This window comes from Halichoerus grypus, chromosome 9 (assembly GCF_964656455.1).
Source record: "Halichoerus grypus chromosome 9, mHalGry1.hap1.1, whole genome shotgun sequence".
NCBI lineage: Eukaryota > Metazoa > Chordata > Mammalia > Carnivora > Phocidae > Halichoerus > Halichoerus grypus.
Genome location: NC_135720.1, coordinates 26007139 through 26295496, shown reverse-complemented (window position 1 = coordinate 26295496; position 288358 = coordinate 26007139). Strand labels below are relative to the sequence as shown.

Here is a 288358-nt window from a genome sequence, read left to right as displayed (position 1 = left end):
GCAAAAACATCAGCCCATGAAAGCATTGCTCCCAGAGAAGTATGAGAAACAACCACCAGCTAGATGGAAGGGCAACAGAGTCAGGATATCCCAAAGTCAAGTAAATGAGCCCTTCAAGAAGAGAGCATTCAGTATGAACACCAAGTAGGATAAACACTGGTTTATGGTCCACCATCAATTTGAAAGTTGTAATGACTTTCATCAAACTAATTTCAGGACAAGGGTGAGGGCAGAAGCCAAACTGTACAAAGAACAATTGGGAGAAGGGAAGGCAGGAGTGATGACTATTTTTAAATTGTGGAGGTAAGGAGAACAACAAGGAACACACAGAAGGAACAATGACCTAAGAAAAAAATTAAAGTTCTTGCTTTGCTTGTTTCAGGATGGGAGATAATCTAGTGCTCATGGACTGAGGAGAAATCATTTGAAAGAGAGAGGCTCAATAGTGACTATCTGCTAGGGATGGGGGAGGGTAGGTGTGGCTTCCCATGGTATGACAGAAGGGGACAGGAGTGAGTGTGTGTGTGTGTGTGTATGTGTGTGTTTGTGAGAGAGAGACAGAGACAGAGAGACAGAGAGACAGAGAGAAAGAGGAGAAATATGTTGGAAAAGGAGAATAGGATCCCAGGAGGGAGGAGACTGGGTTGGATCATAGATTGGAGGCAGACCTAGGGCAGCAGAACTTGCTTTGGACCAAAAGGACAGCTCTTCCTTAGCACAATCCGCACCATGGTGGATGAGAAAAGATGAGGAAAGTTGACTAAAGTGAGGACAAAATTCTTGCCTAATAGTTGTTTTAGAGAGAAAAACTGAGCCCAAGAGAAAAGAAGGGTGGATGGCAAAGAATTTAAAGAGCATGGTGAATGTTTGGAAATGAGTGAGAAAAGAGCTGGTGGTATATTTATTTTAGAAGACCATTCCTTACATCCATGTTTGGTTTAGATGCCTTCTTTTATGGTTCTAGGTGCTCTTTGAGATTACATCTGCCCAAGTGCTTCACATTGACCTCTAACTGTTCATTTGCTTGTCCCACACACAACTACAAGCTTCTCTGGGCAGAGATTGCATTATGTAAACATAATGCCTAGAACTTAACAAATATCCAAAAGAAATTTTACTCAGCCCTAAAAAAGAATGAAATCTTGCCATTTACAACCACATGCATGGACCTAGAGAAATAAGTCAGTCAGAAAGACAAATACCATATAATTTTACTCATGTGGAATTTAAGAAACAAAACAAATTAGCAAAGGGGAAGGCGGGGAGGGGAGGGAGGGGACCAAGAAATAGACTCTTAACTATAGGGAATTGTTGGTTTCCAGAGGGGAGGAGGGGGATGGGTGAAATAGGTGATGGACATTAAGGACTGTACTTATCATGGTGAGCACTGGGTGATGTATGGAATTGTTGAATCACTATATTGTACACCTGAAATTAATATGACACTGTATGTTAACTAGAATTAAAATTAATACTCAAGAAAATAATAAATAATAAAATACTACTACTAATAATAAAAAATACTCAATAGAAATGCTCAAGAAATGACAAAATTACTGCCAAGTAATAAAGGATCTATACCACTTGCTGGGTGGTTAATTTAGAATTTGAAGCCCTGAACTTAGACTTCACTACCTAGGAACCCTCTAAACAATAGTATTCTATAACTCAGTGACTAAGGGATAAAGGGTTCCAAATTTCAATTCAATACAAACTGCTTCTTATGTTATAACAATCATAACAAATATCTATTTGCAAGGAGAACTACCATCAGGAGTCTTAAAAATATGTGTAAAGTATAAGTAAAATATATAAAGGCAAGAAATTGAAACATGATTCAACAAAATTTTGAGTTATAAATACTGCTAAAAGAATGAGCCTTAAAATGAGAATGCAGATTAAACTTGGCATTTCAAACCCAATGTCCCCAAATTAAATCACCAGTATCCCAATTGTATGTCAAAAAATGGGACTGTTAAATAATGCACATTTCAATTCAAAGGCTTTCATCTGGATAAATTGAGCCATAAACTTATTAATGCTTTGATCCTCCATATTTCAACAGCAATACCCTAGAGTATACAAATATCTTTCTAAATCACCTAGCCTAACTCTTGAGAAACTACACAGCACATACCCCTAACCCAGAACAATATCTAAACCTTTTATTGTTAAGAACATCAATCTCACTGTTCCCCCTACCAAAAACAATGTAAGATTTTACTTACATATTTTAACAAATATCTGCCCCAAATATAAATCTGCCCCAAGACAGTCAGCTCTCAGAAACATGTCCAATGGTGAGACATGTCACATATAAGAACACTTTCACCAGGGAAGAAATGGATATTCTACTAATGGACTTTCCAGGGTTTGAAAGCATGTTGGTTATATGATGGAAAGGATTTTTCCCTCACTCTAGCACAGACTCATTGTGAAACACTGGCCCAGTCATACAGCTTCAGTTTCCTCTCTATAAAATGAAGGGGTTGGACTAGAACTTAAGCAATGTTCACTGGAAAACTAGATCTGAAAATGAGTCCCCCCCAAAAAAGCTCCATGATCAAATAAGATTAAGAAATATTCCATCCTATAGCAATGCACAGCAGGACACTCAAGAATCTGACAGGCAAGGTAACGTGTATATGAAACTAGAGCAGAGATCACCATGGAATTGGAAGGCTGAGCCTGAGGCTTCCAACAAGGCAAACAAGCTGAATCTGCAACTCCCACATTTAATCCAGAATTCCCAAGTGTAGTTGAAGTGATCCCATGTTAGTGTTGGGCCCATCAGTACTGAATGCAAATCAACTCTAGGGAAAGCACCTTCAATTTAGTATCTCAGGATTCTCACAGATCAGGTTCAACAAATTATGAACTCCCAGTTGTAAAAACTACCAAACAAACAGGGAAAATACATTCTTACTCTAAGAGAGATTAAGCAAAAATAAACAGACTTTGACTCTAAAGGATTCAGATATTTAAATGACCAGATTAAAAAATCAAGTTATAAGAAATAGCAGATTCCAGAAACAAAACCTAGGAATAAGAGACTATAAAAAATTACGAACCGCTTTTAAGGGGGAAAACCCTAAAGCATCTAGAAATGAAAAATATCATTGTTCAAATTTAAAACTTAAGGATGGATGTGTTTCACAGCTAATCAGACTCCAAGGAGAAGAGAATTTACTAACTAGTTGATAAATGCAGAATGAAAGATATGGAACATGGGAAGAGAAGTTAAAAAGATATGGAGGGGCACCTGGGTGGCTCAGTCGTTAAGCGTCTGCCTTCGGCTCAGGTCATGGTCCCAGGGTCCTGGGATCGAGCCCCGCGTGGGGCTCTCTGCTCCGCGGGAAGCCTGCTTCTCCCTCTCCCACTCCCCTTGCTTGTGTTTCCTCTCTCGCTGTGTGTCTCTCTCTCTGTCAAATAAATAAATAAAATCTTTAAAAAAAAAAAAAAGATATGGAAAACAGAATGAAAAGGTCTAAAATATATTTAGTAACAGTGTCAAAAGGAATGAAAGAAAAACAATAGGATAATAATTCCAAAGTTTCCAAAAAGCAAATGGAAGACACGAACCATAGATATATAAAACGCAACTTGTAATAAGATTTAAATAAAATATCTTCACCTCTAATTGCATAATGATATTAAAGACCAAAAGCAAAGAGAAAACTTGAAAGGCAGCCAGACAGAAGGGACAGACCAGTACAAGGCCTAGCAATTATAATTAGCTTCTTAACATCAGCTACTGAAGCCAGCAGTACAATATCTTCAAAATGCCAATAAAAATATCTATCCATCTGGAAATATTTGCTCAGAAAATCTATCATTCAATAATGAGAGTAAAATAAAGATACACATTTTTTTTTAAAGAGTGATTTTAGGGGCACCTGGGTGGCTCAGTTGGTTAAGCAACTGCCTTCGGCTCAGGCCACGATTCTGGAGTCCCGGGATCGAGTCCCGCATCGGGCTCCCTGCTCAGCAGGGGGTCTGCTTCTCCCTCTGACCCTTCCCCTCTCATGCTCTCTGTCTCCCATTCTCTCTCTCAGATAAATAAATAAAATCTTTAAAAAAAAAAAAAAGAGTGATTTTATTCCTTCATAGAAGGAAGATGGATAATGATTGCTGAAGGAAAGTCTGAGATGCAAGAAGGATAGCAAGCCAAGGAATTTGTAAGTATATAGGTAAATCTAAACAAGAATATCTGACAACAGTATCTTATATTTGGACTTTAAAAAGAACAGAACTGAAATGAACTATCAAGCTACAAAAAGACATGGAGAAACTTAAATGCACATTGCTAAGTGGAAGAAGCCAAGCTGAAAAGACTACATACCATATGACAACTATATGACACTCTAGAAAAGGCAAAACTATGGAGACAGTAAAAAGATAAGTGGTTGCCAGGGGTAGGGGTGGAGGAAGGGATGAATAGGCAGAGCACAGGGAATTTTGGGGGCAGTGAAACCATTATTCTGTATGATACTGCAAAGGTAGATACATGTCATTGTACATTTGTCAAAGCCCATAGAATGTGCAATAGAGTGAAAACTAAACTAAGGACTTTAGTTAATAATAATGTATTAATATTGGTTCATCGATTGTAACAAATGTACCACACTAATGCATGATGTTAAAAATAGGGGAAATTTGGGGTGGGGCAAAGGGGTATACGGGAATTCTGTACTTTTTGCTCAATTTTTTCTATAAACCTAAAACTAAAAAACAACTAAAATATCAAATCATTTGAGTTGGGGGGTAAAGCTAAGGTGATCTAAGCTCTTTGCATTCTTTGAAAAAAAAAAAAAAATCTCATTAACATATTCAGAACCCTACAACCAACAATTAGAGCAGCCACGGTTTCCAACCACACATGGAACACTTAAAGAAAAACTAACCACGAATTTTTATTAAGTTGTAAAATTTTAAAAAACTGCTATCACATCAATATATTCTCTAAAAACAATGAAACTTATTTATAAATCAAAAATAAGTATAAATAGAAAATCCTCTGACTGGTAGAAATTAAATGCATGTGTAAGTCTTGGGTCAAATAAAAATCACAGACCTGTACCCCTGAAACAAATAATACATTATATGTTAATTTAAAAAAAATTTAAAAAGTAAAGTTTAAAAATACTCAGAACTAAATAATAAAAGTTCTATATAATAAAATTTGAAGGAGGCAGCTAAAGCAATAGTCCGAGGGTAACTTATAGCCCTAACTCCTCATAAAGAAAATAAGACTAAAAATGCCCAGAGTTAAGCATTCATCTCGAGAAATTTAGGGCCATCAGAACAGCAAAATAAATTCAAAGAAAAAAGAAAATAAATAGAGTGGAACTTAATAAAATAGAAAACAAAGACAGAATCAGGAAGCCCAATACAGTCTTTAGAAAAGATTAATAGAACTGACAAACCTGCAGTCTTGTTCAAAAATGAAAAAAAATAGGAAGCACAAATGAAACTGGGGATGGAAAAAAAGGACATAACCATAGATACAGGTGTGATTTAAAGAGAATTAATATCAATGATGCCAATAACTTTGAAGACATAAAACTGATCAATTTATAGAAAAATAAAAGTTTTTAGACATGTGAAACCTTACCAAGCTTCTAAGAGTCAGAATTATACAAAAAAGTATACCCAGAGTTATTGTTCCTTCCCACCCCTAACACCACATTCCCATTTCTCCATCCATAGAGATGCTTATTCTTTTACAGAGCTGATGGTATGCCTTTGTGTGGATGCACCATAGTTCAGCCATTCTCCTACCTATGGGCATTGATGTCATTTCAAATCCTACTACTTCTCATGAAAGTCTGACAAGAAAATTCAATGGTTATTCAAAAGCTGATTACCCAGATTTTGAATCATTTATATCCTTTGTTATTTCTTTCAACTTTTATTTTTCCTTCTTGGTTAAAACCTCAAAAGAGAGCAGGATCAGTAAGAGAAATGTAATGTGGGGCCATGGACAAGTTCTCCTGGGAAGTTGTTGCCTTATTAGCAACAGAGAGAGTATAATGCTCACTGAAATAAGTCAGAGAAAGACAAATACCATATGACTTTACTCATATGTGGAATTTAAGAAACAAAACAATGAACATATGGGGGTGGGAGGAAAGAGAGGGAAACAAACCATAAGAGACTCTTAAAGATCGAGAACATACTGAGGGTTGATGGAGGGCGATGTGTGGGGGGATGGGCTGATGGGTGATGGGTGTTAAGGAGGGCACTTGCTTTAATGAGCACTCGGTGTTGTATATAAGTGATGAATCACTGAATTCTACTCCTGAAACCAAAATTGCACTGTGTGTTGACTAGAATTTAAATAAAAACTCCAAGGAAAAAAAAGAAAATACATCTTTAAATTGCTTAAGTCTGTCTATAAAATACTATTTGGAATTAACAGGACAATATTTTAGACCCATGTGCGTGGAAATGTGACTAAAAGGCCCATTTTTTTCACATATGTAAGTTCCTGAAATGAGACAGTAAACAGAAATACTGCTATGGGTTAATTAACCACAAAAAGTGAATGAAGGTATAAATAAAATTCTCGCACAATCCAAATGGTCCCGCCAACTGGTTGCCCCTGAAAAAAATTTCCATAATTCTATCTGTAATCACAAACCCACCAAAGATTTCATTCTGTTCACCTAAGTGTGTGTTTGTAGGAGGGGTAGGGGATATTTAGGTTTTGTTCTTAGCAGTTGGGCAAGCTCACACAAGTATGGACTGATGTCTATAGGGGAAAGAATACTGGGAACCTACACACTGTGACTTTAATTATATCATCATTTCAAAAATACGGAAATGCTTGCTGAAGGAAGAGATTTTGTCTCAATTATCAGGCTGCACATGAAAAAGGCCCAGATGTATTTGGAATTCTTTCTCTTATTTCAAATTATGAAGTCAAATCTATCACGCATTTTCATATGATAGTATTCCTAATCAGAGGGAGAAGACCTTGATACAAATGAGGACTTCAAAACATGTATTTAATCAGAGTTGGTGGATGTTCTATAGGTTCTTCTGTATGTCCAACAGTAGCTACTCCTTATTCGGGAGCTGTCATATCCCAAACATATGCCACTTATGTTATTTGTTCCATTCTAAACTACTTGCTGAATTTTGGGTTCAGATTAAAATTTCCCCAAGAGCATTTTGGATATCTTAAGTGACCTTGCTTAAATGTGCGTTATTGGGAGCATCTTTGGGGGGATTCGGATGAGCTCCAGTGAATGGTGCAGTCCAGTGTATAGGCCCACGGATTCCCAAGGGCCAGCCCTGTTGAGTTTGAGCAGAGACCTCCACGGAGCGGGGAAAAAGTCCAGCACCTAGATGTAGTTCCAGCAGCTCCCAGGTCAACCCAAAGGGTGCCCTCTTACCAGTACATGCAATCCAATAACCCTCTGGTGAGGTCATCTGACAGTATTCAATAGAGTAATGGAGACTCGGTACTTCATTCTTCCCAAAACATTTGAGTGCAACACTGCGTGTCAGGCCTGGGCATCCAGAGAAGTGACAAGACGATTGTATGTCCTCTATTAGGGAGGTCAAGAAAGACTTTGAGACAATTTCAACACAGACTAGAACCTGCGAACTAATGAGAGCATGTGTATGGCACGGGAGCCAGCCATAGGAGGTGGTCGTTGACTGTGTCTGGGCTGATGGTGACAGAGGCAAACCAGGAAAGGTGTCAAAAAACAAATGATGGTAGAGAAAGGAGTTTGAAGGCAACTGATTTTTCCTAAGAGGCCTTGTATTTATAACCATGCAACATTTGCCAGCTCTAGGTTTTGCATCAAGCTGAAGGCAGCTACACGTGGGAGAAAAGGAACAGGCCTCATCATCTTAGACTTCCTTTGCCTCACACAGTGAGGCATGAGGACACCCAGACCTGGCTCCAGGAATTATAGAATCTAGGAAAAACTTGGAAAAATTGTCCCCAAGATTGTTTAATCCTTAATCTCCTAATCTGCAAAATTAGGAAGAATTCTTATAATTCAGAGTTGTAAAAAAAATAGGTAATATAATAATATGTGATAATTTAGGGATTAAATAATGGGGTTCCTCCACCCCAGCTAACCCATTCCCTGTCATATATATGAATAAAGAAAACATGCATAGACAAATTACATGAGGATTTTTAATCTAAATGTATCTACCTACCTAGTTCCAGTTTTAAGTTCAAGAATATCAATTTGATTTCCAAACATTTGTGATCATTATTCTATTTTAAATACACCTAGATTTTCCTTGATTCCAGGTATAGAAAAAGTAAAGACCAAATGCTTGAAAATACCCAAGTTCATAACCAGAGGACACAGTAAGCTTATACATTTCATATCCTGCTTTTGATATGGGGGAAGAATTGAGACTTTTAAAAAAATATTCTTCCATTGTAGACAGGAATTTAAAAATAGTTAACTGAAGGAGAAAGGAACTTTCTGGGGTGATAGAAATGTTTTATATCTTGTTTTATGTGGTGATTACAGGGGTAAATAAAACCGTCAAAATTCATCAAACAGAACACAGAAGATATTTGCGCTAAGATTCACCAAAATTTGCATGTAAGAAGGCTAAGATTCTATTTTATGTTAATTATAGCTTCATAATATGTTTTTTTAATCTTCTGTTCAAAATGGAAGTCTTCCATTTCCATAAGTGTTCGTGTTTTTCCAAAGTAAACTTCAGTAATTTTTCCTTTTTTATTGTCACACTTGTTGGGTTTTTAAAAAAATCATTTCCGGCATATGTTCCTCATTCAGTCCATTATTGCTAGTGGATTTAGTCACATTGTTTAGGTCTCTTCCCTTCCAGATTATCAGGGACAAAGTCGAACAAAACCCAAGGCCAGATCTGCTGACCCTTAGGTGAACCCTTGGTCTCCATGGAACTCTGGTTCAGGCAGAGTGATTCATCACAGCGCTGCCTGCCATCTACTGATTAGTTTTCAGTCCTCCTAATCAAATATAAGCTTATTTAATTCCTATAATAGCATCTTGAGAAAGTGCACTGACCAGTTTGCTAAAATTCAAATGTATTTACTAGTTTAGAATTAAATATGGGGAAAAAACCCTACTGCTGTTCTATAGGCATCTTTAATTCATTTCGATCTTCCCTGACCAGGAGTTCTCAGGGACTTTTCTCCATTATTGACCCAGAAGAGCAAATATGTCACACAACTAAAGCAGACTGCCCTGGGTCCAACTGCTCCACAAACCAGCAGAACCAGAAAACCAACAAGTCTTGGTAATTCTTGAAAATAGAATATATTTATAGAAAAATTACCAATGTTGATCAGCAAAAAGAACCATAGTTCCATAAAAAAAAAAAAAAAACTTATAATTCCACCACTTAGGAAAAATACCATTGTTAACATTTTTTCTATATGCAGAGGCATGAAAATTTGTAATAAACAGGGAATTTTCTAACAAGTTTTTCTTAATTGTGGTAAGCATGTTTACATTTTTCTGGGCTTTCCTTTTAGGTGATAATCTGTCTTTATATGTGGATATTTTATTAGCTAAGTCTTTTGTGGAATTTTTAAAAATCTTGTTTGTTATTCCAGACATTCAAGGTAGTGCTAAAACATCTTTCAACAACACAATATCTTTGAGTATTCATCAGATTGTTTCTTTAGGGTGAATTCCTAGAAGTAGAATTGTTGAGGGTTGACATACATTGATGATATCTTTTTTCCAATAATCTATTAACTTGTTCTTTTTTTTTTATGTTATGCTAGTCACCATACAGTACTTCAATAGTTTTTGATGTAGTGTTCCATGATTCATTGTTTGCATATAACACCCAGTGCTCATTGCAATAATCTATTAACTTGTTCTGTTTTGAGTATATAACTCTTAACTCTACTGCTCTATCCAGCTACTCATCATTCTTTTGCTCCCCTTTCAAGCAAAAATAACTCAAGATTGTTGATATTCACTATCTCCAATTCTGCTCCCCCCTCTCTCTCTTATAACCATCCCAATCAAGCTTTGCCCTAACCACTCCACCAAAACTACTCTTGTCCAAATAACCAGGGACACCCCTTCCCCAACCCATTTTGTTAAATCCAATAGTAAATCTCATCCATCATCTTACTTGATTACACAGTACCTACATTTTGAGATCATTCCCTCGTTCTAGAAACATTTCTTCCCTTGGATTCTAAGACACCACTTGGGTTCTCTTCCATCTCACTACCACTCCCTGTCTCCCCATCCTATTGACTCTCATTCTCTTGGTGATCTCACTAAGTCTTGAAGTATTAAATACCATCTCCTTGCCAGTGAGTTCCAACTATTGACTGTGGTCTAGTCCTCACTCCTGAACTCCAAATTCTAATATCCAAACTCACACATATTGCAAACTTACCATGCCCAAACACAACTCTCTTTATTCCTCTTGTGTAAAAACAAAACAAAACAATACAACACAACCTGCCCCATCTGGTCTTTCTCCTTCTCTGTAAAGGAGAATGGTCATCCTTCCTATTGCTCAAGCCTAAAACAGAATCCTCCTTGATTTTTTTTTTCCATTTTGTACGACTTTCAGTTCTTCCAGAAATCTTGTAGCCTTTATTCCTAAAATTGATCTAGATTTCACCATTTCCACTGCTACTACTCTGGTCCATTATTTCTCCCCTGAATTATTAAAAGAGGCCTTAGCTGGTCTCTGTGCTTTTGCCCTAATCCCTATACCTATTTCAAACACAGATGAGCCTGAGTGATCCTTTTAAAATGGAAGTCCGATCTTATCACTCCTCTACTCAAAACTCCACATGGCTCCTACATTTTACTTAGAGTAAAAGCTACAATTCTTATAATGCTCTATAAACCCTCTACTCTGTGCTGCCCTATGACTTCCCACAAATCCTCTCTCTCTTAATATCCTACTTTTTTCCTGGCTTACTGCTCCAGCCACCCTGACCTTCTAGCCATTCTGAGAACTTACCAGGCATGTGACCTCAGGGCCTTTGCACTGGCTATTCCCGTGGTCTGCAATACTTTTCCATCTGATAACTTCATGGCTGAATCCCTTGCATCCTTCAGCTTTTTGTGCAAATATCACTCTCCCTGAGGTCCTAGTTGACTTCCCCCTTTAAAAGTGCCCCTCCTTCAGCATTTACTCTGCTCCTTTGCTTTTCTCCAGAGCATGTATCACCTTCTGATAAATATTTTATTTATGTGATTTGTTTCTCTTGGTCCCCAAAAATATATCCAGAAGAGCAGGAATTTGTATCTGATTCATTCAATGCTGGAGGAGGGTCCAACATTACAGGTGCATATTTAATGCTTTTGATCCAGTTTTCCAACTTGCTTTTTAAGAAATGAAGGTATTGGGGGCGCCCGGGTGGCTCAGTCGTTAAGCGTCTGCCTTCGGCCCAGGTCATGATCCCGGGGTCCTGGGATCGAGCCCCACATGGGGCTCCCTGCTCAGCGGGAAGCCTGCTTCTCCCTCTCCCCTACTTGTGTTCCCTCTCTCGCTGTGTTTCTGTCAAATAAAATATTTAAAAAAAAAAAAAAAGAAAGAAATGAAGGTATTGAAGTTGATAGGGTGGAGGAAGAGTTGAGGACACAGTATTAGCAAAGCCACGACATGCGAAAAAAAAAAGTAAAATAGTGCACTGATGGCCAGGTGCTTTGGATATACCAGTGTGGGGATATAAGACTGGCTTAAAATAGGAACACATCGGGGCGCCTGGGTGGCTCAGCCATTAAGCGTCTGCCTTCGGCTCAGGTCATGGTCCAAGGGTCCTGGGATCGAGCCCCGCATCGGGCTCCCTGCTCCGCGGGAGGCCTGCTTCTCCCTCTCGCACTCCCCCTGCTTGTGTTCCCTCTCTCGCTGTGTCTCTCTCTGTCAAATAAATAAATAAAATCTTTAAAAAAAAAAAAAAATAGGAACACATCAGTGGGACAAGGCAATATTTTAACTGAGAGCACAAAATCAACTTACTCCACAGTAAGAACTAAAAGGACAAAGTGATAAAGGAGTTCCACACTAGGATACTGATCCGGGCCCTGGGAAACTTAGTGAAAACTTCTATCACAAATGAGAAGTTTGGCTAAGAGCCAAACTGTATCAAAGAGGGCTGCAGTCTTTGAAAGGGTAATGAAGATGATGGCTCCTCCCCAGAAATTGGATCAATCTAAAAGTGTAGTGAGTTCACTATCCTATCCCCGAAACCTCTCCGTGGGCCACCATGGGCCAGTGGTGGAGAATCCTAATTAAGAAAAAAAAAAATCCTAGTTAGGAAATACTCTTTCAGCAACGTGACAGTTGCTTCGATGGAAATGATGCTTAGATCAGGATGTGGGTAATTGCAATACTGAACTGTAAGTTGTTGAATAAATATTTGAAACTGAAGTTTACTCCACTAAAGAGAATCCAACCACCATGTCTTAAATGTTCAAGTCTCCACAAATATGTAGAATTAAACATCCCAAAGTTATCTCAGTGAATATTCAAACTGAAAGTTTCTTATTTTAAGCTTAATATAAATTTCTCAAGATAATCAAAAGGAAGACTCTTTAAGTATTGGTAATTTGATTTTTTTTTTTTTAGTTGAAACCAGCAAATATTTCTTGCAAACAATCCGAGCTATTGTCTGTCTGGCTTCTGTACAACTTTATCATTAGCATCTTTCATCTAAATAATTCACTAAAAGGTTATAAAAGAGTCTTGTTTCTCTACCAAATACCCCTTCTCTCTGTATCCTAGAACCCAGAAATAATTAAAGGAAATTCAGCTTGGGTAGTTTTTCTTGCTGAGCTGTTATCTCTGGAGTGGGATGTGGGAAGGGAAGGGAGAGGGTCTTATTTATATCTCAATATAAACAGCTTTTACTCACTGAGACCATCCACTGCACTGTAATAACGCAAATGCAGAGAACTCCTCAGTCTGAAATCTATTCCGTGTCTGATATCTGATGCCAATCCTTACAGTGATAAAGGTCACAAAACAAATGCAGAGGCACTGAATTTAAATACAGCCAGTCCCAAGAGGTCTCTCTGGTTGGTTTCTTTTCCCGGTTGCCACTCATCAGAGAAGGAGTTTACCAACAGCCATCAGCCGAGCACATCCAAGCTGGATCCAGGCCAAGAGCAAGCAGTATTGTTGAAATCTGGGCAGCGAGGTGGAAGGGTGGTCAGTGCAACAGTCGGATGGAAACATGCGGGGCCTGATGGCCAGTAGCTGGAGGAAGTTTGGCCACGCCGGCAGGGGGACATATGAGTGGTTAACGAGCGAACCAAGCCGACCTCTTCCGGAAACCCAGCTGCAGGTCTGTATCTATGACTTCAGCCTTTTCTTCCCCAAAGTGTCTCTGTCAGCTTTAAAACCAACTATGCCTATATTTTTAGGATCTTAAAACTTAGTGGCAGCATTTTACTTTATGGGTAGGACAGAAATATTCACTCACTGACTGGCGTGGTCTAAGGAAGTAACTGGAAAGTTGAATTCTTTTGACGAGGATGGATTCAAGTAAAACTTGCCACAAATACGTTCCAAGAACACCTGAGAGATCAAATTTATCAAAGAACACCTGAAGGGAGGAGTCAACAAATCTTTAAGCCTTGGTTTTAGGACTTTGTTCTTTGCACAGTAAAGCAATGTCTACATACACAGTAACGAGAGGCTCCCTTTGGCTGTAGAATGACAGCATTTCTAGGAGTTAGGAGAAGCCAAGGCTCTTACCTCTGGCCGGGTGGCAGAGGGTTAAGGAGGTTTTTGTCTCTAAGAAATGCAGCAGCTGCTTTGCTTTGTCTGGGCAATCACCAAAGAAGCCTCAATCTGAGGCGGCAGAAAGGAAAAATATTTGTAGAAACCCAAGAACTCAATTTTATGATCAGGAGGGAAATGAGGGATCCTGCACCCACAAAAAGAGGGAAACAAACCTATTTTCTTGTTGTCTGGAAAACCAACTGACGAGGCTGGTATTTAAGTTCTCCCAAACTACCTTTTTACAGAGAGATATTTTTTATATATATTTATACATTATATTTAACACTTATAATTGCATATATATAACTATGATTTTTATACTCTTCAACAGTCACACTTTTAACTGAATATTTTAAAAAATATTCCCTGAACAAGAAAGCCCTTGAGTCAATATATGCATCAGAAATATTAAAAGTTAAGAAACAACTTTGAGGGAAGTGAACAAATAAGAACATTTGACTAGAAAAGTAGATATCTTTTCTGCACTTAAAAAAAAAATCCAAAACAATTTGAACCAATATACCAAGAATTAGTAAAAGAGAAAATTAAGGAGACCATCATAAATTTGTCCTGTCGCTCTGTGCTTCTCTTAACTGGAACACATGAGGAGTTACCTCAAGAAATTGTCCTAATTTGCCATCTTAGATAAGTCTTTTAGTGCCACTTGATATTTGGATAAATTCGACTCAACCAATGGAAGTACCGATTACAGGAGGAGACTGTGGCTCTTCTTCTTCCAAAATTTTGCAACTAACTGCAGAAAAAAAAAAAAAAAGCAACTAATACTAGTAATACCATAAGTGCATAGCCGTAAACAATAGGGTCTATTACACAAAATCTTCTAAGTAGAACATGAAGTATCTTTATATTCTATGCATCTTGAACTTACAGAGTATTTAAAATTTGATGCCCACAGCTGTTTAGAAACTGTTATCATCCGTATAATTGATGGAGAATGAAGAAAACTAAGTCATGCATAATAGTCCATGTTTATCAAGGTTGAAGAGCGTTGTTGTTTTTTTAATATTTTATTTATTTATTTGACAGAGAGAGAGAGACAGCGAGAGAGGGAACACAAGCAGGGGGAGTGGGAGAGGGAGAAGCAGGCTTCCCGCTGAGCAGGGAGCCCAATGCAGGGCTCGATGCGGGGCTCCATCCCAGGACCCTGGGATCATGACCTGAGTCGAAGGCAAACGCTTAACGACTGAGCCACCCAGGCGCCCCTGAAGAGTGTTTTAGAAGCTTTAATGATTTTAACGATTCGTCTAGAGAAAAAGCCTAAACATAGTTAAATTGCAACTTGATTTTTTACTAATGGTAGTAAATTATTTATGAGTTCATCTATTCTTATAGCTTTTGTAATCAAAGTCCTATTACATCACAACAGATTTTAAGTTAATAGTTTTGATAGATTATGTGTAAGAAAACAGAAAGAACCCATAACTTAGAAATAAAACAACAATCACACACGTAAAATATATTGTTACTAAAATATTTTTTCTGAAAAAATATATTAAAAAATAAATATAGTAATGTTAGTTTCTTTTTTTTTTTTATGTTCACTGCATTTTCTAGCCTTAGCAATAAATTTCTAGACTTCTTCTGGTTATCTTTAGTATTTTATTTTCTAGTAAATTTGACCATGTGAGTTCCTGAGGTAGAAATATATAAATATCTATTATTCACCAAGTGCTTTACACACATTGATTCATTAAATTATCATGCCAACCCTCCAAAAAAGATATTATTTCCACTTCATAGAGAAGGAAATCCAGGCCCATAGGGGACAAATAAATGGTCCACGGTCATGCAAGTATTAGAAAGTCCCACTAGAATTCAGAGCCAGAGCTGTCAAACCCCAAAGACGATGCTCTGTTTCCAAAAACAAAAACAAAACACACTTTTAATTTTTATGCACTTTAAGCTAAAATATCTGAACTCATATCTTACCAAGGACAAAATATTTGGCAATATAAATATTAAATAAACTATCTAATTTTGAATCAACATAACACACATAATTGTAAATTCTTTAGGAAGTAAAAAAGATGATACAAACAACACTAGATAAGCCAGTCTCTTAAGAGGTCACGGCCAGCAAAACAGTTGTCCTTACCCCCAAAATCAAGGAGAGATCCCTGGGCTCTCATAGTTTTATTATTATATCTTATTTTAAATAAGTAGATAAAGAGCTTAGTATTTTGCTTGTTTGTTTGAAACACAACATAAGGCTTTAAGTTTTGTGGATACAAACACATTTGTTGCTGTATGCTTTATATAACAGAGAAGCTTTTTAATACCTCACTACTAGCAGCTTTATTTAAAGCAATGTCTCTGCAATTTGGAACAGTATTTTTGTACCGCTTCTCTACCTTGCTGTTGAAGCATCATTTCATGGCTATTATACTCTTTACTTCATCAAGAACCATCATTACCTTGTGAGCTAATATTGTAAAATCAATACCTCCTAGGTTGCTTAAGAATTTATCAGCAATTTTTTTAAACTACTGAACTTTCAAGAATATTTAATTTCATGTTTACATTGAAGTCTGAGATGGGAAGCCTTGCAGATGATGAATATCATAACAAAGCACCAGACATGCTCACACTTTAGAGATCGTACTCTAAGTAAACAACCAAAAAATTAGTGTTTATACCAGATAGAGTCCACAAATGACTTCTCCTCTCAAAGCACAGATATTGCAGAAATTTTCTCATATCTAGTTTAATAATATCCTAGACTAGATAGGGTTTTTTTTCTTGGGGGGAGGGTATTTTTTATATAAGATTCATTAAACTTTATTTTTCAATTCAGGCTTTTTCCCCTCTTGAACAGATCTAAACAGCATGCTGCAGGAATTTGGCTATAAATAGTCCCTACACAGCCGCTTAGAGAAATTTTAGGCTGTAATAGGATACAATTCTTTTTCTATAAAGAGTTCAAAAGTTGGGGCGCCTGGGTGGCTCAGTTGGTTAAGTGGCTGTCTTTGGCTCAGGTCATGATCCCAGGGTCCTGGGATTGAGCCCCACATAGGGCTCCCTCCTGCTTGTGCTCTCTCTCTCTCTCTGTCAAATAAAGTCTTAAAAAAAAAAAAAAAAGTTCAGAAGTTTCCATATTGATTCTACAAATACTGCAAAAACAAATGGAAGGAATTTTAAAATCTCATTCATCATAAACGTCAGTGATCAACTCAGATTTCAAATATTATTTATATGTGATATGAACACATAACAATGTCAGAATTCATTCCCGAATTAAATCATTTAAATTCCATATGATCCTTTTTGTGGCAATACCACATTATTGGTCTAAGTCTAAATAAAATAAGTGCATAAAGAGTAAGAGCTCCTGTTCAAAGAATGAGTGGTGGGCTGACCAACTAAAACCTACTCTTCTGGTTTTCCTTTGGGGAGATATTATAGGATATCGTCAATATGTATTTTTGACATCTCAGTTCATACTTTATCACATCCATTTACTTTACTTCACATGGGCTCAAGCCCATTGGCATAAAGAAATACTACAGTGATTTTCAGAGTGGGTAATGTGGATAAGGATAAAAGATGAAGAAAGAGAGGAGCTTTAGGGAACGCAGAAGTCTTCTTTCCCCATCTCCTAACCCAGCTTCGTTCCCGAATTCCAGGGCACCCAGCAGAGAAGTTCCACCAAAGACGACGTGGAGCCCTTCCTGTGCATCCTTCTTCCAGCGACCATCCTGCTCTTCCTGGCCTTCCTGCTGCTTTTCCTGTATGGCCGCTGCAAGGCTCCCCGGCTCCGGGGGCAGGTGTTCAGCCCCGACCCCCCAGCGCGCCCCGCTGCAGGGCAGGCCACGGAGTTCCTGCCGGGCTTCCCGCAGAGCAGCGAGCGGGACTTCTACTCCCCGCTGCCCTGGGAGGCGGGCCTACCCCCCTCCTACGAGGAGGCCACCAGGAATCGTCCTAGGGTGGAGGCTCTGGAGGCCGGCCCTCCCGGTGAAGAGGGCTCCCCTGGCCGGGAGGGGCAAATAGAAACTGCTGGTGGGAACCATTTAAAGCACAGCTCGCAGCCCCTCCTGGAGCCCACCCGGCACCCGGCAGACTCCTGGATGAATGGGCGCCAAGCTTGACAAATGTCAGTCTGGGTAACCGTTCTCAAGTTCCTTAGGGAAAATTTCTCCTAGGTTGTCCTGAGGAGGACTCGACTTGTCTAAAATATGTAACACCCCCGAGAAAAAAATAGGAAAATTCTGTGTGAGTTGAGAAACAGTTAGAATGACTGGTAAGCATGGGGACGAGCTCCGAAGGAAAAGAAAAACGCTGCTAAGCCAAAGGAAACAGCTTTTCCCACCAAATAAAGTGTTTCTTCCTACACACGTTTTTCAGGGTTTTATGGCTTCACTTCTGTGTGAAAGCTTCAAGATGGCTGGAGAGTTCTAGAAGGAAAACATCTCAAGAGCTGCAGTGGTCAGTTGTATGGTAAACAAGGGTAAAGTAGGTCTCAGTAGTAAGAATGAAGGTACAGACAGACATGTGCAGACATTTTAGCTTTAAAAAGCTAATAAAGCTCTCCAAAATTATCTCCTTCCTGGAGTAGCCCTTGCTTACTTGTGTTCTAATTTGCCTCCTAGAATGGGAAAAGGATCGGGCTGTTAGGTGGGAATGTCTCCCACCAGAACATCCTGGCTCGTCCCACAGTGCTGTGGCAGGACAGAGGTGCTGCTTTAACACACCATCTTAGGGGACACGATCAGTGATTGTGTGGCCTTCACCAAGGAGCAGTAACAGAGTAGATACTAGTTTAACATGGGAAAGCCAAGGTCAAAATTTTGGATCACATAGTAAGGAGAAACACAGATTAGCTCTAACAGGGACCTCATGAATCATATGGTCCAAACTTTGGCTTTACAGGTATCAAAACTAGAACGCGGAGAGGTTAAGTAACTTGTCTGAGGTTAAATACTTCATCAAGAGCTGAGATCAGAAGCCTCTCGGCTCTGGGCTGGAGCACCTTCCACTGCACCCAATGTTCGTCTAAGAAAATTGCAAATGTGGAATTTCGGGCCATGCTCCTGGCTGGGCATCAAAGCTCCCAGTAGGAGGAGCCCAGCTGGGTTTGGAAGGGATACAAATCTCCCTCCATGGTTTTCAAATGGGGAGGTAGAGATGGGCCATGTACCGCTTGAGATGCAGGTCAGAAAGCCCTTGGAGGTAGTGGAGGAAGCAGGAGGGCGACATGGATGATTCTAAAACTTGTATTTGATGCTCTAATTTTCTTGGTAAAACTTTTTTGTTGTTTTCATAAGACAAAAACTAGGTGACACTTTGATGGTTAAAAATGAACAAAAAACTTTTTTTACTTTTACATAAGAGTTTTATGCTAGATATGCAATGTGGTACAGTTTTAGGAAGATAACAAGGTAAGCCCAAATAGGATACATTTATTTCTAAATATAATCTGATAGAAATAATAGTAGTACCTTTAAAGACCAAGGCAAAATATAAGCTATTTGAATGAAGATCAATACAATTTCTCTCAGGAAAATTATACTGAAAAATTCCCTGATGGTCTTTAAGGGAAGTAAATAAGACAAATGGAAATGAAAAGCTCAGCAGACAGCCTTCTTCAGATTTTTTTTTAATCCTAAGAATCTACTTCTGGGTGAGACCATGTTGATTCTTTTCCAACTGCCATTCCTCCTCCTTTGCTAACAGAACCCTGATTTGGTTTGGGATCCTGAGGCCACTTGTGTAAGACAGACCAGAGCCCTCCCAACGCCGGGGGATGCATCATGACAGTTAATCATGGTGATCTCAGTTCCTCCACCAGAGACTGATTAGATCTTTGGGACCTAAAGGGAGATCTATGCAGGAGAGAGTTTTTCTAGAAAAGGTTGCCTCATTTAAAAAAAAATATATATATATATATATATACACACACACACACACACAGAAGGAAGCGCCGTGCCTCTTTGCTGGATGTTAACATGCCTCATGCGGCACGTGGGGCGCTACGGCCGTCTTGCAACCGTGAGGCAAGACATGAGCCACGACTGATCCTAAGGACAGGAGAGTAGACAGAAGGGTTGATGACATTGTGGAAAAGCTGAATTAGCCTTTTAACTGTCTATATTTTAGTTAGAGAATGTGTTTCCTACTCTTTGAAGCCATCTAAGCCAGGCTTGTTACTGGTAGACAAAAGCATCCCAACTGTTACAACTTCTAAGGCTGTTGAGGAAATGCACCACCATGTTTAAAATGTCCTGATAAGACCTATTTAAAAGAATTAGTTTGGGATGCCTGGGTGGCTCAGTAAGTTAAGCATCTGCCTTCGGCTCAGGTCATGATCCCAGGGTCCTGGGATCCAGCCCCGCGCTGGGCTCCCTGCTCAGCAAGGATTTTGCTTCTCCCTCTGCCCCTCCCCCTGCTCGTGCTCTCTCTCCCTCTCACACACACCAATAAATAAATAAAATCTTTTAAAAAATAAATAAAAGAACTAGTCAGTGATAGGACTCCTTTAAATTGCTATCAGTGATCTGAGGAAGAAAGATGTTCTCTTCTGGAACCAAGCGGAAGCAGCAGATAAACTACTACCCAGGGGTTGCCAAACTACAGCCCACAAGCCAAATCCTGCTTGCAACCTGTTACTGCACGTCCTGGAGACAAGAATGGCTTTTACATTTTTAAGTAGTTGAAAAAATATCAAAAGAAGGATTTTGTGACACATGAAATTACATGAATTCAAATTTTGGTGTCTAGAAATAAAGTTATTGGGATACAAGTTACTGTGTGTTTGCCTACGCCTGCTACATCAGACTTAAGTGGTCGCAACAGAGACTATAATGACCTTCAAAGCCTAAAATACCTACTGTCTGGTCATTTAAAGAAAAGGTTTGCTGACCCTTGCGATATAGACCAGTGGATCTTACCCCAGGTTGCAGGGGAGAATTACTTGAACTTACCAATACCAGGACCCACCTAGACCAATTAAATTGAAATAGAGCAAGTGATTCTAATATAAAAGCAAGGCTGAAAGCAATTAATTAAGGTGACTAGGCCACAAAATACAGCTGATCTTCGATGTGGATAAGTGTAAGGTTACAGGCTGAGAGGAAACTAGAAGCGTAAATCAAGCTTTGAGGCATCATTTATTACCCAACATTTTCTGTACACTCCTGAAGCCACCAGCCTAATATGCAGCTGTAGCCAAGTCAACTCACAATGCAGGATTTGCAAGCAGAGTGTTAAGAACAACAGGGTAAACGACATCCTTGCTTACCTGTTGACCCAGCCGGCAAACGCCGTGGCACCAGTTGCTAGCGCTCCCAGACAGCAGAGCTGAAGAAAATCCACCAATGAAAGAACTAGATTGTTAGCAACTCCGAAGTATTTTGGGGAGAAATAAGTATAGCCAGGAAAGGTTAAGAATGGGAGGCGGTATAATAGAAACAGTGACTAGAATGTGGACATTTTCACTAGATTCTACACTAGACCAGAAAATATCACCAAGGCGTCATTTTATAGAAAGGAAAGGAGTCCAGTGTCTGGTCAGGCATGTAAGGCGCTTGGAACCATCACTCCATCCGAGCGACAAGGAAAAGCTGAACTCAAAATCAACACTTCTTGGATCCATCAGAGAACTGAGGTCACAGGACAAACCACGGCCCCCAAAGTGAGAGAAACAGGCAGAAACAGAATCACAACTTATGGGAGCAGAAATCCATGAGCAAAAGCCTCCTCAGGAACCAGGGCCGGCGTAGGGAGACCTGAACTGGAATTGACAGACTGCTTGAGGCTCAGGGGGGACCCATCTGAGAATTACAAACTCCAGAGGGGCCCCATACTTTGTGAGTTTTGCCTGTAGGAGCCTTACCAGGTTCTCACAGTAAAGAGCTGAGGAAAATCCCCTCATGCTTTCTGGTAGGGCGAGAAGGGAAAAGAACCATTTTGAAATAGCCAGAGCTCTGTGTTCTTAACAAGCCGTGCCCTCAGACGAAACTGCTTACCAGGGCCTAATCAGCTGGGTTTTATCAAAGCCTAATTAACCTGGGGATTTTTTTTATTTATTTATTTATTTTTTAAAGATTTTATTTATTTATTTGAGAGAGAATGAGATATAGAGATTATGAGGGTCAGAGGGAGAAGCAGACTCCCTGCTGAGCAGGGAGCCCGATGCGGGGCTTGATCCCGGGACTCCAGGATCATGACCTGAGCCGAAGGCAGTCGCTTAACGAACTGAGCCACCCAGGTGCCCCTAACCTGGGGATTAATTAGCCCTACGCAGCTCTAGCCTTACACCGGAGAAGGAAAATACCCAATTCCAGCACCTTTAGCCATCTTGTTCTACTGAAGGGAGTGAAAAAAAATAGAGAAATACTAGTGAAGTTCACAGTGAAGCAGCCTCACTCAAAGCCTGAGACCTAATCATAGGACCCCAGACACTCCCCTTCCACCTAACTACCACATTATGAAAGACCCCTTTACTGCAGTTCCTTTTACCCAGCACATCAAGTCCACCTTTCAACAAAAAACTACAAGGCATACTAAAAGGCAAAAAACACCAAAAACAAAAACAAAACCCCCAAAAAACGCAGTTTGAAGAGACAGAGCAAGCAATGCGACCAGACTCAGATATGCCAGACCAGGAATGTAAGATAACTATCATTAATATGCAAAGGTCTCTAAGGGATAAGATAGACAACATGTAGGAACAGATAGGTAACGTCAATGGAGAGATGGAAATTCTAAGAAAGAACCACAAGGAAATGCTAGAGATCAAGAACACTGAAACAGAAAAGAAGAATGCCTTTCATGGGCTTATTAGTAGACTGGACACAGTTGAGGAAATAATCCCTGAGCTTAAGGATATGTTAATAGAAACTTCTAAAACAGAAAGGCAAAGAGAAAAAAAAAAATGCAGAGCAGAATATCCAAGAACTGTGAGACAAATACAAAAGGTGTTACATGCACATAGTGGGAATCCAGAAAAAGAAGAAAGAAAGAAAGGCACAGAAGAAATATTCGAAGCAATAATGACTGCAAATGTTCACAAATTAATGTCAAACAATAGATGCAGGAAGCTCAGAGAACACCAAGCAGGAATAATGCCAAAAAAGAAACAAAAAAAACCCAAAAATACTACACCTGAGTGTACTATATTCAAACTGCAGAAAATCAAAGATTAAAAAAAAAAATCTTGGGGCGCCTGAGTGACTTAGTTGGTTAAGTGTCCAACTCTTGATCTCAGCTCAGGTCTTGATCTCAGTGTCGTGAGTTCAAGCCCGACATTTGGCTCCACGCTGGGCATGGAGCCTAATTAAAAAGTAAATAAATAAAATAAACAAAAATAAATTTTAAAAAAATCTTGAAAGAGGCTAGAGGAAGAAAACACCTTACCTGTGGAGGAGCAGAGATAAGAATTACCCCAGCTTCTCTTCAGAAGCCATGCAAGCTAGTGGAGTGGAGTGAAATATTTCAAGAGAGAAAAAAAACCCACCAGCCTGGATTCTGTATTCTGCAAAATTATTCTTCAAAAGTGAAGGATAAATACTTTCTCAGACAAAGAAAAACTGAGGAAATTTGTTGCTGATTGATCTACCTTGCAAGAAATATTAAAATAAATTCTTCAAAGAGAAGGAAAATGATCTAGGTTAGAAACTCAGATAACGAAAGGAAGCAGATTAGAGAAGGAATAAGTGAAAGTAAAGCAAACATTTTTTTCTTATTCTTAATTGATCTAACAAATAAAAATTTGTTCAAAATAATAGCAATAATGTCTTTGATGATTATAGCTTACATAAGTGAAATAAATGACAGCAATAACGCAAGAAACAGGAGGGAGGAATTAAGAATATTTTGTTATTATAAGGTCCCTGTGCCTCTGGTGAAGCAGTCGAGTGTTATTTGAAAGTTGACTTAGATTAGTTGTAAATGTATATTGCAAACTCTAGGGTCACTAGGAGAAGTCAAAAAAAAAAGTATAATCGATATGCTAAGAAATGAGAGAAAATGGAGTCCTCGAAAATGCTCAGAATGACAAAAGGCAGGAGAAGACCAAAAAAGAAGCAAACAACAAGGGCAAGCAATAGAAAACAGTATTAAATATGGTAGATATTAATCCAGCCATATCAATAATAGTTTAAACTTCAATGGTCTAAATACACCAATTGAAAGACAGTATTGGGGCACCTGGGTGGCTCAGTCGGTTAAGCATCTGCCTTCAGCTGAGGTCATGATCCCAGGGTCCTGGGATCAAGCCCCACATCAGGCTCCTTGCTCAGCGGGGAGTCTGCTTCTCCCTCTCCCTCTGCCTGCCGCTCCCTCTGCTTGTGTTCTGTCTGTCTGGTTTATGATGAACTAGAAATTATTTCTTAAGGGGAGAAGGTTCTTCATCACAGACATCTTGAGAAGCACTACCTAGAAGACAAGATGTCCCAGGCATTACTGCTAAACTCTTCCTCCATCTTGGAGCCAAGTCAATCTGCCACTGACCTCTCCCATGCTTGGAACTCATTCTGAACATGCAGACCCACACAACCACACAAACTCAGGTGTGGAACTGCCTCAGGAGACCATTCTGCAGGACCCAAGAAAAGGCTGAGAGCTGACTGATTCACAGGTGTATGTCAGATTGGGGCTGAGTGGCTCCTCTTCTCAGAACTGGGAGCACTGAAATACCGAACACCTCTGTTCTAAAAAGGTCATCAGGGAATCGAGTCCAATTCCTACCAATTCTTTCATTTTTCTTCATCAAGAAATAATGTAATAATGTATGGCAACAGCAAAAGCCCCATAGATAAGAGCTTAAGGGAACATCTTAACTGCCCTCAGTTTTTAGGAAATGGTCCTTAATCAAGTGATCTGTTAAAAACATTTCCTCTTAGCTGCATCAAGGATTTAGTTTCTTTTTAAGAGCTGTTTGAGAGTGTGAGCTATCTAGCTATCTAGCTGCAGCATAGTCGGCTGTCTATTTTTACTTCAGAGCATGAACCTTTTAAAATCAGTATGAATATCCCTCTCCTTTTTTTTATAACCGGTCACCACAGTCTCAGAAATTATATCAGGCCTCATAGTGATTAGAACTGATATTTTAATTTTTCAAGACATTCTCAGCTTTAGACTTTAGCTGCCTATTCCTCGACCCCACATTCAATAAATGTCTCTTCATTTTCTGTGGCCCATTAGAAAGGTGGTTCACAGGTGCTCCTGAAAACACTCAGTCACTATCAATGCGTCTGATAAATTCTGACTGGTATTCATTCAACATTTATCAAGCAATTATGTGTCAGACCCTGAGCAAAGTGCTTAGTGTAAGAGGAGCTTCAATGGGTTGGCTTGCATCTCGATGATGGATGAGTATTATAATTCTCACCAAAACTAAAGAAGAAGCCAAGCAAATTCAAAGGTTACACTTCCTGTTAGACTACTGAGTTGCTACCCATTTTACAGTTACCATATTTGAGATAGTGGCAACTCTAAAAAGACCAAATATGTAATTATGCTATGGGTGCAGGAATGGCCCCAGAGTAAACAATAACCTGACTGCACAATAGGTGAAGACTAGAAACACATGTTATGCATTACTAAAACCCACCAACATCTACTACAGCACTATACATAGAAGGTACTTTTTCAGTTATTATCCCGAAAAACATATCACCCCAAACTTAGTGGCATAAAAAAGTAACCATTTAATTCTGCTCCCAGATTCTGTGGGTACTGCAGGGACAGCTTGTATCCGCCCTCTGACCTCTGGGGCCTCAGCTTGGAAGAATCGAGGATGTCTGGTGGTGACTCAGTGGTGGGGAGCTGGCACTGTCTGAACATGTGGTCACTCAAATGGGTCGGGGTCAATGCCAGCTATCAGCCAGACACAGGGCTCTCCATGGAGCTGGAGCTGCCTGGGCTTCCCTTCAGCATGGTTGTTGGGTTTTAAGAGTAATTGTCCCAAAGAAAATCAGGTGGAAGTCCTTAATGATCTAGCCTCAGAAGTCACACATGGTGACTTCTCATGGAGTCACAGACCTGCCCCATTTCAAGGAAAGGAAGCATAGACCTCCATCTCTCGATGGGGGGTGGGGATGTAGCAAAGTCACATAAGGACAGCATGTTGGATGGGAGATAATATGGCCACTATCTTTGGGAAAGAAAATCTGCCGCAAGGATGGACTAATCAATGAACGACTAAATGATATCAGTAATGAACATTAGCAATTCTCTCAAATAGTTGAGCTCTTCCTTGAGAGCACAGTGTGACCGCACTTTCCCATCCTCTTGAGATTAATCAAGGCCTATGATTTGCTTTGGTCAATGAAATATGGATGGAAGTGACTTGTGTGACTTACTGCAGGAAGCATGTAGAGTTGATCCTCCTCATTCACAGATTCTGTATGTGTAAGTTCACCAACTTGTTGGTCTATATTTAGAACTCCAAACTCAATGCTCACAGCACCTTCTTGGTCACTGGTGGACATCTGCATGTGTAGAGCAGTGGGAAATTTCAGCCACTGTATGCACACATTCCTAGCTGGGGTCAAATAAGGTGGAGCTCTGCCTTCTAGTTTCAGCTCCCACAGAGTAAACAAGTGTCCTCTTTGCAGTCTATTTAGTTCCATGGTTTTTTGCATTTTTGTGCTTCTTGTTGATTTTGTTGCTTAAAATGGCCTCGGAACAAAGCAGTGAAGTGCTGTCTCCTTGCCTGAGGGGCAGGAAGGCTGGGATGTGCCTTTTGGAGGAGATATGTGTGTCGTATCAGCTTCATTAAAGTCCGAGTTACAGTGTTGGTGATGAGTTCAATGTTCACGAACCAACAATATCTATTAAATAAGGTATCTTTATCCAATAACACATATAAAACAAGGTTATGTAGTGATTGGTTGACAAAAATATTGTGACCCGAGGCTCACAGGAACCTAACTCTGTATTTCCTCTAGAAGCAATAGTTCAGGATTCATTAATTCAATGTTCATGGCGACTTTATTTTTTTTTAAGATTTTATTTATTTATTTGTCAGAGAGAGAGCATAAGCAGGGAGAGGGGCAGAGGGAGAGGGAGAAGCAGGCTCCCCACCGAGCAGGGAGCCCGATGCGGGGCTCGATCCCAGGACTGGGATCATGACCGGTGCCCAAGGCAGACGCTTAGCCGACTGAGCCACCCAGGCGTCCCTCAGGGTGACTTTATAGAACAAAGCTGCTGCAAAGAATGAGAACGGGCTGTGGTCACTGCTGCAGGGCTCTGCAGGCTCCCTCCCCCACTGGGGTGAAATGGAGGTACCTGTTCTCAGAACCGAGCCCCATGGTGCCACCGCATGTGCTGTAAAGCTTCAATAGAATATCTTCTGCATTGGGGCGCCTGGGTGGCTCAGTCGTTAAGCGTCTGCCTTCGGCTCAGGTCATGATCCCAGGGTCCTGGGATCGAGCCCTGCATCGGGCTCCCTGCTCTGCAGGAGGCCTGCTTCTCCTTCTCCCACTCCCCCTGCTTGTGTTCCCTCTCTCACTGTGTCTCTCTCTGTCAAATAAATAAAATCTTTAAAAAAAAAAAAAAAAAAAAGAATATCTTCTGCATAATGTCACACAAACATTGATTAAATATGTGTTATTAGAACAATTCTAATTGTTCTAATAATCAACAAGATTACTAGCTAGATTAATTAATAATTAATTAATTAATCAACAAGAAAACTAGCTAGATTATTTTGTGAGGACACCACCAGCAGTCTGCCACCGGGAGAAGGGCCTGCTCCGAACTTGCTGGCATCCTGGTCTTGGACTTCCAGCCTCCAGAACCTTGAGAAATAAGGCTCTGTTGCTTATAAGCCCTGAGAGTGTGATATTTTGTGATATTTTGTTACAGTAGCCGCACAGATTAAGACACTGCATTGTTTCATTTATATGAAATGTCAGAAATAGCAAACCTATAGAGACAGAGGGCAGATTAGTAGTTGCCTAGGGCTGGGGGATGGGGAATTGGGGCGCGATGGCTAAAGAGTATGGGGTTGTGGGTGGGGGGAGAGGTGATAACAATGCTCTAAAATTTATTGTAGTGATGGTTGCACAACTGTGAATATACTAAAAACACTGAATGGTACACATTAAATGGGTGCATTTTATGGTGTGTGAATTATATCTCAATAAATCTCTTAGGAAAAATAAGGAATAAATCTAACCAAATAGTTTCCAAGGCACTAGAATCGCTCTACCCCCTATTTCTCTGCCCCCTCTTTTACCTCCCTCCCCCCAGCCTGATAGTTCTAGTGCGACCAACTCACAGGTTCTGGGATCCTTTTCAGGCAAAGGTCCATAAACCAGGACAGTTGAAGATTCTCTCTAGGCATGACTGTAGCCCCGTCTACCTCCTCCCGCGAGGGACCCTGATGGATGTTGGGCACCTTGGACACCTTCTAGGTGTGAATAGAGGCTCACGTCCCTGGCTGGGCCCCGATCCAACTCGCGCATGGAGCCCTGGGCCCACGGGGGTGCCAGAAGGTACAGCCAGGGTCCCAGTCTGCAGCCCGCCCACCTTCCCACCCAGCAAGCAGGCGCCCTCCCGCCTTCCAGAGTGCACCCAGGCTGCGGGCCTGGCTCACGCCACTCCCCGGGGCTAGTCGAAACCGGCTCCCTGCCCGGGTGGAGCCGCGGAGAGGTTCCCAAACCGGTTACATCAGAAACCCCGCAAGCCAGTTGCTGAGTCCTCCACCCCCGACTCCCACAGTGGACACCTTTGTGCGCCGGTTAATTTAAGAACAAGGGCGGGGGACGGGAGGGACTCCCAAAGGAAGCCCGGGCTAAGCGGACCCTGCAGTCCTGTCTCCGGCCCTCACCGCTGCAGGGGCGGAGCCCGGCAAGGGGGGCGCGGCCCCGCGGGAGCTGCCCGGGTGGGAATCGGGGGCGGGCTCGAGGTCGCAGCGCCCCCTCCCGGCCCAGGGGCGGACGGGCTCCTGCGGACTCGGTCCCCCTCACTGCGGGGAGGAGGGGCGCGGGTCGGCGGGGTGACCGGGGCTCCGGGCAGCGCCGGGGCGGGGACTCGCGGCCGGGCAGGCGGGCGCGGCGCGCACTCGCAGCGGGGCGGCCCCGTCCTGCTCCTCTCGCCAGCCTCTCGCCAGCCTCTCGCCCGCCCCGGAGCGTCGGCGCCGCCCATGGCCGAGGTGCTGGAGCCCGACCCCGCGACAGCCGAACGCGCGGCGGCCCAAGCCGTGGAGACGCCGGGCTGGACGGCGCCGGAGGACGCGGGCCCCCAGGTAGGCGCCTCCCGCGGGCGCGGACGGTGCGGGCCGGAGCGCGCCGGGTGATTTGCAGTGGGGCCGGAGGGTCCCGCAGATTTAAGTAAAACGTTCCATTTTTTAAAGTTGTCTGGGTCCCCAGCTCCGTTCCTGCCCAGATGGGGAAATTCGGTCGGTTAGCCATAACCCTAGGTTATGGCTACATCTCCATCTCAACTGGCCACATCTCGGTTTCTTTTGAGGTTAAAAAAGAAAAAGGAATTGATCAGGTCCCAGAGCCCGCGGTGGGACCCTCCTGGCCCAGAGGACGGAACAGATGCTAGGTCTTACCGACCCCCCGACCCCTGCGTGGGGGCGGAGGCCCCCAGCCTCTCTAATCCAAGGATGGGAGCCTCGGGGAAGGGGCGCTGCCAGGTCCTAAGGAACCAGAACCAGGGGTCCATCCCAGGTGGACCCGAGATCAAGGCACCTGTACTGTTGCCTTTCACGTCCTGCCTTTTTAGAATTGCTTCCCTCAGTTTTCTCTGTTCCATTTTAGCCCGGAAGTTATGAGATCCGGCATTATGGACCAGCCAAGTGGGTCAGCACTTCCGTTGAGTCCATGGACTGGGATTCAGCCATCCAGACTGGTTTTACAAAGCTGAACGGCTACATTCAAGGCAAAAATGAGAAAGGTGAAGACGATTTACCTTATATATATTGTGGTTGAGTCCCCTGGCTTATCTTGCGTTTTAGGTTATTAAAGAGATATACTTTAGAATAGAAAAATGAGATCATCGAATACTTAAATGTTTGAAGACAGGGACTCTGCTCAGGACCCTTAGCAGAGTCTAGAGGAGGGTAGTGCTTTTCAACCTCTATTCTTGTCTGTTTCTGCTGGATGAACTGGGCCTCTGTGTAACTGGTGTTAAGTCCTTTTGATGGCTAATGCTTCGAGGTAATTTGGTGACTGGTAGGTTAAGAGTGATCAGGAGGCAGGAAGGTACTAAGAACCCAAGATCAAGGGTCTCAAGACATCTGGTTCGGGCTCTGACGCTATTTATGTTTTAGCTGGTCACTTAGCCTGTGGGATCTCAGTTTCCGAATTGTAAAAAAAAAAAAAAAAAAATAGACTGGACTATACGATCTCTAATTTTCCCTTCCATCCCTAAAACTAGAATTTATTAACCAAAAATAGTAGTACAGAAAGTGTTTAATGCGGCCAGTGGATAATTGAATCATTCTGCCCTTATTTTTAATGATGAAAATTATCTCAAAGGTAAATTTTATGTCAGTAGCATAATGTAAGTCAGGAAACTCAGATCAAAAAATAGTAGGTTAAGTTTTAAAAGTAGTCATAAATATGCTAAATCTGCTTTGATGGTCTTCTCGCGGTATTTAAATATATTATTTTACGGTCCAGAGATGAAGATAAGGATGACAGCTCCCGTGACAAGCTATGTGGAGCCCGGTTCCGGTCCTTTCAGCGAGTCTATCATTACCATTTCCCTGTACATCCCCTCTGAACAGCAATCCGATCCGCCCAGGCCTTCAGAGTCAGATGTCTTCATTGAAGACAGAGCTGAAATGACTGTGTTTGTACGGTAAGTGGTAGATAATTTATAGCCCTGCTGACTGCTAGTTTTCCTCGCCTGCTCTCAGTTGAGCTCCTCTGCAATTTCAGCAGGCTTTTCACCCTTCTGTAAAAAAAGAGGTCTAATGCATTTTGTGGTGTTTTCCTCCTGGCTCAGTTTTATGTGTTCCTAAGGGTCTACTGCAAGATATAATTAATTCATGTAATGAAGAGTTTGTGGCATACCTTCCACAACTAAGACACAATGCACATTATTCTCAACCTGCCGTTGAGGTAAACCTGAACAAGAATCCTAACACACAGTGCAGGGTACTCCTCCTCCTCCCAGCTTCTAGGTTCTGATAGCCCCGGGCTCTTCCTGTGTTCCCCAGCCCGAGGGATGCTAGCTGTTCCGGCATTCATTGCCTCTGTTCATCGAGTGGTTCCTTATACTTATACTGTTTTAGGCTTCCGGTACCTGTTTGACACATGCTTAAATTCTCTCTGTTGAAATCTAAAACACGCACAGAACATGGTAGCAGTCTCATACTGGTGTTGCTTTATTCCTTTCTCTCCTTCTTGTCACCACCCACCTGCTAAAGGAATCTGTCTGTCTGTCTCTGTTTCCATGGGCTCCTCAGACCACCACAGTCTGGGAGAGCCCACACCATCTCCTTGGGGCTGCCCTCGTCACCCTCAGCTGTGCCCTTGCCTTTGGCACGTGATGGCAGCTCTTGTCCGTGTGGCCCCTGCGGCCTTAGTGTATTGACCCATCTGTTCTCTTGATGGGTCAGAAGCTGAGCCATCCTGTTCAGTCTCAGAAAGTCACTGTCTTGCCATTCTTCTCCTCCTGTTCCTCTCTCTCACCCAGGAAGCGCTGTTGATGCCCCGCATTGACTCCCATGTCATAGCAGACTTGCTCTGGGTGATCTGTTTATAAAACTTCAACTACGTGTGTCCAGTGACTCTCAAAATTTAGTGTCTCCAGCCCCGATTACCCTACTTACTGGACATTTCCATGGGAGGTAGGTGGGGATCAAACTCAACAGCTCTACAAATGAGCCTTCCCTCAGTTCTCAGTGTATGTGAGCAGTGATCTCTTGCCTGTCTCAGCAAAGGGCTTCATCAGCCAGACAGCGTCCCCAGCAAGGACCTCAAAGGCCACCATCAGCGCACCCATCCCTGACAACTGGTTACCAGATCCGGTCCAGGCTCCTTGGAAATGATCCATGATTCTGTTCCCTCTCCCCTTCCCTGTGACTTCCTCAGGTCCTCATCCTCTAGGAACCACACCTCAGTCATTTCTGTGTGCCCCAGTGCTTGGCACAGTGCCGGACACTCAGTAGATGCTAGGATGTCTATTCTTCTCAGGTCTTGACTGCTCCACTTCAGTGGCCTCCCAACTGCTGGGAGTAACCTGCCCACCATTCTCTTCCTCTCATGCTCCACACGGGAACCCATGGTCTTTCTTACCACCACAGCAGCAAAACAAAACAAAACAAAAACCCCACCCCGTGACTTCACTAAAAATCTCTGTGACTTTCCACTTGCTTCAGGGTGAAGTTCAGACTGTTCACAATGCCTTTTATAATGTGGCCCAACCGTGTCTCCCCACTAGCTACATTCCATTGACCTTCCCACCCTTCCCCAAGCAGCCCGTGTTCTTCCACATCTCTCTTTTTTTCTTAAGTTTTTATTTCAATTCCAGTTAGTCACCATACAGTGTCCTCTTAGTTTCACGGGATTCAGCACTTCCCTCCATCACCTGGAGCTCATCATGACAAGTGCCCTCCTTCCTCCCCATCACCTGTTTCACCCATCCCCCACCCACCTCCCCTCTGGGAACCACCAGTTTGTTCTCTAGAGTTAAGAGTCTGTTTCTTGGTTTGCCTCTCTTTTTTTTCCCCTTTGCTCATTTATTTTGTTTCTTAAATTCCACATGAGTGAAGTCACATGGTGTTTGTCTTTCTCTGACTAACTTATTTTGCTTAGCATAATACTCTCTAGCTCCATCCATGTTGTTGCAAATGGCAAGATTTCATTCTTTTTATAGCTGAGTAATATTCCATTGTGTATATATAGCACATCTTCTTTATCCATTCACCCATCTATGGACACTTGGGCTGTTTCCATGTTTTACCTGTTGTAGATAATGTGGCTCTAAACATCAGGGCACATATATCCCTTTGATTTAGTACTTTTGTATTCTTTGGGTAAATACCTAGTAGTGCAATTGCTGGATTGTAGAGTGTTTTGTTTGTTTGTTTGTTTTGTTTTTAACTTTTTGAGGAACCTCCATACTGTTTTCCAGAGGGGCTGCACCAGTTTGCATTCCCACCAGCAGCGCCCTTTCTCCACATCCTCGCCAACACCTGCTGTTTCTTGTGTTGATTTTAGCCATTCTTACAGGTGTGAGGTGGTATCCCATTGTAGTTTTGATTTGCATTTCCCTGATAAGTGATATTGAGCATCTTTTCATGTGTCTGTTGGCCGTCTGTATATCTTCTTTGGAGAAGTGTCTGTTCATGTCTTCTGCCCGTTTTTTAATTGGATTTGTTTTTTGGGTGTTGAGTTTTCTAAGTTCTTTATATATGTTGGATACTAACCCTTCATCGGATATGTCATTTGCAAATATCTTCTCCCATTCTGTAGGTTGACTTTTAGTTTTGTTGATTGTTCCTTTGCTCTGCAGCTTTTTATTTTGATGTGGTCCCAATAGTTTATTTTTGCTTTTGTTTCCCTTGCCTTAGGAGACATATCTAGAAAGAAGTTGCTGTGGGCAATGTGAAAGAAGTTACTGCCTGTGTTCTCTTTTAGACCTTATGGTTTCAGGTATCACATTTAGGTCTTTAACCCATTTTGAATCTTTTTGTGTATGGTGTAAGAAAGTGGTCCAATTTCATTCTTTTGCAAGTTGCTGTCCAGTTTTCCCAACACCATTTGTTGAAGAGACAATCCAATATCCCATTGAATATTCTTTCCTCCTTTGTCGAAGATTAACTGACCATATAATCATGGGTTCATTTCTGGGTTTTCTATTCTGTTCTATTGATCTAAGTGTCTATCTTTGTGCCAGTACCATACTGTTTTCATTATAGAACTTTGTAATATAACTTGAAATCTGAAATTGTGATGCCTCCAGCTTTGCTTTTCTTTTTCAAGGTGGCTTTGGCTATTCGGGGTTTTTTGTGGTTCCATACAAATTTTAGGATCGTTTGATCAAGCTCTGTGAAAAATGCTGTTGGTATTTTGATAGGGATTGCATTAAATATATAGATTACTTTGTGTAATATAGACATTTTAACAATATTTGTTCTTCCAATCCATGAGCATGGAATGTCTTTCCATTTCTTTGTGTCCTCTTCAATTTGTTTCATCAGTATTTTATTTATTTTTTTAAAAGACTTTATTTATTAGAGAGAGAGAGAGAGTGGTTGAGAAAGCAGGAGTGGGGGGAGAGGTAGAGAGAGAGGAAGAAGCTGACTCCCCACTGAGCAGGGAGCCCGACTCAGGGCTCAGTTCCAGGACTCTGGGATCGTGACCTGAGCCAAAGGCAGGCACTTAATCAACCGAGCCACCCAAGCACCCCTTTCATCAGTATTTTATAGTTTTCAGAGTACAGGTCTTTTACATCTTTGGTTAGGTTTATATCTAGGTATCTTATGGTTTTTGGTGCAGCTGTAAATGGGATTGATTCCTTAATTTCTCTCTCTGCTGCTTCATTATTGGTATATAGAAATGCAACAGATTTCTGTAAATTGATTTTATATCTTGCAACTTTACTGAATTCGTTTATCAGATCTAACAGTTTTTTGGTGGAGTCTTTCAGGTTTTCTATATATACTATCATGTCATCTGCAAATAGTGAAAGTTTTACTTCTTCCTTGCCATTTGGATGTTTTTTCTTTATTGGATTGCTGTGGCTAGGACCTTCCACATCTCTTTACCTGTGACCTCAGGCAGGTTCCTCAGATTTTCTTGCCTGAAGGTCTTCATCTGTAAAATGTGTATAGTTATAGTACCATTTCATAGGGTTGCCATGAAGACTAAATGAGTTAATTTCTCTAAAATAGTTAAAATGTGCACCTTACCTTAACTACTAGTTCTAGCTCTTTCTTTCTCCTCTTCCTGGAGCATCCACTTTCGTCCTTCAGGACTTGGATCAAATGGTACCTCCTCTGTGATGCCTTCCTCAGTTTCTCCAGTTAGCTAGCCACTCTGTTCTTCTATTATTCTAAGTTATAGTGATAGAGGTACAAACTGTAACTTTCTCAAGAATGCTGCAACATGGTACTCTGTTCATACCCTGCAGCTCCTAGCAAGGCAGGTGTGTGGGAAGAGAATCATATGTTTGTGTATTGAATAAAGCTGTGAGGGATCATTGTAGAACAATATGTATTCGGAGAACAAAGGATGATTTCTAACTAGGGGGTTCGAGATTTGATTTCAGGGCAGAAATAGGATCTGAAAACAAGTTTCTTTAGGCAGAACAGACTATGAGTTGGCTCTTCATTAAGGAAATAATAGATTTAGGAGGCAAATATTTCTTAACACATGGTTCAGAATTATCATTATCAGTCAACATTCTGAAAATTAGAACAGTTTTATCAATTTATCTTCAATGTTTTATTTCATGTACATGTGTGTATATAGATTCCTATACTATTCGATGAGGATTTAAAAGATACCGCATGCTACGAACAATTCTAGATGCCTCATGAACATCGTTGAATCAAATACACATAGTGTGTACCCTTGAGAGCTTACATTTTACCTGAAGAATGGTAGGACTAAGCTTTTCCATTGGCACATTGATAATACAACTTATGCTAAAGAAGGTATATTGGGAATATTCGTGATTTTCTGTGTTTCCTATTCTTAACTTTCAAAATCAAATTCATCATATTTACATGTCAGCAACTCAGCTAGGTCTGGGTGCTGTCATAATTTAACCTCAGGATAGTTTTGTTTATATACTTGAAAATCTATACTTAAACTTTTATTCTCTTTTCCCACTTTTTATTTAAATCTTTTGACTGTCTTTTCTTCCTCATCCCCATGGCAACCTCCAAACTGGCTCCTTCCCTCCAGTCTCTTTTCCATCTTTCCCGGATCCTAAGAAGTTACTTTTCTGCTCAGCATCCTTCAGAATAATCTCAAAAGGCCTTGAGATGACATAAAAGATTCTTCTTTCTGGCTCTGACTCACCTTTCAGAGCTCATTTTGTGCCTCACTATGAACATGCTTTGTATTTTTGAACTTCTGTTCCTTTTCTTCTCCTTCCCCTTTTCTTGCCCAGCAAAGCCATCCTCCATTCCAGACCCAACTCAGATGACATCCCGTACCCCTGATTCAGTCATATCCTCGGGGTTCCCAAGCATATCGATCCTGTCTCCGTTAAATCTCTTCTCAGGCTGTATGTAAAGAGCTGCCAAAATGTTCCCCTCTTCCAGTAGACTATAAATTCATAGGGTCGAAACTCTACCATATTCATCTGTGATGTGGCACCTACCCTTTTCCCAAGGAGAGGAGGGGAGGGGAACTGTTCCATAGAAAATTGGAAGTCTGTAAGGGAGTCTTCTAAGGGGGTTTCAGTATGGTCCTCTGACCGGCAGCATCAGCATCATCGGGAGCTTGTTAGGAATGCAGATTCTCAGGCCCCACCCCAGACCTCCTGCATCTGCATTTTAGCAAGATTCCCAGGTGATTAGTATGTGCTCGTGAAAGTCTGAGAAGCAAGAGTTAGAGCACGAGATGGTGAACGTTCCAAGTCTGCTTGCCAGCAGCTGGGACATGTGCCTCCTCGTGGGTCCCCTCCATGTGTGGCGAGGTGGCGCTGAGAATGGGAACCAGAGGAGAGGAGGTTGGCTGCTGGGGGAGGGGGAGCTGGGGGAGCTCGGAAGCTGCACTTGATCCAGCCTCATCGTGTCAGCTTCTGCTCCCCTTTTCGGACTGACATTTACATCAGCGTGAACATCATTCATGGTTATTTACTTTCTCCTTCACAGGGCTTTCGACGGATTCTCTAGTGCTCAAAAGAATCAAGAACAACTTTTGACATTAGCAAGCACTTTGAGGGAAGAAGGAAAAGTTTTCAATGAGAAGGTTTACTACACCGCAGGCTACAACAGTCCTTTCAAGTTGCTTGATAGAAATAATGAAGTGTGGTTGATTCAGAAAAATGAACCCTCCAAAGAAAATGAATGAGAAAAAAACCCGAGGAAGTTCCATTGCTTACTGTAGACATCAACACTACCTACCCGCAAAATGCAGGTCTAGTTGCTCTACCAGAGTGAACTGTGATGAACTGAGCTTATTTCCAAGGTGCCTTTTAATGCTTGAAGCTTTATCTAGATACACAGGGAACAGGGGACAGTATTCTAGAAACATGTGAATCAGTCACAGCTCTGGGGGAGTTTATTTCTGTGAGGTTCCCGGGAAGTGTCCTGTTACTTGACCCTTCTTCACATCATGTTGCCTTTTTCGACTTGGATTTGTGTCATTTGGATATTATCCCCTCCAGATATTATCAATAAAAATGCCAAAGAGGTATCCTGTATGGCACGGCTAGGCTATGAAGCCTTGTGAGGTGAAGTTCAGTTGAAAACAAAAATCAGATTCTTTTGCACCTGACCCTGTCACATTCTTTGTGGGCTCCTCTTCCCCATCTGCCCAACCGCCCTCACCACAACAGAAAATTCCCACCATACCCAAAAGGGTCGATAATATTTCATGGCAAAGAACAAATTTATGAAGTTAGGGACTTCTATTCCAAAACTCAATAAAGGCATGTTCTTTCCCGAAGGCATGTATACAAACATGTAATTTTAAAATTCACACCCGCTTTTAAAGTATTTCATCTAGTGGGGCGCCTCAGTGGTTCAGTCGTTAAGCGTCTGCCTTTGGCTCAGGTCATGATCCCAGGGTTCTGGGATCGAGCCCTGCATCGGGCTCCCTCATCCGCAGGAAGCCTGCTTCTCCCTCTCCCACTCCCCCTGCTTGTGTTCCCTCTCTCGCTGTGTCTCTGTCAAATAAATAAATAAAATCTTTAAAAAAAAAAATAAAGTATTTCATGTCATTCTGGAGGTCATATAAAAATGATTATAGTTGGGCGCCTGGGTGGCTCAGTTGGTTAAGCGACTGCCTTCGGCTCAGGTCATGATCTTGGAGTCCCAGGATCGAGTCCCGCATCGGGCTCCCCGCTCAGCGGGGAGTCTGCTTCTCCCTCTGCCCTCCCCTCTCTTGTGCTCTCTCTCTCTCATTCTCTCCCTCAAATAAATAAAATCTTAAAAAAAAAAATCATTATAGTTATTGAAAGGATGAGTTGCCATAAAATCAAGGAGGTTGAAATCTGTGCCTAATTGTGTCCTGGAGATGTCAGATGTAACTGGGGCCCAAGGATGCCAGAGCACCGGGCTCTGGGGGTCCCAAACCAACCAGGTTCGGCCACTCACTGCTGACAAAATCCAAAGGCAAGGATATGAGAGGTGGTGAAACAAGAAAGGAATTTATTTCAGTGAGGCCAACACTGGGACGACTGGGGACTAGCATCTGAAGACGATCTAACATGCTGAAAATACTTCCAAATTTATATAAGGACAATGTGGGACAAAGGTTGGTGGGTACACGTGGGTGGGCAGTAAAGGTCAGGTCAATCATTGTCTTGCAGTCAATCACATGGGGTCTTTCTTGCTTGAGCAGGTAGTTTCAGTTCCCATCAGGGGGTACTTGGCCCACCTGGTCTTTTGCCTGAGTTAACAGATATGCTGGAAAGAATCAATTAGAAAGCACAAACTGAGGTCAAAACTGGGGTAGTTGAAGTCCTCTTCCACAGAGAGGAAGCCCGTTGTGGGAAAGGCGGTAACTACCGTGGCCTCCCAGAGCATGGTGGTTGGAGGACTGAAGGAGAAAAGCAGGTTGGTGCTCAGTAACTTCCCAACAATGCAGCTGCCTGTGAATGACACCAGTTCCGGTTCCCATCACTGTGTGTGGTTAAGCAGAGAACGTGTCATCACTTCTAGAGAAGATTATCCAATGGTAAGAGGATGGAACCAGATGACGCTAAGGTCCCTTCAACCCCAACATTATGTGATATCTCTTAAAATTAACCTCCCTAACTGGGATATCTATAGTGAGCATAATCCTAGGTCCCCCTGGACCCTTCTATAGGACAATAATTCCCATCTCTCCCTTGCCCGGATTGCTAACCTGGATACAGACATACCTATAGTTAATGGTTTCCATAGCTAACTAACATTTCTGGATTACCTTCTAGGTGCACCATTCTAAGTGTTTCACCTGAATTACTACATTCAACCCTCAGAGCAACTCTCTGTGCCACATTTTATCAGCTCCATTTTGCAGATAAAGACGTGGAGGCACAGAGATGTTAGGTAACTTGCTCCAGATGAAACTGTAAGAGTAGAGGCTAATTGGAGCCCAGGCAGTCTGACTCCTGGATCCATGTGTTAACTGGTAGGCCCCACTGGCAGACGGCAGAGTGCAGCTTTCTCGGGTCACGAGTGGCTGGGATCATATGGAGCCGTTCATCCTGCATAGCCTATGTGCATAATCAATATGATTATGACCTCAGAGCTACCTTCTAGGTTGTAATTTTTGATACAAGACAAGCTAGATTTCTGGCTTTGAAATTCTTATGGATATAAAATTTTAAAATCTCAGGCAATTATTTTCCAAAGGTATTTGCTCGCCTTGTTTATTTATTGGTTCTTTGCCTTTTTATGCTTGCCAAAATGAAATCAAATTTCTTCTTTAGTTCATATATTAAAAAAAACAAAAACCGGAGGACCCCTTCTAGCCCTCCTACTAGAATGTCCACAGTACTAGCCTCTGCTGGTATGAGGTAAATATTTCTAATATTTACTCAATAGTTCTATACAAATAGGCATCTCTTAGGCAATAAATTTCATTTTAAACAAGAGAAGCATATTTCTGATGATCAACATCTAGCTATAATCTGAAACATGTTCAAGAAGAAAATTGCTTTTGTACCATTCAAGTCCAGGATATCTCATTTTCCCCTTCCATAAATCATAAACTAAAACATTTTTCAACCCTAAATCAATCCAGAGAATATTTCTCATAGCAATGAATCAGTTATTTTGATTACATGGCTGGCACTGACTACCAAATATCCCTTATGTCTTCTGTGGAGATTGTTCTTCTCTTATCTATAGCAAATTTATGTGTAGACTCTTTTCTAAGGCTAAGGCTTCCACCTTTGCTGTTGGTGTAACTCTTGCTCCATCAATTAGCACCTCTCCTCTCCTCTCTAGGCTGTCTTGCACCGCACGTTCCAACCACGTTCCAAACAAACACTGAACCTACCAACAAATTCTGCCTGATCCTCCTCACCCCCCAAAATTAAATCCTAGTTACCCCCTAGACTTTTATGGGGGGCAATAATTCCCATCTCTCCTTTGCCTGGATTATCCAATTTCTCTGGAAAGAACGATCAAATGTCTTCCTTGGAGTTCTAGGTTTTAAGGAGGATCTCAGGGATCATTAGAGGGATTAAGGTGGGCAGTCCCCCACCCACCACTGCTTTCCACAGAGCTATCCACATATCGATGTGTCCGTCCATTTTTCATAAGATTATCTTTTCCAAAGTCTGAAAACAATCCATTTAAACTCAGTGCATTCATACCATCTTTTCTAGTTATCACTTAACATTTCTCCCTAAACATTTCACTGGAAGGTCATTTACTTTCCTTCACTCTTGAAGAAGTCATGGTGGCATGTCTACCATGTTCCAGGCACAGCACTACGCATGGGGCTGGGACATGATGGTGACAGAAACACTCGCTCGTCAGCGACTTCGTAATTATCCAACCCCACAACACCTTTCGCTCTTCCATTCAGTCCTCCTTCCTGAATGTCCTCGTGGGTTTATGTTCTAGAAAGGGAGAGAGTATAAATGAAATGAGGGTCTGGGATGGTGGGTGGCGTGGCCAGGGGCAGCAGACGTCACACAGCAGGGACAGGCCAGGCCTCTCTGAGGAAGAGACATTTGAGACTAGGGGGGCGAGAAGGGGCCAGTCAGATGAAAGCCTGGTGGGTTGTGGACATCTTGGGCAGAGATGACCGGGTCAAAGGAAGAGGCCACCTTCACTATTCAGAACAAAAAGCTGCATGTAGTGATTGCTGAGCAAGAGAGACAAGAGAGAGCTGTGCTTGCAGTCTCTCTGGACAAAGAAAACTGCTGACCTGGTACAGGGCTGTAGGAATTCCATGCCGGGGTCAAGGGTTAGCGGACTTTCAGAATCCCCTAGGAATGGAGCTTTTGATGTGGGGTGTGGTCAGAGTGAGGCTGCTGCTGAGCCTGACTTAGGAGGCTGGTTTAGAGGTGAGATTACTGACATGAAGTTGTCCTTGATCATTTCTGGTGCTTATGTGTAACAGTGGCCAAAGACCAGTCATTTCTTTTCTGGGACCTGGGAAGGCAAGCACACACAGGTGTGCTCCTCAGATCCACCTTCGAGAAAGGACCAGCTACCTGGCTTCGAGGGATGTGGTCAGCTGATGTCTCCAGCTGACACTCTTTGGGGTCGGCAGCAGATTCAAGATAAGGACACATTTTTCTCGGGCGTAGTGAGCCTATGCCTGAGCAAGGCAGTGGGAGCTGACAGTCTGCTGTTTTCTGGCATCTCCCAGCCAAAGACTGAGCAAGGTGGTGGTGCAAGAAGCTAGCTGTTTCTGCCCAACTCAGGCCCCTTCTGAGTAAATAGTCTTTGCTCTGGAGCTCCATGGTGGGCTGGCAGAGCCTTCACCAGATCTGTCATGAAGCCTGACAGCTCCCCCCAACCACAATCTCACTGTTCCTTCCTGCTTTCAGAGACTGGTAACTTTGTCATACATTTTTTGTGCTCCTAACTCCATCCCAGGGTCAAACCGGCATAACTGGGATCAGAGTGGCCCACGATCACGGGTGGTAAGAGCATCTTGACACTGGGTCACTCCCTGCCTGGCTGGTTATGAGGTTCACATCCCTGGTGGACGGGCAGTGCATAGACAGCTCCTGGCATAAGCAGGCTGTCTAGTTATTAAAACTTTAGATGGAATGACCTACTTCTGGAGAAGCGTACAATGGCTGGTAGATGATTCGGGTGTCTCAAATATGGGGTGGGGCTGGATAATGAGTACAAGGGCAATAGACTTGAATGGTTATTACTAACTTGAATTGATGTCCTCCAGGTGGATAAGGAAAAGCTGAGGTCAATTAACAGACAATTTAAAACTAAGTGTGAGAGCCAGAGTCTCTTTGGGAACTTGCTAAGAAGCCCTCACCTCATGCCGAAGTTAAGCAGAAAAAGCTGAAAGTCAAGCACAGGATTTGATGGTAAAAGTAGTAACCACCAAAAATGTTCAACCAGGGGAGCCTGTGTGGCTCAGCTGGGGTGTCTGCCTTGGGCTCAGGTCATAATCCCGGGGTCCTGGGATTGAGCCCCACTTTTGGGGGGCTCCCTGCTCAGGGGGCAGTCTGCTCTTTCCTCTCCCTCTGACCCTCCCCTGCTCATGCTCTCTCTCTCAAATGAATAAATAAAAATCTTAAAGAAAAAAAAAAGTTCAACCAAACCAGGTTTGTTACACCAAGGCCAGGACTAAACCTGGATAATGAGAAGGGGACAGCTGGTGGATGCCCCCAACAATTCTGACTCCCTGAAAGTTTCTGAACCTTCTGGGCCTGCAGAAGAGGCTCAGCCTTTTCCCATTAAGAACTAGAATCACCCACTCCCCCTTCTCACACCATAACAGGAGGAAATGCAGTATTCAGAGAGATCTGTCCCCATAAGGAAACAGGTGCACCTAGAAGCTGACGTCCCTGTTTCTCAGGCCTGTACCCAAGGTGAAGTCATAGCATCACCTGGCTGGGGCCGTGCCAGGCCCGATGAAGGCAGAAGTGGATAACATGCCTCAGGTGCTGCAGAACCTAGCCAACGCCCACTGGCGGGGGCCAGGATTGTGCCCTGGGACCCCGGTTCCCCAGGTGCTCAGTCAGAAGACTGGATAAGGAAGGGAAAGCTTACTGGCTTGGGGGTATCACTCAGGATACAGGATTTAATACCATGAGAAAAACTCCAGAGGATGGTGCAAACTCAGGGCTTTAGGGTGGGTGGCTCCTAGAAGCCTGGAAGAAGTGATAGAAATGTTAAAATGCCTGACCTACTGGGAGAGATAATAGGGGAAGGAATGCAAAGCTCACAGAAGAGCCCAGGCTGGATAATTAGCTGCAGCAACAGGCCCCACCTGATTTTTGTCTTAATCTGCTAGGGCGGCGTAACAAACCACAAAGACTCGGGGGCTGTTAAACAACAGAAACTTGTTTCGCACAGTGCTGACAGCCGGGAAGCCTCAGATCAAGGTGTTGGCCAAGTCAGTGCCAGCTGAAGGCTGGCTTCCTGGTTGGCAGACCGCCGTTTTCTCACTATATCCCCACATGGCCGAGGGGAGGTTGGAGGAGGTCATGGGGAACACACCACTGCCACTTGACCCCAGAGCTGGGCCCAGGCAGTTGGAGGCTCTGCACCCCCATCCCTGTCGGGGGAATGCGTGCTCCACTTGCCCTCCCCGCTCCTAGAAGCTTCTGCGAGGACATAGCCGTGGGATGGAAATGGGGCTGGGGCTCAGTTCCGGCTTCTAGGCACAGTCATGCCCCCTTAGCTGCAGGGGTTACATTCTAAGACCCCCAGTGGGTGCCTGAAAACACGACAGTACTGAATCCTGTATGTACTGGTTTTTCCTATACGTACATACCTATGATAAAGTTTAAATTTATAAAAATTAGGCACAGTAAGAAGTTAACAATAACCAATAATAACATTGAAATAATTATAACAATATACTCTACAAAAGCTATGTGAATATGGTCTCTCTCTTTCAAAATACCTTATTGGACTGTACTCACCCTTCTTGTGAGGACTTGAGCTGGCAAAATGCGTATGTGACGAGATGAAGCGACATGAGCGCCACAGGCATTGTGAGGAGCGCTCGGCTACTCTGACCTGGTGGACATACTTCGCAAGGAGGAGATGCGGTTCCCAGGCTCGCAGCGGAAGCTGCAGAGAAGGGGGTCCACTGTAAGCTTTTGAGATTCTGGGGGGCAGGTGCGGAAACCTACCCATCTTGCAGCACCTAAGACAAACCTACGTTCCCTCGTTTATCAAAACTGCCGCCTACCAATATGGAGCGGTTTACCTTTGGTCTCCCCCTGCCCTCCGCTTTCGGGGACCAATTTCAGATGACACCCGGGATGTTCCTGAGCAAGTTGTGAACCAACAGGAGGATTCTTTTTCTTCTTGTGAGAACACTAAGCCCAACTTGAGGGCTCCTCCTTATGACCTTACCGAAACCGAATTATTTTCCAAAGGCCCCATCTCCAAACAACAGCCACATTGGCAGCGAGGACTTCGTCGTGTGAACTTGCGGGAAGGGACACAATTCGTCCCATAGCCGTTATGTTCCATGGGAAGGCCCAGAGGACCCGCCGTTCGGCAAGTGGCACAATTACATGCCCCTGGGAAGGCACATGTGCCAGGTGTGTGAGCAAACCCAGGGTGCTCAGCAGCGGCTGTCCTCTGCCCTGGAGGCCGGCGGGACAGGTTGGGGAGGGGTCTGGCTCGCCGAGGCAGCGGTGTGGGTGATGAGCAGACTGTGACGAGCCCAGGTGGCAGCACTCGTTGCAGAAACCAGGGAGCGTTGATCATATTGACCACTAAGGTCAAAAGGGCAGCCAAGGGGGCCTATCCTGTAAAGTCTTACGGAGATGGTTAATAGAACACGGCATCTGGAAGGACACAGAGATGGGGTAGCCAACAAGGGTAATGCTCTTTATACATAATCAAAGAGAGCAGGAGTGGATAAGCAGGGGGCTGAGATCACCCCTACCACCGCCCCCCACCCCCCACCCACAACACGGACCTCTTGCCCAGTTTCCAGAGTTGAGTCTCTTTTCAGACTCAAAACTCACTGAAGAGGTGGTTGGGTTCCCAGGAAAAAGGTCCCCGCAACATTTCAGTAAGTGTGCACACTAATGAGTCCCCCAGTATTTTTCTAAAGTGACCTGTGTCCATTTACTCAGGTGGCTGTACCCTGGAGACACAGAAATACCCAGATATGCTGGGGTCCAAATTGACATTGGATGCCCAGAAACCTAGGGTGTCATCATAGTTCTTCTCCCCCATTAAAGTGGGAGCATATGGAGGTTAGAAAATAAATGGAGTTCTAATCAAAGTTTGCTTCCACTTGGTCCCCTGGGTCTGCAGACCGACCACCGGTTATTGCCTCAATCCCTAAATGTATAATTAAGATTGACATACTTGGAAGGTAGGATAACCCCACATTGATTCTTTGACCTCTGAGGAAAGAGTGTAAGCTTCTAACCCCCCTCTTCCTGAATCAAAAACAGTATTCCCTTGAGCAATGTTTTTAAATATCCCCAGGTGGACACCCACTTCTAGCTGTGATGGTGAAACAGGAACCAGACATCGAAAGCCCACAGCACCTGACTCGGATCTCAGAGAAGGGTGGGGGGCGGGGGTGTGTGGAAAGGTGAGTTCAATGACTGTCCAAGCTTATGGTTTCAAGGCTCTTTCTAAACAGCAAAGCATGGAGGGGGAAGCCAAACAGAGACCACTAACCTCACTGAGTTGAGAAGACAGATCAGTGTTAGGGGATGCCAAAGTGAACAGAATTTGTTCAGCAGCATAGAGGCATAGAGGATGAAGAAACACACACACACACACACACACACACACACACACACACACACTTCTATATATCTGCAGCGAGTCCTCTTAAGTTCTTGGCCAAGCACTGATCTGTGAAGGTATAAGAAGAAACTACCCAAGCCATGAAATGAACAACTGGAAAACAGAAAAAGAAATGATTCACAGATCATATTTCAGGCTGGGAACAGTTTTTGTTTTTGTTAGCAAGAGTGGAAATAACTCATAATGTGTGGGGTATCAGGTAGTGCCCTCACAAGGGTATTACCTTAGTAATGAGGTTAAACTGTCTAAACCAAAGACTTTTCTGGACCTCCCCTAAAGATGCTTAAAAGCAAGCCTTGAAAGGATCAAACTAATTCCCAGAAACTTAGCTGTGCACCAGAATAAAGCCCAATACTATTTAAAGGAATACAACAAACTCCCTCTACAAACAACCGAATTCCCAACATTCAATAAAAAAAAGTTTAGAAAAATATACAAACAGAATATTATGACTCATAATTAGGAGGAAAAAATCACTTAGGAACAGACCTAGATGTGACAGATAGGAAGGACTTAGCATAGCCCATGTGATCTGGCAGACCTATGCTATTGGAGGTGTCAGTGGTGAAAAAAAAAACCAATGTAGAATTTATGACAAGCCCCAGGGAGAGAATCTCAATGCAAGTCCCGGGGTTCCTGAAGCAAGGCTTGCTAACTGCAGGAGAGTATGACATGCTTTTTAAAAATAGCTTCAGGGGGCGCCTGGGTGGCTCAGTTGTTAAGCATCTGCCTTCGGCTCAGGTCATGATCCCGGAGTCCTGGGATCAAGCCCCGCATCGGGCTCCCTGCTCAGCGGGAAGCCTGCTTCTCCCTCTCCCCTCCCTGCTTGTGTTCCCTCTCTCGCTGTCTGTCAAAAAAAATAAATAAAATCTTAAAAAAAAAAAAAAGCTTCAGGTAGGCTGCGGGGCCCTGGGAGAGATGCAACCATGAGACCCCATGTGATGATGTGTCCAGAACTGCCCATCTTACCTAGTTTCTGTCATAAAGTTGGTAGGACCAGTAGCAGTTCGTCATGAGATAGAAATGATACATCCAGGAGCAATCATGAACAGGACCAGAGTACATAAGCAAGCTGCATGAGCAGGTTGCCCGAGCTCCCATGTCATCATGGTTGCACCCAACCGCCCCCCCTTCCCTCCCTCTGGTTATTTGGAGGACATGTATGATAGCTGAAGGAAGAGGGAAAAGCTTAAACTTGGCATACTGATGACTTGGCTTACTCTTGAGGGTGCAAGATGAATAGGGACAACAGCTGGATTACACCCTCACTCAGGGGTGATGATGAAAGACAACTTTGGGGAAAAAATTTCTGCGATCTTTCTGAAAAAAAAAAAAAAAATAAGGCAGGGTTTTTGATAATGGACCTGGTCATTTACTTTGCCAGGGAAAAGGTGAAATATACCTGGAGTCATGGCAATGGCAAATGGCCTGGCCAACGGGTCAGGAGTTTGGAGAGGGAAAAGAAAAAAGGATTACTGAGACAAGGAGGTCTGGGGATAGAGGTACGTGGATGGACATATGGGAGCAGGGACAGAGCATGAAAAGCACTGCTTCAGATGTTAATGCCTTGTGTCCAGGGTCCAGCAAGCAAGAAGAGTCACCATCTTGTCAGGGCTAACTAACCTGGAGTATAAAAGGAGGTAAGCCTGCTATTACGTGATGTGTGGAACTCAGGACACCCACTTGCGGCACCCCTTATACTCTTTGCCCAGTTGGAACTGTGAATGGACAAGTGTAGCAACCCTAGTCCCAGAATGGTTTGATTCTCAGGACCTCAGAACCCTCGGGAATGACAGCTTGGTTCACACCATTAGGAAAGCCAGCGAGAGGAACAGAGGTGGCAGTTGAAAGTAAAGGACACGGAGGGGAGGATGAGTATCAGATGTGGCCCCAGGCCAATGGCAGAAAGGGCTGTAGTTGGTCCCACCATGCTCCTTTTCTCCTCAGGAAGAGAAGGCCACCAAAGCCCTGGAGGAGTGGCTCTCCATGTTTAGGGGTGGTGGGGAGAGGACCTACAAGGTGCAAGGGGAGGACCGTGGCAAGCATGGAGATGTGCCACTTAGATCTCCTTTCAAGACTTGCCAGCCAGCTGCAAACAGTGTGGTTGGTTGACAGCCTCTAACTGTTGGCTTCATCGGGGGCCACCTTAGCTTTCAAGCTGAGGTCATACTATTCCCAAATCAGAAAGGGTTGGTGGCCAATGATCACACTAAGTAGCGGAAATTGAAGGCATGCTTTTCTCAGCGCGGCCTCTTAACCAAAGACCAAGCAAGGCAGTGGTAAAGGACCTAGCTGTTTCTGTCCAACACAGGGCCCTCTAGTGAGCCATCTTTCCCCCAGAGTTCCCATAGGTTAGGCAGACGTGTAAGGTCAGTACTGCAATCTGACAGCTCTCCTGGCCTCATCTTCCTTCTTCCCTTTTCCTTTTAAAGGTGTTACACTCCAGTAAAGCCTTCGGCATTCTTCATGGTCTTGGTGTCTACTTCCCGAGCTAGCACAGAAATACAGGAACTTTTCAGTAGTTAAAATAAAGGCTCTGAGGTGGTAAGTAGCTTCTGCTAAGGGACAAAAAGGAGAGTAAGGCTAGACCCTTTGAGTGAGGGGAACAGATCTGAAAGGCCCCTGCAAGGTGTTAGAATTCTAGGCTGATGGTAATAGTCTTTGAAGGGTTTCAAGCAATGGAGGGCTATGAATTGTCTTTAAGAGCTTATTTTGTATGGCAAATTAAGAGTGACTGAAGATGCACCGTAAAGACAAGACCAGGTGGCAAGCTTTTCTAAGAGTCTGGGTAGGAGACAACAGCTTGGACCAGAGAGGCAGCAGGGGAACTAGTGAGAAGTGATTGGATTTGTGAACTATTTTGGCAGTATGGTTGACAGGACTTGCTGAGGGTTTCGATGTAGGTGAAAAGGAAACAGGCCACAAGAAGGAACCCCTAGATTTGGGGCCTAAGCCATAGTGTGTAATGCTTTTAATTGATAAGGTAGAGATGTGTGTGTGTGGGGGGGGCAGTATATATATATATATATATATATATATATATATATTTTAATACTATGGGATTAGATGTAGTCAACCAGAGTATAGAAGGCTAAGAACCAAGGCAGGTCATACCATTCTCCTTATAAAATCTTCATTGTTTCCCAATACCACAGAACAAAACCCAAATTCCTTGGGAGGACATACCAGGCCCTCTACATTCTTGCCGGAGACGACCCTTCCAGTTTCATGTCCTACTACGTTTTTCTAGAGACATTTTAACTACCTGGCTTCCTCTAAACACTTGGCCTCTGCGTCTTTGCTCGTGCTATCCCCTTCATTTGGAGTGTCCTTCTGCCAGCTTCCCCTGCTTGGTGAAACCCTCCTTATCTGTAAAGTCTTAGTTCAGGTTCAACATCAGTCCCTCCCCCCATCTACCTAGTCAAAAGCAATGACACTTGGGGCACCTGGCTGGCTCACTCAGTAGAGCATGCGACTCTTGATCTCAGGGTTGTGAGTTTGAACCCCACACTGGGCGTAGAGAGGGCTTAAAAAAAAAAGCAAGGACACCTTCCTCTGAGAACCTTATCCCTCACTTATCCCTCAACTGCAAGTGAGTGGAAAAATGACTTACCCAGTGTGCCTGGAGGTAGACAGCCCAAGGCTGGTGCAGTGGCTCTAGAGATAATCAATGGACCAGGCTCCTTTCTCCTCCACCTTCCACAACATGTGGCTTTCAACCCATTGCTGCTGAAAGGCTGGAAGAGTACGGCTCCTCTTCTAGCCTCCCATTCATTCAGGGAGAAAGGGAGAAGGGAAGCCATGAGAGATGGGGCTGGCTCCTGTATCAGCAACCTTCCTGGAGATTTCCAGACTACTGCTCATGTCTCATTGGCCAAAACTGTGCCCTCCTGACTATAGGGGAGGCTGTGAGGTACAGTGTTTTGGTTGGGTGCATCGCCAGCTTGAATCAATGTCAGGTGTTCCAATGGTAAAGGAGAACACACAGCGGGTCAGGTCCCAACAGGGTTTGCTGTGGAGCCCATCCTTCCTTTTCGTCTGACACGTTTTACAGGAGAGTTGGCAGTGTGTGTGTCTTTTTTACTAGATCTGAAGCCTCTCAAGCCACATTTTTTAATCCTAGGACTCCCTCACCTTTACCTAGCACATTAGAAGTATTTAATAAAGGGCTTTTTTTCATTGCCAAACAAATGACTAGATCGCTCTAGTGCTTTTCTATGAGTAAAGGCTTGCCTGTGTAGAAGGTAGTTTAGAGCAGCTCATTGAAAGAAACTATATTACAGTAACTGAATAGCTTACTACAGAAAAACAGGTCTCAAAATCAAACGGACCTCAAGAGTCAGGTCCACGTTTTGTTTGAAAGACCCTCTTTCCAACCCCATCCTCGAATAAGATCCTAATACCCACCCAAGTATATCATCCTGTTGTACTCATTTCATGATGGAACCTCAGCAACATAAACGGTTATTCACCTTCAGTTAATATGCTGAAAACACATTAAGGCAGAACCAATAAAGCCAATCCCATGCTTCACCTGTCCTACCAGGATGCCCATCACAGAACTGGGCATGGTGCCCAGATCGAGATGTGGAAATGCCTCCTTTCTTCCCCTTGCCATTGTGACTCCCCACGCAAATATACTCACATCCCCACAGGAGAAGCAATGGTTTCAATCAACATTCTTCAGAAGTAGGAGGGCAGAGATCAGACCAAAGTTGAGGAGGCTTCCCACTGACAGACAACGTGGTCATTTGTCTCTCCCCCAACTCTCAGGACAAATAAGGGGGAAATAATTTAGCCCTAGGGCTTCTATGATTATCTGGCACTTACAGTCTCAGGATATAAGGAAGGGTGACACGTCTACGCTCACTGAATTTTTAAAGATGAAATGGTCTGTTAGCAGCGAGTCCTCACAGAGAAATAAAGCAGCAAAGCTAAAAACACCGTAGGTTTCAGGGGTGAGTCTAGATTCTTGTCTCCCTATGTCTCCACACGCACGCCTGTGAACAGTCCTCGCATCCCTCCACATGCCACATCACCTGAACTATCAGTCAATACATTATTCATTTTTTATTCAAGAGTCGAGAGGACATTATTCAGAGTTGTTTTTCCATATGTCCTTTTAGATGGCACCATCCACAGTGTCTGTGATGTTCTATCTCCTCTCTGTTGGGTCCCCACCTCCCACAGGAGCCTTCTGGTCTTCACTGCTGTTCTGTTTGTATCCAGCAAAGCACTCAACGGTTCCGTGAAAGGAAACCTACCTTATTATTCAAAACTGCGTGTACAAACAAAAAGAAATAACGTTCAAATATTTACTTTACAATTGTTTTATTCAAAGCAAATTTTAAAACCTAATGTTTTTTTCTTTAAAAACGGGGATTTTTTTAATAGTTTTATAATTAGTTTTGATGTTGTTTATACCTTTGACATAAGTGATTTATATATTAAGTTAAAGTTTTCTGATTATTCACGTACATTCTAATCTTCCTTAGGGAGCTATGAGAAGATTTCATATTCAAAAGCCAACACCACTTTTCTAAAATTGAGAAGAAAAAATCCTTGTGCCCAATGTAGTAGACAATTGCTCCAAATGGTAAAAAGTCCTTTAGCCTTCAGCCAAATGTTAGGTCTTGATTTCTGGTTGTGTGAAAAGAAGTGTTTTGTTTTCTTCAGAGAACGGAAGAAGTCTTATTCTTTAGGTTTGTTTTTGTCTCAAAGCCATGTCTAAAATGGATATCTAAAGTTGTAAAGTATAACAAACCCTTTGATAATCTGGCCTGTGTAGTCCAACTTTTCAATTACATTTTTATACCCAAAAAGATAACCACTGGCAGCTGCATTGTACCCAGGCCAAGAATCTCAGTATTGTCCTCTTAGGTCCTTCGAATGAAGAAGACAAGACTTATTTTACTTAGCCAACAAATACAGGAGTCCAAGTACACGTCAGTTGGGAGGGAGTGGGAGAAGGAGGTCACAAGAATAGGACATAAAAATAAATACTTTACACACTTTTCTCCCATGCCTAAGAGTATTAAAATTCTAACTGGAGAAGATTAGAAGGTAATTAGCCAACTCAATTCCTTATAAAAAATATAAAAACTCACAAACCAGATGATGCAAAAAATCTTTTTAATCTAAAAACTCATTTCCCAGGGCTAATTAATAGCCAAGCCCTGCCAATTGGTATTAGTTTGACTAACAAGAGCTATTCAGTATTTTCTTCCAAGTAAGGTAATATATAATCGATTCTGATAAACCTTTCTAAATGAGGACATGATACTGTAGGCAGTTCAAGGAAAAAAATAGCCATACCTTTTTCTTTGGTGTAACCAAAAGGATATCCAAAAGTTAGCAAATGTTGACGTTTCAAGTGATAAGAAACTGCCAAATGGAAGTTTAAACTCTGGTAAAAACAGTCGTACAAGGAAAATCTCCACCCACAGTTCTGTAGTGCAAGTTTTCAAATTTAATTCTGAAAAAGAATCTCATTGAATAAGCAGGAAATGGCTTCCAGCAGCGTATCGCGCGCCCCCTCGGCTCTCACCCTCTGCGCGTGCGCACCGTCGTGCTTGCCTCCAAGGCCGCCTCCGCGGCTACTCAAGGAGCGGACTCAGTACAAAAGGACCCACGTGTCTCAAAGTCAGGCTCAAAGTCGTGTGTCTGTGGCTGCAGAGCAGCAGGCTCCGAGTTACAGCGCTGCCCCCCCCACCCCACGCGTTTCCCATTTTCACAAAAAAGAGAGAAAGCCCCCTCCTGCCCCGGGAAAAAAGTACCTGAGCCCGTTAGTCAGTTAGCCCTTTCCCATCGTTTTGGGTTCATCACGGCATGGCTCGCCTCGAAAGCACACCGGGGCCCACTGTCCTCTGCGGTGGCACCCGCGCGTCGGCCCCCTCTTGCTTAGAAGGAACGCTTCTCTCTCTCGTTCTTCGGGAACTCACTAATTTCCCAAAATGTAATACTTTTAAAGCAATTATTACTGCCTAGTCCAGAAGCCTCCATTCCTCTACCCAGCTTAACTGTGTTTCCTTCTCCTACTTCTGTACACTCTGTGTGTGTGTGTGTTTTAAATAAAAAGTGGTCAAAATGCGCGCACGCGCACACACACACACACCCCTCCACATACACACCCAGAATTTAGCAAAAAAAAAAAAGAAAAAAGGAAAAAAAAATCTTCCCCAGGAAGCACTTTCAGAAGTTAAGCTTCTACTTGCTTTTAAGCCACAGGGCAAGTGCCAAGTGAGTCCTACGTGATGCTCGCCTTCCGCTGCCGGGCTGGCGGCGCCTGGGCCCACGGCATGAACGCTGGTGGGATCCACGGGCCAGGCAGGGAAGGGTACCTGTCAGGCTTTCCTAGAGCCACGTGCTGCGCGCCTCCCTCACCGTTACCTGGGAGATTCACACTCATGTCCCTAGCTCTCTTCCCGCAGACGACCTCCACACTGTTCTGCTGGATCTGTGCCCTGGGCGCTGCCCGTCCCCTCTGCGGGGCCAGGACCCTGTGCCTGCAGCGAGGCGGCCGGCTCCCCGCCACAGAGCGGGCTGCCCTTGTCCATTTCACCCCCCACCAGTCCATCCAGGGAACACCCCCTGGCAGCGCCCAGGGCCCAGCGAGCCCTGTTGTCTACAGGCTCCATGGCCTCCCCCTCGCCTTCCGAGATGACAGTCATGGGGCTGCTCTGGATCCGGTTCCGCATGCTGTACCTGCTGCTGGCTGCGGAAGGTGGAGTCCGACTGCGGCCGTACCTGGGGCCGGAAAAGGACAGACTGCGAGGCATCAAGCCTTCATTCTTGGCCCACTCCTCCTGGGCCCTCCTGTTCTTGCTTGGGGAGCAGCTGGATGGGCTCTCGGGCATGTCTGGCGAAGGCTCTGACCTTGACCTCTGGAATCTAGGGTCTGTGTTCTTTAGCATCTCAGCTGCAGACATGCGGGCACTGGCGTCTGACCGACTCCCCTTTTTTAGCAGCAGAGCTTTGAAGTTGTCACTGCTGGTGCTGCTCTTACGGACACTTCTCTGAATTGAGCCCACTTGCTTTGGGGACGCCAGGCTTGGGGCGGCACTGGTGGGTGTCACTGGAGGGGAGGGAGAATGGTTTCGGGAGTGATCGTCATCTGAATCTTTACGGCCGAGGACTTTCCGCTTGGATCTGAGATTTAATAACATTAAGATAATGGTTAATTCCCAGTGGGCCACGGGATGTCAGTCATACTGCATGCTTACGTCACCATTTATTAAGAGTTACTTTAATAGTTCACTGTATTATCATGTGAGCCCCTGACCCAGCTACGATAATGATTAACTTATGGCCATCTTTCTTTCATCTCGACCCTCACTGGATTATTTTGAAACACATCTCAGACATCCTGTTAACTTATTTTGGTGAGGATCACTTCGAAAGTTTCGAATAATTGTCATATTTTATCTAACTCTCCTATACTGGACAGATCCTGAGAGCATTTCAGTGCTGACCATCCTTTTTTCTACTCTTTCTTTTCTTGTTTGTGCTAGCCCTTCGCTAATAGATAAGCCAAACCCCAGAATATCCCCTATCCTGAGGTAAGCTCCCACCTCAGGTTCTAGAACGACTCTACAACTCTGCATTCTTAATCATTCTAGAGTTTGACATAAAACCAGTCTTCCTTGGCTCTTATTGGACCGTATGCCAACTTCTCGAAATCCAGTTTTCCAGAAAACAAGAGTGAGCCTTCCACACCACATCCTGTTGCCTGACCGACCTCAGAAAACCTCTAACCTATCAAGAAAATCTTAGGAATGTGGGTGGAATGTGAAAGAGGAGGGGCCTTTAGGGAAAGTAAAATGTTTCCTGGAGGTGTTTCTTGTCCTCAGTCTCTAAGAACCTCACTGTTCCATGTGTTTTGTACTGAGAGTGATTCAGGGGTAATAAAGCAGATGAGCCAAGGGGCCCCTTGCTGGTCTCTTCATAAGAACAACTCAGTCTGCAAGGAATCTCTCGGCTAAGTGCAGGTTCTTTAAGGAAACTCGGTACGTTTAATAAAATAAAGATATGGCTATATCTCTTTGTTTGCTATAAAATTCTAGAATATGCAGCAGGGAAAGATAAAGAGGATGCTATTGTATATACAGATAAAGAACTGAATTTGAGGCCTACCAACTTCTAGCTGTGTGACCTTGGGCAAGCTACTCACCTATGCTGCAACTTAGCTTTCATACTTGCAAAATGGGGGTAAGGGTACTAACCCCATAGGTTTGTGAGGACTCAATGAGATAAAGAACCTCTGGAGTCACACAGACCTGGGTTAAATCCCACACTAAAGCCTCCTTGCTCTGTGACCTTGGGCAAGTTAAAGTTTCTGATCCAGTTTCCTATCTGGAAAGGGAAATAATAGTAGGGAGTTCACACTTTATCTACAAAGATGAAAGCAAATAACAGCCATGAAGTGTCAGGCATGGAGGAGTGTCATTTAGGGAAATACAATTCTTCCTTCCTGCCACCAGGCCAGCCTTCAGGGCTGTTTTGACCTGGCCTGCACAGCCAGGTACAGGGGAGGATGGGCCCTTTCCAGGCTTCTGGCCAAAAAGGAGCCCCCAAAAAAGCAGAAGACAGGAAGTGGTGAGGACTGAACACAAAGTCTGAAGGGTGGCCAGAGCTGACGTGGCACCACCCCTTTGAGACTGCAGAGCCTGGCCTATGAGACTTTGGCTTGATGGCTCTGCTCAGTTGTCAACAAAGAGCAGCGCTCTGGAATACGTCAACGACCAGCCCACAAAACCCCCAGAAATAATAACATCTCAGAATCTTAGAGCTGGAAATGACTTTAGCTCGTTTGGTCTGACCAGAGAAGGTAACTGAGGCCAAAGAGTGAAGCCACACAGCTTCATCCAAGAACTAGGACGTGACAGAGTATCTTCCCACCGATAGTGCATGACCTCACCACCTCAGGAGGCTCCTTCTCAAAAGCACCTCTGTTCATCTGATTCTTGCAGGGACTGCTTTGTAGCCTCCGTTTTTGTTTGGTTTTTAAAACGTGAGGGTGTACTGAGACCCACACATCAAGCCACGGCTACACTTGATTCAAGTTATGGCCTTTAACTGTGGATTTCAAATTAAGAGAGGAGATGGGAAATTATAAAAGTTTTGTTGTTTCTCAAGTGCAGTTGCCCCCTGAAAATGAGGATTCAATCTAAACATATGAATTCTCTGCATCTACACATGTCTATGTGTGTGTACACACTGCACACACGTGTGTATTTCTAAAGAAGATGGCTAGAAAAAGTGCTCAAACAGTTAACACTGGCTTGAAAACTAATTACTTCAATGAATATAAAAATTTCACACCTCAACTGGTGTTCTACATTTTCCATCTGGCTTTAAATCTGAAATGAATTAATTTGCATTATAAAATTTGAAAGCTGTGGTGCAGTTTAGATACTCTTTCTTTTAAATTATTAGCTTAGGTGCTGAAGAACATAAAATAAAATAAAGCCCTAAAAATCACAGACTTCACATGGATTTTTCTTATGTCTGCTAATACATTATCAATGCTAAAACAAAACTTAGCAGGTGTCCTTGCTCTCTTTGCGATCCATACTTGGCCTCTATTTCTATCATGTGTACAGAGAATAATAGAGACTGGCTGATTTCCACATCTGCAGTAGAGAGAATTCACTAGTAGGAGAAACCACAGATTTCTCAGTGCCTTAAGAAGCTTCCCAAAGTAAAATATGGACGCGACCTTTGGCATATTTTTCAGAAAAGCACGTAGTAACTTGGCCCCACAACAGTTGGGTTCCTCACCGAGACCAAGTTATTTAGTACACAAAGCAACCAGCAATGCGTCTTCTCTGTGGACTGCTACTATAAATATATATGCGTACATGGTTAGCAACCCAGTGCATTCCAGGCTAAATGAAAGACACTGAGTCTTGGAAGAATTCCTAAGAGTTAAATTCCAATTGGTTTCATTTAATTCAGAAAATATTTATTGAGTGCTTATTATGTGTCTAGCATGGTTAGAGTTAGAAACATCTGTGTAAACTTCTAGAAATGCCACTAAAGTTGGTTTCAAAGGATGGAGCATTTTCATTTCACTGTTCTGAGAAATAATTTAGTAAGAAACTACCTCTTTCTTTTTTTATTTGATTGTTTTTTATTTAAATTCAATTAGCGAAGGTATAGTACATCATTAGTTTTTGATATAATGTTCAATGATTGATTAGTTGAATATAAAAAATCCAGTGCTCATCATATCACGTGCCCTCTTTAATTTTACTCAGCCATCAGAAAGGATGAATATCTATTTACCTCTTTATTTCTAATGAGATCAAAGATACCAGTCAGATGATGTTAAAGAGGCAGTCTTTAGGATCTTTTGGGATATTATACCAATACTAGGGCCAAGAGGTAAAGAACAAAATTCTTGACAAACACCTAATTCCCCAGCTTGGTTCCACCCCTCTCCCCCAAGTTAGATATTTATATGCTGCATGGGGGATTTCAAATCAGGACAGCCCTATGCTTTTCATCTCACGCAACAGCCTTTTCAGTTAGATTCCAAGAATTGGGGAAACAGTCCTGACACAAGGTTGTTTACATAGAGAATCAAATGATTTTTTTAGGATTCTTTGTTTCAGGAAAAAAAAAAAAAAGGGGGGAACTCCATTCAGCGCAGTATACGGCCTTGGCAGCATAAGGACATTCATAAGAATTATTTGAAAATACTGTGGTAAAGAAGTCGAGAAGGAAGCAAAGGGTTTATATAGCATTGTGGTTGAAAGTCCTTGCACATATACAATCTTATCTTACAATGACACTGTTGTGAGTACAGGCTGTTTACACCCAGAAAAAAGGTAATATACATAGTTTTCGTGCTAAATCATATTCACTCTCTAAGGTGACCACATGCAAAACAGTTCAGGCAGTTATTTTGAAAAATCTACATTTTTTTAAAAACCCAACAATTTCTCACGCCAGTAGATGGCACTAACAGTATACACTAACAAACAAATTTGATTCCTTCCGCTCCTGCTTTGAAAAGATTGTATTCTTGTATTGAAACATTTAAGTAGCCAAAGACAACTGCACTAAAAAATCCTATTTCTATAAAATAAAAATAAAAAAATAAAAATAACACCTTTAGGAAAAAAGTCCTGTAGAGCTGGTCTGTGTATCTTGTGTCCACAAAACACAGCATCGCTCATCCTGGACTGGACTATCGGTTGCTCGAATCCAACTCTTATAAATACTCCGTCATATGACTGACACATTGCATTTCTTGCCACCAAGCGCAGTGCCGAGCAGAAGGCACCACATGGAGTCTCTGTCCCCCCACGTCATCATAAAAATCAGTGGAACAAAGTAAAACAGAAATTGGGAGTCAGAGGAAATAAAAATATAGAAACACACTAAAAATAAATAATCAAGCTAATGGGTAACAGAGAAAAAAACTCAAGGAAGACAAATTGAGGAACCATTTAGAAAGGTAGACTCGTAGAGTTGATCAAAATTAAGAGGAAGGAGTTTTAGGTACCTGTGAATAGCTGCAAAAAGGTCTTCTGTGGTCCGGGGTCTACTGGGGGTCATCACCTCATCACTCCCTTCTTCCCTAAGGGAGTCACAGGCCTCCAAGGAAGGACCAGCCGCGTCAGGCTCTGGAACCCCAGCTACAGAGAAGCAAGCAGACACACGCAGCTCGCACAAGGGACTTGAATTTCAGTCTTCAGCCAGCCTTCCCACTCTGCTGTGCTTGCCATTCCCGCTAACGGAGGAGCCACAGGGCAAGGCAGGCAGCGGGCTCTGTCGTCTGATCTTTTATTTTGATCACAAGAGCCAAAGCGCATTCTTTTCTGTTGAAGTCTAGAACTCCTACTGAATCTCTCTTAAATTTTGTTGTAACATTTCTCTGCAGCTCTCCAGAAGGGAGATTACTGCTCACTGCTATTTAATACCCTGTCTGCTGCAGACCACCCTACCCCTCTATTTTCTGACGTTCAGTAAGCAATACCCTGAGATTTAGATTTTTTTTTTTTAATTTCCTAAAATGCCAAGTCGGGAACCCAAGTGTGAGGCACACGGGCAGCCCACATGCTGCTGGCTTTCCCGGGAGCACGCACTAGCCCTCTCTCGTGCCTTGCTGCATATGGTCGGAGGGGAATGAGAGAAAAGCATACTCACGCCCTCCGTCCTGTAGCGACAGGCAGCTCTCCACGTTGCCCCCACCATCTGCACTGTTCCCGGCACCTGGCTCCTCCTGAGAGGGGGCTGGCGCTGCATCGGGCTGCACCATGGGGACATTGGCTTTCACTCTACCCGGGGATGCGGATCCTGCAGCTCCGCCCTCAAGAACCGAGCTGCCAGAGCCCGTCTCCTCAGCACCAGCCCCGGCTCTACAACTCTCTGGTGCCTCTCCCCTCGTGGGGCTAGGTGATGCTCCGCTCACGTTCTCCGTTGTGAAGTCTCTCTGTGGAGGTGGCACCACGAGGAACAGTTTGGGCTTCTTGGAAATGGGGGGTGGCTTCCTGCTGGGTGAAGGGCCGGGGGGCTCCTGGCGCGGGGCGGCCCTGGGGCCGGGCCCAGTCTCTGCCGCCCCGGCGCTGCCCAGGCTGCAGCTCAGGAGGCCGCGCTCGGTGGCACCGTCCTGGTGACCCTGACTCAAGCTCTTGGCAGGAGTCGGCGGCAAGCTTGTCACAGAGGCAGGCTGGCTTTCACTCTCCATTTCATTTATGCTATTTCGGGATTTCAAGAAAGCAGATGGCTTTAAATGATACTGGGGAACAACCGGAGTTAGTTTTTCCTGAGATACTTGTTCATATAACAGCGCTTGCTCGGTTCCTGAGTTCTTTTTCACGGGCCTCAACTGTACCATCTGCAATGCTTCCGTGGTTATCAGGGGCATGGCGGGTCTGCTGCCCTCCTCCCTGCTAGAGGGCTGCCGAAAGGCCTCCCGGGAGCAATCTGGCTGGCCAGATTTTTTAAAAGAAGGCCTGGCATCTTTCATCCATTTGGGGTCAAGGGGTGGGGCAGGCGGGGGAGCTGAGGAGGGTCCGAAAGCGGGGGCGGGCGGCAGGGAAACAGGTGCACCCAGAGTAAGGGGGCTAGGTGCCCTGGGGGGAGGAGGAAAGCATGCGCTGGTGGGGGGAGAGAAGGGGGTGAGAACTTCTGGCGGTGGAGGGGGGAAGAGGGGAGACCGAGGCAGAGAGCCGTCAGGGGACTCTACTAAAGGTGGGGGAGGAGGAAGGAAAGGAGACCTGTCGGCAGGACATGGTGAGGGAAGAGAGGGGAGAGGGGCAGCAGCAAGGGGAGAGGCCAGCACCGAATCCAGCTTCTTCACGGTCCCGCTTCCTTCCGTGGAAGTATTGGAAGACAGAGACGTGGACGAGGAGGAGATGGATACTGAAGATAGCAGAGAGGACTTCCTTTCTGGCACCTTGGGCTTGGTCTTCCCCTTCCCGTTCGCTGGTGACGCTGATTTTAAAAACACAGGCACAGGGGTGAGTGCTGTGGGTGTATTCGACTGGCTGGAATACCCACTGGACGGAGAAGTGACTCTGTGGGGCTTCTCCGGCGATGTGATCTTTGGTTTGACGGAGCCACCAGGCACCTGGGGCATCACGGTCCTGGCTCCCTCCTGCACGTGGTGGACTGGCCCGTTCCCCGCCGGCGCGCCGCTGCCTGCCGAGCAGCCCCCGCCGGCGGTCCCGGGGTCTTCCTGCATGCCGGTGTAGTCAATGTAGTAACCCCAAGGGTCCGTGTACTCGGACTTGACGCTGCTCGTGTCGCTCTGCGCCGGCGTGGCTCCGCACAGGGCGTACACGTTGGGGGTGGTGGCCGAGGTCAGGCTGCTGCCCGCGCTCACCGTGCTCTGGCTGCGGGAGCGCGGCAGCCAGGGCTCTTCGAAGTCACTGCAGGGGCTCTGGGAGGGCGAGCTGCCGCCCTTGCCCGGGAGGTTCAGCTGCAGCGAGTGCTGGAGCGAGGCGATCAGACTCTCGTTCAGCGCCTGCCCGTTCGACTGGACGCCCTTCTTGGGAATCCTGCGCAGGGAGTCCGTCCGAGAGGGTGGCAGAGGCGGCTTCTTCGCTTTCTTCAAAGAGATGTTTCGCGAAAGGGACTTGTCATGGTGGTGTGACCGGTCCCCTTGGTTTTTCTGAGCTCTCCCATCAAAAACATTGACCACACTGTGCCTGGGGTTCCCAAAGTCATCACTACTGTACTGGTTTCCAGATCCGTGTTCCGGGTCGGGGTGCATAGACGTGTAGTAGCCATCGTGCTCCTCTGAATACAGGGACCTGGCATCATCTTTGGTGGAAGTTTGGTCCAAACTACAGCTGCTCACATTACTTCCGGGAGTGGAGTAGCCAGCAGCTGCCACATGTGACTTCAGTGGGGATGCCTGCCCGATACCGGGGGCACTGTATTCCCAGGGCTCTGAGCTGCCAGGCCCCGTGCCTCCGGAATAACTGGACTCACTCTTGCCATCAACATCCTGGGTGTGGGCTGGAGAGCTCAGGTTGTTTTTACAGTTATAGCTCATGGCTTGGGATCCATTCTCCCGATTTGCTGGAGTATTTAGAGAGACCGCTGAGTCACAGAGGGATAACAGCGTGGTTGCAGCGGGGGAATGGGGATTATCTAAGGCCTGTGAAAGAATGCTGGGGTGACCCTCCGTCCAGTTCCCACTGGGAGACTGATGATCCTCTTTACTAGCATGCCTGGAGAGGAGGTGGTCCCTGGATTTGATCTTTGTGCATGAAGAGGAGCTGGTAATTTTACTGTCCAGCGGTCCTGAACTCTGAGCAGTGTGAATAATAATAATCTCCGAAGAGGAAGAGAGTGTGGCATTTGGGATGATGCTGGTGGAGTAGGTGGCGTGAGGAGAGACCACACACGCCGGGCTGATGACATTCTCAAAATGCCTCAGCTCCTGGGACTTGGGCCTCAAAAGCATTCCAGGCCTTGAGGCACCTCCTAAATTTTCATCTCCTTGTGGGTTGTGACCGCTCTGGTAGGGGTAAGTGCCATCCAGGTCTTCTGCGGGGCCCAGGGCACCCAGGCGTGGCTCGAGGGACTGAACACTCGCCCTCGCCCCAGAACGTGGGAGACTGTGGAAACCAGCATCGCTGTTGAGGCGAGAAGGAAACACAATGCCCGCAGAATCACTCAACACAGACATGTTCCCAGAGGAGCCTGAGAAGTGGCTCATCTGGGCAGCAATGCCTTGACCCTTCTGTGCCCGGATTCTTCTCATGGAAGGCGGTACAACTTTCACTTCCTCAGTCTGACAGCTGGAGTCCCTGGTTTCTGAGCGCAGCCCCGCAGACCGATAGCTATCAAGCCTTCCCAGTGTGGAGCAGTGGTCTGGGGAGTATCCTGAGTGACCACCGACATCATCTTGGCCAGTGCCTGATGCTGGAGATAAAGCAGAAAGGGGCTTGTTATCTAAAAATATCTTAGTTCATCACCTGTACCCTCATCCCCTTCTTACCCTGCTGTACTTAAAAATATATATATTTTCTATTTGATCTAGTTTCTTTTCTCCTGTAGGCACCTGAGTGAGAGTTTAAACACTTACTGACAGCTCCTAAGGTAAAAACCTTCATTATGAATTTCATGTACTTTTCTTGATTTGTACTTCAAATCCTCCTATAGATTAAGGCTACATATGGAATTCTGTTACTCTCTTTGAGATCAAGGCTGAGTGCTCAGTGGAAGATTTACTTTTCAAATAACCTCCTTTTGGTATAGATTTCAAGGTGGCCTATCACCCACCAGGTGACTGTGCAGAGCATCTATCAAGCTGTGACCGTCTTTCCCAAAGACAGATGAATGGAGTGGTTCAACAGTAGGCTACAGAGAGACCATTTACAAGGGATACTGGTATAGAATGGTGTTAATTACATTAGTTTTTTATGTCAGAAGGAAATCCTAAGAAAAAATGATTTACAGGCCCATCTGTGTTTCAAACATTTCATTATTCATCTTACACCATTGTCATCTGTCTGTCAGTGACATTCAAAATCCAATAGCAATCTGTTGTGTTCTGGTGGGGAAAAAGCAGCAGGAACTGATCCAGTGAGCATTTCCTCAAATTAGGGTTATTCATTTCTTGGAGCTTTACAACCAAACTGAGAGTAGGTATATTTAAAGGAAAAAAAAAAAAAGCATAAAGAGGGCCAAACAGAGAGGGAAATGGATGAGAAAAAAAACCCTTAAGTGTAGATAACAGTTAGATTTCAAGCTACCTAGAAAGGAACAGAAGCTTAAAAAAAAAAAAAAATCATGAAACCAACAACTTAGCCGAAGTGTAAAGAGAGAGAGATAGAGAATCAATTCATGCAGAGTAACCATTAGGATACATTAAATCTTGAAAAATAATAGCATAACCAGTTTCTCTCTACATTGTTTCAAAAACTTAAAAAAATCTCAAGTATGGGCTTTGCTGAGCAATGCAAGCTGAGTGCTGCGGGCATCACTGTTCACCTGGGCAAGGACACTGGTAGTGACAGGATTCCTGGGAACTCCCTCCCTATCCCACATGAATTAACCACATGTCCCTGACTGGATATAAAGCCTTTTGCTCATCTGAATAGCAAAGGATATTACAAATATGGCAGTGATTTTCTTGTATGAACCACAAAGGAGATGTCATCCTATGAGGAATAAAGCATAAAGTGCTTGTTCTTTCACTTGTGATGATGGAGAATATTTTCATACTTGTATCTTTTAGCAGAGAGCATCTATTTCCTCCCCCTACCTTCTGCCAGGCATATTCACTGAAGACAGACAGACAGACACAGACACACACACATACACATAAGGTTCTCCCTTAGAAAGAGAGGAAGTGGGCCAATGGGCAGGAGCAGGAGAGAAGTCCACTTTGGAAAACAAAAGATGATGTTTTTGTCACTTGGGATTTCAGAAGGTGGGAAATTGACTTGTTTGGCTGTATCAGTTTGTACCAGTTTGGCTCCAAATATTCAAAATACAGTATATCATCGATCATAGGGACCACTGTAGTTCTATTCCCAAAACAGATCCTCTAATATTTTCATAGTACAAAAAGTGTTACATATTACAGGACACAAATGAATGCTACCTTGACTAGAATTAAATAACAGAAACAGACTATAAAAAGAGATCTGCAAACAAATATAGACCTCTAAGGTGCTGTGAAAAATCTTGATGGGTTGTATCTGATTTTACAATATAATGTAAAGAAATAATTATATATATTTTTTACTTATTACACAATACTACAAGGATGTCCAATTTTAAAAAACATGTTTTTACATGTAAAAAGCGTGATGACAGGGGCGCCTGGGTGGCTCAGTCGGTTAAGCGTCTGCCTTCGGCTCAGGTCATGGTCCCAGGGTCCTGGGATCGAGTCCCGCATCGGGCTCCCTGCTCAGCAGGAAGCCTGCTTATCCCTCCTGCACTCCCTCTGCTTGTGTTCCTGCTCTCGCTGTGTCTCTTTCAAATAAATAACTAAAATCTTTAAAACAAAACAAAACAAAAAACACATGATGACAGATATCTACAGGTCAGTTAATTTAAGGTTTAATATGTGAATTCTTAAAAAGTTGTGTCTGGTCTTATGCTCTTAATGTTCTTAGTACAAACTATCAATAATTATTCAGAATGGGATTCCTTTATTTTTTTAAAGATTTTATTTATTTATTTGATAGAGAGAGAGAGAGGGACAGCATGAGCCAGGGGGAGAGGGAGAAGCAGACTCCTCACTGAGCAGGGAGCCCGCCGCAGGGCTTGATCCAGGAACCCCATGATAATGACCTGAGCCAAAGGCAGATGCTTCACCGACTGAGCCACCCAGGTGCCCAAGAGGGGAATTCCTTTAAATGAAGTTTTTTCTGCTTGGGGAAGAGCTATTGTTCCAGGAGTATCCAAGCTATTCAGTAGCCAAATATAATGATATAACAACAAAATGATCCTGATCCTAGAAGATGAAACCTTGTGGTGGGTTGTTCAAATATGTTTCTATGTACATTTAAGATAATGAGAGTAAAGAAAAAATTAAAAATTTTGTCTGGTTCATTTAAATAGAAGGCAACAAATTATAAGCCATAAACTGCTTGAAACAGTAAATATCATACCTAACTTAGCATTATAAAGTGGCTCACCTCTAGAGTTCACTATTTATGGATTTTGAAGTGAAAACCACATACAATTAAGCACAATCAACTAATTCTGGAAGAATCTCTGGTTAGATTTTCAAAAATCCAAATCCCCAACAACTTGGGCAAGGTCTTGTGAATAGCAAGTATCTTTCCTAGTGAATGTCTTTTTTTCAGATAATCATTTCTCTTTTTATCTAATCTGTTTGACAAATTCCCTATGTTTCATATCTAGAAAAGACTAATTTTTTAAGGAAAATACTAAGTGTCTGTTTTTGAGAATCATTAGTTAGGTAGTACAAAACTCTGAAACACCAGATACCTTATAAGTACAAGATATTGGGGAGAAAGGGGAAGATCAACCAGAAGTCATAAAATGAAAAAAAAATGTATGATCCAAATTTTCTGCTAAATGTTACTGTATTTAAATGTTATTTTCCCTTACTCTATCAATCGTTCCAACTAGCCTATCTATAAAACTACATTGTTATTTGTCTTTTTCTTTCTTTCTTTCTTTCTTTTTTTTTTTTTAAGTAGCTCTAACTTAGATACAGCTGTCTCAGTTGACCACCAGCTAGGATCCAGGTCATGTCACTGACTATGAAATGACATCAACTGTCTCCTGTTTGGCAATCACAATGCAATGATACGGGAAAGCTATTTTCTTTCCTCCAGCATTACTGGTGTTTCTATATTACATGCAAAAGAGAAATTAACATGGGCCCCGGGGACTCAATCATTTATTTTAAAAATAAAATTATAGAAGACATGATTTACCTAGCTGATCAGATCACTCTAGCAAGGTCAAAGAGGCAACTAAGTTATTGGCTCCATACTGGTTGGTTTAGTAATAAAAGTGATAAAAGTTCGTATTTCTGAGGTTCTAGAAATCATATTACATATATACATGTATAGAGTGTGGGGGGGAGACATACAGAGCGAGAATTCATACTGAATACTTGTGTGTATATATATCTTTACCTGGGACAAACTATTCTTATACTCTTTGCACAAAGCCATCCAAAACTTACCTATTTTGATGTATAGCCACTAAAATGTAGACTACCTCAAAATATCAACCTTGTTATCTTACAAAGGATCTGTCTTTAAAGTCATTCCTTCAGGTTAAAGAATGTCCCCTACAAGATCAGTTAAAATATAAATGTTACCTGAGTGCTGTAAAAAATTAGCCCATTAAGCATCTACTGAACATAAGAGTATGTACTAGTTTCTCACATTAGTTAGCTGTCACCTAAAGGGAAAAAAAAATAATAAAGAGTCTGAAAGAATGAGATCCAGGAGGGCTGGCCCAGATCTGGAAGCAGATGCAGGCCACGAACCAAAGACAAATTTCATAAATCCTGTGGATGCAGTCTTGCCTTTGTATGTGATAAAACCCTGTGTTATGAAATAAGACGGGCACCTGTATGTCATCTGGGTCACTGGAACTACCTAGAGCAAAGGCAAAGCATTGCTATTCTTGTCCCACTGTGGCTTCACTCTGGAAGGCGGGGCGTACATAGGGTAGAACCAGAAGGCAGTAAAAGAGAGAATACCAGGTAAAGAAAAATGAGCCTTCCATCCCTAATTCAAGGCATTTAAGCAGGGGCACTGGGAAAAAACACATGGGAACGATGTCTGTAGCACTCGGAAGCTGCAATGCCACCTCAAAGTGCTGTAACAGATAGATCACCATAGCAAGGATAAACTCATTTTGACTCAAAGGCTCCTGGGCATGTTCAGAAATAATTATTCTGCATTTCTAGACTATAACCTTCAATAGTAAATAAAAGTAAAAACATCAGGTGAAAGCAACTATAAGGAAATCCCTCCACAGGCTGGCTGAAGACAAAGAGGTAAATTTCAAAATAGGTACTATTAAGTTCTCTACGATAATTATAAAAGCAGCTATTATGTTAACACAGAGTAAACATACAGTACCTGGCACCAAGTGCTTCACCTGTATAAATTCATTAAGTCCTCAAACAACTCTATGAGATGCTCTGTTAGCATCACCAAGCACATTATTTGAATGAGGAAGTAGACTCAGAGAGGTAAAGTAACCAGCTTGAGGCCACCCAGAGAGTAAGTGGCAAAGCTAGGGTTCAAAGCCAGGCAGCCTGGCATCAGAGTGCCTGCCCCTGACTGATATGCTCGGCAGCCTCTGTAGACATTCCCGATGGGCCCGTTAAAAACCAGAGAGAGGAAGTGAATATAGAAAGAAAGGATTATCCAGAGCATATATAAAGATAAGCAGAAATAATTCGGGTAAGTGAATTATGAAGTAAATGACCCTCTCCACCAGCACCCCCCCAAAGGGGGGGTGTCTTTTTTTCCTGTTTTTATCACAGGTTGAAAAGTACTGACCAGAAACCTATTGACATTGTTTCATTGGAAGTTCCATTAAGGCACTATCCAACACAAATGACTATTTCCTAGTGTCCCGAAATTTACTAATTATCCCACACTGCTGTCTCTTTGATGACAAAATGCCACCAACACTGTCAGTATGACTAGTGAAGTCCATATTCATAATTTAAAGTCCTAGGATGAGTTTTTAGTTTTATGAACACTTAAGATCTAAATGAAAGGTGAATTTCATTGTGGAAATACCCAATATGCAAGGTTCACAGAGATGAGGACATTACCGTACATTTCCATCATCCCAGTTAACAGTTTTCATATAAGCTCTTCCTGTCACCAAAATTCAACAAATCATCTGCACGGGATGTTAAGACTTGCACCCAGTGCCTCACGCAGGAGAGAAGCTGTCCCTCTGGGGACACCAAACGGCTATCAGAATGTATTGATCTCATAAGCACCAGGATGAGGTTAGCGTTGTAATGCTGAGCAGTAATGAGGGACAACAGAATACAGTTCTGATGAGCCATACCTAGCTCCTTCTGTATGTTGTCAGGGATTCCTGTAATAGTCTTTCTCCTTTTGACTTTCTTCGGTCGTCTTACCAGAGTGTCTGTGTAAATTAGAGACCGCCGAAGGCTGGCCTGGCGATCGAAATTCTCCCCTAATATAGAGTAGTAGAATAAGCAAAGCAAGGTTATTTTCAAGCAAGCCGACACCATGCACTTTCTTCCAGAAGCTTGTTGTAAAATGATAAGAAGGTATTAATAATGATGTTAGCCAGTCATATGATGATAAATGAATGCTGAAGGACAAAAAAAAAAAGGAAGGAAAGCAGATTATCATCATAAGGCTATTTTTTTTCATTTCCAGGTGTGTGTCCTTCCAAAGGAAACACCTTGATCTCATTTGCAAACATGCTGCGGTAACAAGTGCAAATCTGTTAATAACACACTTGAAGAGTGATTCTGTGTTATTTAAAAAATGGGTCATTTTGGAAGTGTTTTACATAAGCCCTCTGGTCACCGAAATCACTCTTTACATTACTGTACATGAGACAGCAATGGGCATATTGGGTTCATTTGGTTATCTCTAGAGAGCAATACAATGTCTTGTCCTCTGTGATGATACAAACAACTTAATCAAGGATTCTTGGATGAAGAGCTTTTTCTTTCAGTCAGGGAAGGTGACAATTTGGACATTGGTAATGACAATTTGGTAATTGCTATGGTGTGAGATACAACTATCATGACCAAAAAAAGCCTTATAATGATAAAGTACTTTTACCACAATGAGACCCAGTAGCACGCTGTTGTTAAAGCTGAATTGCTTTCTCTCTGTTTCATAATCACCTTTTACAATTGATCTTAATTCAGACACTTCCAGTAATTTTGCAATCAAACCTAGAATGCCACATCCACAGGACTTTTTTTTAATCTCTACATTCTGAGCTTGTGTGATTAACACACAAATGGGAAACCATAAAATGACACAGTATCAGTTACTGACTGGTCTGCTTTAAATTATTTGCCAGTTTAATTAAAGAAAGTTTTATAGCACTGTCTTTTTTAATGGTTATTCTCCTCAAAAAGAGATTTTAAAAATATATATGTACATAAATTATATACTTCCATCATTGTTATGTTGTAAAAGAAAGTATAAAAACATTCACTCTTTTTAGCAATATTGACATACATTCAAAGTGGGTATGTTGTAAACAGTGTACCCTCTATTTAAATAGGAATAAATTGTAAATAGAAACTTATCTAATCTATACAGACGATAAAAGATCTGAATGATCAAGACACATTTCACCTACGAAGCAACAAACTTAAATAAATGCTGGCAACTTTGAAAATGCTTGCAACTTTGGTCCTAATGGAGAAAACCAGAAACAATTGAGAGAAGACAGTAAGACACCAGAAGGTGCCATCGCTGTGATAAATGCATCACCATGTGCAATAGCATATATGGTGCTTGTAAGGGGTAAGTCATGACTTCAATGGTCCATTAGTTCCTGCGGCAGAGGAAGACAATTTCCTTGTATCAAGGGATTAAGAACAGACAAAACATTGATAGTTACATCTACTCTCTAGTTTTGCTTCCTAAAAAAACAAAAGGTAAACCACCCAAACTCCAAGGAAGTTAAGAAACCAACCATGAGAATGGACATCTAAGACATACGCTGTTAAAGGCACCAAACTCTCCATCTTGCATCATGACCCAAAAGGTCTGTCCCTCCTGGTGGACTAAACATTTCTGGAGGGTAGGTACCATGACTCACATATCTGAGCACCACCTGCGTCTCTCAGTTCGACGCCTGACACAAAGCAGGCATTTAATAAATACCTGTTGAGAGGAAATGAATCACTCCCTTTCATTGAAAAACAGCCTTAGTCATGGTTACTACTTAGAAATAAACTTAGCTAATTCAGACATTAGTACAAAGCCAGTTTGTGAAAACTGTTGAAGCATGGTTACCCACTCTATTTATCTTCCAGGTGGAAGACTTGTTATCCCACATGGCAGAATATGAAACCTACACATATATACATTTCATTTGAAACATGATGAATCCCTAGAACATGATGAATCCCTACAGGACTCTGACTAAAGGGATTAAATTATTTTCAGGCTGGCAGCTCATTGTGCTAATATTCTACCTCTATGCCTGGCTGGCTTCACTCTGGATAGTATATTTATCGACATTTCTTCTCCCTGCTGAACCTGACTGAAAAATCAAACTAGAGGGTCAATGTTCATCCAAATAAATGAACATATGAAAATTCCCTATGGGAAGCTACATTTTAGTCTCAAAAGTTTTCTAGGGCTTCAGAAATATAACATTTAAAGAGCGGGAAGCTATATAACCTATGTCAATTGCTTAAAGTGAAAAATTTAAATATAATGCTTCTTTATATCAGAATATTAGAAAAATCATCTCTTTATGAAATATATGTGTATGTATGTGAACACATGGATCCAGAAGATAGATCAATAAATATGTAATTAGGTATTATATTTAATTATTACATTTCGGAAAATGTTAATCACTCAAAAGTAAATTGCTTTTGACATAACTCATATTGCTCATTTCTTTATTGTCATTCACCTTTCCTATGTGGTATCTGAAGGACTCCTTTTAAACTCTATGTAATTCATATCCACTTAGTCATCAACAGGAGAGAATTACAGCTCAAAGAAATGGCATTGTCTACTGTTGTTACAAATGCATTTCATTGCAAATAATTCTTTATTTCTGAAGCTATAGTTACTCTGTTTTAAATTTCCTAATCTCAGGATAATGCATTTATCCTAATTCCATTAAGGACTGTCATATTTCATAGCACAATCTTCTTATCTTGTAATACTACTTCTGAGGTATTTAATCATATATAATGTAATTATGTTTCTGCTGCATTTAATCAATCAAATAATGTAATGCATTTTCTTACAGAAAGTATGTGTTCACATATTCCATCAAGCAATAAACACACTTTATTCTGAAACACAGCTACTTACAAAAATGATCTTAAAAAGATATGACCTAGGTGCCTGAGAATCACACTTGGGAAGATCACAATGTTATTTGCAAAGAAAATGGAATAAAATACTATGCTATTCCTTTAGGCTTAAGTACAGTAAGTATGGGAAAATGTACATGGAATTTAAAATAATTCATGCACTTATTTACTAAATTTCTCTAGGATTCAAAACAGATGTCATTTTTATTCTAAATGGAATTTTTAAACATCTGTAAAGTTTTTAAAACATCTTCAGTAACTATCAACACGTACAAACCTTTCTAACAGTGGTCAAAAGTGGTAGCTTTAGAAGTATAGCAAGGGTGCTGTGGGTTTCCATCCTAATTTTTTATGAAAATTCATCCTTATTGGTCACCTGGTTCTTTTCAGGTTCTGGCCCTATAGGCCATGCTTTGTATGGACTTATTATCAATGATGATTATTAATAATCTGTTCCTCTTGGACACCTGTCCAATGTTAACTCTTAACACATCTATTTTATACTTGGTACACCACTGACCTATCTTCTTTGCGAGCTCTGGAACTAATAAAGCAAGAAAATTTTGACTTTTAATCTTTTAACAACTCCTCTAAGTTTGTGAAATATTGCCTTTGAGCTTTACGTACCTTGTTATTCGTCCCCTTAAATATCACAGATGATTAAAATCTGAGCATAATATTCTAAAAGAACTTGAATTTCATGTTTGGCAATATTCATAATCCAACTTAATATAACATATTCTAAAAATTTTATATTCAGAAGGAACCGATTTTTATTTGAATTGTAGAATTCAAATTTATGGGGATCAAGATATAATTTTACCATCCTATTGACTTTAAAATATTTTTATACTTTTTATTGTTAATTCACTTGATATTCTTATTTTAAGCCATTTTTCCCTTTTTCTACTTGAGAAGACAAAAAAAAATCTATCATTTAGAAATATCACAAAACTGTTATTTCTTCACTTCCATAAATACTACATAAAATAGCCGTTTAGAAGGGAAACATGTCATTGTTTTCTTACCTACGACCACGTTTAGAAGATGCTCTCAAACAGAATATTTAAAATTAGATATTTTAAGTAATTCAATGGAAAAAAAAAAACCACACACTTTTGATGAATTCCATGATATCAACCTTTGGTAACACAGTGCTCTAACAAGCAAGAAATATTTCATATGCACGCCCATATACAAGTTTTAATATTCCTTTCACTAAACAAAGAGCAGGAAGCCAGAATACAGCTTTTTACCTTTGATGTATAAATGAGGAGCTAAAAGCATATAACAAACAAAAGCCAAAGTCATTCTCCCAAGTATGTTTAGAAAGCTATCTGCAAAGCAAAGCATACCAGTTATGTTAATGGGAACCACATCAGCCTGGACTGTTTGGGCTTGCTGTCGCATCTTCTCTTCTGGTGTTGGCAAGGGAAGTGACTTGGTCCAATTTGTTTGAGTATTAAGGTCAGAGAAGTCACTTGAGGTTGGCGTTTTAGGTCTCCTGATAGAAATAAATCTTTCTTCTTCTGATGAAGAAATAGAACACTGCAGGAAAAAAAAGGAGGAAGATGTAAACAGCTGGGAGAAACATTTAAAAATACACTTCTTATTTAAAAAAAAATTGTAAACTGATTTAAAGCAAACAAACAAACAAAAAAAGGTAACATTTAAGAAAGAAGCAATGGTTTGCAAGGAAACTCATCTTGAGCATGACCGGTTATATATATGATTCACACAGTGGCCTTAGTCTCTAAACCATGAGGACTGCAAAAGGTTTTGCTGACCCACAGTATCTTTTCAGTTCTTCCTGCTTTTCCTCTATTTACTGTGGTCAGAAAGCTTATGGATTTAGTTTACCACGAGAAGCCTAGAGAAACATCACGGCTGTGGCTGGTTTCCATTTTTATTAAAATTTTATTTGCTCACAGTAATTTCTAGCCTCAATCTTATTTCTCTTAGGCACTGACCTCAAGGAACACTTCTGAAATGATGAAGCTATTGTTGCTCAACTATGTGTGCTCTTCTGAAACCATTTATATGAAAAAAATCAGTGTGAAATTGTTAAATTCTAAGAAGCTGACTGAAGCTCTCTGCTCTGAGCCTTATCAGAATTCCATGAAAACATTTCTGGCTGGGTCTGTTCTGATACAGATTAACATCCTAACTGGGGAGCCCTTCTTCAGTATCTTTCTTCCCACACCATCTTAAAAAGCATAAGCAAGAAAGTTGTTCTGGCAAGCACTTTCCGATGGACTTCACTGTGGCTGCTGGGCAGCTGATTCTTGGCAAAGCAGCTCCAAGAACCCAAAAGAAATGCAATGTGCTCGCAAACAACAATGATGCCCAAATAAGGGTAATTGGCTTTTGTTGGGAAATGGCAGTTTATAACATACAATAAATGTCTAAGAACGGCTCTTCGAGTTGAAAGCATTTTGACTAACTTTCCACCTATGGAAGTAAGGCATTTAAAAGAGTTTTACTTAAGAATAAACAGTCAATGAACCTTTCCAAGGGAGTACTGTGGCACCAGCACCCAAGTCAGTTCAACACTCCCCTCCCCAAACCACACAGGGTAACTACCCTCCTGACTTCTAAAACCATAGCTTTGTTTGCCTGTATTTGACCAATAGGAATCATGGTGTACATTCTCTTTGGTAACTTACTTCTTTCATCCAACGTTATGTTTGTGAGGATTCATCTATCTTTAAAAAGCAGGCATTGATACCTTTCTGGATTTAATGCAAGTTTCTAAGAGGACACTGGTAAGAAACTTACAGAAATGCACCAGTTAGAAATTTCAATCACTTAGAAGAACACTGTCATCACTGTTTATTACTATTGGATTCATCTTACTGCAAAATATCTACTTTTATTCTACAACTACCAGCCCTCCACAAATTTAAAAAAGACTAAAGAAGAACCAACAAAAATGGTTTGGTGTTGGGGACAGGGTCTAGACTAAGAATCCAAAGACTGGAGTCTATTCACTTTATACCTGCAAGTCAAGTGACCTCCAGGCTGCTCCTGAACCCTAAAGTTTCCTTTGCTGTAAAATGGGATTATCCGTTTACCTCCTGAACCTCCCAAAGAGCTACTCTTAAGACCTCTGAGATGATACCGATGAAAATGTCTATGACAAATCTTATGGAAATGAAGGTAATGGTAATAAAATGTGACTTTAGGAAAGCAAAATCATGAATTGACAGGTACCCAATTTTTTCTTTTATTGCAAAAACACTACCAATAATAAAGGTGTTGTGGAAATAAATGATATAAAATAAACCATAATTAAACATTTCTATTTTTTACTTTATATTCTTGATATATAAAACATGTAAAATGATATTCTAGTTTCTTTCCCACCAAAGGAAAATGTGAAATAATGTTTGTAATTAAACTGACAAATAAATACACTCAACTTATGATGAGCATATGTTACTGACATCTGATTATGATACTAATTACACCATCTTTCTTCTTCTTTCTTTCTTCTTCTTCACTGTGGCTGCTGGGCAGCTGATTCTATGAATCTGCTTTGGAGCTGCTTTGCCACTTTTACTCCACTTCTGGGAAAATGGGTACAACTCCTACAGATCCTTGAAAGACAATCAAGGGAATTTTGGGGTCAGCAGCAGCAGCTAAGCCATAGTGATATAAATAAATAATTTCCAGCCTTTTTGCACTTGTAACACTCTTTTTAAATTTGACTTATATATTCTCTACTCCTAAGATGGAGACACACATACACACACACACAAGTAAATAAAAACTAATTTTATATAAGAATTTCATGACAGTTTCAGGACACTGAAGACTGATCTCAACCTAGTAAACTGGGTTACTCCAATTTTCTGATGTACACAGAGAAATAATTTTTCAGATCATCTTGAAATATGGCACAAGCTTTGAAGACCATGGGAAGCACATGCTAATGAAAGAGGTTTAACAGCAAGAAAAGTAAAGCTGCAGCTTGATGGAGAATAAATAGCAGGGTGACATCCTGCAGAGAGGGTTCCCTTTTCCACGTGACGTCTGCCAAGGGAGATGGTGAATGAAGCACTGTTTCACAGTTTGTGTGCATCTCAATGGTGCTCATCAGCCCTCGTAACCTACTTTGCTTTTAGTTGGCTGATAGTGTCAGGATTGATAACTTATCACAATGAAACAGTACTGCATTTTAGTCTTTTTGTCATGGGATAATCACCAAGGATAGCCCAGTATGACAACTTTCAAAGGTAATCTGTTCTATAAAGTACTCCCTTCATCTGCAAGAAAATGAATAAAGTTATATACAAATGTGACTATTACGCAGTGCTACAACTTACTAAAGAAAAATTAAAACCAGGAGAGTAATGACTTCCAGAACGATCTGACTCCTATCCCTCCTAGTATTTATAAACACAGCAATGGGCATAGGAAAAACCTCCTGCATCTCAATGGCAGAACACATCATAATTAACTCCAGTAAGATGGATACTGTAATGCTCTGGGGATTATTACGTTAGCCTCTTAAGTAGTCTCCATGCTTCTGTCTATGTTGACCACCCTCCCACTCCAACAGTCTATTTCTCAGAGGCCAGAGGGACCCTTTTAAAATTTAAGTCAGATCATGTTGCTCCTCTGCTCAACGCCCCCAACATCCTTACTATGACCTACAAGGCCCTATGTGATCTGCCAATGGCCCACTGCTATCTCTTACCTAAACTCCTACTCTTCTATCCCTTACTCTACTCCAGCCACACTACCCTTTCCATGCACTTTCTTGTACATATCATGCACGCTCCTGCCTCAGGGCCTTTGCCATTGCTGCTCCCATTGGCTGACATGTTCTTCCCTTAGACATCTACACCTTATTTTTCTTCGGGTGTTTACTCAAGAGTCCCCCTCTTGTTGAGATCTTACCTGTTCAGCATCCCTAAAATTTTAACTCCTCCCCAATATTTTGTTTCTCCCCTCTCTGTTTTTTCTCTTTAGTACATATCACTTGTATACATATATTTTAGTTATATCTTGTTTATCTCTCCCATGAGAACGTAAGTTCCATGAAGCTTTAAATCAGAATCGCATGGAGAACTCCTGCAGAATTCTGGCTAAAAAAGGGTCACCATTTAGTAACTGATTGCTATATGCCTCGCTCTGGGTTACAGACTTTAAAGAAATTGGTACCTCATTTTTATCTTTATAGCTTTAGCCTCATTTTATAAATAAGGAAATGGAGTAAAGTAAGTTTATTTTTGGGAAGTACACAGTGGACAACCGGGATTAGAACCCAGACTTGACCTCAGAGTTTCTGCTGTTAAACAGTGTAAAATAACAACTTGGCAATATTTGCAATCAATTACTGGGTTGTCCGATCCAAAGATAAAAATCTCCATTTATATCTCTTATTCAAGAACAAACCTTTTGAAAATCTATAAAAGCCCGAAGTGTGGTGTAATGGAAGGAGCACTATACCCTGGAGTAAAATGCTAAGTATCAGCACCCTGGCTCTGTCATTTACTAGTTGTAGGTTTTGAGCAACTCAAGCTCCCTGTGTTCAGAAGAGAGTAACTCAAATAGCTTCACCATGCTTCATATTAATGGACTCCCTCAATATGGAGTGAATTGTTTTTTTAAACACTGAGTTTAAAGTTGCCTTGCTTTCAGAACTTAAGTGCAGTTTTTAGACCTGTCTATTGGTCAGTAATGTTCATCAATACCCCATCCCTTAGTCCTGGAAGGAATGGAGAGACACAAATGAAACAAGAAACCACAATTACTCACGCCAAAATACTTAATTTAGAAAGGGAAGTCACTGGCCACACCAGCAGTTGTTTTGTAGATTTTGGATGCTATAGACCTGCATTTCAGAGACTAGGTCCTGTCTGGAAACCAGACAAGCTCCCACCAGATGGACAGTGGAGCCTGAAATATGGTCTGTTTGGCAGTTGGCCAAGTTATCAAAAAGTGGGCTTAACTGTGAATCATAGACTAGCCCAGGCTTTTTTTTTTTTTTTTAATCTGCTATCTCTTAGAAATTAGAAACTGGAATTATAACCAGAGCTAAATTTAGCAATTATTACATGAAAATACAGAACAGATGAAACTATATAGAGCATTATTTAAGAGGATGTCAACATATATTCCACTCCTTTTTGCAGGACACTTACTCAGTCTTTGGTGTTTTTCTTCCCAGCATTAAATCTCTCTTTATTTTGGTTTTCAAGATTTTAGATGGTTTTATAAGGTGTCAAAACTTCTGCAGTCTTTTTTGGCTATATGCTTCTACCTTCAATGTATTCAGACACAAAAGATCCTGACTTAATTCTGTTCTCTCCTATTTCTCTTTCCCCCTCTGGACTCAACAACAACCAAAAAAGCAGGGATGGTAGAAATGGATCCATACAGAAGCACAGTTCATGGTTCATCCAGCAACTCCATGATGGCCAGGTAGTGGTGACCATATCCACATTATTAAATAACTTTGTTCCTTTTCTTCCCATCAGTGTATTAGTCCATTTACCACAAAGCTAGCCCCTTTATCAATACTACATATTGAATTTAAAATACTGTGGATTTAAACTCTTGCATTAAGTGATCTTTTCCTTAAAATAACAGAAAATACTTAAATTAGGATATAAATGTTTAAAATGGTGCAGTATTTGTTTTTAATCTTTTAATTTTCATAAATGATATATACAAAATATATATAACATAACATTATGAATACATCAGAACTTACTACCCCACCCATGACTTACATAAAATATTACCAATAACTGCATCTACCTCCATGTTCCTCCTTGCATCCCCCAAGGTAACCACTCTCCTGAGTTTTCCAATATTCATTCCCTTACTTTTTGTTATGTGTGTACAGCTATGTGTAAATTACATGTTTGTATTTGCTTTGACTTTTATAAAAATGGTTTCATTCTCTCTGTTGTGTTCTTATGTTTCTAAGACACACCCTGTTTGTTGAGCCTAAAATTCATTCATTTTATGGGCATACATTCCAGTCCAATACCGTATTTATTTATTCACTCTTTTATTGATGGATAATTGGGTTGTAAAAGATGTTCTTTCTGTTATCTCAACAATTTAGAACTCCCAAAAGAGAGAGGTGAGGAGGAGAAGTCTGTATGTAGCTAAGGCTCAATTCCCCCATATACTCATTGTTGGAGGGAAAGCAGGAGCTCTGGAGCCACAGATCTGGATTTGAATCCTGGCTCATTTTAAGGATGCTGAGGGTGTTCACTGTCATGACTGTGGTGATGGGCTCATGTGTGTAAACATATGTCAAAACTTATTAAATTGTATAATTTAAAAATGTGTATTTATATTATGTAAATTATATCTCAATAACACTGCTTTAAAACAGAGAGATTTCAGTTTCAGTATTTTAAAACTATGTGATCTGAAACAAATGATATAATCTCCAAAATACAGTTTCTTCATCTGTGACATGCACACAATCCCAGCTATATCTCATGGCTGCAGTAAGTACTAAATAGACTTACAGAGAGCATTAAGCCTAGTCTCTGGCTCCTAAACTTTTCTGCATGCTGGTGCTTGATTCCATATTGGGAGATGACAGAAATATCAACAAGACAGGAATGCTGTGTCCCCATTTAAAGGGGAAGGCAGATATGAATAGAGCCTTATTCCAGTGTAATGGGATGTTTACAACAAGAGAAACTGGGACAAGTTACTAGAGACACCCTCACTGGTTTGAATGCATTAAAGGCCTGGAAAAATGACAATCCCCAATCTTCTCATTCTTCCTTGCAAGATACAGAGTAACAAGGTGTCCCAAATTGTAGAGCACTCTGTGTTCCCACTGCGCCCTGAAATTACTCACGCAGAGAGACCCAGTACAAGAGAGGCATCATGAGTGTTTTCTAGACCATATACCACCAAAGGCCAGGCACCATGTGTATATATTGAGACCAAGCAGCACTTAAATGGTTTTTAAAAAAACCAAAAATCCAAAAATCATGAATGAATGAATACCAGATAAGTCAACGGTGGAATGAAAAATGACAATAGCAGGCATAATGAGAAGGAAGTTGGTTAATTTAGTAATCTTGCTCTTTTGTTTCACCAACATTGCACAAGGAAAAGAAAATGGGAGTATAAAGTGAGAGGCCCTGCATTCACCTCCTCCCTGGTGCACTCTAGCCATGTGCTCTTAGGAAAGTAATTTCATTAATTCTGAGTCTCAGATTCCAGATCTTTAAAATGATAGTAATGATTATGAAAATACCTCTTTCATAGGAGTTCCCATGGAAAAGGAGATACAATGTGTGAAAAAATTTGGAAAATGTTCTAAAGTGTTCTACCATTATTGTAAAGCTAGTACTAGTATGACTGTTAGCAGCTCTACTTGGCGATAATCTACGAAGACACGACCACCACAAGTTTTTTAGCAGTTGCTGAAACCTCTCAAATTCATTGCTTTAGGCAGGAAATTCTATGTGGGTGGAATAAGAGACATAGGATGACTGGGAGAGTGGCCAACTTCCACTATCCATGGAATCATTTTCTTTAAAGTCTGGTTTGAAAAACCAAGCAGTTTAATAATACTGTACTAATCATTACTTGAGCATATTCTGTGTGCCAGGCACCATACAAAGAATCTCATAAACATTAATTCATTTCAACCTCACCACATCCCTCTCCAAGGTAGATAAGGTAGCCATGTAATTTACTATCAAAACCAGAACTCCTTTGAAAGTGAAAGGGGGTGCTCTGAATAATTACACAGGATAGCAGCTGTAAACCAGGGCTGTCCTGAGCAAACTAGAACACGGGGCTTATAACTCTTTGTAGTGTGGAAACTGAAGCTCATGGAGAGAAGCTTCAACAGGTACAAAAGCTGCCCCCAGCTGCCGTTCTCAAGCATCATGTGATATAAGACTCCAACGTGTGCAGTTACAGAGCAAGGCTCCTGTCCTTTTGTCTTCTTCAAAGCCCTCCTTTGATTTAAATATCCCTCATCAATGAGGACTAAAAGAGAACCTGAGATGCCAGTTCAAAGAATAACAGGAAATGGAAAATTTGGGATTCTATCAATACCATTAAAGCCAACCTTTTATTGCCATAATCCCAGTCTAATTTATGTGTTTGGGGGTTAATTTTCCACAAGAGATTGAGTAACCCATGACTGACATCCATTCTGCTGAGACAATGGGGCCTCTATGAATGTTTCCCTGATTCAGTGAACTTATCATCAAATATAACCTCCAAAAATGGCAGTTGAAGAAATGCCCTATCAACTCAAAGGAAATGTTTTGGCATCTATAACTGAACTTCCTTCAAATACCTGAAAAACCTGTTTGGTAGTACTGGTACGCACTGAAAACTTAAAGAACAAAAACCGTCAAGACTAGAAGGGTATTAAAAGCAATGACTTACTCTCTGATTTCACAGTTGGGTGGGGGGAAAGGTATTTTGTGAGATTTCTAAAACCCTTTGCAGACAGCATTTTTCATGTAGCAGGTTTATATATAACCTATATTGTTGGAAATATTTTAATTATTTTTCTTGTTACACTTTGAGAGATACGTGTAGATATCATTAGCAAAACACCATTCCTTATACCAGAAACAGGAGTCCTACTTAGTAAATGTTTTGCATTAGGATAATTATTATAGAATAATTCTCTAGAATAAACACCCAGAAGGAGATGTCCCCTAGGTTCTTTGTTCTAATTTAGGTTTTTAGCCTTTACCTTACTAGCAACTCTCATTTTAGGAGAGTGCTTCTATCCTAGGCACCTAATAGATGCTTCATACCGTTGAATGCAAATTAGATGCTTTTCACTCTATATGCTTCTTTCAATGTCAGAGCATTTGTAGCCCAAGCACTTGTTAAATTCTATGTAGTCCACTGTTCTCCTCGCCATACTCTAACCCCCACTGCTTATCAAGGAAATACAAAGTAAAAGTGTTTCCCCAGAATTTTGCCTCACATTTGACCTCTACACACTCTGTATCTAAAATAATCCCAACTGTTAGAGTGACTTTTAAGAACTGCACTTAAGGGTCTTGGTCTTAACACGGAAATCATAAACTGCTGGCTCGGAGCCCCTTTTACAGTTACTGGACTCCCACCTGATTTCACATGCCAACTTGGTCATATACGGAATCCCATAAAGATTTAGGTCTACTCCTGGACTTTACATTCTATATTTAACATTCTGTCCCACTGAAACCTCTCAAATTCATTGCTTTAGGCAGGAAATTCTATGTGGGTGGAATAAGAGACATAGGATGACTGGGAGAGTGGCCAACTTCCACTATCCATGGAATCATTTTCTTTAAAGTCTGGTTTGAAAAACCAAGCAGTTTAATAATACTGTACTAATCACTGGTCTGTATACTCAGGTTCCACACTGAGTAATTCCTGACTCTTTTTAATACCTGGTGAGGCCAATCCTCCTTCCTTAGTGCTCCTCGGTGTTACAGCTTTCCCTGCTTTGACCCTTTCAGCCTCTCTGGTTCTCTCCCTCCTCTTCCCATCCCCCAGATTAACTCTAGACCAAACCAAAACTAAACTATTCAACTTCTTATTGGTATTGTGTTAATTTTATAAATTGACTTGGACAGAAATGACAGTTTTTTGATACTGAGTCCTCTAAGAGCATAGTAAGTCTTTTCATTTATTCAAATCTTGTGTTATTCTATAGTATTTAAATTTTTTTTCACATAGATGTTGCACTTATTAATTTATCCCTTCTTTGTCTGCTAGCACAACTTAAGATTTTTTCTACTACATCCTGTAACTTGCTTTTGTAGATATGGAAATTATTTATTTCCATACATAAATTTCATACCTTACTCGTCACTGAATTGTAATATTGATAGCAGTTTCAATTTTTTATCTTCCTGGAGTCACCAAGAATGATAATATCAGCTCAATCTTCCCTACTTTTGAGCCTCTTATTCTATAGCTTTTCTAATCATTCTGGCTGGTTTTTCCCATATAGTACAATAATAGTGATAGTGAAAGTGCTGTCTTATGCCTCATCTAACAAGAACGGCTCATTAAAAATCATGTTGGAGGGCGCCTGGGTGGCTCAGTCGTTAAGCGTCTGCCTTCGGCTCAGGTCATGATCCCAGAGTCCTGGGATCGAGTCCCACATCGGGCTCCCTGCTCAGTGGGGAGCCTGCTTCTCCCTCTCCCACTCCCCCTGCTTGTGTTCCTGCTCTCGCTGTCTCTCTCTCTGTCAAATAAATAAATAAAATCTTAAAAAAAAAATAAATAAAAATCATGTTGGATTTGGTGACAAAGCGGACACATTTTAAGTTGTGAGTATCTACCTGTTCTTATATCATGTTTTGTTTTGTTTTTTTTTTAAATCAAGAACGGCTATTGAATTGTATCAAATACCTTGTCAATATCTACGGCTTTGACCTGATTTTTCTCTTCAAATCTATTAATATGATTACTGTGTGATTAGATTAACTGAAACTGAATTTCCTTGCATTATTATTGGGATAAATTCAGGTTGATTTTTTAGTATTTGTCCTGTAATGAGCTGTTAGATTATGTTTCTTAACATCCTACTTATGACTTCTAATGATAATATTCATGAATGAGACTGGCCAGTTGATTTTCCACTTTGTGTAATCCTTGTCAGGCTTGGCCTCAGGGTTAAGCTAATTCATTAAAAAAAAAAAAATTCATACCATATCCTTTTTCTTTGCTCTGGGAAGGTTTCAAGCATTGGATTTACTAAAGCTTTAGTAGAACCCTCTCTATGAAACCATCTGAGCTTTGTGATTTTTACAATTTGGTCCATTTTTTTAAAAAATGGGCTTCATTTTTCTACCCAGCTTTATCAAGGTATAATCAACATATAACATTGTGTAAGTTTAAGGTGTATAATGTGATAATTTGCTTTATGTATAGACTGCAAAATGACTGCCACAATAAGATTAGTAAACCCATCTATTACCTAACATAGTTATCTTTTTTTGGGTCAATCTGGTGTGAATTTTTTATAAAATTTCTCTATTTTTAAAAATAGAAATCAGTCTGTTAAAACACTCCCTTTCTAGAAGTTCTAGTGTTAGATTTGATACATTACATAAATTAGAAAATCAGTTTCAGTATTATCTACTTTCATCTAACAAAAGATGGTATATATAACTTTTGTTATAAATACATAATCATAAAGTCCTTTGCTTAAAAAATGTTAGTGACTTCCTATGAACTATGCGATAAAAGCTAACTCCTTCACTTAACATGCCCCCCCGCCCCCCGTGATCCCACCTCAGTCTCCCTCCACCACTACCCCTGTTAACACTCTTGGTGGACTCAGTAACTCCAGAGCTGATCCATCTCTCCCCTGCCGTTGTCCTTCACAACCTCACCTCCAACATGCCCCTACCACCCACTCTCAGAAACATGCCCTGGGCTTAATCATTACATAACATCAGATGTGAGGTCTTAGTAGTGGTTCGATAATTGATAATCCTATATCATTTACTGAAGGTGTGAGAATAAAAGAATCAAGAATGTTCCCAACATTTCTGACTTAAGCATCTAGTAGAATGGAGTTATGGTTTACTGAGGTGGGGAAAACTATGAGAGGAGCAGGTAGGGTTGGGAGAATCACATACTAGGATTTGGGTAAGTTTGAGATACCCATAAGACATTTAAGTGGAAATGGATAGTAAGCAGAGAAATGCATGAGTCTGGACTAGTGAAAGAAATTTAGGAAACTTCAGTGCATGGAACTTAAGGCCATGGGACTCAATGAAATCATCCAAAGGAGTGAGCCTTTTTCAGAGGAGCAGAATTACACCAAGGTTTAGATACATGGAAGAAGAGCACCCAACAAATGACTGAGAAGCAATGGCTAGTGAGCAATGAGGAAAACCAGAAGTGTGTGGTCTCATGAAAGCCAAGTACAGAAGAAAAGAACAGTAAACTATGTTAAAGGCTGTTGAGAGTTTGAATCAGAGGCGGGCTGAGAACCAACTATTAGATCTGGCAACGCAGACGTGATGATTAGACTTAACAAGAGTAATTTCAGCAGCATGCTGGGGATAAAAGTTTATTTGGAGGGGGTTCAAAGGAGATTGTGAGAAAAGGCAGTGTTGACAGCAAGTCTAGACAGTTCGTTGGAGAAGTTCTATTATAAAGAAGAACTGAAAAATGTGGCAGAATTTGGGAGGGGGATAAAAGGTCAAAGGAGAGTTTCCTCAAGATGAAAGAAAATACAGCATGTTCAAATAATGATGGTTATGATGCAATAAAGAGAGAAAATTGATTAGGTAAAAGAGAGGGGTAAACTGCAAGTATGAAGTCCTTGAGAAATTGGCTTTTATCAGTCCACTGAAAAAATACTGAGTCCTCACTACATGCCAAGCCCAAATCTAGGCACTTGGGATGCAACAGGGCAGAAAGAAGCAAGGACTATTCACCCACTGCAATGGCAGGAAAGGGTAGTAGGTGGAGGAACAGGTGCAAGCAGTTCAATAGGTTTGGCTGTGAAAGGATATACCTTTGGATTGCCGCCCCCCTCCCCCGCCCCACCCAGTGCAGTAAATATCAAAGACAGTAAATATCTGAGAGTAAAGCAGAAAACACGGTGTTTGGAGATTTGAGAAGAAGGCGTGAAATATAATTTGGTAGAGTGGAAGAATGAATTGATGAGCTAATACGGTAGGATTGCTGCCACTTTAGGTTTGAGGTCAGGCATTTATAATACAATTAGCTAATATAACCTAGTATTTTTCTCTAGCCTTGTTTAGCTAGCCAGGCTTTAGCGCAGAGCAGGTATAGAGCTGCATTAAATGGAGGGAGGGATTTCTCTAGGAAGCTGGCAGAAGGGGAGAGGGGCCAGCAGGGTTGAAAGTGTGTGCAAAGAAGTGAATGTAACTGTGGGCCATGTAATCTAAGCTGGGGAAGGATGACTGATGACAGGAAGAGGGTAGGGTCAGTGGAACAGAATTTCTCATGGGGGTCCAATAATTTTTTTTTTTTTTAAGATTTTATTTATTTATTTGAGAGAGCGAGAATGAGAGAGAGAGAGAGCATATGAGAGGGAGGAGGGTCAGAGGGAGAAGCAGACTCCCCGCTGAGCAGGAAGCCCGATGCGGGACTCGATCCCGGGACTCCAGGATCACGACCCGAGCCGAAGGCAGTTGCTTAACCAACTGAGCCACCCAGGTGCCCCAAGGGGGTCCAATAATTTTTGAAATGAGATTCAAGAAAGGAAGGAAGGAAGGGAGGAAAGAAGGATGGAAGGAAAAAATGGGACTCCAGAGGGATCAAGCTGGAAAGACAGTAAATGAAATTATCCTTGACTCTTCTTTTTCTTACAACTTCAGCAAACTCTGTAGGATCCACTTTTTAAAAAATTTTTATTGTATTATGTTATGTTAGTCACCATACATTACATCATTAGTTTTTGAGGTAGTGTTCCATGATTCATTGTTTGCCTATAACACCCAGTGCTCCATGCAATATGTACCCTCCTTAATACCCATCACCGGGCTAACCCATCCTCCCATCCCCTTCCCCTCTAAAATCCTCAGTTTGTTTTTCAGAGCCCATAGTCTCTCATGGTTTGCCTCCCGCTCTGATTCCCCCCCTTCATTTTTCCCTTCCTACTATCTTCTTTTTAATGTATTATTTGTTTCAGAGGTACAGGTCTGTGATTCATCAGTCTTACACAATTCACAGCGCTCACCATAGCATATACCCTCCCCAATGTCCATCACCTAGCTACCCCATCCCTCCCAACCCCCCACCACTCCAGCAACCCTCAGTTTGCTTCCTGAGATTAAGAGTCTCTTATGGTTTGTCTCCCTCTCTGGTTTCATCTTATTTCATTTTTTTTTCTCCCTTCCCCTATGATCCTCTGTCTTGTTTCTCAAATTCCTCGTATTATAGTTGTCTTTCTCTGATTGACTTATCTCATTTAGCATAATACTCTCTAGTTCCATCTACGCTGTTGCAAATGGCAAGATTTCACGTTTTATTTGATGGCTGCATAATATTCCAGTGTGTGTGTGTGTGTACATACACCACATCTTCTTTATCCATTTATCTGTCGATGGACATCTAGGCTCTTTCCATAGTTTGGCTATTGTGGACATTGCTGCTATAAACATTGGGGTGCACATACCCCTTCGGATCACTACATTTGTATCTTTGGAGTAAATACCCAGTAGTGCAATTGCCGGGTCATAGGATAGCTCCATTTTCCACTTTTTGAGAAACCTCCATACTGTTTTCCAGAGTGGCTGCACCAGCTTGCATTCCCACCAACAGTGTAGGAGGGTTCCCCTTTCTCCACATCCTTGCCAACATCTGTCGTTTCCTGACTTGTTAATTTTAGCCATTCTGACTGGTGTGAGGTGGTATCTCATTGAGGTTTTGATTTGGATTTCCCTGATGAGGGGTGATGTTGAGCAACTTTTCATGTTGGTCATCTGGATGTCTTCTTTGCAGAAATATCTGTTCGTCTTCTGCCCGTTTCTCAACTGGATTAGTTGTTCTTTGGGTGTTGAGTTTGCTAAGTTCTTTATAGATTTTGGATACTAGCCCTTTATCTAATATGTCATTTGCAAGTATCTTCTCCCATTCTGTCGGTTGTCTTTTGGTTTTGTTGACTGTTTCTTTTGCTGTGCAAAAGCTTTTTATCTTGATGAAGTCCCAATAGTTCATTTTGCCCTTGCTTCCCTTCCCTTTGGCAATGTTTCTAGGAAGAAGTTGCTGTGGCTGAGGTTGGAGGAGTTGCTGCCTGTGTTCTCCTCTAGGGTTTTGATGGACTCCTGTCTCACATTTAGGTCTTTCATCCATTTTGAGTCTATTTTTCGTGTGTGGTGTAAGGAAATGGTCCAGTTTCATTCTTCTGCATGTGGCTGTCCAATTTTCCCAACACCATTTGTTGAAGAGACTGTCTTTTCTCCATTGGACATTCTTTCCTGCTTTGTCAAAGATGAGTTGACCATAGAGTTGAGGGTCCATTTCTGGACTCTGTATTCTGTTCCATTGATCTATGTGTCTGTTTTTGTGCCAGTACCATACTGTCTTGATGATGACAGCTTTGTAATAAAGCTTGAAGTCCGGAATTGTGATGCCACCAGCTTTGCTTTTCATTTTCAACATTCCTCTGGCTATTCGGGGTCTTTTCTGGCTCCATACAGATTTTAGGATTATTTGTTCCATTTCTCTGAGAAGAGTTGATGGTATTTTGATAGGGACTGCATTAAATGTGTAGATTGCTCTAGGTAGCATTGACATTTTCACAATATTTGTTCTTCCAATCCATGAGCATGGAACGTTTTTCCATTTCTTTGTGTCTTCCTCCATTTCTCTCATGAGTATTCTATAGTTTTCTGAGTACAGATTCTTTGCCTCTTTGGTTAGATTTATTCCTAGGTATCTTATGGTTTTGGGTGCAATTGTAAATGGGATCGACTCCTTAATTTCTCTTTCTTCTGTCTTGTTGTTGGGGTATATAAATGCCACTGATTTCTGTGCATTGATTTTATATCCTGCCACTTTACTGAATTCCTGTGTGAGTTCTAGCAGTTTCGGGGTGGAGTCTTTTGGGTTTTCCACATAAAGTATCATATCATCTGCAAAGAGTGAGAGTTTGACTTCTTCTTTGCCGATTCAGATGCCTTTTATTTCTTTTTGTTGTCTGATTGCTGTGGCTACGACTTCTGATACTATGTTGAATAGCAGTGGTGATAGTGGACATCCCTGCCGTGTTCCTGACCTTAGGGGGAAAGCTCTCAGTTTTTCCCCACTGAGAATGATATTCGCTGTGGGTTTTTCATAGATGGGTTTTATGATATTGAGGTATGTACCCTCTATCCCTACACTCTGAAGAGTTTTAATCAAGAAAGGATGCTGTACTTTGTCAAATGCTTTTTTTGCATCTACTGAAAGGATCATATGGTTCTTGTTCTTTCTTTTATTAAGGTATTGTATCACACTGATTGATTTGCAGATGTTGAACCAACCCTGCAGCCCAGGAATAAATCCCACTTGGTCGCGGTGAATAATCCTTTTAATGTACTGTTGGACTGTTGGATCCATTTTTAAAAATAAAGCTAGAATTGGGGTACCTGGGTGGCTCAGAGGGTTAAGCGTCTGCCTTTGGCTCAAGTCATGATCTCAGGGTCCTGGGATCCAGTCCCCAGTCAGGCTTCCTGCTCAGTGGGGAGTCTGCTTCTCCCTCTCCCTCTGCCTCTCCCCGTTTGTGCTCTGTCTCTCTCTCTCTGTCTCAAATGAATAAATAAAATCTTTAAAAATAAATAAATAAAATAAAGCTAGAATCTCTATCACTGCCACCCTGGTCCCAGCCCACATCATCTGTATCTTTGCCAGGATTACTGCAATGGCCTAGGGACTTGTCACTCTACTTCCATCTTCAACTTTCCACGGTCCTGTCTCCATCCAGTGGCCATGTTGCATTAAATAGTAAATCAGATCATGCTACTCTCCACTTCAGTTCCTCCAGGGCCTCCACCTCTCACCCAGGAGCAACAAATCCAAAGTCCTCACCATGCCCAATCCGGTGGTTCTGGCTATTTCCCCCACAGGATAACCATACTACTGTCTCCAGGCCTTTGCACTTACTAGCTCTTCTTCCCAGAAAGCTCTTCCCAAAGACAGTCACATGCAGTGTTCCTACTCTTCATTCTGAGGTCTGCTCTAATGACACGCTCAGAGAGCCCTTCTTGAACACTCAATCTAAAAATAGCAGCCCTGTCACTCTAAAACCCTCCTTACTACTGTTTCATTTTTCTTTATAACATGTATCACCACTTTGTGTTATATTTATCTGTTTACTCTTGTTTTCCCTCTGATAAAAGGGACTTTGTCTTTTTCACTTGGTGGGTCTGCAGAACCTATGATGATGCTTGGTTTGTTGGAGATGCTGCATAAATATCTGTTGAGTCGATGAATGAATGAGCAGACTTTCAAAAAGATCTGAGAGAGTAATCTTACTCCACTCCCCACTTTCTAGATATGGAAATGAGTTGCCTGGAAGGCCCAAGTGATACATCCAAAGAAACCCAACAAGTGGCAGAGCTAAGACATGAAATGCGTCTCCTAACTCCCAGGATGCCACCCGCTCTGAATTTCATCACTTAGATTCTCCTTTTCTCACCACTGACACAGCCATTCTTTTGGTCTAGTCCTTGGTATGTCTTGCCCATTGCAACAGCCTTGTGACTCTCCTTCTTACATATCTTACCCTCTCCCCAGCCCTCCCCCACTTCCTGAATGCCCAAGTGAGAAGAATTTCACTTTCACATGTTACTATATGATAAACACTTATTGTAGCAGGTAATATGTAAAACCCTTTTTATTCTGGCTAGTTCTCCCTACCAGAGAGCTGTAATTTCCTTGAGGCACATACAGATACCTTATTATCCATTGCATTTTGCAATATCTGGGTATATGGCATAAATTCTTAAGAAACATTTATTGTACCGGCTACTCTACTTCATGGAATGTTCTCCAAGATTTGCTGCCTGGCTCATTCTTTTAATCCCAATCACCTCTTTGCTCAGGAAGGCCTGCCCTTTTAATTTAAAATGGCAACCTCCCCTCTCTCTCATTCTGCTTTATTTTCCTCCAGAGTGCATATCACTTTCTAATATAGCATCACTGCTTATTTATTCATGTCTCACTGTCAGATCAACCACTATCAAGGGCAAGGATTTCTTCTGTTTGCTTCATTGTTACGTCTTCAGCACCCAAAATAGTTCCTGGCACACGGGACCTGCATAATAAATACTTAACTTGAAAATGAATTTACAAGTCTGTGCTTAAAGTAGTTCTGTTTAGGAACACATTGAGGAGGGATAATGGAATACGTCCAAATGACTACCAATGATGGCCGCACTGTATGGAGACATCAGTGCATCACCATGATACGGTGAGCAGTGAGGGGAGGGTCACAGAGATTTTTAATAAAGACTCCTGATTCAGGGTATGTACTTAGTAATTGTTCTGGAAATAACTGTTGAAGAATGAGCCAGCTACGTAGCCCGTCATGCACTAAGCACTGTGTGGGGTGCACACAAATGAATCCTCCTTGACTGGAAGATACTTTAGCACTAGGTGGGGTGAAGGACCCATAGGAAGTGGTAGAAAACGCACAATGACCGATAAAAGTTAATTTCCACACCAATTTCAGGGCTTTTGTCACTGAAAGCAGTACTAGGTCTTGTTGACTTACATGTAGTTAATTAAAAAAAAAGAAAAAAGCATATGGTCTGGTGGAGAACACTGTAATTAATCCAATAGCTATGAATAAACAAAAAGATGGAGAATGTGCTCCAATACCATCAAATGGGATGTGCAACAGTGAGAGGCAAGTCATTTTTTTGATGCTCCATGGAACCAAGAAATTACAGAAGTGAATGCAACACTGAATGATGTAGCCTAACTGAGAAAGAGATGGGAGGGCGGGAGGGAAGGAAGGAAGTTAGTTCGTTAACATGACGGAATAGTTTGTTAGTTGATGTTTAATTAAGATATAATCATCCATAGTTAATACATTATATAATTTGATATTTATTTTATTCTGAAAAAATTTCTTACACTGAGAAGACATTCAGGCCTGATAATTGAAAAAATTTTGAACATACTTCAACTTGGTTCTATATATTTAAGAAAAAAAAGTTCCCTTTAAATATCACTAACAGTATATTCTAAGGATTTCAAAAACAGTTTTACCCAAGGACATACGGCAGTAAAGGAAGGTAAGATTTGAAAGCAGCTCTGTGCTTTTATGAGGGTCCAAATATAGGAAGGCCATGAGTCCAGACATTGCGATTGAGCCTGTAACCCAGAGGGGGTTTTCAGGGAGCCCCTGAAACAGTTCACGCTCCCAGCACACACACCAGCAAAGGCTCTTCCACTACTCCTAAGCCTCCATTTTACAGAACCATTTGGCCCCAAGAAGAGATCTAAGGTTCCACAACCAACTCTGGTTTCTGCTCTAGTGAATCCCAGTGCTACCAAGTCACACTACAGTACTTCATGTGTTTAATAGGATATGTCATATGTCATGTCCCATCATATAAAGGATGACATTTATGTATATATTCTTTTCCATATCATTATTATCTGCTGACTCATTTTCAATGTGACAGGAGCCTTGTCTTCTCAGGGATAAGGATTTTTTATTTTCTCCACACATTTGGGAGAGGGCTACTTGGAGGGGCCCAGTGCAATGCGCAGAGGGATAGAAACTAGTCCACAGAGAAAAGACTTCCCTCAGATGGGAGCATCATGGTAAGTAAACAGCTATCTGAGAATTTAGAAACTACAATTCCACTTTCCAGAAGGCCTTTGGATGTTGTCTCAGTAATGTCAATTTGCCACCAGGGGACTCTATACTCTTATACTCAAAACTTACACAATCACGCTGCAGCCAAACCACCTCTGTCTAATAACTGGGTCCCATTATAAACTCAATTTTCCTCCTCTTAGCATCATTAGAAGTTGAAGTGTATCTGGATAAAAAAAGACAAATCTCATGGGTGGGGAATTTGGGGAGATGCCAGTCAAAAAGGGTACAAGCCTTCAGGTAAAAGTTGAATAAGGTCTGGGAATCTAATGCACAGCATGGTGACTACAATTAACACTATTGTGTTGTGTACTTAAAATCTGCTAAGAGAGTAAAATTTAAGCATTTTCACCACATGCAAAAGAAAGGTAACTAAGTGAGGTGATAGATGTGTTAATCATATATGTATGTCAGGGACGCCTGGGTGGCTCAGTCGGTTAAGCATCTGCCTTTGGCTCAGGTCATGATCCCAGGGTCCTGGGCTCCCTGCTCAGTGAGGACTCTGCTTCTCCCTCTCCCTCTGCCCCTCCCTCCGCCACTTGTGCTCTCTTGTTCACGCTCTCTCTCTCAAATAAATAAATAAAATCTTTAAAAAAATCATATACATATGTCATATCATCACACTTTAAATATATACAATTTTATTTGTCAATTATAATTTCAATAAGGCTGAAAAAAATTTTAAAATAAGAAGAGAACAAAATCCTCACTACATAATTCATCTTCTAATTTCTATTTTCCTTACTCATGTCAATGAGAAAAAAATAAAGGTTTTAAAATTAAAAACCAGATCAATTTTGAAGTAGCTGCTCTTCCTATTACTGTAAGAGAACTTCTTTGTGTATTTTGAGTCCCAAGGACTCACTAATGTGTGAAAGTATTTTTAAAGAAACAGGAAAAAACATTCTCAACAAACAAAAAAAGCACCTGGGGTCCCATCTTCATCAGAAGACTAAAACATTATGGTAGTAATCTCCCATTTTTGATTAACTGTTAACACTTCCACCCTTTTCTCTGATGTTATTTATTTGAGGATGGACAACAAATTTTGAATAATGTTCTCTAAACAATAGCACATTTATATATTGACCTAATTCTGCTGACATTTCTTAGATTAATTAAAAATGGTTTCTAACCCAAAACATGTCCATCAAACTTTAAGTCAATAGTACTAGATAAAATGAAAAAAAAAAAAACCATGTAAGTTAAAATCTCCCTACATTTTTATCCTTTCATAGGCATCTATTCCTGAGAAAATATATTTGTCTTAAGTACTTTGCATCCTAAAAGATGGCATGAGAAAAAGAACTGCACATATGAAACAGTATCTCTACAGTGAATTGACCAGTGCTGTAATATTAAAGTGCTGCCTCTGTTCAATTTTTCTGAAAAACACTGACCACTTGGTGAAACAGTGGCATTTGCCTATTTTACTTAGAGCTCTTTTTTTTTTTTTTTTGGAATTTGACTGGGTTCTTGGTCATACGAAAAAACCAAAACAACAAAGGTAAGACTTTCATTTTTTCTATCCAAAAGAGAATATTCAAAATGCACTAATATACTGATTGTGACCCTCTAATGAATTCCTTGAATCCTGATCTTACCTTTTTAAACATATTTTAGACTAATTCTAGACTTGCAGAAAAGTTGCAATGGTAACACTGAGAATTCCTTGTGAACCCTTTACCTAGCTTCTCATAATGTTGACGAGTTATGTAATCATGGCACCTTTGTCAAAACTAAGAAATTAATTTGGGATAACATTATTAACTGAAACCAGATTTTATTCTGATTTCACCAGTTTTTCAACTTATGTCCTTTTTCTGTTCTGGGACCCAATTCAGGATCCCATGTTGAACTGGGAAGCCTTACCTTTTGATCTGTTTCTTCATCTTCATCTTGATAATCATCGCAGAGTGGGCTGGCATTGGCTGCAAAGGTGGGCCCCTGGGAGTAGTACTGAGAACTTCGGTAGCCATCCCGCCTCAGTTTGTCACATTCTACAGAGGATACAGGCCAGGGAGGGGAGAAAGGGCATTAAAAACCAGGATTTGTTTACTTCTCTTTCTTTACCTTTTCTAGTAATATTTGCCTAGATATAAGATTTCAAAGAAATACTATTAATAATGAAAATGATGATAAAAACAACTAAGAGGGGCGCCTGGGTGGCTTAGTCAGTTTAAGCATCCAACTCTTGATTTTGGCTCAGGTCATGATCTTAGGGTGGTGAGACAGAGCCCCGCATTGGGCTCCATGCTCAGCATGAAGTCGGCTTGAGATTCTTTCTCTTCCTCTCCCTCTGCTCCTCCCTCACTTGCACGCTCTCTAACATACATATATACATACATACATACATACATACATAAACAGAATCTTAAAAAAGAAAAAAAACAAAGAATTACTAAAACACTGATTACACATTATATACCCTGTTCATCTATTTTAACGGGATTTCCTTTAGACTTCACAACAGCCCTCTGAGTCAGGTTTAAGGTAATTAAATTATTTGCTCAGTAATGTTATGCAGATAAGTAATGGACTCAGAATTTAAACCCAGGGTCTTAATTAGTATAATTTTTGATATACAGCAAATATATAACTCCTCATCAAAAAATACAAGCAATTCTCATGCTATGCTTCTTTCCTAGACTCATCAGCTGGAAGTGACATAAGAAATCATGGATAACAATGCCCTCATTTTATTTTTAGTTCTCAACTTAACTTTGATGCCAAACAGGCTATAATCATTGAGTGGAATTTAATGAGGCCAGGTGGCAGTCTGAGACGTCTGCCAGTCTACATAGAAATGCCTGGCACCAGAGGGTGGAAGGAAACTAGGAGGAGGGTGCTTGCTTCACAGAGGGCCTGGGGCCACTGGCTGCTTAGAGACTAGTGACTCTCTTCAAGGAGGAACCATTGTGCTAATTACTCGGATCAGTGGGGGCAAGTGCAGCAAGAAAAGTATTGATGGCTTTTTAAAGCCCCAGGAGATTTCCTATTACCCAGACAGCACCTTAGAGAAGCATTTGCCTTGCAAAAGCGTTCACTCACCACAGGGTACCTTTAAATGTCCAGCTTGCTAAAGGAGTATGAAATGTGTTTGGTTTTGGAAGAGTTTACTCTTTGCCCAGCTTGAAAAAACCATGCACCTAATGGCACAGAACTAAAGTAGGGCATCTTCAGAGTGCCTTTGTAACACTAGGATCTATGAATCTCCCTCAGAGAGGAGATGAACAGTCGCTTAAGTGAAAGGATAAAAATTCTCCAACTGGGGGAAAAAAGTCCTTACTCTCCTTTGCTACCTTCACAGTGGGAGTGAGTAGAGAGTTTCCGATCCAGAACTGCAAATCAGATTTTTAAAAACCACAGGAAATAGTCATGAGAAGCTTTCAGAATGCCAAACTAACTTTAAAAAATGCATTGCATAATCACAAGACAGCTAATTACTATTACTTCAGTTACTTAGGGGCTAACTAATTTGTGGGCTCGTCTGTCAACCACTCTTAATATTGCGTAAAATGGAAAGACTTTTTTTTTTAATTCTGAAATTTCCAGAACACAGCTTATTTTTTAATGAGGATTTACTCATAATAATATAACCCTTTCCAGTGAGAAATATCTTCCCATTTCTCCAATATTTATGATTTCTCTAAAAAATTTAAATAAAACAGAATTATACTGTCCTACAGAGAGAACATTACATAAAGCATGATTAGTAGTTTTCAGTGTTATGTGAAAAGTTTTGGGATTCTGTAAATATTTGATTTTATTTTAATTACCTTAAAGTTAGGTTGAAAAAAATACTCACTTTACATTTCATTAAATGTAATTTGGTGTTGCAAATTAACTTTTCTGTGGTCCTATGAACTATAGTCTCCTAAGGACTCAGGGTGAATCCTGTATAACAAACCAATAAAAACTGTTACCACTTTAAAAGGAACATACCTCAACATAATATAGGCCATATGTGAAAAACCCACAGTTAACATCATACTCAATGGTGAAAAACTGACAGTTTTTCCTCTAAGGTCAGGAACAAGACAAGAATGTCCACTTTTATTCAACATAGTACTGGAAGTCCTTGCCACAGCAATCAGACAAGAAAAAGAAATAAAAAGCATCCAAAATGGTAAAGAAGAAGTAAAACTTGCCCTGTTTGCAGAAAATATGGTACTATATATAGAAAGCCCTAAATTCTACACCAAAAAACTACTAGAACTGATAAATGAATTAAGTCACAGGATACAAAATTAATAATCAGAAATCTGTTACAACATTCTATACACTAATGAGGAAGGAGCAGAAAAAGAAATTAAGAAAACAATCCCATTTACAGTGCACCAAAAAAGAATAAAATACCTAGGAATAAACTTAATCAAGTTCATGAAAGACCTGTACTCTGAAAACAATAAAACACTGATGAGAGAGTGAAGAGGACACAAACAAATGGAAAGATATTCCATGCTCATGAATTGGGAGAACCAATATTGTTAAAAAAAAAAAAAAAAAAAAAGTCTGTACTACCCAAAGCAACCTACAGATTTAATTCATTCCCTTTCAAAATACCAATAGCATTTTTCACAGAACAAATAATCCTAAAATTTGCATGGAACTACAAAAGACCCCAAAGAGCCAAAGCAATCTTGAAAAAGAAGAACAAAACTGGAAGTATCACAATCCCAGATTTCAAGATACACGACAAAGCTATAGTAATCAAAACAGTATGGTACTGGCACAAAAGTAGACATACAGATCAATGGAACAGGATAGACAGCACAGAAATAAACCCATACTTTTATGGTCAGTTAATCCTTGACAAAGGAGGCAAGAATATACAATGGGAAAAAGACAGTCTCTTTAACAAATGGTGCTGGGAAAACTGGACAGCTACGTGCAAAAGAATGAAACAGGACCACTTTCTTACACCACACGCAAAAATAAATTCAAAATGGATTAAAGACCTAACTGTGAGACCTGAAATCATAAAATTCCTAGAAGAAAACTTCGGCAGCAATTTCTTTGACATTGGCCATAAAAACATTTTTCTAGGTATGTCTCCTCTGGCAAGGGAAAAAATGCAAAATTAAACTTTTGGGAGTACATCAAAATAAAAAGCTTTTGCACAGTGAAGGAAACCATCAACGAAACAAAAAGGCAACCTACTGAATGGGAGATGTTTGTAAATGATATGACTGGTAAGTGGTTAATATCCAAAATACATAAAGAACTTATACAATTCAACAGAAACCCCCAAATATTATCCAATTAAAAATGGGCAGAGGAGGGGCGCCTGGGTGGCTCAGTTGGTTAAGCGACTGCCTTCGGCTCAGGTCATGATCCTGGAGTCCCGGGATCGAGTCCCACATCGGGCTCCCTGCTCAGCAGAGAGTCTGCTTCTGACCCTACCACTCTCATGTTCTCTCTCTCATTCTCTCTCTCTCTCGCTCTCAAATAAATAAATAAAATCTTAAAAAAAAAAAAAAAATGGGCAGAGGACACATACAGACATTTTTCCAAAGAAGACATAGATGGACAGACACACAGAAAGATGCTCAACATCACTCACCATCAAGGAAATGCAAATCAAAATTACAATGAGATATTACTTCACACCTGTCAGAATGGCTAAAATCAAAACTCAAGAAACAATGAGTGTTGGCAAGGACATGCAGAAAAAGGAACCTGCATGCACTGTTGGTGGGAATGCAAACTGCAAAATGCAAACTGGTGCAGCCACTGTAGAAAACAGCCCCTATACGTGGAATTTAAGAAACAAAACAAATGGGGGTGCCTTGGGTGGCTTAGTCATTAAGTGTCTGCCTTTGGCTCGGGTCATGATCCCGGGGTCCTGGGATCGAGCCCTACATCGGGCTCCCTGCCTGGCAGGAGGTCTGCTTCTCCCTCTCCCACTCCCCCTGCCGTGTTCCCTCTCTCGCTGTCTCTCTCTCTGTCAAATAAATAAATAAAATCTTTAAAAAAAATAAATAAAAGAAAGAAACAGTTGAACAAAGAATCAAAGGGAAAAACAAAAAAACAGACTTTAAAATATAGAGAACAAACTGGCAGTTGCCAGAGGGGAGATGGGTTGGGATGGGTAAAACAGATGAAGGAATTAAGAGTACATCTATTGTGATGAGCACTGAAGTAATGTACAGAGTTGCTGAATCATTATATTGTACACTTAAAACTAATGTAACACTGTATTTTAATTATACTTGAAATAAAAAATAAAAAATGAAATGCAGTCAGCCACACATTTCACACAAAAACAAAAACTGTTACCACTTGTAGCTACTTATAATTCATTGTTTTCAAATACTTGACAAACAAAACAAAATACAAAGTGAAGGCCCGTTTTATTTACTTTTTAATTTTTTTCAAATATTTTATTTTTAAGTAATCTCTATACCTAATGTAAGGATCGAACTCAACAAGCCCTAGATCAAGAGTTACACACACACTCTACCCACTGAGCCAGCCAGGCCCCTCAAGCCAAGGCCGTTTTAAACTAAGTCAAATTAGTCTTTATCCCTAACTAATTGACCCTATAAGAAGTATAAGTTTAAAATGACAACATTTTAAAATATTGAAAATCTTTTTACATACTGGGAGCAGTTACCATGTGAGGTTGTGTTTTGAAACGATTCCTTGCTAGAAAATAAGGAGGGGCTGCTGGGCTGGATCATCTCTAAAGGTGATATTAGTTCTGATGTTTTTGGCAATATTAAAAATAGCTAAAATGACTTGATACATGTTAAGTCTTAAAAGACCAAAATGTTGCAAATTATCCATAAAACTATGAAAAATCTGGCAATTATCAGTACTTCTACCATCACCTTTTGAGTCTAGTTTAAAAGACAATGCCTCTTTTTTCCACAATGAAGCTTGATCACAGGAATGTTTAAAATAGTACTATGTCCATGAAATAAGATGCTGGGTCTAAGGTGAAAAGTAGGCAGCATACATTTATGGTGGATGACCATTTTCTGAAATCTAGTACAGTCATCAAATTCCATTGTCTCTTATCTTATTCCACTCTAGGGAAAATCTAGGAAAATCTCTTGTCAAGTTCCAACAGCTCTCAGTTTCTAAAACCATGGCTTTGTTCATTAAACGGAGTTTGTCTGAAGAGTGAGATATAAGTAGGTGCAAGCCATCACGAATAAACAAAGACTTTTCCAACACTACACTGAGAGTAACTGCAAGGCAAAGCATAATTTAAAGCCAGTTATGGCAGCAGCTACAGGCTAGAAACGAGATACTCAGTGTAACAGAAGATCACATACTCCTCTTGCAACAGAAATTTGGAGTAAAACCGAGCTATTGTTCTCACAGTCCTGCTTGGATAAAGGTATCACTGTTCGTTGTGTCCTCTGGTTTCCCAACCACAAATTTCCTCCTCTTCCCTTTCATGTCAAACTATTTTCTTTAGCACAAGAACAGTGGGCAAACATTCCTTGGTAGACCAAAATTTTAAATATAGAAGAAAAAAAAACAATGTCATACCGCTGGATGGTGATCTAACCATCTTCTGAATTTAAACTTGCTTGGCCTCCAAACCTTCATGCATTTGGCTATTCGTTAGGCTTTTCATGTTAATATGTTAGACATGTTAAGAGAGTCTACTCCAAGATGCTTTAAAGAGTTATTTTCAAAATAATTTTCTCTGCTGGAAATCCTTGATAAATTTCCACTTTCCATGTTTTGCTTTTAAATTTACTGAATCAATCAAAATGAGCTAGAATACGTGGCAGTTACAAACAGTTCCAAAACCTCAGTGACTTAAGAAACAAGAGGAATCTTTGCCGCACATTCTCCTGGTACAAGCAGAACTAGCAGGGGCTCTGCCAGCCACAGTCCCTTGGGGACCAGAAAGAGGGAAGAACCTGTGCTAACTGCTCACATGGCAGCACAATGGGAATGTGGTGCCTCCCGAAACTTCTGCCAGAAATAACCCCTGGTTTCCTGAGTCCCATTTCTTTGGACAAAACAAGCCATATGACCATATCTAACTTCAGAGGGGACAAGAAAGGACAACCCTACCTCATGAGCAAGGGGGAAAATGCGACTATTCAAAACTGCTCCAATGACTCTTCCAAACGGAGAGCCAACACTGAATTGAAGACTTTCCAGATCCTTAGTACACTTATTTAATGTATACTTCCAATCCTTCTTGAATGAGGTTGAGAGGCTTTTGATGTGGAATTTGCAAGGGCAATGAAAAGCTACTCTCTGTGTTGTTGGAACAGGGAGTTAACCATTGGGAAGGACTCCACACGGAGGAGCAGTTGAGTGTCTGGAATCAAGATGGACCCAGCCCCACTTTCTACCTGTGAGGTCTAGGGGACAACATTTTAACCTGTTGGAAATTCAGATTCCACCTCTGTTAAGGCTGGGACATTACTCCATATGGGAAGCTGTCAGGAGACAAATATTTCAACAAGTATTTCTGAGTGCTCTGTTCTCTGAAGAACTGCATGACTCTGGGCTTCAGGGACTCATGTCTAAGGTCCTGAGTTACCCTCTGTGGTGGGAAAGGCAGGATGTGGTAACGGCTCTCAGCAGACAAAGCAGTCAGTGTTGCATAGGACCTGTGATGAGGGGCTCCGGACGAATACAGCACTGTTCCGACTGGCACTTCACACACACACGGAGTCATTTCCTCCTCACAATGACCCGGAGAGATGTGGACTGTGCTGTTCCACATTTTGCATACAAAAACTCTGAGAAACAAAAAGAAACTTGCTCCAAGTGACAGAGCCAACATCAGAATCCAGGCACTCTGGCCCCGGAACTGGCGATCTTTCCTGAAGTTAACAACTCACAGCCGACTACAGTGCTGTGGTGAGCAACTACCCCGCCTCCACTCCTCTTGGGACCACACTTAATGTATAAAAGAACACTAGCCTTTATCTAGCAAATCAATGCTTTTGGTTTGGGGGTTTAGTGCCCTTAAGATCTTTCCTAGAAAAGAGGTTAAACTAGCTCTATTACAGTTTTTTTTCCTCTACATTTACATTTTCATTAAAAAAATGAGTATGAAATGAAATAAGTCAGTAAATGTTTATCTTAAGGAATACTGATACTTAAGGTCTTTCGAAATTAAGATTAGGGAAAGTCTCTTTTCCTTAAGGGCAAAGCAGATCTATAGGTGAAAATACTATGTCTCTCACAGAAGTAATGAAAACATTAGCAGACGCAGCATTTTAAGATGGAAAAGAAAATCCTTTGATTCCCTTCTGGAATTTATTTTATAAATTCTTAAATTATATTAATTGTACACATTAACACAGCCTGTGTATTACCATCATCACTTCCCAAATCCTTACAGGTGATAGCGTAGGTCCTACTGACCTGTAACGGCAGCCACCATGTTTATGGGGAGCTCACCTCACTGTGCTCCTTCAGGACAGCTTAATCCAAATGCTGCCCACCTCTGAGGCTTACTTCAAACCCTATCTTCCACAAAGCCTTCCCTAGTCACTCCAGCCTTCCATGCTAGCCTGAATTTTTCAATACTGTTAAGCCATACTGCATATTCCTTAGAACCTCTGGCGTGCCTCACACAGTATAGAGGTTCAACTGATGTTCTTCAAGAAAGAATAGCAAAGAGAAGGAGTGGGAGGTAAGGTAGCATCTACTGGCAAAGAGGCAGAATCAGAGTTACAAAAAGTCCTTAGTTCCTAAGCCAATTCTTTCTCCTCGGTAACTCATGTATTATGACTCCAAGGCAAAGCATCCCCATCCCAGATTTAACCATTAATTCACAAATATTTATGAAGCATCTACCACCTGCCAAGTACTCTGATAGGCACAGAAGCTTCTACAGTGAACAGAACAAAAATTCCTGTCCTCGTGGAGCTTATGTTCTAATGAAAGCACAGACAACAAACAGAAAAAAAAAAAACAGTAAACTATGTAGTATGTTAGAAGGTCCTAAGTGCTAAGAGAAAAACAAAGCGAAGAAAGGAACAGGGAATGGCATTTGGAGCGGGCCTCACTGAGTGATATCTGAGCAAAGAAAGTAGGTTCCCATCACCCTGAGAAAGAGCTAGAGAAAAGTTTGGGGTGAGAATAGCAGGAGATACAGTTGGACAGGTAAAGGAGGGACCGACTACTTAGGGCCTTGAGGGTTGGAAGGACTCTGGCTTTCATCATGAAGCTGAGGGATAGCCTGTGGGGACTTGGAGCAGAGAAGTGACATGATCTCACTTGCATTTATCACCTTCTTCCTGCCTACCCACTTCCCTAAGATGCTAGGACTCAGCTGAAAACTACTCAGACACATAAATTCCAAATAAACCACAACAGGAGTTTGACTGTTACCTACAGGAGGAGAAAGCCAATCATTCAGTGATGCTAGTACAAGTTACATGGACATTTTTACCACCGCCTGGTATAACTCGCCAAGAAGGGAAGGAATGATAAAGAAAGAATCTGAAACAAGTGCTGCCGTAGTAAAAGCCAGAAGGATCAATTAAGAAGGTAATTTTGTCATTCTTCTGGTCCTATGGGTAGTGTTGGGTGTGTGCAGGTATGAACTGCTAGGAAAATTGTGAAACATTCAAATTAAAAGCACAATTCTGGCATTTCACAACAGCAGAGCATTCCAGATGCACCATATTTTACAATCTGAATGTGGTTTCTTTTTAACAGTATTAAATCTTTCATAATCCTCCTACTGTAATTCAAGGTCATTGAAATTGGGAGGACTCCACTTCCAAAATTAATTATAAAAATAATGGTCGTAAGGTGCTGCTTCAGTGAGAATGTCCTATGATGAACCATAGTCTAAAAAAGTCCTTTTTTCAGATCACTGATTTTTAAAGTCATTACCACTGACACTAAATAAATGAATTATTTTCTAAACTGAAAGCCCTTGGCCATCATTATTTGATTTGTGTTTCAAGTATTTCTGTAGGAACTGAAGGAGAACAGATCTTATCTGTGTCTTATGGATTATGAAACCCAGGTCTAAAGTTTCTGGAAGATCCAGGTTTTCAAACTTCTATCCCAGTTACTTATCCACCAGATTATCAACAACAGGGTAAAAGGCCAGTTCTATTATATATCTTTTTCCAGGAATAGAGCACTGAGAACACGTAAGACTATAAACATGTATGCTAAGAAAATCAATTCTAATCCAACAGCTGTATTGGGTATTATACAGCTAATTTAATTTGAACTTTCAAGTAAGTACATAGGAAAACTTTCCTGCACTTAAATATTACACTTTGTAAACATTACAGAATTTATTTTCTTAAGATAATTAAAACAAAATGCATTTTAAAACAGAAGGGATTTACCTTCTAGGTCATTAATTTATTGGGTTTGGCAACACTGAGAAAAAATCATTCCCATACTGTGGTCTGGATTCTGCCTTGCCAATCACGCATATTGGATGTTCCCAAAATACATTTGGATTTTCTTGCAAATTCTTCAAAACAGCTGAACTTCAATTTATTTAAACAGTTTTTAAGAATCAAAAATTGGAATAATTAAGAGATTATAGACGTTCAAACGTTTTTAAGTTCCTTGGTTATTTGTAGCCTACCAAGTGAGCTGAAAAGCTGTGTTAAATCTTAAAGACACCGTGAATTTAATCTAGATCTTGGATATTGATATGGATATTTTCCTAGATAATTTGATAGCAATTTTAAGTGACAGATTTCAAATAAACGTGCTCTTTGGTTTAGTATTAGACTAATGACTGGTTCTTTCCTCCCCTCCCCTCTTTAGAGTAAAACTGTTTATGTAGTTATACAGTAATACTTATAATGGCATAAAAGCATATTATTTATATATGAAGTAGTAAACTCAAATTTATCTTCCAACAAATGCATAGTTGGGCCCTAAGATCACTTCTTCGCCAATCATCACTTCAATGATACTTAGAATCCAAAGCACCATAAAACATAAAAGGATAAAGAATAAATATATGGCTTTAATGACTAAGCCCAAGCCCCTCTAAAGTTCTGAAAGCAAATGTCTCCTCTCTTAATGGTGCTTGTACATCAAAATGTTCCAGGTGCTAGAGAATTGGCTTAACTGGGTAAGAAAGAAAGAAGGCCAATCAGAAAGTATGCCAACTGTTACCCAAGTGTCAAGGAAAAGGGAGCTCCCCTGAAGGGAATGAGTTTCCATTTGCTTAAGTCACCTTCTGCTAACAGCCAGAGAGAAGAATAGCAGCAGTCCAGAGCTCAAACTCTGAGAGTGAACAGCTGTATGTTCAAATCCTAGCTTGCAATGAGCTAGTGGAGCTGAAGGACTACGTTCCAACTTTCAAGGGGCTTACAGCTTAGCTGACTGATAAACAAGCTCACATGACAATTGACAGAGCCATAGTTTTCCATAAGTTTTCCATAGAATCCCCTGGAGGGCTTCTTGAACCCATTGCTCGCCCGCTCCCAGAGTGTCTGATTCAGCAGGTCTGGGGTGGGGCCAGAGAACTTGCATTTCTAGTAAATTTCCAAGTGATGCTAATGCTGCTGGTCTGGGAGCCACAGTATGAGAAAAGAAGGAAATAGAATTAGGATGGGTTGACATTTCCTACATATTCCAAGTGAGAAGGCCCGAGGGAAAAAGAGGGTTGATCTCTCTTATTCTGTCACAAATGATCCACACTCACTAACAGAGTAACTTCAGAGGACAACAGGAAACAAAGGATGAAGAAGAATTTAGTTTATGGGTAGAGGTCAATGTAGAGGGGAGAAATGCTCTCTCTGGTACTACTTTGAATTCCTAAAGAATACTATTTTGTTGCAGAAAAAGCTTTAACTTTGCTACTGCGGAAATGCCTTGCCTGTCAAGCCTCCTTTAAAATGCTCAGGGAGTTCTTGCTTTTAACATCCCACTTAACATTCCACTTGAGCTCCAACTGAGGAGGAAGCTTCCTGATCCAGGCCAGCACCAGCTCTCCCCAGATTACTGTGGTAATCACCACCCAGTCTCCTGCTTCCACCCCGGCCCCCTTGCGGTGAACTTTCAACACAGAACCCGACTGAGCCACTTAAAAAAAACGATGCATCAGACTATGTCACTCCTGAGTTCAAACCTCTGCAACGGCTTCCCAGGCCCTGAAAGTGAAAGCCAACGTCCTCCTAATGGTTTCTAAGCCCTGCATGATCTCACTCTGTGCGGGCGGCTAGCAGGTGCTCAGTGAGTTCGTTAAGTCAATGAATGATCAGTACTTGAAAGCGTACTGTGATTACATGATAGGGGTGCCGTCCCTTTCCTCTCCCCTGTGTACTTTATCCTTGAACACGCTTTCCACCTTAATAAACCCAAGGCATATGACCTGCCTCGTCTATACCGGCCACGTCATCAGTGTTTATTAAGCACAGCTGGGAGTACGGGCTGGGGCCAGCATCAATACAGAATTCAATGGGGGAGGGGCCCCAATCATATGTTAAGGAAATAAGAAGATGAGGAAAAAACAGGTAGGAAGGAAATGAGGTATGGAAGATCATGTCCAGTGCTCAGTCAGGGTTATCTATCCAAGGAAATTTAGTCTCAGTAGAATTTCAGGGAAACTGATCAAATCCAGTATTTACAACTAACTGTATTATGGATAACACCCAAAAGATTTCTGGTCAGATAGAACCAGAGAAAGCTCCCAGAAGTTTTGGGTAGGATTAAGGCAGAAGACAAGAGATGGTGATGGAATGGATGCCTTTGAAATGGACACGTTTCTTTGCCAAGGGAGGGGGAAAATGAATGACAAGCAGACTGCAGAATTCATCTGCTTAAATATTTAACACAATTCCAAATGACTCCTCATTTCAATCTACATAGTGGGTTTGGGGAAATAAAGTGATCAGGATTGGGAAGGTGGAGTACCACATAGAGAAAATGCACTATTAACTGTGTCATCAGCTCAAAGTCAAACAGGAAATGATTTTGTGACTAATGTATAAACATGTATTGGAAAGAACTGCCCCGCTCCCAATCCTAGGACCAACGTGTCCCTCCTGACATTAAACACCACAGGCAATTTCCCTTTATGTGGAAGGGTTTTAAAAAGGTCATTTTGACTAATATCGTCCCTCTATGGTTAATTTCTATGAGAGTGGAATTAAAACCTCCAAAAAACTAGGAATTAAATATTAAAACTTAAGCAGTTGGATAAACTGTTAGCTTTATTTTTCACTGCAAACCATGGAGAGATTTACTCGTAAAGGTGATCTGCTATTGTAGAAAACTAGTTTTTAACACTTCTCTTCACATACCCAAATTAATTCAAGGAGACTCAAGACACTGAATCTGATTGAAATTAAGGTGAACACTTTCTGGTGCCCATGATTAATGGGAGTGTGTGAAGAGTTTTCCAAATCTGGTGGAGCGGCACCAGAGCGCAGCCAAATGGGAGGTGATCTCATTTCACTTCAGAATGAGAAAGCCCTATCACTGGCCATAGTGGAGCATCACCAAGGTTACTCAATATCAAATAGCTGCAAAGATTCTAAACCAACACCAGAGACTTCAGTTGTACAGAGAGTGATAACAAACCTTATCCACAGTACCTTCAATGTAGCATTTTTATGCTGCACTGAGTGAAATATAGAGGCCACTCAAGTTACTCACTTTATCAGGAATTAAAATAGAATTGCTGGAACAGCAGACTAGCCGTGGACACAAAAACAAAACAAAAAGCCTTTTGTTGAAACAATCCCTAGTGCTCTGTTAAGACCTGGATCATTTAAATGACTGTCTTTGCTATTCTATCTTTTGTGTGTTGCTTACCATTAAAAAAAAAGGCAACATGTCTCTTAACCTAGTGAAAAAGCAATGATTGTTCACTTTCCCTTGCTCTTGCATCGGACCTCCCACTCACGGGTGAATTACTCTTTCGGCCTTACCGCACTCGGGACAGTATTATAAAAAATTTCCTGAGCCCTCAAATCCAACAAGGGATGTTAAACAATCTCTTTTGTCTGTCATTTCCATTCTGTTAATTCCTCATTTTTGTCTCTGCTCTTCTCTTTCCTCAAGAGAGAATTTGACCCATGGTTTCATCAGGTTGGGCAACTTTCCTTAAGGGCAAAAATTCCAAAAGAAGTTTAATGAAATACCAAACATAAACAAAACAAAACAAAACAAAACAAAAAAAACTTTTAATAACATATAACACGAACATTTGTCTTTGAAAAGTCAACCTAATTAAATTCACAAGCACTGAACAAGAGCACCAAATGAAGCCATTCTTCTTACCAAAGCCATAGCAATAGAGTGGGGGCCACATTTCCGTTAAGCCTCTGACAGCATCTAATGAACAACTTTACCATTTCTTTTGTTCCATCTCAAAGCTTTTTCCCAATTCTCTGTCTAGGAGACACAGGTGGAAACCTGCCCTCCACCTGTGCCCGAGTTCACTGCCTATTGCTTCCTGCCTCCTCAGGGAACAGCCTCCCCATTCTCTCTTGGTATCTGTGATCTTTCCCCCTCCTCGTGGGCTCCTTTTGTCTAAACCATGTTTTAATTGGCTCTAGTTTTTTAAAACAAGTAGTAATATTACCTCTATCTTGCCACACCTCAAAATATTTTCCCCTCTTTCTTTTGCTGACATCAATTTATTCTACTTCCTTGTTTCTCAAAATACTACTTGTATTATTTTTCTGCTTATAAAAATAATTCTTCTCTCATGAAATCTGGCTTCTTACATCCAAAGCCTTCCTTGAAACTCCTCTTTTGAAGGTCACCAATGGCGGCCTAATGACCAGTTTAGTAGCTTTTCTTCAGACTCTCTTGCCATCTGCAAGCCTCATGACGACTGCCCATCCTGACTTTCTTCTTCCCCAACTATTCTTTTGCCAACTTCTCCTTTCCAGCCCCCTAAAATAAGGCCTTCCAGGCTCAACCCTGTGCTCTCGCCATCCTCCATCTCCTCACTCCTGCATTTTCACCCCTTGTGCTGTGGCTTCGGCCCTCACCTCTCTCCTGAGTTCTAGGTGACCTTTCCAGGACCCCCACAAACACAAGAGTGTTTAGAGTCAACTGAAATACGAAACATAGAGAAAGAGCTTTTCATAACATTACCATTTGTCTCTGAAAAGTCAACATCATTAAGTTAAGCACCAGACTGTGTGCTGGAGTTGCACAAATGACAAGGTCCTGCTCCCGACGGTCTTGCTGCCCAGGGAGATAAATGAGTAAACACAATTACGAAGCACAGACTAAGCAGTTTAATGGAGGCCTGTAAGGTTTTGTGGGAATGTATAGGAAAGTATAGAAGGCGTGCCCGAGTCTGCCCTGGAAAGTCCAGGAAAACCTCGTGGGGTTCTCAGACACCCACAAGATGACTCTTCCAGGGAAAGGGCGTCGGTCAGGTGTAAAAGATTATGATACAGTAGGAAGAAGGACGAGACCAGGACACGCAGCGGAGAAAGGGAGAACAAGACAAGCTAGCATTCCAATGCAAGGACTTTATCCTTACAGGTGAAGGCACAGTAAGAGCATGGGTGGAGGGGTAGGAGGCATGAGGCTAGACAAACAGGAGGCAGATCAAGAAGGTTCTTAGATGCTAAGGAGCTGTGTGAGAGGAGCTCTTCGGGAATTTTTAACAAGGGAGAGGCATAATCAGATGTTTAAAGGTAACACCCAGGGGCAGGGGTGCGGCTCAGTGATACCACTCTCATCAACCTTGTTACTCACACATACATCTTATCTCTCTGGCCAGCTTTAAGCGTCTGGGGAAAGCAGCAACGTCATTCCTCTTTGACTCGGCCACAATATCCAGCCCAGTGCTTCACCTGCAGGATGCACTTTTTAGAAAAATTTTATGGCAACACAAACTTAGATTGTAGATAACCCAGTTTGTCAGGACATACACTTAGCAGTAAGTTCTATCCTGGTGTCAAAAAAACTTCACATGTGTCACCCTTACGCAGCTAAGTACTAAGAGGTCAATTAGAATTTTGAGCTCAGAAGGGAACTTAGACATCATTAATTGTTTTCCAGAGCAGGAAGCCAAGGACAAAAATGGGATACAATTTTCCAACATCCCACAGACTACTGGTGGCACTGGAATCAAAATTCTGGCCTCGCATCTCATTTTCTTGACTAGTTAATGACAACTGAACAAAATGTCAATGCTGCTATGTTCTAGGAAAGATGAGACAATATCTTCCCTATCCCTGTTGAGTGGCTTTTTCCCCAACTTAATTCTAGATTCTAGACCTATTTTTATTTAAACTAGAAACTAAGTTAAAATTCTATATGAATGAGTCTAAGTAATTAAACGTTTCTTACTTATAAAATATTAAAAATAACCTTCCTTTAAACAGTGATACTTCCCCTCCTCCTTCTACCTATCAGTTTTACCTAAGGATTCTTCAGGAAGAGCACAAGTAATGACCAGGCAAAGAGCGCTAAATCATTGGTCCCCTTCTTTTTCCCTTATCCCTTCTAAAAATCTGTGCCTAAAGTCCACTGAGGTACTAATGACCTATTATAGTCCTAAAAATATACACCAAATACCATTAGAATGAAACAGTTATAGATACTTGACACACCCGATGTCCCATGATGTAGCTTCCCTCCTTTATTCTCTTAAACCTACTAGAGTTTCAATGACATCAGGACTGAATGAAGAGATTTCCAGAGCAAAAGTGAAGCCCCACCTTTAGGCATCCACAAGCGAATCTGCATTCCCTAAGTGAAAAGGCTAACAAAACCAAACCTGCCCTGGGCCTTTAGACTCCAGCGAACCCTTGTCCCTATGACCTTTCTGAAAGTTGATGGCAGGCATCAGAGCATCAGAGCATCTCCTCTGCCCTCAGGATCTGAGATCCAAACAGACAGGTGTGGGCTGGGCAAGAAATCTGATTTCAAATCCCGACCTGGTCATCTTTCAACTGCAAAGTAGCTATAAACTAATCCCTTCACTTCCGTGGGCTTTAGTTTACTTATCTACAAAATGAAAAGGGAGTTTATTAATCAGAGGATGTGGGAGGAGGTCCCTTCCAGCTCTAGCAATCTAGGCTCTTTCAGAGGTTGATGGTGGGTGGAGGAAAAAGTCACCTTGCTTATGTGGATGAAATGAACCTGTCAAGTGTCTGTGGCTATCCTTGTCATCTGACGACGTTTCTGGTTCTGTTCCTCTCTCCTTCCTCCCCACAGCATATCTCTGGAGCATAACGGGTAGAAGGGAAAGGATCAGCTAAATCAGGATAGCCATTTGGGAAAGAGGGCTGAGATTTATAAAATCGTATCTGTATTCCATTGCACTTAAATTAAAATGCACCCTTCCCTTCACAAACACTACTTCCAATTTAAGGGTCAGGTACTTTGAGATACTTTACAAAAGTAAGTTCATTTTATTCCCATGAACACAGATATGATGATCTTTATTTTACAGATGAGAAAACAAGGTCAAATTGTCAAAGAAATAAAACTCAAAATTAAACTCAAATCATAACAGGCAGGATTTGAACCCGTATGTGACCCATGCTCTAAGCAAGAACAATTAAGAGGTTTCTGGAGTTTAGGTCATATTCTACTTTTCGACCAGCGTAATGGTTCTATTGATATCTGCTTTATAATTACTTGTTAAAATGTACAATGTCTTAGGTATTTGTGTTATATATCATAATTTTTAAAAAGTGACAAAGAAGAAAAAGAATTCGGGGCGCCTGGGTGGCTCAGTTGGTTAAGTGACTGCCTTCGGCTCAGGTCATGATCCTGGAGTCCCTGGATCAAGTCCCACATCGGGCTCCCTGCTTAGCAGGGAGTCTGCTTCTCCCTCTGACCCTCCCCCCTCTCATGTGCTCTCTCTCTCATTCTCTCTCTGTCAAATAAATAAATAAAATCTTAAAAAAAAAAGAGATTAAAGAAAAAGAATTCAATGTTTAGCACAGGTGGGCAAAGCAGGTGTTCATCTTGAGTATGTCCAAGGCGGTTTGCAGATGGATCATTCCAGGAGAGAGAGCTCTCGGTCAACATCCACAAGGTCGTACCTACAAAGGCATCTCCCAAACAGTCCTGTGAAAAGTGCCACAGGACCCCCAAGAGGCGCATCTACAGCCAAAACCACAGGACCCATGTGCCCAAGGCAGACAGATAAGATAGCCAAGTCACCTCATCAAATCCAGAGAGAATTCTGCAACCGTTCCCAGAATAGACTTATCTGTCTAAGCCGAAGGTGAACTAGGAGGCTTCCTGACATAAAAGGTGGATGCAGTGACCCTTAGATAAAGTCAGTATGTCAGGAACGGTCAGAGGAACCTGTCTGAAACTACTTGGAAAACTTGTCCATAATTTTAAGAAAGGTGTACCATTCTCCAGCATCAGACAGGTTGGTGAACATACATGCACACACACACACAAAAACTGCTGTTTTTAACCGGTTGGTACAAACAGTCATTTCTTCACATTGTAAATCCTCAATTCCTGTAATAAATATAACGCACTGACTGTGAATTAACACAGGCCAGATTCACCATTCCTGCCTGTGTTCACACTTCTAATTCTAGAGCCACAGAGCGGGCTGACCTGCTAAAATGTATTTCTTCAGGAAGGATAGCTGTGACTAGAGAACACTTTCGATACAACAACAGATGCTCTGTGAACTAATTCTGGCAGGAGTGGACATGGACACAGTAACTAAATTGCCTGTTAAATATACTGTGAGAAATTGTGTTTTTCTCTCTCCCAGGTTGGGCTTTTGGGGGATGGAGCCTTGAAAATAACATGTCTTTATTTCAGCCTTCAATATGCTCATCATTGTCGAATGAGGTCTACAGTTCTTAAGAAATAAAATCTGAACCTTTCATTCAGCCTAACTGTGCCCACCCCCATCCCTCAACTCCCCTTTTCCCATTTAATGTGGCCCTTTGACTAATGCTAAAAATTATCCAGATAGATATTTAGTTAGATAAAGGTTACCCATCATCACATCTAACTCAGAAGAAGTTCATGAACGGTTCAAACAACTATGGAGATTAAAAGGGTAGAATTCTTCAGGAAATTCAGTTAAAAGATAATGGGATCCATCTTCAGAAATTAACTATTCACTGCCAGCCAGATGTCCTGTTGAGCCAAATATCAAAATACTATTTTTAAATCTAGGTACATGTTTGTATTGTCATTAGCAGTAAATCATTACCTACATCTCTAGTAACAAATCAACAAAATCAAGTCATTTGGTCTAAGAGCATGGTCACCAAATTCTATCAAATTCTCCAGAGATTAGCCAACAACAAATACAAAAGATCTCTGCTCTATTTGGACCAGAACAGAGTAGACTTGCACGTAAAAGACCCCTGCTGCAGGCATTCCATATGCCACACGGTGCCCACCTCCTCTTTAATGGCAGGATGAGAGCATGGGCAAGTGGGGGGGGGGTCTCCCAATGCTTTTCTTTTCCAGCTGACTGAGCTCTCTACCTGCCCACTGTACACCATACACATCTCCATTACACCATTGTCTATTTACTTCAATCTTGACACAAAGTAGCAAGCTCAGCTCTTTAAAGTTAGGGACCATAAACTTTTATTAGTTCATTTAAAAACTCCTGGTATACCTCCCCCCCCCCCAAGAAAACAAAAGCAAACAAACAAACAATAAAAAAACTCTTGGCATAGTACAGAATTGATGCTCAAATGCTTATTAAATTGAGTCTGTTATCTGTCTTTATGTGCTAACTCAAACTTAGCTTTTTCATAAAAACATTTTTTAGTAAACCCATGCCTTCCTCACTCTACCGACCTTAAGCACTTCTGCATTACTTTAATAAGCAAACGTTTACAACACTTACTTATTAATTTAACTAGTACTCATTGTATCATTTCCCTCCATATTTTATGATCCTCAAGAGGACAGTGAGCTCCCCTAAAACCTGACAGAAGAACTTACACGATGAGCATTTAATGATTATGAAAAAGCACCACCTATTTAACATTAAAGAACAGTATTCCTTCCTTAAAATTATGGATAAGGTCACAGTAAAAAGAGAAGGAACAAAACAGATTACTCATTGTGAATAACTAGCTACCTTTCTATATTTTTAAGCAAATAACATTGAGGGCAAATTAACTTAAACTGATAGCTTTATATAACATCATACCTTAATAGTGCCATATATTCAGGGACTGAATTTTTTCTTTTTAATCTTCACTGATAATGAGGTAATAAATGCTCTGTACTTGTGTTTATTAACTCAGGTTGCGAACATGGTATATGGCAAGTGTGGGATGTGAAGTTCTGTGCATGTGATTAAAAGTAAATAAAAGAAGTGGAAAACAACTCAGATGCTCTTTCTCATTTTATCTTCCTTATTCACTGTTTTAAAAGTTATTATTTATCTAAAAATCTCTTCAGGAGTATTTAAATCCAGACTTCAAAAGTTGAGCTCCAAGAATTTTCTGAAGTTACTAACTTTATTAATAGTAAATCCCTTCAATGAGGCATTTTAGGACATGAGAGCAACTGCTAAAGCATTTACCTTCTCAAAATAAAATTCAAGTGTACGCAAAACCAGTGGTGATGATATTTCACATGGATCTACTGAATAATCAAAAGGAAAATAAAATCAGAAAAATCTATATACAGACGTTCAATTTTCTCAGGGAAGAAAAGAGAAGCTCTGATCTGATACTTGCAAATACATGAAAGAGGCAGTGAAGCACAATTTCCTGGAGAGTGATCAAAAAACAGCCAGGCCTGAATACTCAAACTCACACATACCTTCCTGAAAGCATTCTCTACAAGCCAGACCATGCAGAGCTCTGTTGTTCGTAGCTCAGAGAGAAATGTTAACAATGGCACTGCCTCTGGGGTTTGTCCTGGGAACTGTGCCATTTAATATTCTTATTAATTATTTGGTGGAAGAAGGTGAGCTATGAGGAGAGAAGCTCTTGGTTGCAATGTACTGAAGATAAATCGCTAGGTAAGGAAGGGATGTAGAAGAAATTTAGGTTGGATTTAGATACATCATGAAGGCAACAAAGGTCCAAGTACAATGCCAAGGCCATACGGAAGAGCCCAACTAATGCAATTCTTTTCATTTAAGCTTATGGTCACTAAATATATAGGTTAGGCAGGCTACATGAAAAGGGGGACCCAGTAACCTCAGCTCTGGAGAGCCCAAAGCCAAGACTGTAGGATACGAGATACTGTAAGATACATGAGGTAACTGAAGCATTACAAGGAAGACAAAATAAGGCTATGATAAGTTATTCCTTCTTTCTCGAAGCAGAAATTATCTGCTTTCTCTAACTCCTATACAGCAATTTTTGGCACATCTCTTTGAGAATTTTTCACATTGTGATTTGTACTACAGAAATAAGTAGAAATTCCTTGAGAGCCAAGACACTGCCTTTGTAACCTGCACTTCTGCCAGAATAAAAGATTTCCAACAAATGTTAAAGGCAATATAATACAGCAGTTAAGAGTAAGGGCTCGGAAGCCTCCGACTGTCCATGTTTAAATCCTGGTTCTACCATTAACTAACTTGGAGATCTCAGGAAGTTTCTGATCTGTGAGTCCATTTCACCACCTATAAAATTTGCATAATAATAGTAAACAGGATTATTGTGGGGATTAAATGATATAATACAAGTAATGGGCTTAGAACTGAATCTGGCATATAGGCAAGTGTTTAATAAATATTAGTTGGGGTCCTCATGCTGGGTTTTCCTTGAATCAATAACAGATTTCTTCTAGATTTAAGTCTTTCTCAATTAGATAAGATGCAGGACACCCAGTTAAAGTAAATTTCAATTTCAGATAAATAACATAACAAGTACTTTTTAAGTTTTTGGCTTTTTTAAGTGATGTCTACACCCAACGTGAGGCTCGCACTCAAGACCCTGAGATCAAGAGTCACATGATCCTCCGACTGAGCCAGCCAGGCACCCCAACAACAAGCACTTTTTAAATAAAACGATGTCCCAAATATTGCCTGGATCTGGTAGAATAAGAACATTAGTTTGCTTTTTTAAGGAAAAAGTCTCTGAATCTTAAAAGACATTCCTTCCTCTTTTAAAGAACTTCTTTACCACTTTTAAGAAGCCTTTCCTTGCCATACATTTACACTTCTTAACATCCACAGTAAATTGAAGTAAAAAGGAAACTTTTAAACTAGATATAGGAGGATACTCTTCCTATAATTTCCTACCGACCACCGTGTACTCTGCCCATCTGTTGCAGAACCTACGCTTCATAGGAGAGCAGTTGGGTGCTGCCCAACTCCTGATAAAACAAACCATTTTGAACTCTTTCAAAGTCTATATATAGGTCCCCTGTCCACCCAACTTGAACTAAACAGAACAAACCATTATAAAGTATTAGCTTTAACAAATTTGCCCTGAATACCTACAATGGTTTAAAAAAGGCAGTAGCAAAATGCCGCATGTCAGCAGGGGTTTATTTGGATTACATTAGTACTGGTGGTTTGAACATGCTGAAGAGTTTCTAAGCAGGGGTGGGCTCTATGAGGACAGATTTGCATGTCTGTAAACTGGCAGGTTTCTACAGAGACCAGAACTTATTAGGCATGTATTAGGCTGGAAGTTAGTTAGGATCTCTTGTTAAAAAAAAAAAAAAAAAAGACAGCATACTATGTGTTCATTAATATAAAGATCTTCTTTTACAAACAGCAATCACATTTGTGCTTTCCATTCTAACTGTCAGTAATCCAAGAACAGCAAGCTTGCAGGATGCAATCTTACCCCTCAATACTGATTTGAGGTTGAGCTTGGCTTGGCGGTGCAGGTCCTCTACACAGGGTGGTCTTGTGGTGGGAAGGAACACATTTTCCTGCTGGTGCCACGGAGCAGTGTAGTGGACCGTCCATCTACTCTCCTCATCAAGGTTGGAGACAGCTGTAGAAAGAAAGGCAGAGTAAATTCTGGTGTCAAAATAAGCTTCAGTGGCTCCAAATTCTTTCCATCAAGATGGATTCTTGGTGCCTAACACATCCATGGGGTAAGGGCCAACAAAGGGGGAATGGAGCGCAAATTCTGAATAAGGTTTAATCTTAGGCTCCAGGGGTCCTTCCCACAGTGTTTTGTCTCTAAAGGAAAAGCTGAAACTGTCCATCATCCCCCACAATGTTTTGGTAGGATTGTTTCCTCAGTTAACTGCTTCCCAGCATTTTGGGCCCTCCCTTTACTCCGAAGTTAGAAAACAATTAAGAAAACTGATAGAGACCTCCAATTCCTACTTAACTCTGCCACAATGAGTATTCATCCAATTGTACAATGTCATTGCAACAGTAAATGTTAGATTGTCAAGACAGAAACAAATTTCCTACCAAGAGGTGGAGACCAAATCTTTCCCCTCTAAAGCAAACATCACTGTAATAAACTCAATTTAAAAAAAAAATTAAGCATAAACATTCAGTGAAATATATTTAAATAGCATATCTAATAGAAGTAGAAAACAATCTGTATTACAAAATTTTCTCCACATTTCCTGCTTTCATGGAGTATTTTTTGTTTATGGAATACTATTATATTAAAATATTTTTTTAAAAATTCCAATGCAATTGACCCTTCCCAACATAATCCAATTCAACTGAGTTTCCCCAATACAAAAGAGTTTATCAGAGGGGAAACGGTAGGTAATCATGAAAGGTACCCTAAATCTCCATTGTAGTTTTCCTTGATCCCCCTAGGGCTTGGGATCTCTGTGTCTATTTTGTTTCTTCCTGAAATACAGACTGAGTTGGGGCTACCAGAGGAGCCCAAAATGAAGCTGACAGCACCAAATATATCCATCGACAATTTTTAACCCTTTCTATATATCTGCTGCTTATAAGCCAGATGTAGGGAGAGACTAGGGAAGTTTAAGAGGAAAACCCCCGTGCTGAAGCATTTCCTGGGGATGACAAGTAAAACCAGCAGATCCTAGAACTGTGAGCCAGGGGCAAGTCTTCCGTGACTGTGACATGATAGAGAGTGCACACTGAGCATACACATTTGTACAACATCGTATGTCCCTAGAAATGAAACTATAAAACAGACTCTCAAAATAAAATGAACAAGCATGCCTCAACTATTGAACCTTTCTATTTGAACTATTTCAAATTAATTCAAAGTATCTAACTGCCCCGTATTATAGAGCTATTAACAAAGAACAAATGAGCTAATATATGTAAAGCATGATTGTGGCAGGAACAGTGAAATTAATCCAACAGAGCCCCTGACTTTAGACCTATCGCTGAAGGGGAACTTGGCCTCCTCCGCGCTCCTGGGAACCTGAGTCACAGGTTAGCACTCCCCCATAGCCCATCTTTTCTACAGTTACTAAATTCTGTAAGCCTCATCTCCAAATAATTCATTTCTCAAATCATCCCACCTTCTCCGTAAGTTGCTAAATGGGAAAATAAACACTGCGACTAGACATCAAGCTAAAAACAGAAATGTCTGTGTGCTTTCTGCTTTTAATGTTTGACAAAAGCAGCATGTAAATTAGGCACCTGGTATTTCACGTAACCTCTTGCTGAACAAATGTTTTGCATGGTGCATGTAATTATCAATCTTAATACATAAAATCCACAAAGACAGGATGTAGCCCTTATTTACGTGCCTGAGAAGCTTGCACAGGGCGGAATTCACCATATGTCCCCCAAAGAGTAGCCATGGTTAATTGCAACGTTTTGTGCTGATGTGCATTTATTTGGAGGACTGAATTACCACACTTCATAGCTGAAAACTACTGAAAAGTGAAACTTCCTATTTGCCAATTACAAATCAAATCCATCACACCATCAGCCCCACTGTACAGCTACCAACTGGCTCCTATGAAAGAACAGTTGTCTCTTCTCTGGAGCATCTCACTCTTGCAGGGCAGATTTTAATCAGTCCATCCAAAGACAGCCTTCGACCGAGGGAGCCGGAGAAAATGAGCCCAGAGGGCTGTTCTTTGTTGCTTTCTCCAATGTCTCTCTTACCAATGCTCATACCCATCCACATTTATCTAGTTTAAATCACTGGTCCAAAAGCTAAACTAAACTAAGCCAACAGCTATATAAAAACAAAACCATGTATTTGTAAAATTTATACTCTGCAGAGAATGAAGAAGCATCTGGATTAAACAGACACGTAAACCAATGGTCAGTACACAATGAGGCCATGCCACAAACGCTGTGCACTTTACAGTGACTGATCAGTCTAGACAGAGTTTGTCCCGGAGCTCTGAAATACATAACAAGAGTTCCAGGGAGTTTCAGAGGATCATCGCCAGCAAAAATACGTGATAGATCACACACAGCCTCCCTGCATGGTAAGCCAAAGAATCAAAAAAAAACATACATCAAGGCAGACATAAGGTAAATACCCCACCTTTTTTTTCAAAGGGCTTCTTTTGAGAAGCACAGAAGAAGTGGTTCACCTAAAATCCCAACCATAAATAAATAAGACATGCTAAAATCACATAATTCTGCCCTAGAGTTACAAAAGTCTGAGGTATTTGAACAACTTAGTAGAGAACGGAGTTTAACTTGTGCTAATTATGTTGTTTCACATTCTAATTCCATCACTCAAAAAGATGAAGTAGTACAACACACACACACACACACACACACACACACACACACACACCCATCAAGGGGGAAGGGGAGGAGAAATTACTTACTTTTTTTCTTAAAAAGTTTAATTAAAGACTTGATCTTTGCATTAATGAAGACCACCATTTCCAGGATACCTACATAGGACTTAGAAATTTAAATCACATTAAAAGCTCAGCCCATCAGGCAGGTGGTAAGCTGTATCCTTCTGCTCCAGATTCTAACTTTCTTCCTTCAGTCTCAAATCCTTAGACATCTGCGGGTGGGGCTGATGTAATGTTGAGGTTGAGTTTATTGTCAGGCAGTTACAACCCATTAACAGTCCTTGAACCTGAAAAGCTCCCACTGAAACCTAATCTTTAAGGCTGAGAGCCGCAGTGACAAAGTGTACAGAAAGAAAGAGAAAGCCAATCAGTTCTTATTTGCATGAGAGCCACATCAGTCTTTCTGCCTCGGTGCTCATTTATTCACTTTCTCTCCAACAGATCAGAAGTTTCTCCTCTCAATGAAAAGAGTGCAGATCTTCCTTTACCCAAGTCAAGGTGAAGCAAATGTATTCCCCATTTTCACTAGGCTACTAGGTACAACCAGATCTGTTTACTGGAGCCCACAAGACTTACAGCGAGTCTGTTTTGATTCTTTGACTCTCCGATTAATTCAGGCATTTGAACTGATTTGGGGATGGGGGAGTGGAGAGCCAAACTATTGTTTCCCCCACCACGCCCCCAGGCCCTGCCTCCTACACCAAAGGAACGTTTACAAGCAGTAAAACTTTACAACAGAATCTCCTTGTAGCTGTACGTGATGACTTGGTTGCATTTTCATGCAAATTAGTACCTCCTGTCTTCTCACCCAGTAGTTTTTTGTTTGTTTGTTGCCAATGACTGATCATCAGCATTGCAATTGTACCCTAATGATTTAAATCTGTGTATTTTAAATTTAATTATCTAAGCACCTGGTTTAAAAATTACACACACACACACACACACACACACACACACACACACACACACACACACAAACTCTGCCTCTACCCATGAGGGAGAACAGTAATTCCAAACAAACATTATTTAGGTTTCTCTTGAACTTGAATATACAGTACTGGGTTCTGGTTCTTTTGTCCATTTGCAATTAACCTCCAAGAACTGGGGAAGCAAAGTGAAAGGGAAGATTCAGAAATAATAATACACCGAGGCTGGCACTAGGAAAATAACTTCCAGGCTAAAGGGACTGGAACAAATAGGAAAAGAATACAGATTGGAAAACACTAAGAAAACGGACCAAGGGAGAGAATGACGCTCACACCTCTGCCCAGGTCCCCTTCATGGCAGAACAGCTTTGGAGACATGTTAGACAACCTCTTGTTTCATAGCTTAGGGCCAGACTTATAAATGAATGGAAAAATGCAATAATCCACTAATTCAAAACATTTAGTTTATAACAAAAGCTCTCAGTCAAAGAAGAAAATTTATATAAGAGGCTCCCTCTAGGGAAAGATCTCAATGATTCCTCCTCCAATGTTCCCCTCTCCCTTAATTGTATTTTTTGAACAACAGCAAAAGCAAAGCAAAGCAAAAAAAAAACCACACACACACATATTATCATCTCACCATCCACATTATCACAGATTTCCAATTTGTGCTCTTTCATCCTGTACATAGTTTTACTTAAAAGTAATTACATGGCCAGATGGCAAACAAGAAACGACTCAAATGAGAAATGACTCCAAAGTTAAATTATATAGCTGCCTTAAATTAGCAAGCGAAATTCCCCTTAGGAAAACAAATTTATAAGCAAGAGTGACCACGCTCTGCTTCAAGAGCCGCGTCTCAGTCTCACTGCACGAGAGACAGGTAGTAGTGGGTAGGCTTCTAGACAAAAGCTCTCGGATTCACAACCCCCAAGTGTTGGAGAAATGCAACACACAATGTCACTCCACATACGTGGGGTTGGAAATAACATGCAGCTTTTCATGTAGACAACAACGGCATCCAACCATTCATTCAAAGGTAAATACTGAGCACATACTAAGTGCCACGCATCTCGGGTACATCCGTGACATTCCTGCCCTCGCAGGACTTACATGATTTGACAGTAAACTACAATTGTATGGCGTGTTAGAAGGTGGTAAGTGAATGGACAGAAGAAAAGGCTGAATACGGTAAAAAAGATTTTAGGGCTGGGGAAGTGGCCAGGTTGCAGGATTAAATAGGAGTCAGGATAGACCTCATTGAAAAGGCGAGATGTGAGTAAAAACCTTAAGGAGGAGATGGCAATAAAACAAAAATCTACAGTGAATCCATTGGTTCTCATTTAAAGAGGGGATATGATCACCACGGGGTGGGGGGTATTTGTGAGACACTTGCAGTCCACTAGGACTAGTCAGAGGAGTGCTCTAAGCAAATGAACTGTAGCAGGAGTCACACATGGAGGAAATTCCTTCCTCACTTGATATTGTATAGTAAGTGGCCATAGTTGTGTCTAGATGATACCACTATTTGGTTGCACACCAGTCAGTGGTGAGGCTAGGAGTAGAAAGTAGGCTTCCATCCCAGCATCCAGGGTACGTCGTCCTCTATGCATCATTCCATGCTGTCCCCCTCAAGTCCGGATCTTCAGATGCTAGCCAAATAAATTATGGTATTTACCACATGACACATCAGGTTACGTTCTGAAAGAGCTTATTAATTATAAAGATTTCCCCAATAATTTTATCATCTCTTACTTTATAGCCTGCACATCAGCATGAGAACAGGCTTATAATTTGCATGGCCTCAGTGTCATAGTTTATTGAAGAGCCAGGTTTTTATAGAAGTGTCTAATATCTTTTAATTGCTCCATTTATACATTCAACATAAAATATATAAATCCATGGTACTTCCTCTTCCAACTTTAGCCCTATTAACAGCAGAAAAACAAAGTTCAAATATCTCAGACATGGAAAAGAAATTGTTTTAAGATTTTATTTATTCATTTGACAGAGAGAGAAAGACAGAGCACAAGCAGGGAGAGGGGCAGAGGGAGAAGGAGAAGCAGACTCCCCCGTGAGCTGGGAGCCCGGCGTGGGTGTGGGGCTCTATCCCAGGACCTGGAGATCATGACCTGAGCCAAAGGCAGATGCTTAACCGACTGAACCACCCAGGTGCCCTGACATGGAAAATTTGACAGTAAAGGGCAGGTAGGAGTGAAAAGCCCAATACTGGAGCCATCCCACCCAGGATATTAGTCATCTACTAGAGGAGGGACCTCTCTATACCTTGCTTTTCTCATCTGTAAAATGGAGACAGTAAAAGTATTTATGTTGCAAGGTTACCATGAGAATTTAAGGAGTTATTATCGATAAAGTCCTTAGAACTGTATCTGGTATGTGGTAAGCATATATATTTGTTACATAGATGAGTGAAATCTTAAGACATAGCTAAGCAGCCCTAAGCTTAATGAAGGGTCAGTCATGCTTTCACAGAAGGGCAATAAACGTCGCAGACCTCAGTGTTTTTACTTGCCTCAGAGTTAAGCTACCAGCTCCATGAAAGATTGCTCTAAACCTATCAGTTCCAGCGGCTATACACTATCTTTTCTACCGCCTAAAATTCTCTCTATTCATTTACAAAAAATTCCCAGTGGTTACCAGTGCCCCTCTAACTAGTACCAATGGTCGTCTTCTCTCTCCTCTTGTAATTATCTTTAATTATATACCACTAATGACCCAGTTCTTGAGCTTTTCATCAACATTGTATAACACCTGTTCCTTTCCTACATCCGACTGTTCCTTCTCTGGGTTCTAACAAACTCTTAACAAGCTCAAAGAGCCTGTCCTTAAACATTTGTCCTGTGCTATTTACTTATTAAAACCTTAATGATTTTTTTACTGGGGAAAAGCAGGAGTCAGGAAATTAAGGCCCCTCGGCCAAAACTAGTTGACCCCTTTTTAAATAGTTGAAAAAAATTTTTAAAGAATAACATTTCATGATGTGAAAATTCTATGAAATTCCAATTCCGGTGTCCAATAATAAAGCTGTAATGGAACACCACTACGCCATTAGTTTATCTATTGTATATGGCTGCTCTCGGGCTGTGTTCACCAAAGACCATATGGCCTGTAAAGTTGAAGCTATTTACTATCTGGACCTTTAGGGAAAAAGACTGATGATCCATGGATTATGCTACTATTTTTAAACGCTCTGCTCAATCTACCTCTCCCACTGTTGTCTTTCATTTGTCTGTCCTCCGGATCCATATTGCTAACCTCTACTTAAATTTCACATTATCTCCCGGGGATGTCTAATTTAAGCCAATCTGCTTTCAGCCCAAACCCTAGCTGCTTATCAAGAACTTCCTCATTTCTATAAGGGCTATTATAGTCAATTTTTCAATGAACCAGACAGGTAGATTTCATCTTCAGTCAAAAATGAGAAAACTGAGATCTAGAAGCTAATGCAATGTAGGAGCTAAGATGAGAATCTCGGTGTCCTGATTTCTCTTTCATTAGCACATATTAAGTTGGGAAAAGATATCTTTAGTACATTCAAGTCAATATATCTTATAAAAAAATCCCTATTAGGACAGATAAATAATATATTTGAGAATCATGTTCTCTAAAAATACTGCCAAATATTATACAGAAAAATATGCTCCCTATCACTTGAACAATCCTGGTGGCTTATCCTGGTTGAGAATTCTATTACCACTACTACTGTATAAATATTTGCATCCTTATAAAGTTCCAACATTTCTTTCTGCTTAGTCTTTCACTGAAATGAAATCTTATTTCTGACCAGCATTTAAAATTTTTCTTCTAGGAATCATCTGAGTGTTTCTACAGTGATCTGATTACTTTCCAGGAGTAGGTATACAACATATTAGCAAAGAGTTATAGAAATATTTTGCAAAGTAATACACAGTCTAAAAATTTTAACTGTAACTATGCATTTGCATTCAACCACTCAGAAATTTTACATCGAGAACTTATTAACTCCCCCAACATCCAGGTTAAAAGTAAATCAAACTTGGTTCCTTGGTTCCTGACCTTAGGAAGGTCAGAGTCCAACGGAGCAACACGCCCAACAAGATAAGAATAATAAAGTAATGAACAAGCACAGGGAGAGAGATAAGACCATGATATTAATGGAAAAGATGGCAAAGGGCACCCACCCCATTTGGAGTACAGAGTGGAAGAGAGAACTCTTAGATAAAACACAGTCACAGTCACACGGAGGTTCAGGATAAGCTTACAGGGGGGTGATGTGGGAAAAGGCAGCTAGGGAGGTGGAGAGAGGCAGGGCCAGACCTCAAAGGCCCTTGCTTCCCATAGGGGGTGGGTTTTCATTGGTGGGCCAGGGAGTCACTGATGGAGTTAAAAAGGGAAAGCTGTAAGGCCAGTGCCAGATTTCCAAGAGACCACTAGTGCAAGGGGAGCAGTGGATGTGAGTGCACTTGACCGGGGCAAAAAGAGAAGCTAGGAGCTGGTGTAGCAATGCATGCCAGAGGTGAGGAGGCCCGAATCAGTTCTCACGCAGGGCCATTTTTCTACAACTACCTTGGTCTTATCAGACTGTATTTAAGTCTGTAACTTCAGGAACCATTATACACTTAAGGTATAAAAATTTAAAATTAAACCCTAGCTGTTTAATAAATGACTCTGTTAACACCCACGTCGTCTTGAGCACAACCTTAAAATACCTTATTATTTTTACTAAGGACAAAAGATTTTATGTTCAAACCTGAGAGCTTCTTAAGAGCAGAGCTGTCTAAGCCTCCCAGGACTCACAGATAAGGCTTCCAGCCCCTCGAATCCTTCCCCCACGGCCCCATCTCCACCTAGACAAAACTTCAGGCCCTCCTCTGTGCATTCGGGGTGGCTGGGGCATTAAAAGTCTTTATGTTGAATCCAAAAACCTTTCACAGACTCTGTTAAACAGTATTTACTAAAAAGGAACATTTTCAAGTACTGTCCACAGAGTTATATGCAGATATGATGCCAGATAATATACACATTTTGAATCACACAAAATTTGAATCCTTGATCAACTGAAAATGGTATATATAATCAGTAAAGATCACTGTGGTCTAAGTTGTAAGAGGGAAGGGAAAGAAAAATCAGATATAATGGAACTCTGGTAAGGGCCATGTACCAAAAGATAATTTTAAGTTCTTCTCAAAGGAATTTTACCTCTTCAAAATATGAAAGGTCTCAGCCCAGCCTTATCTATAAATAGGACTTTTACTGACTGTTGATTTGTTTTAGGCTATTTTTAAAAATCAAGCTTAACATCTGAAATAAAAGATTGTACGTGACTAAGTTAATTTAGGTGTCCTCATTATCTTTACACATGGCTGGAATACTTGAAATACAATTTTTAAATCCAGAGACACACCCAAGCATTCTTGTACTTCTTAGACTGGGGGCACTGGAAAATATCATAGCAGAAAGTATCCAATAGAAGGCCCCTGGGCCTATAAAATAAAGTGTACACTTAATAGTAAGAGATTTTAGAAATATTTAGGGGCACCTGGGTGGCTCAGCCAGTTAAGCGTCTGCCTTTGGCTCAGTCCACGATCTCAGAGTCCTGAGGACTCCCACATCTCAGAGTCCTGCTTCTCCCTCTCCCTCTGTCTGCCGCTCCCCCCTGCTTATACTCAATCTCTCTCTGTCAAATAAATAAATAAATAAAATCTTAAAAATATATATTTAAAAATTAACAAGCAACATAATCTACTTAAACAATTCATAATAATGCTTTAATAATAAACTTAGAGATAGCTTAGTCCCTATCCTCCTGTTTAAGAATCAAAGTCTTCCCACAACTTTAACTTTTGGAGATAAGAATTGTGTCTCATGTTTCTATAAACACTTTCACATTGAGGGCAATTATATACGGTTTGTAATTTTTATCTATCAAAATAACAATCATTATTGAAGCTGCAAAGCAAGTAACACAGGCAGATGAACTGATACAATCAATAAATGTGTAAATAAGAGAGTACCTTTAAAAAATAGGGCTGTCAGATAAAATTCAGGATTCCCAGAGATAAAGTTGAATTTCAGGGAGAGAAAATTTCACGAGTAAAGGACTTTTAAAAAATCTACAGTATAATTCATTTGTTGATACAACTGTAATTTATGATATAAAAAAAACAGCCATAAGGACTTAACATAAGGATGAAACAATATACTTTATATTACTCAAGACAAATTGAATTGACTACAGGTTCTGGCTGTTAGGCATTTAACTGAATAGAATCAACCCAAAAAGGTGAGTTGGTTACATGTGACTAAAGGATCTCTTATTTTTTCCCATCAGGCATTTTCCCTCCAAATTTCTACTATTCCTCTCTCAACAGTCTAAGACCTCACATATTCAAAACTTCTTTGATTCACTTGTCAATTTTAGGTTCCATTACTGCAGAGCTGCCATATAAGAGGAAGATTAGAGCAACTGCACAGTGGAAGGACCAGCTTGCCATCTTCCTAATCCAGGAGACCCTAATGGGACAAGCAATATCGTGTGGCCCCTGATGTGATGAAATACCAAGGATAAGCATCACCTATGGTAAAATCAAGTTAAACACTGTTGACAAGTTAAACTTTTCCAGTTTACATGGAATACAAGAGCTAGAGGAAAAAATGAAAACCATCAAACTAAAAGTGGAACATTTTGCTGGTCTGGCCTCTCTGGTAAGTCAAATAATAATAATAATAATAATAATAATAATAATAAAGGAATGTGCCAAATTAAAGGAGATTTGAGGACCATCACAATCAGATGCATATCCTGGATAGGAGGCTAGTTTTAGATAAACCAGTTATAAAGAAAGGCCTTTTACAGACAAGTGGGGAAATTTCAGTTATACCCCGGGTGTGACTTTGATCTTGTGCTTTCTACAGTTCATAAGGAGGTTAAGCGCACACACACACACACACACACACACACACACACACACAGTCTACAAGGTAACGCTGTAGAAATACTGTCCCGGAATGAAAACATGTGTCTGATGACAGATGCTCATGAAGAATTATATTAATTGTCCCTTGAGTTATGTTATTTCATAAAGGTATGTTAAAAATCCCCAATGTTCTAGAACTTCAGTGGTACAATGATCTTTTCTTCCTCCTGCTTCTTAATTAATCTTTAATGATGAATCATATGGCATATTGAAAACAAGGCGGATGGAAATCTCTCCATCAATATCTGGTGAGGGGAGGTGGCTGGTGTAGAAGGGGAAACCTGAGGAGATTATAATGTATCAGTTCTTTAGAGGAAACCTGATCTGGCATCCACTTGACCAGTTAATTCTGATGCTAGAAACACCCTTTACTCTGCATGTGTTGAAGCTAAAGGCTTCTGCTGTGGATCCTAGTTAATAATTTAGTCTAAAACCACTGCTACCATCTGCTCGGTCAATTTCAAAACGTCTGCTATCACTGTGACTAGTTTAGTAAAGCCACAATATTCATGTGACAAATGTTGAACAAACGAAAGGCGAGGCAGACAGAAAACATGCTACGAAAAAAAGAAACCCCAATCAAAAGTCCAAAACACAAAGGGAGCCCTGCTGACACAGCATGAAAATTCAGTCCTGCCTGCAGGGCTGGAAGGATGCAATGCCCCTCTAATTCAGGGCACGGGGCAATCTGGAGACTGGCCCGAGATGACGGGCACGAGGTGGGGCTGACGGTGGAGGGCTCTGTGAAGGGAAGGGGCTGTGAGGCTGGAAGTCACGGTGAGCAGTGATATGGCAAGGGCAAGCGGAAAAGGGGAGATTTCCTATTTTCCTAGACAGAGCTGAAGATGGTCCCAAAGAGCATCCCATCCACTCTTTTTTATTTTACAAAATAAGGGACCTGAAGCGCATCACGGAGCTATCCAGCATCCACGCTCCCATCTGCCTCTGCCTTCACTGGGAAAGGCTGGTGGGGCAGGGCTGCTAACGGCCACACTCATTTCTGCCTCTGTGCCGCCGCGCTTGTCATTCTTCCCCGGGGATGCTTGATCCCTGACTTAGCCCGACTTGGCACGCCCCTGTTTGTTTTTCAAATGTTAACCTTAAGAAGCATTCCTTGACAGAGCTTTAGTAACTCTTTATTTCAAAAAAATATAGGCCATATTACTTCAAGGAGAACTTCCTCAAAAGTGAACTACGTCTGTCTCACAGAAAGAGAATGAATAATTTCATTAACTGTAAGCCTCTTATGCTTGTACCAACTATTCTTCATGACATGTTGTACAGCTCTAATCCATCCACCCACGTTAGTACTGATTCATCTAATTCATTCTCCTCAGCCTATATTAGGAATATAAAGGCTCATTCAGGATAGAAATAATGTATATGAGTAGAGCTACATATCAATTAGTTCAATTCTAAACCTAACTCACTTTACCTTTCCTAATTCAATCATTCAAAACACAGAATGCATATTAGGGGTCTATCACATCTTAGAGAAGAGACTAATTTTCTGTGCTACTTAAATTTACCATAATTACATCCTTTTATAATAAAAATAACTTAAAGGGAAATGAACCTCAAATTTGAAAAAAAAAAAATCAATTTCAACCTTTCTTTTAAAATCTTCAGGGAAGAAAGAAAAAAAAATCTCATTGTAGAATGAAAAGCCGAAGTATAATGTGATGATCTGAGAAATCTAATTTAAGAGTCACGTGATTAGCTAAAGTGCTTTATACTCTGGGCTCTCTTGTACTTTTAAAATTGGACAAAGGGGACATCCTAATGAAGACTCTGTGTGGGGTGGGGTTGGGGGGGGCGGCTGACGAAATAAAGTAGAAGGTCGCCACCTGCAGGGGGATGTGGTAGCCAGTGAAACATTCACATAGTTTGATTCCTGCTACTTACTCTCTTGACAGAAGAGCTTGGGAGAAATGCCTCTGATTTAACAGGTCTCAAAAGAATGTTCGCATCTTCCTCCACCGAAGGAAGACCCACACTCTATAATCTCTGTGAATTTTCACAAACTACCTAGCATCTGCAACCAAGCGCAGATTAAGGAAGCACCTGTGAATGATGTAAAACATTTCTGAATCTATCAGGGGACAGCTACATTTAAATGAAAAATGGCTAAGAAAAAAGAGGTCCACATCAACTTCCAAGCAAAACATACAATCTTGCAAAAAAGAAATCCAAACAAGAGTGTTTTCATTTAGAGAGAAAAGGATTCTGAAGCCAAATTGTCCACAAACACAAAAAATATGTTATTTAAAATGACGGAAGGAAAATCGTATTTCTCACTGCTTAAATTAATTACAGTTAATGATCAGTATATATAAAGATTCAGAGAAAAGAATAATTTGGACTCATTATTTTGTAAGCAGCGGAACAATCTCACAAACTGTTCCATTTTTCTTTTCTCTACTTCCTGTGATTTCTTATATTATTTCACATATGGTTAAGATGAGCGCTACAATTAATAAACTGGTGTGACCAACTGCTTTTGTTAAGAGGCCAGCTGGTTCACATGCAAAATGATAATTAGACAAATTAAGATAGACCGCTCTGGTTTGCTGAAGACCTGACAGCAACACTAAATGTCTAACTGTATTTGGTTTTCTAGCAATGGTGAAGGTTGACCTAGGCAAGGATAACATTTATCTCATTAGGGTTGGTTTAAAAAAAAAAACATTACAGTGTCCTAAACTATTGCATAGACAGCAGAATTCTTCAAACGGAGACACTAGCTCCGTATTTAGCATGAGGGCTGTGAAGGATCTGGAATTACGCTGCTGCAGGTGTCACGGAGGGAGCAAAGGAAGGTCAGCCAGGCATAAAATGATATTCAGAATGAGTCCAGGGAGTACAGAACTTTCATTAAAGTCAAGCATAGACTTTTGACACAAATAAACCTTCCTCTAAGCTCAACGTTTCATATTCTTTCACTGATTTTTCTTGTCAATTGTGAGAGATAAGGATAATTTTAATAAGGAAACAACAAATGAGAGTAAGGGACAAGAGTAAAAACATCAATTATTTCAGGGGGGACATATGTTCAGTATCTCTAAATTCTAGTAACCTAACATTTCTAAAGCAAGGAGTTCACGGTGCAGGTTTCTGACCTGACGCCACAGAATTACCTCCAAGCTTGCTGGCATGCCCCGGGTACCAGAGGGCAACACAATTAGGGCACAGCTGGAAGGAAGGGGGGCGTGTTGATTGCAGAGCCCACATAATTAGGCCCACACAGAATTGGAGAAAAATCACATGGCAATCAAAACAAGAATGCTGATGCTAGGTAATGGCTGGCCACTGACTTTGTTAAAACGATATGCTTAGCTCCTCCCCCTCGGTATCATCAGGGTTCGAAACAGCAGAAAAAAACCATGGGATTCTTCACATCGTAGCAAATAAAATCATAATAGGAGGGATTAAGATTAGCCGTCTTTCTCATGCACCCCAACAATAGTTTCAACAAGCAGTCAAAAGCAGGAAGCTTTGGAACTGTAAAGACAGGTGCAGAGAGTTTGTAGTTTCGTACACTGTATTTATCATTCATTCATTCATTCATTCATTTATTGCTTTTTTCCACTAAGGAAGAAAGGCGGAAGGGAGTAGAAAGCACTAGAGGAATCTGACCGACAATAAAAAGACACACAATCAATGTTTTCCTGAACCAGAATAAAAAGAAATGTAAGGTATCTGGGGAGAAAATAACGTGGGGGGGGGGGTCTTACAAGGCCAAATAACTTCCCCAAACCTCCGTCACATTGTACAACAACTCCCAGCAGACGCGGCTTAACCCAGTTTCATCCCCTTATCTGAAACGCCCATCTCTTTGTGCGTAGCAGTCCATATGAATCATTACATGATAAAACATGTTCAAACTGAGCAGCCACAGTCAATTTTCACTAGCGAACCATATTTAATCAAGTAAGCATTTCGGCTCTCGAAGACAGTCCTAACGCACCTGCACTGTTCTCCACTTGTCTCAATGCTTATGCACAACGGGATGCAATGGAATTATTTTATTATAACTGCTTTCTGAAGAGAAATACTCACCAGCTGCACCCCACTGGATAGAGGACTCGGCCACAGACTCCGGAGGATATATCACATTCATTATCAAAACAAACCCCAGAGCATCTATGGAGGGCTCATGCCAGCAGGGCGTCCCATGTTGAAATAGGATAAAATTCACTTCGTCACTCAGTAACCTCCGTCTTCCTCTTGTCAATACAATCACAACTGCCCATCAACAAGGATAACTCTATACTCTGAACTTTCCAGCTTCACTTAATATTGTGTTTAACACCACCACTCTCCCTTGCCCCACCCCCCAAACAGCCTCTTCTTTCTGCAGCTGCTGAATGCCACAAATAGCTTCTTGTATAATTTGATTTAGAATGCACCCCAAACTAGACATGTTGAATGGCAACGTGAATGCTTCATTCAGAGAGAACTAAAATGTGTAGAATGCCCTAAAAACATCACAGTGGTAAAGGGGATCATTTGGGAGTCTTGGGGCAGAGCCTGCAAATTCTTCTCAGGTCGATGCAAATGGCAAGAGAAGGGTTTCAGGAGATTCCCACACTGATCAAAGGACGACTGGCTAATTCCCCTGTCTGGATGGGGTTTCCCTAAAGTGGCCTCCATTCTCCACACACATTTATTTTTCTTCCTACTCTCCTAATAAAATGTACTTACTCTAAATCTATTCATTCTCTAGCATCAGTGATCCATTCTTAGGTTAATTTTTGAAATTGTCTGACTTAATGCTTTGTGTATTCCACACACGGCAAGCCCCCTCTGATATTTTTGTAGGGCCAGAGCCAAATCCAAGTACTCACTTTGCAAAGTCAGCTACTCCCCAATTTGATACAACATGACAACACATAACATTCATGGGAACATTCAAAGAAAGGTGATAATCACCCATCTGTATGAATGGGTGAAGGAGGGAAAGAGCTGGGAGAATTTAAAAGCATCTGTCCTATAATGCCACAACAGTCTAACCTCTATGAAAACTTCCTTTAGGAAATAGCTCACAAATAATGAAATAAAAATTCCCACACGGATGATGACTACTTTCCCATCACAAATGTAAGTTGTTTCTTGAAAAGCTTCCCTGTGTGTTGAAATTGGAATTTATTTTCCTGAATACCAAGTATCCTGGCAACCAAATGACTACTGGAGCTGGAGGACAGGGAGAAGAGTTAAAGGAAAAACTCTTTTGTTGCTAGGGAAAAATGGGAGCCAGAAGGACCAGTGAATTACCTTTAACCCGCTCTCTTCCCATCATCCTTTGGGTCTCAGATTAACAGACAATTTCTTCAGGAAAGCAAACCTTTCCTGACCCCCTGACTCTGTTGACACTGCCTATTATTCATCTCATCAAGACCCGTACTTTCCTTACAGCACTACTACTTGCTGCTTTGGTATAGTTGTTTGTTTGGTGAGTCTATCTCCCACTAGACATATGACCTGGACCACAGAACAGAGGCCATGGCTCTCTGGATCCACAGGGCCTAGGGGCTGACCACCAGATCTGATACACAGTAGGCATACAATTATTATTAAAGGAATAAATTACAGGAGGAAAAGTTTAAGCAAAATGAGCTCCAGAGAATTTAGCTTTATTCTATGGTATTAGAAAAGAATTAATGTTAAAGCATCACAATATTGGTAGACAGCTTTTAGTAAGACATGAAAGTACATTTCAAACAAGTCATTTCATTCAATTCCAGCCTTGACTTGTTCATTAAGGACACTACCCACCAAGCACAACACTAGGCACTGAAGACACAAAGATGAAGACAACCTTCTCTTACAAAGTCCTCCTTGACCATTTTGTCTCCCATGTCTTCTCCCTAGAAGAGTCATTATCCGCTCCTCTGTCACTTATCCCTCCATAATTGAACTTATCTATCTCCTTCGTTGGCTTTGGAGATGGCAGTAAGTCTGCTGATTGAAGAGCAAAATGAATGAATAAGCAACCTATTCCTTGTCTGTTAGGAATTCCATTGGATGGAAGACTGATACAATCAAATGGTAGTAAGACACATTTTTAAATAGAGGGTGCCCTCTAATGGGAACTAGAAGGAAATAATATCAGAGAAAACATGACAGTGCAGGTGACGTGTGATGGACGAGTAAGAATTTGCTAGATGGAGAAGGATATGAAACACATGCCAACTAAACAAAAGAGCAAGAGCAAAGGCACAGTGAAGAGAGCGAGCTGTCAGTGTGTTGGGAATACTGAGTTACATGTATAACGGAGGCTGTAATTGCCTTCATAGCCCCAAACCACCTTGTAGGCTGCACTGCATGTGAAGGCCTACAAGCTGAAAACCACATTTCCCAATCTGCCTTGCACCTGGTTTGCAGAACCGGTACACCTGGCGAATCTGATGGAGGACCTGAGTCCACACTCCTGATGCTTTGGCGATTTCTGCGGGTAAGTCTGGTTGTTGAAGCAACTCAGTAGGAGTGATAATTCAGTCTCAGTGTTCAATCCCTACCAGTTCAGGCCTTGGTAAGGCAGTTGTGAAATGGTGTCTTGGGAGTCATTACTGAACAGCTTGGACTTGTTCCCTAGGCTTTTCCAATGATTGTGTAAGTACCACCCACCTATGTTAAATCCCCTTCTGCTTACACTGTTGTCTGCGGCTGAACCTGCCTGAGACAATCTGCTAGCCCACTGGGATGACCAAGTGGGGTTCGTAGGGGTGGAAGTGGGAAATACGGCTAGAAAAGTAAATCAGGGCCAGTTGTGAGGAACCTTCCCTGGCAAGTCAAAGAGGTTAGACCTCAGTCAGTTAGTTATGGTTAAACATCAGTTTTTATACAAGATAGTGGTCTGTGTTTTAGAAGAATTGTAGAGGCAAAGGAAAACTGAATTGAAAAGTTAGGCAAATTCTAGGGGCACCTGGGTTGCTCAGTCATTAAGCATCTGCCTTCGGCTCAGGTCATGATCCCAGGGTCCTGGGATCGAGCCCTGCATCGGGCTCCCTGCTCAGCGGGAAGCCTGCTTCTTCCTCTCCCATTCCCCCCTGCTTGTGTTCCCTCTCTCACTGTCTCTGTCTGTCAAATAAATAAATAAAATTAAAAAAAAAAAAAAGTTAGGAAAATTCTATAAATCCAAAGTGAAATAATGTTGATGAAAGAAGGAATGGGGGTAAATAGTCTGTCCTCCTTATGTTAACGATTTCTCCCATGCCTAACCTTTGGCTGTGTCCTAACACTTCCTGCCTCTCTTAAATGCTTTATATTCCAGCTAGGACACCAACAGTCCAGGGGTTGGATGCGCCCACCCACTGACTTGGGTTAGCCTCTAGCCTTACCAGTTTCTCTTTCGATTTCATGATGCTGGGCAATTTTGAGTGACTATTTTAGTTTTTGATTATTTTTTACTTAGACAAACTGATTTTCTTCTAAGAGTGGGATTTGCATAAACGATCATAAACCATAAACGATATGGTCATGATAACAGCCGATAACTGAAAAATAATATATTCTCTGTATTTATTTTTAAAATGCTGACTTTCCCCCAATCTGTTATATACAACTGAAGTATTGCATAAATTCTGATAAAGAACACACAAGAACATCTAACCACTATCAGTATTTAGGGAAAGAAAAACAGATAATTGAAACAAGACAGCCAGCCCCTTGTTAAGTGGCTATGAAGGGAATGTCAGAACACTTATATGGAAACAACAGAATCTACTCATTATATGAAGCAAAAAGGATTTATTAAGAGATATTAAGGAGCTTTCAGAATCTCCAGCAGGGCCAGAGGACACGCTGACATGCCACACTGCCAAGACTGTCACAGTGAAACACTGCTGTTGCTGCTACCTGCTCTCATCACTGATGACGTGCAAGTCTGGATGCTAAGTGTCCACAGAAGTCAATGTCAAAAGAGCAAGAGGCTAGTGCAGCGAGGCTTACAAGAAGATGCAAACAACCTATGAAGCTACTGCCTAATTTTCATACTGCAACCAAATTCAATACTGGTTGACAGAGCCTTGGTCACATACCAGTCTAGCTGCAAGGGAGTCTGGGAGTAAAGGCATTCGCTTAGCTACCCTGATCTGAGAAGAAGTAAGCCAGGCAGGCATGAGATGGGAGTTGGGTGAGCCAATGACAGAACCAGCTGCAGGATTTCTAGCCAAGTTCTTCAGGAAGAACAATCACTAATATAGTCCAAAATCAATCTGGGTTTGTAGTCTCTTATCTCAATTTTGATTCAAATCCAGAAGAATGTTTATTTACACCAGAACTCCCTGAATCAGAAGCTGAGACAGAGAATTCTTTCACTCTGATTGCATTGGTGGTCCCAAGAACTCACCAAGTAGTATTCAACACGGTCACCTGCTGAGTAGAAAAACTCAACACAGTCCAAGATTGGTTTCTTCCTATGGGCTCCCTTTCATGAGAACATTAAAAAAAAAAAAAAAAAGGAAACTATAGGTTTTTGTGTTTTTTTTTTAAGACCTGCTCAAATTCTATGTCATATAAGAAAAATAATGGCGATAGAGGTGAGGGTGTAAGATTCACAGCAGTGCTTTTCAGGAAACCAGAATACTCCATGGGTTGTTATAATCTGACTTTACAAATTAAAAGAGCAAATTCAATGAAATCACTTTTCCAATTACCTTGTGTACTTAAAATTGGAAAAAAAATAATAGAAGTTTGGCCTTAATTCTCCACTATGTATGAGTTCTTATGGAGAAGACCATGCATAATCTAAGCAATGACATAGTAACTTCAGTACTTACACTTCTAAAATGCCACTGAAGAAATTGAATTTAGATAAAAAATTTAAAAATAAAAATAAAAATACAAACACTGTAAAAAATGAAAAAATAAAATTAAAAACAGAATGCCACTGAAGAATTAAACACTCTACAGGTAAGCATCTATTAAGAAAATATAACTTTTCTGAGCAGCACTGTACAAATAAACCTTCTCTGAATGAGGCAGAATAAAAATGTTTTACCATGTATTTAGTAATATCTTCAATAGTATTTTTTCACAGTATAATTTGTGGTACTAATTTAATAGAAAGCAAATCTTCAAAAGAAATTCTCTTCTGCTATTCAATTTTTCTTTTAATAAAGTGAAGACCTTCAACTTTTATCAAGAAACAATGGCAATCAAATGGGAATTTCTATGTATCTCATTACTTGCAAATATTTATTTCTTCATAAACACCCAGATATTATAAAAAAAGCATGAAATATTAATGTTCCTATCCAGTTTTTTTTTTAAAAATCAGAGAGCCATCATCTTGGATGGAGAAAGTAATTTGCTCCCATCTCAATACATGAATAATTTAATTTTGCAAGACTAATGTGACATTTGTATAAGATGCCGTTCCTATTGTCCATGATACATAGACCCCCAACAGCAGGGGAGCGTGCGAAAATTCTGTAAGCAATTTCAAGCAAATTCATGCTTGAAAACAAGCATGGTGTCTGCAGGTTGTTCTCTGGTAGGTTTTCCTTGTACTTCAGAAAGGACACTCCTCCACACACGGCTAGTGGTTTCTAGCCAGCTCGCTGGAGAAAGATCCAGAATACATTGGCAGTATTTCCTATTCCCTCCATTTCAGGAAATCAGATAGGGTTGATCAGCAATGCTTCTCTTCACATTTATATTGCTGAAATGTTCTATCTTAAAAAACAAACAAAACAACAGTCAGAGCCACGTGTGTCTATGACAGAGCCTAAGTGAAAAGTTGGCCATTTCCACCTTGAGTTCAACTTTTTGCAACACATACACAAACTTCAATCAGATCTCTTTGACCACCGTGTGGAGAACGGACTGGGTATGGGCAAGTAAAATTAGGAAGTTATTGTTATGAACTGTGCAAGAAATGATGGCAGCCTGAACTAGTGTTGAAAAAAGAGAAATGGGTGGATTCAAAATAGATTTTGGAGGTGGAACAGAAAGATTAGATAGATGTGGGATGGAGAGAAAGGCAGGGATCAGAGAGAACTCTACTCTTCCCCCCTAAGGTGCCTGGGTGGAGGCCAGTGATGCCATTTGCGGAGAAGGGAAACCTGGGAGGAGGAATGGCTGGAGGGGAAAGGAACCCAGACATCCGACATGGGAGCGGTCTGTTAGACACACAAGCGGAAATCTCACATGGGCAGATGCATGAAGCTCAGAAGAGAGGCCAGGACTGGAGATTAAAAACAACTTGGAAATGAGCATACAGAAGGTACTCAAAGCCACTGACTGAGAGCACTTAGGGAAAGAAGGCAGGCATACAAGAGAACACAAGATTGAACCCTGTGGTTATTCCTTAGAAAAAGAGGAGGGGGATCCCCTGCAGGAGCCAGAAGTGGCAGAAGTAGTTTCTTGAAATTAAGAGAGGAAATACTTTTGAGGAGGGAAAACGTAGTAGGTAACTTCACAGAAAATGCTAATAAGGCAAAGAGAGAACCCTGGGCATTGCATCTGGCAACATGGAAGCTTTAGTATCCCTGAGGAGAACGCACAGTGCAGCAGAGGACCAGAAATCCGGATTCTGATGGATGAAAAAGCGAAGAGGAGGTGGGGGAGCAGGAAGATCAGATGTAGACCACTTGATTGATTACTAAGTTTTGCTGTCAAGATAGAAAAATATGCGAGCACTGAAGGATATGTGAGGTCAGGTAATTTCAAAAACTGAAATAAGTTTATATAATTATATATTTAACTGAAATAAGTTTATACCATTATATATTTAACTTATATAGATAAGTTAAATAATTTCCTTTTCCAAAAATGTTTGGTTTTTCTTCAAGATCTCTTAATTTGTTTCTGAGTCCCCAAGCCACTGCAGAGCCTTTTTTAGATTCACATTACGAAACAGGATTCAACTATCTGGGTTAATGAATGACAATAATCTTCAGGCAGAAAGGCTGGGAATTATTTTCTGAATTAATGAGTTTCATTAATTGAAAAAAGAAAGGGCCTCCATCTCCCCACATCCCCCCACCCCTGCACCCTTTCATGACCTCTCTGTACAGCACTGGCAGACATCATCTTTCTACCAACTAACAATGGCTGGATTCAAGTTCCGAACATTCCTGAGAAGAGGCACTCATTTGGGCAGAATGTACCCATCAAGGCCATTAAGGAAAATCCACCCATCAAGTCTTATAGCTCACCCAGCATTTTTTTTCTACTTATGAAGACAAAATTAAGGTGAGGGGGAGCAGTAGATTAAAGAGAATTTTTTAAGATAAAAAAGCTGAAGCAAGTAACTCCAGGAATAGAAGACAGTAGACTGAGAGAGGAATTCTTGATTGGTTAACCGATTTGGAATCAAGACTATGAAGTAATTGAGAGTGTGAAATCTCCAAGGACTTAAGAATGGAAAGCCCAAACCTGTGTCTATGCTGTAGGTCCAGCCTGATGCCAAATGGCAAGACTGCTCCATATGTTAAAAGCACAGTACAGTCTTTAGGGAAACAAAAGAAAAATAATAGCTAGAAGCAAATGGTGCTTCCTCTGAGCTGAGCATTTCATGCACAATATCTCATGTAACTCACATCACAGCCCTAGGGTGTTGGAGCTTGTATTTTCCCCATGTTTCAAGTTGAGGAAATGGTGGCTCAGTAAGAAGCTAAGTAATTTCCAAAAACCATTAAGTATGCCAAGTGGTGGGGCAAGAATTCAAACCAGGTTTGCAATCCTGGAGGCTTCCTCCTACCTACTCACCGTGTAAGAGGACCTCTGGGAATACCTAAGGCAGGAATGAGCACTTAGCAAAGCAGACAGACAGCTGAGCCCAACACAGATTCAAACAAAGCAGGAGAACTAAAAGCTCAAATTAAGCCTGGACTTTAAGCAAACTTTTTATTAGGCACAGAAAAGTACACAAAATATGTGTGTCACCACGTGAGTGCCCACGTTACCAGTACCCAGATCAAGATGTAGATGATGATCAGCTCCCAGAGCTCTGTTTATGGCCTCCATGGTCACTACCACCATCCCCGAAGGTGATCGCTACCCTGACACGGTCACCAGAGGTTAGTTTTCCCTGGTTTTGAATTTTACATGATTAGAACCATACTTTCTGTATTTGGCTTATTTCACTCCACGTTATGTTTGTGAGATTCATCCATGGGATGCACGTGGCAGTAGTTGGTTTATTCTTATTGCTGTATGGTGAAGAGAACACTTATCCATTGCATGATTAATGCCCATTTGGCTTTTTTCTAGTTTGGGGCTTTTATGAGTAGCATAGCTTTGGACATCCTCATAGATGTCATTTGGTGAACACATTTATACCTTGATGTTGAGCATATTCCTAGAAGGGGAAGTTGCTGGTTTAGAGGGAATGAGTATATTCAGCTTTAGCAGATACTGCCAAAAAGTCTTCCAAAAAGGAAAGACTAGTACAGTGATTTAACGGTTTTCTTCCCATAGTAAATGGGCACTCCAGTAAAAACAGAGCTTTAAAATATTGAAGGATATCATAAAAATTATCCCAGGGCCATTCTTAAATATCAGAAGTAAACTAAAAAGAGAGTCTTCCTGAAAATCATCTGAATGATGGAAGCCCTGCTTGCCAAACTTCATGTAATAAAAGCTAAAGAGGAAAGAAAACTGCTTGAAAGGCTCTTGAAAGGGTCGGTGTATACAGCACCTGGGCTGTCCACAGACTACGCTGAAGACAGTAGTGTTTGGCCCAGGAAAGCAATTTCTAGTTCTCACCCTCTATGTGAGACCTGGAACCTCAATGTTTCCGGGCCTTGGGTGTTTCACATCTGAAATGATAGAAGGGCACTAGTTGAGCTCTCACTTCCATTTTGGGCGCAACATAATGTGATACAGATAGATAAAGGAGAGAATGCTTCGGGCTTGTCAGAAGCAGCAAGGATTCAGTCCTACATACTCACTATATAATGCACCCAAAGCTAGAAGATATAAAACCATGGATATACTTTTGTTGCAAAACAAAACAGAGGTTAGCTGGGCTGATGCATGCCGGGGAGTTCTAAGGACAACTTAAGTGCTGGAGAAATGTTTTAGGGATCTTATAAGGAAGTCTTTTAGAAAAAAAAAATATTTGAAAATATTTGGCCACAATGATCCCAAGATTAAAAATAAATTTTAAAACGTGCTCTTGGGTTCCCAAGTCGTAATGTTAAAATATATTTTGCCATATACAGCTCTCATTTCCCTTCCTTCTTGTATAGGACACCTCCCTGCTGTCTTTTTTACCCAGAACACCTATGACACATGAAACTCATTCCAGCGGGCTTGCCATTTTTCTCCCATTTTTATTATAAGGCTTTTCAATCACTATGTTCCTTTATACTTTTCCTCAAGTCAAGAGCTTGATTTTTATTCTTTTTTGTTTAAAAATAAAAACAGGGCGCCTGGGTGGCTCAGTTGGTTAAGCAACTGCCTTCGGCTCAGGTCATGATCCTGGAGTCCCTGGATCGAGTCCCGCATCGGGCTCCCTGCTTGGCGAGGAGCCTGCTTCTCCCTCTAACCCTCCCCCGTCTCATGTACTCTTTCTCTCTCTCATTCTCGCTCTCTCAAATAAATAAATAAATCTTTAAAAAAAAAAAAAATAAATAAAAAAATAAAAACATGTTAGGTTTACTAATTTTCCTCCGCATGCAGTTTTGGCTACGTCCCATCAGTTTTGAAATTTAACTTTCTCTGTGTCACTACTTTCTAAAGAGTCTACTTTTGTATTCAAGTATCTTCTTTTCTTTCTTTTTATCTGTAATCCTAATGAATTTTAAAATAACCTGACATAAGGTCTCAAGTTGAATAAAATCCATCTTGACAGAATCCATAAGAAGTCTGTCATTCTTGATACCTTTTTTTTTGAAACTCCCCTAGCATTTATCCTGCCTCTTTGCACTTAAAGATACACTTTAAAAGGTAATATACCCTGTCATGTATGTAACTTTAGCTTGTCTTTGCTTTGCCGTGTTTAAACAGGAAAAGCAAATTGAGCCAGTTGTATAAGCCGTACACAAATCTGTCTCCCCTCCTCTGTCTCCTCCTCTTTATCCTATTGACAGAGGAGGTCAAGACCAGCTCTGTGAGGCTGTCCTGGATTTTGTACAGATAAGGATTTCTTTCATAGTTACATATTTTGGAAACTTTAGTTAAGTTCAGAGGAAAAAAACACCGTGAAACACCAAAAACCATACAGACATTTTGATGACCATTCCAACTGTACTCACAAACAGCAGTGTGAGACTCTCAAGCTGGGAAGGAGGGAGTGAAAAAAAAATTCTTTTTAAAATCTGAAGTGACAAAAGAGTTTATGAGGCTTCTAAGGCTTGTCACACCATGAAAACAAATCCCCTCATTTACATCCGTAAGGAGCCCCTGAATTTATAGCTCACGTTAAATGGCAAGTCAGAGTGCAGCAGGATTACCAGTGTCCAGACATTTGCGGACGGCATTTACATATGAAAAGTAGAAAAGAAGTGGGTAGTACCAGGACCCTTACCAATCCACTTAGGAAACTGAAAACCCAAAGTGAAAAGATCCTGTTTGGCCCGACAGTCTGACAAATACCAGTTAGAAGTGCAGAGGCTATGAGCATTTAACATACACAGGACAGAAAGAAAAACGTCAGTTAACAGTTACTGGGTCACGAGCCAAGGTTCCAGGCCAGCTTTCCGTGTATTAGCCCATTTAAAGTTCATGAAAATCTTATCAGTGAGGGAATTACCATCTGCAGTTTAGCAAGGAAAGAGCAGAGACGCAGGGAAGTTAAGTGAGACGGCCGCATAGTTCTACCGGTAAAGCCCAAGTCATCAGGGATTAGAAAGCCCCAAACAAGAACCTGTGAAAGAGATGTCAGACCCTGCTTCTTATTTATTCCTCCTGTAATTCCTCCCAGAGGATCCATGGGCCATTTTCCGATTCACATTTTGTCATTTACTGGGAACAGGTAAATTGTATATCTAAGACTCAGATGAGAGGATTATGGGGAGAAAGCAAGTTATCTGGCATGATTATAAGGCTTCATAAGTCAATATTATTTCACATGACTATATGATAAGCCTAAAATATCAAGATTTTGTTTCTGCTATTTACTTTCTTAGAATATATTCCTAACACTCCAGGAATAACTGGAGTAAGAAAGAATTAAGGGAGGGGTGCCTGAGTGGCTCAGTTGGTTAAGCAACTGCCTTCGGCTCAGGTCATGATCTCAGGGTCCTGGGATCAAGCCCCACATCAGGCTCCCTGCTCGGCGGGAAGCCTGCTTCTCCCTCTCCCACTCCCCCTGATTGTGTTCCCTCTCTCGCTGTCTCTCTCTCTGTCAAATAAATAAATAAAATCTTTTGTTTTTTTTAAAAAGAGAGAAGGGAGAATGGTAGAATGGAGAGAAAGAGCTAAAGGTTTCCAAGGTTTCCATTCAGGAAGAAGAGGTGAACATATTTAGAAGAAAAAGAAAAAAAAAAAATCAAAGTAGATCCGGGTTAATAATTGTGCCAGGTTTTAGGACCAAGGAAGAAAGGAAGTGCGGTGTTATAATTTAGTAGCCAGCTTGGTCTTCAAACACTACTGTGCAGTGGATTTGCTCTCATACTAAGTAAATGTTTCTTTGTTGTTGTTGTTGTTGTTTTAAGATTTATTTTAGAGACAGAGAGTGTGTGCGTGTGCACGTGCACAGAGTAGGAGCAGAGGGAGAGGGAGAGAGAAACTCAAGGAGACTCCACACTGAGCGAGGAGCCCAATGCGGGGCTCGATCTCACGACCCTGAGATCATGACCTGAGCCAAAACCAAGAGTCGGACGCTTAACAGACTGAGCCACCCAGGCACCCCTAAGTAAATGTTTCTTTCAAAATAAAAGAAATCAAATATGCTAAGATACAGAAGAGAGACTAGCTTAGAAAAGGAAATGTAGACAATCTCTGAATGATGAAATTAACATGCAGATCAAATAAAGCTCATTTCCAAATTAAGGATTACAGCTGAAATTTGGTACACATATAAAACAACCAAAGCAAACACACAAACAAAAAACTGTCAGGTTTTTAACCTTTGTTGGCAGCAGTGGTCCATCAAGTCAGTAGACTGTCTTTTTAATTTTCATTCTTTGACTAGTCATTGAAAGAATTATTTATGAGCCTGTTATCTCATGTTTGAGAGGAATAAATGTATAATTCATGATTTTTCCTCTAGAAACCTGTAGGCACTCGTCACTTAATTCCTACAAAGGTGAGTGATTAAGTAGGGTTATCAGCTCTGTTAATTTCTGACTCTATTATTATCACCCTATGCAGACACCACTGTTCTAATATTTCAAGCCAACTGATACCAAGCCAACTGCTTTAATATTTCATATTCGATAAATTCACCACATTGGCAAAGCATAGCCCAAACTTAAGACTTTTGCCTATCCTGCACTGCACAACTAAAATAAAAGGCTTTTAGAATTGCAGTGAGAGTACAGTATTTCCTAAAGGACATCAAACCAACTCCTCTATTTTTATTAACAAAAAGCAAGTATATTTCAAGCATTGGGCTTTGAGGGGACCTTTGACCAACAGGATGGCTCTCACAAAGGCAACATTAGAAAAACAGTGCTAAAAAGAAGTAAACATCTCAGATGTCCTACTTACACAACACTTGGAAAAACTGAGAATGAGCCTTTGATATTCTACTACCAAAAACAATCTTCATTTCTCTGATTTATTATTGTTAACTGTTCCTGGACAAAGTCAGCATATGATAATGTACGATCAGCCTTGATTTTCCCTTAGAGGCCATAGGAGTCTGAGACACACTCAGGGGCATGCCTTGGATCAACTATGATGCTCCAGACATCAGGGAGAGTTCTCAGGCAGCCAGAAATAAAGACCCCTTACAACTGTCAGAAAGGGCATTCAATTCTAGTGTTCTCAAACTTGGTGCATTCAATATTAAGGTCCACTGGAAATCAAGTCTTCCTAATGGAAAGGTCCCCAAAGCAAGAAGTTCCCATACCCCAGCCCCATTTTTTGTTTTGTTGGTGTAGTAGTTCTCTACTGCTGTTTTAACAAATTATCATGAATTTGGCACCTTAAAACAATACCCATTTATTATCTCACCGTTCTGTAGGCCCAAAGTCCAGAAGGCTTCTGGGTCCTCTGGTTAAGATTTCGCAAGGCCTAAATCAAGGTGTTGACTGGCCTCCTATTTGGGGACTGCAGAGGAGTATGTGCTTCCAAGCTCATTCAGGTTGTTGGTAAAATTCAGTTCCTTCTCATGGTTTCCTAGTGGTTCCCTTCATCTTCAAGCAGGCAACAGACTGAATCCTTCCCAGGCTTAGAACCTCCCTGACGTCACCTTTGCCAGCAGCTGGGAGAAAGCTCTGCTCTTAAAGGTTCCTGTGATGCATCAGACCCACGTGGATAACCCAGGCTACTCTCCCTTTAAGGTTGCCGAGTAGTAGCCTTAACTACATCATCTGCAAAGTCCTGTTTTGCCATGTAGAACACATTGACAGGCATGGCACTGGGGGATAAAAGTCCTGGGGACCAAAATTTTGCCCATCAGAGTTGGCAGGGTGGAGTGTTCCATTATTTGGATTCCTTCAAGGCCAGAAGACTCAGACCGTTTCACCTTGATAATCAGTTATGGATCAATCATTAACTGTTTATCTGTGTTTCCTTGAATGAGTTACTATTTCTAGTTTGCACCACCATTCCAGGTAATGAACACTATGTCCCTCGTCCTGAATACCTAGCTCTGGCTGACATCATCCATGTCATGAACCCTTACAGAATACTGCAGTGCTGCATCCCAAACATGATGTTCCCTGGTAAAATCCAAATTATTTTAGCATTTCTTGGCCTAGTTACTTCTCCTTCCAAGGCAAATAATCTTAATTGAAACTTTTTGTGCATTTCAGCACCTGAGAAATTACCTACAGAGAACATCTGGAATGAGGCCCAGAATCCCAGGTGTGAAACAGTTTATAACTTTATACATAGGTAGGGTAATGTTTTCTACTTTGTTTCTAATACTAAGCCAGATGATACCCCAGAACTTTCCCTCATATTTTAAAAAATTTTCAAGTATTAATGCATTAATTCAACCACCAACAGTGATGTGATTCTTGGCATCAAGGACAATGAAGAACAGGTTCCCCGCCTTTACTGCCTCGCACAAGAAAACTTCTGGATGACAATGTGGCAGGTGGCCCAGAGAAGTTAAGACCAGCTTGGGAAGGCTAGTGCGGAGGGTTTCTACAGGAGGTAACGTCTGAATGGAGTCCTGTTGGTCTAATCTAAATGTTAGGATGATGCACCAGGGGAGAAACAGAGATTCCTTCTAAGCAGCGGGTCCTGGCACATGTAGATAAAGAGGAACAAAGATGGTGAATATAGAACGGGGGAGCCTCTACTGGGAACTGAAGTTGAAGAGGAAAACAGGGAGGCATTCTTTCATGAAGAGCTTGTCTAAATCATGGTAAGGAAGCTGACTTTATCCTAAAAACAATGATATGGTGAGGGGACTGAGGAGTGTCTACCAGAGAAGAAACCACATTCTGGAGAGAGGCTGGGTACGTCCCGAGAGCAAGTAAACTAAAATCAGCGTGTTAGGAGACTGATAAGCCAGAAAAAGAATAAAATACTGCTAGTCACCACACTAAGGCAGTGCTGGCCCAGGAGACAGAGAGGACAGAGCATATTCAAGAGGGAGAACTGACAGGAAGTGTAGGAGAAGGGGAGAGAAGGAGACAGAGGACTGCCAGTTTCCCACCACATTCCAGGCGCCTCATCTCATGTGGTTCCCACAGAATCACCCCACCAAGCAGGCAGGACAGTCACTTCTACTTATTAGAAGGGGAAAATGGCTCAGAGAGCCTAAGTGGCTTCCTCAGAGTCAGTAAATGATAGACTTGGGATCAGAAACTCTTGTCTGATTCCCAGGTTAAGAGTCTTTCTGCTTCACGTGCAGAAATTTTACTCATGGTTAAAAACATCAAGAAGACTTCAGGCTCATCATCCTGAATGGGCATTTTAGTAAGATCTCAAGTGCTCATTAAAATGATGGGTCTGTCATCTTCATTTTTTTGAGCTGAAAAGACAACCTCTAGGTCAAAGTTCTTGTAACTTTTAATAACCATAACAGCGATAAAGGGAAGGAATAAAGTCCCTAACGCAGCTAAGCACTCAATCCACTCAACAGATATTAATAAGCACCTCTAGATGTACTCTGACATAAGGTTCCGAATAATAACCAGCTTGTTCTCATGGTACCTAGTACAGACAGAAAAACACAGTGACTGTATTGTATACATATTTACAAAGAAAATGGGGAACAAAGGTTATAAAGGAAATAGAATGAACTGCATATAGGGGAACCTTAGAAAATCATCCAGCAGATCTGAACATTTAGAAGAAGGGATGAGAAGACCAAAGGAAGTAAAATTCCAATGGAAGTATTTAAACAGATGTTAAATGAAAAAAAAAACAAAAACAAAAAACACCTCACATATTTAAATGATCTGCTAAGAGAAAATAATCCATACTTCTAAAGATAATTTTACCACTTTTCTTTTTTTGTCCATGCTCAAATGCCCATTCACTAGACTATGCACTGGAGTGGTGGTGGTGGTGGGAGTGGGGGTGGTGGTGGTGGTGTGTGTGTGTTTAAACCTAAGAGGGAACGAAGTGCTTGGATCAGGGTGTGTTTCTCATTGGTGAGTAAGTCCTCAATCCCCTAGTAAAGAGAGTATAAGCCCTTCAGAATGGGGCTTGGGAGGAACCAGGAGGGGACTGGCCATCTCCCCTGAGTGACCGGCCACTTCAAAGACCAAGAAGGCACCTGAGAAGTGTACCTCCCTCCCCATCACCACAATGTTTGAATTTCTAGAAATACACTTCCTTTCTCCTTTATACCAGCTTCCCACTCTTACAAGCCATTTATGATTGAAATCGTTGCATTAGATTTTTCTATCCAGTTGTTACAGAAAATAAGACTCTGAAAGTTAAAAATCTTTCTTGCTCTGCTTATTGCCTACATATTTTCAGCTGAATGTAGAAAAATCCAGTTTTGTATTTTAAGCTATCCTCAAAAAAAGCCCATTTATTTTCAGGGGGAGTGATGTCTAAAGTCCGTTTCACCTCAACTAGGTTACATATTACATTCCATGCCTTTAATCTACAAATATCAACTGGAATTCCTTCGTGGTCAAGCTAATGCGCTAGGCCCCAAGGAACTTAGAATCTAGTAGGGAAGCCAAAGCATCAATCACTACCACACACAAAAAGTAGTACATGTCCCAAAGAACACGCAAATCACACTCAGTGAGGGGGTCAGAACCTGCCCTCCATTTTAATAATGTTATGAAAGAAAAAGTTACGGTATTACAAAAGAGGAAAATATCCTGCACTCATCATGAGAGGACTTTTGCTACTCCTAATAACACACAAAACTCAGCAAAACAAATATATGCATAAGAATAAAAACTGAGCTGCTTATTAAACATATAAGTGAGCTTTCTAATTTGGATAGGCTCCCTATTGCTTTGACAGGCTCCCTATCAAAAAAGCCATGGGGATCAATTTTGCAAAATCCCAACCAAAACTCTTATCAAGCCTATTTAGTAAAGACTAGAGGTACATCTGGGTAGCTGCATTAAATCCACAGATTGCTACTTTTAATGCTAAAATGAGATAGGGTAGAATGATCTTCATTCCCATTGCGGAGAACACAAAGGAATCCCGTTTAAGATCACACCTTCTGTGAGCATCAAACAAGAACATGACTCACCTGGGACTCTTTTTCCTTTTCCACCAGACTAGAGGATTTGACATAGCTGCAAGCCCTGCAGCTTAGGTAACAACCCCCTATTCTCTATGGCTTAGGTTTGGCCCATGATTGACACCCCCAAAATACAGAGAAATTGCCAAGACTCGAGCTTTTACTTCAAGTGAAATGTAGTTTTGAGCAAAGGAGTGGAACCATCACTTATGTTTTTAAGGGTTGACTCGGGCCACTGGGTTGAAAGAGTCTGTAAAGGGAAACTAAGGTGGGACTCAGGCAGGGAGGGGGCAGTGGCTGTCTGGGAGGTAGTCAGATTGTGGAAAAGATTTTAAAGATCGAGTCAATGCGATTTTCTGACACACTGAATGTGGGGTATGAAAGAAAAAGGAGGCATATATGACTTCAAGATTTTGGACCTAAGCAACTGGAAAGATGCATGTGCCCCCTGACTGAAATGAGGAAGGCTGCAGTGGAACAGATATGGGGGCGAGTGCGAGGGGGACCAGGAGTTTGATGTATTCATGATGTCTCCTAGACATCCAGTTGGAAATGTGGAGTGGGCGGATGGGTATTCATATTTGACGTTTGGGGGAGAGGTCCAGGCTGGAAATAGAAATTTGGGTGCTACCAGCATATCACAAATACTAGATGCCCTTACTGGAAAACAGCAAAGGACTCTCAACACTGACTAGAGAACTACCGCACAGTAAGGATTCTCACTGGGTGTGAGGGAAGCAGTACTCTGGCAGAGAGAAGCCCATTCTCTCATTTCTCTACAGGGCATCCATTTAGTCTGACATCATTGTTGCTAGGGGGCAATATCAAGCAAGAGACAGAGAAAGATAGCTGCTTTTCATGCACAGAACATGGAGGTCACTTTCCAATGTTAAAATGAGGTAAAGGGGAAATTAAAGCAAAGAAAATCTAGTCAAACACAGTCCAAAATAGTCTGGGAGAACCCTTGGGTATGTCATGTGCCGAAGGCATCTCATCTATTTCAGGGGCTCCTGTTTTCCCCTTGGCTCCCAGACACTTTATCTCCTGCAGATAACATGCCAACAATGGATCCATTCAACAATTTCATGAAGGTGAGTGAGGGGCAGGGAGCAAGTAACATAAACACATTTCCAGCCAAATTTGCTATCATAAGCCAAAAAGCACATAAAGATTCATAACATTTGCCATCCCAACATTTACTTTCTGTGGGAAGCAGAAAAGACACTGGACATTTAAGCTTTAGTGCTCTGAGTAGGGAACTGAGAAGAAGCCGTCTCTATAGGTATAGTCTGATAAACCCAAATCTCAAAGTGATGGTAAACATCAAACTGATGTTTTATACTCAAAACAAGCTTAAAGCCATCAAAAATATACCCATCTGTATTCAGTCCTTTCGGTGTTTATGGACTGCATTTTTGGAGGGATGGATATACAATGTCATCTTTCCAGTATGCTATTTGTTTTAAACTTCCATTCTAATTTACCAACAATTCAGCTGGACATTTACATTTACTAGCCTATTCTATCTGAGATGAAAAGTGGGCCACCAGTTAATGAACAATTAGGAATATAGTGAGATGAGAAATAATCCAGCAATAAGGAGACTTCATTACCAATTCCTCACTCAGCAGTCAACTGAAAATAAGGACACTGCTACCCATGTAAAGATCCATCCATCCATTCCGCTCACAAAATTATGGAGAGATTGCGTGAAAACAAAACAACTTTATAAAAGGCATCACAAGTAGTCCATATCTTGCTTCAATTTTTTAGCAAGATTTTGCTCTGCCAGGAAACGTTTCCAGAAAGGAAAGGTTTTGCCTCAATTGCTGTGGCAGCAAACACTGGCATTGAAGCGATCAGAATCAGGTTGGTATCAGGACACTCTCGCTGGCTTCTGTGGCTTTCAAAATCCTTGTACTGCCATGACGCGCGTTTGCCAGTAAATGTGACTTTTAATACTTCGTATTCATCCGGGTGTATTTATACAACTGTGATTACAGAAAACTTTTACAAAAATTGGTGTAAATATGCTGTGATACCAATCCAAAAGGATAGCTTTCTCCCTGTACAGTTACACCAGATTCACATATTAAGGTACAAATTAGTCTTTACTTCCACAAGCCCAAGGTAGGTCTAATCAGTAACTTTATAGAGCACTCAGGTCAAATTTAAATAGCATTACTACATATTTGTGAGAAAATGCCCAGCATCTTATTCTATGTTATTATTTAATCCTCAATATTTTATCAGGTAGTTGTATTCTAAAAGCTAAGGAGATTTTACTCAAGCTTATATTACGAAGGGACTGAGTTGGGATTTACTGAACCTTCTTCACTAACCTGTTAACTACTCTACTCTTGTTATTTGTGTCATAATTGGCAGGAAAATCCTTTAAAAACTCTCTGGCTTTGCTTTGTTCTCAAAGTCCACCTTGGGGAAAGAGGAACCCCCAAAAGTGCTTGCAAATGGACAGGAAAGCAGCCAGAGGTCTTGGTTGCTGAAGGAACCCAGGAGCATCAGAGATGGAAGGCTTTCCTGGAGACAGACGAGGGGGCGGCCTGGCATACGGTCAGTGCCCATCAATATCTGACGAATAAACTTTTTTTTAAGTAGGCTCCATACCCAGCATGGAGCCCAATGGGGGGCTTGAACTCACAACCCTGAGATCAAGACCTTAGCTGAGATCAAGAGTTGGACGCTTAACTGACTGAGCCTCCCTTGTGCCCCTGATGAATAAACTCTTATGCCTAAAATTCTATCAAAACATTTTGGCCAGATAAGATGAACTCCAGAGGTATTTCAGAATATCAACAGATTTTGGATGAATTTAGATACACAATTAGCCACCTTGGGAGAGTATTGGCCTTTTTTGCATAAACCTGGGTATTCTGTTTAGTTAACACTTTTCCAGGAAAAAAAGAAGGGACCAGCTCTGATCATCAGGAAAGGGTCTGGATTAAGCAAAAACGCAACTTGCAGGAGATGTCTGGGATAGAGCAATGGAGGACCAGCGGGCGCGAAGGCCTCCACATGCTTCATTTTCTTCTGCCCTGCCTTATCATCTCATCTCCAGGCACTTGCTGAAGAACTTCTGTTTGAAACAGAAAAGCCACTGCTCTTAAGTTCTGGTGTAAATCAGTCTCCCCAGCTGATCTTCTGCCAACTCTAGAATCTCCTGGACTCTCCACCTCTCTCCTGAGCATGCCCTGAACAATGTGGACACCCTCTGCCCCCCCTTCCTGAGAATACCCTCAGAAGCCCCGGAGCAGCCTTCCCTCACTCCCATTCCTACTGTGAACAGTGGCTCACTTGGGAGAGCAGAGACATTTGTCACAACTTTCATTGCAAAGTTTCAGGAACAACGAAGCTTGCACAGTTTTGAAAGAAAGGTCACAGATATCTTCTTGCGGTCACCAAAGCAGAGATTTTCTCTTTGTTTTCAAATGCTGTCTTGCAAAATTTCTCAAGAACAAACATACATAATCTGACCTTTGAAAACCACTCTCCATTTAAATAGAAATTTACTTACATTATACTTCACACCGTTCCTAAAGCTCACTTTATGTTATTTGTAGCTTTTTGTTGTGAGAAGACATTCCAAAGAAAAAGTGGTCATGAATGCTCACACTTCTCTTACTGTGCACTCCCCCCCCCACACACACATACACAAATTAAACCCGAGGTCAAGTCAGCACGGCTTTTTGTCTCACAGGCTCTCGGTATCAGCCACGTTTTGACAGTAACAACAATAAAAATTTAAACCTGAAGTTAATAAAACCTGATAAGTGTCATGTAATCAGCACGTGGAGGATGAACACTGCTAACGTTACACCAAATAGTGTGTCGTTACATTGCCTGTCAAATTAAGATCTCCTCATTTCAAATTCAATTGCTGTGTATTTTATAAAATAATTGACATTTTTCAATTTAAGAATATCTACCTTCCCACCTAGTGTCTCCCAATAAAAAATCTTGACAAGCTGCTTAATCATGCAAAAGCTATTAATTGCTTAAAGACCCTTAGGTTGTTTTCAAGCGGTGTTTCCTTCTGATGTTTAAAATGGGAAAATACATACCCCTGCATACCTTTGTGCCTGCTTGATGGTGGTGACATGGTGTCCCGAGTGGTAAACTGCTTTCATCACACTGATCCATTTGCCTTCGTCTATTAACTATCACCTTTACTAACGCGTGTGCAGACTACTGATCACACCTCTGAACCTAGAGGGAGTTCAATCCAGCTTAGGTATGATACAGCTCCCCCAACAGGCAATCAGAAGAGGAAAAGGTGGGGGGGGACTATAAAGACAGGAAAAAAGAGGAGACAAGAATAGGTAAAAATGGAACAGGAAATATTAAAATGGAGAACTTAACTGAAACCTTTGCCAGTGCTTTTGGTAATTCGAGTCATTTGATTCAGTTCCACCAAATTACCGAGAGCATTATCTTTGCACAGAGCATGCTCCAGAAATAAGCAGACCCCCAGCTCTGTGAGCTTCAGGCAGCAAAGCTCTGTTAACTGCCTTTTCATTCTTTTAAGGATAGCATCTCCTAGTTTATATTGTATCATCTATTTAGCATGGTGATCTGGCTTCTTCCATTAACATATTTAAAAACAAGATTTTGTTTTATAGCACAAGGAAGAAAGAACTAGAAAGCATGATAGAGTTTTCAAGGGAAAGACAAAGGAAATAAAGGGCTAGCTTTGTTTGGTTTATTAAATTTCAAGGGCTTTGCCCGCCAGTTTGAAAAATGCATGCTATCACCAGTGTGTTTATTAAAAGTGCTACTTTAAATTGCAGATTGAGCAAATGTGAATTCCCCTTGGTAGCTGTAGGTTATTGACTAACAATTATATGAAATTTTTAAATGAAAGGAGGAGGGAAAGTAGGAAAAACTTGAAGGACTATAGTTCTAAAAGCTGCTGCTAATTTAAGTAAAATTTAAAATCTAAATGTATGCTTAGTAAAATGTCCAGATTCACAAAGATGCAACATTCTCAAGATCACTCTGCATTTTGATTATTAGAGTCTTTAAAAGTGATGCTCAGAATCAAATAGCAAAATAGTATAAACTTTGCTCAATGCTTCCTTGACAGTTTAATACTGATTTAAGAAGGGGGTGGGGAACCTTCCAGAGCGAATGGTTACTTGCTAGCTAACTTGAAAAATACACTTGTTTCAGCACAGAAATAACAAATCTGTTTCTGATTCCAGACATTATTTTCCAAATGCTGCCAAGAAAAGAATCTAAGGAATTCTTTTACATGCACAACATACACGAGACAACTGGAAAGCAGTCTGTGATCTGTTCCAGGATGCATGAGGAGGGAGAGAGCTGAGTTTCTAGTATGAACGGCCCTCATGGGAGCAGAAGCACATGCCTGAGATAGTTCATAGCTGTAATCTCCAACATAACTCTTTGCTATTATTAGACAACCTAAAGGCTTTCCTAAGTCTGTAACTTGTGAAGCAGAAAAGGATAAAGACAGGACCCTACCATGCTGAGCATGCAGGCAGCTGGGATACACCCACTCCATAGAATTTACCACTTTTCCAATCCATGAAACTTGGATTTCTACACCTCAAATGGCAATAAGGGCTGAGAAAGGGCAAGAATCTAGTCCAACACACCAAAGCCAGGTTTAAATCCCCAGAGAGAATGCTGACCAGGTAAAACCCAATACTAAACTCAGAAACTAAAGGTCCATGATGCTCATAAAACACAGTGAAATTATTCTTGGACCACAAAAGGATATATGTATTATTCCTCTCCACATTAAGAATGACATTTTAAAAATAATACTTTATTTTCTCAACTTTTATTTTCTAATACTTTATTTTCAACTACATATATAAATTGCTTTGCAATTTTTAAAATTATGTCACGAATATGACAATGATTCAAAAGTACGTAATTTAGCATGCATCACTTGTGCTATATTAATAAGGGGAAGACTTAGCAACAAAATCCACTTTGGAGAGAGGGAGGATAACAGGAGAATTCTGAAAGACTGAGTCATCCCAAAGACTGAGCTATCTAATGCAACCATTTAAATTTTGGCTCGCACTGAGATGACTGCAGTGAACCAAGTTTAATTTTGTTTTTTTGTTTTTCCCTTTCTCAGGAGGATAAGAGTTCATGAAGAAAACTGGATCATTTATAGGAAAGAAAAAGGCAACATTTTCTTTAGGGTGACTGACCATAGTGGGTCCATTCTTCACCCTTCTACCCGCACATAAGCTTGCACCGCCATGAGCTTCAAACGCATCATCAAAGCAGCTACGCTGGATAGTCATTCTTACAGTGCCGCGCTCGCCATTAAATACCCCTTGTAAGGCTGCCTTCAATCGTGTGATTTTACACATGGTCCACTCTAATGGGTTGAACAGTGTCCCCGTAAATCCATGTCCACCAGGAACCTCAGAATGTGGCCTTATTTGGAAAGAGAGTCCTTGCAGATGTCATCACTTAAGATGAGGTCATATTCTGAATTAGGGTGGGCCTGAAATCCAATGACACTTGTCCTTATATAAAAATTACAGAGATACCCCAGGAAGAAGGCCACGTGAAAACAGGGCCACAGATGCTACCACAAGCCAAGAAATACCCGAGGCCACCAGAAACTGGAAGAAGCAAGGAAAGACTCTCCGTAAGAGACTTCAGAGGGGAAGTGACCCTGCCAACACCTTGATTTTGGATTCTAGCTTCTAGATTATGAGAGAAGAAATGTCTGTTTTAAGCCACTTACCTACGGGTAACTTGTTACAGAAGCTCTAGGAAACGAATACAGATTTGTCTACTAACCAGTGCCAGTTGGCCAACGCTTTGTTACCAGTCTGCGACAAGAGTAGTACAGGAAGCAAGATTAAATGCTTAAGGACTCGTATAGCTGTTTGACACGGTGCTGACATCACATAGCACATAATGTTGTTCTATAAAGTATCTGTCTGTGATGGATTGGAAATTAAAAGGAACTAAAAATAGTCTTCACAGTTAGAGATGCACTGCGAAGATAATTAATATTTACAAAGAGGAAGCTGGAGTGCCGTAATTAAGAAATTTGCATTCTGAATCATTTCAGAGAAACTTGTGTTCCACTCAGTATTGGTGGTAAAAATATTTTATTCTAATATTTTGAATAGTGTAATCCACGAATGGTTTACAATATACACATGGTAGTTAGCTGTTAATCATATTATCTGATCAGCCGGAAACTTACTTCCTAGACCATGGTGGATCATTGATGACACAATGAAGGAACAACACACCAGAGCTTTGTTAACCACAGGGATCTTGGCAGAACTTAAGAGAACATCTTCTCAGAGACTGGGAGCTCAGACACTGTTCACACAAAATGAATGTGGGTGGAGTGAATGGATCTGAGCTACTTCAATGGCAATAATAGAGAGTGACTCTAACTATGTGAGTTACAATAGCAGACAGCAATGACAAAGATGACATCTCTCTTCCAAGAAGGCATTTTTTTCTAGCACCAAATCGACCAAAGGCTGAGTAGACATGACTTTAGAAAAAAACAGTCTAAATGGAGAAAGAGGAAACCCTGCAGCAATATGGAAGACCGTCTGATGTGAATGTTTTCTCTCAACAGTTAAAAAAAAAAATACGCAGGAACATGATTTACCCAAACGAAGGGCAATCATGTTTTCCTTTAACGTCAATGCTAATCATAACCACAGACTCAAGAGCCCCTAGAACCTCAGCTAGCCATAGAAATAGGCCAATTAATGAAAGCCTCTGAAAAAGTCTCCAACAGAGGGAAACACAAACATGGTAGGAAACACAAAGCATCTGCAAGTAGCCCCTCATATTCCTGTGTTCAGTCTCACTCACCAGTACTTTCTCATGAGTCTGCCTCATTGGAAGCATGGAAGGGCAACCTAAAAATCATTATTGTAAATCAAGAGGCTATAAATCACAGGAAGAAAGCCAAACGTCGACTGTTGGTCCTGTCTGCTGGCAGATCAGAAAGTGGGCTTTAAAGGGGATTGTGGATTCCTGATTTGAACACACACTTCAGCACAAAAGTACTTGCTTGTCATCACATGCCATTCACTTGACTTTCTAAACTTTCCTAAGTTACCACGGAAACTAAGAGTCCATGAAATTGATAGATTCTTTAATAAAATGAAATTGCTGTTATGGGAATGGGTGGAGACAAATACGCTGAAGCTGCAGAAGTCATACCCTGCAACAACTCCACACCTGCATTCAATTAAAAAATCCTAAACCTTAAGCTATCATTAGATCATAATGATTTCAACAACACTGTGGAAATGACACTAGCTTAGCATACACCCTCCTCCCATAATACTGAATTCTGGCTCATCATCGTTACTTTTTTTTTTTTTTTTTGAGCAAACAATTTTTTAACAAACAGCATCATGAGAGCCCATAAGTCATTTCACCTAAAATTATTTTTCAGAACTATTCAAATTCATTTCAGTCTTACAGAGCTGTTTAGAAATCCACTGCAACTAGATACTCTCCATAGCAAGAACTAATTAACTAATTGAATTCTTAGGGAGATAAAAATGTGATGTTCTTGTTTGTTTTTACCCCCTTGATTTCATCAAATGTGTACCACCCATGGAAACAAATACACCAAACTCAAAGTTTCATATTAAAGACTTTGGTGGTTTTTAAGGTGTCAAATTAGAGTGAAATCTGTAAAGGTGGAAACTAGAGAATCCATGTCTACAACTCATTAATGGGCTTTGTGGACAAAGAAGAAATCAGCAAAGCCAGCCAGCCAGGACCACTTCATTTCCAAAAGCTGAAAAGCTGTCAAGAATTTCCCATCAACAGAATGACATACACTGAAAGATATGAACAAAATAGTCTACTCCGGTTCCAAGAGAATTCATTTTAACTCTTCCATTCCAACAATCTCATAGACAAACACACTCTCAAATGTCTAAATTAATTACATTAAGACAGGAGTTGGAACAAAAATTAGAGTTTGAAGAAAAAATAATTGCCTAAAAAGAGGAAACACTCCCTAACTAATCAGGGAGTCTCTATATATACTCCTCTGCTCACCATCTTACAGTACTTAGTAAGCACTATCATCTGCACATAGCTAGAACAAGAAGTATGTTCTACAAGAAAATTAATTTCATTCCTGAATTCACACATTAAAGCTTCAAGCAATAGATAGAATCCCTTTCCCCTTCCCATTCACTCTGATCCTTTACAGGAGCAACTTAACCCATAAAAACTTCTCTGATAGAACTCATGCTACAACTGTAAACCATTCCTACTTTCATTAAGTTTCCTTAATTCTAAACTTGTAACTACTTTTGTCAATGACAAAACGCATACAAAACACAGAAATATCCTTTCTATCTAAAAGAAAATTCCATCTCCCCAGCAGGAGGTCTTTCTTCCTGTTTGCAACAACAACAAAAGAACAATGACTTTTTCACTTTCATACTTGCAAACTCCCCCAAACTTTGATTTTAATAGTGCTAGCTTAGCCCTGTGACTTAAGACTGATGCCAGATGATGGTTCTCCTAACTAAAACTTCACCACCCAAATGGACCCAAAGCCCCCTCACCTTTCAGGCAGAACATTCTGAAGCAGTTCCATGGAGGGGCTGGTGCTCTACGGTCCCATGGAGCCTGCAGTGCTAGGCACAGCTGTCTCCCAGCCCACCTCCCCACATTCACTGCCAGAGAGCGGGGCACTCAGCCAGCAACTGTGATTACAGGAAGCCACTGCCCAATCCCCGGCTTTCTGGGCTGAGCTGCTGACACCTCCCTATCTCTCATACGCTGTTTCACACCATGGAATCAGCCAGGATCATCTTGGAAAGTGAGGGGCGCCGGGGGTGAGCAGTCACTGTTCACTTAGTCCAGGGCAGAACCGCGTTAGGGCAAGCTCGTTTGTTTGTCTTATCAGCATTTTCCATTGCACCAGATGCAGGACCTCACGTGATCGACAACACAAAAAGGAAATCACTTGATTTGGTTTAACTCTTTGCTATTAATTATGACTCCTATTCTTTGACCTCATTATTCCTTGGTTACTCATATTCTTAACTTTTTTTTTTTTTTCTGGCGTAGAACAACTCATATACCGGGACATAATCAGCACTAAACATTATGGTGTGAAACTCTGCACACAGCTGTTGGGAGTCGATATAAATGGGTGGGTCTATGTGAAGCACTCAACAGTGTCGAACAAGGAGTAAGCACTGTGGAAGTGCTGACTGTCGTTATTACCACTACCACTGCTAGTAAAAACTGGAGTGTTAGGATACAAATCTGAAGCGTGTTACGCTTCCACAGCGTTGCCATTTCTCAGATGAGGAAACAAAGATCAGTCCACTTACGTCGGCATCGGAGGATGTGAATTTCTCACTCAGCTGCAGCCATAATCAGATTGTCCAACCTCTCCTCCATCGAAAAGCTAAATTCACTCGGCTGAGTTCAAGATTACTGTAGAGTTTTTAGCACGCTTTAAAAAGCCATCGAAGTCATTTGACTGCCTATCTAAAGAGAAATGGTCTACAAATGTGGCCTTGGGAGGACCCTGCTTGAAAGTCCTGTCTGAACTGTGAGTGCCCTCGAGATGCTCGGAGACTCTGGAACCCCCTGGCCACCGGAAGCAGCCATTGTTTGCAAGGCCCGTTGCTGTGTGCAGGTCTTCCTTTCGACTCCACAGGATGCAGGAAACTGACTCACAGAACCAATCTATCTGTCTGTGTCCTGGGGTGCTCGCTGCAGCCCTTGTGACATGGCGTAGATGCTCTGTGTCTTTTGGCTTTTAACATACAGTTCAGCACACCCTCATTTGGCTTCCACTCCTCGTCTTCCAGTATTACCAGCAGTGCCTGGTTAATAAGTTCCCTACCGTGAGGAAGTCATTGCACTAGTTGCTATGACCACAAAGAAATGTTAAGGGGTCCCCAGCCAGAAGCGGCCGGGTTGAAAAAAACCTGCATGTGGAATGACAAGCAGTGATATTAACTCTTAGAACAGAATGGGAAGGAACCTTATCGCTCACCCCATCTGGTGAAAGGGTTCAGAGATGAGGTGATTTGCCCAACTAACCAGCAGCGAGCTGAGTCAAGATCAAAATCAAGCCACCTGTTCTACCTTTTCCATCTCACTACATGACCCTCCCCACAGATGGGGAGAGTCATTCCTTGTCCTTTCCTGTTTCGAGGGGTCTCATGTGCAATTTACGAATTACACAGGTATTCCTGAAAGTATTCTTTTGGGTTGGATTCAGCTTTTTAAGTTGCACACACAGAGAGAGAACTTCTACAGGTTGGAGAATTAAGACTTCCGAACACAAGTCAATGCACAGAGTTTGGGGGGCTTATATGCTTTTATCAGCACTCCGAATACTCACAGTCAAACCTTTCCATATAGAGGCGACTTTATATGCTAGGAAGAATACTGAACTGGAAAGCAAAGAGAACCTGATTGCAGCCACATCTATACCATTATCCAGCTGGTCTCTACAGCAATTCCTGAGCTGAATGAGGGAACTAAATTAACTAAATTAACTAAATTAACTCTAAGATTCGAGCCTCTGAAGGGAGCTTGGCCCTGTGGACATCTTGATTTCAGACTTCTGGTCTCTGGAATTGTGAGAGAATAAATTTCTGTTGTTTTAAGTCACCCATTTGTTGTAATTTGTTACAGCAGCCCCAGGAAACTAATACACTTAATAAGGTAAGCATTCTGGGAGAAAGGGAACAATCTTTTTCTCCTTTTAAACTAACTTCAATTTATCATTATATGGGCTTAAAACCTGTTTCTTCCATGCCACTGTGACTAAATTTTTACTGAAAAAAAAAAAAAATCTTCCTATAACACTCTTAGCACGAATACCATCTTCTATTAAATTAATGAAATTACAGGTATTACCAATCTGAAAAGGTCACAGCATTAAAAATCAAGCCATGGAAATGGAAGATGCTTTTATTAATATCAAATATAAAATTATATATAGATATTTTAAAAATTCCTTATTTTCACCATCAAACAACTGTGAATATGTTTGAGAAATAAAACATGAAAAGGCACACTGTTCAATCTAGGGGGGAAAAAATAAGAACTACCCATGAAAATGATTACAATCTGTCACCACCGATGAGTGCTACTAAGAAGCCTGCATGAGGGGAGTGGGCCTGGGATGATGTATGCAGAATCCACCGTCCTCTGGACAGGACACAGGTGCCTTTGCCAGCCATGACCTTAGAGCACAACCACTTCTCTCCCTTGGAGGATTACAACATCCAGCATCATGCTAAAGTTTAACATTATTATCTCTGCCAGAGGGAGTGGTAGCCACACAAACAGCCAAAAATTTTTTAGATCCTTACATCTTCCAAACCCCTCCAGTGCTATGAAATTTGTTGCTTTAAAAACAAAAAATGTTGTTGTTTCAATAAAATAGTGAGGATATGAGTAAGTTAGGAATTAATTTATATGATACATAGAATTAGTGGATCTAGATAGGCTCAAAATTCTACTTTGCTCCTGGCAGAACACAAGATGGACTTATACAAGAAAAACAGGCAAACCAGGTTTTCTTTCGATGCATCTTGACCCTTACTCTTACCAAAAAAGTCAGACAAAGATGAAAAAACCCTTTCTGCACCCATTCCAGAGTTTGTTTCACTCGAACTAAAGAAGTATTCCACCAGGTAAGAAGGCCTGTCTTCATACCTCCATCTCTAGGCATGCATCTCAGTGCTTTAAAATCAGAGGAGATTAAAGACAGATTCCCAAACACCATGTTCCATTTTCCCCTAAACTACAAGAGACTGAAGATGCTGAAACCCTCTGATATTTTTTAATATTAGAATGACTAGAGAGGAAGCCCCTCGGGTAGCCAGGGCTAAGCGGCACCATCTGAACATCTTTCAAGAGATTTCGTCATTCCCAGCTCCTTCCTTAGCCTATAGTATTTCAGCTTTTACCAACATTCTGAGTTTTTCTGCATATTTATTACTACCACAGGCCCAAAAGAAAGAAGAAAAAATACGATAGCATTATAACTTTAAGTTGGCTAATTTCACGTTTTCCCTGGCTAGCTCCCCTACTTCAGTGCCCCAGTCTGTCCACTTCTGTAGCAGGGTTAGTTCATCCTACAAAAACCAGGACACGGGTCTTTGTTCTAGACATGACATCACGGCCAAGAAAGCAGCCCTCGTTTGGCTCCTTACCGTGAAATCTGTCTCTCATCTCATTCATGCCCACCCTGGCTCTCCTAACAGCCAAATGAATTGATTTTGTTTTTGTTAAGAACTCTTGGGTCCCTCTGGTTCTTTTTTCCCAGGGAATGTAATAATGAGTTTCCAAGATGACCTGAGCTCTTAGCTTAGATGATCTTACAGCCTTTCCTGATCTCTCTTAGCTGTGCAGACTTGCCCTAGTTCCACTGCCATCCACTGGGCTCCTTTCTGTAACTCCACCCACTACCTTAGAAACACAGCCCACCTCGTGAGTAACGGCAGCCGGGAGGGGGCTTTACTGTGCAGCCTTGCTCCAGCCTTCCTGCCTGATGAGCTTCCAAAGGTACTACCCATGGCTGAGATGTTTCTCCAAGGTATAACACTTCCTGATGCCCTTATAGTAGTTTATTTTTTCTTTCTAAATCTGATCTCTTAATCCGCTTTCATATTTACTACACCTCTCCAAAAGAGCTCCAATTGCTCTATTCTCTCCTTTAGGAAAATAATAATAATAATAATAATAATAATAATAATAATAATAGTAATGTTTCCACTAATGTAAAAAAACACAAGGTAAGAATAAACACCAAATTCCTCATCTAGCAATAAAAGCCTGTGTGACACTTGGACTCAATTCTTTCCCCAAAATTATCTGGCCATTTCCCCCTTCAGGGACCCTGTCAGCAGGCTTTGTGCCATATTCCATACGGCTTCATACCTCCACTGTCTTTGATCAGACAATCATTTCCTTGATCTGAAATGCAGCCCCCACGCCCACCGCCTGTTTTGACTTCTCTTAAGCCTTTGGAGCATGCTCCTCTCAATCAATCTCTCCTTGCACTAAGTCACCATGGCACTTTTTTTAATGCAGCAATCATAGTGTCTCAATTCTGTCTGCCCACCTACAGTGAGCAGTCCTCAAAGTAGGGACCTGCTCATTCTCACTTAACCTCCAATACCCCATAGGATAACTGAAACAGAACAGATGGTCAATGTTTGTAGCACAAACCACAATTATTATCACGTCCATATTTCATCCAAAAGCAAAATAGTAGGAAGTGTATAAAACCTGGACGAGATATATATCCAATAGCATAATGATTGCTATGAGACATCATAAAAATATTTAACATAGTCCTTAAAATTAAATAGATACTATTTTCCCTACATATAACTATACTGAAACTCCTTATTAAATAATAGTTACTGGGGCGCCTGGGTGGCTCAGTAGTTAAAAGTGTCTGCCTTCGGCTCAGGTCATGATCCCAGGGTCCTAGGATCGAGCCCCGCGTGGGGCTCCCTGCTCTGCGGGAAGCCTGCTTCTCCCTCTCCCACTCCCCCTGCTTGTGTTCCCTCTCTTGCTGTGTCTCTTTCTGTCAAATAAATAAATAAAATCTTTTTAAAAATAAATAAATAAATAATAGTTACTGATCATTAATAGTTAAACTGGTGGTAGAATTTTTATAAATCATTTCCTTTTTTTTAAGATTTTATTTATTTATTTGAAAGAGAGAGAGAAAGCACAAGCAGAGGGAGTGGCAGGCAGAGGGAGAAGCGGACTCCCCACTGGGCAGAGAGCTCGATGTAAGACTGGATCCCAGGATCCTGGGGTCATGACCTGAGCCGAAGGCAGACACTTAACTGACTGAGCCACCCAGGCGTCCCTAAATCATCATTTCTTTAACAGCCTATCACAATATATAGAAATATCAAATCATTATATTGTAGACCTCAAGCTAATATAATGTTATATGCAAATTATGTCTCAATAAAAAAATACACCATAAAAAAAGGCTAATAGTCTAAAGAGGCCTCATTTTCAAACCTACAAACACAAATACCGTTCTCTCTGAAGGCAAGTTCTCCAAAAAACTCAGAAAGCAGTTTTTCCTATTCTCATTCAGCCTAATTAAATGTTTGAAGGATCACGGGAGTGGAAAAGAAAAAAAAATTGTTTTTGAAAGTATCCATACAAGAATGTTGAAGTCAGGTGTCCAGCTGGAGGGAGGATATCAAAAGATATCATAATAATGACCCCAAATCCCCTTTCCTAGTGAACTTATGATGAAACATATTATAGGAGAAAAACAAAACCCCTAGAGTCTAAATGTCATTTTCTTAAAGCTTTGCTATTGTCAATATGCCTAACGTGCACATTTGGAGAGTCTAAGTTTAAAGCACATAAAAATAACCTCATATCCTTTCATGCTGTATATTTCATCAACGAGTAACTCCCAAAATAAACATATCAATGGCAACCCCCTTAAAAAAAAAAAAAAGCCAACCTAAAATAAAGAGGTCATTTGTATCATTTTCCTCTAAACATCTGAGTAATCTGAGGAAGTTAAAACAATAACCAACCTTCAGCCTCAGAAACAGGTGCAACTCTTCTGCCCACAAAATTACCCTCCTCAATCATTCTAAAGAGAAGTCAGTCTACAAATCAGGATTACTCAAGATCATGTACCAGCCAACCAAGAGGAACACAAGTTCTGCCACAATTTACTTGTTAATAAAACGGAAGCCCATAACCAGAGAGTAACTGGACTGTTACTATCTTTAATCATCAAGCAAAAAGATAAAAATTTAAAGGAAGATGTACCAAGTTAAAATGCCCAGGCTCCTGCGAATTTCTGCACAGATAACTGAATACTTTCTCTAATGTTTAAGTTACTTAAGACTTGTAAGTTTGGGGCGCCTGGGTGGCTCAGTCATTAAGCGTCTGCCTTCGGCTCAGGTCATGATCCCAGGGTCCTGGGATCGAGCCCCACATCGGGCTCCCTGCTCCGCGGGAAGCCTGCTTCTCCCTCTCTCACTGCCCCTGCTTGTGTTCCTGCTCTCACTCTCTCTGTCAAATAAATAAATAAAATCTTAAAAAAAAAAAAAAAAAAAAAGACTTTTAAGTTTGAAACATTTTATTTTATAGCCAATGATGCATTTGAAAAACTCAAAGTTCTATAAACAACTAGAGGATTTCCATTAAAAAAAGGTAGTTTATTTCTGAAATCACATCCTCCAACTTGGGACCCACTTAAAAACCGTGGTGACAAGGCTTAAAGGAAGGAGCTGATCATTTCCCATTCAAGTGCCAAGTCTTAGGAGCAGCCAGGCCCTTTGAAACTCCAGGAATAGCCAGTTATTTCAAGACCCATAGGATTTACAACAATAATGGTCGGAGGAAACCACACCATTTAGGCTCCCTCCGTCTTTTTCCCTGTCCTTAGGAGTTTAAAAATAAGCAATAAAATGATTCTTCACATTGGCAGACCAATTTGAGGGTGGTGTCTCGCCCTGGTGCATGATAATCACAGAGTTACAAGATCCACAGAGAACACAGCAAGCCACAGAAATGGAGAGGATCTTTTCTGATCCTCCTCTTTGATTGTGCTAAATAGATCTAAGCCTTTTCCTTCCTTGTTTTTGTTTTACCTCTGCCTCTTTTCCTCCCTCCTCCTTCACTCTCTCCCTGCATGTCTTTCTCTCCCTCTCTTGCCCCCTCCCTTCTCTGGGTAACATCAGTAAAGGTAACTCCCAATCGAAGTCACTACAATTCTGTCGATGTAATGGCTGGCATTTACTTTGTGTTCTATCTTTATTTAATACATCTTTGCAAATTCAGCTATTAATGACAATAAATCTACGGCCCCTCAAGAGGAAAAAAGTTATATGCCAAAAATAGAATACTACGTTTAAAGTTTTAAAATGCACTTATTTTGAGGCAGATGTGCTTCTGACAGCTCTATTTAGTTATCTACGGTCTCTAAGGACTTCGGTTCATCATACAAAAGAAAGGCGACAGCCCAAGGCCCTTGGGGTTTTCTGTTTGGGTTTTGTTGTGTGTGTGTGTTGGGGGGGGCAGTTTACTTTGGGATTTTTCCTTCAATTCTTTGAAAGCCAAATGAATTTTTACTTTTGTGAGGGAATAAAAGTGACACCAGAGAGCCTGTTTTCAAGGCTGATGTTGTCCCTCTTCTGCCTTTGCCATCATTAGTAAGTTGCCTATCTTCTGCAGATCTACTTAAGAAAACTTTCTGTGTGCCACAGAGTGAATGAAAAGCTTCCAAAACCCACTCTGTAAGGTCAGCAAAGGAATCTGTCGCTTGACCTTCACAGAGCCATCAGGAATGTCAAAATTAAAGAAACGAAGGGAAAGGAACAAAATCTCAAAATCACTGAAGAGAGGAGAAAGGAAAGTGAGGACACAGCCTAATTGGGCCACGGTCTGCTAAACGGTCTGGAGCAAACTACCTGGATCCTCGCTTATCTGTCCAACAAGGAAGCTGACAGAGTCCTCTCAGAGGTTCCTCCCGGCCCTAACAGGTTAGTCTTGTTTTGTTAAGGTAACTGCATGGATCCCCCTCATAGCTCCAATTTAGAGATTATATATAAATACTTACTAAAATGCTCTTAAATGACACTAAGAGGGGAAACTATATGGTCACTACTTCTAAATAATTGTTAAAGTTGAGTTTTCAAATCAGGTATACACAAAACAGACTTATTTGAAATTTCACTTTATCTGAAAAGAAAGACGTCTTTACAATTATTATCTCTGAGACTTTACAGCCAAAACATAGAATAACTATATTGGGTATCAAAAGCTTTTGTTTTGACATCAGGAGTGAGGATCTTTTATTCATTCTCTAATATTTGGAGAATGAGAGAAAGGATAACAGTGCTTTTTGAAATTGTTAACTTTTCTCTGGGCCTCATTTCTTTAGTCACAGGAACAAAAAATTTTTAACTCTACTTTCAACTTATTCAAATTGCATCCCCACATTTTTGGAGCTATCCTGTGTACAAATCTAAGTATTCACTGAGCTACTACTATGGGCCTAGGATGCAAAATGGGGACTGCAGCATTTCAAATAGACTATTAAAAGATGATGTTAATTCTGAGTATTGGGATATTAGTGGTTTATTAAGAAATTCACAGAAAAGACAGAGAGTCAGATCAGCTTTTTCAGTCACATTTTATGTAACTCCCATATTCAGTGGAGAAGAATTGGTTTCAGTCATAGAAATATGGTCTCATCTTCACCATTTTTTTTCATCTTCACCATTTTTTTTACTTTTTGAAGCAGATGACGGGAAGATATGAAATTGAATATTTGAGGAGGCAATTTCAACCATATGAAAAACAAGAAAATATATGTGGTGTCCAAATACCAGCTGGGATGAAGAGAGGAGAGGGAGAAGAGAACGAGGACATAAACGTTATTAGAGAAAGTGGTTAGTGGTGAAACCCAGCTTAAAAGCAGCAAAGCTACACTTGCTTATTAAGTCAATCAATGCAGTAATCCTACTTGAAAACTCAGAGTGATTTTATAGATGTGTTTAAAACATAATGTTTACAAAAAAGAACTGGGATGCCCAAATATAGTCACAATTTCATCACATTAATGCAAACATGTGCTTTATTCAACTGTGCTAAGAAGAAAAGCCAACAGAAGATAAACATGTAAAAAACATATTTACATACGACAGTCATGTCCTACTTATCAAGAGATCACTTTTCCGACAAACTCAACCACTCAAAATACGGCCAAAAAGTAAGAAGCCAAAATGGTCTCCGACCAGAGAGCATCACTCACAGGATTATGGCTCAGGAACTCATTATCATCTTTTGAGACCAATACTGTTGCAATAAACTGGATTGCCCAGACCCTCCACACCAGGTAACAAATGAGAAATAGCAAATCAGATAGCGGTAAGGACACAAGGCGGGCACAGCCACCTGCAGAAAGAGAGCTGACGGCCTTACAGCAAGGGTGGCATAGGCAGCAGGCAGTGGAGACCCACTTCATGCCAAAGCAAAGATCCTTACAAATCTCAACAGCCACCAGGGCGTCACCAGGTTCTCACAGGCTCAGTTGACTATTCACGGTGACGCCAAAACATCAAAACAAGGTTCGACTGTACTGAGGACTGAGCAGAGATATCGCACGGTGTCATGGAAAGAGTGTGGGACTATGTTACAAGAAGGGACTCAAATCTAACCTATGCCATTATTATCTACATGGCTTCAGGTAAGTCACCTAATCTTTCAGGGACTGCTTTCTTGCCACAAAAGGGGATAATGCCATCTGTTCTGCCCATCTCACAGGACTGTCATAACAGTGGAATAAGGCCATACCTGTGTGAATACTGTGTAAACCATAACCTGCAAACAGACTCTATCTGCAGAGTCTACCGTGGAATGATGTTCATAAAAAATATTTTTAATTGTTTTAAAATTCTGAAAGATGAATGAGGCAAGCTTCTGTTATATGAAAATACAAATAAATAAAAGGCATGTTCTTCTAACATTTTATATAAGCTAACATGTAGTCCATATGATCACAATTTAGAAAAGTATCTCTAACCAATTACCGGTTTTTTACAGTAACCTTATGTTTCAAAGAAAATGCAGCTTTCCCTCCAATTCAGACATCGGATGTCTGACAGAGGTAGGCTAGATTCCAACAATTCGAAAGTGAAGTTAAATGGCCTCAAATTCTCAACAGATTTTCCTCTAAGGGGGACAGACAGTAGGCCAGTAAGCATAATGACAGAGAAATGTCCAGAATAAGGCAGAAATTCGTCAGACATTGCTATTCATGAGTTTTCCCTTGGGTGGGTTAGCAGGTGTGCGTGTGCGGCCAAGGGCAGGCTCTGTGACACTGAGCTCCATCGGGCAACAAGGCTGACACCGGAAATCATTCAGTCCTGCCTAATTGTTGAGCATTTACCCTTATTCACTGACGTGGTCATGGGCGAGGGGCACAGAGGTCAACCTAGAAGAGGACTTATTGCGGTGAATGCTTACAAGCTCATGATCATAAGTCAGATCTCAGAGCAGATGATTTCTGGGATGTACCACAAATCCACACTGCATCTCGAGACACCTCAGATATGCGAGACCTTTCTAGCACACTGATAGGACGATGGACTATTCACAGAAACGCCATCATAGTTGTAACATTCACAATGTAAACATTGTGAAGGAGCAACCTGGTACACAAGCATATTAAGAACCTACCAAAAGAAGTGACGTCTACTGAAAGCAGCGTTCTGCCAACTGAAGGCTGTGACCTAATAAGGGAGTCATCACTTCAGTAGGTCAGGACTGACATTTTCTGCCTAATAACATAGAATAAAACAGAAGAGAAAACAGCATCACATGGAGTCATGCAATAATGAAGTATCTTCGTAAAACTTTTGCTTCATTTTATGTGCGTGTGTGTTCAGTTGACCCTTGAACAACACAGGGATTAAGTGTCCCAACTCCTCCCCCCACTCCCCCAATCCCACACAGTTGAAAATCTTTGTGTAACTTCTGAACTCCCCAATAATTTAACGACTAAATAGCCTACCATTGACTGGAAACCTTACCAATTACATAAAGTCGATTAATACATATTTTGGATGTTATATGTATTATATGCTGTATTCTTACATTAAAGTAAGCTAGAGAAAAGAAAACATTATTAAGAAAAACATAAGGAAGAGAAAATACATTTATAGTACTGTATTGTAATTTACCAGAAAAAAGTCCACATATAAGGGGGGCCCACACAATTCAAACCCATGTTGTTCAAGGGTCAGCTGTATATGCAATGTGTGGAGTATAAACCAATCTAAAGTGTACTTACTACTCCAGACACAGGCAAAACTTCTGAAAGTCACTGACTTAAAAAGCCAACTCTAATTAAAGCTTTTCTGGCACTGAAAAACTCAAGACATTCACACTACAGTTCCACTAAGATTCTTTACTCCATCCCAAAGAAGCATTTGTTATAGAACAACCTAGCTCAACTTGCTCAGAAATTAGAGGAAATTTTACTAACTGGATTTTTGTTCCAACCTTTATTAGTTGGATTTGACATATAACCTTCAAGCTGATTTCTAAAATCAGCTACGGAACTTTTCCATGGTTCCAGTGACATAAGCACACAGATCAAGTGGATAAACTAACACATACCCTAGTGTGTGGGACGTAACCAAGGTCTGATGATCCGAAGGAATGCTGATGGAGAAAAATCCCAACCTTGCCAGCTTCAGAAAACACCAGTAGCACACAAGAATGCCCCAAATGCAACAAGGTGTCTCAAAAAAGGCTTACAAATCAAACAGAAGTGGGATCTTTAGGACAGAACGACATGCAGGCATTCATACTTAAGGACAAAGAATTGGATAGCTAGCAAAAAAGAAAAATAATTAAAAGATCTTTTTGTAGGAATAGAGTGTGTTGACCAACTCTGCAATAAAATTAAGGTAAAAATCAAAGTTCTTTTTCCAGGAAGTCAAAGCACTCTATGTACTTTCTGTTGGTGAAAAGACTGTGTAAATAAATAACTACCGGTCAAGATGACCACAGCAACCAGGCCAACACCAGCCACAACCACCCACCAAGATAAATTCACAAACTGTCTTTTGTATGCTTTGTAAGAGAATCACCAACCGGTCAAGACTGAAGCAGTACACACCTGTGTTCAGGTAGGAATTCTGGTTTATCTCAAAATGTAATCCAGAAACATCCGACACCCAGTTTCTACTTCAGCTGAGGCGTTTCCAGTTACAGAGTAAAAGAGAACCTTCAGAAATAGGGGACAGGGAACTGTACCAACAATAAAATATATTCTCACTCTCTTTTAAAGTTTACTGAAAAGAAAAAAAAAAAATCAAGTGATACGGTTTATTGAAATCTCAACTGCTGGTGGCTTTTACTTATAAATGGGGTTTTTTTTCTTAGAGAAGGATAAACATATATTGAACCCAATCGGATAATTTACATGTGCCACTAAAATTATTTTAACCAATGAACAGATGAGCCTTTATCCTTGTTCCACACCTTTTCAACCATGTATAGAAACTTCATTAAGCTAGGTCTTGAAAACAAACAACCCCAAAATATTACAAGTGTACAATTAGTTGTGCAAACAGCATATTCAGAAACTTGACCAAGTCCCGGGAGACTGCCATCACTTTACTGATTTAGAAGATGGGATCAGAAAACTGTTAGCAGAGGGGAGGCAGCCTGGAGGAGTACGGAGACTCGTTAGCTTTTCTCTCCTTATAACCTATCCCAGCTCCTGCCCTCCTCCAATCTACTGCCACCTTCTCCCATTATCTTCCACTCATTACCCGTCCCCAACACACGTTTTCAGAAGTAGGAGGGCATGAAAATGACAAAGTGGAGTCACTCTTTGTCCCCCAGCCTTAATGAGTGCCCGCTCTAAGGAAAGCCCTGTGTGCGGTGTCACTCCAGGTTACTCACAATTCAAGCCATTTTGTCTTTGAATCTGAGAGAGCCTCGCTCCTCTAATGTGGCTTTCTCAAGACACTGCTCTGTATCAGGTCGACCAGGCAATAGGAGCTCTCAAAACACAGGAATCCGTAAGACAAACCCAGATCTGAGAATGAGTCTAGGAAAGGGAAGTAGTGGCCAGGAAGGGGGGAGGGGGGAGGGGGAAGGGGGTGGGACAGCACTAGCTGGGAACTCCAGCTAACAAATCCCCCCAGGGAGACCGTCTCAGACACCTGATAGGCAAGTGCCCACCATGTACCATACATATTTAAACAGCCAAAATGTTATGTATCCAGCAGGGTGATGGGTTCTGGCAAGAACTAAGTAAATAATCACTGGCTTAATGTCTCTGTAACTAGTCAGTCATCAAATGTCAGCTATAAATGACAGAGAACAGTCTGTGATGCCAAATTCAGTAGTACAGAAAAGAGAGGTTCACTAGGGCTGAAGAGGGACAGACCCCAGAGACATCACTGCAACCAGCTTACCCCCCACCCCCGCCCAGCCTCACATAAAGCTCCGTACATGGACAATATGTATGCTGATTATATGTAAGTTTTCCAATCACATTTACTAAGACAGTGATCACCATAAATATCATCTTTAATTAGGGAGGTTAGAAATACAATGTGAAGACTACCCACATTTCATAAAGCTAGAAAACATAACCATGCCTGTGAAAATCCCAGATGCTGTGCGACACTAACAAGTAACTATTAAATCCTCCAACTTCCCTTCATAAAGAAAGCCTCACATGAAAATCTGTAGTTCCATAACTGCTTTTCCTCATGTCCCTGTATAATTGCTTTCAGCAGCACTTTGTCGCTTCTCAGCTTCTAAGACCCCTAAGGTGATCAGGCTCGAGTCCAGGTTCTAGTTCCTATGCTCCAATCCATTCTGTGGGCCATAACCAAGCAGTTTCCCCTTAACATTGCCTTGACCATGTGTTCACACAAGAAATACCTACTCAACTATCTTGCAAAGTGCAAGACACTGGATAAGACAGACTAGAGTTCAAAGAGCTTCAAATTCAGGTAAAGTATGAAGCACATGCCCAAAGAATCTCAAAGCAGAGCATGTGCCCTTGAACCAGAAGATATTGCGTCTAAGACCCCAAGATGCTATCAACGTCCTTTCTCTTTCTGAAGATATACACTTGGTTCCCAGTCTCACCACATCTAAGTTTCTCTACCCAGTTTTCAGTTCTCCCTAATGACCCTTCCTTGCTATCAAACTATTATTTTTATTGAATACTTAAGTATCCAGGCAATATTTATTAAATGAGTCCATTCACATAATGTGTTATTAATAGTGTCTAGCCATGGCAAGCCCTCATTAAATGTTAGCTATTGTTAATACTTATGGGCAGCTGGACTGATTTAGACACAACTTTCAATTTAGTATTTTAACCATTTCAGGATTTGACATTAAAACTGTGGTATAAATTGCTTGAAGAATTATGTAAAGGAGATGGTAGCTTCCAGTTGGGTTGTCTAGGTTATACAAATACTCTAAAAGCACTTATTTCTAAACTGAAAATTCTACAGAATAGTATATTCTATACCAGGATAAAGACATCTTTTGACTTGATTGACTATCATTAGTGAAGAGATTGCCAATCCCTCAGACGGTACCATTAGATACAACCAGACCCAATTGGTAAGCTGATACAGTATCTATAAACATACACTCATTTATTCAAGAAGTAAGCTGCACCTGCTACCCATATGTGTGAAGAATTGATATTATCCTATTTTATCGAAATGAAAACTAGAGTTTAAACAGATGATGTGACTTGCTCCAGGCTACATTATTAGCAAGTGACAGAAGCAAAACATCAGATTTCCTGACCTTGACCTAGTGCTCCTTGTATCATTCATTCTCTCTTTCAACTAAAATTTATTGAATACCTACTATGTGCCAGGCTTGGGGAAACACTGGTTACCAAAACATACCCAAAAAAAAAAAAAAAATCTCTCCTGTCTTAGAGGTTAAATTCTAGTTTTAGGAGACAGTACTGAAAATAAATACAGTTGACCCCTGAGCAACAGGAGTTTGAACTGTGCAGGTCCATTTATATGTGGATTCTTTTCAATAAATACAGTACTATAAATGTATTTTCTCTTCCTTATGATTTTCTTATTTTCTTTTCTTTCACTTACTTTACTGTAAGAATACAGTATGTGATACATGTAATATACAAAATATGTTAATCAACTCTTTATCTTAGAGGTAAGGCTTCTGGTCAAAAATAGGCTATGAGTAGCTAAGTTTGGAGGGAGTCAAAAGTTATACGGGGATTTTTGACTGCACAGGGGTCAGCACCCCTCACCCTTGTCTTGTTCAAGGGTCAACTGTACGTAAAGTATATAGTATATCAGATGGTGGTAAGTGCTTTGGAGAAAAACAGAGATGGGAATAGAAAGGTTAGGATGAGGGTCAGAGGTGACATAGGGTCACTCAGATGACTTCTGAGCAAAGAGCTGAAAGAGGAGAGGGAGGGAGCAGTGTGCATAGCTGGGACTCTGGGTGGAGGGGACGGTCAAGTCGCAGGGCACGTTCTAAACAGCAAGGGGCCTGGTGTGACTTAGAGGACAGCGAGGGGAAAGCGCAGGTGAGGCAGCCGGGGAAGCAGATGGTGTAGGGCCGCACAGCACACTGTAAAGACTAGTTATCAAGGAAAGCCACTGAAGGGTTTTAAGCAGTGAAGTTAACATGACATGACTTAACATTTGATGTTCTGCAAGATCACTGAGGCTTCCCGGTCAAGATTAGCCTTACTTGGGGTGGGGGGAGGCCGGAGGCGGGGAGAGCAAGGGTGGAAGCGGGAAAGCGGTGGAGAAGACCGCAGGAGCACCCTGCTGCCTCGCCTTACCAGACATGGCGTCATCCCCTCTCATACCTCCTCTCTGTGTCCTAAGCCAACTTCCCGAACGGCCCAAACCGTCGTGATCAAACGTTTCTTCGAAGCATTTGATCCACACACAGTGTGAGTGAGCAACAGGAAACAGCAGACTGCCACCAAAATTATGTTGCCACACAGGGAACTCTTTCTTTTGCTACCCTCAAAAAACTTCAGGGTTGGGAGCCCTTGTGAGGTGACATTCGTCAGTACACTGGACAAAGGAAGCACACCGTGCTCCCGGTACCCCACCCTCGTTTGGCACGGTGGCCCCTGCAAACAGCACTACTAACAGGGTCCCAGGTGAGTTACGGTCACCCAGTCAGCAACCATTTATTGAGCACTTAGCCTTGGGAATAAAAAAGATAGTAAGTAAGACCTGGTCTCTGTCCTAAAAAAGTTCACAGTCTAGCTGAAGACGCAGACACATAAAATATAAATAAAAATATAAATATCATCCAGCATAATTACCAAGGTCTGTAGAAGGCGGAGAAATAACATAGAGAAAGGAGCATCAACTCTGCCCCTGGAGGATTAGGGAAGGCTTCACAGAGCTCTAAAGAAAGCAGAGAAGGACAAGCAGAAAGCCAGCAGGCAGAGGCGAGGACTGGAGCCTGGTGGCACAGGGCATGGGAGATACACTGTGGCATGCATCCATTTGCTACTTGGGGAGTTAAAAAGGGCAGGGGATGGGGAGGGTCAGAGGGGCAGGGTCTATGCTGCTTTAAGTGAGATAGGCTTCATTTTTTAGGCAATGGGGAGCTACACGAGAGTGACTCTATTATATTTGCGTTTGGGGAAGATGACTCTAATTACAGTGTAGACTCAAGGATGGCTCAAAGGAAGACAAGAGTAAAGGTAACAAGAAAGAGTAGAAGACCACTCAGAAGACCACTCAGAAGGCCAGGTAAGAGCAGAGGAAGGCCTGAACGACAGCTTGAATGGACAGGAAGGTGCAGACGCGATAGACCTGGAGGAGATAAAACTGATAAGGCTGGGATTAACTGAAGTATTTCAGAGGCAATAGTGTCATTAAAAAAACCTTTATTTAAAACTTTGATAGAAAATATTATGGTTAAACCAAAAACCCTTGAAATTACATAGAAATAAAACACATTCTACAACAATTGCAAGAGACTTATAAAAATTAACGCTAATTAATGTGCAGGGTCTTTTGAAATTATTTAAAAAAAAAAACTGTTTGAAAAGAATAATCTCAAAAAAGTTTTCGAAACTGAGCAAAGCCATTTCCATGAAGAACATAGATTACTAACTTCTAAATGAATGCTCTGACAATAAGTTACTTCTTTTAATACTCTATTTCTAGTAATCTAAGTGTCTAATCCTCAAATAAATCCACAAACTTTTTAAGACAAGTAAGTAAAGGAAGGATATGAGATAAAAACATCATTTCAGTGGAACTTCATCAATTTAATAACAAATAAGATCATTTTGCAATAAAACAAGGCAGTGAAACAAGAGAGATTCCCATCTTCAAAAGAAAAAAATAATCAAAGGTCAATGAAGGGCAGTTTCAATGAACCAGATAAAATATTAAGTGGCACTCACCGTTTGTCTCTTTCACAGAATGTCAGCTTCGGTAGAAAGTAAGAAGGAAAACATTACATTCACTGCACCGAGAATATTCTCATCCCTTTTATTAAGACTCCAAGATAAACTCCACTTAGCTCTTTTGCCAATGTACATGGTGACCCTCCAAATAAATATTACTTATTTATCTAGTTTTACTCTCAAATTCAGGGGGCTACTTTAGCAATATTTGCCACTACTTTTTAGGTTTCTTTAATGCCATGAAGAAAATATTCTTAAATCCCAACATTCTAAAGATTTTGTGATCAGAAATAAATCACAGCTATATTCATGGGAACAGGATCTCGACCTTGCAGCTTTTGGTCTTTCATGCCATTTTTTTCTCTGTTGTAATATCTGAAATCATTGCTAATCTAATTCTGCACAAGGATCCTGTTTTCTGCAACTATTTTATTAGGGAGGACACTGGGATGAAATTACTTGAAATATAGCCAACTCCCACACTCAACAATTGATTATCTAGTGTATGGATTATTCATTATCCTTAATGCCTAGTAAGGCCATTCTCTGGTCATTTTTTTGTATTTCCTGGGATAGAAAGGAACTGAAATTCAAATGATTCAAATTTGGTAATGTTATTAACACATATGATAAAAGTTCTGAAGAAGAGAATGAAAGTATTGTTTAAATCGAGGCTTTGCATGTCAATTACCCTCTCTATGCGCCGACCTGCCAATACCAGGATCATCAATCACGCCTCTGCCCAGCTGAACAGAGCGGGAGATACAACAAAACATGCTCTGCTCAATGACAGGCTACCCCATTATTATTCCACCTCTTTTGGTTTTATTTGACAAGAGAAGGGTAAGTGAGCAAGATGGGGGAGCACAGAATAAATACTAGTCATTAGTTTCCCTTGAGAACCTTCCACAGTGCTGGAAACAAAGCAGGAGCTCATTAAATGTTGTGCAAATCAATGCTAACAGCCAGACGACCATGCAAAACATGAAAATGCTCAAGATAAAGTTTCTTTATCTGGACCTTCTCATTTAAGACATTCATTTCACACTTTTCACAATTATCCTGCATTTTCCCTATAATTCCCCCTTAGATGTCCTATCTGCTTCTTCATTTAAGTATGAACTCCATGAGTTCCCAGCCTGTGTGCTATATTCCTTTGGGCACACAGTACTAAAAATTCCTCCAATAAATGCTCTCACAACTCCATGTGAAAAGCTACATACTGTCTCACCTACAACTGACTTCTACTTTTTAACTACATAGGCAGCTAATAAAACAATTCATGATTCACTAAATATATACTCAAGAGGATACTGATTCACACCCTTGATTTTTATGGCTAATTAAGTCAAAACATCATCTGCTATTATAATGGGTCATATCCCACTAAGAATATAAGAACTGATAATTGCTATTAGTTAATTCGTTTTTACCTTCCTCAGTACAAATGTCAATAGTTTTGAAGTTTTGAAACTTGCCAGGTGCTGGAACAAAAGGAAACATGCAGGTGCTTACTTGTGATTGCTTTGGACATGCCAGTATGTATCTTCTAGTTACTTTTTAGGCTCAGGAAAAGTAGTCTAATTGGAAAGAGGCTATTAATAGCACCTAATCTTATAAAAACATTCTCCAAAGAGTTTTCAAGCACTGTAGTTTTATCCTTATAGTTTCTTGAGTATATGTGACAACATTAAACTGCAAGCCTGTAGGTTTGTGTCCTGATAGGTATCCATACAGGTAACTACTTAAAAACTTCATTTGGATGGTCCGAACAAGCAATCCAGCATGGAGATTCACTATCAAAAGAGCTTCTAAGAACTGTTTTATAAAATGAGCATGCATACAACATACTATCCACAGGACAGTAAGGATTCAGTGGGCCAACTGCGCAAAGCAATGTGACGGGGAGGCGGTGGGCAGGGAGCAGGAAAACACTCTGGCCTTGCAGCAACTGCTGGATGGAAGGGAGAAAGGCCTAAGGCTGCAGAACTGGACCCCCCCGCAGCCAGAGATCCCATGAGGGGGGGAGGGAGAACACAGGATACAACCCTGAAGCAAGGTTGACTTGTTAAGCTACACTGCCCTACTTCTAGCTCTCACTGTTTGTGGTGGTGTATGGGGGGAGGAGCGGGGCGAGGGGAGGCGGGACAGCAGGTTTCTAGAAACCTGTGTAGATCAAAAAATGTTACTATAAGGTAGGGGAGTTGGAGAGCAGGCTGAAAGGAAAGTAGGTGGTCTCGAATGTATGTGGTCTGGGCAGGCAGCTCTAAAGTAAAAGAAAGATGCTATGCACTTCCCATCAGACGGATGTGTCTTCAGTGCACGTTTATTTGCAACCAAATCTTAACATAGCCATTTGGCATTCTTAGTGCTGACTGATAATCCCTGCTAGACTTTCAGCTTATTTGATACTCATCCTAAGAAAAAAAAACTCCAATCTTGCATAATTTTTGTGAAAGATTGATCCTCTTTTGATCTGGAAGTATAAACAAATGTCACTCCTGTATTTCTCCAAAGGGAAGAACTACTCGAAATAAAGATCAACTGTCAATGACATACCCCTGGGACAGTATGTCAAAGTTGGGAGCCAATTTTCTTTTGTAAGTCAAATGTAAAAATTTGATCTACAGGCAGCTTTTTAAGGATTTCCCCCTAGCTCCCTATGTCAAAAATGGCAATGTTACCCATAGCCAATTATTTCGAAAAACCATATAAATTTACACACTGTATGTTGCTTCCATTTCTCTTCATGGGGCTACTGTATCCCCTATTACATTAAGGGATAAAGGGCATAATCTTTTGTATTGTTGCATAAACAAGTCCTCCCTCCCTTTACAAGTCACCCCTCCTCTCTACAATAACCTCATTATTCTTCACAAGTCAAGTGTACAGTATTTGCTTCATTTCCCAGCTAAAACTAACACATGCACATTCACAGTCTCTTTCCCTTTAATGTTAATTTAGATGGAGCATCTATGATAGAAATCCTAAAGCCACGTGCTCACACGTATATAGTGTTTAATGGAAACCTGACAGCGGTTGACCTAAAACAAAACAAGTCATAAAAGAACAACCTTTGGCAAAGGCCAACGGAATCAAAACTACACCCTCTGACGACCACAGCACTACTGTATCCACCCTTCAAACATTTTTGCCTCAAACATTACAACCCACCCATTGGGGCGCCTGGGTGGCTCAGTCAGTTAAGCGTCTGCCTTCAGCTCGGGTCATTGATCCCGGGGTTCTGGGATCGAGCCCCGCATCAGGCTCACTGCTCCATGGGGAGCCTGCTTCTCCCTCTCCCACTCCCCCTGCTTGTGTTCCCTCTCTCGCTGTGTCTCTCTCTTTCAAATAAATAAATAAAATCTTAAAAAAAAAAAAAATTACAACCCACCCATTGACCAAAACCGCAAGTTATTCCTGATTTAGAAGAGCAAAGTTCGTGTACTTACTAAGCCGCACAACTCCAGCCAGAAAGCATGATGCCTCTTCTCTGCGTGGCAATTACACCACATCTGAACTAAAAACCTGCATCATTAAGCTCAGTGTCAGCAGACCACTGTTGAGCCCCTTCCTGACATAATAAACAATTGACATCTTCCGAGAGCATTAACTAGTCCCTCTTGTGCCACAGTTTAACAGAGAAGATCAAACTGTTTAAAACATGTTATCCATGAGGAAGAGCTGCGTTAAATTCTCAGTCTGTGGACTAGAAACACTGTACCCATCAGCACATATTTAACTTAGTTTATTCTCTCAGGATTCGGAGGTTTTGTTTCCCAAAAGAAGGGAAAGAACAGGTCACTGAAAGATTCTAGCAAGGTCTCTTTTGGCACGGGAAGAATGTGATAAACAGGGAAAACACAATCACGCGGAATGTCTGGACTAGGTTCCTTTGTAATACTTAAATAGCACTCCCCTACCAGGCTTTGCCACAGCACTGAATGGGGAAACCATTTTAGAGCTTAACAGTGCAGTCTCTACAGTAAACATTCTAAGAGGGAGAACTCAGAAATTCTAAATATAAAATCGGGGTGTGTTAAGAAATATTGAAATATTTTCCTCTCTCCTACCAGCACTGATATTTTTCTTCACCCTGAGAAGGGCAAAACATGCTAACCCCGAGCACAGAGACCACAGAGACAGACGCTGGTCTGAAAAGGAACTTGAAAGAAATCCAAAAACTCCTTTTGACCACACTATCAAGGGCAAGCCCTTCATGTGTTCCTTTTCCTTGATGTCATTCTAACACCTGTTTAATGCAAGTGTCTGTGTCCCTCATCCATCTTCTTAAAGAAAGACGCAAGAAGACTATTCATGATTCCCAAAGTTTTCTCAGTGTACTGTTTCACTAAAGAGCTCCATGTCCCAACTTCAAATTGTAAGAGAAGACTCCTTCTGTGAGGGAGGTTTACCATTGAACTTTTCACAAAGTCACCTGAGTGTGCGGATCTGTTGAGGGTAAAGGGTGCTGAGGACAACTAACAGCTATGTTATCCTTCTTAGAAGGATACAATCTCAAGCTGAATCTAGTTGGAAGAGCGCTTTTATTTTAGACATGTAAACAAATGAACAACGCCAAATTCCAATACAAAAACAAACAAAAAACTCCTAACGGGGCCAAAAAAAAAAATCATAAAGGGAATCAGTGATAGAAAAAGAATTCTACATCGCAAACTTCTAAGAATTTTTAAATAAAAACAAAAAAATCAAGTCACCTTTTCTGGGCTGGGTTCTGTAATTCCAGTTTTCATCATCTGCTTCCACCTGCTGCCCACAAACCGAGAGCTCTCCATCACTGCGAAACAGCCTCTTTGTCTGCCTGGACAAGGAGGAGAAATTTATCCAACTCACAGCACGTGAGAGAGACCCTGAATTTGACTTGAGTCTGAAAGAGCCTTCCTTTTTCATCTTCTTTCACACCAACATCGACTACAGACAAAGGACAGCCCAGCAAACAAGAAGCTCAGCTTTACAATCGGTCCATGTCCTTTAAACGAACCTGCTCCTTCCCACTTATTCAGACAATGTTGAGAGTCAGGCACGGCATTATGCAGAAAGACTGCTTCTGTGTCACCCAATTACAAAGAAAAGGAAAATGAAGGGTTAGGAAACAAAAATAAAATAGAATAAAATAATTTTTTTTTTTTTTATCCTAGCCACATTGTGGCACTTGGTTTGGTGTAATTTTAAAAAAATGAAGCAGGGTGTTCATTTCAGGAACACCTGTCAGGACTTGGAGAAGAACAGAACCAAGGCACTCCGACTCTTTGGTGTGTGCCTAGCATCCCATACTGTAATCCTGCTCCTGGCCCAAGCATCCTTCCCCTCGCGGGCAGAGAGCAGCCAGCCGCCCGTCTGCTGCAGACACACGGAAGCAACTCCTCAGGCTGGAGAAAGAGGTTCGCCGTCAACCCGGGCGCCCCCGTTTAAACTTCACCCACACAGGTGACTCGGGGGAAATCAAAGAGTTCAGCTCCCTTGTCGTAGCACAGCAAAGAATCAGAAAGCGCCCGCCTGCCCTCTTTTCCCGTCTGGGAACCACTCGGGATCCACAGGACTCCACAAACAATAAAACAGGCTGCGTGGCTATCGCCTGGATTACAGGGTAAGCGCTCCGGGGAAAGGCATAGGCTCTCCCCACACGAAGGCAGCTCATTGGAGACAGAAAACCCCGCCTCCTCTCCACAGGCAATACTTCTGCGGCAGCTCAAACTTCTGAACTCCAGCTAAGCTGGGAAGTGCGAGTCTGTGCAGAATACAGACTTCTGGAAATTAAAAAAAAAGAACTTGATTATTAATCATCAGAGCACACTTCTGAAGGTAGGATTCTAAAAAAAAAGAGAGAGAAAGAGAGAGAAGGAAGTTTAAAAGAGCATATAGTTTTAGAAACATTGAGCATTCCTTGATTGATCTAGGGATGTCATCATCTAAGAAAAGGTATTTCCGAAGAGAAACTGACTCAGCTATTCCTTCACTCCCAGCTTTCGGTGAAGATGAAATGCAGCCATTCTCGCACCTGCTGTCATCTCTCCTGTCTCCCACCAGCAGCCAGAGTGTGGGGTGGGGCGGAGGACCCTCCTCTGCCTCCCCCGCGGGCAGCGCCTACGGGTCATTCCTCTCCAGCTTGGAAAGATCATCCTATCGTGGAGAACCATCATCTGAGAGCTAATGTTAGCCGCAATTAGCTGCAGGCTCCAGCCCCGAGACTCCTAAAACCATTAATCGTGACATGCAAAACATCTAGAGCCACAAGCTGGAATGCACTGGGTGCAGCATTTCACCCAAGGCCAACATAATTCCATGGTCCTGAGGGCGTTAAAAGTCCCTGTAACTTTCCATCACAGAGACTTGGGTCTAGCGTCCCCTCCCCAAAGTGTTATTCAGAGTAAGGCTAACAAGCAATGAGTAGAGAACTGGGTCCATCTCACTTTACTCAGCAGTGAGCAAACATACTAAAACTAACACAGGGCAACAGAAAATAAACTTTGATTAAAAATTATAAAAGAGGGATTTTGCATCATACATCTGCCACCGGTCACTGAGATTTTAAGAAAAAGTCTCTAAAAGTTTACAAGGACGGAGACCTTTGTAGAAGAAAATCACAGAGCTGCTGCAAAACATTCCTCAGATGGACAGCTCACACTACCTCGGAAACCATGACACAGAACAGGCACCGAGGACTAAGGGCGAAGCTAAAGTAGCCCAGGGAAAACAGAGACTCAGTTGAAAGCTAAAAGGGTCCTCAAGAGCTCCTGCAGTTTAAACCCCTCAATTCACAGATGAAGAAATCAGGCCCAGAGAAGGCATACGACATACCCAGTATCACCCAGAGGAGTCAGGAATGGGACTAGGTCCCGTCAGACACCGCTGGGTTCCAAGTTTTGCCACTTCCGGGGGTGCCAGCTACACCACCAAGCACTCTGAGCTATGGAATGATAAACTGGAATGATACCTCTACTTTGATCACTTCCATAAACGCAAAAATAACATAATTATGCAGAGCACCAGTGCCTGTAAAAGTTCAAACATCAAATATTCTTCCTTTTTTCCCCCAAATACTCTTTCTGAGTCAAAGACACTTTTGAGAATCTCAAAAGGTAAAATAAAAAGTTAAAAAAAAAAAGGACCATTGTGCCAGAAAAAATAAAAACATCCTGAATCCTGCCTTCCATTTCAGAGGTTCATGGGAACCCCTGACATCCACGTATGCATTCTCTAAAGATCTAAGGACCTCCCTGAAAAAGAATACCATTGTTCCCTCCCTGATGTCTCCATCCTACAGCTAGATTTTTAATGTAGGAATACCTAAGCTCTGAAATAAACCTTGCACTGTTCTTTGCACTCAGGGAGTACTGCTGAATGCTTTTCCAACCCAGCCTCCTTGGAATGTACGCACCTATATATACAATAGCAGAGACAAATAGGTGTCATCAGTAACCAGTGTGTTTCCCTCCAGTGCTTTCTGTCCTTACACACATCTGAGAGCAAGCCCATGAGAGGGGCTGCAGAAACATCCACTGCCAAGCAGCCAAGAAAGCTAACTGGTCCATTCAGGGACTAGACTCACGACTCTCCTTCAAAGTAAGTACACACTTATGCTAGACTCGCAACCTAATGTATTTCCCATTATTCACAAGACCTATGGATATGTCAGCACAATAACGAATTCTCTACTGCCTAGCTATTCCACATTTCTGTCATATTGGCCCTTGATTATTAACATCTCCCTTTATGTAAAAGAAGGTCAAATAAATTAACTACCTTTACAACAGGAGCAGAGTTTCTCTATAGCCAAGATAGAACATAACGGTTTAAATTAGCTTCAGGGGAAACATTTAGATTTTCACTATCTATGTTAGGTATGTACTCCCATTCCCTTAGAAAATCATAAGTGGGCTGCTTGAAAAGCTATTACATTCATTCAAACTGTATTTGTTTAGCAACTACAATGAACCACACATTTTAATCATCCGGATCCCAGAGCCACACACAAATCTACCGCTCCAGGCGGCAGGGTCAAGGTTACTCTGCACCGGGCGCTTCATGTAGATCCCTGCTGATCTTCACAGTAACCCTGCCATGGGAAAATCCTTGTGAGAGTCTAACCTGTTTCTTCAAATGTAATCGTCAGTATAATGAAACATCTTAATTTAACATTTTTCCCCGTGAAAATCTACAATAGAATATACTCTTCTCAGACTTTTGAACCAGACCTGCTGCACAGATTTTGTCCGCATCCCTGACTGTGCGGTGGTTTTTCATCCTCACCCACCCCCGCCCCCAACTGTCAGGCTGTCAAACTGAAACTTCCGTTGTCACTGTAGGTGCCAGTAACCGCTCCCTGCCTACCACTTCGCCACTGCAGGGCTTCAGGCACCGAGGGATCAGATAAGCCATCTTGCTTCAATTATGCGTTTAGTGGGAGTTGATTAGCACCCACAGAACGAAATACATGCCACAGCTGTCTCCTGGCTGCACCCGCGCCCTTGGACTGGCGAGGTGGGTGCCCCACGGTTTCAATGGCTGTTGGAGCAACCTCTGGATAACAGCCCCCAGGCGGGTATGCACCGGGTTTATGACTCATTGCCTCTTTCGTGTGAAGTTCTTAACACTTGAGGGTGGTGAGAAATTTACCCATCGCTAATGACAAAAGGACAAGAAATTATATTATTCCGGGAATGATTTAAGTCAGACCTTAAAGAAAAGTTAACGATAAAAACTGGGAGGCACCAGAATATATTACTAAAGGAAGTTCTGGGATCATCATCTTCTTTAGGAATTCCTAAGTCAAATATCCATTAATTTGGAAAGATTTATTTATGTTTCTACCAAGAGTCAAATGGATAGACTGAATACATTTGGAAAGTCCTTCCCAAAAGACACAATACTTCCTGTTTCAATATATACTGACATCCTTAAAAAGGAGTTTTGCTCGAACGGAAGTCTTTGATTTAGTAAAAATTGTTAAACGTGACAAGACATAGGATTAGACAGACCCCTCAACCCACCCAGGCGTGTAATTGCCCCATTTGCCACCTGTGTAAAATGCCAGCCAAGAGTAGGAACTAATTTCAAGTGCCATCAGTTTTTTGGCCTCAAAGGCCACCAATGAGGACTGTGGCTTTTCATTTCCGTGTGTACCACCTTTCCTGCCCTGACCCCCACCCTTCAAACCTGGAAGAAGGAATGAGAGAAGCAGAACCCTGAAGTTAGAAACAAGTAGAGAACAGTGTGGGTTGGTGGAGCTGGTGAGGTGGGCTGGTTTGGCTGGGAGTGGGGTGCACACACAGAAGGCCCTGAACAGAGACAAAGGTGACACAGCAGTGAGAAGAGTCGCCCTAAACTGGGTCCTGTTCTAAAGCAGCCCTGCCCAGGTAGGAGCAGTGAAGGGTGCACCCTATCAGATTACCACATGAATCACCCAGACAACCCACGGGGGCCTTTAGCGTCTAGGACAGGGTACCGTAGGTTTTCCAACTGTCGGTTCTTGCAAATAATTTAAGAGTAGATTTAAATGCACACTTTCTATAAGGCAATTTGTACACACTAATAATGAAAGCTTATCTTAATATCTAGAAGTAAACAATTTGAGCCAGACGCTTATAATGAGAAAACAAAAAAACAAACTACGCCCAGGACCACAGCGAGCCAACTCCCAAAGTACACTAAATCCTCCTTGTCAGCCACCTCCCAGCGCCCAAGGAATTAAACTGATTTACTCAAGAAGGAAGTCATGGAAGACAAAACCTTGCCAATTACCTATTCAGAGACCATTCAGGGTTCCCTCCCTGACCACTGCTTCAATATTTAAGAGAGAGAAAAGCACTGCCTTTTTATTAAGCTGTAGCTTTAAAAGACAGAATACGTTCCTTTCAGTGCAATGAACGTGTTGTTCCCCTCAAATGGAAAGATTAAATGCAAACATTTGTGATTATACATCATCACAAGCCTCGATCCCACCTTTCAGTGTCTTCACCTCTGAAAGGGACTCCTGAAATGATCTGACACTCGAAGGCTTCGCCACATTGTTCCCGCGGGATCACTTGATATGGGAGCAATATGGCAGCACATTACTGCTCTCAGGCCCCCGGGGCAGGGCGCGTGGCAAGGCGATAAAGGCTGTCCCTGGGACAGAAGCCATCACTGTCTGATGGAGGCCATGGAGTGTCAGAGGCTTGGTGGGCAGTTGATTATCAAGAACAGAACTCTTGGGGCACCTGGGTGGCTCAGTCGTTAAGCGTCTGCCTTCGGCTCAGGTCATGATCCCAGGGTCCTGGGATCGAGCCCCGCATTGGGCTCCCTGCTCGGCGGGAAGCCTGCTTCTCCCTCTCTCACTCCCCCTGCTTGTGTTCCCTCTCTCGCTATGTCTCTGTCTGTCAATAATAAATAAATAAAATAATAAATAAATAAATAAAATAATAAATAAATAAAATCTTAAAAAAAAAAAAAAAAGAACAGAACTCTTTCCCAGCCCTAACCAAGAAAATGTCCCCATCCAAGGGGTTCAGCTAAAAAGGTCCCCTAAAAGTGAGCACTGACTTTGAGACTCTTCTTATATAAGAACAAGAATGAACTTACTCTGAGGCTGAAATAAAATTCCAAATAAAAAAAAATGTTTTTAAATCATGATCTCCTTTGTACTTCATGTGCCTCTCCTATGGCCTCTCCAGTGATCCTTGTAATTATTATTATTTTTTCTACCTACTCAGCCATTTCTTCACAAACTTTATCATATACATAAATCACAGGAGATTTTATTAAAATGTAGAATCTGATTCAGGTGTGGAGCAGGGCCCGAAATTCTCAACTCCTAAAAGGGCCCAGGTGATGCCAGTCCCCAGATCAACTTTTGAGTTAGCACAGTACTAGACTGGACTGCCCCCTAGGGGCAGGGATCTCATCTTTCGATCGCCATATCTCTTTCAATATCTACACACAGCCAGGAGGAATGAGTGTTGGTCAAAAGAGTGAACAATAGAACCATCTATTCATTTCCATGTACCTCTTTCCTTTGATCTTAATATGTTTCAGGACAAGGAGATAAAGAGACTTTTACAGCACTCATTCCTTTATCACTAAATTCCAAAAGGCAAAAGCAAAATTTGTAAGCTGACCAAAAATATATATAATCTGAACTAAAGAGTAGTGATAAAATTCTATTAGTCATAGAGTTAGATTGCTTCACTTTGAGAAGAAAGAGGGTCATTAACTGCGAGGCTCTATGCTTTTCTTACTTTGTTAGGACATTCTGCACTGCTTCCATCCACCAAGACTCCAGAAGCCAATGATCTGGCTCAGAACCTGTGGTAATTAATAATGAGCCAAATTTAGAAATGCAGCCCACGGGGCGCCTGTGTGGCTCAGTCGTTAAGCGTCTGCCTTCGGCTCGGGTCATGGTCCCAGGGTCCTGGGATCGAGCCCCGCATCGGGCTCCCTGCTCGGCGGGAGGCCTGCTTCTCCCTCTCCCACTCCTCCTGCTTGTGTTCCTTCTCTCACTGTGTCTCTCTCTGTCAAATAAATAAATAAAATCTTTAAAAAAAAAAAAAAAAAAAGAAATGCAGCCCACATCCTATCTGATAATCTATACAGACAGGCCAGGACCTCCTGTGTAACACCATATGAATTTAGCTGCTCTGTGGTGTGGTGGAAAATTTTTTTACATCAGTTTTTCCTGGTATCTGTTTAAGATAAAGAAAAATTTTCCATCAACCTTTAAGTGACCCTCTAAGGGTCACTTGGTTTTTTTTGTAAAACCATATTCACTGTGGCCCTATATATCTGGCTTTTCAACAGGCATTTTATCAAACTGGCTACCCTTTATTACACTACCATGCCATCGTAAACATGTGTTAGACATTGCTAATACCCTCCGTGATTCCACTGACCCAGATGAATCGTACTTCTAACAATGTGAGTAAACAAAATTAGGAATAAAGTACATAAAAATCATACATTTGTGGCACCCTGTACCCAAATTCAAACATGTGGCCAAACAAGGAAAGAGACAGAAATGCAAATATATAAATATATTTAGGATTATTGCAATTCCCCCCAGCCATCAGTTTTTGAGTATCTCCAGTAATGGGAAAGAGCCCAAATAAAGGGATCAGTTCAAATATTTATTGATCTCCTTCTAGGAGATCAGCCAGACAGGCTGATTCTAAAGCACAAAACACAGAACCCTGTCCTATAGGAATTTCAAGTGTATTTTAGGACACAAGATATACACATAGTTTTTTTAACTTAATGCAAGAAAGAAAAGAAAAGAAGCAAGTAGGGTCCTTAAGTCAGAACCCTCACAGGGTTCTGCAGGGTGAGAAGTACTCTCAGAAGAAATTCCTGGTGATCAGGGGGTTTGGCCAGTCAATGGTGTCTTGGTAAACCATCTGGGGTGAGGTGTGTGGGAAGCCCTGATCCACAGTATTTCCATGGGGTAAACACTCCCAACTATGGCCAATTTCAAGCTACCAATAATTCACCATCAGCCTGCTAAAAATCCTTAAACTTTCACAATAGCCAAAATATGGAGAGAGCCCAGATGTCCATGGACTGGATGGATAAAGAAGATCTGGTGTATATACACAATGGAATATTGCTCAGCCATCAAAAAGATTGAAATCTTGCCATTTGTAAGACCTGGATGGAACTAGAGTGTATTACACTAAGCGAAATAAGTCAATCACAGAAAGACAATTATCATATGATCTCACTCATGTGGATTTTAAGAAACAAAACTGATGAACATAGGAGAAGGGAAGGAAAAACAGAATAAGATAAAAACAGAGAGGGAGGCAAACCATAGGAGACTCTTAAGTATAGGCAACAAACTGAAGGTTGTTGGAGGTGAGGTGGGTGGGAGGATGGGGTAACTGGGTGACAGGCATTAAGGAGGGCATGTGATGTAATAAGCACTGGGTTTTATATGCAACTGAATCACTAAATTCTACCCCTGAAACTAATAATACACTATATCTTAACTAACTTGAATTTAAATAAAATCTAAAATAATAAACACAATAATAAAATAAAAAACTAAAAAATAATAATAAAATCCTAAAAATTTAAGAACTCGATTTCAAAGCCAGTACAAGCTGGCTCCAGTAGACCACTGAATTTGGCTAGCATGATAATTTGGTAAGAACAATGGCTTGCTAGAAAATTAACAGCCCTACAATCACTAATTTTTTAGTGTTAGTAATGGGGGGAAGCCATCTATAGATGTTACTTTATATGGAAGACGGGTGTGCAGCTGTGACTAAGTTAAGGATCTTAACATGGGAGTTTATCCTGGGTTATCCAGGTGGGCCCCAAATGCATCTTATAAAGTCTTTTACATGAGAGAGGCAGAGGGAGACCACGGAGAGAAAAGGCAATGGGAGTGTGGGAGCAGAGACTGGAGTCACGCAGCCACACGCCGAGGAGGGACGCCGGGCCACCAGAAGCTGCAAGAAGAAAAGGAGAGCATCTTCCCTTAGAGCCTCTGAAGGGAACGCAGTTCTGCCAACACCTCAATTTCAGACTTGTGGCCTCCAGAACTGCGAGCGAATACATTTGCATTGTTTTAAGCCACCAAGTTTGTGGTCTTTTCTACAATAGCCATAGGAAACAGGTTCAGGGGGACACCAAAGGAGAGTTTTGCCATCTGTGACATCTCTAAGTATTTCTGTCCATTTTATAAGAATGAGTGGAAGCAGCCTCAACAGTGAACAACCGCCAACTTCTAAAAATACCTGACAGGAAAAGCACTAATAAGTGCTTGGCCTTATTAGTGCTAAATATCTGGAAGTATATATACCACGCTTCTAAGGAGTTTGCACCGGCTTGGGAACAGTGTGACCTTACGCCCACCCTTTCTGAATCTTTTAGTCTTTGTCAGATAAGCATCCTTTGCTTTCATAATAAGGAAAGATAAAAGGCTGGAAGTTTCAAGGTTCTACTTTTTAAAAATTCAGTTTTAAGCCAATAATGCCTGATTTGACTGTTTGTGGGGGGAAAATATACTTTTTTAAATTTGGAAATTACTTTCAATTCTTCCTCTTTTTTTTTTGTAGCAGACTTTTTTTTTTTTTTGAAAGATTTATTTATTTATTTATTTGACACAGAGAGAGAGAGACAGCGAGAGAGGGAATACAAGCAGGGGGAGTGGGAGAGGGAGAAGCAGGCTTCCCACCGAGCAGGGAGCCTGATGTGGGGCTGGATCCCAGAACCCTGGGATCATGACCTGAGCCAAAGGCAGATGCTTAACGACTGAGCCACCCAGGCGCCCCAAGTTGTAGACTTTTTAATTTATTTTTAATTTATTTTTTAAAGATTTATTTATTTGACAGAGAGAGAGAGACAGACACAGAGAGAGCACGAGCAGGGGGAGGGGCAAAGGGAGAGGGAGAAGCAGGCTCCCCGCTAAGTAGGGAGCCTGACACGGGTCTCGATCCCAGGACCCTGAGATCATGACCTGAGCTGAAGGCAGACGCTTAATGACTGAGCCACCCAGGTGCCCCTAGTATCTCTACTGAGGACAAAACAGTCATTCCTTAGCTCAGGGAATCAGCACCTGACTCAGGCGCCCCTAGACTTTTTTTTTAAAGAGCAGTTTTAGGCCCACAGCAAAACTCAGAGGAAGAGTTCCTATATACCCCTTGCTCCTATGCAGGAAAATATTTTTAGTTTTGTGTTAAGTAGATTGTGATGTGATGAAAAGTGCCTTTTCTTTTTTTTTTGGCCAAAGTGGCATTAATTTGAGGACCAATTTTTAAATTATTGAGAATATGTAGATGAATACAATCAGTAATCTTCAAAGTACTCCTTCTCCTCAAATCCAAATAATCCCTTTTCCCCTGGGGCATAACTGAGTGAAAATGAATGATAAATTTAAACCTTAAAAAAAAAAAAAAACGGTGGGGGAAAGAAAACTCTGGAAATTTCTGAAAGCACTGAGCAGACGGTCATAATGGCCACATTCAACTTTTTCAACTTTCAGGCAGCCAAGTTGTTTGCCACCATCTTGATAGATAAGTGTGGAGTCAGAATGAAAACAACATGCCCTTTCCTGTTACATTTTTTTCCCCTCTAACAAAAACCCTGGGAAATACGTATTATTTATTTGCAGATACTGAGGATAAAGGTGATAAGCAACTTGCCTAAGGCACCCAAAGCAAGTCAGGGGGAGGAGATGGATGTTTCTGAATCTCATTTACCATGGACACCTGCTGGGCAAGTTATTAGGTAGCAGAGTTGAGACTTGAAGAAACATCTGCCTGATGGGGAACCTGTGTGGCTCAGTAGGTTAAGCTTCTGACTCTTGGTTTTGGCTCAGGTCATGATCTCAGGGTCCTGGGATGGAGTTGGGATCCACACTCAGTGGGGAGTCTCCGTCCTCTCTCTCTCTCTCTCCCTCTGCCCCTCCCCCAGCTCGTGCACCCTCTCTCTTAAATAAATAAATAAATCTTTTAAAAAAAAATGAAGAAATGTCTGCCCGACAACCAAACCTTAGCCTTCCCTTCTCCCATACTGACAGCCATAGACTTCAGGTCTCTCACCAGGCCTACTGTAATGCCCTGGGGAGTGAGCTGCTCTGCTTTCAGCTGTGGCCCCCTCAAAGCTGTCCTCCACATTCCAACTCACACCATACTCCAAGCCCCTGACACCTGATGCATGATTAAGAACTTCTCATGCTCTCCACTTGCTTAACTTTTATGCACTCTTCACAACTTCGACCAGGAGCTATCTCAGCTCAGATAAGCAAACATTTATTGGGCACTATATCACTAAACTATTGTTGCATAACAAACCACTCCAAAACTCAGTGGCTTAAAACAACAATCATTTATGATTTCTCATCGGTCTGTGCGTTGTCTGGAGGTCAGCTAGTCTAGGCTAGACTCAGCTGGGGGTGGCTCTGCTCCAAGGCGGCTGTCCCAGGATGTTCAAGACTGAGGAATTTCCCAGGATATGGAAATTGTTTTAAAATTAGGGCAGTCCCAAGCATACCAGTATGATCAGTCACCTTAGGGTAGCCTCTAGGTGCCTCTCCTCCCCATCCTAGGACCAGTAGGCTGGTCCTACTTTATCTTTCTCACGGCAATGGCACCAAAGAGCAAAACTCAACTACCCAAGCCTCTTCTGCATGAAAGCTGCTAACATTGCATTGGACAAAGCAAGCCAAACGTGACTGGGGCTTGGGGCACAGCAATACACTCCACTCATCCGAGCAAGTCAGGGGGGAGGAGATGGATGTTTCTGAATCTCATTTACCATGGGCACCTGCTGGGCAAGTTACCAAGGGTTAAAGACTCCTAGGACACCATTCCTGACTGCAAGGATTAGATTGTTAGGTGTCCTACCTAATCTAATGTGTTTCCAAAGCACCCCATAAAGAGAGATACTGCATTTACCCCATCACATCTGAGTCATTACAGACTATAAACTGGGAAAGCCAAGCCTTTTGTCATCATGTGCACAGTATCTGAAATATGGTAAGGATTAAATCAATGCTTGTTAAATTAAACTGGTCAATTACATGCCCTTCATCACCATTTTCAACTTTCTCCTGTTAAATGTACTCCAGTTTCTTTACTGGATTTTGTTTGATATTCTCCCACAAGAAATGCTAGATTACATGCAGGGGTCAACAAAATTTTTGGAAAGAGCCAGACAGTAAACATTTTGGGCTTTGCCAGCTCTATAGTCTCTGTTGCAACTACACCATCTGTTAGTGTGGTAAAAAAGTAGCCAGACAATAAGTAAACAAATCAGGGTGGCTGGGTTTCAATAAAACTTTATTTTTTTTTTTTTTAAAGATTTTATTTATTTATTTGAGAGAGAGAGAATGAGAGACAGAGAGCATGAGAGGGAGGAGGGTCAGAGGGAGAAGCAGACTCCCTGCCGAGCAGGGAGCCTGATGCGGGACTCGATCCCGGGACTCCAGGATCATGACCTGAGCCGAAGGCAGTCGCTTAACCAACTGAGCCACCCAGGCGTCTCTCAATAAAACTTTATTTACAAAAATAGGTGGTGGCCTGTATTTGGTTCACAGAATATAGTTTGCTGACCTTTGATTAGAAAAAGAAGTATAAATGGTGCTCAGAGTTGTGTGGACTACCCAAGCACAGACAGTTCATACAAATGTTTCCCAAACTGTGTTCCTTAGGACACTTGTATCAGAATCACAATGGATTGGGGTGGGGGAGTGAGGAGACCAGGAGGGCTTGTTAAAAATGCACACTCCTGGAGTCTATTTTGTACACACCTCTGGAGAGAACCTGAGAGTCCACATTTAAACGAGCTTCCAAGATGAGTCTTCTGCATATTAAAATTTGAAAATCACTAGTTTCAACATCTAAATTATACTAAAATATCAAGTAAATATGCAGAGTTCAAACCTCTACTCATAATTTCACTGAAAATGTACAAACGTCATAGATATAATACCAAATGCAAACAACATAAACTAGGATGATATACTGAAAATATTATCAGTGGATATGATAAGCAGAATACAGTATAACAGATTGTTTTACTTTTTTTATTTTGGATTTTCTATTTTTCCATAATATGTATGCTAAACATACACTGTAAATTTTTTTTTTTTTTTTTTTTAAGTAATCTCTACACCCAACATGGGGCTTGAACTCACAACCCCAAGATCAAGAGTCATAAGCTCCACTGACTGAGCCAGCCAGGCTCCCCTACATTGTAAAATTTTTAATCATCTAATGTTTAATTTTCACTCAGAGTTATTAAAAACATAGGGAAAAGGAGAGAAATCAGCACAGATGTAATAGTTAGCATTTCACAATTTTTGCTTCAGTTTTTTAAAAAACAAAATGTTAGAGATAAATTTCCCTCCTGTCCCAAGTCTCCCAGTGTAGCCATTATTCTAAATTTGGTTTGTATCATTCCCAAACATATTTTTCATACTTTATCTGAATACCAGTGTATTCGTCAATAAGACATAATACTGTTTTCTCTAAGTCTCATAAACGGTATTATACTACCCAAATCATTTTTAAAATTATTTTTATAAAATAGTTTATATTAAGAACTTTTTCATTCACTCTGCAACTAAAGGAACCATGGTGGTTCCTCTTATAAACAATTTACCTGATCCTTGTCCTACAACCTCGTTCAGGTAATTAAAGGAACATTTCACAGCAGGATATATCTAAAAACTGATCTCTAAGTTTCTCTACTTGATGTGCAAATTTGCTGAAGGGCATGGCCTTTTGTGTTTCTCGCATATACTGTGTCTATTAAAATTTCACTCATTGCCTAAGAATGTTTTCTTAAAAAGCCTAACAAATTTAACCTTTCTGGAACTCGTGAAAACTAACAAGCAAAATATAAAGACGGCTTTATCTTTATATGTTTTTCTCTTCAGCTCAACAATTTTTACAGTCATAGACGCTGCCAACTCTCCCAACAGTCATCAAAGTCTCCAAGTAAAAAGGCTATTTAGAGCAGGGGAATCCAATTTGATAATCACTACTTCAGCTGTCCCTGTACAATCACACTTGTCAGTCTTCAGATAATAAACTCATCTTGATAAGGAGAAATTTAGAAAACAAAAGACCTAAAGAACACTTAAGACACTCAGAAATTTTTGGTTGAAACACTTGTTCCCCTGGGTGAAATATGGATGGTTAAGTCAAGAGAACCTTTGTTTCTCTAATACACTACTCGGAGATACGCCATCAAAGAGAACTTCAAAGAAGGATGAAGTACTTCTACTAAATAAACACCAGAGCCTTTCCACTGCCCGCAGCCCGGAGTGGCTTGACAGAGATCAGCAAGCACAAATGAAGGCATTAGAGAGAGTCCCCCTCTCAACCGCCCAGCCCTGACCCCCAGCCCAGCCCCTCCATCGTCCCCCTCAGACACGGCAGAACCCAGACAGTGTGACCTCAAAAGGCACCCAGGTGGCGAATGCCTCCGGTTCTCTTTCCTATGCCCAAATCCCCACACGCTGGAGACGCCTCGGACTCTCTTCAGGCTGTTAGGAGAACGAAGTGAGAAAATGCTGACATCATTAGCACCCAGTAATTCGCAGGTTATTTGCAGCAACAACAGCACTAGCCACTGACCTTACAAATAGGGCTGGGGGACAAGCGAGGTGACAGGGAAGGCGATGATTCGAACTGCACCTGGCACCTGTAGTGAGGGCATGGGGGGCTGGAATGGTGGGCCCGACTCCCCTCAGGGAAAAATGTTCATTCACACCACAGTCTCGAAGAAAAGGACTGAGCGCCCCCATCTCACCTATGATGACAAAATTCTCAAGTCACTGCACTTGTGCCCTGTTCACAGTCATTAGGCACATTTCTCTCCCCAAAATGATAGGAGGCAATGAATGGCTCAAAGAAAAGCATGAAATCTGACAACCTAAAAGGAATTACAAGAATAGCACAGGTATGTATAGCTACTTACCTCATTGGTAATGACAGTTATTTTAATTACTAAAAAACAAAGAAATAGAAAATGCTAAATTTTGTCAAACCACCACTCTCTCTCTTTCAAACTGTGTCCCAGGCATTTTCTAAGGTTTATTTTGCTGATAATTTTTCTAGGGAAAAAAAAATGAACACAGAAGAAAAATACCAGTTACTGTACAGTTCCATAAAATACACATTATTGGTTACAGTTGATAAAATGCTTAGCTAAAAGTAAGTTACATTTCAAAATAAGAAAAAAAAAACCCATGGTCTCAAATAACTTTTAATCTATCACATAGTTCAATACTACTTATTCAGCACATAGGAAATTATAGCAGGCTACAGCCTGTATTTGAGATCAGGTCAAATGATGTCACTTAGGAAGGTGACATCACTTAAGAATTACCTAATTCGGGCCCCTGGGTGGCTCAGTGAGTTAAACATCTGCCTTTGGCTCAGGTCATGATCTCAGGGTCCTGGGATTGAGCCCCGCATCGGACTCCCTGCTTAGTGGGGAGCCTGCTTCTCCCTCTCCCTCTGCCACTCTCCCTGCTGTGCTCTCTCTCAGACAAATAAATAAAACCTTAAAAAAAAAAAAAAATTACCTAATTCATTTAAGAATCCTCTATAAAATGAGATTATAATGAAGTTTGAGGAAAGATCAAAATCTAATTTACCTAACTAGGGGATGGCCTCGTACTAAAGTATAACTAAAGAAATTGATAGTCTAGGGCGCCTGGGTGTCTCAGTCAGTTAAGCATCTGCCCTCGGCTCGGGTCATGATCCCAGGGTCCTGGGATGGAGACTCACGTCAGGCTCTCTGCTCAGTGATGAATCTGCTGCTCCCTCTCCCTCTGCCTGCCACTCCACCTGCTTGCTCTCTCTCTCTTTCTCTCTGTCAAATAAATAAATAAAATCTTAAAAAAAAAATCGATAGTCTAATAAAATGTTTGCCACCAGCCTAATAAAGGTGGGAGAGAGGGATGCAGACAGAGAGGACAATCCCTAAGTATTTACAGGTGTCCAGGGTCCAGGGCCCAGCACGGTGCACTGCAAGTCCCCAGACACTGATGGCCCAGCACTGCTCAGAGACACAAGACAAGTCAGCCCCAACTGACACTGCATTAGTGCCTTCATTCCCAACCATGGCTGCACATCAGAAGCATCTTTTATAAGAGATTCTTATTCAATAGGTCATGTGTAGATTGGGTTTTGGATGTTCTGTTTGGCACATAAGTTTTTTTTTTTTTTTTTCAAGATTTTATTTATTTATTTGAGAGAGAGAGTGAGCACAAGCCAGGGAGAGAGGCAGAGGGAGAGGGAGAAGCAGAGTCCCCGCTGAGCAGGGAGCCCGACACCTGGGTTCGATCCCGGGACCCTGGGGTCATGACCTGAGCCGAAGGCAGATGCTTAACTGATTGAGCCACCCAAGCGCCCCTGTTTGGCACATGTATTTTTAAAAAGCGTCATGGTTTATGTAAGGTATGGCCCCCACCTCTAATTAAGAACCAACTAATCTTTAAGAAAGTTTATATCTTGTTTATTGATAGAACTAAATTAAATGCTAGTTCTGTTTTAATCAATAATATTTAAAAGAAAATGAGGAAGCCTGCCATTTTTCCAATTCTAATTTTAAAAAGTGTTTAAAAGGTCACTGAACGCAAAGTATGAAATTAGCCTCCTTAGAAACATCGGACGACACGTTGGTGTTAATGGTGCCCAGAATATGAAAGCCTGGCACCCAACCAAAGGACCACGAGCAGACACTGCCTTCCACAGTCACTAGGAAAACTAAGTCCTACACTTCATGCTGATTGTTTAAAGTACAGAAGCTTGGGACCAAAGGAGAGCTTAGAGATGAGCCTGTCACTTTCATTTTACAGATAAGGAAACAAAGAATCTGAGAGGTTGTCTGCCACGCTGTGAGGCTGGCTCCATGCCTGTAGGAATGACATATCAGTGGTTTACACTGCGTGGCCCTAAGGCCAATAGGTTCGCCAAAAATGTTCAGAAATTTTTAGGTGTAGGCCGTTGCCCAAGTTGGGACCCAGAACAGGCACAGTTTAAAATGATGATGATGATGATGGTACACTGCAACTATACACTGAAAACCAACTGATCCTAAGAGGTGAAGCAATTTTCTGAGATCAAGCTTCTCCAACGCTCTGAAACGTGAATCCCATCTGTCTTCACCACTGCCTTGAATCACCAGAATCATTTGTCCATAGAAGAGACAAGCAGCATGTAAAAAAACATTCTTTCTGAGATTAACACAGCAAACTAATCTCAAAACGCGTTGCTATTAACATTTTAACACCTGGGCTGGAAAAAGCTCTGGAGAAGAGGAAATTAATTGTGTCAGATTTGCAACATTAAGTATAAAAGGTTTAAATTAGAGCAGATGGCTCTATTAGAAGTAAGACTTTTTGCCTCATCCACGGTCCATGGAGAATCATGTTTTGCAACATTGTCTTACAACAATGTCCGGGAGCCATTCTCGAAACATCACATGGTTTGCAGGCGGTTGACCAGCAGGTGGCAGAACAGAACAACCCATCTTCCATAAAGCCCCAGGCTGCAGAGGCTTCGATGGATTCACGGGGAAGCAGGATTTGTTTTCAAACACAGGTGAGGACTAGGTTAGGAACCAGCAAAGGAACCTCAAGGTATCTTAGAAAATAAAAAGTCAAGTATCCATTCACCCCAATAACCTACAGGCTGAAATTCAGAAGCGTCTTTTGCATTTACAATGGCAGCACTGGTAAGGAGCTAAAAGAGTATTAGAGGCCAGGGTCCAGCGTGTAGCATACCCAGGAGCCCAGATCAGTGATGATCGGCATGACCTGGGGGTGCTTATTAAAATACAGGCCCCGGGGCCCAACTCCAGATACAAAGAATCTCTGGAGAAAGGGCCAGGGGATCACCTGGGGGGCCTGCCAGACAAGTTTGCTGCCCACCCCCCCCCCACACACACACACCTGTGTACTGTCTACCTGAAGGGCAGGTATTCCACAACCTAATGTGTGGTTATCATCATAACCTGCCCACAGGGGAGGAATCACTTCCCAAGTTGGTCAGGGAAGCAACAAACGGCGGGCAGGACTAACTTACCTCTCACTGCTCAGCACAGGTTACGCAGGGGGGCCACATGGCTGCCAGACAAGCCCTCCGCTCAGCTGGGGGCTGCCCCGCCCACCCCTTCCCTGTCCCTCCTGGGCACCTCAAAACCTCGTGTATCCCATCTTCCCACTCCTGGTTCATCTCTGCCTCCTGATGGCTGTCTGCAGCATGAATTTGCTCCCTACTTTGTATTTTCAACAACCCCCCCCCCCCCTCGCTCCTCATGACAAATTCTGTCTGGAGCTGGAATCAGGGCTCAACTGCCCCCTTCCCTCCCTGCCCCCCCTCCCCGCACACACATTCCCTCTTCCTCACCTGTGCAACCTGGCACCTCCTCTAACCCTGTCTTGACCCACCTCATGAATGGAGAGAATTGCCTCACCACAGGTTTGACTGCCCACCTCCACTGGGCCCTTGTTTCTCTACAACAGTTCCACTCTTACGTTCACATGGCCCCAGCTGTTCCAAACCATGAGGTTTCCTTTTAAGCCTGACTCCCACCTTCGTACCCAAGGCAAAGATAACCTCCCTCTGAACAAAACTGAGTCTGAACAAGGCTGAGAACAGTCAAGATGTCCTTCTGCCTTTCTCCCGTCTTCCCCTTAGGAAAGCTCCAGCACGGCACTCAGCCCCAGCTTGAGCCACCTCTGTGCTTCATTCTGGCCGACACACCCTGCCACGTCCACCTCGAACCACAGCCCCGGTGATCCCCTCGGACCCTGCTCACCAGCCACCATTGCTAATCAAATCCAAGTTTCCGGGTCTTTGAGTTAGGCCCCCACGATAGAGTCCAACTTGCCCTTCTAGACTCGTCTCAGTGCCCCTTCCGCTGTAGCATCACTTCTGACCTTCCAAGTGACTACTGTTTATTCATTCACTCCATCCCGAAAACTCGCACGGCGCCACAAAGCTGGCCACGTGGGATTCCTTAGTGTGCCTTAGGTACCGATATCCTTTCTCCTGTCCACCAACGAGGAACAAGTCCTTGAGAAGAACAATTTTAAGTCTGTGGGTGTTTAGTAAAAATTTACTTAATAGATAATGTAAGAAATAAGGCTTTATCCCTTTCCTCCTCCTCCTCTTCCCTCCCAAAAACAGGCTGGTATGACAGAGAGCCAAAAAGCACAAATATGTGAATCAGGCAAAGCTGGATTCCAATCTTGATTTCAACACATATTTATTGACAAGGTGGTCTTGAGCAAGCTTCTCTGAACCCCATAGAAAAAGACCAAAAAACAAGAGCAATACCGCCACCTAGGGAAAAAACAAACAACAACAACAAAAAAACAAGAATAGCAATATCGCCACCTAGTGGGAGTATGAGTCAGACACCCAGCACTGTACTAGACAGAAAACATTATTGTCAGACTATCTGTTTGAACTTGAGAATTTCCAGGATACAGTCAGAAAAAAAGAATAGGTAAAGGACTACTGATACAAGTTTTCCAAGAAGTAAACACTGGTAGTAAATAGTACCTTGTGGCTTAAGCTGCAGAAAAAAAAAAGATAAAATAACAAATTTTCAAATATTTAACTTTGAAAGTTACCATATGAAATATTTTGGGGTTTTTCTTGCACAGTTATTCTCTGACAATTATTGTGTTTTCATTGCCATAAATAAAACAAAAGAGAATTAATCATGACCCTCAAGAAATTGGCACTTACTTGCTCCCCAAACATAATACCAGATAAACCAGATTATCACTTTTAAAGAATACATAGGTAATTTCTAATAAGCACAGCACCAACATTTCATGGTACTTGTCAACCTAGGTTGCATGAAAGAAAACCACTGAATGAAAATAACAGAACACAAGATTATTTTTATACAATAATGACTTCAGAAACTCTGTAGCAAGAGTTAAAAATTGCAAAGTGTCAGATATGCAGGTTGCTATTCTTAAGAATTCCTTAGGGAGAAATACCTGGCATATATTTCAGTAGGGTGATCTAAATATTTAAAAAAAAAAAAAAAAAGCATAGTAAGGCATATCAAACAAGGTAGCTAGGAACTATTTTATAGCATTTGAAAAGAAATTCTGATAAGAGTAGAACATTTGACTGTAAACAGTAATGAACTTTTTCTTCAACAGGATAATGTATGCCTCATTCTATATACCAAATGCCACAGCCACAGAAAATCAGTAGCCCACAGCCTTATAAATCAAAGTTAGTTACTTCCTCACTTTCTGTTATGGGCTCCCCTGATCAAATTCTGTCATGGCAGTTCACTTCAAATCTAAAAAATAAAGATTCATTTCATGAAGCCCTGATGAATCCCATCTGAAGCTCATTAAAACGCGCACACCCACTTCCACACAAACCAGAAAATCAGTAGAATTCAAAGACTCATTAATCTGGAAGCTGGAAGCTATGCTAACAACACGTAATTCACACCTTCCATCATGCGCAGAAGGGACGTTTGGTCGTGAGACCGCTGTCCGTGAGGTGGTCAGTGGCCCGGTGGGGACTAGAGCCCTGGTATCACCACACTTCAGGGCTGGCTCTGGAGTCACTGAGTCCCCCGCCTTGATACTCTTCAAGCACATCAATGAGTCATGTTTCCGTTTCCTCCAACGGTTCCAAGTAGTCTTTGGTCGCACAGAGGTCATTCACTCACAGGAATGCTAACTCGCTTGTCCAGGACACTAACACACTTAGGAATCATGACTTACCATGCCACCTTCAAATCAGTGAAGCGAATGGGCTAACTAAACCTAAAAATAAAAAGAGATCTAACTCTTAGCACTTAAAATACTGCCTTTCAACCTACTGTAAAACAACAGCCTATTTAGGAGATGAAAAGTGAGTCATTTCTTTCATCCAGCAGACGGGCTCCCCAGGCACAAACTCATGCACATTATACTTCATGGGGCCTTTTAAATATTTACTTGTTAGCAGTATTCTTCCTTTCAGGTCAAAGATTATAGTACTTAGCAACACAAAGAAAGCAGAGGGATATAGTTATGAATTAGTAAACTGCTTCGCCAAGCCTTCCATTTGTTAATTCAGTCCAACTTCAAAGGGGATTTTAAAAAGAGGTTCATCTGTCAGAAATTAACTGTAAGAAAATTACTGAATCAAAAAGTGACTTGGCCAGTCTTTCCAAAACTGGTGTTAAGGGAAAAGCGCCCCGTTGTAGGTATAGAAGCAAAGTTTCTTCCTATGCAAATAAGTTTGTTTAACTCCAACGAAGTTTTAAAAAGTTTTTGTGTTTTGTTAACAGCAGGACTCTCCCAGCCTTTGATATGCTAATGATGCTGCAAATTTCCAAGAATAGGGGGAGTTTATTTGGTCACATTTATTATCTGGGTGGGAGGGGGCATGGTTGGGAATAATACATGAAAACCACACTACACTGGTTCAGTACCTTCTAAGCAAGAGTGGAGAAAGGACTTTTCTAAAAGCATCACATATTTTTGTTCTTTAGTAGCAGAGAACAGTAGACTCCCATTCACAACTATTTCAGGATAAGTCGAGAGTCTCTATTTTAAGTCAAATTGGAATTAGGAGGAGCCTAACCGAGCTAAATCCTTCATAGCTTAACTTCTCATTGCCAACCAGACTGCCAATTCCCCTGGGCTTCCGAACTCGCTCCCTGGCTCTAAGCAACAACCCCTCTACCTGTTCCTGCGGAATGAATCAGAGTAGTTGGGTATTTTCCCTGAACTCTTTGATCTGCATGCTCTAGTCTATTTCAGGGGTTTTTAACCATGGTCATACATCAGAATCACCTAGGGAGCTTTTAACTCTACAGATGTACGGCCCAATGCCAAATCTACAGAATCCAACATGATTCCCAAAAAGCAGAAGCCAGAGCTGAAAACCACCGTTCTGCTTCCTAGGAAGATGAAGTCAACAGACAAATAATCGATTGTGCATGTACTATAAACTGAGCACATTGACATTAATAAGGGAAGGGCTACCTAGCAACATTTTAATAGTCCCCAAGTTTACAAACAAATCGATAGCAATTGCAGGTAGCCCTTTTCTTTTCTGGGCCTTTTTCACAAGGAAACAGAAATGTATTACTTTGAGAGGAGTACAGCGCTTAGAACAAGGAGTGTTCCTCCCACTGAGCTCTTGCAGGTGCAGATGGTTGCAGCTGGGGCTCTGTGGGTTCACACATGCCTAAGCCTCTGTTCCCCCACACGGCCCACCCAGCGCATGACCCTAATTTGGGACTCAACATTTCATTACGTGGCTTGAATCTCTCTGGACGATACCTGAGACAGTCAAAACCAGGAATGTCCACCGTGCTAAAGCCGAGACTACTGTATGCTACCCAGACGGGGTATGGGCCTCTACGGGGGTCTCATTAAGGAGGTCAATCACCTACAAGAGATAGAAAGTGTCTGAAAAACAGTTTTCTTCCTAAAGTATATTTACTTAGCCTATCTTATACAAATAGTCTCCAAGCACAGTATGTCAGAAAAAGGCTTGGACAAGAGGAGGGAGAGAGTTAAAATCAAAGACATATTAATTAAAAAAAAAAAAAAAACTTTAATATAGGAGAACCTGGAATAGAATATAAAAAGATTTTCTCCCTCTTTCCTTTCTATCTTTAATCAGCAAAAAAGGTATCGATGCACATTGAATGAGTAAAAATAGTCCAGCATAAAGACAGAGCTGAGAAATGGTTAGATAACAAAACCATGAGTCCTGAGGGAGACAACCGTGAGAGAAAGTGAGGGTCTGAGGCTGCCAGGGCTGCCAGCTGCCCTGCCACCTCTGTGCATGTACGTGCTGCAGGATTTCAGTACTTGACAGACGGATGCAGCTCCAATGTGGCCACCTTTCTCCTTCTTATTAACAGCACGGTAGCATTTCTGAGTCTCCTTTCCCTTTAACACAGCCTTCTTCCCCCCCCAAAGAGGGGGAAAAAAAAAAAAAGGTCATAAATCTCTCTTTGAAAACTTAAAACAAGAATATCCAGGACGAAAGTACCTCTTCCTTTGCAGCTCTCATGGCAAGCAACCAGAAAGGCATTTCTTTGGCAAAGATCTGAAAGTCCATAGGTATTCAAGGGTCAATCTGATGTAGGCAAAATAACAGGGCCTAGGGGTCAGAACCGACCCTGCCTGACCAGTGGAGTCAGCGTGGATAAGTCGCTGCAACTCTCGGGGTTTGTGACTGTAAAATGAAGAGGTTCCATTTCCACCCCTGCGACTCCCAGCTCTAAGGATAGGGTTCCCTGACATGCCAGCATTGAATCTACTTTGCACTTTCGATCAAACAATGCAACATGTCAACTATTGTTAAACTACAATGGAAAACCTCCAGGGTCATGTGGAAATAATTTCTTAAATGAAAGTTTTTTCATCAACTGCATGAAAAGTATTTAATAAATCTAAAAATAGACTAAAGGGATTATGTAGATGTGTCAAAATAGGATTTTGATGGACTAAGTGGATTGCTCAACTATCATGACATATACTGAACAGGATTCCGTGTGTTAATAGGCTTAAGATTATAAAGGGGTGCTACGTTTGGCCAAATATCCAAGATTCTTGAAAGAATCAACAGCACCACAAAAGACATCCCAAGGAGTCTGCTGCAATTAATTTAGCAGAGCTTCTCCTAAGGATTAGGAGCTCATGTACCTTTTTAGGTTCACATCCATTTCTCACCTGGATTCAACTGAGGAGGTGGGGGAGAACTCTCAAAGCTACAATGAAATAACCCTTTAAAATGGTCACTAGAGGCAACTATTCCTACCTTGCATGAGTTAAGCTCAACCAAAAAAACTCTCTCAAAGAAAGTTTCAAGTGCACAAGATTCCTACCCTGGAATGAAAAAGTTAAAACCTCCAAATATTCAGTAGTATACAAAAAGCCCAATATGCCTTACTTCTAGTGGGTCCCATGTAAATGGCATTCCTTTTTTGTGTTATTTGAATATTAACATTCAAGTCTAGGGAAGACCTAGAAGTGAATCTCACCATCCATTAAAGTGCAAGAATAGAACAAACTAACTCTACTATGAAACTGTTCAATACGGGGCGCCTGCGTGGCTCAGTCGTTAAGCGTCTGCCTTCGGCTCAGGTCATGATCCCAGAGTCCTGGGATCGATCCTCTCACATCAGGCTCCCTGCTCCGCGGGAAGCCTGCTTCTCCCTCTCCCACTCCCCCTGCTTGTGTTCCTGCTCTTGCTATCTCTCTCTGTCAAGTAGATAAATAAAATCTTAAAAAAAAAAAAAAAAGAAAAGAAACTGTTCAATAGAGGACCAGCAAGTTAAAAAGCACTTAAATATGATGCCGGTACCTGTATGCATGTCTGCTTTCAAGTGAAAGTTCAAAAGAAACAACAAAAGAGAACACTGTTCTCTTATGTAACATACAGTTTTGTATCAATTTGACAAGGTTACACTTAAATATAAAGGTATCTAATAGGTTTTCCAACAGGACATCTTGGGTTAAAAATAAGATAATGAAGAGAAATACAAATTTGTCATCAAAAACCAAGGGATAATCGACATCATCTCTAATAATGTGAAAATCTAATGTAAACTTAAGACTCTCTAGTTCTTAGTTGAAAACAGTGTTTATTTATTTTACTGAACTAATGAATTCTTGATCAAGTACCTAAAATCCTCTAACGAAGACTTTAACCTCTTAAATTTCCTGCAACAAATGGAAACGAAAGAACACAAAAAGAATTAACAGGTATTTATTGAGGACCACTATGTAGTGGAGTAGGACCTGAAAAGGATGCAGGATGAGTAAGAAGTGATTGGGTCCCTAGGAAACTGGTCAGGCAGGGTTCCTGGTCAGAAAGGCAGGGGAATGTGGTAGGCATTACTACAATAAATGATATATAATTTTGAATTTGCAAACTGCATGGTTTTATTTTACAGGTGCCCTTTTACATATAGCAGAAAAGATGTAACATGCACTAATGTTACACTTTGATTTGACTTCCCCAGTGGAGAACAACTTTTCATTACTTTCTTCCCTTTCCTCTCTGTTAATAGATATTCATCACTGGGGGGGGGGGGGTCCTCTTTCATGATATGCTTTCTATTCAATTTTCCTGCATTCATCTTTGACTTTCTCATCTCCCAGTTCAGTTTCAAACTCATGCCTTTCTTGCTTTCTGACAAGTATGTCTAGGTCGGTTAATTGTTCTCTTAGTGGGGACCTTTCTTATATTACTGACCTTTATTCAAAGTGCTCATCTAACTTTCCATTACCTGATTTTTTTTTTCCTGATCCCCACCCAAATGAATCTCTAATTTCCACCCCTATTATTTCATTTACACATTTAACCCTGGGGCCAATTTCATTCTAAACTAAATGGGACCTCTGTGCCTCTTACTGCCATTTACAATTTTTTTTCAATTTATTATTGTTCATTCAATTCTATAATGTAGTATGTTTGCCAAATCCCATCTTATAAATTCCAGAAGACAGCCTAAATTCCTTTTCTGCATTTTCTTGTAGTTAGCTATTTCTTTGAATTCATTTTGTTGTATTTTTCGGGGTGGGGGGTGGATGTGACGGACAAGGTGATTTTGCATTCAGACACACAGGGCTGCTTTATCGGCTCGACACTACATCAAGGTGCATGAATTTGCAGTAGGGCAGGAAGAGTTTACCAGCTTAACTTTTTCTCTCTCAAGTCTCACAGGTCTGTGGAAGCATTACGTTAGATAATACATACAGAACACTTAGCCAGACACTCTGCAAGCCTCAATGAATAATGGCTATTTTATTTTTATTTTTTTATTATGTTATGTCACCATACAGTACTTCATTAGTTTTGATGTAGTGTTCCATGATTCATTGTTTGCATATAACACCCAGTGCTCCATGCAATACGTGCACTCCTTAATACCCATCACAGGGCTAACCCATCCCCCCCACCCCCCTCCCCTCTAAAATCCTCAGTTTGTTTCTCAGAGTCCATAGTCTTTCATGGTCTGTCTCCCCCTCTGATTTCCCCCCTTTCAGTCTTCCCTTCCCTCTAATGTCCTCCATGCTATTCCTTATGTTCCACATATGAGTGAAACCATATAATAATTGTCTTTCTCTGCTTGACTTATTTCACTTAGCATAATCCCCTCCAGTTCCATCCATGTCGATGCAAATGGTGGGTTTTCATCCTTTCTGATGGCTGAGTAATATTCCATTGTATATATGGACCACATCTTCTTTATCCTGAATAACAGCTATTTTAAGTAGCATATCTTGGAAAGAATATGGATTTCCCCCTTCATGTGGGAACATTCCTTCTATCCTGCCTTCCTTGTGAGTAATCATTCTCTTCCCTTCTTGCAGTCTTGAAGGAACAATCTATGTTGCCTCAGTTTTTCCGGGTTTTTTTTTTTTTTTAAGATTTTATTTATTTATTTGACAGAGATACAGCGAGAGAGGGAACACAAGCAGGGGGAGAGGGAAAGGGAGAGGGAGAAGTAGGCTTCCCACGGAGCAGGGAGCCCGATGTGGGGCTCGATCCCAGGACCCTGAGATCATGACCTGAGCCAAAGGCAGACATTCAACGACTGAGCCACCCAGGTGCCCCAGTTTTTCCGGTTCTTGCTTCAATGCACAGCAACACCGCTTCACAACTTTGGTCGCCACTGGGCCGGTTTGTTGAGTCTGTTGAAACGTAATTGCTACATGAGATGGTTGCTTCTCCATCTTAGTCTTCTTTGCGGATCCTCTCCTGATTGCCCCTCAAATGATGTTCATAAATGGCTCTTTCTGGGATTCTCTCTTCTAGTCACTGGTGATGACATCTTCTGGTCAACATGACTTCAACCACCATCACAGGCTATAATGACTACTATGTTTCCAGCACCAGTTACCACATCCAGCTTACCACTCCAGTTACCACATCCAGCTTCTTTGCTGGTAATCTCCATCTGACTACCCGGCAAGCCCTCCAACTCAGCACTCCCAGATCAAAACTCAGAGTCCTTCCTCAAACACAGACAGTCCTCTGGCTGGTTAATATCAAACCCATCAGCCCTGCTGCCACTACTTCATGATTTGATTACAGCAGGCTTCTAATGGTACTTCCTGCTTCCTTTTTTGCAGTCCATCTACCCAGTGACCACCTCACAAAAACTACACTGTAATCCCCAGTTCCTTAAAGTAGCATACTACAATGCCGGTCTCGGTTTGGTTCTCTATTAATTAGCATCCCTTGGCTAAAAATAACAGTAATCAACTTAAACAAACTTAAACAAGGGGAGTGTACTGGAAGGCCACAATAATAGTTCATAGAAACCAACATTAGGAAAACAAGTGAGCTCCAGAAAAAAATGGAAATGACAAGTCAGGAATCCATGAAATTACTTCTGCCCATTTCATGCTTGTGCCTTATTTTTTCTCTCTGCAAATCATCCTCCTGTTCTCCCCAGTCCACGTGGTAAGATACAGTCTTAGAACATCTCTGATGGGTTGAATTGTGACCCCCACCCCCCCCCAAAAAAGATATGTTGGACTCCTAAACCCCAGTCCCTCAGAATGTGACCTTATTTGAGGATATGGTCTTAACAGAGGTAATTAAGTTTAAATGAGACCATTAGGATGGGCCCTAATCCAATGTCTTAACTGGTATCCTGATTGGTAACCCTATAAAAAGGGGAAATTTGTATGCAGAGATAGATACAAATAGAAGAAAGACAATGTGAAGATGGCTGTCTACAAGTCAAGGAGAGAGGCCTGGAATAGTTCCTTCCCTCAGTCTCTGAAAGAACCAATCCTGCCAACACCTTATTTCAGTCCTAGCACCCAAGTCTACTACACAAAGGGACAAAATCTCTCTCCCTCTCTCTCTCCCCGTCCCCTCCCTCTCCTCCCTTCCCTCTCCCTCTCTCTTTGTTATAATACCAGGTCCCAAGAGGAGAAACTGACTGGCCAGCTTGGGATTGGTGTTCAACCTAGTCCAATGTACCGAATCTGGGGATCAGGCGCCCTGAACAACCTTGGCTCTGGGGATCAGGGGTGGGGGTGGGGCATGCAGAGGAGTTAACCTTCATGAAATCATGAAATGCAACATGACTAACATTATTTGGGGTCAATATTATAACAAATCACTGCTATTATGTTACGGCAAATACTGTGTCTACTCCATCAATTTGATTGCTGGTACACACTAGTCAAATAGAGCAATGCTTCTGATAAGTTACAGAGACACACTATGCTGTCAGTGATCAAATCTGCTCTGATCACCAAAACGAGGTGGTTGCAAGGTTTTAAAATTTTACGGTCAATAATATTGAATAGTTAGGTTTGCCAAAAAAGAAAAAATCCCAATTAACAATCCTTTCACGACAGTTTTTAAATATTCTCTGCATCTTAACAATGAAGAAAATGAAGTCAGGCCAATGACTTTTCAGGGGTGAAAGCACTACCAATAGTAGAGACCCACTTCCTCATAAATCAATGCAAAAATCACCAAAATACTTTCTACTACTACCAAGTACAATCTTCTTTCTCCCCCACCCACACACACCACTATATCCTATATCCTCTCACTATAAGAGAGCGGGAGAAATTAGGAGAAGGTATGACAGCGTGACTTCGTCTGAAAAGTAGGAAAATCATCAAAGGCAGCAGGAAATGAACCGTAGTTCTCAATGGGAAGATTTTATTTATTTATTTGACAGAGATACAGCGAGAGAGGGAACACAAGCAGGGGGAGAGGGAAAGGGAGAGGGGGAAGCAGGCTCCCCACCGAGCAAGGAGCCCGACGCGGGACTTGATCCCCGGACCCTGGGATCACGACCCGAGCCAAAGGCAGAAGCCCAACCGACTGAGCCACCCAGGCATCCCTGCCTCAATTCTTCCAAATGCTGCCCATGATCCCTAAGAGAGTCGGTGCAGGGTGAAACTGGCTGCCACCCTCCTAGACATCATTTGTCTTTTTTCTAGGTCCTACTAAAAAAATACCTGAGCATGGGTCCTTTCTCCACAATGCTCACAGATTCCGACTGGTGCAAACCAACTAAAAGGATGGTAGCTTCTCCCTGTGGTGGCGAGGGAGAAACTATACAATTCTACCCAATGCTGAATCCTGAGTCTGTTCCTTCTAGGATGGCAGCACCCTCACACCTGAAGCACTATAATGAAGATGAAATTACAGTACATGGCCTTCTGCACATTTCTTTTTAATTCAGGTCACTCTCATGTTTTCAATCATTAGATTGCACAAGATGTGAAAGTCAAAGTTCAGAGTGCAGAGCGCAGCTTTCCGGCAGATCCCCGGCTTGATCGTCAGCAAACCACCTACTCTCTGGGTGTTCAAGTTTTTCCAGCTGTGAAATGATGATCAGATTTGTTTGTTACCTCTCAACACAGGGATACATTATAACCTCATCAGACATTCTGAGCTACCTAGCTGTTTTGAATTCTATTATATACCTTTTTCAACATGAATTCAACACCATATGTTTTATGGTAACTTGCACTGTATGAAAAAGATTTGGAATGCTTCAGTCTTTTTTCTTCCGTGTATAATAAATGCAGAAATAATGATGCTAACAAAATTAGAATTGGTTTATCTAGCCATGTGTGTAACCCAGATACTCTAGAATGCTCCAGTGCTTAAGATACCTTGTGATTATCAAATGGCAGATGTGCAGTTGGGTCCAATCTGATCTCAAGGCCAGGTCTCAGGTTGGGTGAGGTTAGTACCCGCAGAAAGGCTAGAAAGTAACTTTCCAATGTCATCTACATGTCTTTTCTGTTGACTGGGGCTGAAAAGAATTCAGAATATAATACTCTGGATACCCAGATGAAGAATGTAGTAAATTTATAATAAAGCAATAACAGAGGTGTTTTGACGTTGTCTCGCTGCCTTCTTTATACTTAATTTAGCAATGCCTGCTGCAAATGAAGTGTTTATCAGCCTATAAAGGGTCATTAAACTCTAGGTTGCTGAGTGACACAAACCTAAGAACTTTCTAAATATTTTTAAACTTTCACTTTTTAATCAAAAGAGAACATCGTTAAGCTAAATCAATTGCAACCCATGTTGCTTTGGGTTCAGATCATTTTTTTTTCTTATTAAATTACAGTAAACAAATAGAAAAATAATTTTTGATACTTTTAATAACCTTAATGTTTCTAGTAAACAGATAATTCAGACACTTGGATCTTAATTCTTTGTTAGAATTTGTATGTTTGGCAACTATGGGGATCAAACACTTTAATTTGTGAGAGGAAAAATGATGTTTTACAATACTCCCAACCTCCAATATTGCAAAATGTCCTTTGGAAAATTCATCCCACAAAAATGGCCACTTCAGTCTGTAACATGAAATGTCCACACTTATCACTGTGTATCAAAATACAATAGCTACTTAGAAAGGGCTGCCATTTCTAAGTCATTTGTTAACCATCTAAAAGTATTTTTTTTTTTAAAGATTATTTATTTGAGAGAGAGAGAGAGAGAGAGTGAGCAGGGGAAGGGGCAGAGGGAGAGGGAGAAAGAAAATCTTAAGCAGGCTCCACGCCCAGTATGGAGACCTATCCAGGGCTCGATCTCACAACCCTGAGATCACGACCTGAGCTAAAATCAAGAGTTGGACGCTTAACCGACTGAGCCACCCAGGCGTCCCTCATCCTGGAACTTTAATCTAACGTAAACCTCACCAGGATTGTTTGACATCTTTTGATTACACTCCTTGGCCTGATTATAACTCTTTCATTCTAACATGGCAACCCTAACCACTGTTATTTTTTCAATCTGTTCAGTTATATTCTCTAGTTCCACATATACCCAATCTCAAGCTAAACCAACACCTAAGTCGTTAAGGAACTGTAAAATATTCTCTGTAAGCTTTTGGAAACCCCTTTCAAAACCTTTTGTGATACATTCAGTTCCATCTCTGGACGCGTGTTGCTATTGCTCAATTGCATCTGCCATGCAGAAAACACATGTGAGAGGAATACTATTTTTTAAAAATTACTCTTTGTGAAACTAAAATAATGGCTAATAGAGACTATAGGAGTTTTTCTCAAATCAGGCAATAGCACCACAAAAACTCAGGAATTCATTGATTTTAAAAATAAGAACTGAGGTTAAACAAGAAGGAAATGTATATGCTTTAATTTTTTCATAGGAAGATCTATCATATTACAAACACCTAAGTCATGATAAGTGTATCATTACACCTTAGGACTACAATGTGAGAGAGAGTACCATGCATATACTGAAAAATGATAACTAAGAATTAAGCTGGAATTTTTTTTTTTTTTTTAAGATTTTATTTATTTGACAGAGAGAGAGACACAGCGAGAAAGGGAACACAAGCAGGGGGAGTGGGAGAGGGAGAAGCAGGCTTCCCGCTGAGCAGGGAGCCCGATGTGGGACTCGATCCCAGGACCCTGGGACCATGACCCGAGCCGAAGGCAGATGCTTAACGACTGAGCCACCCAGGCGCCCCTAAGCTGGAATTTTTTTAAGATGTGAAGATGAATCATCAGGTTTATTTTTTAAAACTTGTTATTTTGAAATCTTATCAATTTCCAAGAAGGCACAAAGAAACGTACAGGAAAGTCCTGTACATACACCCTCTCCCAATATTAACATCTTATATAATTACACCACAGTATTAGAACCAGGAAATTGACAATGGTACAATGCACACTTCTTCTTTTTCTAGATTTTGTTTGTTTAATTATTTAAATTTATTTCAGAGAGAGAGAGGGCACAAGTGGAGGGAGGGAGAATGCAAGCAGGGGGAGAGATAAGCAGACTCCATGCTGAGTGCCAGCACAGAGCCCACATGGGGCTCGATCCGACGACACTGAGATCATGACCTGAACCAAAATCAAGAGTCAGTCACCCAACCAACTGAGCCACCCAGGCACTCCCAATGCACACTTCTTATTCAGATTTTACCTGTTACATATGGACTCATTTTGTGTGTGTGTGTGCATGTGTAACTATGCAATCTTAAATGTCACCTTGCAGACCTGCCACCACATTCTATATATCATCACTATAAGGCTCCCTCATGCTTTACCCCTTTTATAGCCACACCCATCCCATCCCTAACCCCTGACAACCACTAATCTGTTCTCCATCTCTACAACTGTTACTTCATGAATTTTATGTAAATGGAATCCTGCAGCATGTTTTACTTTTTTTCACTCAATATAATTTTCTTAAGGTTCATCCATGTTTTGTGTATCAATCATTCATACCTTTATATTACTAAGTATTATTGGATATGGATGATATGGACGTACCACAATTTGTTCAACTACCAAAGGACATTTTGGTACTTTCTGGTTATTACAAATAAAGCTGCTATTAACATAATGTACAAGTGTTTATCTTTCTGAGATATATGCCTAAGAGTGCACATCCATTTTTATTTTTAAGTGGAAGTGCCAAACTATTTTCCAGAGTGCCTGGACCAGTAATGCAGAAATGATGCAGTTTTCAGTATCCTCACTAGCATTTGGTATTATTTTTTATTTTAGCCATCTAAGTGGTATGTAGTGATGACTCTTTGTTTTAGTTATATGGTTTTAATTTGCATTTCTCTAATGGCTAGTGATGTTAGACATCTTTTCATATGCTATTTGCCATCTATATATTCTCTTCAGGTAAATGTCTGTGCACATCTTTGCCTAGTTCTATGTCCTGAAGATTTTCTATGTTGTTTCTTTTTTTCTAGAAATTATGTTTTACATTAAATCTGTGATCCATTTTTAGTTTTCGTATCAGGTGTAAGGCTTTTTTTTGGTCAATGGATGTCCAGTTGCTCCAGCATCATTTATTGAAAAGGCATTCTAAAACTGAGCATATTTGTATGGATCATTTCTGAGTCCTCTATTCTGCTCTACTGATCTATTTGTTGTCTACCCGTCTCCAATACCACAATGTCTTGATTACTGCAGCCTGTATAGTAGGACTTACCATAAAGAAGAGTAATTTCTTCCATTTTCTTTTTCTTTTTCCAACTTGTTTTGGCTATTCTACGGCTATTCCTTTTCCAGAGGAATTTTAGAGTAAGCTTGTCTGTTTCTACAAAAAAAATTGCTGACATTTTGATAAGAATGATATTAAATCTAGGATCAATTTGGAGGAGAACAGACATCTTTAATATGGTGAATATTCCAATCTATGAACATGGTATGTCTCCATGTATTTAGGTCATCTTTGATTTCTTTCATTAGCATTTTATAACTTTAAGCATACAGATCCTGTACATATTTATTTCATTTCTTCAGAGCAAATATGGGTACTGAATTTTTAATTTCAGTTCCCACAGAAATGCAAATGATTTTTGATATTAATAGAATTATTTTTAAATGTTTATTCAATCTAATTTCAGATTTTTTCCAACAATTTGGGGCATTTATTATTCTCCATGGATAATGCAGCTAAGAGAATCTACTTGGAATGAATATGGCATGCTTTTTGTTCTTTTTATCATCAGTATACATAAATGTTTAGAATTACATCTTCACGATCATAAGCATTAAGAATCCATACATTCAAGACACTGTTTTGCTGTGAGAAATTAAAACAGAATGCCTTCCCAGACACTTCATAAATCTACAAAGAACTTCATCATGGTTAAGCATGTGAAGCACCCACAGAAAGCCCTCCAACAAACAGAGAAATTGTCAACATGAACAAAAATTAATTCAGCTCATGCTGTTATTTTGCTGGCCTTGGTTCCCTTTTATGGAAAGGAGAAAGATGTCTTCAACTCCCAAAATTAACCACAATGTAACTATTAGTTTTAAAGTTTTAAAATGAAATAGTTTGCTGAAAGAATAATATTTTATGCATCTCTATAGAAAACCATTTGAGGATTTTGAGCATTTTGAAAACAAAACATCATTCAGTGCTCTAGCTGGTATGGTTTTGTGATCGGTGTAAAGACTTCCTGTGTGTTCATGGGTAAATCTGAAGCTTGTGGGACCTGAACAGTACAAATGGTGCTTATGTGAGAAGGTCTTTTATCAAATAATTTCTGGACACCTACTGTGTGCTAGACTCCACACTAGGTGCTAGGAAACAAACGTGACTGGGTTCAGCCCTTGCCGTCAAGTGGCCCACAGTCTAAGGACAGAAGGCTGGCTTAAAAGTTACCATTAGAAATTCTTACAGGCGCAACCAGGCTCATTTTAGTCCAAAAAACCCTTCTCTCACTTTGAATCTCTTATATAAGAACATCTCCCCCACCCCCTTAAAATGCAAACAGGTCACACACACTAAATGCTACCAAGGAGCACAGCTATGGTTGCAGGGCAATAGAGTTCAATATAAATTCCAGATCAATTTTAACGCTTTTTTTTTGAGAGAAAAATCACACACCTGTACCAACCTACCAACCACTACAGAAGAGAGAACATGTAAAATATATTGTGAATTTTAAGCTTTACTGGAACTAATTTAATAGACCACACGGATTCTGAATAGCAGAGCTGTTTAGGCAAGTTGGCCATGTGGAATGAAGAGGGCAATAAAAATATATTCGGTGCTGGGGCGCCCAGGTGGCACCGTCAGTTAAGCATCCAACTGTTAGTTTCAGCTCAGGTCGTGATCTGAGGGTCGTGATCTCAGGGTTCTGAGATCGAGCCCTGTGTCCAGCTCTGCACTCAGCACAGAGTCTGCTTAAGTTTCTCTCTCCCTCTCTCTTTGCCCCTTCCCCCCCCACACACACACTCTCTCTCTCTCTCTCTCTCTATATATATATATATATAAAATAAATAAAATCTTTTTTAAAAAATGTGTTCAATGCCAATATAGTCCAGTTTTTTTCAAAATCTATCCAAGGGAAGTAATCATCCAAGGCAGCAGTCCTTAACCTTTGAAAGTCTGATGATCACCAAGGATACTTTGTGCAGAAAGCACGTATACACACAAATGTTACCTCTGAAATCTGTGGACCTCAGGTTAAAAATCCCAGCTCCACAGCACAGAAACAAAGGAGGTAAGGTGAAGCTCTTGCTGGCTAACTCCTTAAAGAAGGGCACCTCCCCACTGTTCTCCAAGTGGGATAATTCAGGACACAAAGCAAAGAACTCAATAAATATTGTGTGAATGAATGAGTTATGAGTATGTGATTTGTGCTATAATTTAGTTGTAGCAAATTATTTCAAACCTAAAGAAAATCTCAGATTTCCTTAACAATAATTTTAGTGACACATCCTCTCTACTTTTTAACTTTCTATTTTGAAATAATTATAGACTCATAAGAAGTTGCAAAAATAGTGTAGAGACTGGTGTGCCATCACTCGGCCTCCCACAATGAGGACGTCTTATAACTCTAGCGCACTATCAGAAGCAGGAAACTGATCAGCACAGCACAGTTAACAAGACAACAGACCTAACTTGTGTTTCACCATTGTTTTGCATATGCTCATCTAATTACCTTTTTATGTAAACAAACAAAAATGTAAAAGCTCACATTCTTACCTCAAAAGAGTTTGCCAGAATTAAAATACTGCAGCAGTAGAAAACAGAACAGATTTTTTTCAGCTCTAAGTATGTGGCAAGGCACTGTTGAGCAGGAAAAAAGACAAAGGTCTTGATTCTCTTAGCTCTGTTCTCCCACATTTATTATTTGATTTGAAGGGTATTTCTAAGACATTAGGCACAACCAAAAAGGCTAGATTTCCATCAGAGTGAGGTGTCATATAACCAAAATGATTCCAGAGAGTAGGCCCATCACCATATTCATCTGATTAGAGTTCCTATGCTGTTAAGGGTCTCTCCATACAGCGGTCCCTCTGCTGAAGGAAGCTGCTTGCAATGCTGGGAGGAAAGGGGCTGGAACTCTTCCATGGCCACCAAGCGGGGCAAAAGTGCAGTAATGTAGCAAGCACACGAGTTCTGGAGTCACAAATTGGAGGAGTTTTATCGTATCTTTCAATTCCTAACTGCATATTCTCAAACATCTCACTTCACTTAACTTCAACTGTAACTCAAAGAGAATTACTGTTCTTTTTTTAGAAAGATTTTATTTATTTAGTTAGTTAGTTAGTTAGCTAGTTATTGTAGAGAGAGAAAGAGCATAAGAAGGGGGCAGGTGTAGATGGAGAGGGAGAGAGAATCTCAAGCAAACTGCCACACTGAGCATGGAGCCCAGCGCCAGGCTCCATCACCCGATCCTGAGATCATGATCTGAGCTGAGACACTTAACTGGACACTTAACTGACTGAGCCACCCAGGCGCCCCATTCTGCTTTTTTAAAAGGGGGTTCTGTAAGCTCAAAATCAATAATACAGGTGAAGGGGCTTCACAAAGCAGTGAAGAGCTTCCTGAATGCGAGGACTTACTGCTTCTAGTAGCCCTGTACTGTGCCTGACACTCTCTCACAAACCCCAGCCTTCCAGGGGCACCTGGGTGGCTCAGTCCGTTAAGTGCCCGACTCTTGATTTCGGCTCAGGTCATGATCTCAGGGTCATGAGATTGAGCCCCGTGTCAGGCTCCACACTGAGCATGGAGCCTGCTTAAGATTTTCTCTCTCCCGGGTGCCTGGGTGGCTCAGTCGTTAAGCGTCTGCCTTCGGCTCAGGTCATGATCCCAGGGTCCTGGGATCGAGCCCCGCATCGGGCTCCCTGCTCCGCCAGGGGCCAGCTTCTCCCTCTCCCACTCTCCCTGCTTGTGTTCCCTCTCTCGCTGTGTCTCTCTCTGTCAAATAAATAAATAAAATCTTTTAAAAAAAAAGAAAGATTTTCTCTCTCCCTCTGCCCTTCCCCCACCCCCTCTTGCACATGTGCTCTATCTCTCTCTTAAAAAAAAAAAAATTTAATTAAAAAAAAAAACAGCCTTCTTGTTCCTCCACTAACTCCAGCCTGGAGAGTCAACACTGCATCTTCTTCTTCCTCTTCCCCCTTCCCCTCTCACAACTAAAATACTTCATTCTCCACAGAGAAGGATTGTTACCATTGTCTCACCCCATCTACTACAGACAATGATTAATGAATAGATCAACCAACATCACAAAATTTCAAAACAACAAAATGATACTAAGCCCCACAGTGTCCATCATGATGGATGTTCTCAATGTCTGTTCATTGAACAAGCCCACAGCATACTGACCACATGACTCCAGGCCAATTCTATAAGCTGGGACCAAACCTCCTCCCTATGCCATAAAGCCCTCCATGATAAGGTCCTGCCTACTTCAGAGGTCTCTGGCCACCAGCCACCTAGCACCACGTCCCCAGTGTCTATATTCCCCGCACGTATCATGCAGTTTATTGTCCCTTTGTGTTCTGTGATTCACAGTGCCCCTGCTCACCTTCATCTGGCTTACCTGGGTTACTTCCGTAATTAGCTAAGGCAGAATCTCCCCAAAGGGGAGGTGCCCAAGCAGTGGACACAATGCCCTCCGGAGCTATCGTACACCCTGTGCATCTGCCTGTAATGCTCCCTACTACTATTTAGGAATTATTTCCTTTCTTATCTCCCTCTCTCACCTCATTAAGAACAACAATACCTTATTAAACTCTCTGACGTCACTGTCATTATGAACATTACTTCTCAACACACTGACATCTAACACAACCAACCAAAAGATAAAGAAAGTACTAACACAGATATTCTCTGAAACAGATCAGAAGTCAAAGACTTGGGGAGCCTGGGTAGCTCAGTCAGTTGAGTGTCCAACTCTTGATTTCGGCTCAGGTCATGATCTTAGGGTTTTGAGATCGAGCCCCGCATCTGGTTCCATGCTCAGCAGAGTCTGCTTGTCCCTCTCCCTCTACTCCTCCCCCTGCTCTCTCTCTCTCTAATAAATAAAATCTTAAAAAAAAAAAAAAAAAAAAGGCAAAACCACCTCATCTGGTCCATAGACAAAAAAGCAAAGAGACTCAGCAATGATTTTCAATTTACATATGACACATTAAAATTGTGCATGTTTCTTTGCAGCTGAGTTGGAAGTGAGATGGAATGTAATCAGGCTTAAAATCTGGATGCTCTGATTCTTTCTTCAGCGTACAAAAGCTCGGGGAACTCAAGAAAAACAAGTTGCTTTGCACCAAACAAAAGCAAAAGCAGTGACCGATGCCTCACAAAGGTGAGGACTGTCAGCAGTTACAGCCACAGAGTGGAGTTTCTTATCTGCCTCCTTCCATCCCACATGGCCTTAAAGCTAAATGCTGAGATCTGTTTCCGGAGGACAACTACTCACTTGGAGAGACCAAATGGATGCTTTGTAATGTCTTTAAGCTCAAACCTACTATGAAATAAAATTAAGTCCCATGACCTAGGCTCCAAAAGCAGGTGACGGCAAGTGGTTGCACTCCACCAGAGGTGTGGGTCTGTTTGAGGTCCTCTGGAGAGATGTGGTGGAGTTACTGGAACCTCCTAGGAGGAGAGCCCCCACCTCCCCGGCCCACGAAGCTGATCTTCATCCTAGCAGCCGCACGCCCTGTCCAGCCACAGGGCAAGGCTGCAGCTGCAGGGCAGGGAAATCCGTTCCACGACACTGAGCCCCAACAAAAGAATTCTAGACCAGGATCCTGCTTTGTCTAAGCACATATTTTAGTTCACAAGAGCAGAAATCACATGAGATGAAGGCTTTAGTTTGTTTGAAAGGCGCTAACCTGTCTGTCTGTCAGAGGATCACGAAAGCTACTTTGAATGACATGTTTTTCATACCAAGCAACTTCTGAGATAAAGGAAGCCAGTTTTCAACACCAAAACAGTCTCAAGGTTTTTAAATCTTAGCACCAGTAATCCAAACACAAAAGCTCTAATTCATACATGCAACAGAATTTTAACAGTTGATCCTGTTAAAAAAAAAAAAAAAAAAAAAGAGCTCATTTTCAGGTTCCATATGTGCAAGTCAACTTAAACTGGTAAAAGAGTAGAGGCGAAAATTTTATACATGTTTCAATGCAATATGTATCCAAGAATCCCTGCTTTCTTTATAAAACAGGCATTGTTATAATGCGATAGGTCTGAGGCACAAACTCATTTCTTGAGCCTATTAGGTTTGATAAGACTCGTTATCCATACTGAAACTTTTATTTCTACTAAACTTTCCATTTTAATTCCCTTAACTTTCTATAAAAAAAATTCCTGATCCATTACTCCGGACTACAAACTGCAGTTACTATTTGAAACAAGGATGATTTGATTCAGCAAAAATAAAGCAGAGGGGTCTCCTTCAACAGCCGCTATAAATAAAACTCTACAATTTATAAGATAAATAACTGTGCTCATTACATCATAATATGCAAATAAATTCAGTATAAGACTGAGACTATCCCTCCCTTCTGGGGAATTAGGAACTCAACACAGGAAAAAGATTTACATGGTGGGAACATTTTGTTCATCCCCACTATATTACATGTCACTCTGTTAGTGGCTCTACAACGCCAGGCATGTAAAAACAACAACAACAATAACAACAAAAAACAGTGGTTTTCAGCATACTATGAGCTCATGCAACTATATGGAAATTTACATGTATATATGCATTTTTCTGTAGGAAGGACAAAGCTTATCCAAAGTATGCACAACCCCAAAAAGATGAAGAACTGCTGATACAGACAAGACATGCTGGAGAGGTCCTAAGAAAAAGGTAAACTTTCAAATAAAGTGACAAGAAAGGTGGATAAGAGCATAGATTTTCCACCAGCTTTAAAGGAGGCAGAGCTGCACAGGCCACAGCTAACAGACACGGTGCACGGAACGCTGGGAGGGTGAGCTGGGGACCAAAGCTGTGGCCGAGCAGCAGTGGCGGGAAGAATGTGGGACACAGTGCAGGCTGCTCAGGCAAGCTGGAAATAGATCACCAAGGGCCCCCAAATCAGACTGCCTGCACTCACGTCCCATGCTTCCACTGACTGTGTGACTTCGACCAAGTTGCTCCATTTTTCTCTGTAAAAGTGTGATATCGGTATCAGCTACCTCAGAAGTTGTTAGGAAGGTTCAATGAGATAACGAATGCAAAGCGCTTAGCGCAGCGCTTGGCACACGGCGATGCTCAGCAGTTACCGCTGCTATGACTCCTGCCAGTATTGCCGGGGATGTCCGTTTGACGGCGGAGATGTGCTCAGCTGCACCGTCTATCTCCGGCTCCTGGCCCCACGCCACACTCCTCCCTTCTATCTGACCTGAGGATGTACCAGGACACTCTCAGCTTCCTTCCCCATCTCACCCCCAGCTGCTCCCACTCGGATAACAAGAGAGAGGTTGGCTGTTGGCCCGCACAGGACTCTAACAACACCTCCTCCCAAAGCACCAAACAAATCTTTGAGCCAACTTAAGATTTGAGAAAAATGAAAAGCTAGGTCTGCAGGCTATGTTAGTTCTAGGTATTCAGTAGCAAATAACTAGAGACACACCTTAAAAGGCGTAAGCAAAAAGGGAAGTGTCCAAGGACAGTTCAAAAGACCTGACCACAAAACTCTCCTCCCCGCTGCATTTGCCCTGTGTTCATTTCATCCCGTCTCCGGAGAGCCCCAGCCAAAGCGCCATGGCTGATTGTTGCTGGCTCAGTGAACCCCAGGTGGTAACTCTGTCCAGGCCTGGGACTAGCAGTTATGCAGCTGCCCCAAAGTCACATAAACCAAGAATGGGACAGGAGGTCTCCTACAGGAAGGTAAAAGCATTATTAACAGAAAATGTAAGGAATGTATGCTAGAAAGGCACAAATAGCACAGAGCCATCCAAGGAGCACGTAACTAAATTCATGCCTTAAAGAAGCACAGTAATTCTTGGCATTATATTCCTACTTGTTTATTTGAATCTGTTAGAACTATTTTGGCTACAAGTGGCAAAAAGCCCAACCCAAAATGGCTCGAGCAGAAAGATAATTTATTTGTTGTATGACTGGAAAGATTGCAGTAGGAGCTAAATCATGACTGTTCTAATAAGCAAATTAGGAAAACAGTTTCCCCCTATGCCTGATATTTGACCTCCAAGTTACCCTTGGGGGTGAAGACGGTCTTGTGACCTACTACTGGCAACGAGATGAAAGAGCCCCTCTGCTAAAGGCTTTTGTTTTCTGCTCAATGGGAGCTGCTTCTCCATAGAACTGAGACAGCAGTCTTGTGACCAGGAAGTAACAAGCATAAGGGACAAAGATCAGCATGTGGGAGGTGGGTAAACCTGAGCCTTGATGACATCCCTGAGAAGCTGAGTCAAGGCAAAAAAAAATAATTCCCAATTTAAGCCACTTCAGTTAAGTTTCTGTTACTTGCAGCTGAGAGCAATCCTAACTGCTCTGGCAGACCCAGTTTCTTTCTGTCTTCCCTCAGCATGTTGCTCTTACCAAAAGATGGAAGGAAGAGCTAAAGATGTCACAATGATAAGTGATACATGCAAATTAAGACATCTCTCTTCCTGGGTCCTTCTTTGTAGAGGAAATTCTCATTCAATTCTTATCCTTCAGCATGTGTTTGGCCACATCTCGTGAGTCAGAACTACATCATATGTTTACCCCTAAACTCAAGTGCCAAGGAAAATGGTCTCTCAATGATTTATTCCTGAATTGGGGTCACTTTCCTGAAGCAGAATAAAGGTCCTGCTAAGAAGAAAAGTACAGGGAGGGAGGATGCTTGGTCGGCAACTCACAGCGCCAACTATACATAGCCACCAACAGCAGCATTTCAATAATGCTTTTCACACGTCCATAGCTCGCCCAGGGAGAGAGTTCAGGGTGACACAGTTTCTCAGTGTACCTCCCCTGCTTCGTGGAACAAGAGCAATTTAACAGTTACCACCATTTCAAACTGACAGCATTATTAAATACACTGAGTATTAAATGTAGCTCCAGCACATGTATATAATAAAATTGTACACAAAAGCTAACCACTAACGGCTGTTTAAAAACATAGAAAAGAAAGGCCAAATTAAAAAGTATGTTGAAACTCTCATGGGGCACCTGGGTGGCTCAGTCGGTTAAGCATCTGACTCTTGGTTTCGGCTCAGGTCATGATCTCAGGGCTGTGAGATGGAGCCCCGCGTCAGGCCCCACACTCAGTGTGGAGTCTGCGTGAGATTCTCTCTCCCTCTCCCTCCGCCCCTCCTGTGCTCTCTCTCTCTCTCTCTCTAAAATAAATAAATAAATCTTAAAAAAAAAAAACAAAACCTCTCATATGCTGCTAGTGGGAGGGCATATTAGCACAGCCACTTTAGAAGGCAACCTGGAAGCACCTACTAAAATTTTAAATGCACATACTCTATGCCTAAAATATTTTACCTCTAACCTGGAGAAACACTAAAACATATATAAAGGAAGACAAACACAAGAACTGCATCATTGTCTATAATGACCCCAAAAAACAATGTCCAAAAAAAAAAACATTAGCAACAATCTAAATGCCCAACCACAGAGGAATGACTAAAATTATGGTATAGCCCTAACACAGAATACTACACCGCCATAAAAAAGAATGAGACAAGTATAAATGTACTGGCATGTAATGACTTTTAAGATGCATTGTCCTCTTGAAAACAGAAAGTTGTATAATGGATAGTATAATACTATATGCAGTTTAAAGGATAATTTGCATAGGCAAATATAAATGCATAGAAAAAAGTCTGGATTGATATATGACAGAGTGAAAATACTGCTCACCTCTGAGGAGGGGACTAAGAAGTGGGTAGGGTAGACAAGGAGAATTACAGTTTGAATATTTTACTATTGAATATTTTACTGGCCCCATATACAAAAAATATGACTGAATTGACATGATGGTCTTTCAACCATCTTCCTTTTTAATTAATCTGACACAGTAACATTTACCTTTTACTTGTGGACTTTAAATATATCTTCCCTGTACTAAATGAGCTGGTTTGCAGAATTTAAAGAGCAGTAAACAAATAATATATATTTAAAAAATGAAATTCCCTTGCTGATCTATGCACAAGCCACTTGACTGAGAAAGAAAAAAAATCTTTTATACAGGAGAAGGGATTGGAGATACCACTTTTAGTTTCGGCCAGACGACAAAGTATTCATGCCTCCATAATGAATGATCCTTAATTGTATTTGCACTGGCTCTCTATTGAAAGCTAATGGAATTAGAAGATTTTAAGCAAATCCTGAGAAACGACCATACCAGGCCTTTTTCTCATGGAAACTTGATGGCTTCTGGAGGTGAAGCGAGGCCACTGTGAACAGGTACGGAAAGCTGCTTAAACGTTGGCTGGTATTGTGCTTGTACTGAAACACAGGCCAAAATACTGGCTCTTAGTAAAACGGCCTATCCCAGCGCTCAAGCCTAAGTTTTAAGTTGTTGTTTCCATGCTGGGAAATCTTCCCTTATTTCTGACTGAGGTAAACTTTTAGATGATGACATCTGGCCTCCTGCCCTTCCCAAAATTCAGAATCCCTTACTGTAGGCATATCATTCTCATGATGGCCTCCACAGATGGGAAACACCGTGCCTGGGCCAAGCTTCCCCCTGCTGACAAATTCAGGCAAAGGCTCTTTTTCCATTTCATCAACACTCAGCATGGGAATGGAATGCCAATAAAACGGAGGAAGTACGCAGGCCGAAGAATTCGATTAGAAGAGGAAAAAGTAGAGCAAGTGGAGAGCTGGACCCTGGGAATTTCCCCAAAGGCATGCTACTTGCCCACTCGCCACCCCTGGTGAAGAACCGGGCTGCCCTGAGTCCTGGCTTCACTGCTGGGTGCTGATGGGACCACCAGACGGCTGCCTCCAGGCGCTCCAGCAAAGCACCCTGGAATCTGTGGGCAACAGGACAGAGGAAGAATGTCTGATAAGGACATTAAAGTCCCCTGGGAAGTAACAGGGGAAGGGAGGTGGGCAAGGCTGAGAAACCAGGAAGAAGATGTGGAATGGGTCAATGCTCATGTCTACTCTGGGACGGGTGGGAAATGAAAGCTGCTGCTTCAGTCTATGAACCAGTCTCCAGAAGGTCTGCATGGTTGCGTAATTCCTCTGGGATCCTGAAATCTCCTTCCTCCGAGGTTCCCATCTCTGGGGCCAGTCTCATGCAAGGATACTCTCTGCGGGAATATCGAGTGCTGTGGCAGACGCTGCTGGTTTGCCTACCCAACATCCATTTCCTACCTCTTCCTCATTACCAATAACAAGCTTGATGTCGTTGAAAATGATAATATGCCCAATTTTTTTAAAAAAACTACATTTCCTTTCCTCCCTTACTGGTAAGGCCATATGATATAATTTTGGACAAGATATAAGTGGAAAATTAATGGGTGGCGCTTCTGGGAAATCTCTTTATAAGATTAAGCAATTCAGCCGGTGCTCACCGTGTTGCCTTCTGCCCTTCTTCCTTCCTGCTGGAACCACCTTCCTGCTGGAACTGAGGCAGCCAGCTTGTGACTATGAGGTGACAACGACCCAAGCTAAGGATAGCACGGTGGAAATACTGGTGTCTGATGGCGCACCAGCCCAGGGCTGCCTACTTCCGAACGTCTCATTACAAGAGAAAATTAAACATCCAAATGTGTTAATCACCATTGCTTAGCATCTGCTATTTGTAGCTAAATGATGACTGAATGAAGCAAGTACCTGCTATCCAGCAGACCTTATTCTAAGTCACTCACCGAATCCTTTCCCTACAAGGTAGCTACTATATGCATCATTTTCAGCTGACGAAACGGAGACTGCCTAGATCACAATAATATACCCTAGATCACACAGCTAGAAAATGGCAAAGCTGGGATCTGAGTTCAAACAGCCTAGCTCCAGGGCTCTAGGAAAGAGCAAGAAAGCCCAGCTCTCCCCAGGTCTCAGTCTCCAATGTCAGAAACCTCAAGCCCCACGGGCTGCTGCAGAGTATGAACCAGGTTGTGCCATCCATCCAAGCCTTCTCTCCACTCAGGAGAGACTTCCAGCCATGCCCTCCAAAAATTGCACTGTTGCATGGTTCAAAGTCCTCTTACAATGTATTTAAAATGTTGCCTTTCAGTCCCTTCTTATCAATGCAGCTATTCTTTTGGTGAAAATGATTATTCTATTCATAGACATACTCCCCATCTTCTTTAGCTATAAAAAGACATTCAAGTTACAGATGAACAGAAGTGGCCCTCTCCGATACAGAAAGAACCAAATTAAGCAAGCCAGGTTCTTAAAATCACTACTGTTATTACTACTACTACTACTACTAATAATAATAATAGAAAGAAGAGGAGGAAAAAGAGATGCAATTCAAACATACTGATATCCACTGATTTGAGGTACAATGCCCAACTTTATACCAATACCCAAGATTCCCGCTTATGTCTCTACTGATAGGGAAGCAGATTCAGTACTCCATTTCAAAAAACCTGCTCTAATCAAATTTACCAAAACCCCAGAAATAATAAATCTAATATCTTATTTGCTATTCTCTTCAAGCAGAGCAAATAAGAAACAACTCATACATGAATTTTATTTCTTATCAGTATTGTTTCTGAAATACATACTGAAGAGACCAGATGCAAAGTATACAAACTGTAGCCCAGCTCTATTACATAAAACTTAAGGCTCGCAAGTGTGACTTCATAAATACCAGATAGTAGCCTACAACACTGCATTTCTTAAACACCAAGACACTAGTCAATGGACAGCTGTTACTTCAAGTAGAATACAAACTCCGCTGAGTAGCAAAACTTAGAGTAGGAGTAGTAGAGGACAATTCTTGATATTACAAATTCTCTAGTGAGAGAGGCTGAAGGTGGGAAGAGAGAAGGAGAGAGGGAGTAATGGAAGGAGAGACAGAGAAATCAGAGGACAGGAAAAAGTTCATTCAGTAGACCTCACCACACCAAGTATTTGGGTCAATGCTTAGCAAATGCAGGGAAGCTCCTGCAAATCTGGATAAACCAGAGCACAGGGCCCACTTGACAACAACCTGAACCTGAGGGGAGAGGCCCAGAACAGGTCTTACTAGATCTTTGGAATTTTTGAAACTAGTCTATATCCTCCAGTCCTCCCACCAAGACTATTAGCAAAGGGAGTAAACTCTCTAGGAAAACAGCCTAGTCAGCTAGAACCAGGTCAGAGAAACACAATGAACGCAAGTTACACGAACCACTCTTCTTAGGGTTGATCCAGTCTGGGGCACATCATCCATCATCCATCAAGCCGTAAGCACAAAGGAAGCAGTTTGTGGAGGGTCTGTGCAGGAACTGGACCCTCCAGCACTGCTCTCCTGGATGAAGTGGGGATGAAGAAGTGACCTAACATGCAGAGCTGCTCTTCGTAAGGTTATGGTCTGCTTAGGAAGATAAATTACCTCACTCACATAAAGCAAGAAGCAAATCAAGAGAGACTATAATTAAATGCAAAAGTAGGAAGGGCGACTCAAATACCATAGTACTAAATCAGGAGAGAGGAGGAAGACCAGAGACTCTAGCGAAAGGGGTGACCATGTGGTGATGGTGAGACTATGGATCGGAAATGCTGGCTAATCAGAGTGGGAAGAGATCTTTTCAGGCAGTGGGAAGGGGTCCAGGCAGCACGCAGATGAAGCCAAGTCCGTGCTTTGGCTTGTGACAAGAGAGCTTCACAGGAATAAGACAAACCACACACACACACACACACACACACACACACACACACCCTGATGAAATCCACCTCACCTCCCAGACTCACTGGAAAGGCTACTCAGTCAACCGCCTCCCCCATCTCTGTTTCTCTCTTTTCCTCATCTGAACCTCCACAAGCCCCCTCTCTCCATTCGAAGACACCGAGCATACCTTTCATTCACTCATACTCTATTCCTCCCTCCCTCCACTACCTGCTGACAGAGAAAACACTGGACTCCAGGATAACATGAGTCTGCCATGTCGAGCACAGCTGGAAAGTCATGCTTGTGAAACAGAGAATGAAAAAAACAAAAAATTACGATCGGCAGGTATTAGCTAAGCTTGACAGAGCTTCTGAGGCTGGTGGGCACTCTGGAGGACCGCGGGCCCCACCTTCCCGCCTCCTGGAAGACAGGCTGTGTCATATGGAAAGGCACACCGTCCCCTCCCTGTCCCACCCCAGCACCGGCCCCAGCTGCTCAAACGGCCTCGAGCCGGTGGAGCCGAGTACAGTGTCCGATGAGGACAGGTTCACCCCACCCTCACGCCTGTGGGGGCCACTGCCACATGTTTTGACTCTGGCCACCAAACACTTCTCATGAAGCTCTGTGCCCCCCTCTTTGGTTTTGACTAAAACACTGTAGATACAACGAGGTAGAGCTCAGGGGAAGTTTCACAACTAGAAAACACCCATTAGCAAATTCATTAATTAGGGATATACTGGTACTTTCTTTCATATGGATGTGATTTTTGTAGGCAGCTAGCTAATAAGCATTCATTATAATGGAGACTTTTTTTTCTGGAGGGAAAAACTATGCAAACATTCTTGGTAATGCTAGAGGAAGAACACTTATGAGATCAGTACTTCCTAATCAAGGCTGTACACAAGCCACCCAAGGAGATTCTGCTAAGAGCTACATGCCCGGGCCCCAGCCGCTGGTTCTCAGTCAGCGGGATGAGAGCGATGCTCAGGCATGTGTGGCTTATAAGACCTCCTCCACTGGTTCCAGCCTACAGTGAAGACCTGGTTTAAAACCATGATCTTGAATGACTTAGACCACTGGGCAACCTGCAGGACACCCGTGAGTAGTTGTGTTCAAGTCCTGTCCAATTAAAAAGAGGAAGCACTTTTCCCAAGTAACAAATACACCAAACTGAGAGCAAAGCATTGATTGAAAATATCATTTCCTGATGAGCAGTTTAGATCACTGCAGAAAGACCACTCACCTGCTTAATATGACCAGGGAAGTATATGAAATCTTGACAAGATAGGAACTCAGTTTTTTAATTTAACATATTCAACTTTAATATTCAGAAGAGGAAGGGATAAAGGGAACTGAAGAAGCACCATTATGGTGGGGAAGGATATTTTTCCTTCTTTCTTCTGCCTCTACAAAATTTTATTCTTCTCTAAAACACTTATGTGTGAACGAAAGAAAGAATGAGCTGCCCAGAGCGGCCTGCCAGTCAGGAGATGCCCCTCCAATCACATCAAAATGAAACGGGACACCTGTCTGAGCAATAATTGTGTGTTAAATCAAATTTGTAATGCTTGATATTAAAAATATACAAACAATGTCGTATGTCAATTATATCTCAATAAAGCTGGTGGAATTGTTTTTAATAAATAAAAATACATATAAAGCATCACCTAAGAAGCCAATGTCCCCACCACCCTCTCATCTGCCTTAACCCCAAGGCCTGGCTATCCCTGGACCTGCCTCAGGAGCCCCTCCCACCTCCTCTGCATTGCCCACCTCTACAAGAGTGAGAAAGAGGAGGATATGAGCTACCTAAAATAATAACACAAAAAATGTGTGAATATGAAATGGCCCATCAAAATTTCCCCAAGGTAAGTGCCTATTTATAGAGGAAGAACATGATAATGTGGTTATTAAAAGCTAGTTAAATTAACTCTAGCAATTATGGGAGGGGATTGATGGGCTGCTACTTTTCATACTCACCATTCCTACCTAATTAAAGGACCTGCCACAGACATCCACAATATATGTTTAAGTGAAAAAGCAAGTTCAAGCAGTAATGTGTAATAGTATGTTCTCCATGAAGTGTGTAAAAAGGAGGGGAGAAGCCTCTAGAAATCTGGGATCTATGCAGCTCTGAAATTATGTATTCATTTCCCTTTTTCTGGGGAGAGGGTTCACAGTTTTTCTGTAAGGTATTCATCAGAAGTTGTGTTCAAACCCAGAAAGGAGTACACCATTCCAAAAAGTTTAAGAACTAGTCCTCTAGAAAGAAGCTAAGGGTGTAGCTAGGCTGGCAAAATCAAAGCCATACCCCACGCCAGAGAATTCACTAATCTTAAAAGAAACTAGTACAACGTGCACAAATGAATGATAACAACACAAAACAAATTCCTGGACCAAGAAAATTGTGGAGACCAAAAAGGTTTGAGAAACTGAACAGTGTGAACCAAAACTGCAGAAATATATATATTTTAATTTCTAAGAACTGAAAAGGAAGAGTCCTTATGAAGAATCAACTTCAAGTGAAAGCCACCCAAACAAAAACAACAGCAAAACAACCATAACCTACCAATCAAGGTTTTGAACAGTATTTTAAAAACATACACAGGAAAAAAAACAAGATACGGCTCAGTTCCTGCCAAGAAAGAAGATGAGATAACACTTAAGATGCAGAGAAAAGAACGCTTCAGATTGAGGTGAAGAGAAAGAAGAGCTTGAAAGAAAATCTGCACAACGGAACCGGTCACCACAGGCCTAGAACTGAGGCAAAACCCTGTTCTTTTTGAAGATGGAACAAAGTATTTCATGATCTAAATGATCTGAAACAATCTGTCAACATCTGAGAAGGTCACAACAAAAGAAACAGAGCAGAAAGAATTTATGAAAGAGACTCCAGTGCCCCCAAAAGAATTTAATGTTAACAAAATGTTATAATTACTTAAAACACTAGTCATTTTGAGAAGAGCAAGGGGTAGCAACAGAACTTCACAAAGGATCCCATTACTATAACGATGGAATATGACTTATTCAAAAAACTACACTCTAAACCAGTTCAAGAAAAGAAGTCAAGATGGTGACTGCTAATATAACATAGGAAGAATTAATTTAAACAATTTTATTATAAGTGCTAATGGGAAAAGTGGAAATATAAGCATTTCTTTCTTTCTTTCTCTTCTGGTCTATAAATGCCATTCTAAAAGCATGCTGAAACACAACCATCTAACATTAGAACAAATATATCTTTGAATTGTGAGGGTGGAAGTTTCTACTATCAAAAAACATGTAATAATATTCCCAATTATTGTTCAGCAAATACAACCTCCTCCAGTTCACTGCAATGTTGACTAGTGTCTCAGGGTGGAAGACAGCTACAGAGGCCTCAGACAAGCAGGTAGACCTCCCAAGTGTCCTCCCCTTCATGACCTTGTGAGCCAGCCTCCAATCTTCAAATTTCATCCAATGTGCTCGGTATCTTCTGGGCAGAAGTAGGGAGTAGAGACAGGAGTCCTTTTGGACAATTCCACCTGGCTGCATATGTGATCCACAGCTGGGGAGGAGAAATGGGGTAAGTGAGGGGCCCCTGTATGAGCAGCCCTTCCTGAACAGTCCTAGGAGCTAGTCTTGCAGGGGAGGGCACAGCGAGGAGGGGTGTGTGGGACAGATCAGGCCATAGTAGCATCCACAGGAATGGCCCCTCCCTCTCTGCCACTTCCCCCTAGAGTCACTGCTGACATATAAACATCAGAGGTAAGAGATCTGAAGACGACTGAATGAATCCTGCATACAGAGATTGTTGAGAAAGTTAATTACACTGCCCAAGGCACACAAGTCAGATACATGGAAAGTTCAGAGCTGCCTAGTTAGAATAGGTTAGAATATCTTCCAGTTTAGGTCCATGGAGAATCAGAGTTTCAAGTCCATCCCAGAAGGGCAAAAGCAAGAAAATGCAAAAACTATAGGGATAGAAGAGAAGAACACAAATGTCTCAATTACATCTGGTAGCTTAGCTGTGAAATATCGCAAACGTAAAAGAAAACAAATGGAATGAATGTCCTATTTTTTTAAGTACCATTAAATTGTTTTAGTGTAATTGATTACCTACCAAAAATACATGCAGGCGAAAAATTAGGGGCTATTCCCAGTGTATCTGGTGTGTGCAAAAACCAGAAGAGAGGAATGGTATCACTGTCACTGTAACAGCAAGGCCATGCTTTGGAGCCAGCCCAGCAAGTAGACAGCCCTATGCCTGCTGGATCCTTCCCCTACGAGGCATGTGACTTGGGGGAACAGGTCCAGCCTCTGAATGCCTCAGTCAGATGAGACACTCCACTGTCAAATGAGAATTACCTTGCAGGGATCCTATGAAGGGTAAATGAGATGACGTCCAGAAAAGTAACTACCATAGTGGATAGTGGATGCTCAAAACACACTAGCTATTAGGGAACCAAGCAAAGAACCTCAAGGTGTTTTAAAGCAAATCTATTTTGAAATGTTCTCGTCTAGCCAGCATTAATAAGTAAATATATAAATGCAAAGCTAGCAGCAATGTAAACAAAAGAAGGAGCGCTGGCATGACGTGGCAAAGACAAAACTACAAGATGAACTGAAGACTTGAAAGGCCCTGCCAGAGCGCGACAGTTCAAGTAGACAATGACATGAGCCTTGAATTACCTAACAGCCACATAAGGGAACATGAATAGGACAAAAGAACAGACTGTATTTTCATTCTAACCATCTCACTTACAAAATTGATCATGCACTAAGTCAAAAATCCGGGCTCCCATTAGCAGTTACAGCAAAATTAGAAAAAAAAAAATCAGTCTTGAATACTGTTCAAATATATGCAAACTAAAAACAAAATATCTTAAACACTGAACCTGGGATAAAGTTCAGAATATAATTAAATGTTTTTTAATAGGTGAGATAACATAACAAAATGCATAAAAAACTACTAAAGCAGTGCTAAGGGCAGGTTCTTGCTGTAAGACTCAGTAATTATATTGGTACTAAAGTTAAAAGCAAAAAGAAAGGCACAATAAACCAAGCAGCTAGATAAAGAACTTAGAAAAGGAACAATGTAACAAATCAAAATAAAATTAGAAAAGGCAAACTCAATAAACACACACACAGAGGAGAAAGAAAAGGCAACAAAATTGACAAGGAAAAACAATACACAATTCTTTTGAAAATTAACAACCCATGCATAAAGGGAATAGATTTTTTTCAACCAATAAAAATAGACAAAATAAAACTAGAAAGAATGAACAAAACTATAAAGATGTGTGAATTGGAAATACATTAATAAATTTGATAAGTGGAAAGAAAATCTATAGTAAAAAAGGAAATTTCAAAAGGTAACAAAATTCCATTTCCCAAGCAATATTCAAGTGAATTAACTGGAAAAATCTGACAATCTTTCAAGAAACAAATCATCCCTACAATTGATGTAAAGTCTCTTCTTGTCTGTCCTACTGCTTACGTGTGTCACAGAAGAGCCCAGGAATCAGTGAAGTGTCCCCGCTCCTGGCATTACCTCCCACGCTCCAGTTTTGGTAACTTCAGTATATATAATAAACATTCCCTCTCTGCCCCTGTGGAACCATTTGGGTCTTTCCTAGCCCTTCTTAGCCCATTATCCCAAATTTCCTCTTTAGATTCATGTTTCCCTTGCCTCTAGAATGACAAATATGCAGCAGTGTTACCTGAGGAAAAAAATCCACAAAAATCAACTGTATTCTTATACACTACTGATGGAGCCAAGGGGGAAAAAAGACTTAAAAAAATTTCCACATAGTAATCATCTTCAAAAAATTTTTTAAATATTAATTTGAAGTACAAGAGGTTTTTAAAAATTATATATAGTATATAATATAGAAATAAAGACAAGAACAAAGTAACAGCTTGCTCCTGCCAGAGAATTTAAAACACAGCTGATTCCTCAATGTAGGAACTGAATGTTGCATTAAACCTCTGTTATAGATTCATTAACTGTTACACAGGGTTTCAATACTCAATTCAAATTTATGCCTCCTCCAAGTCACAAAACTTCTAAACAGGGAAATGAGGACAATGAGGGTGCCCCCCTCTCCCTATTTAATCAGACACTCTTTCCCATTCCCATATTCCTACTATGACACCTACCTCCTCAATGTTCTTCCTTATATACTTCTACTTTCAGCAACTTACTTGACATTTCTACAGTGTAAAAAGTGATCACATACAGTGATAATGATCACATCTAAAGCTACAGAAATAAAATAATAAGAGTTAAATTAAACAATGCAAAATGGTGCTAGCCAATCCTCACTCTACTCAAAGCAGCATTTTTTCTGAATAATATCACAATTTTCAAAAAGTAAAAAATACAGTAATTGTGTTTGTGTGTATACATATATTCATCTTAAAGTTTCAATTAAATAATGGTAAAAGTCATATACATACTTCATGTACAAATTTTATAATAAACAGATACAACAAAAATACTCATCAAAAAATTAAGCAACTGTGCCCACTAATGGTTATGGTAAACTACAATAAATTAATAATAGTAAAAACTTAGAAAAAATGTTCAACAACAGGGAAGTGGCTGAATTATGGTACATTCATATGATGGAATACTATGTTTCCATTAACAATTACAAGAAACAAGAAAATACTCGAGGAAACACTCATGATAAGGGTAAATGTAAAAACAAAATCATCAAACTGTAAGTCTATACATAAGTGCATATACACAATTAAATCTTAACTATCCCTCAAAATTTTAAATATTAGAAAAAAGACAAAACATAACAATACACGAACTCCTTGTGGTAGGTTGCTATATTTTCAAATTTTCAGCATTAGCAAATATTATTTATATATATAATCAAACAGGTTTTGAAAATTGTAACTATCACTATTAATAATCAAGACTAAACAAAAACATCATTGCATATCACATACACATTCTTACTCGGTCAGTATACTTCTAACTAATCTAACTTTCTGCTGTACATAAAATATCCAAAACAATCTACTTTGAAGTTTCTCCATAGAAAAATTTGGAATACTTGCTATTTCTTTCCCCTCTAAAGGTAATATATAGGATTAATGAGATGTTGATGAGATACAATCTTTTCTACTCAGTATTTCTCACTGCTAAAATACCAAGTTAACGTCAAACTTGTTCCCAAGAGGAATAAGAAGATAAAAATTCTACACCTAGAAAATTCATTTCTCAAACTACACTCAATGAAGTTTGTCAATTTCTACAGGTCAATATAATCAAGAAAATTATCTTTTTTTTTAGCCTATATTTTAAGGATGAATAATTAATACACAGAAAGTTTGGTTGATGTATACCAACAATATTACTACATGGAATGTTCCTGAATCTATTCTCCTAAACTCAGTCTACAATAGTAGCTCCCCTATTTGCATCCTCTGGGTTCTCTATGTAAGAGATACAGAAAGTAATGACAACAACACTAAGTTTTGCACAGCCCGCTGTGTATCACCTTTGATTGCTAATATGGTAGTGGTTTGACGATTAACACAGTTGATTTTATATTAGGACAAAGTATCAGACACACACCCACACACATAAAATATACACTGAATGAGCTCTTCATTCATCAAAGAAGAAAAAAAATCTTAATTTTCATAGTATTCATTACAACATATTAGTAGTATACTAGATACAGGAAATTTATTTAGGTAAGTTCCGCAACTTATTTAAAGTTGTTTTTTTTTTTTAAAGATTTTATTTATTTATTTGACACAGAGAGACAAAGCACAAGTAGGCAGAGCAGCAGGCAGAGAGAGAGGGAGAAGCAGGCTCTCCACCGAGCAGGGAGCCAGACGCGGGGCTTGATCCCAGGACCCGGGAATCATGACCTGAGCCGAAGGCAGCCGCCCAACCAACTGAGCCACCCAGGCGCCCCTTATTTAAAATATTTTTGTCAACATATTTTATCTGAAAAAGCTTAAAGTTGGGCGCCTGGGTGGCTCAGTTGGTTAAGCAACTGCCTTCGGCTCAGGTCATGACCCTGGAGTCCCGGGATCGAGTCCCGCATCGGGCTCCCTGCTCAGCAGGGAGTCTGCTTCTCCCTCTCCCGCTCCCCCCTCTTGTGCTCTCTCTCTCCAATAAATAAATAAAATCTTCAAAAAAAAAAAAAAGCTTAAAGTTTTTAAATATATGCACACATACATAAAATATATGCATCTATATAATCATTCATTATGATCAATATATATTAATTTCCTATACTCCTTCCTTAATATGTGTATCTTGGAGACTATTTTAATGTTTGGCATTGCAAACAACAAGACAAATCTGAATTGCTATACAAAGTTGACAACCAATAGCTTTATCTTCACATTTTGTAATACTACATCCTACAGTTAAGATAATTCCCAATTTCAATATTTTAAGTTACCCTGAGTACCCCAAGAAGAATTATTCAATATGTAATCTAAAGTACTGATTTTGAATGACTTATTTCTGTGTAATTAAAGAATTCCCTTCATTCTCTATCTACAGTAACCATCGACCAAGACTAAAGTCTTTTGAAGCCGCACTAGTTAGCAGAAACTATTAACGCAGAAACTGAGTAACTACAAGAAATTTTTGACCGTGGCACATAATTGTGTGCTTAGTAAACATCTACAGGATGAACGATAGATAAACTCAACATTTTTATCAAACACTGACAGGGTTAAAAGAAAACATCAGATACATCAATATGGAGCTCAACCATTTCCAAGTATCCCAACCTCTGAGAGGCGCTGGCAGAATTCTAATGATAGAACGCAGCTGTCTTCCAGGGTAGCAACTTCAAAAAAAGTGTTCAATACTTAAATAATGTTAGGAAGCTTCACTACCTGTACATAGGTATTCTCTTCACAGTGTAACTGAATAAAGTTAGCCGCCATGGGGGAGATAATGGTTTCTACTTGCCTCCCATCAGCCCTACCTAGAAGCTACTACTGTGTTGGACAACTGAACTGAGTTAACAAGGACTCTTCATCCCTAATTATTTCAATGGGGGCCAGATCCCACTACAACTTGAAAGTACCAAATTTATTTGTAGCCCAATAACTTTTATATCAATATTACATTAAATTAAAGAGAAGCAATTACCAGATTTTGTTTTTTAATGCATAGATTTAGTTGTGGAGGCAACTCTTACAAAAACATCTGTAGTAATAGGATTTCCTTCTAAATTTATCCAAAGCCTCAAACATTAATAAGCAAATATATAGTAATTAGAAGTTGTCTTCTGCGGAAGCAGGCTTTGTAAAGTAGTATGTCTAGAGAAATAATGACCATTCTCTTTAATGATGTATTTTTTCAGATTTTTTTTTCAACAGGACACAATCACTTTCTCCTGAAAACACACTAAAAATTCTATTAAAAGCCTCTATACTGTAATACCTTGTAAACTATGTAAGTTAATTACTCTTTTCAAAGCAGTCTTCGAAAGAAATAATTTTATCTTTGGATGAAGAGCTAAATATGTTTTTTCCAAAATGCTAAGAAGAAAACAAGTCACTCTACAGTTATAGAGTTGCCGTTTTTTTTTTCCGATCAATTTCATCTCAGCCACATTGCTGACAGCAGTTCTTAAACAATTTAATATTCGTCAATCTAAGTAAATATGCTTAAGCTAAGAAATGTGTTATGCCTATCTTAACCTGATTCAGTACTTTCTTTTCAACAAGAAAGCATACTTAACTGTAAAGGAGGCAGAAAAATGAAATCCTAATTGAATCTACATCAAAAGGAAAAGAAAAAAAAAACTTTCTATTTGAATCAGCTGAAAGCCTCAAGCATTCACCTGACTTGTGAAGATGAAATTTGGTTACACTATTCCTGGAGACATTTGCATCTTTGCTCAGAAAGCCCTCCTAGAATCTTTCATTCACTAACTTCCAGCCCTTTGCTGCCTTCTCAGTCGCTATGGATCAAGCTGAATATTAATGAGTAAAAGCAGCCAGAATATAAGAAGCTCAGCCAAGAATACTAGGACAAACAAGAAAAGAGCTCACTATTTTCAAGAAAACATCTTTTAAGAGTTCTGGGCTCCCAGAAGTCAGGCCAAAACAGAGAGAAACTGCCTTTAGATGAGGATAAATAAGTTTAAGCCTTGCTCATAGGAGATGGTAAAAGACTTTTCTTCTTCTTTTGTGCCATCTGTTTAAATAACATTAAATCTGGGTTAACCGCAGATTCATATTCACATCAGAATTACTTGATTTGTCTGAAGAGGAGATACAACAAAATTCACAGTGTTAGTAATCAGGAACTTCAAGGAAATTTATTGTATTTTTTTTAATGGCCATTGGGAAACTCTGTCAAATTATTTCTTCCTTCTATCTATACTCTTGGGAAGAATTAAGGGTATCCCTGAAAACATCTTCAGGATAAAAAGCATTATCTAAAAACTTGAGAATCTGGCATAAATATATTTCATTCACCACAAAATAAGTAATTGCCATATAGTAACTTTTATTCATTGAACTGCTTAAAACACTGATAAATACAAATGCCTTACCCTTATATATAAACTAATTTTTGAACTTTAGCTACTTTTTGAAGAAACTCACCTTTTTTTTTATCCAGAATGCTATATTTCATCATAAATATCTGATAGAGCTCTATCAGCATTTCAAAATTCTCATCAGTAAGACTCATATTTAATCTCAGGGAGAACTGCAAACAGCCTTATCTTTGAACATCCTGAGTTACCATGCAAACTGGTAAAGCATGCACATTTGTGAGCTTTTCCCTCTATTACTTCTAAGGTCTCATTGTCTATATCAACTACCTATTATTGTCTTAATCAATTGTCTATATCAAATATCTATTCGTTGTGTGTTTGTTTTTTTACTATCTTATGCCATAAGATGGCATAGTTAATAAGTGAAAGGAACCTAGTACTCTGACATTTAGGCTAAGGCAACCAAACTTATTCTGTAATTTCTTAGTATTTTCACAGCACTTTTGAAATGCCTCGTATATAGTAGGCGTGTTAAAAATACTGATTGATGGGTAAAACCGAAGCCACCTTCAATCTGGAACCCTTCCAAGCACATGGGCTGATAATAATATCAGACTGAACTCTCCAAAAACAGGTGAACTGTCAGCTTTGCTGATACCAATAGGCAATGTTCTCAGTTTCCGTGTTGTTCTCAGTTTACTTTTGAGTTTACTTTTGAGATCAATTTCCTCTGGATATCCCTGAAAGTAATTTTTCCCCAGGGTTTACACTCTACCTTTTTCTCATCTTTTATAAACTCACTGAGCAATCTTAACACCACCATAGCTTCAAGTACCACCCACTCCTAAGTGCTTCCAAACCAAATTCCCAGCTCAGATGTTCTGCCTACTGGCTATCAACACATTCAAATAAATACCCACAAAGAAAAAAGGTATCATGTTTTACATTTATTCCAAATGAGTTGGGGTTTTTTTAATAGTCTTTCCGGTTAACATCTGATTAAATTTCCCTTATAAACCATACTATGTTACACTCCCAAATTCATATAAATATCAATTAAAGAAAGTAGGAGTTTAGAGAATCAAATCACTCAAATGTTCACTGGGTAGTCAGCACTTGGCTACCCACTTCTACAAGAATTTATATTTTTCCTCAAGAGGTAAGATTAAAATGAGCATTTATTACTTTACAAATACATTCTCTCATTTAATTTTTTACTATTTTATGCATGGGGGTGGGAATCACTGAAATTAGAGTCAGAAAAAGACACTGAAGAGACCTCAGAACTTGAATACACACTGACAAAATGGGTTTGACTTACGGTAGAGAAGACAAGGAAGGACAATCTAAGCAGAAAGAATGGCACACACACCAAAGCTTCAAGATAGGAACATATATGAAATATATACCGTTGTTTACAGTCCCCACTGAATAAATGGATTAGGAATCATGGAAAATTAAAATAAATGAAGAAATAAGATGGTTTCAGACTGTAGTGAACCATGAAGTTTAGGCAAAGGAGTTTATACTTGGTAACAAAGAGCCAATGTAAAATTTTTTTAAGAAAATAAAAGAAGGGGCACAGAGTTGTTTCTGAAAACTCAGTCTAGCAACAATGCAGACAGAATACAAGTGGGGAGGGAGGTAGTAATTAGAGGGGAGATCCAAAAGGAGGCTGAGCATAAGGAGATAAGGGCGGTGAGCTGGGGAGGGAAAAAGATAATAAAAAGGAAACTCAAGAGTTCAAAGAAGGACCCATAATTAAAGGGTAATCATTCTCAAAATATGTTACTCTAAGATTCTTTTAAACATTGGATCTGCTTCATAAATGTACTCATCAAATCCTTAGGTGGTTATTTTCAAAAGACTGAAGAACAGGGTAGGCACAGGTAAGCTTAACATATTAGGCAGAGACATGTCAAAGATGAAAGCGAATCAAACCAAAACAGTCTAGTAACTGACAGGATGACTTTTTTTTGATGAAGAGCAGCTACCACTCACTTGCTGAGGACCTATAATGCGTCAAGCACTATGCTAGACATTCTGCAGATCATTCTGCATCATCATCTTTATTCTTCACAATTCTGAAGATGAAGATACCATTCGTTCTATTTCTTATTATGGGGAAACGGAGTCTCACAGAATTAAGTAATTAACCTGAATAACGACATCTTTAAAACTGGCAGGGCCAATATTTAAATGCATGCTCATTTACATACATTTTAAAAGCTATATGTATTGCATAAGATGGAGATACACCAATATCAGCCCCTAGACAATCCTTGACACACAGTATGCCCTAAATAAATGCATCTCAGTCATCAAAATTATGTTATAATTAGGTACCATTTTAACAGAACCAGAGGATTTATACTTTCAATAAAAGAGAAAACATTTTTGAAATTGGTACATATTAGTCATTCAAAATCATAGGATGTCACAGAATAAGAAGACAGCAAAAAATTCTCAAAAACACTTTTTGCATTATAACATACATGAAGAAATAATTTCTGCTGAAGTGTCAGGTGGTTAGTTTAAAAATCATCTCTACTGAAACAATGTAACACACATATAAAACAATGTTTTCAAAAGGGAGACACAGGCATTGCTATTATTATTACTGTCATTATTTCACACCCTGATTTTGATTTGGAGGAGCAGAGACTATGAGGTAAGGAAGTAAGGTGATAAGAGACAAAATAGAAATGACACAAAAGATAAAATATTACCTTTAAATAAAAATTAACTTAAAAATTGACATGTTTTCTATATAGGTATTTAAATATTATAATTTATCCTCTAGTTTAAAATTCTGGTTTTAGATTCAATTAATATTTGTAGAGTACTTGCTTTGTTCAGGCACAGATACAAGGAATTGTTCCTACTCCAACTCCCTTCGGTCTAATTAGCTAATTTCTACGGTCTCGAACCTTGAGGCCAATAGTTTTGAACCCTAAACATCTAAAAGGCCTCTGGGGCCTGCCCAGGAATTCTATACAACAGTTATCTGTCACTGAGGCACTGTATGATTTATATAGGTGCTCAAAACCATAAAGGACAAAAGAAATGTTTCAATGTCACATCTTATTATGTGGTTCTACTCTAGTAATTTTCCTTTTTGGTGTTCTTTTATGAAGGGTATGAACAGTAATTTAGTGATATACAGTGATCATTCCTAGTAAGGTCCAGCAGGATCTAACAGCAACTTGGACCAAGCTGAACCATCAAAACATTCCTCAGAGGCAGGAGGCAGCCTGGGCCCCAGGACTCTGCTCCGGCCCTCCCCTACCCCTTTCATGGCTCCCCTACCCTTCCTTCTGCAGGGAAGGTGCTCCTACCAAGCATCTTCCTCACTCACTGCCTCACTTTTTTCCAGCTTTGCTCAAAAGTCACCTTCTTAATGAGGCTTGCCTGGATTACTTAAAATGGTAACTCACTCCCTCTCTTTGACTTAAACCTACTTTATTTTCTCTGTAGCACCTATCACTTTATAACCTTCTACAATATCTACTTTTTGTTATTTTTAGTGTTTGTGTGTTCCCGTGCTGGGATCCAAACTTCCTCAGAGTGGGGACTTTGGTCTTTTTGTTAACTGAGGTACATCAAGAATTTAAGAGGTATCTGGCATAAAATAAGTGCTCAATATGTACTGCTGAAATTTTTTTGAAGTGTTTTAATGAATGAAATAGAGTAGGATATAATCTGAGCAAAAAGATAAACCTAGGGGGACACCTGGGTGGCTCAGTCGTTAAGCGTCTGCCTTCGGCTCAGGTCATGACCCCAGGGTCCTGGGATTGAGCCCCGCATCGGAATCCTTGCTCAGTGAGGAGCCTGCTTCTCTCTCTCCCTCTGCTGCTCCCCATGCTTGTGCTCTCTCTCTCTCTCTCTCTGACAAATAAATAAAAATCTTTAAAAAAATAAAGAAATAAATTTAAAAAAAGATAAACCTAGGAACCAAAATTTCTTTATTCTTTCATATGGGAAAAAAATTTATATGCAAGCAGTTAACACAGAAACCTAGTAAAATTCCCAAAAACCTAAAAATTTTCTCTTGTCATGTAAATATAGGAATACAAAAGCCTTCCCAATGCATCTTTCTTACTCAAGCATCTTCCAACTCAGTAATTCCAGCAACATCTAAACATTCTTAACATACCACATAAATCCCTTGTCACACAGGTTTTCACTAGAGAATTATAAGAAGATCAGCTACACAATATTTTTAACTCCTAACTCCAAATGACCTGTTGTGATTAGAAATAATATACTGAAAAGACTCGGCATATTATAGATACTTGAATTAAAAATTATCAATATTTTATAGAATTGGAGTAGAAAAAAAATCGGTGACTATCTAAGGAAGATGTTGGAAAACATGATTCCTTCAACATAATATGCCAATCTGGAATTGCTGAGACTCTATCTAGACCAGAAACTCCTGAAAAACAAAATGTTTTTTAAAAAGCTAAATTCATGAATTCAAAAAATAATTTGAGACTTAGAAATGCTAACACCTGTCCTCGATTTTGGGTTTTAGAGTCTCCAGCAAGTAAGGCATGATTCTGCCATCGTGAAGCTTACAGTCTTGTAAGAAAATGTTTTTCTATAAAATTACTTTTACACAGTCACACAGATTAATCCCAAGAGAGAGGGAACACTGGTGTATTCAAATGTAAACTGTCTGAACCCATCAAGAATTTTAATTAAAAGGGAGCATACTACCCCATCTAAAAGAAGTAATTTATGAACTGGAGAGTGCTTTAATGTGAATGTTCTTCTTCCTTTGTCAAAACAGTGATTCTCAGTTTTAAAAATATCTGTGATGAAAAAATAAAACCTTGGCTCATCATTTGTATCCACTAGGGAGCAGCATTCAAGGGTCAGCCTCTCCTTTCTGTACCAATCACTAAAGAACAGTGAGTCACCAAAGGACCAGCATTGGTTACCAAAATGAATATATTTTGTTCTGTAGTTTCCTGTCCCAGGGGCAAAAATACAAAGCAAAACAAAAAATGGAGCAACGTACAGCACAAAATATTCAATTCAAGGCATTATGCCAAGAAAGCAACAGAAAGTTTTACACTTGAGCCAAAGGCTTCTTGGTTTCTTTTAAAAAATTTAAATCGTGACAATTATCTTGATGTTTCTTGATGAATCAGATCTGTCTACAGAACAAAAGCTTGCTCGGGAGTTTTGTGTACTTTGAGGAATAATTATTTCCTAAGCTTATTCACTTTTTTAAGAAAGCAGCTTACAGACAGATTTAAAAGCTAGTGTGCTTGAGTGAAAACATTTGTAATCAGTCAACCTACAGAGCCATTTAGCTTGAAATGTCAATGGAAACAGAAAAAGGACTCTGGAGGAGAAAGGAACTTAAAAAACTCATCCCATCAGAAAATAATATTTTTAATTTTCTCACATACATTTCTCTTCCAACTTTATGGTCTAAATTATAGCCAAAATTTTAAGTCTTCACTCCTTTACTCAGTAGGGATGGCAAAGCTTACATTTAATTATAACAGCACTGATTTACAAACCTCTACAATGACTATTTCATTTCTTTCTCTCTTGATGTAACTCCATTAGTACATAGCACATAATACATTGATAAATCTATTCTAATAGCTGATTAGCAATAATTTATGTTTTACCTTTCTAGCACACAAATACAAATTATTGCTAAGTAGCTATTAAAATCCATTTATCAATGTCTATCAATGTAGGGGTGTTTTCATTTCTCTTGCTGTATAACAAACTACCCTAAAACTTAGTGGCTGTAAAAACAGTTGTTTTATTTACTTATAATTCTGCAATCTAGGCTAGGCTTGGCTGGACAGTTCTTTTTGGCTCATCTTGCCAGTTGTCACGTGAGGCTAATACTGAGCTGGCAGGGACCAGCTAGAACACTGGAAAAGCCGGGCCTCTCTCTATCTGTGTGACCTCTCCATTAGGGTAACTGGACTTTTTAGATGTAATTGCCCAGAGTTCTTAAGGCTTAGGCCTAGAACTTACCCACTGTCACTTCTCCTGATTCTGTCAGTGGAAGTCTCAGACCCAACCCACAATCAGAGGGAGAGGCCCACACAATGGTATAAATACTACAGAAATAATTTATTGGAGCCTCCTAATAGACCATGAGGGCAATTTATTTATTTATTTTTAAGATTTTATTTATTTGTCAGAGACACAGCGAGAGAGGGAACACAAGCAGGGGGAGTGGGAGAGGGAGAAGCAGGCTTCCCGTGGAGCAGGGAGCCCGATACGGGGCTCGATCCCAGGACCCTGGGATCATGACCAGAGCCGAAGGCAGACACTTAACAACTGAGCCACCCAGGCGCCCCGATGAGGGCAATTTATATTCCACCTTCAGAACTTGCACCACATTTCTTTGGGTTAGCACCATGGAAGAGGCAAGAATAAAAAAGGCTCGGCAAAATATGTGAAAGAAACTTAAGAAAATCCTTACCAGTAAGATGAATACACTCAACCACGAAAGAGCATAACTGAACAGAGCTGGTATAAAAATCTGTACGTTAACAAATGTGGGGTTTTCTTTAATTGCTAAATCATTTCTTGGTAAAATTAAGAAGGAGCTGCATATAGAAGCTTAGCCATTATTTATTATGCATCACATAATCCTCAAGAAGCTGAACAAGGGGAATGATACACCAGGTTATTATAGGAAAGTATATATACTACACCCTCATCAGCCATTAGGATGACCGTCAGGCTAACAAGCAGAATTAGTGGAGGGAAAATAGCAAGCAGTGGCTCAACCTTCATATCCAGAATTCACAGACCACTACCCTGGGAGAGTGTGGGTTCTATAAACTCCTTCTAGTCCCTCGCTGGGAAAGGCAGAGAATACCCTCCTTTCATACACCATTTCTATTCAGTAGCTTTACTTCCAGTCAGTGAAGCCATTCTGAAACTTGATACAGTATGGATCCCCCATAAATTAGACCTATATATGATATAGATCATTATTTCCTTCTAGTGGAAGCCATTGGAAGGAACCATGGAATTCTGTTACTGAAAGTCTTTGTGTGGGTCTTCCTTTTTTTTTATTATTATTATTTTTTAATTTATTTACTTGACGGGGAGAGGGCGGGGAGAAGAGAGCACAAGCCAGGGGGAGAGGTAGAGGGAGAAGCAGACTCCCCGCCAAGCAGGGAGCCAGAAGTGGGGCTCGATCCAGGAACACTGTGATCATGATCTGAGCCAAAGGCAGACACCTAACTGACTGAGCCACCCAGGAGCCCTTGTGTGGATCTTCCTTAAAAAGAGCAAATTAGATCTATTTGTAACAAAGTTATTTTAATAGCCTCATATTTTGATAACATGCCATAACACTCATCTGTTAAGACTTAACTACATATGCCAATTTAATGTAATATCTAATATTTTTAAAGAAAAAAATATATTCTAACTTTAACTGACATTTCTTTAGTTTTTTTCTAAATGTGGACTTGTCCTTTTCTCTTATTATTTAAATTTAAGGAAGGCATACCTTAGAAAAAGAAGAGAAAAAGCATAAAGGTTGTTGAAGAACACAAAGAATTCTATTCAAAGAAACTCACAAAATATATTTTCCTCAATTTAACATATGGAGCATAATGTGTCACAACATTAGCTCTCCTTTTTACTTCCAAACATCTGCTAATAAGACTTTCTTCCTCCCATGTGCAAGATGCTCTCACCAAGGCAACTGGTTGAATTAGCATCTACATCATTTTCAAGTAACTACACAAATTACATAAATTAATAAAATAGGAGGGCTGAAGTAGAAACTCTGAAACTTCAACACCCACTCAGGTCACATATCTTGTCTTCTCTTTCCTGATGCTGTGGCTTCTTCAGATGAACAGTGAATGGCAAGGAGTATTTTCAAGGAGAAGGGAAAGTAATAAACCTGGTCTTAGAGAAGAACCACCCATGGAAGTTCCATAAGACACTGTACAGAAATGGTGCCATTATATTCACCACTGGCAAAGGCTTCAAAGTGCTTACATAAGCCAACTTTTTGTTACGTTGATAGGAGATGCTGACCAGAAAGTTGATAGGAGATGCTGACCCAAAATCACAAGGTATCAACGTGCCTCAGTACCACGACAGGGCAAACACTGAGATGGACGGAAAACTCATGCTCTGTCTCCAGGATGCCATCTCATAGACAGGATTAGATGAAATAAGAATATGTATAAAATTATTTAAACATTTTGGGGGCTAAAAGATTTTACCTAAACTTAAAGTAACGCAGTAAGTATACTCAAGGTCACCACTGCATCTCCATGCTTCAGAGTAACAATCTGGAGCATAAGTACCCAGGAATATGCATTGTCGATAGTCTTTAAAGACCCTTCACTTCCATCTTCTTTGGCCTGTGAAATAATATTCATGATTTTGTGTTTACATTTGCCAAAAATGTATCAGTAATGCCTTATAAAATTTGAAAGATATTAATTTATGGTTACATCACAGAACTTTAAAAGCACAAAATTTCTAACACCATTATTTACAAATCCAGAAAATAATATTGAAAGTTTCCATTCATATCATTTTTTATGAAGATGCAATAATTGAGTAATAATTTGAGCAAGAAAATTAGATTTGGTTGAGGTAAAACAAATGAAAAATATAAGCACTTGGGAAACGCACCGTACAACACAGATTAATCATTACTGTTGCTAAGTGATGGAAAATACCGAACTATGAAAGGGAAGAAACACAGAAGTGTGGGTAGAATCTTTAACAGAAAGGCCATTGTTTACCCATAAGTTTCACACTCTAGAAATATGAACACTTGCCAGGTAATTAAATACACCCACATACAGAGTGTTCCATATCTTTTTTTTTTTTTAATTATCACCATTTATTATCATCACCAGCAGGTAATTTTCTTTTTTTTTTTTTTTTTGACAGAGAGAGAGACAGCGAGAGAGGGAACATAAGCAGGGGGAGTGAGAGAGGGAGAAGCAGGCTCCCCGCAGAGCGGGGAACCCGATGCGGGGCTCGATCCCAGGACCGTGGGATCATGACCTGAGCCGAAGGCAGACGCTTAACGACTGAGCCACCCAGGCGCCCCACCAGCAGGTAATTTTCTAAGCAACACAAGATCTGGATTGGAACTGAGGGAAGCTAAACACTCGAGACTAGTTTAAGCTACTACTCTTGGATGATCAGCTGCACATGTGCCTGCTCACAGGGAGAAACTGTTGAGCATCCAGATTTCCTCTGCCTTCTCTTGCCCGCACAGTGATACAGCTACCGCAGAATCAAGAGCAGGGACCAGCCCGGGAGCAGATAAATTACACTGCTCAGTGAAATTGACTTGAGCAGGGTGTAACTCATCATTTCTTCATACTGCACCCAAGCCAATTTGGCTTTCCACACCCACTGCATCTCCAAGTCCAATTAGGTGACATCTATCTTTAAGCATTTAAACTCCTTTAAAAGCCTGGGCTTTTAACCTTTTGCAATGTATCGATACTATTAGCAACTTTTTTTTTTTTTAATGTCACAACCAAGTATGAAACTTCTGCCTCAATTAGGATAGAAAGAAACTGTGCTTTGAAAAAAATTTAAAGCTAAGATTCTCCGTATCAGCAATCCTCAACCCACAGAGAGATATTTTACATCACAATGTAGCAGACATTAACTATGCACACATACATATACACAAAGACATATTCAAATCCAAACCACAAAATGCATGTTTCATGAAACATGTCATACCTTTAGTGTATATGAGACTCTCCATTATTTTCTGTTCTGTTTCTTTTTTCATCCTGCTCATGGTCCCTAATTTGGTTTCACCAATCCACTGGCTGGGCGGCAACCAGAATTTGGAAAACACCGCTCCCTCTGTACGAATACCAATTCATAGTTCTTCATAAAAATCACTCCTGCCAGTCAGTGTCAGTGTGACAGTCCCTGCAGATGAGACCAAACAGACTCTCCAAAGGGGCTGACTGATTTGTAAAACAGGACTGTTTCTGAAACATGAATGAAACAGGCAGCAGGACATCTAGAACAGATGAGCACTAACTGTGCATCTCCAAAAGCAAATTAGTCACTTATCACTCTATTGAAAGTGTACTATAATAGGCCCTTTTGGACAGGAAAATGGAAATTTAAACAAGACTTCATTTTTTCTTATTATGTTGGCAAAACATTTTTAACTGATAATATCAAGTGTTGAAAAGGATGTGGGAAAACGTGTGCACTGTTATTAGGACTGTAATTTTGTATATCCATTTTGAAGAATGATTTGGGAACATATAACTAAAATTTAAACATGCAAACCCCTCTGACCCAGCAATTCTTCCAGTAATTTATGCTAGGCTCTTACAGATGCACCTGTATGTTTCAAGACCCTGACCACTGGTAAGAAAAAACTTATGGTACAATCACATTCCTTAATTACATAAAGAAATGTCCCAAAGACAAGGTCTTTCCATACCATTGTTTCTCGATGGGATACTATTAGCATTCTGAGCAGGATATTTCTTCATAAAATGCCCCTATGTGTTTAAAAATACTCCCTGGGGGAGAAGGGTACCATTTTGGAGGAGAAAACCACTATTCCATGTGTACTGTAAGGAATTTTTTCAAAAGGTATTACGGGGGAAAAAAAGGAAGCAAGCTGCAGAACAATACCCATAGTATGACTGCAATTATGTGAAATGAACCAATCACACTCTGGTGTATGTGACCATGAATGTACGGAATTGGAGGACATCAGAAGACAGATTTACAACTTCTGTCCTATGAGCTCCAATACTGTTTGATTTTTTTAAAAAAAATTTCTTTCTATATTAGTGGCTGTATTTTATTAGTTTAACATTTTATTTGGGAAACTAAAATCCACAATATACTTGCAAACCTTATGTGGCTATTTGAAGAACTGTGACTGAGTAGAACCTGTTGACAAAGCTATAAAACAAGGAGGGAAGGAGAGTAAGAGGAAGGACTAGGTACTAATGACATGAGTCATAAAAGTCCTTTTCCTTCCTAATTAAAGTGACAAGATCTCTCTTTAATATACTAATTAAACATACATAAAAAGACAATTTAAAACATGGGAATTAAACAATAACACTACTTAGGTCCTCATTGTCACCCTCCTCCCACAACATGTGTAAAAATATTACCTCTGACCTCTGTACCCAGCTGCCCCTCGTGCTCCCTCTCACATGCTGAGCAGCCGGCGACCTGCCTGCCCCACCAGCTTGGAAGCTCTGTGAGGTCGGAGGCCACATCTCATCCACTGACCACTCTCCACTCTTCCTCTAAGAGCTGCTGCTCAGGAAGAGGCTGTAGAATGTGATTTTTGAAAAAGATCTGTGACACAAATACCTCACTGGGTATGAGTTCTTAACTAGTTTACAGGGTTGAGATGAGTCAGAGAAAAGATGGTCTGTATTCAATAGCAATAGCTGGAAATGAAATTACAACTGGCCTTTCCTTTCTAATAAAATACTAAAGTTTTTTGTTTTGTTTTCTAACTTTGCATTCTAACTTTTTTTTTTTTTTTGCATTCTAACTTTGGCACATGAAGTACTATCACTTTACGTAAGCAATTATTTTGGAAGGATCATATCCAGAGTAAAATCATCAGAACAATAGCATTCTGGGGCACACACTGCATTGACAATCTAGTATCCACTCCCTACTTTCTTACTGACACAGCATCAATTAATGTCCAGAGTAGCCACATGCCCAGATAAAAGCACATGACCCCTTTGCAGCTAGTGGTGGGCATACACGGTTCTTGCCAATGTCATATAGGCAGAAGTCACCAGAAAGAGAGCACCTCTCCCAAAACAAGCCTCATTAGGAGAAAGCCCTCCCCTTACCTCTTCTTTCAGCTGTGAATAAATCCTAGAGATGCAACAGCCTACTGGTAACTCTAAGGAGGAACCCACGTGACAAAGATGGCCCACCCCCCAAATAGGAGGAGCTGGTCCTTAACGTTGTTGAGCAGCTGCATGACCCTGGATGGCCTACCTGCTTGACCTTCCGTTACCTGAGAAAAATCAATGTCTCTGTACGCAATGAGGTGAAAACATTCCTAGTGATATATCATCTCTGGGGGAAAATCAACAACATAGCACTGAATCCCCTTGCTAAGACTGTAAGAGGATCTAGAATAACACAGGGAAATGGAAGCCCTAATTGAGGGAATACAACAATATAAAAATGAGCAGAGGAGACAAAGCTGTCAGTGCGCATTGGGATGATACACACAGGCACACCCGTGATCAACTTTTGCCAGTCACTCCTAAATAAAATGGGCATTACATTCCCTGACTTGCACATACCTAGGCTTCCCTTCTTTTGGAGCTAACCACTTTTTGGATCATATCAGTAGTACATCCTGAGTAGCCAGCTACGAAAACATTATTAAGAAACCTAAGGCAGATTCTCAACACCACAACTTATCCTAAGAGGACAACCATGAAGAAAATGTATGTTTCCTTACATACCATATTTTATTATCCATTTCCACATTTATCAGCTGCAATGATCAATTCTCACTTAGAGGATTTTAGTTTGACTTACAGTTGCTTCAATCTGTATGCATTGTTCTCCACCCCACAAACACACACACGCACACATTCACACACTCTTATGTTTCAACTCAAAGATGATGTCCCATTTGAACTGGATCTCCATGCTAACCATACTCATGCAAAAATGGGCAATCGCTCACTAATACATCCCTCTGAGAAGGGATGTACGATTTACAGTCGAAACATAGAAAGGTGCCTAGATCAAGGTACTTGAAAAATCAACCTGGGGTTTATTATTTACATTTTAATTGTCAATTCCATAATTTTTTTAAGATTTATTTATTTATTTGAGAGAGAGACAGAAAGCACATGCATGGAGGGGGGCACGGCGGGGACAGAGGGAGTTTTAAGTAGACTCCACACTGAGTGTGGTCCAAGGCGGAGCTTGATCTCAAGACCCTGAGATCACCACAGAAGCCGAAGCCAAGAGTCGGACACAACCCACTGCCCCACCCTGGTGCCCTCAATTCCATAATATTTTAAAGAAATTCATATCCATTTTTAGAAAAGTTTTATAAGCAAATTTTCATTACCTTGGATGACATTAGAAGCTCAGGGCCAAAGATTCCATATTGAGAGACCAAAGAAAATCATTTCACCCAAGAAAAACCAATGCCCAAGCCTTTTAGAAGATAAACTGTTCCTAACATGTCAGCACCAAAACCAATGTTTAATTTGTTTTAATAATATAAGTTACCAAGCCATGAGAAAATTTAAATTTCATTTCTCACATTTGGATTCTAAAAGAATTTACCTTTTATTGCCTTTTGTTAACAGCAGTAGAAAAAGATAAAAAACACCAAGACTAAGCCATCCTGTCTCTATGAAGCATGTCTTTAATTTCTGTGTAGAAGTTGGAAATTTCAAGACTGTCCCTGAACTATCCGGAAAATGAACTAAATATAAGTAAGGGAAAAAAAAATCTATAAATAATTTCAATGAGAAAACTGCAAAAAAAAAAAAAAAAAAAAGAGTTTTAAGATATAATACTTGGAAATGTTAAAAGAAAAAGGTTCCTGAATATATCGTTTAAGAGTATCTGATGAGGAAATCATAAAACTATCTTGGCAAAAATTTTTGCCATCTACAGTCCTCCCCTAAAACTGAAGCTTGGCACTGTCACTGAGTTCTATTATTGTCTGTTTGTGTCCTTCTAACTTTAAATTAGAATTAAAGAATTTTAAGTAATTTGATAAAATCCATTCTAATGACAAAAGGATTTCCTGGGGCTAGCAGGAGGGAAAAAAACTTTAATTATGTTTTGTTTCTTTTAAATTTACAGCTGTATCCCTGTTTTCTCATACATATTATGTCTACAGTCTAGTAATCTGAGCTGTACTCACACCAAGACAGGGCTGACATAGGTACTCAACATTTACACATACTGGTGAAGGGCAAGAGAACAGGAAGTAGCATGAGATACTATAGTTCTTAACTATTCCCTTATAAAATCACTCTCATACTTCTCCTGACTACTAGTGAAAGTATAAATAAATTAAGATGTTTCTGAACGGAAGCTATGTCAGAGATTTTTTTATTTCTCTACAATCATAGAAAAGCCAAGATAATCCTGGGCATCTCCTACCAAACTATGGATCTGGAGTGAAGAGGATGATGCTCTAACATCTAACAATTGACTCACTGAGGATTTAAGAGCACGGGAATCATGAAGATACCCACTAGTAAAAATATTTCATGACATTTTGACTTATTACCATAATTGAACATAATCTGAAGTCAGGTCAGGCAACTAACATAAAAAGCTAACTAAGAGAACGAGAGGTATTTTCCCCTACCACACCCTTTCTAAAGTACATACATAACTTTTATGATGTCCTTCCCTCACATAACACCTCACATACCTATTATTTCTTTGCTGATACAAAATAGTACATCTTTTGTAAAGTCTACAGCTGAAGACATAGGAGCCCATGGTTTCAACCTAGCAGTTTTGACTCCAACCAGCAGTAGGAACCACACCTACATAATTCCCCTTCTACAGTAGCACACCAAGGATCAGCACTATGTTTTTAAATCATTTGTTCAAATTTTATACTTCCTCTACTTCTTAATTAGGCTATATTGAAACATCTAAGGTTTCAGTGATCTATAAATTGAGTCTGAGCAAGGAAAATTTCAGGCTAATGTGTGTCTTAGTACTTACATTTGAATACTTAATACTCACAAACTTGATTACACAGAAATGTTTTTTATAAAAGGACTCCTTATTCCTCCCTTGAAATCTCGGAGAGAAAAATACAGAACGCTTTGACCACAGACACGGAAAGCCAGGTGTATTCAGTCCCATATGCCCCCTTAATTTATAGATACCATGGGAACTACTTTATATTTATCCGTACATTGTCAAAATGCCAATAATTGTTTAATGTTACTTAACCAAAAAAAAAGGCTAAACATGAGACAATTTAAATTTCACTTCCCATATTATAGACTTACCTTTTACTACATTTGTTAACAGCAATAAACAGAAATAAGAAATAGCAGGGCTGATCCTACGAAACCATGTCTTCATTTTCTGGCTAGAAATTTGAAGTTTCTAGAATGTCCCCAAGCTAAATGGAGAATGAATTAAATCTAAGTAGGAAAAGGAGTCTTGGAGAATTTCAATGAGAAAACACATTTATTCTTAGAATAAACCTATTTTTCAAAAAAGATCTTAGAATAAATGATAGCTCTTCAGGTTAAATAAATTTGGCTTTATAAACATCAACAACTATAACAACAAAAACAACAGGAATAGGCACCATAACTTTCATAGACTCCTCTCAGTTCTAAAAGGTTCCTGGATCATCATTAAGCAATATTACAAGTATAGTTTAATTGTAATCTGTACAAGAAAAAATCAATTTGAGGCAGCACTATTACCCTTTTAATGCTTCTTACCAAAGACACATTAAGGTACTAACTGAAATGTTATGCTCCTGATCTTGAAAAACCATTATTTTCAAGTGATATTTGTATCACTTATCATAGTTTGGAATTTTGTGACAACACATCATGATTTAATGTGCTCTACTCTCTCCCACAAGGACTGGGGTTGGGGTGAGTCCTTTGGTCTTACATACTATATCATGGTTCCTTTAAAAAGATTCATAGTCATTTGACTCGCCTCCTCCCATCTTTTCTCATTTTAGACAAACAAGTGAGTCACTCATGAATGCTGTAAGACTGGCTACTCATATTTTGGATGCTTAAGCATTTTGTTCAAACAAGCATGGATATATGATGACTATTAATTTATCCTGGTAGAATCACTAATAGGCTTAACAGGTTGAACAAGATCTGATGCAGAATATTCTAGGCTTAAGAAAAAGCAACATGTCCTAGAAGAAAAAATAATCAGTCACTTACATACCTGTACATGTTTTAAGAACACTTTTCATGGATCTCTCATAAACCACTGGAATTGATGTATATTGATAAAACATTTCTGAAGGGCACTTAAATAACATATAGCAAAAATCTACTTTAAAAATAAAGTTGGCATAAAAGTCTTATTTGTGGGAAGAGCAAGATGGAGGAGGAGGAGGAAACCTAAATTTCGTCTGGTCCCAGGAATTCAGTTAGATAGTTATCAAACCATTCAGAACACCTACAAACTCAACAGGAGATGGAAGAAAAGAATAGCAGGAATTCTATGAACATAAAAACGACGACTTTCTGGAAGGTCTCTTCTGATTTGTTTAGTGTATATTTCTCTGGGGTCATTGTTACCCTGTTAGCATTTTGTTCTCTCATTCATCTGTTCTCCTCTGGACAAAATGACAAGATGGAAAAACTCACCTCAAAAAAAAGAACAAGGGGCACGTGGGTGGCTCAGTCATTAAGCATCTGCCTTCGGCTTAGGTCATGATCCCAGGGTCCTGGGATCGAGCCCCGCATCGGGTTCCCTGCTCCACGGGAAGCCTGCTTCTCCCTCTCCCACTCCCCCTGCTTGTGTTCCCTCTCTCGCTGTGTCTCTCTCTGTCAAATAAATAAATAAAATCTTTAAAAAAAAAAAAAAAGAACAAGAGGCAGTACCAACTGCCAGGGACCTAATCAATACAGACATTAGTAAGATGTCAGAACTAGAGTTCAGAATGACGATAATAAAGATACTAGCTGGACTTGAAAAAAAGCATAGAAGATACTAGAGAATCCCTTTCTGGAGAAATAAAAGAACTAAACTCTAAGCAAGTTGAAATCAAAAAGGCTATTAATGAGGTGCAATCAAAAATGGAGGCTCTAACTGCTAGGATAAATGAGGCAGAAGAGAGAATAAGTGATACAGAAGACCAAATGATGGAGAATAAAGAAGCTGAGAAAAAGAGAGATAAACAACTACTGGATCACAAGGGCAGAATTAGAGAGATAAGTGATACCATAAAGTGAAACAACATCAGAATAATTGGGATCCCAGAAGAAGAAGAAAGAAAGAGGGGGGCAGAAGGTATATTGGAGCAAATTACAGCAGAGAACTGCCCTAATTTGGGGAAGGAAACAGGCATCAAAATCCCAGAGGCACAGAGAACCCCCTTCAAAATCAATAAAAATACCCCAACATCTAACAGTAAAACTCACAACTCTCAGAGACATAGAGGAAATCCTGAAAGCAGCTCAGGACAAGAGGTCTGTAACCTACAATGGTAGAAACATTAGATTGGCAGGAGACCTATCCACAGAGACCTGGCAGGCCAGAAAGCACTAGCATGATATATTCAGAGCACTAAATGAGAAAAATATGCAGCAAAGAACACTATATCCAGCTAGGCTGTCACTGAAAATAGGAGAAGGGTGCCTGGGTGGCTCAGTCTGCCTTCGGCTCAGGTCATAATCCCAGGGTCCTGGGATCGAGCCCCGCATCGGGCTCCCTGCTCCGTGGGAAGCCTGCTTCTCCCTCTCCCACTCCCCCTGCTTGTGTTCCCTCTCTCACTGTCTCTCTCTGTCAAATAAATAAATAAAATCTTTAAAAAAAAAATAGGAGAGACAAAAAGCTTCCAGAACAAACAAAAACTAAAAGAATTTGCAAACACCAATATTGAAAGGGTTCCTCTAAGCAAAGAAATATTGAAAGGGTTCCTCTAAGCAAAGAAAGAGCTTAAAAGTAACATAGACCAGAAAGGAACAGAGACAATATACAGTAAAAGTCACCTTACAGGCAATACAATGGCACTAAATTCATATCTTCCAATAGTTACCTAGAATGTAAATGGGCTACATACCCCAATCAAAAGACAAAGGGTATCAGATTGGATAAAAAAACAAGACCCATAGATATGCTGTCTGCAAGAGACTCATTTTAGACCCAAAGACACCTCCAGGTTTAAAGTGAGGGGGTGGAAAACCATTTACCATGCTAATGGACATCAAAAAAAAGCTGGGGTGGCAATCCTTATATCAGACAAATTAGAATTTAAACCAAAGACTGTAATAAGAGATGAGGAAGGACACTACATCATACTTTTTTTTTTTTTAAAGATTTTATTTATTTTTTGACAGAGAGAGAGACAGTGAGAGAGAGAACACAAGCAGGGGGAGTGGGAGAGGGAGAAGCAGGCTTCCTGCTGAGCAGGGAGCCCAATGCGGGGCTCAATCCCAGGACCCTGGGACCATGACCTGAGCTGAAGGCAGACGCTTAACGACTGAGCCACCCAGACGCCCTGACACTATATCACACTTAAAGGGTCTATCCAACAAGAAGATTTCACAATTGTAAATACCTATACTCCTAACATGGGAGCAGCCAATTATATAAGCCAATTAATAACAAAATCAAAGAAACACATCGACAATAATACAATAATAGTAGGGGACTTTAACACCCCCCTCATTGAAATGGACAGATCATCTAAGCAAAAGATCAACAGGGAAATAAAGGCTTTAAAGGACACACTGGACCAGATGAACTTCACAGATATATTCAGAACATTCCATCCCAAAGCAACAGAATACACATTCTTCTCTAGTGCACATGGAACATTCTCCATAAGAGATCACATCCTGGGTCACAAATCAGGCCTCAACCAGTACCGAAAGATTGGGATCATTCCCTGCATATTTTCGGACCACAATGCTTTGAAACTAGAATTCAATCACAAGAGGAGAGTCAGAAAGAACTCAAATACATGGAGGCTAAAGAGCATCCTACTAAAGAATGAATGGGTCAACCAGGAAATTTAAAAAGAATTTAAAAAATTCATGGAAACAAATGAAAATGAAAATACAACTGCTCAAAATGTTTGGGATGCAGCAAAGGCAGTCCTAAGAGGAAAGTATATAGCAATAGAAGACTTTCTCAAGAAACAAGAAAGATCTCAAATACACAACCTAACCCTACACAAAGGAGCTGGAGAAAGAACAGCAAATAAAGCCTAAACTCAGCAGAAGAGAAATAATAAATATCAGAGCAGAAATCAATGAAATAGAAACCAAAAGAACAGTAGAACAGATCAATGAAACTAGGAGCTGGTTCCTTGAAAGAATAAATAAGATTGATAAACCCCTGGTCAGACTTATCAAAAAGAAAAGATAAAGGACCCAAATAAATAAAATCATGAATGAAAGAGGAGAGATCACAACCAACACCAAAGAAATACAAACAATTCTAAGAACATATTATGAGCAACTATATGCCAGCAAATTAGATAATCTGGAAGAAATGGATGCATTCCTAGAGATGTATAAACTACCAAAACTGAACGAGGAAGAAATAGAAAACCTGAGCAGACCCATAACCACTAAGGAAATTGAAGCAGTAATCAAAAATCTCCCAACAAACAAAAGCCCAGTGCCAGATGGCTTCCCAGGGGAATTCTACCAAACATTTAAAGAAAAATTAATACCTGTTCTTCTGAAGCTGTTTCAAAGAATAGAAATGGAAGGAAAACTTCCAAACTCATTTTACGAGGCCAGCATTACCTTGATCCCAAAATCAGACAAAGACCCCATCAAACAGGAGAACTACCGACCAATATCCCTGATGGACATGGATGCAAAAATTCTCAGCAAAATACTAGCCAATAGGATCCAACAGCACATTAAAAGGATTATTCACCACGACCAAGTGGGATTTATTCCTGGGCTGTAAGGTTGGTTCAACATCCGCAAATCAATGTGATACAATAACTTAATAAAAGAAAGAACAAGAACCATATGATCCTCTCAATAGATGCAGAAAAAGCATTTGACAAAGTACAGCATCCTTTCTTGATTAAAACTCTTCAGAGTGTAGGGATAGAGGGTACATACTTCAATATCATAAAAGCCATCTATGAAAAACCCACAGTGAATATCATACTCAATGGGGAAAAACTGACAGCTTTTCCCCTAAGGTCAGGAACACGGCAGGGATGTCCACTATCACCACTGCTGTTCAACATAGTACTAGAAGTCCTAGCCTCAGCAATCAGACAACAAAAAGAAGTAAAAGGCATCCGAATCGGCAAAGAAGAAGCGAAACTCTCACTTTTTGCCGATGATATGATACTTTATGTGGAAAACCCAAAAGACTCCAACCCAAAACTGCTAGAACTTACAGGAATTCAGTAAAGTGGCAGGATATAAAATCAATGCACAGAAATCAGTTGCATTTATATACCCCAACAATAAGACAGAAGAAATAGAAATTGAGGAGTCAATCCCATGTACAACTGCACCCAAAACCATAAGATACCTAGGAATAAATCTAACCAAAGAGGTAAAGAATCTGTACTCAGAAAACTATAGAATACTCATGAAAGAAATTGAGGAAGACACAAAGAAATGAAAAAATGAGTTCAATGTTCATGGATTGGAAGAACAAATATTGTGAAAATGTCTATGCTACCTAGAGCAATCTACACATTTAATGCAATCCCTATCAAAATATCATCAACTTTTTTCAAAGAAATGGAACAAATAATCCTAAAATCTGTATGGAGCCAGAAAAGACCCCGAATAGCCAGAGGAATGTTGAAAAAGAAAAGCAAAGCTGGTGGCATCACAATTCCGGACTTCAAGCTCTATTACAAAGCTGTCACCATCAAGACAGTATGGTACTGGCACAAAGACACATAGACCAATGGAACAGAATAGAGAGCCCAGAAATGGACCCTCATCTCTATGGTCAACTAATCTTTGACAAAGCAGGAAAGAATGTCCAATGGAGAAAAGACAGTCTCTTCAACAAATGGTGTTGGGAAAATTGGACAGCCACATGCAGAAGAATGAAACTGGACCATTTCCTTATACCACACACAAAAAATAGACTCAAAATGGATGAAAGACCTAAATGTTAGATGGGAATCCATCAAAATCCTTGAGGAGAACACAGGCAGCAACCTCTTCGACCTCAGCCTCAGCAACTTCTTCCTAGAAACATCATCAAAATCAAGGGAAACAAGGGCAAAAATGAACTACTGGGACTTCATCAAGATAAAAAGCTTTCACACAGCAAACAGTCTACAAAACCAAAAGACAACCTACAGAATGGGAGAAGATATTTGTAAATGACATATCAGATAAAGGGCTAGTATCCAAAATCTATAAAGAACTTATCAAACTCAACACCCAAAGAACAACTAATCCAATCAAGAAATGGGCAGAAGACATGAACATACCATTCTGCAAAGAAGACATCAAAAGTGCTCAACAGACACATGAAAAAGTGCTCAACATCACTTGGCAAATCAAAACCTCAATAAGATACCACCTCACACCAGTAAGAATGGCTAAAATTAACAAGTCAGGAAATGACAGATGTTGGCGGGGATGCGAAGAAAGGGGAACCCTCCTACACTGTTGGTGGGAATGCAAGCTGGTGCAGCCACTCTGGAAAACAGTATGGAGGTTCCTCAAAAAGTTGGAAATAGAGCTACCCTATGACCCAGCAATTGCACTACCGGGTATTTATACCAAAAATACAAATGTAGTGATCTGAAGGGGCATCTGCACCCCAATGTTTTTAGCATCAATGTCCAGAATAGCCAAACTATGGAAAGAGCCCAGATGTCCATCAACAGATGAATGGATAAAGAAGATGTGGTATATATACAATGGAATACTACTCAGCCATCAAAAAAAAAAAAAAGAAATCTTGCCATTTGCAACAATGTGGATGGAACTAGAGGGTATTATTCTAAGTGAAATAAGTCAATCGGAGAAAGACATTATCATATGATCTCACTGATATGTGGAATTTAAGAAACAAAACAGAGGAGCATAGGGGAAAAGAGGGAAAAATAAAACAAGATGAAATCAGAGAGGGAGACAAACCATAAGAGACTCCTAATCACAGGAAAAAAACTGAGGGTTGCTGGAGGGGAGGGGTTAGGGGAATGGGGTAACTGGGTGATGGACATTAAGGAGGGCACAGGATGTAATGAGCCCTGGGTGTTATGTAAGACTGATGAATCACTGGCCTCTATCTCAGAAACTAGTAACACACTACAGCAATATCTAGATGGGTGTTGGACCAAAATCTGGGTGCCACCGCCTACCCAAGTTGACACATAATATGAACCGTCACAAAAGTCAAATTAGAAAAGTAGAATAAAAAATAAAGGCAATAAAGTTAGGAGTTCTTCAGTCCTTCATTATAATTTTGTCTATTCTTCCATCTTCCCTTTTCAGTCCCCCAAATTCAGTATTCATTTCTCAGTCCTCCTGTCTACTGACTTTACTGTTAGAGGAGGGCTTTTAGATGCTCGGATTCTGTGTGGGCTTAACTTCTAATGCCTTAATTTTCTTTTCTTTTCTTTTTTTTTTAAGATTTTATTTCCAAGCAATCTCTACTCCCAACATGGGGCTCAATCTCATAAACCTGAAATCAAGAGCCCCATGCTTTATCAACTGAGCCAGGCAAGCACCCCTGTAATGACTTAACTTCCTTTTTTTTCCCTAAAGATTTTATTATTATTATTTGTTTATTTGAGGAAGAGAGAGAGGCTTCCCGCTGAGCAGGGAGCCTGACATGGGGCTCGATCCCAGGACCCTGGGATCATGACCTAAGCCGAAGGCAGACGCTTAACCGACTGAGCCACCGAGGCGCCCCATGACTTAACTTTCTAACAACTCAGAATCTAACCGCAATTTTTCACTTCTGTGGCTTCAACTAGCACCACTATGCAGATTAAACCCAAAATCTATTTCAAAAAAACTCCCATTACCAACATCCTACTGACTACCCGCCTTGGGCAGCTTAAGCTATAAGAGTCCCCAGGCTAACAAAACCGTCCCCCAACGCCAGTTCCTCCTTCCTGGCTCTACAACATCTACTCCAGGAATAAGCCTGGAAACTCTCATTCTATGTCTAAATTAGAATACCTGATGATAGGTATGAGGATTTTTGCTGTATCATGGCTTGAAAAGGTAAAATTGAAAAACAACCCAGATGTCTATCAATAGGAGATGTACACAAACCAAAATACATGCATAGAAACCAAAAATATCAACATGCTAACAGATTCCAGATTCAATTTTTTAAAAATTCACCGATGTTTTTAGCAATACCAGCAACACTAGCTTAAATATTCACTCTCTCAACATGGCTTTCATAAAAAGAATGCTTTCACTGCAATGTTCAGAATTATTTTTGTGAGGTTTTTTCTAAATGTCAAATTGCATCTTTCTATTTGCAATTATTAGTGTTCCAGAGCTGTGTTCCATGGGAAAATATGCGGCCATCACTACTACTGCTCTCAATATCCCTATAATATTGGGGCAATTTCTTCCCAAAGGCAAAGAAGTAGATAGAACGGCAACCCCAGTCAGAGCTCTAAATGCAGCAACAACTGAGTCCCATTTCTGAACTTAATTCATAGCACAAGCCTAACAAAATCCAAAGTAGAACTTTAAAATACCTATTCCTGGGCTGTTTCTGAGTTTAAAGTCCAATAACAGTTTACAACATCAATTCTTCGGTTGAAGGCTTTTGGCAGGACAGTAAAAGGTACAATCTGCCATATAACAATGTCCTTCTCACTGAAATTACAGAATATTCCTTTCTACAACAGGTCAAGATGAGGTAAACAAAAGGAAAGAGAGAATCAAAAAAACAATAAAGGAACCTTTGGCATAGTTAAAAGATAGCTTGAAATAACAAAATTTTAACACGAAGAACTGCTTTCTAGTCTACACCAAAATTTGGGATTTTCATGTTATGTCATAACCTGAGATAATGCAAAAAAATCATCCAAGTGAAGCCTCTGTTCTGCTGTATAGAAAAAAAATGAAGGAGGAGAGCATGACCATCACTCAACACAACATAATTTCTCCTAGAAAGGACTGAATGGAAATGCATATACTCGGGACAGTATTCTACAGAACGGGGGGTGGGGGAGGCAGGATAAAATGTCAATGTTTGGTCAACCACAGTGTTTTCAGTCTCTTCTACAATTTCATTCACTCACCAAATCCCAAATAAGTCAAATGCAGAGCAGCTAACAGAAGGAATTTTAGAGTCTTTAACTGTCTGCTCAAAGAATATATCCTTACTTTATGCATTATCTTTACTTTCATAGCCTTTCTATATAGTCATTAACATTAATTTAGAAAGGGAACTATCAAATGCGGTATTGGCAACTGAAAAACATCCATGATTTGCAAAACCTGTTATACACTGACTGCCAATAGTAGATAACTGGGAAAGAGGACTATGAAGAAAGCTCATTATTATATAGTTCCACAATTTTAGCAGTTAATATTTAATTCTTCCTCTGAAATCAGAAAAAAACATTATAATATCTTTCTTACAGACTGTGTGAAAAACTTAGGACCACTCAGGAAGAACTCTTTATAGGGGATATATATGCCAAATATTAAACCAGCAAGGACAGTCTCGAGTTTAAGCCAACTCCAAGGAAAATATAATTCCCTTTTATTATCCCAAACAGAGAAAAGTGTTGACTGCATTCAGTGACCAAAGTCATACTATGTAATGAAGTCACCAGAAATTCAATTCTTGCCCTATCATCCACTCTATCTGACGGCAGTTCAGACTATCACAATTTGTGCAGCTACTTAGTAATTTTTAAACAAATCCTCAAAAAACGAAAACAAAAAACACCTCTTCTTTTACTTTGGATTCTAGAGATCATGTAATTTCATTCAACTACATTTCAAATGAGGAAACTGAGGCCTGGAGAGGTGACATAACTTTCCCAAGTATCATAGTGTCATACACTAGAACGTGAAATCTTCAAAATTCCAACACTCTTCCAACCACATCCACTGATACTCGCTCTGTCTGAATATTTGTATGTGCATATAAAGAATGTTTAGGGGCACCTGGGTGGCTCAGTCGGTTAAGCGTCTGCCTTTGGCTCAGGCCATGATCACAGGGTCCTGGGATAGAGCCCCATGTCAGGCTCTGCACTCAGCGTGGAGTCTGCTTATCCCTTTTCCTCTCCCTCTGCCCTCCCCCCAACTCGTGCTCCCTCTGTCTGTCCCCTCTGTCTGTCTCTCTCACAAATAAGTAAATAAAACCTTTTTTAAAAAATAAATAAAAAGAATGTTACAAAGCACAAAGCAGCTCCCACTCCTGAGTTTATATTTTAACTGGACTCCAGAGATATATATAACAGTAAAGCAAACCATTCCCTAATTTTTATTATTATTTAAGTAGAAAAGAAAGACATTTAGAAAGAAAGGTATCTTGAACTCAGCTCAGAAATACAGGTACAATTTCAGATACATAAGAGAAGAAAAGACAGATCATTCTAGGATCAAATATAATTAGAAGCATCATTCTAACATTCAGCAATATTCTCAGCACAGACACCACACTTCAGGCCCTGACCAGCCAGGGCAGAAGTCAGTCTTAAACAACTGACCACTAATCTAGTTATTTGTCAATATTAGAATGGCAGAAACAAAAGACGTGGGGTAAAAATGAGCAAGTTATAGTCAGAGAACTGTGACAAACTAGCCTAGCTTGGGAAAAAAGTGGTTAATGCCAGAAAAAAAAATAGGACATAAACCTAGACATTTAATAACATGAATAAAAAGTAAGTTAGATAAGACTTCTAGCTCATAAATTTTTTTCCTAAGATTTATCTCATTTGCAGGCGCCAGGTGACCCTGACTTGGGCTCAGGTCATGATCCTGGGATCAAGCCCTGCATTGGGCTCCCTGCTCAGCAGGGTGTCTGCTTCTCCCTCTCCCTCTATCCCTCACCCCCTCGTGTTCTCTCTCATTCTTCTCTCTCTCTCTCTCTCAAATAAATAAAATCTTAATAAAAAAGAGATTTATCTCATTTGATCATTACCCAATTCTAGAAGCTGGACATCACAATCCTTCCATGTTGCAGAAGAGGAAACCAGGACAGGCGATGGGACATGGCCCAGGTCATACAGCCAGCAAAGGGAACTGAGAAAGCCATCTGTTGACTATGGGAAGTCATACATGAGATTACAAAGCACCCTATATGTCAAGACTTTAGACTTTAATTTATAGGTAATGAGTTTTCAACAAAGAAGTGACATAAAGACTGTTTTAGCAATATGGAAGTTCCTCAAAAAATTAAAGATAGAAATATCATATGATACAGCAATTCCACTTCTGGGTATTTAATCCAGAGAAAATGAAAACATTAATTTGAAAAGATGTGTGCACTCTTGTGTTCACTGTAGCATTATTTACAATAGCCAAGATATGCAAGCAACTAAGTGTCCATTAGCAGATGAATGAATACACATGTGGTATGTATATACAATGGAATATTATTCAGCCATAAAGAAAAGAATGAAACTGCTATTTGAGACAACAGGGATGGACACTAGAGGGCAAATAAAAAAAACTTAGCATTATGCTAAGTGAAACAAATCAGAGAAAGACAAATACCTTACGATTTCTTTATGTGTGGAACCTAAAAAAACAAAACAAATAACAAAACAAAACAGAAATACTCATAAAACACTGAACTGATGGTTATCAGAAGGGGGTGGGGGATGGGCAAAATAGGTGAAGAGAATTAAGAGGCACAAACTTCAAGTTATAAAATAAATAAATCACAGGGATGTAATATGCAGCATAGGGAATATAGTCAATAACTTCATATGGTCACAGATAGTAACTAGACTTATAGTAAGCATTTCATAATGTATATAAATGTCGAATCACTATGTTCTATACCTGAAACTAATATAACATTGTTGTCAACTACACTTCAATAGAAAAAAATTATAAGGATGACTATTTCAGGAACTTTCATTTGGAAGCAAAGCACAAGGTGATCTGACAAACCAAGGAATGATAGAAGAGGGAAAATTCTTTTTTTTTTTTTTTTTAAGATTTTATTTATTTATTTGACAGAGAGAGAGGCAGGGAGAGAGGGAACACAAGCAAGGGGAGCAGCAGAGGGAGAAGCAGGCCTCCCACGGAGCAAGGAGCCCAATGCGGGGCTCGATCCCAGGACCCTGGGATCATGACCTGAGCTGAAGGCAGACGCTTAACGACTGAGCCACCCAGGCGCCACCTGAAGAGGGAAAATTCTTAAAGACTACTGAAATGATGTGGCCCCAAAAAGATAAGAGCTGGTAAGTATAATATTGGGGCCTGTCTCTAGTTATGATATTGTGATATAAGAAATATATATGTATATGGTCTCGGTTCCTGGCACAGAGCTTCCAGGACCTTGGAATTTTCTGAGTGGCAAAGATGATAGGATGATCTTTGTTATTCACAGCAAGCCCCTTTCAACCATACCTGAATTTATGTTAATCAGGTGACTCTAGGTGACAGGGGCTGGTTACCAACCACATGATTAGATGGTTAGAACTTTCAGCCCCACCCACTCTCACTCCCACCCCAACCTCTGGGGAAGACATTGGGGGGTTGGGGATTGAGTTCAACCAACAAAGGCCAATGATTTAATCAGCTATGCCAATGTGATGGACACTCCATTAGAAACTCTCAAAGATAGGGTTTGGAGCTTCTGGCTGATAAACACACCCACGTGCCAGGAAGGTAGTACACCACAACTCCTCGGGGACAGAAGCTGCTGTGCTCTCCATGTGTGGCTCTTCATCCATATCCTTTCTTATATCCTTTATAATAAACCAATTCACATTAAGTAAGCATTGCCTTGAATTATGTGAGTTTATAGCAAATCCTCAAACTGGAGGAAAGGGTTGTGAGAATTCCTGATTTACAGCCAGTTGGTAAGAAATATGGGTGACAACCTGGGACTTGCAGCGGGCATCTGAAGAGGGGGACAGTCTTTTGGGCCTGAGCCTTTGACCTGTGGTTTGTGTCAGAATTACTCAATGAAAGGGGAATACCCACACAGTTGGTGTCAGAAATGCTATGAGTGGTTCACTAGTCTTGGTGATGACATGGTAAAACTGCCCTCCAAAAAAACAGGCTTTTTTTTTCTCCTTCTATCAAGGAGAGTGCCCACCCAACCCAGAAGACATCACCTACCCCTGAAGAAAAAATGAGACAACCTGAAGACGCAGCTCCCCGCTCACCTCTCCTGGAACAGACATGACCCCCGTTTAAGAATGGATTGAGGCTCACCAGGACAGGCTGTTAAGCCCCTGTCTACTCTGCTACTTTTATGGTCCTTCCCATGAATGTGGTGGCCCCATGACTCATACTACAAATAAGGGAGACCTTGTTCAGAGAGAAATTGCTCACTGCTTCACTATATGATGGGGGAAAGAAGGGAAATAGAAAGTCAAAGCTGACCCTTACGGTCTGGTCTGGCGGCGAGAAGAATGGCAGTAACCCCGAGAGAACAGGGAAGAGGGAGGAAGTGTGACGGAAAGGTGTTCTGTTTGAGAAGACGGGCATACACATAAAAAGCATCCAGGGGCTCTAGGCACAGGGAGTGAAATGAACACAAGCTTCAAATCTAGATCCCTCTCAAAGCCCCACTAAAACTACAACAAAGGAATTGTTTTAAGAAGATGGAGAGAATGGAAGAGGTAATGAGAAAAATTTTGGAAGCTGGAATAGGAAACAAGTTGAGCAGTACCTGACTGGAGACTTAATAAAGCCAATCCTAAACCAGCTTGGAAGAAAACTAAGAACCTACTCAATTTATACTGCAGAGTTCTCAAAGCTCAGAATGGGTCATGGCAAGTGCTTCCGGAAGTAGAAGTCAACTGATTTTCTTGGGAAGGGGGTAACAGTTAAAATAAGGATTGGCTGGAAATTGCTTATGCAGTCTGAACGCTACATCCCCCATCCCACTCCAAGTCACCAGTGACCGCCCCTCACACACCCTAGCAGAAGCCTGGAGGTTAATTCTAAAAAGAGGTTAAAACAGAGGGTTTCTGGCTTGAGAATAACACGGCACAGTTGAGAACCTACCAAAAGCAGAGGGATTAAGTAAACAGAGGCATTCTGAATGTGGAGATACCTGGCCTTCTTTCCACAGTCCCAGGAAAGCTAATAGCTACGACTTACCCTCCAGCTAAGAGATTAGACGAGTTTTCTCTGGAGAATCTGACAAGCCTACAGTGATCTAAAGTTACTGACAACAAGGATCCCACACAAAATCTGCCCACCCAATCAACAAGCTCTATCCAAACCCTCAGACCCTCCAATTGGCCTTTCATCCCCCCACTTATAAATAAGTAGATAACCAAAGATTACCATACATCTCAGGAAAATCACTAAAATAAAAGAGAGACCAAAACAGAAAAAAACAACTTGGAATAAACATTGTTAAGGTGAATAAAACTTATAAACCTTACTAATATTCTCAAAGAGATAAGAAGACACAGTACATCAATGAATTAAGAGCAGGGTGTTATATAAAGGGGCACTCACCACACACACACACACACACACACACAAAATTGGAAATTAAAAACCTGATAGCAAAAATGAAAAGCTCAATGGAAGGGCTACAAGAATAAGAAATATCTCACAAGGTAAAACAAGACATGAGATGGAAAAGCATAGAGAAAAGATAAAGTTGGAAGACTGGTCCAGAAAATCTAACATCTGAAATTATAAAGAAGAGAGAAAATTAAGGAGAGGAATTAAAAATTAATTCAAAAACTTCTCTCAAAACTAAAGCAAAAGATCTTCTAGATTCATCAAGTATCCAACAACATTAATTAAACATACACACATACACACCAAAGGACATCACTGAGATTTTGGAATACCAGGATTAAAGTGACTGTAAATCTTTTAGAGAGGAAAAGGAAGTTACACATAAAGGATCAGGAATCAGAATGTCTTGAGCTTCTTAACACTAAGATTAGAAAACTAAAGACCAAAAGAACTAAAAGCAATATCTTCAAAATAGAAAAAGCAAAAGATTTTTAACCTAGAATTCCTTACCCAGAAAAACTATCAATCAAATGAGAAGACAGACAAGCAAAAAATTTGCATGTTCTACAATATTTCTTAAGATAGGACCAGAAGTAGAGCTCCACCAAAACGAAGGACTAAACCAAGAAGAACGTGTTATAGGAGACAGGCATCAAAAAAGAGAAGAAATCTCTAGAATGATAGTGAAGAACAGAGTGACAGGCACTAGCCACAAAGAAAAATCATCCTACATTGATTTAGATCAGAAAGCTCTGGGAGATAAGCTTATTCAAAAAAGAGGAAAGTAGTAGAATTTTTAAGGTAAAAAGAAGATGTGGATAGAGTAGAGTTTGAAGTTTAGATAATAACAAACAATAAACACACACACACCAAAAAGGGCTGGTATTAATGCCAGGGAAAACAGAAGGCAAACAGTAAAGGAAAAGTAATCATGTTTGATTATATAGCTCCGCTCTGAACAGTGTATGCTGTCATAACATTGTAAATAAAAACTGAATGCTGAAAAACTACAATATAAGTGTCCGGGGTGGTGGGTGGGTAGGGGGGAATTGGGGAGAGGAGGTAAACATGTTTGGCAGGGGTCAGATGGAGGGAAGCAAAAGAAGCTAAATTTTCACCTTGAGAAGTCAACAGACAATACCTAAGACTACAGAAACATGAAATAGCAAAGCCAGCATGACGTTTAAATATATCGAAGTAAATTTTTAAAAAATCAGCTAAAAAGTTTAAATGACTATCCATGTCCAGAGGTTTTCCACTCTAGCCAACCTACCTGCTCATTTCATGGCCATGAAGCCAGCTCATCATCAAGGGAAAAGTATATGGTATGAAATGAATCACCATAAATCCTCTACAGCCATTAGGGAAAAGTCAAAGCAGGTGGTTTAACTGTCCTATAGGGGTGACATCTTAGTGAATGCTAAGGACAATACATTACCTTTAGAAGTACTGCAGTAACTATTAGGCAATGAAGAATTTTATCACTGCCTCCTTCTTATTTTTCTTTCCCCTCATAGTTATACTCCTGACCACCCACCCCTCAACAATAAAACTTAAAAATTAAACTATTTAATTATTATCTCTAGCCAGGAAACTAAAAACCACCATATATGAAAAGGATACTTCAGCTTGGTCTAGATCCACAATGCCACCTGAGAGGTGATATGTCTATTTCTAATATGAAATGGGTAAAAAAAAAAAAAAAACCTGAACAAAAGAGACACAATAGGTGATTCAGAACACTTTCTAATTCTTTCTAAAACAGATATGACCATGGATCAACCTAAAGTACTCTGTTATGACTCTCAAAACATAAAGGACATAGCACAGTAAAAATATTTCTAGATTTTTCCCATTACCTCTTTTCCACTAGCCCAAATAATCAAGTAAAAATTCAATAACCAAATATGCCACTATGATTGGAATACAGTAAAAACTGTCTATTTCTTAATTATGCTAAATATTCCATTTTAGCTATTCATATGTTTTCAATGAGAAAGCCTGAGGAATTTGCAAAGTGATTTCTCAGTGGGGAAATATTTAACTGGGGAAAAAAAGACTATTGTTATTTGGTCCTGCCCCATTAATATAAACAGACACTTATGTAGCTAAGATTTAAGTAACTAGAACAGTTTCCCAGACTCAGCACTTTTTACCTCTTCTTCCCTTTCTCTCTTCATTTTTACAGCTACAAAGAAAACTGTCAAGATTCATTTCTGGCTACAGAGATGGGGAAGCCCACTTCCATAGAACACAATCATCCCACAGTTCTCAAAGCTCTTCATTGAATTTTTTTTCAAAGTTCAAGTTAAAAAACAGAAGTTCATTTTCACTTTGGAAATCGAACTTGAAAGAAAAATGTGACCTCCCAGAATTTAATTCCTTCCAAGGAACTCCCTGAAGAACATAAACTGTTAAGACATGGCCACTTGGGGAAAGCATTTTCATGTCCTGTTTGACATGTGAAGCTACATGGGACTTGACAGGAATAATTTTTAACAAGCTCAAGTCAGTCTTTTCTTTACGTGTTCAACATGAATTAAAAACATGTACTTTACCAAAAGCTTGCTGGATTCTATAAACAATTCAGATCCTTTTACAGAGAATGCACAGGGGAAGTGGAAAGGATCTTTAATGCTTTGCATGTTGTTTGCTTAAAAAAAAAAAAAACCCACAATCTTTGAACAGAAATCAAATGTAAATGCATGCCCATATAAAAGAGAGGTAAGTAAAAGGAAAAAAAAATTAAGTGGGCTTTTCAAACTGATAAAACTACTCACCCTTATCCATTTAAACACTCCTAGAAAAAAATTAAAAGAGGCAAGACAAGTAGCTTCTTACTTACAAACAGGTATAAACACTCTGCATATACTTGCCAATTGCCCCACATGAACCAGCAGGCTGCTGGTGGTTCACCTTCCCTCCACAGGCCTGGAGTTGTTACCTGGAATGAATGTCCCCAGCCAACATTCTGGCTGAGCACAGGGTCTAAAGTGCTCAGTCTCATGCACCCACACTCCTTGGGAACGCTCCTATCCCTTGCTTCCTGAGGGTTATCCTGCATCATGAAATCCTCACATATCCTGCTATCATGAAATCATGAAGTCCACCTCCCCCGAAACAAGGAATCTGGAGGCCTGATCTAAATCATTTATGTTATAGATGAAACCGGTCACACAGCTTAGGGAAGGGGTCGGGAGGACAGAAAAATGTGATCTTGTATCCTGGCCGTCATCTATAATCCATTTTGCCATAGAAAATTCTTCTATGATGATTAGGGCGTGCAGCACTACATGTCTGGGTATCTATATTCAGGATGAACAGGCTTTGCGAGGACTGCCTTGTGCCTGGTCATGCTTTGGAAACATGGTTTATAAGAGGAAATGTATTTGTAAGTTTAAAACAACTTACAAATTAACTTTTGTAACTTGACAAGTTTCTAAATTAGAGATTACATGTGTAATAAAACCAACTCACTGGAACTCAACAAACCAAAACCCCTAACTTGATTTTATCTGATCTCAATCTGAAAAGAAGAAAATAACATCAAAACAAACATGTTATCAGAGATGTAACCAAAACACCATTTTTAGAGAACATGCTGAATAAACTTAATCCAATATTCTAGACTCTCAGAACGGAATTATCAAGATGTCCAAAACAATGGTCTTAACTCCCACATTATGTCCAATTATCAAACCTAGCCATCAGCTATCTAGAAAACTCACTTAACCAGAACACAAGCACAGTCATTAGGAAATTTTAAGAGCTCAACCAAATAATTAAGTCCAGTCCTTTATTCCAATGTCTTGACTTTATTTACGTCTAGATTTTAAAATACGCTCAGGAAAAAAATAAGCAAAAATAATTTTTTAAAAATAATAAGGGCCAGTCCAAAGTACCTATCAGCTAATATTTACTGTTCATTATGGGCCAGCCACTGTTCTAAATATGTCATTTTATATGCACAACCGTTAGTACAGTGCCGATTTTACAGAGGAAAAAATCTTAAGCACAGAGAGGTTATGTAATTTGTGCAGGGTCACACAGCCAGTAAATATTGTCTCTAAACCACCATGTTCTGCTGCCTTTTATCAAACTGCTTCAATTATCTCTCACTTCTCCAAATTACAATGGATTATACTGTACTAACAGCTACTTTATGAGCAGATTACATAAAATGAAAACCTGAATCATATCACATAAAGCCAAGCAGGATTCCGCTACCAGCAAGGGCACATCAACCACTCAGTACATTCATGCTTGTATATTCTTCTCATGTTTATTCAAACGTGTATGTCCCATCCACAATTAAGATTTCCCATGTCTGCCTAAAGTTTTCCTAGTTACGTCTTCTAGGAGACACTCACTAAAATATCAAAATGGGGGTTTTATTTAATCAGTATTTAGGGAGAATAATCCTCTCTCCTCAGATTTTGTTTTAGAAAGTATGCCCCTACCCTATGATTGTGGTGAGTCACCTCCCTACTTTCTGGATGTTGTTTAAAGTTCCTAGGGAAAGGGAAATCAGAGAGGCTGCCTTCAGCCCTGAGGATGACAAACAAGCCCAGGGCCAGGTTACTAATCTCCAAATGGTGAAGGCCCACTACCAAGTGGGCCTCTAAAGCACAAATTGGCAGGGATTCAAAGACTCTTAAAGCAAGTCTCTCATTGTTGTACGGTAATGAAGCATTAGTTCATAAACCCATACTGTCCTGGACCATATGGTCCAGCTTCTAAAGAAGCCTCTGGGAACTGAGCTTTGGCAGCCCCACTCATGGCCCACAGCCCAGCAAAGGTGGTAGGTCTCTAAGCAGATTCACCTCTCTGGCTCTGCAGATGGTGGTTCTCAAACGTCGCCATCAGAACCACCTGGAGGGCTGTTATATGCAGACTGCTGCGCCTATCCCCACGGATTCTGATAGAGGAGGTTTGGTGTGGGGCCAAGATTTTGCATTTCTAGCAAATTCCTCGGAGACGCCGATGATGCCGACCCAGGAATCACACTTTGAGAACTGATGATCTAAGTTAAATTCTTGGCTGGTGTCACCAGCAAGCACCACATAGTTGAAGGTATTTTCCCTCAACAAAGGTAAATGTTCTAGAGAGTTGAGGCAAGGCCAGCTCGTCTCATCACAGCTTCTCTTATCCTCCATCACTAACAAGTAAACTAAGCAACGTCCTTGAGGTACAGGCTTGAGAGAGCACATTACAGCAACACAGCCTTTAAAGACAGCAAGCTTGGGGAGAGCAGGAAAGAGAAGTTTCCCCTAACATATCAAATCAAAATAAGCCAGAGATGGAATTTCGTTCCTACATCACCTGTCTTCTGACACTGATCATGAATGTCTGGCAAAGGAAAAGAAGCCAGAATGATGGGAAGCATTCACAAAAGGACTTTATATTAGAGACTAACGTACCTTTCATCAGTGCAGCTCAAAGAACCAAATAAACTTGATTAGTTCTCTACGGGTTCACATCAGCACTATCACATGAGCTACTAATTCACCTCCACAGGTCATGCCAATGGGCACAGTGATTTAAAATAACCAGAATAAAACAGAAAATACTGACCAACTCCTAGCCAAACTCAGAAATTTTTCAATATTAAAATGAACTTAAAAATTCACAAAAAAATAATTACAATTATTCAAATAAAGTGTTAAACACAGAACTCACCTATACCTTATTTTGTCTCTACCATTTACCAGTTGTGTGACCTTGGGCAAATTACTTGACCTCTCTGTAGCCACTCAGTAAAATCAATAAAATGGGGGGTGGTACTATGTCTCTCATACAGTTTTTATGAGGATTAAATGAAACTGGCACATAGTAAGTATCCCATAAATGTTAGCTATAAATGTTATCCCATAAATGTTAATATGAATTATTTTTATTGAGCAGACCTTGCAATTTGCAAGCAATACATTTAGATTATGTAAAATTTACTAATGGCACTCAAAGACATTTCTTCCACCCCCTTTCATGCCTCCATTCCCTGCCACCATTACCATGGGTGAATTTGCCCAGTTCCTCGATGTTTCTATAGACTATTAATTTTTCAATTAAACCACCCAATATTTAAAATAAATGGAGCAAGCTTAATCCTCATCTTGCCACAAAACGAGAGCCAAAGTTGCAGCAAGAGATAGGTAACAGACCTTTGTTTTTAAAACTTGTTGAGCTAAATCTAAACAGACCCCGTATGTTGCAAGAACCAAGGTGAGAAACCTAGAGACAGATGTCTGATTGACATTTTGGTGGAGGGGGAAGGGAAATGCTTATTTGTTTTTTAAAGGAAAAAGAAAAATGTAACTTCTCCTACAAAAAAAAAAAAGGCAACATAATTTATTAGCAAACAGGCACACTACTCAACTAAAAAACCAGTAAGGAAAGGACACAACCATCTTTTGACTCAATGACCTATTCACTGTAAAGAGAAAGAGAACTATCATTGTGGGTCAACAACCTTAGTATAAAATAGGGTTAATTTGTCCAGAAAGGGGATAATGACAAAGACTTAGCGATCTACTGGACTGTAGAATTCCAGCACATCTTCTCCTAAATGCTACCTCATGAGTGCAATTTAAAGGTTCATAAATAACACAGAGGAGAAACCCTAGGAAGCCCCAGAAGATAACAAACTTCTGTCCACATGATAACTCTTGTGTAAACAGACTCCAGAGAACATCAAAAGGACTTCACTGGGGAGCCAATGCAAAGTAAGAGATCCTCTTCTCTTTAAGACAGTCTCTGGATGTCTATGACCTGGGGGAAATTCTCACGATATAAGCTAAGTCTTAAAAAATCAGGACACAAAACTATTTATAGAGAGTGATGCGCTGTGTTCTGTTAAAAGAATGTTATCTGTTGCTATAGAGCCATTCGTATAGACTCATACAGATACATCAGCAAAAAGGAGAGGAATTCGACATGCTCTGGGCTGTGATACTTTTTCTTCTTTATATATTCCGCATTTTACAGGTTGAACTTTATGATGAACATACATTAATGTTATAATCAGAACTATTTTATGACACACTTCGTAAGAGCTAAAGCTTTTTTTTAAGACTGGTTTGTTTATTTTGAGAGAGAGAGAAAGAGAACGTGTGGCAGGAAAGGGCAGAGGGAGAAGGAAAGAGAGAAACCGAGACAGACTCCGCATGAAGCCCCACATGGGGCTCAATTCCACAACCCTGAGATCATGACCTGAGCCCAAACCAAGAGTTGGCACTTAACCGACTGCAGCACCCAGGAGCCCCCATGAGTTAAAGCTTTTTTAATGTACTTTTATTTACACAAAACTTACATGGTAGGATGTGTTATGTTTCTGAGGCCACATTCATGAATAAGGCTTTAATTAGTCATTTCTATACTAATTCAGTACAAACCTTTGGTCTTAAGCAGGTTAACAAATGGGAAAAAAATAATTCAAATGACCATAGCTGCTTCCTTCACTTGTCTGTCAATGTCATTCTGTACTGGGCTCTACAGGCAAGGTAGTTAGAACCAACCCAGTGAAATAAAAATCCCAAGCAGACTTCATGATCAAATGCATTTATTTAGCAAATGAAATCACTATGTCAGAGTAAAACATTCCACACTGAAATTCAAATGCAGCTCTATATTGGTAGTAGTCCCCTCCCCAACCAGGAAGTAATTCACATTTAGCATGCAGGATATCCAGACAGAAGGCAGAAAATGCCCATTTTTAAATAAAGTCAACCTATACTGTGTTGTTACAGACATTTAACAGAAGTCCCTTCTCCTGTTTTCCTTCTTTTTTTTTTTTTAAAGATTTTATTTATTTGACAGAGACACAGCGAGAGAGGGAACACAAGCAGTGGGGAGTGGGAGAGGGAGAAGCAGGCTTCCTGCCGAGCGGGGAGCCCGACGTGGGGCTCGATCCCAGAACGCTGGGATCATGACCTGAGCCGAAGGCAGACGCTTAACGACTGAGCCACCCAGGCGCCCCCCTTCTTTCTTTTTTTTTAAGATTTTATTTATTTGAGAGAGAGAGAGCACGAGTGGGGTGAGGGACACAGGGAGAAGCAGACTCCCTGCTGAGCAGGGAGCCCAATGCAAGGAGGCATCCTGAGCCTCCGGGACCATGACTGAGCTGTAGGCAGACGCTTAACCGACTAAGCCACCCAGGCACCCCCTTTTTCCTTCTAATACAGGAAAAAATTAACCATCTCTTGAGAAGCTCCCATTTAAAACACACCTAAAAGCAAAGCATTAGCAATATAAAAAATTAAGAAAGAGCTTAAATTAACACTGCATTTCAATGGTAATTAATCTCATTTTTACCAAATCAACTGCATTTTCTGACAAAAAAGAACTGCAATTTTGGGGCGCCTGGGTGGCTCAGTCAGTTGAGCTCCCGACTGTTGGTTTCTGCTCAGGTGGTGATCTTGGGTTGTGAGATTAAGCCCTTCATCTGGCTCCACTAGGCGCAAAGTCTGCTTGAGATTCTCTCTCCCTCTGCCCCTCCCAATGCTTGCATGAGCATGTACTCTCTCTCTCTCTCTAATAAAAAAATAAAATCTTTAAAAAAAAAAGAAGTGCAATTTCACAAATAGGAAAAAAAACTGGCTAAAAGGCATACAGAAAAATAATTAAAATAATCACTTTAGATTATGTATACAAATAAAGAGGAGCAACAGGATAATCCCCAAATTATGCATATGGCAAATGGAAGGAAAATAACACTAAATAATATTTTTATACTTGCATAAAGAAACTCTGGAAGAACAAGGAGAAACTAATAAAACTGATTATTCTAGTGGGGGGGGGAATGACAAAGCAGAGAGGGGACAGAAGCAGAAGTGAGACTTCATTGCCCAGCTTTCTTTATCTGTTTTTTTTTCCCAACAATGTAAATGTATTGCCTGCTCAGTACACTAAATGAAAATTTAGGCTAAGATGATCGGGCTGCATCATGATTTTCCAGCAACCCTGGCCATTATCTAATGTAGAGGTAAAGAACACTGGCTGTGGGGTCAGGCTGCCTGCAGCTTCTGGACCGGTCATGCCAGGAGCCAGCTAATGAGTACGACTGGAAGATCCTGAGAGATGCGGGACAGTGCTCTTGCCTCAGTGATGGTCACAGCAGCCAGACCATGAGCTGGGAAACCACAGTGTTCCTCAGCAGTAGCTCTCAGATGCCAAGAGAATCAGGCATAATTTGATTCTGCATAGCATAGCATCTGCTTAATTCAATTTCCTTTGCTACACATGGTGGTCTCTCGGTTCTCAGAACATTTTATCAGATGGCTAATACTGTCATGTAGAAAGCCCCCATTCTATTTTACCATGTGTTACTACAATTTAAACCAGCCCATTACCACACAGTCCCCCCTACATATTACTGATAACATCTTTACCAGCTCTTAATCAGAAAAGGAGCGGGGAATAGAGGGAAGTGTAACAGAAGGCATCCCTGCAGGAATGACCTGAAACAGTTGTCTGTCCTCCCAAAGCAACACGTTGCTTTTCTACATGGAAGGAAGTTTCTTGTCTCCAGAAGAATAAGTCAAAATAAAGCATTACTAAAAAAAGAAAAATCCACCAACCCACAAGGAAAAGAAGTCTTATTCCAGAAGGTTTACATTTCTTTTTCAGAATACAGTTTGTATGCAAAATATGCTCTCAACATTTAAAATCAGTATTTTGTATGTGAGAAAGGGCCACTGTCCCACATGCTTACAGGCAGGTCTTTTAAGTTAGAGATCTTCTAAAAATCCAATTTAAATGGGCAATTTGGAATTCAGAACAGATTTTCTTTTAGAAATAATGTTACAAATAATGGTTAACTTTACTCCTTAATATTTATTTACATATCTGATCATCCACAGGAAACTGTAAAGCATTCATCTTGTAATCCTCACAACTCAGCACTAGCAGAATAACCCAAACTATATTTCATGAACGGAAGACTATCCTGCCACCCTCCATGGACAAGATTCCTAACACACCACATAGACTGGTGTTTCCAAAACTTGGTTAATCAGAATCACCTGGGGGTACTTGTTGGCCAGGCGTGTTCCTGGCCTCACCCCAGACTTGATGACTCAAAATCTCTAGGATCTCCGGGAATCTGTTTTTAAACAATCCCCTAATGTATCTGATGATTCAGAAAGTGGGGGAAACACAAGATAAATGAAACTGTGCTAACATATGCCGAGTTCCAAGATGCCCAAGGAGAGCTGAGGTCTGAGCGGGGCCTCTCAAGTTTGGAGTGGGAACATGAAATCAGGTAGAAGTAGGGTGTAGACGGAGGCTTGGGAGCCTCCTGGGCAACTGAGGTAAAAGGGGGAGCTCTTACATCTAGGAAACGAAGTGGGAGCAGAGCCAGGTATGCAGTTCCTCCAATAGGAGGAAATGGGGGTGACAAGGGCTCTGAGAAAGAGGACATATATAAAGGCCCCAAGAGATGGGCTCACTCTCCCAAGCCTCAACTCCCACATCCCATGAAGAAAAGAGAAACAACAGCCCTTTGCATGCTGCTGTCACGAACCACATATACTTTAAGATCCCTGGGCCAAACCTTCTGGTTTTCAAATTATGTTTCTCTAGGACATAAGCTCCCCTCTAACTTGGTCAGCTTTCACCGTGCAGGCTGCAGCTGAGCGGCCTCCCACGGATTGGGCCGGCTGAGGTAATACGTGGACATTGATGTGCACCCAGATGCTCACTTGGCCTTCTCAGGCATCCACACAACAACAGGAAATGTTAAATACATGTTAGTGATGCGCCAAGCACCGTGCGACGTACTTTAGATGCAGGTCTCAGATTTCTTGGCCATCCACTACTAGTTTGAAAGGTTTCAAAACAAAAAGAGAAGGAAAGGGAAAAGCCCGAAAGCCAGGGGCTTTCTCCCTCAGCTATGTGACAGGCTTTTGCCACATCTTCTTGGGGTCAGTTTTCCTCACCTGAGTACACAATGTCATAACATCAAGAGAGACAGCACCACGGAATGGTTAGGACGGGCTCTGGAGACAAGCCTGCCTTAGTCCAGAGACCAGCTCCATTGCTTACTAGCTGTGAACGTGGGTAAGCAAATTATTTGTGCCTTAACTGCGTCATCTGTCAAAGAGAAATAATAATAGTATCCACCTTGTAGAGCTGTTGCACATACAGTAGACCCCCCTGACCTGCAGTTCAGCTTTCCATGGTCTCAGTTACTTGCAGTGACCACAGTTCAGAAGCAGACAATCCTCCTGCTGACCCATCTTCAGAGGCTCAATAGTAGCCTAACACTATGTCAGGAACAAACATAGTACACATAGGGTTTGGCACCATCCATGGTTTCAGGCATCCGCTATGGGTCCTGGAATGTACCCCCGTGGATAAGGGGAGGCTCCTGTATTCAGGGGTCTGGCCCGTAGCAAGTGCTCCAACAGCAGCTGTTGGTGTTCTTGGGCAATACAAAGTCACCAAAAAGTCAGCCCGATGCCAGAAACTGGAAATCCACTGCTGCCACTGCATAGATACTGGGATCAGTAATGTCATTGTTTGTTTGAGGGATGCTAAATGCATTCACAGACATGTCACTTAATCCACAAGGGACTGAGGCTGGGACCTCCAGGGCCTTTGCTCAGAAGAGCCCTCATTCAGAAACAGAAGCTCCATCTGTTCTGCTACATTTGTCCAAGGCACTGCTAAGGTGCACGTTTTGAGATGTGCAGACCACAGAGGTAATGTGTGAAGTCAAGACTGCCGTCAGCACCATCCTCTTGCTTTGGAACTGCAAATCCTGCAGAAATAATTCATCCCAGGATAAAAGCCAATTTGAGGAGAAACAGAATTAAATGATTTTAAAAATCACTAGGTACCCAGTTAGGTATAAATCATTTTATCTTATACTTAAAACTTGATTTTTTTTAAACACATTAAAATGAGAGCCAGAGGAAAACACTGCATCATTTTCTGAATGTTCTTCTAAAATATTAAAAATCTCAAATATTTATCTCTCTTGTTTTTCAATTTTTTTTTCATTTGCTAGTCCCAATCCGAAAACAACACATACAGATGAAATTTTCATATTGGCTTTTCCTCTAATACAGAGGAAAATTAAACTATCGCTAGAATAACATTTCAATATAAATGTAGGTAGCTTTTTGAACCAGGTAATTGTATTACACCCAAGACCCAAAGAGTAAACTGATGTTTTGGCTTAAAGAGTACACCATCATAATTTAAAACAAAACCAAAACAAAACCTCTCTTTTAGAAATCTGACATATAGCAAATGCATTTAAACAACAATTCTCTTTCCATAATGATGTTAGCATTTTTTAAAGATGAGGAGGAAAGCTATGAACCCCCTAACCCCTCAAGACATGAAGCTCCATGTACTCCATGTGGGTGAAATATGATTTGAAAGAGTCCCTTTGGTCATGAAGAGTTTATTTCAGACACACACACACACACAAAACTTTTTAAATCCCATAAGAATCAGAGGGATTATTGATCAAAGTCATATTTGCAAGGTCATCTTCACTACTAATATTATCAAATAGTAACCCCTCATTAGAATCACAAAATACCAAAATTGGAAAGGCCAGTAAAGATTATTTTGGTCAAAGTCTCTATTTTACAGATAAGGAAACTGAGGCCTTAAGGTGCTGAGTAAATTGCTCGAGATCTGCATTAAAAAATGGCAGAGATGAAGCCAGATTCGAGTCTCCCAATTCTCAATCCAATGAGCTTTCATGTCTATTTCAATGCTCCTCGAAGTTCTCCAAGGACACAGTGGCATCCGTTAAACATACTGGAGGCTCTGGCTCAGTAAGGCTTTGTTAAGGTTCTGGAAATCTGTAACTCTAACAAGAGTTCTAGACAATTCTCAGTATCAGGCAAGTATAGAAAATACTGCCTCACCTCATACAGTCTCCTTAACCTGAGGTGCAATCTGGCTGTTCAGCTACCTTCAGTTTCTGTCAATACATTTAGGGGCCCTCCAGGGATTAGAGGTGGGTGGAGACCACATTCCTATACCAACACCCTCCTTAGCATGTGGTATGTTTCAATGAAAGCAAGTCTTAAGTCAATTTCACGAGCAATACAAACATTTTATCAGCAGGCAGGCAGGCACAAAAACCACCATACTACCTGTTCTTAGAAGTGCAGTGAAGCCTCCACTCTGTCTTTAGAACTCTGACAAGCACCTTGCATAAAAGGTTCATTCTGAGGAAGAAGCAAAGATATTCTGACATCAGGACAACCAACCCTCTGGTTGGGTCAATAGGCAGTCTGTTGGGATGCAGGACAATGCAGCCAGACACCCAGAGCACCATCCTGACAGTTTTAGGCTATAGCATCAGCCTAACACAGACACTGCACAAGCTCGTATCTTATTTATGCAAAGATGGTGTCTATCCAGTCTTTCTGCCACAGCCAACTACCTGCAACCATTCATCTCTCCCATAAAAGTTGTATACTATCAAGACCATCACAGAAAAGTTCACCAGGCTGAGAACCGCACCAACTCCACGGGAGTTCACATATACTAGATGTGAATGGGGCCCACTACCGTTGTGCAACACAACAAAAGCTCCCTGAACTTGGAAAATTTATACAATCTAAGGGGGGAAAAACCTTCTGTTTCTCTGGACCTAAAAGAAGAAAAGCCAGCAAGCATCCTTTTTCCTATTTCGTTTTCCACAATTACATTTCATATTCACCCAGGAAGTACTGTTGAGGTGAAGAAATCAGAAGTCTCCATGTCGATCTAATGTATACCTACTAGTTCCAGAACTTCCATTTCTTTGTCTGTGAAATAGATAAAATGCAACCTGGCCTTCCAGTTGATTTCGAGTCAAATAATGAATATGAAAAACATTTTCTCAATCATAAAAGCACTCCATAAATGTAGTGTTATTAATTATAAAAAGGAACAAATCACATGGGGCTTAATAATGAAACAGGCTATTAGGTTGAGTGTCTCTTGATATCTGCATAGGAAAATTTGTTTTGATTTTTACAGAGCTGAGAGATAACTATCCACATTTCTAGCTACTGTTACTCTTTTCAATAAGGACTTATCTTGTAGCAAAATTAATGCAGTTTGATTTTAGAGAAAAGAGCATACTAGTGGTTCAGCACAAAACCTTAAAAAGGTAGAAAGTTTACTGTTTCATTTGTTTTTAAAGTTATTGTCTTGTTCCCGTGGATTTGTAGCAGTCAGTATTACAGTCCCTCCTGAAGATTTTTGTAGTTATTCTTCCTGACACTGACCACTAAGAAACCAAACACTGGTTCAGTTCAAATATCTACTGAGCTATCCCATTCTAGGCACTGTTCTGAGCTTTGAAAAAATAAAGATGCAGCCATCCTGGACCTCAAGCACCTTGCTATCTAGCAGAGGGGAGCAGAAGTGAATACACAATTTCAGCCCATGCTGGTAAATGTAGTGATAGACACTGGAGGCCCATAATAGATGCTATAGGAGGACTCCTTCTAACCTGGGGGTGTTGGGAAAGTATTAGGGGAGTCTTTAAGGATAAGTAGGAGAGACCCAGCAATTACACTACTGGGTATTTACCCCAAAGATACAAATGTAGTGATCTAGGGTGCACGTGCCCCTTCAGACATAGACACACACACACACACACACACACACACACACACACACACACACAAAATGGAATACTACTCAGCCATCAAAAAAAATTGAAATCTTGCCATTTGGTACAATGTGGATGGAACCAGAGGGTATTATCCTAAGTGAAATAAGTCAATCAGAGAAAGACATTATCATATGCTCTCACTGATATGTGGAATTTAAGAAACAAAACAGAGGAGCATAGGGGAAGGGAGGGAAAAATAAAACAAGATGAAATCAGAGAGGGAGACAAACCATAAGAGACTCTTAATCACAGGAAAAAAACTGAGGTTGCTGGGGGGGGGGGTAGGGGAATGGGATACCTGGGTGATGGACATTAAGGAAGGCACAGGATGTAATGAGCCCTGGGTGTTATATAAGACTGATGAATCACTGAACTCTACTTCTGAAACTAATATTACACTATGTTAATTAATTGAACTTAAATTTTTAAAAATTAAGAACATTAAAAAAATAAAAACGATAAGTAGGAGAAAAAGTAATATACCTTCTCCCCAAATTATGACAAAAACTTATGTTGGATAACTATCAACCTATGAGATTTTGAGGAATGGCAAACATGATGAAATCAATCATTGCCCACAGCACTAAAATGTTTCTCTATTACAAAGATAAAGTCTACATGTTTTTATTTTTATTAAGTCTATATATTTTTAAAACAGCTCTACTCACACGCTTTATTATGGTAGAGACCCATCAGGCAAGGAAATATGGCATAATCTCCCACTGTAGTTGGCTTCTGGTAAACTGTTCAATTCTGTTACTTGCTCCTTGGGAGACTCATTAAAAGGTTTATCTGACAAGAAGAATGAAATTCACAGTCATAGTTATCCTTTGGACTATTTGTGGAATGTATCTAAACTTTTTTTCCTATTTCCCATGTGATCCTAAAAGTAAGGGATATACCCAGTGAGACAAGGAGGTGAGCCAATCAGAAGGCCACGCTGAGCCAGGAGCCCACCACTTCAACTCTCTAGGACTCAACTTTCTCTCGCGCTAAGTTAATGAAGTAGATGGCCTTCACAGTCAACTCCACGTCTAAAAGTCTACATGTCCGTTCTAATGGAGTATGTTATTCGGAAGGCCTGCCTAAAAAGGTACCAAAATGATTTCAAAATGTAGCTTTCACTCAGGAACAAAGTTTGAAGCAGTTTTTGTTTTTTGTTTTTGTTTTTTTAATCCTAATAGAAGCTAAGTAAAATGAATACACAGGTGTTTCATTGCTTTTTAGCAATAAAAACATTAAGTGCATGAAGGTGAAAAGCCACAAAAACTAATGTGTTTACAGTTTGGCTTCCTTCTCTATATGCGCTTCTACTCTCACACATAATTATATTCAATAAAAGCCTCCTTTCTCAATCATAAAAAAAATGATGAGCCAGGTTTTCTGGTATAAAACCAAAGCTATTTAAGATTCAAAGAAACTTGTGGAAAGTTTTAAAAAGAGTTGTATCAGTCACTATGACAATTTTAGTTAAGTTAGGGCATTTGGGCAGTTTTGGCTTTGGACATCAATTTGGTGCATATGTACACAGAGAAAGAAAAGTACTGCTTAAATGCAAAACAAAACTAGCAAAAGGAGTTCTTGACCTTCAGGGAGGTTTTTCTTGTTTTTTAATTCCCACAGTAGATCAGTTCACCTACCAGTCAGATCTGCCTCATCACATCATTCCTCAAGGGTGAAATTCTCATTCACCCACACAGTCACTCCACACAAAAAAGCCATAGAAGCAACAAGGCATCACCGAGAGGACATTCCACTAGGACAGTATATCCTGATGCATAAGGTCATTATTCACAGTCAATAGATATATTCTGTCCAACATCTTTATGAGACCACCTTGATTTTTTTCCCCTCTCATTTTTTGAGGGGAGAGGAGTAATCTCTACCCAGTTGGGAACTGTCCACAACTTACAAGGATCTGTTGACAACACAACGAAAGAGATGTAAAATGTAAAGTCATCACATGATAACTTCACAACTTGGAGAAAGATGTATTACAGCAAACAATCTCACCAGTATTAACGTACTGAAAACTTGAACACTTCCGGTTTTAAGGTAATTAAAATATAGCTAAGTTTTTCTAGCAAGAGAAAAAAATGGAAACCAGCTATTTGAGGCTGTATAGGAAGTGACTATAAGAGAAACAGTATTTCATTCAGAGCTGCGGAAATCTAGGCGTGTGTTCACCAACACCTCCCCTCACACTCTGCAATCCATCAACCATCTCCAATTTATTCTTTACACTTAGAATTATGACCAAGTCCACGTACTAAAAAGGGGAGAAACCACACAAACATCATTCTGAAAGTTTCTCTGCTTTGGGCCAGCAGGAAATTCCAGTTACTTCATTCACTGGAGCTTGTTAAGCTGCTGAAATGAAATGGGTGCTGCAGAGATCACTACGTCAGGACATAGACTTGATTTTCAGGGTTGGACGAGGTCAGACAAAGATGAATGGGATTCAAAGTCTGAGCTCAAGGTCAAGGTCCTGTGAATCACAAAGAGCTCTGGGGTGGGAAGGCAAAATAGCACACGCGCACGCACACACACACCCCTAACTAAAAGTCTGCATACTTTTGTTTGCAGGTAAGCGCGCCGGACGCGGTAGGCAGAGAGGTGACAAGCAGCCCCAAAGCTTGCTGAGATCCCCAGAGATTTCTACAGACCCTGCCGAGTCTCAAGAACTGTAATCATTCTATATCCCTATCTATATCGCACCCTGGCTTCTCGAACAGGCTACCTTCCCCCTGACCCTTTCCCACGACCTTGGCTCCTCCTCTGTCTACAGCGCCCCCGGGTCTCCTCTCGGCCTCCCACACAGACAGAGACAAGGACCGGACAGTGGGACGGGCCAGCCCAATTCCCACACTGCGCCCACTCGTCCAAGGCGGCCAAGAACCTCCCGGAATCCGAGAGTCGAAGAGCGCCGCGCCCCCTGCCACCTGCGCGGCTGCCCCGTCCCGGGTCAGGCCGTGCCCACCCGAGAAGCCGACCCTCGCGGGGTGCTGGGGGTTCGGGGCTCCGCGCGGCGGCCCGAGAGCCGACCCGAGACCGCCAGGGGGCGGGAGGGAGCAGCTGGCCCGGCACCTCCCCGCCTCGTTCCCCTCCCCCGACCCGCCGGCCACTCACGGATTTTCACTCGGCGGTGGTCGAGGCGCGCGGCGGCGGCGTGCAGGGCGTCGAGGCGGCGGTGCAGCGCGGCGGTGCGGCGGCCCAGCGTGGCCGCCTGGCCCTCGAGCTCGCCGAAGATGTCCCCCGCGCAGCGCGACAGGTCGGCGAGCTGCGCCAGCAGGCAGACCAGGGCGTGCGAGCTGACCTGCTCCAGTGAGCGGAAGAGCGGCGCGCCCGCGGCCCCGGCCGCCTCGGGCCGGCGCAGCCGCGCGGGCTCCACGGTCCTCTGGTGGAAGGGCATGGCGGGGGGCGGAGGGACGGGGACGCGGGCTCGCGGCGCGGCGGGCCGCCCGGGGCGAGCGCAGCCCTCAGTCCGCCCCTCGTCGGCGTGGAGCGCGAGTGCGCATCCAACACAAAGGAAAGTCCTGGCAGCGGCGGGGCGCCGCGGGGCAGCCTGGTGGCTCCTGCCGCGGGGAGGAGGCGAGGCGGGCAGGAAGGACGGACCGACGGACGCGCGGGCGGGCGGCGAGGCAAAGGAGCCCGGGCAGCCGCGGGGAAGGGCTCCGGAGGGTCGGAGCCGCGGCTGCCTGGCGCCCAGCGGCGTCCTCCCACCGCCGGGGTGCCCGGGCCGCGCGGCGAGAGGAAGTTAGAGGAGCAGCTCCCGGGCGCGGGGCGCGGTGGCCGCAGTGGCGAGTGGAGACGGGAGTCCCGCTCAAGTTTGCAGAGAGGCAGGAAAGAGCCGGCGGCTCCTTCCCTCCCTCCCGATTGGAGAGGGAGGAGGAAGCGGGGGAAGTGCCGCCGACACCGGGCGAGAGGGAGGGGAGGCGAAAGAAAGGAAAGGGGGAGGAGAAAAGGGCCGGCCCGGGGAACCACCTGCGGCTCTCGCGGCCGCCGCGCCCAGTGCCTGAGGGGTGGTGGCGGCCCCGCGTCTCCGCGCTGCCGGCCGCGGCGGCCACGGCCGCGCAGTCCGGGGGGGCCCCACGTCGGCGCCCCACTTCCCTCCAAAGCCCACCGGTGTTTGGGCCGAGCCCTCGCCCGCCCCCGGGGCCCGGCGCGGAGAGGGGTGGAGCGCAGCGCGGGCGCCGCGGAGGCGGAGGCGCCGGGGACAGCGCGGCGAAGCCCGCTCGGCCGCTCACCTGCGCTCCAGCCCGCGCGGCCGTTGAGTCGAGCGCGCCCCGCCGCGCAGGGAACGCCCCGGGGCCTCTGAGGGTCTCCCAGCCCCACCTTGGAAGTCGGCCGAGGCTTCTGGCCGCTTGGGTGGACCTAAAGGAGAACGTCGTGAAATCGCACAGTGGCCAGGGGTTCTGTAGGCGACTAGGAGTCCGCGTCCCAGTTGGGATAAAACCTCTGAGGACCTCTGTTCTGAGGGGCTTCCAGTGAGTTTTTCTTAGCAAGGTGGCTCCTACTCCTCCAGCTGGAAAGGTTCTGGCTGAAATGTGCAGAATTTTGAGTTTCTTCTCCCAAGCATGGGGGAGGGGGACATGGGGAGTGGGAGAAGGGGACCAGAACCTAGAAACCTGAATTAAACCAGGAAGGCGCTTATAAATTAATCGCTATTGACATGATGGCTGTGGGACACGGCCTCAAACCTTATGGTTAGAAGTATTTGAGAAGACTTGAGTCCAAAATCCCAAAGCTAAAATCCTACTGGTCTCATCACTATGTTTGCTCAAAAAAGGAGTCTCGGTTCTTTGGTTTCTGCCCCACAAGTGACCCGAGTTGCTGTGCTGTTGGGTTGCAGTTTGGGAACCAGTCTGTCAGAGCTGTGCTGATTCAACTACCAAGTGCATTCTTCCCTCTGGGAGACCCGAGAAATGCAAGACGAACCAGGCCTGAGAGACAGCATCTTGAGATAAAATTTAGTAGACAGAAATGTTTTGGGATCTTCCCTCTGTTATACAGCAGATCATTTTTCATAATATGAGCGAATAACAGTCTCCTAATCACCCACTCTGACCACCGTCGGAATTGTTACGACGCACAAAGGGACTGCTGCTCTCAGTGACCAAAAAAATGCGTTGAACTTTATGAAGCACTATATAAACGTCAGGTACAGTATAAAAGTGGGCTGTCTCCTCAAGAAATATTTTTGAGCGCCTGCTGAGGCAGCGGCTGGAGAGAGAAGGTCGTGCAAAGTCGGCTGCATCCCTGCCATCATGAGGCACCCAGTCTGAAGGACCACAAATAACATTTCAAATTTATATACCATACAATTCACCAAAAGTGTACAACTCAAGTGTTTTTATTTTTTAAAGATTTTTTATTTATGTAACAGAGAGGGAACACTAGCAGGGGGAGGGGGAGAGGGAGAAGCAGGCTCCCTGCTGAGCAGGGAGCCCGACATGGGGCTCGATCCCAGGACTTTGGGATCATGACCTGAGCTGAAGGCAGATGCTTAACCCACTGAGCCACCCAGGTGTCCCAACTCAGTGTTTTTAAAATATATTCACAGTGTTATGTAAACACCACCACAATCAAATTTATAACACTTTAATCACCCCCTCATCCTCCCCACCACCCCACACAGTTCTCTTTAGTAATCACTCATCTTGGTTTCTGTGTATCTGCCTTTTCTAGACATTTTATATAAAGGAAATAATGTAGTATGTGCAGTATTGTGTCTCTCTTCTTTTACTGAGCATATGTTCTTAAGGTTCATCCACGTTGTACCATATATCGGAACTTCAGTTCTTTTTTATGGAATGGATGGATTCCATTGGATGGATTCCATTGGATGGATATCACATTTTGTTGATTCATTCATCCATTGATGGACATTTGGGTTTCCACTTTTTGGCCATTATGAATACTGCTGCTGTGAACATTCATGTACAAGTTTTTGTGTAGATATATGTTTTCAGTTCTGTTGAATAGTCACCTAGGATTAGAGCTGCTGCAGCATATGATAACTATGTTTAACTTTTGGAAGAACTGCCAGGTTTCCAAAGCATCTGCACCATTTTACATTCCCACCAGCAATGTCTGAGGGTTCCACTTTCTTCACATCCTGACCAATACTTGTCATTATCTGTCTTTTCTATTATAGCCACCCTAACGGTTGTGAAGTGGTATCTCGTTGTGGTTTTGACTTACATTTCCCTGAGAGCTAATGATTTTGAGCATCTTTCATGTGCTTATTGGCCACTTATATTTAATCTTCTTTGGAAGAAGGTAACATATGTCTGGAGAAGTGGCTGTTCAGATCCTTTGCCCATTTTTAAATTGGATTATTGCTGTTTTTTATTAAGATGTAATAGGTGTTTATATAGTCTAGATACATGTTGTCTATCATGCGTAACAATTACTTAGTGCTTCAACAGTCTTTTGTGGCTAAGCATTGTTCTTTATGCATTCATCCTCATCCCTTGAGACTGTTTCTTTGTCTGAAAAGAAATACAGTTTAACATAAACTAATATAAGAGGAGCCAAGGACATGTTTGTAAATTTGTAATCCTGGGGCAATATGAATAGAATTTTTTGATCAAATGATTTTACTGCTCCAGAAGCTGAATTGAAACTATGTGTAACCAGAACACTGAATAAATAGGATTCATGGAGAGTACCCATAACAAGTTTTGTTGCCTAGTGTCCCATTCAAGGAGGGCAGTTCTTCCTCGTCAACTGAATGACAACTCAAGGAGTCCCACAACTATCTTATTTTCTTGCGTAATAGAAAACCCTACTGCTACTCTAAAAGTTAAGACATGTTCTCAACTCAGTAATTAAAATCTTGCCCCCTTTCCCTGCAACGACTTTCTTGGGGGCAGGAGTCAGGGCAAGGGGCTTTGTTCCTGGTCCACCTCACCCTCTCCTGGCCAGCTTGCTAACAGTGATATGGAGAGGGAGAAGTGGAGGGGCAGGGAAGTTTGTACTAGACCAGCACTCTGACAAAAGGGCATCACACCCTCTGGGCCTGGTGGATATTTGAAGCTGAAGTTTCCATGAACACTTTTGTGGTCCCATACTGGGAATGTCAGACCATACTTCCTGAGATAGACAATGGATTCTCTCGAACTACTTATTCTACCTCAGTCTTGGTTTTCCTTCAGTCCAGATTCTTGCTGTTGGGGTCCTATCAACCCTCCAGTGAGACCTTTCAGGCAGAATCTCTTTTAAAATGACTTCCTACTGTGGACTCTACACATGGTCTCTGAAATTCACACACCTTTAGAAAGTTCATGTTAAAAGGTAGATCACCCCCCCCCACCCCCATCCCAGGCATAGTCCTCTACTCTGCTGCCATAGGATGCAGTACCTTCCTCAGGTGGGAGTCTAGCAACTACCCAATGTCTGTGCCAAGCTCTCAGAGGTCCTGGAGAAGCCCTCCTCACTGGGCTTGGTATGAGATGCCAGTGCTCTTGCCCACAGTCGTGGGTGAGGGGTGGGGAGTGTGAAGGCAGAACTCCCAGTGCAGCTCTATCCAAATAAAATCTCCTCAAGCACCCCCCACCACCACCACCAATCTTCAGTCACCTTACTCTTGAACCCTCTGCACGAATGAGAATCTAACCAGCCCTCTACCAGTTACTTTGAAATTTCCACATTTTAGTCTGAATCACAACTCATTTGGGTATCCAGTATCTGTCATTTCCTGGTGCATCAGTCACAACTTATCATTTAACATCCCATAAAATAATAGAACAGAACAAAACATTATGCTAATTTATCCCAAGAGGAATTTAATGCCACCTACCAAAGGGAAATGGGAAAGGAAAGCAGTTTGGGAGAGAAGAGGTTTGGTGTGACACGCAGTGAGAAGTATCTGATGGGCAGGTAAAGATCTGAGGGTGGGATTCACATGGGAATTGGGAGCCATACTTAGAGCCATGAGAAGAGATGTCCCAAGAGCTAATAGATGAGTATAAGGAATGATGAGCAGAGAGCTACGGTCCAAGTAAGGGCAAGCCCCCAACCAGGGGGCAGGAGGAGAAGAAAAGAGCATTGAAGGAAAGGCAGGGGTGGGGTGAGGAGGAAATCTGAGTGGTGACTCACCAATTCCAAGGGTAGAGGGGCTTAAGAGTGAAAAGGTGGCCACCAGAGACATGGAGGTAAGCAAGGAAGGGCTTCCTGGCAACCTCCAAAAGAGCAAGTGCTTTATGACAGTGGGGACAAAAGCCAGATTTCAGGCATATGAATAGAGAGGATATACATATGATAGAACCAGAACATTCACAGAGAAAACTTCCTGAAACGAAGTTCAAAAACTGGTGAGATGAAGCAATATTATAAAAAAAAAAAAAAAAATCTTTTTCGCCTCAAGATGGTACTTGAAAACCAGATACGGCTGAAACTGCTCTACTGGGCCATCCTCCCTCTTTCTGCTGACAGGACTTAACTTGTTTACCAGTATGTCCAGCCTTTTGACATAAATCATAATTCATCTATCCCATTCTGTTTTGAGAGTGACCTGTCAGGCGTGACCCAGTTCCAAGCCAATGAACTGTAAGAAGAATTGAGAGGCTTCAACAAATATTTACCTCCCTGAGGAGAGGAGAAAGCTCTCTCATTCTCATCTCCTGTCAGACCCCCACCTGTTGCCTTTGGATACACTCAAGTGAGGATGGGATGTCTGGAGCTACAGCAGCATCTTGAGACCATGAGGGGCAGACTAGGAGAATCAAAGCCATCATGTAAATACTGAGCTTACCCCATAAGGATGACTCCATATGCACACAAGGTGTAAATCGCTATGGTCTGGAGATCACGAGCATTACCATCACCCAGGAGTTTGCAAGAAATACAGACTCTCAGGGCCCACCCCAAACCAACTAAATGAAAATCTATATTTTAACAAGCTCCCTAGGTGATTCAGATGTATTTTACAGTTTGAGAAGCACTAGCTTAAACTCCTATTAGTTGGGTTTTTCTGTTATAGTTGAATACATAGGAATTTATGAGGTGAAGAAGTAGTAGGTGATCAAAGGATTGAAGATTCTGGAGAGAATCAGAAGAATATTGGAAGGATGAGAATACAAGGAAGTTGCCACAGGGCCTAGGTCTCAGTAAGGAGAGCAAAAATCGTGTTTGGAGTGGATCTAAGAAAGAGGCAGTGGTGAGGAGTTTCTTAGCAACTCAACAAGTGGTGAATAAAGGAACTACCGAATGAGGGCTCCGGGAAGTTGGACAGCTTGGGTAAGGAGTGAGCCCCAATGTACACAGATCTACCCTCTGCACTCTAGAACCCCAGAACCGAGACATCAGCTGGCTGCAGACCAACACAGTGTGAACATTAGCAGGAGGGGGGTGGGGGGTCAAACCAATGGTAAGGGTCATCATTAAAAGACTGACTACAAAGTGTGCAGTAGATTAAAGAATGTGGTGGACAAAAGTAAGTAAATGGCCTAAATACAACAGGAGAGTTTCACATACAATCCAGGGAAGGCCCAAGAGAATGTTCAGTGTCTGCGAAGGAGTTGAGGGAAAAATAGGCAAGAGCATGGTGACTAGAAAGGGGGCACCAAATTTGAAATTTCAGAGATCCAACAATGAATTATGGTTGATTGTGTGAATTTAAAAAAGAAATGTTCCTGGGGCGCCTGGGTAGCTCAGTCGTTAAGCGTCTGCCTTCGGCTCAGGTCATGATCCCAGGGTCCTAGAATTGAGTCCCACATCAGGCTCCCCGCTCAGCGGGGAGCCTGCTTCTCCCTCTCCCACTCCCCCTGCTTGTGTTCCCTCTCTTGCTGTCTCTGTCAAATAAATAAGTAAATAAAATCTTTTAAAAAATAAAAAATAAATATTCCTACCTCTGAAACTAATAATATGCTACATATTAATTGATTAAGCTTAAATAAAATTAAATTTAAAAATAAAAAAAAATGTTCTTAATGAGAAAAAAAAGCAAACTGCACAGTTGATGGATTCTTGATAATTATCCAAAAGGTAAAAATTAAAGTCTACCTTTAATAGAAATAAAATACTCATCCCATTTGAAACAGTATTTTCTAATTTTTTTTTTTTTTTGAGGGAGAGAATGTGAGGAAGGGGAGGTGCAGAGGGAAAGGGGGACTCTTATGGGCATGGAGCCCCACGTGGGGCTCAATCCCACAAC

The 288358-nt window shown here is 40.9% G+C and overlaps 2 protein-coding genes across 7 annotated transcripts; one reads left to right on the top strand and one right to left on the bottom strand.

The window, feature by feature from the left end:
* Positions 1–28677: 28677 nt before the first annotated feature.
* HEBP2 (heme binding protein 2) lies at positions 28678–37566 on the top strand. Its single transcript, XM_036097870.2, has 4 exons — positions 28678–28951; positions 29472–29607; positions 30336–30516; positions 36494–37566. Exons 1-4 carry the CDS (start codon positions 28850–28852, stop codon positions 36690–36692), a joined length of 618 nt encoding a protein of 205 aa, XP_035953763.2. The 5' UTR covers positions 28678–28849; the 3' UTR covers positions 36693–37566.
* Positions 37567–50333: 12767 nt separating this feature from the next.
* NHSL1 (NHS like 1) lies at positions 50334–282103 on the bottom strand. Of its 6 annotated transcripts, XM_036097872.2 has the most exons (9): positions 281329–282103; positions 114255–114407; positions 92461–92588; positions 71624–71816; positions 67277–67408; positions 58430–61660; positions 57786–57918; positions 51590–53422; positions 50334–50552 (listed from the first exon to the last, which is right to left on the bottom strand). In XM_036097872.2, exons 1-8 carry the CDS (start codon positions 281609–281611, stop codon positions 52687–52689), a joined length of 4989 nt encoding a protein of 1662 aa, XP_035953765.1. In that variant the 5' UTR covers positions 281612–282103; the 3' UTR covers positions 50334–50552; positions 51590–52686. The 6 variants fall into 6 exon arrangements, with proteins under 6 accessions (XP_035953765.1, XP_035953766.1, XP_035953772.1 ...); XM_036097873.2 differs by lacking the exons at positions 50334–50552; positions 281329–282103 and adding an exon at positions 177480–178390 and having other exon boundaries at positions 51721–53422; XM_036097879.2 differs by lacking the exons at positions 50334–50552; positions 281329–282103 and adding an exon at positions 155363–155462 and having other exon boundaries at positions 51721–53422.
* Positions 282104–288358: the final 6255 nt, after the last annotated feature.

Coding starts and splice junctions, on each gene's coding strand:
- HEBP2 (XM_036097870.2), top strand. CDS start 28,850: ATGGCCGAGGTGCTGGAGCCCGACCCCGCGACAGCCGAACGCGCGGCG. Junction 29,608..30,335: donor TCAAGGCAAAAATGAGAAAG/GTGAAGACGATT, acceptor TTTACGGTCCAG/AGATGAAGATAAGGATGACA. Junction 30,517..36,493: donor GAAATGACTGTGTTTGTACG/GTAAGTGGTAGA, acceptor TCTCCTTCACAG/GGCTTTCGACGGATTCTCTA.
- NHSL1 (XM_036097872.2), bottom strand. CDS start 281,611: ATGCCCTTCCACCAGAGGACCGTGGAGCCCGCGCGGCTGCGCCGGCCC. Junction 114,408..281,328: donor CCACCGCCGAGTGAAAATCC/GTGAGTGGCCGG, acceptor TTCTTTCTACAG/CTGTCTCCAACCTTGATGAG. Junction 53,423..57,785: donor CTTTTTGCAGCTATTCACAG/GTACCTAAAACT, acceptor ATTAAATCTCAG/ATCCAAGCGGAAAGTCCTCG.